Source organism: Parasteatoda tepidariorum, chromosome 4, assembly GCF_982258835.1.
Source record: "Parasteatoda tepidariorum strain Cologne lab strain chromosome 4, Ptep-v5.0, whole genome shotgun sequence".
In the NCBI taxonomy this organism is placed as follows: domain Eukaryota; kingdom Metazoa; phylum Arthropoda; class Arachnida; order Araneae; family Theridiidae; genus Parasteatoda; species Parasteatoda tepidariorum.
In genome coordinates this window covers 62608253-62896610 of record NC_141758.1, presented here as the reverse complement: position 1 = coordinate 62896610, position 288358 = coordinate 62608253, and the positions used below count along the sequence as shown (strand labels likewise).

The window sequence follows — 288358 nt, the reverse complement described above, 5'->3', positions numbered from 1 at the left end:
TCAATTTCTTGTATTTAAATCTTAACTTTTTCCAATCTTTCATCATTTTATAAATCTTATATTTAATTATGTTACCAAAATATTACTATAGTGTATATTATGATAATTTTTTAAATGATTACTTGATTTAAATTTTGTTAATCTCATTTTAATGTCTTAGATTGTATAATTTATCGAACTTTTGAAAAAGAACACAAAAGGTGACTCAAACTACTAAAATATCAAAATTAGTAAATTTTTAAGTGGGTTTTTTTTATTTCTAAAAACTATATTTTGCTAATTTATTATGTTAAATAATGAAATATGCAAATAGTTTTAATGTGTCATTTGTAATTTTCCAGTTCAAGGATATTCATGAAAAAATTTTCTTGTTATGATATGTTTATGTATGTGCTAGTGTGTGGGTTAGATATTTATTTACTGTCGTTCTTTTCTTGTAATGGTTCAGTGAAATTCAAATGTCTTGCTCAAAATATTGTATTCAAGTATTCTGCATATGGTATATGTTATTCTGTATATTGTATTATTCTGTATATTGTATTATTCTGTATATGGTTAAAAGAAAATGCACTTTATTAAATATTAGACTTAGCATTGTAACATAATGGTTAAAGAAATTAATTTGAAAAAATATTTCAAAAAATTCTCCTCTTCCCTTAGAATGTATTTTTTTCTTATCTTCAAAAATATTTTAAAGCAAAGTAATGTTGTGATTATATTATAACCATGTTTCTGTGGAGTGAATTATTCTTGTACTTTATGTAAAAATAAATATGTTCAACATTTTTAACATTCATGTTCCTAATACTGAAAAACCTAATTTTTGTTGACTGCGTAATAATTTTTTTTCTTCACAAAATAGTAGCATTCTAGTTGTTTGTTCATTATTGTGTAATTTAATATTGTATTTTATGTCACATGTGATTGCACAACATTATGAAAAGTTGAATTTGTGTGGTTGAATAAACTAGCACACAGTTGAATGAACGTCGTACTTTAAATCAGTTTAGATATTTGTGCCATCTAGTGGAGAACTTTTACTTTCAATATATGTTACAACAGCTACTTTATGCTATGCTGTGTTAGTGATCGTTTTAGATTTACCAAACTTGGGCTAGAAACTTTCTTCTGACTTATTTCCATTTGCTGAGTAATTATTTTTCAAACAATTTGATTGAAAAATAAAAACCCATAATTTGAGAATCTAAGAGCAGAACTACGGTAGATATGTGTCATAATATCATTCTCTTTAAAATAAAATAAAAAATTGTTGTTAGGTCTAAAGGAATCAACACAAAAATCTCGAATATTAAGAAAGATATGACGTATGAGTAAGCATTGATAGCAAGGACATAGGTAAGAGAGGGGTTTAGGGGGTAAATGGCAACCTTTAATATTTTCTCAAATTACTAATTTTTTTTAATAAAAAAAATTTTTTTTTTAAAAAGATTTTATGCTTATTTTAAAAAAAATTTTTAGCTAATGAAACACCATCCTAAAATTTATTTTACCACATGGCGAAACCATTGATCCCCCCCCCCCCTTGTCATTCACTTATAAGGTTAGCGGATTCCTTTTTACTTTGGGAAAATGTCCGCAGCTTCAAACTACTCTGCTTTATCAGGATTCCCACAGTACTTGAAAATCGTTGAATTTTGGTGGAAAAAATCAGGGCCCTGAAAAGTCCTTGAATTCTGCCATAGGTTACTTGAAAAGTACTTGATTTTTTTTTTGGAATTCTAATAATACTAATCTTTCTTACAAAAAAGCAGTAAAAAAATAATAAATAATTTCAAACTAAAATTATAGAAATTGTGGTAGATGCAATTTATGATGCTGAAGTGAAATGAGGTTAAAGAAGAAGCAAAATTTTTCTCGTAGATTTTTCACTCCAGAGTATTGTTTTCCTCTGATGTTTAGAAAGATAAAATTTCTAACCAATTTCAGTTTTTGTAGTCATAGTTTCTAAATGCAGGGATGAGATTTTTTTGCGGATTTCCGCATTTTTCACTTTTATCTCTTAAATTTCAGCTTTTTTTTTTTTATCAAAAATTCAGATTTTCTAAAAATTTCAATTTTTTTTATAAGTATTCCGCTTTTTCAGAAAATTCACCGATTTTCAAAGAGAAACAGAAAATTCAAACTACATAGCTACCAATCCTTTCTCATTTTTACTTATTTTACCTATTTTTTCCCCTTTTACACGCAGCAGATAAGATTTTCCGAATTTTTTACCCGCCCTCCAGATAGATCCGATTTTTATAGTTCAAACGACGCTGCTTCTGACAAGCCTTTTAGAGGTCCCAAGCCTGGAATCTGCTAATATCTCGATTCTTATTCACACGATTTTAATATCAAACATAGCTTTTCATATTTGCGTGTTGCGATTTGAATATTGTATGTTGCGATTTTTATTTACGAGATTTAAAAATCCGATATTGTTATTCGTATTTACGTCTTTTTAAAAACTTATGTAGCGATTCGTATTCGCGCAAGTTTAAAATTCAATGTGTTGATTTGCTCATGCGGTTTATAATATCAAACATTGATTTTCGTATTTATACGTGATTTTAAAATAAGGCATTGGGATTCGCATTCACGCATTCTAAAAGTTATGCATCATAATTCTTATTTATGCAATCTAAAAATTACGCATCATGATTCGTATTTACGCTATCTAAAAATTATGAATCGTGATTTGTATTTACGCGTTTTAAAAATTCTGTATCCCAGTTTGTATTTTCTCATTTTCAAAATCGTATATCTAATGTCATATTCATGTGATTTCAAAATCCATAATTGTTATTCATATTCACGCAATTTTAAGATCAACTATCGCGATTCTTGTAAGAAGTTAATTTTTTTTTAACTAGTTACTATAAAGGTGACTGTTTTTCTAACGACGATTATTAGTATATGTAAGTGTTACAACATCAGAGAAACTGGAAGGGAATATATTCAAAACTTACATTCTGTGCTTCCAAAGAAGAAAAAATAGGATTTGTCACAAGATGTTTGAAGATGGACTAACGTCTAAATATAGCAAACAAAAGCAATCACTTAAAAAGGGATTTAATTAAAAAAAAATTTAGGGGGAAAAAGAATTAATTAACTCATCATCAAAATTTTATTTATAACTAGTGGACTGCGCCCCCTGCTCGCTAACGCTCGCCAACCCCCGAAAATTGCTCCGCAGTCTTATATGGTTTGCTTCGCAAACCAAGCTCGCTTCGCTCGCTACTAACTTAGGTACATTGCAAATGCACAAAATTCTAAGAATTCAAAACAATCATTCAAATCCATATAACAACTTTTTTTTGAAAAAAAAATTACATCTTTTTAGTAAATACTAAGTCATTAAAATAAATTTGAATTCAAATAAATGACATGTAATTCGTTAAACTTATTAGAAATGTGCTATAGTATAAAATCTTAAGATAAAATTTCTAAAACTGATATCTCTTTAAAAAGGTTAAAATTTTGGTTATAATTAAGTCTATTAAAAATTAAAATAAGTTAATTTTAATGGAAAAACCTGCATAAACACAAAAATTCTAGTAAAACAAATAAATTCGTGAAAAAAAGCGCTTTCGACAAAATATTGAAATAGAGATCTATCGACAAAGACTATCACTTCTGCCTTGCTTATGCTCTCTCTGGTTATTTCAGTTTCCGTTTTTAAAAGCGCTATATGTTGAGCCATTTCAGCTAGATTTGGCATGTGACATTTTTAGCTGCAATCATTGGTCGATTTTCCAGCGTTGCCATTCGGGGAGTTGTAATGATGCTTTTTTTTATCGCCGTGTAAGAGAAATATATATATAGATTGCTGTTATTTATGCTATGAAATGCAAAATTCTTATCAAATAAAAAACAATTATCTAAACATTTGCAGATTGTCATGTTATTTTTCAAACTAAAATAGCAATTTTTGTATGTTAAGGAGTTACTATATATTTCTACTTCACTGTTATTGATATGTTTCAGAGGGCTGTAGTTAGATTAGACTATAATATGAACGTAATGATTCGGTCCATTGTTAAAGTTTTTTTTCCAATATAATTTAAAAAGTAATATTACTGATATATTTGCTATAAATCACATAACAGTATTTATTAAAAGAAATGAAATATTAATGTATATTCTCAGTAGTTTTAATTTGCTAAACCAGGTAGTTTTTCAAGTAGTAATAGTCTCTTATGTGAACGGAGGAAAAATATAATTTCCAGCTTTATTTTGGCTTAATAATTTCCAGCTTTATTGGAAATTTTTTCTTCCACTAAATGTTAAGTATCAATGTAATCGTTTTTATAATAATAGATTAGTACACAATTGTATGTCAACACATTATTTATTACCCTAAACTGTCTGGAATTTATTATTAAAGGGTTGCGCTTGCGTAAAATTTACTATCGTTGAAATTCAGCTTTTTTGTATTTTGGCTAATCTCATCCCTAAATGATAACTAGTGTTTCATGGATTTAGAAATATGTTCAATGTGTTTACTTCATTATTATGACAGGTTAATACTGTTATCCTATTAGTTTTTTTTTATTTTCGTAAGAAGGATCATTAATTTGTTATCATATAAAATCAGATTTTTACATTTAGTTTTTACTGCTAATAAATAAAATTTAGTTCTAGATTTCATGAATTATGAATAAAAATCGTGACTCACATTAAACTGATTCTTGATTTATGGATCGGAATTCATATAAAATGTTCTACCAATTCGGATTCAAATGAAAGTGATTAATGAATCATATATCGAATGTTGCTTTAAAGTGATTTGCAAATTACTCTTCAGGATTCGTATTGAGGTATTTTATAAATCACACATCATGATTCTCATTAAAATGATTTATCAAACACACATCATGATTTCAATTAAAGTTATTTCTGAATCATGTAACTTGATGCGTATTTAAGTAATTTCAGAATCGTGCATCACAATTATCATTCAAGTAGTTTATATGGTATTAGAAGGAATTAAGCATCGTGATTCACCTAAAAGAGATTTAAGAGCAACTTTCGAGTCACAAATAACAATTTTCCTCATAATGATCGCTATTCACATGAAAATTATTAGCTAATCGTGCAACAGAATTCACATTTAAGTGATTTATCCCATATCGTGATTTACGTCTTGTTAGCTCCTGCTTTTTGTAACATTTGCTATTCATATTGTTTCGATTTAAGAAATATGCACCGTAATTTGATTTCAATTTACAAATCGCAAATTGTGATTCGTGATTTACGCAGTCTTCAAGACTTACTTCACCTTTCTTATAATTTTGATTTACATATAGTATATTTAGGTTTGTATAAATGTGATTTTTAAAAATTACGCATAGTGAAAATAACGCATGTTCATAAAATTTTAAAAATCACGCTTTTAGTCAGTTTATGTCAATCGTTTTCAAAGTGATTTGAAGCAGCAAGTAATGTAATGCATAGAAAGGCTATAATTCAATTGGATTTCAAACGCCAATTTATTTCTTAAATTCTCTTTTTGGTTTTTATAATCGTTACATTGTAATATTTATTACAAAATAACTATTATTAAAAAAGGTACTTAAATTTTACAAAAGCAGTAATTCTAAACATATGATTAAACAAATTTGTTTTCGATTAACAAGGTAATAATTATACAACAATTAAACAAAAGGAAACGAAGGAAATAAAAATATGCTACTTTCCTTCCTTTATTGCTACTTTTTTCTGAAATTTCTGCTGCTTTTTAGCACGTTTTTTTCAACGAAGTTTTATCTATTTAGAATCAAAATATTTGTGTTTTCTTTTAGTACAATTAAAGTTGGAGATTCACAATTGAAAATCTGCTCCAGTTTAAATACTTTTACATAAAATATATGAATTTAAAACAATTGAGCTATTTAAAAAATTTAAAATAAAGTTAATAAATAAAATGAAATAAGTTATTTTAAAGTCATTGAAATTGGATTGCAATAAAATTTAACAATAAGATTAAGTTTAAAAGTAAGGTGATTTTTCTCATACAAACGCAGCCCTACATTTTAAGCTTTTAAATTTGAACTTGAATGTCGGCTTTTGATTTGAAGATTGATTGTAAGGAAAGATTTAATTAGTCGCAAGTTATTAGCTTTTTCATATTTTTAATAATATTGTGATATTAAGAAAAATAGAAGAAAGGATGAAAAATATAGATGAAAGAAATTGAAAAACAGTTTTCAAACTAAACATCTTTTATAAAATATCTAATTTTAATTCATATTAAAAACTTTTCACTGAAACAAAAGTTTTTTCTTTTTGAAAATTCCAATTTTAGAACACTTATTCATCAGTATTACTCTTTGTGAAAATTATGTTTTCGGAACGAATTAAATCTAATTATAAATAAGAGAGAAATATGCGGATCTGAAGCCCACAATGTATTCATCCTCTTTAAAAAGGTAAATTCCTTTTCATAAAATTCTGAAGAGGAATCCTGTATGAACAGATATTCGTTTTAATTATTTAACGTAGGAAAAAAAAAATTATTTATAACAAACGCAATATTTTTTCAAATAAAAATTTTGTGGTTATGGAAGGATACACTAAAGCTAAAAAAAAAAAACAAAAAAACTATCTTATTAATTGGCTATCGAAATGGGCTACAGGTGGATTAGAACTAAACTCGGCAACACTTCGCATGTTTTTAACTATTATTCTGAGAGTATTCTGATGAGATTCCTGGCAATGTCTCAAAAGAATATTATCTAGTTGGCTTTACAAATATTTATACACACATTACCGAAATATTTCTGTCAAATTCGTTATATTTTATAAACGAATAAGAGTTCAATATTTTTTTGTTTTCTCAAAAATCGGAACATTAAAAATTGTATTTAATGTGGGTACAGTCCGCAAAAAAAAAAAGATATCACCCTGAATAACTTTCGTTCTAATGATCCGATTTTCACGAACTAAGTGTCAATCTTAATGGTTCCTGGGGGTGACCTCAAATATGCTAATTAATTAGTGCTAACTATTAATTAAGTTACGAAATCAGACACAAAAACGTACTTTCTCTGAATAAACATATATTTTTTTTTACATATTTGGAATCTAGACACTTGAATTAGGGGGGGTAGACAAAATTTTAAAACAATTGGGTCGTAAATTGGGTTGCAATAAAGGTTTATATATTTGGCGATAGTCCAGAAAACCGCCAAAAAAAGTCGCCTGCGCAAATAAATATTTTAAGATAACCCTTGACTGATTCAAAAGAGAAACACTTAATTTTACTAGGTTGCTAGGCAACCAATTTCTGACTGTAAAAAAATTGAAATAATGTTTTGTGATTGCTCTGAGAGGTTTAATTAATAGTTAATAGAAAACACCTCGAAGTTTCTAGGCAATAGACAATTTTTAAGTTCATTTATGTCCAAAAATCAAAATAAATAAATAAATAAATAAATAAAATAAAAAATTATTTTAATCTCTTTTGAAAAGAAAATTTGAATCGATTTATAAGTTTTCAGAATTTAAATACATGAACTTTTTATCTGATATTATTTAGATTATGCTATTTTTGCTATGTTTATTCGAGGATTTCATACTAAAATCAAATTAACATAACTTATAATAGCTATATACAAAATTTTAGGGATAATGATTTTTACAGCTTTAATCGAGTCTTCTAGGCATGAGAGTTTGAAGGAAAAAAAAGTGCTTGAAAAATAAAATGTGGATTGTATAGTAATTCTAATGCACATTCACAAGGTTTTCTGTAATTTACGATTTCTTTTTTCTATAACTCAATGAATTGCTGAATGTTTAGTGGCATTTTAAAAACATTGAAATATGTTATGTTTAAGAATAAGATATAGAAATAATATGTTGCATATTGTATGATTCATTGTTTAAAAAATTGCTTCATTTTGCTAGATATTTACGTTACATGGTTTTCTTTGGATAAAGATGATTAGCAAATAGCATCCACATGTTTCGATACATTCTGAAACTTACGTTCGCAAATTCACCATAAAATGTCGCACAGCATATTCTTCAATTACGATAAGCTACATTTACCACCAAATACTGCTACTATGATTATTTTTGTTATATATATATATATATATATATATATATATATATATATATATATATATATATATATATATATATATATATATATATATATATATATATATATATATATATATATATATATATATATATAACATCGTGTGGAAGGATTAAAACAGGTCATAGGTCGGGAAGGAGGGTACAAAATTTATTTATTAATTATTAGACAAGAGCAGTCATGAGAATGAGTGAAAGTGCACATGAAAAGTTGCGCTCCTTGGTTATATGTTAGGGAAAATCTTGCAAAGTAAAATCCGTAATATGTCTTAATTTAGGGAAAGAGGGAACTCTTAGTAGTTGCTATTGGTTTATGAAATAGATCGAACGTTTCCCACACAAGAGCAAAGGGAAAAATGTCCTGCTCTTAATTAAATGCATACTTGAGCCAAAAATAGATTTAAGAACAGGATGTGGTTTTTAAAAGTGTGAGAAAGTATTTCGTTTAGAATAATTAATTAGGATGAAGTTTTACAGCAAAGAAACTAACATAAAAAGATTAATTGAAGCTTTTTATGTTATATATATATATATATATATATATATATATATATATATATATATATATATCTGATATGATACTCTCTTTTTAAACAGAGCTCGTAAGGCCCTTAAGATACTGAAATGGGGGCACGAAAACTTAAAAGATTTTTTTTTTCCTAATGCCCGCCTGTGTTAACATCAGTCAATTCAGGCATCTACAGGGCGACAGATATCTGTGTGGCCTAAGGATTCCTAACGAGCATCAAACATTCTCAAAATTAAGTGTTCATTCACTGGAAAATTTAGTGTTTATTCAATTTAAGAACTGTTCCTTCACTTGGTTATCTTACTACTTATTATTTAAACCACCAAAAGCTTAAAACAATATTATGTAAGTTATCTAAATTTTTTTTACATAATTTGCATTTAATAACAAATATGTCGACATGCATTTTATAACAAATACGTCATTTAGCTAAAATTACAAATTTTGAAATTTTTATGATTTTTTTTTAAAGACAAGCTAAGCTTAAGTATTCCTTCACTGGTTAGTTTACCCTATAAGATTTTGAGAAATTTGCGATGTTGTGAGAGATGCTTAAAAATGTTGACTGCGTATTTTTATTAATATTTATAAAATATATATTCAAGAAATTGATGAATATTTTATTCCAAATTTATTCATTCGTATGTATATTATTGAAATTTTATCAGTTATTGAGAAAAAAAAAAAAAAAAATCACATTAAAGAAGCACAATCTGTTGTATAATCATATTCTATCAGAAGCATGCTTTTATAAAACTCCACATTCTCTGAATAAAATGTATTTTATTCAATAAAATGTTTTGTTCAAATTTCTTTACTAAATTGCAAATAGAATTTTAGACGACTAAAGAAGAAACATCGTATTTTATAGCTTAAAAAAAAAAATGAAAAGATAAGCAAACGATTATTAGCGAAAAAAATATGAATGAAATTTTATGCTAAGCGCGCGAAGTCAAGTTCCTCGCAAGTTTATCACATTTTAATATTAATCGTCCCATTTAATCATTTCTTCATTGTCGCCAAATTATTTTTTTAAAAATAATTAATTTTAATTTTTCTCAGCTTCTAATAAATAAAAACAGTTGAAACTTTAGATTTTTCATTTGAAAAATATGTAGATTAATATGGTGTAAAAAAATTCATACCTTATAATTCAAAAATTTTTCATCCTTAATTTAATTAAATAATAAAAAATAATTAACAATTATTAAAAATTATTTTTTTCGTGAAATTATCTTTGGGTAAATGAGTTTTATGACTGGGTGAAATTTTCTTCGAATTGCTTTATTAGTTTTTAAAATATGACTAAAAACGTAAAAAGTGAAATTAACATTAAGGGGTACGAACTTTGAATCGCTCTCCTGACCAAACTATGGGGACCATATTTCCCAGATTGCGGCTACCCCCTATATTTTGAAGGTTAAAAATCCAAATATGTAAGAAAAAATATATGTTTATTCAGAGAAAGTACGTTTTTGTGTCTGATTTCGTAACTTAATTAATAGTTAGCACTAATTAATTAGCATATTTGAGGTCACCCCCAGGAACCATTAAGATTAACACTTAGTTCGTGAAAATCCGATCATTAGAACGAAAATTATTCAGGGTGATATCTTTTTTTTTTTGCCGACTGTACATTCACAAAAAATCAGTTTCAGACTTACGTGATTTGGAAATTATTATTATCAACTGAAATCGATGAGCGGCCAGCGGAAATGTCTAAATTCAGAAGAGTGCTCTTGGATCCACTCCCAGACATGAACATTATTGAACAGATTGGGGATGCCGGATGCCTTACAACGTGATGTTCAGAAGATATCCCCACCACCTCTTTCTCCCACTGGTTTATGGACAGCCCTGCAGGATTCACGGTGTCAATTATCTCCAGCACTACTTCACACATTGATTAATCCATGCCACGTCGTGTTGCGGCACTTCTGCGTGCTCGCGGGTGCCCTACACGATATTAGGCAGGTATACCAGTTTTTTTTTTGCTCTTCAGTGCAGTTTGATTGTTATGCAGTGGCGTACGCAAGGGAGGGGTTTGAACACCCCCCTTGAGCTCAGACAAAATGGCAAAAATAAAAATTTTAGTAGAAATTATGCGGGTATTACTTTTTAAGACTATATATTTTTATTTGCCTTATGCCTACCTTTTTTTCTCCACGGTATTTCTCAGAATACTGAAGAAAACATTTACTATAATAGGGTTGTACTTTTGAAACCAAATTCACGTGATACTGTTATGGACTGGTTCCTTTCCGTTCTGCCAGTCGCGATAGTTTTCGAGACTGGCTGTCATTCGCGAGGTCTTTACGCGATGATTCTGGAATCTAAGACGTTCTGTCGTCTTTGAGACAATTCGAGAATTTTGCAGATGCGGTGAAAAATTATATAAAAGAGGGAACGGAGTACAATGTAAGTTTTTCTGTTGTACAGAAATGTGATACTTCCGTTGAAGAAAACGTTTCTAGCATAGCAAAATCTGATGAATGTGAAAGTGGCCCTCAAAGTGTTACTTCCCTCCCATATGACATTGGACTTTTTTCAGAAGATATTACATGCGAGAAGATATTACATTATGTTCTTAAACTTAAAAAATCAAATTAAAATTTAACTAAACAATGTTGTCTAAATAAAAAGTCAAAACTGTCTAAATTGGGGAAATAATAGTGCTTTATTACATACTCGAATTTCTTTTAGTAGCTTCAGAAAGTTATGAACACCCCCCTTGAAAAAATTCTGCGTACGCCACTGTTGTTATGTATTTTGTAACTTACGTAATTTTCGAAGTTTTTGCTTTAAAAACAAATTATTAGTAGATTAATGCATTTTGCTATAATTCTTTTTTTGAAAAGGTGATTATTTTAGATTTAAATAGGAAACCCTTTTTTAAAAGATCACAGGGGGAAAAATGTATAAGTTTACCACTTGTGATGCTTTGCTTTTGTGATCAACTTAGACAAGTGGCAAACTAACTGAAAAATATGCTTTTTCTTTCTTATCTTATAAATCATTTTTTACTCATAGTAATTTTAATTGATTAAAAAAATACTTTTTTTTAGATATTATCATCAAAATAATGATGAATGTCATTACATTTTGTTCATATAACTATGGCTTTAAAATTTTATTTTGATAACCTATATATCTTAGGAAATGAGACTAGGTACCAAAAGAAATACAATTTTTTCTTTATATAAATTTAGTGTTTACTTTTTTAGTTTAAAAAATGCATCGTGTTAGTTATGCATGCAAGCTATTTATCAATAATGATCTATTAAAGCATATATACAATTACGAAAAATAACATTATATTATAATATAATGTTATATTCATTTTAACTATTAAATGAACAAAATTATTGGTGTTTTACTTATTTATTACAGAAGCATCGAATAGCTTTTTTTTTCATATTTAATCACATTTTATAAGGCTATTTTTAATTATATTCTAATATTTAATTATATTTTATTAGGTTACCTAGGTGAATAATTTATACTATTTATAAAATCTTTAACAAGGAAGTTTGATTAAAAATATCAAAATATGTCTTGATTGCTTGAAGAAATGAAAGGGTAATTATTTCTCAAATACCAGATATTTGGTCCTTAAGCCATAAATTTGTCTCCCAATACTTAAAAGAGGTTAAAAGGACTGTGGTGATATTTATTAACATCTTGTTTTAACTGTAACTGTGCTTGATTTTCAATTGTTTTACTATTTATGTTTATAAGTATGTAGTCCTCAGCGGCTAGCCTAATTTTGCTAATTAAAGCTTTATTAAGTTATTATGTCTGCCTAAATTGATTATCACAACAATTTAATTAGCAAAATTATATTCTGATAAATGTGAGTACTGGTATTCATCGTCATGGAAAATTTTCTGAAACCGGAACGTTTCGACTTCGACCCCACGTGTGCTAACGCTGAAAATAAGTGGCTACATTGGAAGAAAACTTTCGAAAACTTTTTGTCAAAGGTGCCTAATCTTGTTGAAGATAATAAACTCCCACTCCTAATTAATTATGTATCTGCAAACGTTTTCCAATCAATAAGTGAAGCCACCAGCTACTCGGCCGCTATCTCTGCTTTGGATGCACTCTACGTAGTAAAGAGGAATGAAATTTTCGCTCGTCATTGCTTGGCCTCAAGAAACCAACTATCTAATGAAACTGTTAACGAATTTCTTCAAGTTTTAAAGCAACTAAGTAAAAACTGTAACTTCACACAAGTCTCGGCTGAAACTTATAAAAATGAGTATATACGTGATGCTTTCATTAGAGGGTTGCGGAATACCCGCATTAGAGAGCGTCTGCTCGAAAATACAACAATCACTTTAGACAATGCAGTCAACCAAGCCCGTGCTCTTGAACTGGCTGAAGCTCATTCTGCTTCATATCTCACTAACTCACAACCTATGCCTTCTGCTGCACTAGACTGTACTGATGATGCTTTTGAAAAAGAAACCCTTGCAGCAATTCCTCGTGGATCATGTTTTTTCTGTGGTAATAGTGATAATCATATACGAAGTAACTGTCCGGCTAGAAACAGTGTTTGTCATTCGTGTGGAAAAAAAGGTCACTACCAACGTGTGTGTAGAGCGAAAACTCGACATAAAATAAATACAACTGCCTCTGCTCATCTAATTGCTTCTGTGTCGCCAGCCCCTGGTTGTCTCCAAAAATCCCTCACATTTGTTACAGTAAATAGTGTAAAATTGGTTGCTCTAATAGACACTGGGAGTTCACTCAGTTTCTTAAACTATAAACATGTTGAGAAATGCAATCTTCAACTGAAGTCATACTCTGGTACTATCACTATGGCCAACTCTGCTGTTACCTCAAGTGTGGTTGGGCGTGCAACTGTAACTCTTGACCTTCTAGATCACAAGTATGAACAGATTGAAGTACTGGTTATGAAGAATTTATGTGCTGACTTTCTGATTGGTCATGACATTCTTAAACTCCATTCCTCCTTAGTCATCAATTTTGACGGCAGCAAGTCGCCCCTCCAAATTTGCTCATTAGCTGTTGCTAAAATTCAACCTGTATCATTGTTTTCTAACCTGACGCCTGATTGCAAACCAGTGCAAACTAAGTCAAGACGTCTCCCTCTAGAAGATCAAGGGTTTATTACCTCAGAGATACAAAAACTCATTGAAGAAGAGGTCATCGAGCCCAGCAACTCTCCTTGGAGAGCACAAGCTTTTGTGGTGAAAGGTGAAAACAAAAAATCTAGGATGGTCATCGATTACTCTCAAACAATCAACAGATTTACAATGTTAGATGCTTATCCTCTACCTAAAATTGAGGAACTCATATCTAAGGTTGCTACCTACCAAGTGTTTAGTAAAATAGACTTAAGAAATGCATATCATCAGCTCCCGATTTTGGATTCTGAAAAACACATGACTGCTTTTGAGGCAGACGGAAAGCTTTTTCAGTTTAAACGTGTCCCTTTTGGAGTTACCAATGGTGTGGCATGCTTTCAAAGAACAATTGATAAAATTGTACAAGAAGAAGGTCTTACAGATACCTACCCTTACTTAGATGATGTGACTGTTTGTGGTACAAACCAACAGGAACATGATGAAAATCTTGCAAGGTTCAAATCTGCTGCAATCAAGTTTAATCTTACACTAAATGAAGAAAAATGTAACTACTCTTCTCAATCTATATCCCTACTTGGTTACATAATTGAGAATAAAAATATTAAACCTGATCCAGAACGTCTGAAGCCACTCTTAAGTCTACCTGTCCCTAAAGATACTGCTTCATTGCAACGTGCTCTGGGAATGTTCGCCCATCATGGAAGGTGGATCCCTTCTTTCTCAAAAAAAATTCGTCCCCTCTTGGCTTGCAACTCTTTCCCTTTATCTCAGGAAGCTACCACAGCCTTCCAGTCAGTAAAAGATGATGTAGCCAATGCATCTCTTGCTGCAATAGAAAATGACATTCCATTTCGTGTAGAAACTGATGCTTCTGACTTTGCCATTGGGGCAACATTGAGCCAAGCTGGTCGCCCTATAGCCTTTTTTTCACGTACCCTAAATCAATCAGAGCAAAGACATTCATCTATTGAAAAAGAAGCATATGCCATAGTGGAATCTCTGAAGTATTGGCGGCATTACCTTATAGGGAGACACTTTGAGGTGTTTACCGACCAACGCTCAGTCTCTTTTATGTTTAATCAACAACACAATAGCAAAATAAAAAATGAGAAGATACTGCGATGGCGTCTTGAGCTTGCCTGCTTCAAATTTGATATTGTCTACCGCCCAGGAAGCAAGAATTCGACTGCTGATGCTTTGTCCAGAGTGTCCGCATCTATTGTCCCTCAGGTTTCTGACCTTAAAGACCTCCACTTTTCTCTTTGTCACCCAGGTGTTACCAGAATGTTCCACTGGATCCGTTCTAAAAATTTACCTTACTCAATCACTGATGTGAGAGCTACTGTCAACAATTGCCACATCTGCAGAGAACTGAAACCAAAATTTATCAAAAACTCTGGAGTTCTCATCAAAGCAACCTCAGCGTTTGAAAGACTCAACTTAGATTTTAAAGGCCCCTTACCATCCTCTTCTAAACATCGATTTCTTTTGACAATTGTTGATGAATACTCCAGATTCCCATTTGCTTTTCCGTGCTCCGACATCTCAACTTCAACTGTCATCTCCTGTTTGCAGACTCTCTTCTATCTTTTTGGAATGCCTGCATATATCCACTCAGACAGGGGCACTTCTTTCATGTCTCACGAACTAAAATCATACCTGACAGCTCAAGGAATTGCTACCAGCCGAACAACAGCCTATAATCCAGCGGGTAATGGCCAGGTCGAGAGATACAATGGCATAATTTGGAAAACTATTGAGCTGGCTCTTAAATCTGAAGGGCTTCCAACAAATCAATGGCAAGCCATGCTACAACCTGCTCTCCACTCGATTAGATCATTACTATGTACTGCCACTAATGAGACCCCTCATGAAAGAATGTTTGCACATCCGAGACGCTCCCACACTGGCTGCTCTCTACCTACATGGCTCACCATTCCTGGCCCAATTCTAATGAAAAACCACAATCGTAGTAATAAGTATCAGCCCATGGTTCAAGAAGTGGAGCTGTTGGAGGCTAATCCGGGATATGCTCATGTCAGGTTACCTGACGGCAGGGAAACTACTGTTAATGTCCGTCACCTGGCTCCTAGAGGGTTACTTCCTGAAAAGGCCCTTGATGCAGATATGCTAGCAACCCCTCTACTAAAAACCCCACTTGCTGACAGCTCCCACGAGGCTACTGATGATCAACTTTTGGAATCCTCACTTGATGAGACCTGTTCTTCGGAAAACACTGACTCATTTTTGAGACCAAAACAGGAAGAGACTTTGCCTCCTACTACATCCAGAATACGAAGACCCCCTGCTTATCTTTCAGACTTTGTTACTGACTGATTCAAGTCATTCCCTGAACTCTTAAAATAGCTCGGGGTGAATGTGGTGATATTTATTAACATCTTGTTTTAACTGTAACTGTGCTTGATTTTCAATTGTTTTACTATTTATGTTTATAAGTATGTAGTCCTCAGCGGCTAGCCTAATTTTGCTAATTAAAGCTTTATTAAGTTATTATGTCTGCCTAAATTGATTATCACAACAAGGACACTTTAAAAGACAGTCTTTAGAAAAGTCTGTACTTAATATATTCCTTTACTTGACATGAGGTTATGACTAAAAATACTTCTAAAGTTTGTAACGAACGTTCAAAAAATTAACAAATAAATAAAAATTTATTGCATTACATCAAGTGGTTCATAAGGTAAATTTTTTCATAAAAAAGAAAGAAAGCGTATGCAAATATCAACACAATCTATTTTACAATTTCCAAAGACTGAAATAATTAGCTATTTTATTCCTCATGTGGTGCCCTAACACAAACATTAAGAAAAAACACATTAGTACAAATCTTTTTTTCGTCAAATTTTATTTGCAAGATGTTTTTTTTTTAATGGCGGGCACTTGGGACGTAGACCCATTGGCCTCAGGAATGCCAGAACTGCTACTCTCTTCTCGTTACCCAGTGGGCACCTGTGGCGAAGCCACAGCGGTGGAGCAGCGTCACCCACGTCACACAACCACAAACCCGTTTATAGGGCGGGTCACATATACACACAAAGGAGAAAGGACATGGAACACAAAGAGAGAGAAAGAAACATCCATGCCCTGAGCAGGATTCGAAACCGCGATCATCGGCTCAGCAGTCAGGCGCGCTAACCACGCGGTCACCTGGTTGGCATTTGCGAGATGTAATTTTATTTATCGTGCATTGTTGTAGGGAAGAGCAAGATTCTTTTTTTTTTTTTTTTTTAATGGGATTACATACATTTGCTGACTTGTGTGCTCAATATAGGCTTATAAGTCATTGTCAAGTAGAAAATACAGATAGAACAATTCAGAGAAAGACATCACAAAGAATACATCCAGGGTTACGGCGGGATTCGAACCCGCTACCTCCACGCTTAACAGAGCGTTTGGACCGACGATACCGCTCGGCCAGGGAGGCCCCTAGCAAAATTCTGTGCAGATGCATGGTTCTCCATGGGTTCAGCGTAGTGTTTACATGCAGTTTTTACGATCCCATGAAAAAAACATGTTTTCCTCCATAAAAATTTGTAAAATTTCCCTCGCTTTTTTCGTTTTATAAAATAAATCTTTTCCTTATGGTTAACCATCCTCATCAAAAATTCTCATTGTTTATGCCACTTCTGTGAACATCTCGGTGGACACTATAACTTTATTGCAGCTGCACATATATACAGAAGAACACTCAAATAACAGGAAAGCTTTATTAAGAAGAAGTTTTGGAGTTAATAAAAAAAATAAATAATAAAAAAAAATTCCTTTTCACAAAAGTTTGTTAAGGACATCCAAAAATTTACACTAGCAATAAGGATACTGCAAAATATTGAATAATCCTACCCACAAATTGAGTAGTTATTTATTCAATAAAAAGAAACATAGAAAGTAGTTATTTTATTTATTTCACTTTGAGTGTACTTTTCATGTTGAATTTCATGTGTTCAAATGTATTAAAAGTATAAAAAAAATATTTTTATGGATGATTATTAATGATGTACGCATTCGAAATAAAGAAAAATTTCCTAATTTAAGTTTTTGTAATTATTAATAACTCTAAATATTAGCCATATTATAAAAATATAATCCAATATATATATAAAATATATTCCTATATATTCGAATCAGTCATAAATAACAAACCAATACCTGTCAATAAACATGAGTTAGCAGTATTTACCAAATTTTTGTTAAGAAAAACCTGTGATTTGAAGTAGTGTACTACAAGTAGTGAAACTACAGTAGTCGCTACTTTTTTTTGTAGTGTAACGTGAAGAAAAAAAGTATTGTAGTGAGTAGAGCGATAGAAAAATCCCTTGTAGGTCACCCTTTTGAGTTGAAGTGCTGGAACGTGAAGCTAGTTATTAAATCAAAAATCATTCAGGGTAATCTGTTTTTTTTTTTTTTTCTTTCCAGATCACATTATAGATTAAATTTTGAGCTTAAAAAACAAGTTTCCGATTGTAAATTCCGGACCGCATTTTAAAATGTTTTGAATCAATGGATCTTTAAAAGTTCATTAAAGTTTGTAAAAATTCAAAGTTTGTAAATTCAAAGTTCGCAAAAAAAAAAAATTCATTAATTGTTTGTAAAATTAGGGATTCTTTTTTATTCAAGGTTTTATGCAATTTCTTAGGGGGTCTTAATAAAAAGAAACACATTCTTAGGGGGTCCTAATAAAAAGAACACTCCTAGATTTACTTTCTTTTTTCCTCTTCCTCTTTGAAAAGATGTTTGTTACCTTGACATTGACCAAAACGAACAATAATGGATATTGTTTTCAGTAGAAATGTACTTTCTGCAAATTATACTTCCTCTCGACGGTGATTAGAAAAGTGTAAATCATACAGTGTGAACGGCCTTTTGAGCGCATGCACCAATGATGATTCTTTAATTATGGATCATTTATGCAACAAAAGCACGCATTGTTTTCAATTATCATCTAAAAATGTTTCTTAACTGAAACCGATACATGACCATATCAGCTGTCGGCAGTTCATTTATCAGATTTGAATTTGGGATTGAGGGTTTGAGAAATTTTGTTCAGTAAGGACATCATTTGACTTGTTATAACGACCTTACGTATTATTTAATATGTCGGAGAAAAGGACAATAAAGGTAGTGTTTAATAATTTCTACTTCCAACGTATTTTATTAAATTTTATAAAATATTTACTTAAGTTGAAACTTTTCAGATAGGAATTATTGGAGGATCTGGTTTGGATGATCCTGATATTTTGAAGGATAGAAAAGAGATCACTGTCGACACCCCATATGGTTCGGTAAATTTCGCAATGTGATTGTTGTAAATAATCCCCTATTCATCAAGGGTGTGACTTTCATAATTGTTTTTATCATTTATCGTCTGCTGAAACGAAAAAAATATTTTCTGCATTGTATTTTTCTTGAGCAGAATATCAATTAAAGTTTATATTTTTTACAGCCTTCTGATTGTTTGATCCTGGGAACAATTCAAGGGGTTGATTGTATTCTACTAGCTAGGTATGTTCCCCTTTAATTGCGTTATTGTGAAGTGATCAGACGTCCTCAAATTTAGAAGACAATACTCTATATTTCAATAATTGTCTTTAGAAACTTTCAAACTCTTTGAGGACAAAAAATGTCCTGAAATTTTAACACATGTACATAAATTTCTCAGAAAAATTTTCATACTTTTTATAAGCAATAAAATATAAAAATAAAACTGAAGCGTTCTTGTTTTTAAAACTAGATCATTTTGTTTTGCAGAGTAAACCTGCAAAAATGCATTGAAAACTAAAGTGATTTCATTAAATAAAAAACATAATAATAATCAAATCATATAACTATGCATTTTACTTGTGCAAAGTAAATGGCTGCTTTGTAATGAAATCGAATTTGAGAAAGATAATTTTACACCTGAAATTAATTATTAATTAATTTTAAAGAAAAATATTTTCCAAATATATGGAGATGTCCCCAAATCGTAAAAGTTTTTGAGGATAGTTTGTGTTGTCCTCAAATCATGGTTTAGAAACCTGGTCACCTTACCTTATACTAAAAAAGAATCTATTTACATTGGTCTAGAATATATTTTCTATTTATCTTCTTTTAGAAGATGATCATGAAGAATTTTTTTGTTTACTCAATAATGGTTTTTTAGTATTATTTCATTTCAAAATATTTTTCAAAATTAAAAAATATAATATTTAAATAATTGTATGGCATGTATTGAATTTCTTGATTACTAAATGAGTAAAAGTTTTTATTTAGTACGGCATAATGTGAAAACAATACATTTTATAATTTAATCATAATGATCAATATGCATATCCTGTGATGGCAGGATATGCATGATTGATTTAACTAATGCTGGATCACAGTAAATGTTGAACTATAATGCTGTATCACTTAAAAATTTGACTTTTTTCTTCTCAAATCTTAATTATTATTCCTTCAAAATATTATTTATAAAAAGAAAAATTTATATCAGCTAAATTTTTTATTTTGGTGCAATTACTGTGGACAATTTCACTTGCCACAAAGATGCTATTGTGTATAGTGTTTTTTTTTCCCCTCATTTTCTTCAAATAAGATATTTTTCTTATTTCACCATATTTTTACTTTTTATTTTACTTTTACTCAGGGCTTGTTGATTTAAATCACAATTTAAATTATGATTTAAATCGAATGATTTTTTTAAAAAAAATCATTGATTTAAATCAACTAATTTTTTTTAATATATATGATTATAAAAGTTAAAAAACAGTGTTTTAAATTATTGATACTTTTATTAATTAATTTTAGTTAACGAAATTACTTTCTTTCTTGGTGTGTGTTAAATTCCAACACATTTGAAATTACATTTTTAAAAATCTTTTGATTCTTGAGATTGAAAGTACAGATTAAAGTAAACATTTAATGCTGTCTTAATATAGACTTGCATAGCTGTAGAAAGTAATTATTAAACATGAATTTTTACAAAAAATAATGTAAGTATTGTTAATTAAAATTCTACCCTTTGAAAGAAAAAGCGTGGAATTAAAATCTACATTATATTTTATTGGTGGAAAATGTATATTTCTGAAGCTTGAGGTTATATTAAAAAGAAATTACCCTAATTTGCCAAAAATAGAAAGAAAAAAAAAGGCCAATAAATTCAGATATTTTTTTTCTGACATAGTGTCATTCTTCTCTTTCAAAGTCTATTTGAAACAGTAGGGTTATTAACTGGTATTTTTTTCTCATAATATGTTTACAGTATCTTTGACATCTGATTTTCTATATAGAAATTTTGTAAAAAAAAAATTCCTATGAGTACATAGATTTAAAAAAAAAAATTTTTTTTTTAGCTTAACTTATCTATTTTGATATAGAATTAAAAATGAATATTTTAATATAAAAATATATAGATTAAATATTTATTTATTTTTTGATGAATGACTACATTTATAAACACAATCTGTTACATTTATTTTGTCATTTTAAAAATCAAGTGAAAAAAAAATTCAATTAAAATTATGGTTTGCTTATGTTTGTTTGTTTGGTTTGTTTTAATAGTTAAAGTACAGGGGTCTGTCCAAGGGAAGTTTACTACTGCTTATTGGTACGTTCACAAATTTAACTTTAGGAAAAACGGTAGAATAATTTCACTAAATACTTTTTTCTTAAAATTTTATTTTTGTGTCTCGTAAGAAACGATAAATCCAAATTTTTAACATATTTGTGTTGATTTTTTAATTTAATTTTTAATTTTCAAAAATTATGTCTAAATTTTTACAAAATAGTTATCTCTCAGAAAAACCTAGATGACCCATAAAGTATTCTTTAAATTCTCTATTTCAACTAGTCTTTAAATTTCAATCATGCATTTGTTTCAAAATGGTTGCTATGCATTCGAAGCTATGTATTATAATGAAAAATTATTTAGTCAGTTAAAATATTGTTATAATATAGTTTTAATAATAATTTAATTTTGATTAAGCATTTATAAAGTTTTTTTAATCATAAATTAAAGTTCTTACAGTGTATTTGAAGAAAAATAAAAAAAATCTGATTTAAATATAAAAAAATCCCATTTAAATAAAAAAATCATGAACCCTGCTTTTACTAATGTAAATGTTGTAGTTGCACAACCACAATATAAATTTAAACAAACAAGCAAATCATTGCTATTAATTTATAATTTTGTATAATTATGTGTAAATAACCTAAAATTCTAAATTTTGTAAATTTTTTTAAAAAATTTCATGCCTTATTTTGGCAAAGCCATGTGGAGAAAAGTCCAAAACAATATATATATGCATATTTTTCTTTTATAGGCATGGAAGAAAGCATTCCATAATGCCATCTAATGTCAACTATAGGGCTAATATACATGCTCTTAAAGAACAAGGCTGCACACATGTGATTGTAACAAATGCTTGTGGATCATTGAAAGAAGAAATAAAACCAGGGGAGCTTATATTTCCAGACCAGTTTATTGATCGGTTTGTATAAATCTCAAAATCAACTAGGAACGTTTAATAGAGTGTCTAAAATTTGACTCCTGATTTGAAAAATTAATTAAAGGAAGGAAGTAAAAATGTACTTTTTACTGTGTCCCGTTTAAGAAGGAAGAGAATTTCTTTTCACCTTGTTTCAAAATCAATAACTAAAATTAAAAACTGGAAATTTTTTTCTTTCAAACTAATCACCATTAACAGCAGCACTCTGCTGCTTACCTGAGAACCAAATGACTTGCCAAAGTTGCAACTCATTTTTTTTGTTGATATAATGAAAATATTGTTTTAATTTTTTTTCAATTAGCTACAAAAATTAGCTTCATTATTGACAAACTTAGGAACTCATTTTGAATTTGGAGTGTTTAAAAAAAAAAAGAAGAATCCCTGGTTTTTTAAGTTGGTAGCTGCAAAACTTATTTGTTTACCTTCTTTTTTTTTTATTGGATTTTCAAATTGTTGGTCATCTTTAAGACAGCCAATATTTAATAATTATATATTTTGTGTTACAATGTTATTAAATTATGTATGATGTTTTCTATGCTTGGGAGCCCTGCAAGCTCTTAACTGTCTATACTTCTATGTTACTGTTTTTGATGTGTTTTGATTCCATTTGGCTCACAACATGATCATTATGTTTTGAGACTATATTTAGTAATATTTCTTGTATATGTTTATTTTTTTACCTTATTTGTTATTTGTGTTTAAAAAAAGATTCTTTATAAGAATCGTCATTTCACGACCTGTTATTTCAAGACTTAAAAACTGTCACTTGAAAAAAGAATCCTTATAAACATGTCTTACCTTGTTAACAATATACCAATTTCGGAATTTAGACCTAAATGATAATTTGTGAAATTAACTTAATCTCAATGCTCGAACAATGTCCTAACACTAACATATGATGAGAGACAGCTTACTCCAAGAACACGCAGTAATGAACAGTAAAAAGAAGCCAAATCAGAACTGTCAAAAAGAGAGTTCTTTCTAAATCTAGCAACAGTGGCACCTTTTTTAACAATACATCCCTAAATAACTGAAAAAATGTTTCACTTCAAACTCATCAGAATTACTTAATATCATTAATATCTTATGAAATACAGCAATTTTGAGCTCAGAAATTATATAGTTTATTTATTTTGTTTAAAACAAAATATCTGTTTGAAAATATCACTCACATAATAAGCTGTAGTAAGCAGCTGTATACTTTCTAACCGGAAGCAGTCAAGAGCTCTAGATTGTTTTTGTTTAAATTTATATTGAAAATACCAGCCATATGTCTTGAGGTTCCATAATTACTGTTCAATAATTTTATTTTCAAACATATTTTGTATTAAGTTTCAAATTAACTTTCCCTATATTACATATTTAATCTAATCAAGTATTCATTCCAATACTTGTCTTGACAGATAGATTAAAAAAAATAGTGTTTAGAATATGTAAAATAAAATTCCATTTTAAATAAAACGATTTATCAAGTATATTTCTAAAAATTCAATTCAATTAATCATTTTAAACCAATTTTGTATGGAAAAAATTTTTTAAGAAAGAAAACTAAATGCATGTAAGTTTTGAATTATAATTCAGCAGTGTTTAGTATGGGATATATTTATGATTTCTTTAAAAAAGAAGCAATCGACGCAATGCTTTTACATAAAATGTTTTCATCACAAAACAACATCAACACTATATATATATAAATGTGTTATTATATTAAATTACTATAAATTAATTTTATTTTTATTGTAGATAATTTAAATTTTGTTTTTGATATTTATGTAGGACTACAAAAAGACACAGTACCTTTTATGATGGAGAGCCTACTTCTCCAAAAGGTGTTTGTCACATACCAATGCATACTCCTTTTTGTCCTGATACTCGTCAGGTGCGTTTTCAATTGTTTTAATCATTTTATAATTATTATTATAATTTTAATCTATCATCTTAAATTCTTTATAATATAAAAAAGTACCAACTTTTACATTTTTTTACTGAAAATTCTTTTTAATGGTTGATGTGAAATAACAACTATAATTTATTATTTTTTAAAAAAAAATCATATGGTATCTGTATTCTCAGATCATGTATTTATTTCTGATAATTTAGCAAATATAAATACTGTTTTGTCTTACAGGTGCAAACTTCTCTAAGAACATACTATGTATACAGAAAAATATTTACCATATACTAAAAAGAAAAATGTGGTTTAAAAATTTTAGATTTGATTTTTTTATGAACCTCATTCAAAAAGAAAAAGAAAAAAAAACACATACTTTTTCATTGGTAAGGTGTAAAAAGTATCAAGAATTTTTTCAAGTTTAATTTTTTTAAGTGTATGTCATCTTTATTAGTTTTTTAAATAATAATTGTTTTGTATTTAGTCAATAGAAAAAAAAGCACCCAAAAGGTTTTTTTTTTTAAATTTTTATTTAGCCCTACATTTAGTAACTCCCTTTTTAGAAGTAAGAATCAAGCCACTATTGTGTAAAGATAAATTTTAATATTTGTTTGCTAAATGTTAATTGTAAATCCTTATATATTTAAATATACTTTACTTGTTTTTTTTTTCTTTCTTTTTTTGAATGGAAAAATTTTAAATTATGGCATATTGATTTATTACTTAAATTTTTATTTTCATTTTACTATGAGGAGAAATATGGAAAATTAAATGTCATGAAATAAAAAATTGCAGAAAAAATATAGTTACCACAACAATAACTTCCAGAATCTTAAAAATGGCAAAAATACAAATTTTATATGGATTCAAGCCAACCCGTGTTTGTTTGTTTTCCGGAAAATTAAGGGTTTTATTATTTTTTTTTTAGAGAAACCCAATTGTAACTTTTATTTTTTTAAAAAAAAAACAAAACAAAAAAAAACAATACTAAATGGCTGTAAAATTGATATTGTGAAAAGTGCCATTGTATATCCAGAATCTTCAAAACTTCTGCATGTCCAGGCAATAGATTTCTCTTGATAATAGATCTTTAAAGTAAATAAAGATCAAAATATGTTATTTAATAAAATAACAAGAAATGAATGATAATTAAAGTCAATATTTATACAATAACATTTTGTTATCAGTTACTTGAAATTTTGAAAATGAAATAATGTTAAGTAGGATGAAATAAATGTCATTAATATAATATTTTTTCTTAAAAAAAAAGTAAGCAAAGATATGTTGAACTTTCTTTCAATGATTAAAGATATTTTCTCTTATATTTATTTAATGTGAAGAGCAAGCAGTGCAGATATTCAGATAAAGATAAGATTGAAAAGCAAGCTTCAGATTGGAATGGAGAATCAATCCTATTTAAGGAAGTACAAAAAAAAATACTATCAAACTAGAAATGGAATGGAGTAGATTTTTTTTAATGGAAATATTGTTAATTTGACCCAAAACAAAGCCTATCAGCAGGTGTTTCTTTCAAACATTATTAATATTAAGCTTAATAAATATTCATAGTTTATTCCTCTCACTGAAATTTTTTATTTATTTATTTTACTGTTTTTGTTTTTCTGACTATTCTTAAAGTGTTCTCTTTAATGCAATGCAATCTCTTTAATGCAATGTTTGCGTATTCTAAATGCAGCAACGGTATAAAGAAAAAATATTTTTTTATTTGGAAAAAAGAAAAGAAATTTCTTTATTTTGATTGTTAAAAAGTATCTGTAACAGGGTGCGTAGCGTTTGTAAAAAGTACTTAAAGGTGCTTTTTTGGGGATTTCGTTTTTAAAAGCTTTTAAAGGTGCTTTTTTCAGCTGGCGTTTTTAAAAAGTGCTTTTTTTTCGAATAATTTTTTTTCTTTCCTTCAGTGATATCTGGTGGATCCCATGCATTTCACGAAAAATGGGGAGTTTGCTACGAAATCATTGACGCGGACTTCATGTCGTACCCATGTTATGACTTGCGCATGCGCACACTTGAAACCGAAACCCGAGTGCTCCAATTCGGATAGAGAATATCAGATCCTTATGAAATGTTTTTCTTTTTAATTTAATTTATTTTTGTTCTTGTTTATTTTATTTTACTTCTAACACTTTTTTTGACGTAGGGGGTAAGGGTACTTTTATTCTGAGTTCAGGGTCAAGTTGAATTCACTCAGTGATGCGGGAAGGTACTGATTGTTTTGATTTACGCCCATTTCTTTTTTGTTTTTTTTAACGCTAAAACTGTTTATAAAAAGTTTTTGTTTTTCAATTATATCATTGATAGAATATGAATTTTTTGAGTGCTTGAAAATTTTTGTAAAGTGCTTGAAAAGTTTTTAAAAAGTGCTTATTTTTGATTCAAAGATTTGGCTACGCACCCTGTGTAAAATAGATGTCCGGATATGGACTTAGTACTGTACATACATATATGTAGTATTAAATCCTCCTTGGCAAGGGCCGTCAATTTTTTTTATCATCAATCCCAAAAATTTTATAATTCTCTTATTGACCTCCTCTATAAAAAATAACCAAAGAAAAAAAACTCAACCTGTTTCTGAAATGATTTATTTTATTTTCACAATTCAGCAGTTTTCATAGCATCATTGTTAAAAGTTTTCCCACTAAAAAGGCCCAAAGGTTTTTCTTTCACTCATTTGTTTTGATATAAAACCAAATCTTATATAATCCCCTGAATACTGCCCGTATGACCAGTCAAATTCTGAAAAGCAATGTTTTATGTTCACATGTTATGCAGATCTTTCAAATAATTAAAAAAGCATTTCAAGAATTTTTAAAATATCTTATTGAAACATAGTTTTGAGTTTTAAAAATTTTTGATTACAGATTAAAATATTAGCTTGTTAAAAATGGTATATTTATAAATTGTTCTTTCAAAATTTCAATTTATAAAAATTTTATAAGTATATGTTTTTTTTTCTTCTTTTTTTTAAATTAAAGATTCAAGCTTTCTTTATATACCCAGATTTTAAGTAAGAATTCTACGTTTTTCAAATGGTTATTAAAAAAAATTATTTACATTTTTCAGATTTTGAAAGAAGTTGCATGTGAATTAAAATTTCCGTACCATGAAAAGGGTACCATAGTTGTTATTGAGGGACCACGATTTTCAACTCAAGCAGAAAGTCATCTTTTTCGATCCTGGGGCTGTGACATCATTGGCATGACTACTGTCCCTGAGGTAAACAGCCATCATGTCCATTACTTCTTAAGTCTTCTCTTTTCATTTTAAGATAATTTATGATCATATTTTCTTTTAAGGTTGTGCTTGCTAATGAACTTGGCCTATGTTATGCTACTATTGGTCTGCCTACAGATTATGATAGTTGGAGATTTGATAAAGACGGAGTAAGCTGATTTAGAATTTTATTGAAAATGTATACTAAGTTATTTCTGCATTTATTTAATATCTTTTGTGTTCTTAAATTCTTTCTGGGGATGATTTATGTAAAATATTAAATTATGTATTTTTACTTGCATAATATTTTTATAAAACCCAATGCCTTGTCCTGGGAAGTGATCAGGAATGTGTCAAGAATCTATTAAGTTATTCTGGTGGTAGCAGTGCTACTGCTAAAGTCTCATAAGCGGGGCAGTTCAGTAATACCCTGGTCTTCCAAGTTTGAGATTAAGCATAGGGTTAACAATCTTATCTTGTTTTTTCAAGATTCGGTTGTTACAAAAACTGAAAAATATGAAATAAGGATTTTTAAATTTAGCTAAAGGAATATCCTTTCAGGATGCATTTCTTTTTTCATACTATCAATGATCCATCACCTATCATTTAAATTTAAGTATTTTGATTATTATTTACTAGTTATTATTAAATTAGAATTATATACAAATGCCTATCATATTATTTTATAGTAATCAATATTAAGAAGCATTTTTGATGTTTCTAAATCTCTTTATTCCTGATTTTTATTGTTTTGGTTTTAATAATAATTGGAGTGATGAAAGGAAATTAAAAGTTTTGAGTTAAATGCATTTTATCTGTTGATAGTTTAGTTACTTTCCTACATAATGGTTTCGTGCTTTTCAAAAATGCTTTTATAAATAAATAAGTTGCTTTTATTACATACCAAAGCATCGTCTATAATTATCTTAAAACTAATGTACTATTAATTACATTGTTTCATTGAAATACTAAGTTTTTGAAGGTTTTATTTGTATATTTAAAAAAATTTAAACTAAGTTAGGAATAAAAAATCATACAGCTGAACTCGTTTATAAGGAATACAAAAAAGACAGAAGTAATTTCTTGATAAATCCTGATGCTGATTGAATCCAAGTAAGTCAGAATTAAATACTTTATTTTATTTTTTTTTTTTTTACAATTTCAAGGAAATTGTTTGATAGAAGCTAGGAAGGATTTATAAATAAATACGTTCGAGTACTAAAATTGCTGACGTATGACTTTCCGACAGCAAGTTTTGATGGAAATAAGTTTTTTAATGACTGAAAAAAAAACTAAATATAGGGTTACTTTTTTGTATCTAACAAGAATATGGGTAATAATGTTTCAAATCTGACAGGGCATGAAATAAATCATCTGTTACTGAAGTAACTCTGTTAATTAAGATGGAATGGGAAATACTTAAAATAATAAAGCAATTATTGCTTATCTATAACTGCAGTTAAAGAAAAGAACATTAAAAAAACTGAAATAAGTCTCGAGTTCTTATTTTTTCGAGAGTTAAATTTTTTTGTTTGTTTAAAAATTTTATAATCAAAAGATTTCAATAATGCATGTGGAACAGAAGCTCTAACTCAATGGTACTTTGAAAAGTGTTTTGTAATTTTATGTACCACATTATGGAAATTTTTTTTTTCATTATTAAAATGTATCTATTATAATAAAGGGATCAGTTTATGTGTCTGTCTCTCTTATAACTTCATAACCATTTGTGCTAGCGTTCAGTAATTGTGACAGTTGCAGCAAGGGGTAATTTTAACTTCCAATTCTAAAATCTAATAAGGATTTTTAATCAGTTTGTTCAAAAACTATGTTTTAAAATTTTTTTCTCATATGCATTGGTGAACATGAGAAAAATTCATTTTTGAAACAGAACGCTACTGACTGTTCAATTATTTAAAAGAATGAATGTGATGTTTGCTAGCTTTCCCTTTTGAATCAAAAATGAGTTTTAATGGGAGTTTATTGCATGTTTTTTTCATAATTATTTATTTTTATTGATTATGTCAGATAAATATAATTAAAATTAGCTTGAGATAAACCACCAAATTAGTAGTTAGGAAATGATCTGAAACTGTATGTTAAACTCATGTATAGTTATGCTTTCAAAAATTGTTTCTTTAATGGTACTTGAAATAAAAAAAATAAATTATATACTAAAGTGCAAATTGATTGTGGTAAATTTTGACTATCATGTTGCAATCAATAGTATTGAATTGCACAATTTTGATGTGTGATAATCAGCTGCATCATTCTAGTACTAAATGACACTGAGTAAAGATGATTCATTTATTAATTTTTTTAAACTTGTTTTCTGATTCTTAAAATCTAATCTTTTCATGAATCTCATAATGTAAAGCCAATAAGAATCAATAAAGAAATAATAATTAAGAATTAAAATTATTTAAACTTTTTAAATGTCTCTGTTTATGCTTTTCTGTTTTGTGCACGATTGTATTGTGTTATTTAATACAAATTTATGTAATACTTTTTACCCATTACTGGTCTTGAATATAGTTAAACATTGAAAGTTTTACTCATATAAATAATCTATTGTTTCCTTTACAGGTGTGTGTTGATGAAGTTATGGCAACTATGAAAGAAAATGCACATAGGGCTTCCCAGGTTATTGTAAAAGCTATCCCTGCTATTGCCAAGAAGGACTGGTCATCAATTTTGGATAATCACCTGGTAATTAATAAAATTTTATTCTATTTTAAAGTATGGATAGTTTTATTGAATGTGCCTGTAATGTTTTTTTGAATGACATAAATCCATACTGCTGAATATACAAGAATACAACTACTATGAATCTGTAAATTTTTTTGTTTTTATTAAAACTTTTATTTTTGTTGGTTTCATAATAATTTTTTTTGATATAAAAATTATTGTTTTAGTATCAATTCAATAATGTATTTTCTCTGATAGTTTTTTAATTACTTTCTTATTTCAGAAACTTCTAAAAGGTTGTAATGTTTATAGGCAAAAGTAAAGATTAAAATTTGTTTTAAACTTAGTTGTATTAAAATTATTTTGTGTCATAATTTTCAAAATACTTTTTCGGTTTCCATAAATTCCACATTCTGTTCTTATTAGATTAATGTGAATTTTTATTATATTTTTTGCACATGAATAATGAGCATTAATAGTCATTTTGTACCATTCTACACCTATCCTTTACTTTAATTTATTTGTTACAAATTATTCGAAGTTATTTTCATGATATTAGCAAAGATTCTAAATTATTTAATGCATATTTCATTAAAAATATTGTTTTTATGATATATTTGATTTATTTCAACCTCTAAGTTTAAAAAATCAATATTTATATGTTAAATAAGAGATATACACTAGTGTGCAAAAGCCTTCCCAAAGCCTTATTTATAATTTATATTATAAAATTCAACTAAATCTCAGCTTTACTTTAATTTTGAAATTTTATTGATGAATATAAACATGTTGTGTTACACAATCTTTCAATTTCTGAGCTTCTATTATTTGATAAAGTAAACAAACGTCTTAATGAGTGCAACGTAATCGGTTATTTGTATAATAATTGGGGTGTTTCAAATTCTATTTATTAATATTCTATTTATTAATATTCTATTTATTAATATTCCATTTATTAATATTATTTATTAATATTCTATTTATTAATTATTCTATTTCTAAATATTATTTATTAATATTGATATATCAATTCTATTTATTAACATGAAAAAACATTATAAATAAAGTTTATCTCATTTTTTTATTACGTTTGGTTTATGAAAACTTTTAGGTTTGGGCAAATACTTTTGCACGTTAGTGTATGTATTTTTAAAAAATGCATGTTTGTATTTGTTGCATAAAAAAATTTTGTTTAATTTTTTAGCAATGTGCTGATTCATCTGTTATGCGTTAAAAGTGTGATATGTTAAAGGTTATAGGTAAGCATACTAAAAAGAATAGATAAATACTGTTGAATATTTATCATGTCAATTGTTTTCACCCAAAAAAGTTTCTTAACCAAAATTGATTTCTGAATCTTTTTTCTTTCTTTCTGAAAACTCAATTTTTTTTCTATACCAAGTACCACAGAAACGTTTCTAAGTATTACAGGGGAAATATCATCAATGCCACAGTAAATACAGTGGCATTTAAGTTACATAAGTGCATAAAAATAACATAAATAAAATTTACTTGACTCAAGCATCTAGGATAAGAATCTAAGTGGTTTCAGCACTCTTACTTTATTTAAAGTGAATAAAAAATGCTTCACTTTTAATGTGCAATCATATCCGAAAAAATGATAATTTTAATCATTTTTTAAAAATTTTCCCTAAAAGAACTCGCAGTCAATGGAGGCATTTTTCAGTCAATAGAAGTAAACAAACATTTTTTAAACTCTTATTTTGAAGTGGTTTTTATCAAAAAAATGAGAAAGAAAGAAAAAGGTGAAAACTAAATTGGAAATTTTTCTTTCAAATTTTTTGAGTATCATTGACTCTACATTTTTGCAATTCACTCAAATTTGCAGGAAGTTTTTGCTGTAGCACGTAACAATGAACTCCCTGGTAAAGTGCATATTTAATTGAATGGTTTAAAACCACTCAGAGATGTTTGTTATCCATCCCATCAATTTTTATTATTTTATTTCTTTTAAAAAAGTTCTCATAAATTTTATTATGTTAACTACAGTTTTTAATAAATTTTCCAAATATAAGAATCTGATTTTGATGTATAGATATGTTCAACAAAATTTTAAATTTAGAAAAGAAAATACTAGGAGGAGCAAAACCACTGCAAATATTCTTATTGACTACCAGAAATTTTTGCTACCTACCAAGTTCTTGGAGCCATATATATATATATATGGATGATAGTTGACCCTTTGTCAACCCAATACATCCTATACGCTCTTAATTAGGATCAGGTTTGGACTCTTGACTGGCCAGTTCAATTGGTGTTCATGTTCTTGTGTAAGTGCATCTGTGTACACCTTATATTATAATTATGCTATTAGCCCACCTAAATAGTCGATGCACAATTGTTTTATAATTTGAAAAATACAGAAACTGATGATGAGTATTTGACAATCTTTTAGATCAGTTAAAAAATCATAAAAATAAAATATGAAAATATGTCTGTGATAAAAAGTCTTTAATTCTTCTTTTAAACCTTGTTTATGTACGAGAACAAGATTTAAAAATTAATATTGAAAGTAACAAGTGATTATGGAATTGAATAATTTCTCTTTTTTAGGTTAAAAAGAATCATCGTAATGTTGTGCCATATAAAAATTTGTTGAAGATTTCAAGTGCCATTCTGTTTTGTTTCAAAAACGTATCCATTTGTGTCGAATATTTCTGCAAAATAAATGAATCTCTGCTAAGTTTTCTTAAACTTGTGTTATTAAATAAGACATGATTTAAAATTAAACCCTATAAATATATTTTTATTTTATATTGAACTATTAAAATACAAATTTTTCACGAACAAAATGTGCTTTTTTCTAGTCTGTCCTTCAAAGTCATTTTACAATGATTGAACTGAATTTGCCACATGAATTGTAATTTTTTTTTTCTCTTAATAAAACTTATTTTTAATATGTATTTGTTTTCTTAATTGTGGTGACAATTGTTGTTGCTTAGCCGTATGGTTTAGTGTTCAGTGGAAGCCCATATGTCCTTGTTTTCCACACACAATGTAGTAAGGCTATTCTTTTGTTAATTAATACTTTCTGAAAAAATCAAAATATACTACTTTACTCCTATCTGGGATTTTTAGAAATTTATCTTTTTAAATAATTTTAAATGACACAAAATAATGACAAATATAACTACAGTACAGAACCCGTTATCCGGAAATCGAAAAACCGGAACGAAATTCGATAAATTTTCCAGCCATTGAAAAAAAAAATTTTTTTTTCCTCATGAGATTTTAGGATTTTTCCTTCTTTTTTGAAAGATGTTTACCTTACCATCAGTTTGGAAATAATCATTAGTGTATTGCTCCATCGTTTTTTCTTCTTTTTAAGATTATTTCCAAAAAAAAATGATTTTTTTTTAGTTGGGTTTAACAATAAAAAAAGCGGCTTTTTGGAACGATTCAGAAAACCGGAAAAATCAGTTATCCGGAATCGCGATGGTCCCGATCGGTCCGGATAATCGGTTCCCTACTGTACTTTTCTTTTATATTCAAATAAAGAGAGCCACTATGTTTTTTTTTTAATTTTTGCATCATGATACAGAATTTATGTCTAGAATTAATATTAGTTTACATAATTTTTGATAATTAAAACATCATCTTGTTAAAATGTTTATTTACAATGATAAAAAACTTGAAAGTAGGTTTTCACTATATACAAAATGTTGAGATTCCCTTTTGTCTGAGGAAGTTTTGTTAGCCTTTTGCAGCCTTTAAAATTTCCATCTATGAGCTAGGTGCCACTTCATCCAACCAATCCAAATAGCTTGTTACTCTCGTGTAGACTCCTGGATAGCCAGCTCTTGCACATTGAAATCCAAAAGAGACTATTCCAACTAAATAATAAACTCCTTTCTCCAGAAGCATTAATGGGCCACCAGAATCTCTCTACAGAAATATATACTTTTATTGGTATGTTTTTATATTGAAAAATTTTCAGATTTTAAAATTAAAAAATATGTAATACATCAGTATCAAAAACTGGTAAATTAGTATAGATCAGGGTTGAAAAATTATATTGCCCGTCATACATTGGGTATGTATTTTTTATTCTTACGTGCCCGACCAGGTATTTAAATATTTAATCTAAAAGAAACTAAGCACTATCTATTGATTATAATAATAAGAATTTTTAAAACAAATTTAGCTTATTATTTTTTATTCCCATGTTTTGCTTATTTTGGTTAAAAAAAAGTTTACTGTAATCATTGAGTGAAATGTGAAAGAAACATTTTTAATTTAATGAAATTCGATGATGACAAAACAGGTTTTTTTTTATTCATTTCGACTGATATTTATATTTTAAAGTAAGAGGGAGTATGTGGTTATAAGTTTCTTTAAATAAATAGATATGTATCTTCATATGTTTCTATCAACGCGCATTAAGTTACAACTATTTTGATATTTTTTGTGCCCTGATATGTATATGTACAGCTTTTTTATTAATTCTTAAAAAAATAAACTAATTCTTTTTTTTTTTTTTTTAATTTTTACAACGTAATCTCTTTTTAGCACATTTTTACTACTGTTTCTCCAACTTTCTTATAAGCCTTTTGAAAAGTAGAACTTTGGAAAGTCTTCAAGTCTCTTTGAGCAAATGCTTTCTATCTTACATATTTCAAGTTAAGAAATAAAAAAATCACCAAGGGCAATATCTGGTGAACAGTGGATGTTATAATTATTGAAAATTTCAACATTTACAATTCTCACCGTATACAGGGTACGTAGCGTTTTTAAAAAGTGCTTAAAGGTGCTTATTTTCGATTTTCGTTTTTTAAGGTGCTTTTTTCATTGGGTGTTTTTAAAAAGTGCTTAATTTTCCCCTTTTCAAAATTAGATTTTTCCTATACTATGTTGATTTTCACTTCTAATTATGCAAAAAGATACAGTTAATATTGTTCTTTCTATTCAACGTTTTCATAATTAATTCAACTCCTATCTATTTCGGCGTACAGTCAGTCCGTAGCGTATGAAAACGCCATTCGTTTTACATAATTCAAAATTTCATGCTTTTTGACAATTGTCAAAAACAATGCCAAAAGGTTTTTTTTTTTTTTTTGACATGATGGTTGAAACAAGATAAAACCGTCGATTGTCAAAATCTTTCCAATCCTGCCTAATTTTGATATTTTTTTAAAGTGCTTAAAAATATTTTTTGTGTGCTTGAAAAGTGCTTAAAAGGTGCTTATTTTTTGTTGAATTATTTGGCTATGCACCCTGGTATAGTTCTTTAATAGAACTCAATATCAGATTTAAGAATTAATTGTTTGTTGGATTTGACTAATATACTCAATTTCAACGTGAAGCAGCATTTAAACGAAAATATTGCTAGTTGATAAATTTGTCACACAATAAATAGTATTTTTTCTTTTTTGTATTCTTATCCCTGAAGTAAGTGTTTTATATTGAAGAAAAAAACTCATCACAATTTGAGAATTAGTTTATTTTGTACACTAACAGAGTTAGTGTTACTGATAGATTATAAAACCTTACTGTGCTATAAGTAACAGAGCAAGGTTTTATGATCTCATTAAAAATAAGTTATTACTTTTTATGGCTATTTATAGGTAAGATCACAGGAAGAGTTCTATTTTTGTTAAAGAGATTGAGCTATAGGGTCATTTTGATGAACTAATTATAAACATTGAACTGAACACTTACTGAGCAAGCATCCTTTCCTCCTTCAAGTGTCCCAGCACAAATGAATTGACGGGTAATACCTTGTGGTAATGACCTACCTCGGTTGTCTCTGTAAGATTCATCACAGGCTGGTACATCAACTACTTGCACAGTTACTTCTCTTAATACTGTGGCACTTTTACCTCCTGCAAAATAATATTAATGAATTTCAGAAAAATATATATGTTGCTAATTTGAAAGTGTGAGACAAATTAATTATGAATCAACAAGAAACAAGTTAAATTTTGCCATCTACTTTGAAAAACTGTCTCAGTTTGTTAGCAATAAATACTGATACCTACCCCTTGCGGTTTGGCTTTCAGTCATTTTGAGTCCTATTTAGGGATACATTTACCATATCCCAAAGAGTTAGAAAGTTATATTTGTTGGACTGTCTAGAATATAATATATATATATATATATATATATATATATATATATATATATATATATATATATATATATATATATATATATATATATATAAAGCAATTGCCAAGAGGTAGTAGGACAAAAATGTTTATTTAACCATTATTATCAGAGAAAAATCATCCAAGTGACAATCTGAAAAAAAAATTTGGTAAAATCTCGACAAATAATCAAGTTGATATGTTACGTTTCAGGGAAAAGGGAAACGTTAGTAATTTTAATTGGTTCATTAAATAGGTTGAGAGGATGATATGGTTCTCACAGTTCAGTTAAAGAGAAAATTAAAAATGTTAATGCATGCATACTTAAAATTTAAATGTAGAACCAAAAGAGTGGATGTATAATAAACTGTGAGAAACTGTTTAATTTTGAATAATAAATTATGAAGAAGATTTAGTTAAAGAAATAACATAAACAAAAGAAAAAAATATATACTGAAAGCCTTTTTTTTTTTGTGGAAGCTGCGATACTCTAAAATTTAGAGGTATTTGGAAAATTTCATTACATACTTCATCAACTTTTTTCTATATATTAAAATTGCCACTTGCTTTTGTCTGCACAATGTATGATGAGACATTGTTTTAATGTACCTTTATATGCTAAATCAAATGAGGCCGATTTCAAGACCATCTAAATAATAGTTTAGAAGTTAAAAGGTTTTTATGTACAATATTGTATTTGTACATGTTTATGCATCTAAATATTACTGTCGAAATAAAAGAGGCCTTGTTTCTTATGTATTTTTTACGCTAAATCGATTGAGACCACAAGTCTAAAGATGAATAGTACAGAAGTGGTTAGATTTTTATATATGAAAGTACTACTGTTGATTTGTTATGTACTAGTGCAAAATTGTATTTTTTGCACATAAATTCTTCATGGCTCAGAAACTATCGATCGGTCTTATGGGTCTTATTCGATTCAGTGTTAAAAATACACCAAAAAAATAACCTCAGTCTAAAAGCGATGTAAGTTTCTCCCCCTATTTCTTGCTATCGCTGAAACCCGATGCTCGAAGTCGTACCATTTTTTACCACTTACTATGAGGAAGGTACTTAACAGTTCGTTAAATCGCATTTTTGAGCTTTAACTTTACTGATACTACATGTTGGATGGAAATGAAAGGCGTTCTTAATAGTTTCCTTTAACTTACTTTTATCGCCCTTCATTTTCATCTGACAAACTAGTTTTAATGGTGGATGACTTTAATTGTGATGTAATTAATCTCGATATTGATTTTCATATTTTTAAACTAACTTCTCTATTCACTGAAATATTAATCTATTTAATAGATTTCTATGAGTTCATGTTTTATAAGGATTCAAAAAATTTCATGCTTTAAGGGCAATGATTATAGAACATTCTGCATTTGTGTTTGCTTACCAAATTCTTGATCGCCCCATCCTGTTACAGTTACATCTCTGCCTTGCAGTTTTTTCCTCCTAATGTCTGGCTGCGACGGTAGACAAATGGGTCTGACATTTGGTTCAAAATTGATTCGATCTTTCAGGCGTATCACAGCAATGTCGTTGTAATGTTCTCTTGGTCTGTAATCGGGATGTATGGTAATGGAATCGATGAGGTACAACGTCCCTTCTCTGACGTTTGAACTTCCAACGCGAACTGAATAACGGGTTGGTTGAACATTTCTGAAAGTTACGATTCAATGAAATATGAGAAAAGAGAAATAGTTTAGTTTGAGATTGAAAATTAATCTGAACTTTTGTACTAACCTATTAATCTAACCTTCATTCGCTTCAAAAATACACGGATTGGAAATTGGACAGTGATCAAGAGGGGCAAATCAAATTATTGAACGTTTGAAACATGTTATTAACGTTGATTAAACATTTGAAACATGTTGAGATGTCGACTGTTATTTCCAATTTGTGTATTTTTGAAGCAAACTAAGTATTTAATTAAGTAATATCTTGCTGTTAAGTAATATCTCGCAGTTCTTGGAATTCTTTAATTGAAAATCAATGTCATTAGGTATAAAAGAAATCTAGATAAATTCAGGTATAAGAGTTTTATTTAAGTTGGAAAGAATTCTTCAGATTACAGAGAATTAGGTTTTAGAATTAAATTTTAGTTAGATTAGAAAGAATTTCGGAGTAGAGGGAAAATTTGGTTACTAGCCTACCCGAATGTCATATCTTAATCTTATTAACTACGTTATGATTTAACTACGCAAGACAGCGACCGAAAAGTTAAGTTCCATGCTGTTAATTATTGTTTACCATACTTCTGACAGAACACATTTGTATAATTCGTTTATTTAAAAATAATTTCGTGCGAAATATAATTTTAAATATTATTTATGTAAAAATGGTACAAAAAGTACATAGTACAAGTTACATTATGTTAAAATGGTATAAAAAGTTTTGAATTGTAAGGTATACAATTCGAAAAAATGCAAAATTTGAGCAAAATCGGTCGAATATACTCTGAGTAATGCAATTTCACAAAAATTCTATTTTTAAATTTTCATTTCTCATATACAACTCTACTGATTCCATTCAAAACTTTTATTTTTTATTCAGTTGAAATTACTACAGTTTTAAATCATATAAATATATGCATGTCTCACAGTTAAAAATTTTTCGACCATTATATTGAACAATAAAATAATTAAAAAAAAAATTTTTTGTGTTGAATTATCTTTGAATAAGCGAGTTTCACAATTGTGTTTTTTTTAATTTTTTTTTAGAATTTTTTAAAAAGTTCCAAAGACATGACAAGTACCCAAAATTTTGAATTAACGTAAAGGGGCCCTAACTTCCGACCGCCTAAATTATTGGGATCGTAGATCGTATTTTCTAGGTTCCGGTGACGCCCACCCCCTTAATTTTGGAGGTTACGAATCTAAATCTCTTGAAGAAAAAAAAAGTAAAATTCATTTTAATGTCTGACTTCGTGGCTTAAAATATCGTCTGCTCCAGTTTACATATTTAAATTCTATCACACGAGCCATTAAGATTCGCACGTGATAATCCGATTATTAAATCATAAGTTATTGAGGTTTTTCTTTTCTTATTTTGCGCACTATCTATCATGATCACAATTAAAATAAGTTTTATTAAGAAATATTTTAAAAATATCGTACGTTAGTTTATGTTACATACCTGCCACCACTTAATTTGAAACAATGGGCTGCTGTCACTAAATGTCTGTCATTGATAATGGCTGCTCCGCAAAGAAAATTCTCAACTCCAAAATTTCTTGTGTAAACACCAGCCTATAATTTGAAAGAAAATCGAGTTTAGTTTATTTAAAATACCCCTATTTGAAAGTTATTTACTATGAAAAGTTGATGTATATGGAATTTGTGACAAGTTTAACTCAAATAAAAACAATCGTTATACATAGTAATCTGATTTTAATTAAATAATAGTAATTAAAGCCCATTTAATTGAAACTGCTGATTTAATTTAGTATTGGTGACATTTTTATCAATACTTGTATGTATTGCGTAGAAAATATTCTAAACGTATTGATTTAGAATGAAAATATGTTTGACATATTTGGAATTTTTATTTATTCAAAGATGTTTCTCTCCCTAGAACGAACTCAACTGTCGAAGAGGTGAAGACGGAGAGAGAAAATATTAAATATCCTTTTTTTAGTTTTCACAAATAAACTGCTGGTGATTATTCACTTTGTCCAGTAGTATCTTTTGATCATCACCTTATCTTAACTTGAGGCGTGCAGTAATTTAAATTCTCTTTGAATTTTTATGACAAAATACAGTTAACAAGACAGTTTGGTAATCTAAGTTAGCTAAATAGTCTGTTTTTAAATTTTTGATAAATATCTTTATTTTTGTACAATTTACGTTATAAGAATCATCCAAATCGGTTTTCATCAGATTAAGCTGTAAAATTAAATTTTAACGAATCTGAAAACTGACAAAATGCGTGGATTTAAATTACAGATTGAAAACCACAAGTTACAAATTTTTATTGCCTCAAATTTTTGAGAAAAATTTCATGGAAGTTCTAAAATTTATCAAGCTCCTTTTCTCCTAACCCTAATCTTTATTGCCCACCTTTTTTGAAATATATTGTGTTGCCGAATAAAAATCATCAAAAGTTACAAAAAAAAAAAAAAAAAAAAAAAAAAAATCACAAATTTAACCTAAAACCCAAGATGTTGTCACCTAATCTGAACTTGAAATAACTTGAGTATATAATACTTAGAAATAATACTCAAAATATGTAGTATATAATATTTATTTTATTCTTAATTTTCTAATAATTATTTTAAGTTTGTTTTAAAAACTGATCTGTACTAAGGCCGAATCACTAAACTATGGCAAATTTTATTTTTTACTTTATATTATTTTATAATCGTTATGAACAGCCGATCCAAATTTGAGTTTAAGATTACCAGTGTTCAACTCTGCATCCTTGTAATCTTGAACCCAATCCAGAAGACAAAGGAACACCTGGATCAGTACCCCTATAGGTATTGATTATACCTATATTGATTATTTATGGGAACTTGGAGGACTAAGTGGCCCCAGCAGATTTAACATGAAACAGTCACCATGTAATACGCAGGAATTCTTCTGCTGGCTGGACTCGATCTCCCGTTCTGACGAACACGAGTCCAACACCCTACCAACCAGATCATCCCGACTCCATGGCTTATTATTTATTAAAAACAAGTTTATAATTGTATAAATAAAAATTACCATCCAAGGCCAAGCTCCTATACTTGATTCTTTGCCTCCAGCGATTATAGGAAGTTTTGTCTTGTTAATGTGAAGTGCCATTTCAGGTATCATCCTCGGCATTTGTCTCTTAACTCTGTTCAAGTTTAATCCTTTAATTACTCTCGTCCCACAATCTGTAAGAAGCGATTACATTTAAGTGAAATTTTATGAAAATCAGTAAAAAAATAATTATTCACCTAATTTGTTATTCACAATCAAGAGGCTTTAGTGATCAGGGTTGCGATATGATTTTCCTGATTAATGGATCGAATGTACTCAACATACTACAGTCCGGATTTTTTTTATACTTTCATTTCATTATGAAATTTTTTTTCTCAATAAAGTACAGAATTTACAAACTCGCTTCCCAATGAGGCGACTCAGGATCAATTCTGGTTGATAAGAATTCTGCTCCTGGCTCGCACCGGCCACAGTGTTGACGTAAGACATCATCAGTGGTAGACGGATTATGGGATAGAATCTCTCGCCGTCGGGCTAACCGTTTGAGATTTTAGTGGTTTTCTTTTCCATGTAACACAAACTTGCGTTAGTTCCATCAAAGAAATCCTCCACGAAGGCTGGATTGTCCCAATGCTTGATCAGGAGTTCGCTTGTCTTCTGGGGTGGGTATAAAGTTACAAGGCTACGGAGTGGAGGTTGAGTATTGTTAGTCGTAAACTCAGAATTGGATCAGTTGTTCAAAGCTGGTCATGAAATGAAATAATATAAAAAAAACTCTGTATTTAGCAAAATTTTTGACCAAGAGAAAATTTCAACTCTTTAAAGCGCATTGGTTTCATGTCTAACACATTTATGATTAACACTATCGCAAATGACTGAATATATATACAGTTATTTAACTCTAAGTGCCATAAAAATTTACTTAAATTTTATATTAAGAGGGTTAAGATTGTAATTAAGTAACAGATAAAAAAAATATTTACTTTTTGTTCTTTGCGGTGTTCTCTTGATTCAGCTTTTTAATTTTTATTCGAAACAAGTTTTGAGTTATTTTAAAAGAGAGTCTTAGAGATCTTCCCGTATTATTTGCTTTTTAAAAATAAAACTTGGATAAATAATCTGCAAATGCTGTACTAATCTGCAACATCCGCTGTCGTGGTACTAACCATGTCGCTTTTAACAAAGATTCAAAAAGCTTTCCAGAGATTCAGGCATTTTTAAGAGAAATGCATCGTCAAGGAATCAAAGTTGATGAAATTTATTTTATTGATGATTAAATATTAAATAAAATGAAAATATTCTTTACTTGGCATTTCGAATTTTCTTGAGAGTGTGGGATCGGGGCAGCAGACTATCGGCATATCATTATTCCACTGACAGATTGTAGGCGTTTGACGTCGCCAATTGTCCATCACTTCTTTGCATTCCAGCAGTGAAACGCAGCTTCCATCCTTTTGGTCAGGTGTTTTACATTTTTCTGCATTATTGTTGTCTGTAAATCTTATTCCAGCAACTAAACAAATTTTTTAAAATAATTAAATCCGTATTACGTCTATTGGGTAAGTCTCCAAAAAACAACACAGTGGAAGAATTTTTTATTTTTTAATAATTTTTTTTTTAACTGTTGCATGAGAATTCATAACAGATCCTAAATACTTATGTTTCGCTGATTTCAAATCTGCAATAAATTTTTCTCTACAAGTTATAGTTTTTTTTATGACATATTAAGTCTATTTTTTGCAGAAACACATGTCTAGAAATGTCATCATGAGCCGTTAGAGACGCTCCCCTATTACGAACTGTTCTTTTTTCTTGTGCTTCGGAACACGTCATAATAGGAAAACTCCTCTAGTCACTTACAACGACATTGCCAGACATTTTTTTTGTTGTATGAGATTTCATAACAGATCTTAAATACATTTGTTTCGCTAATTTCAAATCTGCAACAGAATGCCATCATGAGTCGTCAGAGACGCTCTCCTATTACGAACTGTTTTTTTCCCCTTGTGCTTCGGAACACGTCGTAATAGGTAATTGGAAAGCTCCCCTAGTCGCTTACAACGACATTGCCAGACATGAGTTCCTAGGCAGTTTTAATTCTGATGATGCGTGTCCTTGCTCTAGAACATGGGTCGCCAAACTTTTTTGATCATCGACCCCTTTGTAATTTTTCGAAATCTCCATCGACCCCCATAAAAGTAATTTTCTGTTAATTAAAATAAAACTCTTTTAGATATTGTGTTTCGACATTTATTTTATGATTTTAAGCATATATTAAAGTTATAGTTCATTGTGTAACAATAGTTTTACGAAAAATATATTAATGTGGAAATTTAAATACCGTAATATTTATTAAGTAATAAGTAAAGTAACTACAGATTTATTGCTTCTTGATCAATGAGATGGGTGTGCCTGGTGTTTTTTTGCAAGGTTCGCTATATTGGGTTCAAAATTGGCCAATTTTAATCTTAAATCCCCTCAAAACTCCACATTCAGTTTATTTTTGTACTTAGTTCAGATTGAATTTACGTGAAAGTTAAAGACACACATGAGATTAAAATAATAATATTTTCAAAAATTTTGTAATTTTCGTAAAAAAATACAAAGTGTGCTATAGTTTTGTAGCGGGCAGTACTAATCCATATTATTATTGCTTACCTTCTTTTTTACATGTATTGATAATTAAAATTGATATCTAAACTAAACGAATGGTTTTTATAAAACGATAACTAATTATCCAAAATTATAAAAGTTTTAATAATGACACTGCAAATATTCAACACTGTTCACAGTTTGCAAAGATAGCTGAAACTGCGTATGATATTTGCGTTTGTAATGTCAATGCTCGTCACATGTGATATTTGGACAAGCGCACATATGCATATGACTTATAAACAAGAAGTGCAGAGTTCGTGCCACTGCGCGCTGGTACGTAAATACTTGTTTCACCCGAATAAATATACGTTTATTAATTTATGTTCTATAAAGAAACTGATATTAAGTCTATTATTAAAAAAATTACAAATTTTACATACTTAATTAGGTATATGTGATTTGCGTATTAAGAATTGTTTTTTCTTCGACTCCCAATCGACCCTTTCGATTCGGATCGACCCCCATTCGACCCCCTGGCTCAGATCGACCCCCACTTTTGCTAAATAGACCCCTGGGGGTCCATATAGACCACTTTGGCGATCTCTGCTCTAGAAGTTTCTCTCAACATTTATATGATCCCCTGATATATATAAGGGAGTCGTATAAATGTTGAGAGAAACTAGGGGAACTTGGACACATCATTAGGATTAAAATTGCATAGAAACACTTGTCTAGAAATGTCATCATGAGTCGTTAGAGACGCTTCCCTATTACGAACTGTTCTTTTTTCTTGTGCACCGGAACACGTCGTAATAGGGAAGTTCTCATAGTCGCTTACAACGACATTGACAGGCATGAGTTCCAGTGCAGTTTTAATTCTGATGATGTGTCCTAGCTCTAGAAGTTTGTCTTAACATTTATACGACCCCCTGATATATATATAACGTTTTTAAACTTGCATATTTTGACGAAAAAGAGACTAAAAATATAATTTAAAAAAAAAAATCTATAGCCTTAGGAGCAAAACTAATTTCAGATTTGAAACCCCACACCCGAATTAGACAAGAAGTATTTGTACAAATATGAAATGAAATATGAATATTAAATTATAATTTTATCTATTCAGCAACTGAATTTGTATTTATTTCAAAGTCAATTTTTATGGTAAATTTCTATAACTGTTATATAAAAATATCGTAAATATATTGTGTATTTGTTTTGCTATGTAAGAGAAGGTAGGTAGGTACTTTATTTACGTTGCACTAGAGCTGCACAATGGGCGATTTGTAAGAGAAGTCGGAAAGTAGTGTTGCAACGTTAAATTAATTTCTATGCTTTATAAAAAGAAAAAGAGAAGCACTTGTTTTTATTAAGTAAAAAACCGATAGCAATCTATTTTTTTCCATACAGGTGAGATTTAAGTAACTTGACTATAATCTGAAATTATATACATTAAAAAGTCCTGTATTGCATTCTTTTTTTAACTTGTTCTAACTCAATCGACTTTATTATTTTAATTTTACTATAATTTCTAACTTTTTATAAATATCTTAAAACTAAAACATCCAAAAAAATATATTTTATATTTTTAGTTGAAAAAATAATCTGCCTAAAATATAAGAGTACAGAAATAACCTACGACCACAAGCTTGATAAAAACGAAATTGCTCTATCAATAATAAATTTATAACTATAAATAATTTGATATAGTATTAAGTTATAGCATAACTATAAATAATTTGAAAAATATTTAACAATGAATTTCAAGCTAAGCACAAGAAAAAAAGGAAAAATACCTCTCGCTGATCTCATTTGCGCAATGAATTCATTTAGTTGCTCATAAGTTGCATTATCTGGCTCTTCTTGAATAGGCCTCTCGGTATCAGGGAAATTCGGTATCAATGGTATCCTGGATACTTTTCCAGTACGTCTAGATGCTTGGCCTTCTTGTTCAAAATTACTTTCCTCCTCTTCGTCAAATCTGGCTCTCCGGGAAAGGACTCCTCGAGAGTGAACTTGGTATTCTGGTGCAAAAGTTAAGGTTTCATCTGTGGTATGATTTTCTGTATCAATGTCACTTGACGCATTTATGGAATTTGTGTTTGTTATGGAATTCTCGTAAGCGATATTGTCACTTGATGTAGAAGTATGTGATTGTTGACTAGCTGCTGTTTCTCCGAATTCTGATTTGGTGTGATCTAGGCCAGTTGATTCACTTTTATAAACGAACTTCGCTAACCTAACCTCATTTTCAAACATAAATGAATTAGGTGAATTATAACGTTTTGATGATACTTGTAGAACTATTTCGTTTGTAGCATTTCCAGATAAAACGATGTCAAACTGAGCGCTTTTTGAATCATTAGATATATTTTGATTTAAAATGCTGTTTTTATCACCGTTGCTAAAATTCACACTGTTATTTAATGCAGCACTTTTTGAATCATTTAAAAAGTTAGTCATATTTTGACTCGAAACATTCTTAGTACTACTATTGTCGAAATTCACACTGTTATTTGATACAGCACTTTTTGAATCATTAAAAAAGTTAGTCATATTTTGGTTCGAAACGTTGGCAATACTTTTATTGCTAAAATTTACACTGTTATTTGATATTGAATAATTAGTTTCATTTGTTAAGACAGGCATATTGTTTTCTATTATGTATTTATTTATATCATCTTGAAGAGAATTAATTGAAACGTGATCTGCTAGGTATGTCTCTGAAATGTTGATATGTTCAAACATTCCTTTATTATTTATGTTATCTGAAAAATTCAGATTGGAAAAAAGTTCGAATTGTTTCTTAGGTTCTGAGGTTGAGATATTGTCTGTTGTGTAATTCGATGATGGATAATCATCTTCTAGAAAGTTATTAGTGTTATTAAACAATTCAGTTCGTCTAAACACATTCAGGCCGTCAACAACTGCCAACACAAATATCACATAAAAACAATGGGAGAATATGATACGCATTATGAAGTTGATTCCTCTTGGCTTCATTTTTTTTTCAATACCTGCAAGATAAAACTAAATATTAACTATGAAAAGTTCTCTGAGGGTTTATTAGTATTATTGTTTATTAAACTAGTTAAGAAGTTTTATACTTTAATAGGAACAGCATTTCGTTCTGCTACACCCAGGACCAGCCATGTGTCAAAACTCTTGAAAGATTTTTGAACATCATAATTAAAGATTTCAAATATGTCATTTATTAGAGAAGAGCTCGGACTCACTCATAGTTGTCGTTTTGCACGGGGGGGGGGGTTCTTTTAATAATCAGAAGCTCCGATCAGATTTTATTATTTCTGACAAATAAAAAAAAATCCGCTTATCATCATCGATTTGAATTTAGTTAAGTTAAAAACAAGCTAAGAAATTTAAAAAAATTAATCATTCTACAGATGCTTAGTTGATGGAAAATTTTTTCTCCGGCTTGAAAACTATGGTAACTGTATGCATTTATTTCATCCTCTCAAAATCTGGACGCCTTATGGTACCATTCTTACATTAGATTCGACACACACATGATTCGGGGCCGGGATAGCCTGGTTGGTAGGGCACGGAGCCCATGTTCAAGAGGTCGTGGGTTCGATCCCGCCGGCCAAAGACTCCCCGTGTAGCAAATGGCGACTGATGCACGTTAAATCTGTCAAGTCACAGAGTCCTCCATGTTCCGATAACAAATCATACATCTGGGGGTACTGATCCAGGAGTTTCCTTGTCTTCTGGATTGGGTTCAAAATTGCAAGGCTACGTAGTTGAACATTAGTAGTCGTAAACCCAAAACTGGATCGGCTGTTCAACGACGGATATAAACAAATAAACACATATGATTCGGTCTGAACTTGAGATTACCTAATCTATGTCGGATCAGGCCGAAATCTACTGTAACTACTCAAACTTGGGTTGTGAAAAATCACTTTAGGAAAAAAATGTATAAAACCATAATTTAGAACTACTTACATTACGCCCTGAGCAAAATCAGTTTTGCTTTGACCCACAATGTCTGTATCCTGAGCCATAATACGGAGTGAATTAGCTGCTACCTTAATTCGGTGTTAAGCTGAACCATGTTTCCGTTCAAGTTAAACTGTAATATTGTGTAATCAAGTTTAAGAAGTACGATAAAGTTCAACTTAGCACCATACTAAGGTTGTAGCACACTTGAACGATATAGCTCAACGTTCCAAAATTTCTAATAGTATACTGAACATATTCCCGTGATGCCATATTTATACTTTACGGAAAAATTCTAAGTGTACATTTCTAATGAGCACAATATAAATTTTTGCTTTTAAATAGACATAAGGAAATACTATTTTTAAAAAAATTTTTTGAAAGTAGGTGTTTCGTATGTCACTTTTTTTATGTCGTTTTTCGCAGAAAATTAAAGTGCTTTCAGAAAAATTAACGTCAAACTTTTGATCCCGCCCTTGTGTGTGTTTTTTTTTCCTCTTGCGCGTCTTGCGACTATTTTTTTTAAAAAAAATATCTAACTTCTATTTTTTTTTTTAGGTTCTTCACTAGAAAGTTGTAATCAATAGCTCATATTTTTGGTTGCCTATTACTTTTACATTTAATGAATACAATATAAGTTATAATAATTTTCTTACTAAGAAGTTGGTAAGAAGTTACTAAGAAATGCAAGAAGTTGGAAGGGGGAACAGTGATGTAAATTCAGTAACTAAACAATCTAACTGATTGACGCTTCTTTATCAACTTAAAAAATAGTTTCCTGTAGTTACTAAACTAACTTACAGAAAAGCTCGTGTGGTTTATCTTAGAAAAGTTAATTACTTCCTCCATTCTTAATTTTATTTTTAGTTACTACTAAAAAAAAAGGCTTAGCAATCTGATTCATTTCCTTTTTAAACATTTTATTGTTAGAAACTTCGTGTTGTTATCTGCATATAGCAACAATATGAGAATTGTTTTCGAATGTATTTTTAAGTTGTTTAAATTTTTTTAAACTAATTTCGATTATTTATTTCCACTTTTTATTGCTTTATTTTAAAATGAATTCTAATTCGTTAATAAAAATTATTGTAAAAGGAAGATTTATCTGTAGTGCAATTATAATTGTTGTCTTATGAAAAGAATTAAAAGTTTTGCTATGCTAAGTGTTCCTAAAATATGGAACTAAAAAGATGGCTAAAATATGGCTAAAGATGGCCTAAAATATGGCTAAATTAAAGAGTTTAGCTATGTCAGGAGTTCCCACTCTATGGAACCAAAAGTAATATTAGGAAATTTAAGAGTTGTGCTATGCCAGTACATCCATTTTCAGTGTATGCGTGTTCAGGGAAGTGTATGTTCAGTTCATCAATCATATCAATATTGATTTTATTTCATCAACTTATATTGATAACTAATACTTTTTATGAATATTTATTTTATGAATAACTCCTTTCAATTTAACTATTTATATTCTGGTAATTTTTTATTTCGAAATTCTATATTCTTTCGGTTTAAGCTGTAATGATTATTAAATGTCAGCATCAAATTGAAAAATGGTGCTCGAGTCGAGTTGAAAAAAATGTGGGAAAGCATTGAATTATACTGTAAAAATACTAATAGCGTTTCTCATAGTAGGGGAGAGTGGGGTCAATTGTAAAATTTTTTACTTAACTATTTTTAACTAACAAGAAATCCAATATATTATTAATATTAATTGACGGACGAGTGAAGTAGACTATCCTCTACTAGAAAAAAAACTTATTTTAAATGTTATTATATTAGTTATTAACAATTTTTGACAGTCATGCACTTGTTACAATTGTCCCCACTTACGGGGTGGGGTCAATTCTATATAGGGCCAATATCGGAAAAATAATTTCTCTTTGAACTCTTATTGAGCCAAGATTAATGGATGTTGGTTCAATAAGGGTCCAAGTTATTTTGCTGCTAGGGAAGATTTTTTCTGTCTAGTTGGAAGTATTTCTAATTTGAAAATTCAATGACAAAAAACAAGGTCCATTGGTTAACGATAACATTTGCGTTGCTTGAAAATCGCTTAAAAATTTATTTTTAAGTCTAAAAAATTACAAAATCTATAATACCAACTGATTGCATTGGAAAGCTGAAAAAAAATTCTCTTGAATGTAAAAAATTACACAATCGCAATAAAAATCACTAATAGCACAGCAAAGTTATAAAATTTGTTTCAAAGAGAATAAGATTACAAATTCAAGTAATACTTTCTGACATCACTCCTGAAATTACAAAAAAATTTTTCGAGTTGAAAAATAACAATTAAAAGGATAAAAATAACTGACATCACTTAAGTTATTCAATTTGCTTTCGAGTGAAAACTTATTTACTCAAAAGATTTCCAATCGATAATAGTACAAAGCAATACAATTTGTTTCAGAGGGAATTAAATGACAAATTAAAAGAATGGATAACCCTTGTGAAATTATTAAACTTGTTTTCGTGTTAAATTAATTACTCAAAAAGAATGCTAATTGATAACAGGAGAAACATGAAATTTGTTTTCAAACGGAAAAAATTATATAATCAAAACTGCACTGATATTACCGTAAAGTTCTAAAATTTCTTTCAAGAGGAAAAAATTTCAAAATCAAAGAAATATCCTCTGATAACTGTGCAAAGTTATGAAATTCCTTTTCGAGTAGAAAAAAATGACATGACAAAGGATTTTGCACTGATAATACTGCAAAGTTATGTTCAGAACCTGTACTTAATCCGAATCTGTAGAACCACTGTTCAGATTTACATAGGATTTACAAGGGTTAAAATTTAAATTTAAAAAAAAAAAAATTCGATTTCAATTTGCTTTCGAGTGAAAACTTATTTACTCAAAAGATTTCCAATTGATAATAGTACAAAGCAATACAATTTGTTTCAGAGGGAATTAAATGACAAATTAAAAGAATGGATAACCCTTGTGAAATTATTAAATTTGTTTTCGTGTTAAATTAATTACTCAAAAAGAATGCTAATTGATAACAGGGGAAACATGAAATTTGTTTTCAAATGGAAAAAATTATATAATCAAAACTGCACTGATATTACCGTAAAGTTTTAAATTTCTTTCAAGAGGAAAAAATTTCAAAATGAAAGAAATATCCTCTGATAACTGTGCAAAGTTATGAAATTCCTTTTCGAGTAGAAAAAAATGACATGACAAAGGATTTTGCACTGATAATACTGCAAAGTTATGTTCAGAATCTGTACTTAATCCGAATCTGTAGAACCACTGTTCAGATTTACATAGGATTTACAATGGTTAAAATTTAAATTTTTTTTAAAAAAAAATTCGATTTCAATTTGCTTTCGAGTGAAAACTTATTTACTCAAAAGATTTCCAATCGATAATAGTACAAAGCAATACAATTTGTTTCAGAGGGAATTAAATGACAAATTAAAAGAATGGATAACCCTTGTGAAATTATTAAATTTGTTTTCGTGTTAAATTAATTACTCAAAAAGAATGCTAATTGATAACAGGGGAAACATGAAATTTGTTTTCAAATGGAAAAAATTATATAATCAAAACTGCACTGATATTACCGTAAAGTTCTAAAATTTCGTTCAAGAGGAAAAAATTTCCAAATCAAAGAAATATCCTCTGATAACTGTGCAAAGTTATGAAATTCCTTTTCGAGTAGAAAAAAATGACATGACAAAGGATTTTGCACTGATAATACTGCAAAGTTATGTTCAGAATCTGTACTTAATCCGAATCTGTAGAATCACTGTTCAGATTTACATAGGATTTACAATGGTTAAAATTTAAATTTTTTTTAAAAAAAAATTCGATTTCAATTTGCTTTCGAGTGAAAACTTATTTACTCAAAAGATTTCCAATTGATAATAGTACAAAGCAATACAATTTGTTTCAGAGGGAATTAAATGACAAATTAAAAGAATGGATAACACTTGTGAAATTATTAAATTTGTTTTCGTGTTAAATTAATTACTCAAAAAGAATGCTAATTGATAACAGGGGAAACATGAAATTTGTTTTCAAATGGAAAAAATTATATAATCAAAACTGCACTGATATTACCGTAAAGTTCTAAAATTTCGTTCAAGAGGAAAAAATTTCCAAATCAAAGAAATATCCTCTGATAACTGTGCAAAGTTATGAAATTCCTTTTCGAGTAGAAAAAAATGACATGACAAAGGATTTTGCACTGATAATACTGCAAAGTTATGTTCAGAATCTGTACTTAATCCGAATCTGTAGAATCACTGTTCAGATTTACATAGGATTTACAATGGTTAAAATTTAAATTTTTTTTAAAAAAAAATTCGATTTCAATTTGCTTTCGAGTGAAAACTTATTTACTCAAAAGATTTCCAATTGATAATAGTACAAAGCAATACAATTTGTTTCAGAGGGAATTAAATGACAAATTAAAAGAATGGATAACACTTGTGAAATTATTAAATTTGTTTTCGTGTTAAATTAATTACTCAAAAAGAATGCTAATTGATAACAGGGGAAACATGAAATTTGTTTTCAAATGGAAAAAATTATATAATCAAAACTGCACTGATATTACCGTAAAGTTCTAAAATTTCTTTCAAGAGGAAAAAATTTCAAAATCAAAGAAATATCCTCTGATAACTGTGCAAAGTTATGAAATTCCTTTTCGAGTAGAAAAAAATGACATGACAAAGGATTTTGCACTGATAATACTGCAAAGTTATGTTCAGAATCTGTACTTAATCCGAATCTGTAGAATCACTGTTCAGATTTACATAGGATTTACAATGGTTAAAATTTAAATTTTTTTTAAAAAAAAATTCGATTTCAATTTGCTTTCGAGTGAAAACTTATTTACTCAAAAGATTTCCAATTGATAATAGTACAAAGCAATACAATTTGTTTCAGAGGGAATTAAATGACAAATTAAAAGAATGGATAACACTTGTGAAATTATTAAATTTGTTTTCGTGTTAAATTAATTACTCAAAAAGAATGCTAATTGATAACAGGGGAAACATGAAATTTGTTTTCAAATGGAAAAAATTATATAATCAAAACTGCACTGATATTACCGTAAAGTTCTAAAATTTCTTTCAAGAGGAAAAAATTTCAAAATCAAAGAAATATCCTCTGATAACTGCGCAAAGTTATGAAATTCCTTTTCGAGTAGAAAAAAATTATTTGACAAAGGATTTTGCACTGATAATACTACAAAGTTATGTTCAGAATCTGTACATAATCCGAATCTGTAGAACCATTGTTCAGATTTACATAGGATTTACAATGGTTAAAATTTAAAAACTTTTTTATACTTCCTAAAAAAGGAAATGTAATGATTCACCAACTAAGAGCATAGTCGGGTAAAATTCTGTAAGAAAACTAAAGTATTATGCTTACACATAAAATCTTAGCATCACTATCTTAAATGGATTCCAAAAAATTTTTTTGAAGCAAAAAGTTAACACAAATTAAGATAAAAAGAATGCTGTTTAAATCTTGAAAGAATCAAGAGCAAATGTCATGAACTCTACCCTGATTTGCTTTCGATAATTGTTTATTGATACGGTAACCTAATAACATACATGGTTTTAAAGTCATGCTGATAATTTCTATTTTAATATAATCAATGGATATCAAATAAATATCGAATTCCTAATTTTTTTACTAGAACAAGCTGTCAATGCTCAGTGGTTAAGGCACTGTATTGTCATTGTGAAGAGCTGGGGTTCGACCCTGGCGGCTTGAAGCCCTCCTAGCTTCAAATTAATTGTTTCCAGCTTGTCTGGGAAGTAAAAGCTGTCAGCCCGCTAAGCCGACCTCATTGCGGCAATCATGTAGTTGGTCACGAAATTGTGGAGCCTTAACTTTCATAACCGAACCACAATGGGCTGCTTCAGGAATAAATGCTTCATTTTTTTTTTTTTTTTTTAAGTAGATTGAAAAAATAATAAGTTATGAAAAATACAGATTTATAATTAACTTCACATCGCATCAAGGTCTGTGACTAATGTCAATGCAAGTCATAATTGTTCCTTTTTTTTTTTCTTTTTTTTTTTTTTAATCAAGTAATATTTGTCTCAAAACGAAATTTTGATCGCTTTCTGTCTTAAACAGGCATAAAACTGAAAAGAAGTTAAGAATTCATCAGAATAAAAACGTTTTTCAAGTGGACAAAAAAAACTAAAATAATTCGATTTTTGTCTGTTTTTTTAATGACATAAACAGGCATAAAACTGAAAAGAAGTTAAGAATTCATCAGAATAAAAACGTTTTTCAAGTGGACTAAAAAAGCTAAAATAATTATATTTTTGTCTGTTTTTTTTATGACATAAACAGGCATAAAACTGAAAAGAAGTTAAGAATTCATCAAAATAAAAACGTTTTTCAAGTGTATTAAAAAAGCTAAAATAATTATATCTTTTTAGGGGAAGAAAACAATAAATATAGGGCACATTACTTTCGAAAGACGAGGGGAAAACTTTCGGTGGTGATAGAAATTCATAACAAAAGTGATGCTCCCTACATTTTCCGTTTTTTTTATGACGAAAATTAAGTTTTGTCCTTTTCATCCACTTAAAAAATGTAACATTTTATTTAATTTAGAATTTACGACCAGCGTCTAATAGCAAATTGTGAAACGAAACGTCTGGCACTTTAAATAATTGCAGACAAAAGAATTCGGGTAAAACAGCGCAAGAAAAAAAAAAGAAAAGAAAAAAAGAAAAGCAAATGCTATTTCTTAATTCATAAAATAATAAGTAAGTGAATTGCTGTCTTTCGTTATAAATTTTCCGAACTTTCTATTATTTCATTTTACACAACAAATGAAGATCGTTACTCACCATTCAGAGAAATCTTCCCATTTGGCAATATCCGTCGTATTTATTATAAGAACGTCTTTACATGATGGTCAATTTATAAAGAAAAGATATTAAAGCGATTCCGAAAAATCTCTTCAACTTCGCAATCACGGCACGTCATGTATATGAAAAATACGTCAAAGATCTGTAATAGATAAGTCTGACAAACCAGACAGCTAGTTGCCTATCGCGAAGGGAAAGTTTCGAATAAAGTAATACAAATTATTTGACCTCAACATTTTGAAATGTTCGATTCTGAATCCAAGTCGAAGTTAATGTATTGAGTAATTCTTCTGGTTTGAAATTTTATTTTTGTTCTTTTTGCATTTTTCGTCAATTTCACGATTTTTTTTTTAAAATTATAATTTTCACTTTTTCAATCTTAAGAAATTGTTGGATTTCTGTTATATAACATTAAGGAACTCCTAATTTTTTTTTTTTTTTTTTTTTTTGTATTGAGAATAACAAATGGCGCACCCTTTACAATCATGAGTTATATAAAAAGTATAAACAACCAGACATAGTTCATGCTATTAAGGCCAATCGCATTTGATGGCTGGGACACCTTTATAGATCTGAAGACCAAAACTCCGCCAAACAAGTAACTTTTTTTAAACCTGAAGGTACAAAAAAAAGGGGTCGTTCACCGACTAGGCGGCTGGACGCAGTTGAGATAATAGGAATAACTAACGAAAGATAATAGGAATAACTAACTGTAAGGCCATGGCACAGAATAGATCAAGATGGCCAAAACTTACTGGGACGGCCTTGGCCTGTCATAGGCTGTAGTGCCCAAGAAGAAGAAGAATTTTTCTTATTTATGAGTAAAATATTTCCACAACAAGCCATTATAAGTCTCAAGGGCGTCATGGAAAGTAAGACACCACAGTTTTATGACCAACGGCATGATGGTGGCAATAAGGTCAAAATTGAGCAGATATTCATCGATTTGAAGCTAAGGGAGCATCGAGTCACCGCCAGAGATTGAACCTTGAGAGCTCAGCACTTAAATCACTGAGCCTCCGTGGCTCATTTTACATTTATATTTAAAATAATTTTAAATGATCCAGTATTTATAAATAACTTTAATTTAGATTCTTTCTTTTTTCTCCCCCTTCTTGTTTCGACCGACCTAGTCTATAGCATCTTTTGATATTATTGTCTTATGTGCGCGTGAGTTTAATTTTCCACAGCATTGCTGCATACGGTGCTGTGCCGATAAACTGTGCATTCAATCAATCGATTAATAATTCTGTTGTCTTATTATTTTGAAAGTAAGTACTGTCTGGTCAGATTTGAGTAGTCGGTGATATAGCTTGTTTGGCATACTTAGTTCTATCCAATTAAAAGCTAATGAATTGCGATTGTTATTATGATAATGGATTATAACTATTATGGGCATTATAAAACGATCATGCATTACTCTGGTCTCTTTGCTTATTGCATTTGATATGATATGTAGTGTACAATGTTTATTTAATCTATTTCAATAATAGTTATTATTTCATCCATTTTAAAATCCGGTTCTGATAAAGGACCTTTCTGGAAGCAGGAATCATGTTCTATATTCGCTTCATGAGGTTTGTTTCCGTAGTCAGTTACGGCTAGCACGAGGTTCTCAATCCCGGAAGTCTTTCTACCCTTTTCTATTTTACAAGACAGTTTAGTCATCAGCAGTTAGGCAGTAAATTAAATTTGTGTGTATATAGTGTTTATATTTAAGGCGGTGTAGTCGACTTTTCTTGCTCGTGACATTAAAGTCTACATATTCAATTTCGGTAACATAGTTAACTGTGTTATTTCAGTGATAGGTAGAAGTCTAGCCTGCTTCAGATCGAAGAGTATCACCTAGTCTAGAAAGTAAAAGCGGCCGGTGCTGAATGTGACCACTTGACCACCATCATGCCGTTGGGTTAAAAATTTTGGAATATTAACCTCCATGACCTCCTTGGATGACGTTTGGCTGTTGTGGGAGAGTTTTTTTATTATTTTATTTCAAAGCCTAATTAAGTCGAAAGTAAAAGATTGATTAGAAATTTTCAATTCTTTTCTAATAATCTGAGAATAATTTTATCGAAAAAATTAAATCAATCAGTTGAACATTTTATAAGTCAGTTATTTTAGAAAATTATCCTTACTTACTTTAAGCCATCATATAATTCTTAAGGTGTGAAATGAATATTATTTACTTTAATACAGCTTTTTTGGTTACAATCCTTTCCATTGTGGTTTTCGCGCCTATTTGCTAATAAGCATTTTTTAATTATTCTTTTTTAATAAAAAAAAAGATGTCGTTTAGTAGTTATATAACATTTTATTGTTATAGCTTGTAGAATTTTGTTTTATATAAAATGCTGTTCAAGCAGAAAGTAAAATTCGAATTCGAGTTCTGATTAAAAATATATATGTAATACAAAAATTAAATACTTTTGTATTAATAAAAGAATTAAAACTCTTTCGTTTTCATAAAATGTCTTTGTTAAAGAATAAACGTCGAGAGATTCTATTTTGGGAAATCAAGGCTGAAAACATACCATTGAAATATAAATAGATTTATATTTCAAAGGAAGAGTTATTTATAGAATCGTGCCCTTTTTCACTACCATATAAGGAAGCAGAAATGATTTTCCTTAATGCGTAAGGATACAAGGAATGTACGAATGTGCCTTTTTACTTCAAATCTAGGTTGCTATAAAACCTAAGAACGCATTGTTTTGCGTGTCCTTTTCATCATAATGTGGTCCTGATAAGCTGTGCCGGAATTGTCCGGAGTCTTGTCCATTCCCCTCCCGTAGGGAACTTGGACTTCAACTGTTAGCAATACCAGTCTCCATTTAAATAAACCTGTTTAGAACGTCTGATGGCTTATGACTGCAATTATTTCAAGCTAAATACAACACTAATAACAGGGTTGGAGCCCTGTTATTACAAGTCGGCAGCATAGTTGCTTGCTGAGGAAATCTTTGGACCGGCTGACTGCTAAGTTGAAATTTTCCATCACCCCCGGAGGAGAAAAAAATCGGCAGTGAAAAAAACGTTGAAGGAAGGAAGGATGGCGATTTTCCACCCGTACTACTGGTACCTCGTCGCGCCTGGAATGCTGGTGAGTGTCCCCCTGAAACCAGTGAAAGTATCCCATCCGATGACCCTACAATTCCATAGTGCCACAAAGTTGGAAGAAACATCAAACATGGTAGTGATTCGACACCGAGTGATCCTACAATTCTTACTACTCAAGTTGTGAATTAAAAAGTGATATATTTTGTGTCTCTCATCAAAGAAAAATAGATGAAGGTCAAAAGAAAGTGTGAATGGAAAGGATTTAATGTAGATATATTTTTTTTTTCTCTCATTTTTTTTTTTCTCAATGTTATGATTGAATATTTTAGTAATATTAGATATGAGTAGTAATTTAAATATTTTATTTTGAATAATGGAATAGAGTTAGATTGTATTTCTTGTGTTTATATATTTTTTTATATATAATATTATGATATAGTATTGTATTTATCGTGCATCTAAAATGTTTTTAAAGGAAATAAATGTGATTCAAACGTCAATTAAATTAGTGACGGCAAACAAAATTAAGTTATTATTTAAACTTTTGTTTCCAAATGATTTTTCTAGATTAAACCGTACCAAAATTTTAAATTTTTCTGAATTTTCTTTTGAACCAAACGATGAAGAATTTTCAAACAAACTACAAGAAATTTGTAATACTTTCAATTTTTCGGACTTAGTCAAAATTTCAGACATTTTAAATATTTCCAGTGAAGGAAATAAAGATGAAATTGCCAAACACATCTTAACTTGTTTATGCGATTTCAATTTTTTAAAAAATTCTTTAGTAATTGAAAATTCCTCTGAAGATGAGGAGGAAACTAAACAATTTCAATGTAAACAAACTCAAACGGATTTTGAATCACATTTACCAATTAAAAATTGTGTAAGTCAATTTACACAAGCTAGTTTAAATACTAAAATGTATGTTGATAAAGAAATACAAACTCATGTTTATACTGATAAAGATATGGCATCCTATAGTCAAAATTCTAGTAATGATTTAAATAATAGAGAACCTGAAACTAAATTAATAGTTAATTTCGCTGATGTTGAAGCAGTTACTCCTATTTTTAAAGGAGAAAAACACGAAAATATAAATTCTTGGTTTGAAAATTTTGAAACTCATGCTACCTTATTTAAATTGTCTGATATGCAAAAATTTTTATTTGCTAAAAGATGTTTGAAGGGAAATGCATTAACTTTAATTAGAAGTGAAACTCATTTAAATTCTTATGAAAAATTAAAAAATCTTTTGTTTGAAGAATTCGGACTTAGTTGTAATAGTGCAGAAGTACATGCAATGTTGCAAAAAAGAAAGCAAAGGTATAATGAAACACTTCAAGAATATTTCCTAAAAATGAAAGAAATTTCAACTCAAAGTGATATTGATGACTTAGCTCTAATCACTTACATAATTCAGGGAATACCAGACCAAACAAATAATAAATCAATTCTTTATGGAGCCAATAATCTTTTTGAATTTAAACAAAAACTTAAAATTTATGAAAAAATTAAAAGTGACTTAGACAAAAGTAAATTTCAAAATAATAAGGGACCATTTATGAAAAAAATGGAAAACCCAAAATATGACATAAAGTGCTATAAATGTAATGCACCAGGACATAAAGCCCCGGCTTGTCCTAAAAATAAATGTGTAACCCCGAATGTGACAAAACCCAAAATACATCATACAACACAGGAGATCCCAATAAACCAGTGTAAATACTGTTCGAAGAAAGGACTTTGGAATAAATTTCACATGGGCTCCTCGTGTGTAAACAACCCTAGCAATGTTGTTGAAATGAACGTTCAAAATATGACAAATAATCAATAGCAATTAATAATATCCGGATATAAAGTTGAAAATGGATATAAAGTTAAAAATGAATACCTAAATGGAGGTAAAGTGGAAAATAAATACCTAAAGGGACGTCCAAAACAAAATAAAAATGAAAAAGTTAACAAAGAGATATTGTTGAATGTTGATACCGGGTCAACATTGAATGTAATACCAAAAGATTTGGTGTTAAAATTGAATATTCCTATTAAAAAATGTGAGGAATTAAATGTTACCCAAACGAAAGGTCAACTAACACTTAACGAAATTTGTGAGTTTCCCCTTAAGATAGGCGAAATTGTTAACTCAGCTAAGTTTTTTATAATTGATACTGAATTACCATATGCTTTATTAGGGTTGCAGACTTGCAAAGATTTTTGTTTGTCTATTGACTGTGTCGGGCCAGTTGTTACTCAATTTGGTAAGAGATTGATCACCTCTGCTAATTCTAACAGTGACAACTTATCTTTGCACATTAGACAACAAAATTCTCAAAATGTTAAAGTTAAAAATGTTGAAAAAATAAAAGTTGAAGATGTTTCAGTTAAAGTAAACATTGAAAAAAATAATGTAAAGGGTAACAAAAATAAAAGGAAAAGGACAAATAGGAAAAAGAAAAAATGTCCAAAAATTTCAAATGATTCGGAGATAGATCTAGGTAATGGATGCATACATTATCAGGTTAATATCGACGAAAAAATAAAAAATGAAAGCGAGATAGAAAATGTGGACTTAAAAGAAATTTTAAAAAGTTATGATGATATTTTTGCAAAACATAAACATGACGTAGGAGAAATTAGAATCGAACCGCAAAGAGTCAGGTTAACATCAGATTTACCTATATCTCTAAGGCCTTACAAAACATCCCCAAAACAACAACAGGAAATTGATTTACAAACAGAAGAATTGTTAAAAAATAACATTATAAAAGAAAGTTCATCCCCTTATGCTGCCCCTGTAACTTTAGTCTTTAAAAAAGATGAAAATAAAAAGAGTCGTTTATGTGTTGACTTTAGAAAATTAAATCAAATTACAAAAACAGATTCCGAACCTCTACCTTTAATACAGTCTTTAATTGAAAAATTATCCAATAGTTGTTATTATTCTAAAATAGATTTATCACAGGGATATCATCATGTTCGTATTCATCCTGATGACACTGAGAAATTAGCATTCGCTACTCACAATGGTCTATTTGAATACTTAAGATTACCTTTTGGCTGGAAGAATGCGCCAAGCATCTTTCAACGTACAATTCGTAGAATTTTAAATAAACATAAAATTAAATTTGCTACAAACTACTTTGATGATATCATTATATTTTCTAATTCTTATGATGAACATTTAACCCATCTTAAAAAGATTTTTGATATTTGTAAACAAGAAAACTTAAAATTAAAACTTTCAAAATGTTCATTTTTGCAAAAACAAATAGAATTTTTAGGATATGAAATAAGCAATGGAATTGTGTCACCCGATAACCATAATATTGAGGTTATTAAAAAATTATTACCCCCTAAAAATGTAAAATCATTGCAAAGATTTCTTGGATCAATAAATGTTTACAATAAATTTATTGATAGTTATGCAAGTATTCGACATCCTTTAAATAACTTGTTAAAGAAAGATGTAAAATGGGTGTGGTCAGAAAAATGTCAACAATCTTTTGAACTTTTAAAAAATGCTATTATTTGTAAACCAATTTTGAAAATTTTTAATCCTAATCATGAATGTCATCTTTTTGTTGATGCATCGTTAGTTGGAATTGGTGCTGTGTTAAAACAGACAGATGAATGTGGTGTATTGCGTCCTGTAGCTTTTCATTCTCGTTCCTTAAGGGACTATGAAAAAAACTATGCAATTACAGAACTTGAATGTCTTGCTATTGTAGATTCTTTAAATAAATTCCACCATTATCTTTTTGGCCAAAAATTCACCATACATACTGACCATGCTGCTTTAGTTTGGCTAAAAAATGTTAAAAATTTAAAAGGTAGATTATTTAGATGGTCATTATTGTTAAGTATGTATGAATATGATATTAAATACACAAAAGGTTCTACTAATTTTGAAGCAGATTGGCTTTCGAGAGATGCAACACATTCACTTGTCAAAATTAATTGTAACAATAATAATGTTCATGTTTCACATTTGTTAAAATTGGATGAAATTGTTGAAGCTCAAAGGAAAGATAACTTACAAGGTAATTTTGTTGATATCAATAATGTTTTATGTGTACGTAAGAAAAATTTTACTAAAATAGTTGTTCCATTTTCGTTGAGATTAAAAATTCTGCAAATTGCTCATGATAAATTTAATCATCCAGGAGTGCAAAAAATGATAAACTTGATAACCCCTGTTTATTATTGGAATAACATAACTTCAGATATAGCAAAATTTTGTAGACATTGTCATACGTGCCAATTAAATAAAAAACCGCGACAAAAAAGATTTGGATTATTACAATCCTTACCCCCTGTTAATCAGTCATTTGACTTGCTAGCAATAGATAGTGTTGGTGGATTGAATTACTATAATTCAACAAAAAAATATTTAACTTTAATTACTGACCACCTCACAAGATACATTTGGGCTTTTGCATCAAAATCCATTAGCTCAGAAACCTATACAAATTTTTTACATCAAATTTTTCAAAATCAAATTCCTAAATCCTTGTTGAGTGATAGAAACGCTGCCTTTACTTCTTCTCATTTTAAAAAATTTTTGAAGCATAATAAAATTCAACAATTATTGACAACTGCACATCATCCGCAGTCTAATGGCAAGGTAGAACGCCTTGGTCAAACAATAATTACGAGTTTAAAATGTAAAATCAATGAAAAACCTACTAAAACTCCCTGGCCTACTATGTTAAAAGATATAGTTAATACTTATAACTTAACTCCCCATTCTGTAACAAAATTTCCACCTGCATACCTCATGCATGGTAGACTCCCCTATGAAAATCCCTTAAAGGAAAAAATCTATCCACCTGTTGAGGAAGCTAAAAAAATAGCAATTCGAAGAACTAAAGAATATCATGAAAGAAATAAAATCTATTATGATCCTAGATTTTTAGATATAGATTTTAAAACTGATGAATTAGTTATGTTTGAAGAATTTACTTATCCTAATACGAGGAAGTTGTCACCTCCTTTTAGTGGACCGTATAAAATTCTTCAAAAAATTTCAGAAACTAATTACAAAATAAATAAAAAGAATATGTTGAGTAAACAAAATTTTGAAATAGTACATGTATCAAAGCTTAGAAAATATCACAACCCACAAATGTTGAAATTAAATCATGAATAGAGTCCAAAGGAAAAGAAATTTTTTTACTTTCTTCAAAGGAAGAAGTAAACCCTATATTTTTGAGAGATCCGAATCACGTGTGGAGATGTTTACCTCTACATCATTTTGATGTGAGGGCGATGCAAGTTGAACTTTTTTTTTTCTCAAAGGTGAGAAAAATTTTTATAAACTATTTTTATATTGTCCAATCTGGATCTCTCATTTTCCCTCTGCTTCATGAAATTCTGTTTTCCTCCATTTTAACGGGGAATACAGATTTTCATAAAGTAAATAACCCCTATTAACCACACAGAATCTTAAATTCTGAATAAATGACACTTGTTGTCCAGTTCGTTTTGCATAAAAATTTTGTATATTTTTGTGTGAAAAATTTTTTTGAAAATTTTAGTAGATTAGTTATGTAAATATTTCATTTTTCTTTCTGTTTAGTTACTAAATAGATAAATTGCATAATCATGTTTTTCATATTTTTGTCATTGTAAATAATATTTTTCTTCTCATAATTGAAAAAATGTTGTTTGTAGTAAGGAAAAAGGAACAATCGTACCAACCTAAAAATTTTAAATTTAAAGTATTCTAAATTTTTTATTTTGGCTCACCAAAATTTTTTTTTGGGGGGGATGTAATACAAAAATTAAATACTTTTGTATTAATAAAAGAATTAAAACTCTTTCGTTTTCATAAAATGTCTTTGTTAAAGAATAAACGTCGAGAGATTCTATTTTGGGAAATCAAGGCTGAAAACATACCATTGAAATATAAATAGATTTATATTTCAAAGGAAGAGTTATTTATAGAATCGTGCCCTTTTTCACTACCATATAAGGAAGCAGAAATGATTTTCCTTAATGCGTAAGGATACAAGGAATGTACGAATGTGCCTTTTTACTTCAAATCTAGGTTGCTATAAAACCTAAGAACGCATTGTTTTGCGTGTCCTTTTCATCATAATGTGGTCCTGATAAGCTGTGCCGGAATTGTCCGGAGTCTTGTCCATTCCCCTCCCGTAGGGAACTTGGACTTCAACTGTTAGCAATACCAGTCTCCATTTAAATAAACCTGTTTAGAACGTCTGATGGCTTATGACTGCAATTATTTCAAGCTAAATACAACACTAATAACAGGGTTGGAGCCCTGTTATTACATATATATATATATATATATATATATATATATATATATATATATATATATATATATATATATATATATATATATATATATATATACCGAAGAGCCATTACATTATGACCACCCTCCATCTATAACAATGGGCTCGCCCAGGAACAATGTTTTTTTTGGGGCACATTAGGACCAACAATCCCTGACGTCTGTAAGCTACTTGAACATAGTTGCAGACCAGGTTCACCCATTCATGGCAACAGTTTTTCCTGCGGGGGAGGGATGGTGCTTACCAACAGGATAATGCACCATGTCATAAGGATCGAATCGTCATGGATTGGCTCAAGGAACATTCCAGTGACTTTCAAGTCATGTCTTGGCCCCCAAATTCACCTGACCTTAATCCAATAGAGCATTTGTGGTCCTACTTGGAAAACCAAATTCTTGCTACCACGCTACCCCCTCGAAATGGGAGGGAATTGCAGGACCAGTTGGTGAGCGCTTGGTACCAGATACCTCAGACTACCTATCAGCACCTTGTGGAATCAATGCCACGGCGGGTGCTAGCAGTTTTGAGGGCTAAAGGTGGTCCTACATGCTGTAAGCAGGGTGGTCATAATGTAATAGCTCTTCGGTGCATATATACATATATAATATTAATTTTATAAAATAATTCAGGTAAGATAGGTCTTTGAAATTAACTTAGATTAAACTTGGAAGCCGTAGACGAATTCCTATCATCTTAAACATCCGAATTAAGATAATTGAAAATAAATATTATTAGGACATAGTAAATCCTGTAAACTCATAATTTTTATTTGTTCTTGAAATTAAGAGTCCTCATTTAAAAAAAATATTAAAACGTCGTATAAGTATTTTATAAGATTAATTTAAGGGGGATAAAATTTTAACTTCAAAATAATGACTATACCATTAAAAGCAGTCATCTGAAGCAAGAATTTATTTGGTGAAAAAATATATTAACGTAACAATGTTTTTATACTGTTCAACAAATGCTCTTGACCTATGAGAAGCACGAGGAAATAAATAGGGTCGTGTTTACAATTTATTGTCAACCCATAGATGGAAAAAAATTTAATCTAAGATATGAACTCAATTTAAAGTCGCCGTAATCGTTCTGTAAATATTATTGAAAACCGTATGTGGAAATTCGGCGAAAAAACTACCAAATCGAACACATATCTATCAACGTTAAGTGATAATTAATATGTATACAATTATTAAATGCAAAAAATTGATGAAGCTTTTATTTATTTATAGTTTTAATTGATTAAAAGTCCCTATTTTCTGTGATATACATTTATATTTTCTATGAGAAATGCATATTAAAATGAACTTTCCATTTCTACACAACTTTTCTATTTTTTCAAATAATTTATTATCCAAAAAAGTGTTTCATTTCATATAACGACAGAAGTGCCAAATAGAGTTTTTACACTTTTACAGTTATAAAAGACACGCTGTTTTTTTCTTCTTCTTAAGTTATGATCCTGGTCGTTTGTAAAAAAAAAATGTGTTCTTTTTCTTTTATTTTCTTTTTTAAATATTTTGTTACCCAAGAATAGCTTTATCTAACAAAAGTATACAATTGAATTTTTATAAACTAGTTGTTATAGCCCGTCGTTTACTATTCGAACCAGGTTCTTCTGTCCTCTTCAATTGTTTAAAAAATTGTGTTCCTTTTGATCTAATGCTGTATAAAAATGGCCTCCCGATTATTATTTTTTTTTCTCAGTCAAGGTCCTGATTATGGTTTAAGATCTTGAGTGAATAGAATTTATGATTTTAGTTCTATTGTTAAAGTGATTTGATATCTAAAATGTGTTTTGTTTTATTAATCAGTAAATGTGAAAAACTGTAATTATTCCCCGCTTATTTTTGGGCCATTTGTCCTATTAGCTGCATTTTCTCCATTTAACTTTAATGCATTATTTTTTAGTGAAGTTAGTAAAATAGTAAAAAAAAATTTTGTCAAGCATAAAGAAGAGAAAATTAAAAGTTCTTTCAAAGTTTCAAAATAAATTTGTTTAATAGTTATAAGCTTTTATTTGTGATCTTTAAATGCTCATTATATGATTTTTTTTCCTCCTAGATGCATAAGAAATGTTTCACTAGTCCATTATATCAATGTATCCTCTTTGGTAATAAACAACATTTAGACAGAATCAAATCTCGACCCATTATTACAGTAAACTTGATAAAAATGTGATGCCTATTTTTAAAACATATAAAAATAATATTGTGAATAAAATTACACAAAAAAAATAATCTATTTTGGAATTAAATTATATATATTAAAACTTCAATTGCATAAAAATATCAGTAGTTTAGGAATTTAATATATGTCAATAAAATCACATTGTCAATAAAATCAATGAAAAAACATTTAGATTTGTTTCTCAAAATGCATGATAACAAAAATAATTACTTACTTCTTTTACACAAACATCCTCTAAACTAAATCAAAACATCCACTGGTGCACTTGTCTAGAACATTTCGAATTTACGAACGCCTTTTCTCAATCACATTGTTGCATTGAAGTTCAACCGAATGATCTAAAGGTCGATATTTCTTTTTTGAGGAAGACAAGAAAATAAACTGACTAGACTAGTTACTATTATAAGAAATGCATTTATTAACCTTGGAAATCCCCTACTCTATAGGTGAAACATGTTTTTTTTTTCAACCGGGAAAACAATAAATTTCTTCGTTACCACAGGAAACAGGATATGTGATGCAACGGAACTAAACCATTGTAAAAGAACTATCGATAAAATCGCATGGATTAAAATAATGAGCTTATTTTATTCTGGTTATTCAGATAATCCACAATATTGCTGATCAAATTATGCAAATAATCTATTAGTGGCAAAGATAATTAAATTAAAAGCACACGAATCAGTTATAAATATTGTAACCCTTGGCATTAAACTAACTTAGAACAATTTATTATCATGATTTTAAGGTCAACATTTGACTAGAAGAGATATTTCCAGAAAGCCTCTAATAGCGAACGACATTTTTTCTGCAGCTAGTGATCAATTTATTAATCTGCATTTACTTATATTTTACTAATCTGCAAATTGTTTTTTAACAATGTTAGTTAAAAGTTAAAACTACAATAAAATTATAAGTTTGTTTGCCTCGGATCCTAAAAATTGTTCAAAAATTTCAGTTAGTACGTCGAGTGGATGTGGAAGATGAGCTTTTATCAATTACTATTAAAAAGAGGACGTAAGCTATGTTCGCAACTTACTACTCTATTTAATCAAAAACGAGATGCACTAGGATTTTATTGTACATTGTTTTAGAAATTATATTTTAATTGTCTATGTCAAGTAAGTTAAGTTGGATGGTTTGTGAAAGAAATGTCAACAAATTAATTTTTTTAAGCTTATTTGAAAGCTGGTGTTTATTAGGAAGTCTAAAATTTTATCATTTATTTGCAATTTAATAAATAGTCACACTAATTTTGATTGGCAAAAAATAAATAAAATATAAAAATTAGCATGTCTTTAAGATTTTGTGAGTCAAATTAATCGTTACAGAGTAGCACTAAAATAATTCGAGCTATCTAGGGATAAGATAATTTCTTTTAAATTATTTGTTCAATTTTTTGTTTTTTAAAGTGTAGCATAGTTTTTTTAAGTCTGGTATTTTTGCAGTTGTTTTTTTAGTTTTGAAAGATGTAAAAATTATTATATGAAGTAAAATAACATTAATTTGAATATAATTTAACTTATACATGCTACATTGCAATTACACATACTTGAAATAAATCTACACAGTGCGCAAAGAAATAAATAAGTAAAATAATATAAAAAAAATAATAATAAACGGACCCCTGAATAACTTTTGATCTAATGATCTGATATTCACGTTCTAAAACTCAATCTTAATGGTGCGAGGGAGTGACTTAAGATATACCAATTAATTAGTGCAGAACAAAAACGTACTTTCTTTGAATAAACACACGATATCTTGATTGATTCGGATTTGTAACCCCAAAATATAGTGGGTAGACGCAATCTGGGAAACTTGGGTGCAATAATTTGATCAGGAGAGTGATCCAATGTTTGCACACCTTTATATTAATTTTGCTTTTTTCATATTTCGCCATACCTCAAGAAAATTCTAAACTAATCGAAACATTTTTGCACAAGATTATAAAATTAGTTTATCCAAAGATAATTCTGTATAAAAATAACTTTTGCTAAATATTTATTACTTTTTATTATTATATTTAATGACTGTCGAAATTTTTTTTATTGTACGGCACACAGTTTTTCACATTATTTAAACGAATGTAAAATGGTAAAATACAAAATTTGAGTGAAATCGATCAAATAGTTCCTGAGAAATCAAATTTTAAAAATGCGACTTTTTTAAAATTCGATTTTTGTATAAAATGTACTACTTTTGCACAAGAAGATTATGCATTTATTAGGGGGAAAAAGAAAAAAACCTTGCAACTTATTTAATTTGGAATAAGGAATTTCAGTACATAAATTTATACTTCGCATGTTCTAACAACCTCTAGAAAACAAAGTAAAAAGTGAACTAAATCACGTCAACAGTAGTACTTTTTATATATGTAAACGCTTGCCACTTTTGAACTATTAGATTAAAATAATTCAATCATATTCTCATTCAATTAGCATAAAAATGCATAGGAAATAATGTCTTGCTAGTTTGGATCGCTATTGCTATGATTGCTAGGTGCAACTACAAATTTGAACTTTTTGTTCATAAAACCCATATAACTTCTAAACTATCAATCCGATTGTCTCGATAAATTCTTCAATCAGTTTAGTCAGAAAAATGCGTCGGGAACAATGCATTAACCTAATGAAATCCAATTTTCCTCCTCAAATTATCTTGCCTATTCCTCAAAAAAAAAAAAAAAAAAAAAAAAATAAATAAAAAATAAAATAAAATAAAGGGCAAAGCGCGCTGATGAGATTTTGAAGAGTTTTTAGGTATCATTTATAATAACATATCAAGACTTTTTGTAAAAAAAGTATCTTGGATAATAATTTTTATGAAGAAACACCATTTTTTTCGCTATAATTACTGGTCATTAGTTGTTATTAGAAGGGTCCCTTTAAGCAAAACAATGCTAAAAAATATTTCTTATACAAAACCATTCAAACTTTAGAATTAGTCCAGTGAATCAGTCCCGGTGGTTTGTGTCTAGTCACCTTATATTCCACAAAAAAAAAAAAAAAAAAAAAAAAAAAAACACCTGGAAACAATATTTTACTTAACTGTACAAGTTATTTGTCTATCATTTTAAGGTTTGCAAAGAAGTACAAACACAAAATGTACTTTTTGTTCGTAAAATGCTTCTTACTTCTAACCGAATAGTCTCGGTACAGTTCTCATTCGATTCAGCATAAAAAAAATAAAAAAAATTACATTGAAAACAATATAAGTCTTAATAGCAGAATATTAGTTCCTCCTCTTTTTTTCCTTTTCCCACTATAGCCTGACTTGCTATAAAAAATAATAATAAAAAAAAAGAAGAAAAAAAAATGGAACTGAGTGACCATGAAACATTTACCTATATATGACTATGAGTAGGGTACAGGGTGCTTAACATTTAGCCGCAAGTTTGGACTTGTACATTCATTTATTTATTTTATTTATTTATTTTATTTACTGATTTATTCATTATCTTTTTTCATGTCTAAAAATTGAAAAAATTTATTGTTATCTTTATGAAGTGTTTTTGGTCTGATTATGATAAATTAGGCAGCGATTTTCTTTTTTAACTTTAAGTACTATTTTCCTCAGTTTTAACATTTTTGTTGTTGGACTTTTATTTCTACAACACGTGATTTAACGTCATAATAATGGAAGAGCCCAAAAACTTCTGTCATCAATCTATCAATGCATACGTAATCAAAAGAGAAATTCAGTTCTGGGTTTTTAAACTTTACACTCAAAAACCTTTTTCAACGTTTTAAACTGTAAGCATTGTATTTTAAATGTACTAAATTAAAGTTTAAGAATGTAAACGTCATAGCTAGCCCAAACGGAATGATATCAAGCCTAAAATTGATTGTAGATGTCAAATGTCAAACACAAGCACGTATCAGCAGCTGATCTTCTGATATTTGAACAGTTTACTTTACTCTTTGATGTTCAATTTATCTTACTAGTTAATTTTGCTAATTATCGTTTTCTCATTAATTAGTGTTAATTTTTAACAGTTTAATTATGGCAGCGATGATAGATAACATTGATTCTATCTTGGAAGCTCATTTACCTGAGGATGACCTCCGTTATGTAAAAAGAGTATTATATGGAAAAGAATTAAAGTAAGCTATGTATCTTCGTAATTTAGTGAGAAATAGTTTATTAGTAAATTAGTTTATTAGTAATAGTAAATTAGTTTCCTTGACCTTTTTTTTTAATGAAAGATAAAAAAAGTTATAAAAAGGATAAAAAAAAGTAATAAAATGAATTGAATTTATTTAGTAAAATTTAGTTTTACGTTTATAAATGTGTGAATAATTTTCCAGTAAAGTAGAAAAAGATGCAAAGTATGCCTTTTCTATTATTTAAAATTATATAACAGTGCTTTTCACAACCTGGATCAAATTATGATTAATATTGAAAATAATGTCTTGACTAGATAGACGATCATATTCGTTTAATTTAATTATGTTTGATTCACAAGTTTAGTTTGATTCAAAGGTTTAGTTACCACCTTCAAAATAATTGTAAAGTCGTGTCATAACGAGGGGACTATCACCAAATAAAACAGCAGCATATTTTAAAAATTATGCTAATTTAAAATTGATTTGAGGTGAATAGATATGTGGAATAGATATGAATAGACCTTCATCTATCAAAAGATAGAATTGAGTTAACATGTCTTATATGCTAGCGATTTGGTATTTAATATTTGTAGTGATAGTTAGTTATGCCACAGATCCCTATATGCTACCAATTTATCTCATAAACTTGAGTAAATTTTCGAAATGTGAAAATGAAGAGCTTTAAATTATACCTTGCATTACATTATGTTTATCATTGGTAAATTTTTTTGTATTTTCTATTTCACACTTGAAGAGAGATTCTTGTTATTTTAAAGTCATGAAAAATATTTTTTATTCAAAAATTTTTTTTAGTCATTAAAAGGAAATGTATAGGTTGAGGTAAGCCATGAGTTGGTGATGTTCAGGAGTAAGGGTTAATTACACAAAACACTGCCTACAAATATTTTGACTTATAAGTTAGGAAATATTTTTTTGTGTAGGATCGTAACTAAAGGTCACCATGTTTTAGCTACAACTAAACAATGGAAAGCTGGTAAATAAAAAATAAAAAAATATCACAGAAGGGGGCAAACTCAAAAGGTAACATTTGTAGATATCTTAATGCAAGTCACACTATATTTTTTACTTTATTTTAAGCGCTTCAAAAGCAAAATGTCCCCGTATGAGAAGTTTCAGACATAACTAATACATTTTCAGCCCTCAACTTCATTGTGTATTTGATACCTGAGGGTTGTTTACATAGATCACTGTTTATAAGTAATTTATTTTGTAAATGAATTCTATGATACTAGTGTTAAAACACGATAATATATTATTAACCTTGCCCTGAGTTACTTATACAACTTATGAATACGTGATTTATGTAATGAACTGTAAGGGTTCATTACTTATTGAAGAATAAGGCTTTATTATCTGTTTTATCTTTAGGGTTCATTAACAGTTTATTTAATATGACGGATAAAACCATGGTTAAAACTGTCAACTGTCAAAAACTTGTCAACCCGGGTTTTTTACTATAGTGCGAATTTGCTGACTTGTGAGACAAATTTTATTTCAGTTATATTTAATCACAATTTGTTCAAAAAATGAAGTTTGGAAAAAAAAAAGAAGAAAAAAAAGAAGAAAAAACACCAAATAGTTCCCAAGAAATACGAAATGCTTTTTTTTTGTTTATTAAAGCAGGGGTTTGTCAGAAATCTCAGGCAAAAAATAAGCCTTCATTCAGAAATAATAAGTAGTATTGGTTATGATAAATAGAAGAAAAATACGTAAAAATGACATACTAATGGTATATACAAAAGTCGAGGAAAAGCATGTACAAATGTATTTCCTCAATTGTCTAAAAAAATACTTTATATATTTTGAGGTATTTTTCAGTTGAGTGTTTTTTCTTTCATTTATTTAATTTTAATTATTTTTGAATTTTTTAGAAAACTAGAATTTTCTGAAGATGTTTTAGCTGAAGCCACTAGTAAAAATCTTGAACTGAAAGGTTACGTTTTTGATGCATTACCTGAAGATCTTCGACCTCCCCATCTTGTTCGAGTTGGTCTTGTACAACATGCGATTGTAGAACCTACTACTGCACCAATATCAAAACAAAGAGAAGCCATTCATAATCGTGTTCGGGAGATTGTTGAAATAGCAGCACAGTGTGGAGTTAATATTATATGCTTTCAAGAAGCATGGAGTAAGAGAATGCTTTTTTCATATTTCAAGAATAGTTTATTATTGTTTTAGTGTATAGTTTATTAGTTTAAAAGAATAGTTTTTTTTTTATTATTGGGAACATTAACCTCAGAGCGTTTTAATATAAGGTGAGAAAATTAAGGTTATTTCCAGGAATAATGAAGTGGTTTATTTTATGTGTTACTTAATAGAAAAGATGGATTCATTCTAATAACTTTGGGATATTCATTTAAAGTTTTATTGTCTGTTATTGAGTTTTCCTTTATCTAGCTTATATGCTTAAAAAACATATTGTAACATATTTTATATATCTCCGAATTTAGTTTGTTAAAAAAAAGTCGAAAGAAAGTTTTTGATGTAAAATAGTTTAAAGAAGTAGGGAATTTCAATTAATTTTTAGAGAAAAAAAATCCTTTTTGCTCATCTAGGGAAATTCATTCTAAAAGCCAGAACTGAACGGTATAGGAACGACATAGTTGATGCAGAAACTGAATGATATAGTTTGTGATGCCACACTAGGCATTGCATATTTCCTAGTTTTTAAAATTTCTTAAATTTTTTTAAAATCATTCTTTGGAGATCTATAAATTTATAAAAAAAAAAATAATAAAGAAATAAATGTTACATATTTTTTTCTTCTGTGTCCAGTTGGGACATATGTGATGCCACTATAGGCATTACATATTTCCTAGCTTTTAAAATTTCGTATATATATTTTTTTAATCATTCTTAATCGAATTTTAATTAAATCAAACCAATTATTTAATTTTTATTACATTTTTTAAAAAGCTAATATGAAATAATCTTATTCTTTTCTTAACAATCAATGTAACAACTAACTTTTTATTTCAATACTAATGTAAGACTCATTAGAGGCTTCGGCCTTCCAGTCCCAACCATTAAATAGATATCTATAAGATATAGATAATAGAATAGAATAATATATAGATATAGATAATAGAATAGAATAATGGAATAGAATAATATATAGATATAGATAATAGAATAGAATAATTTTTTTCATCCTTTTAAGGGACTTCTTTTCTTTATTTTTATAATTTTAGAATGTGGCCATGTTGAATTTAGGTTTTACATTATAAATCAAATTTTTTCTAAATGATTTTATTAATTTTTCTGGGATAAATATCCTTACATCATATCGAAATTGAAATGCATCTGAGACGGCCATAATACTTTAATTCTACAAAGAAACTACCTCCCACTAACCCCTATGGACTAAGAATTTGGACTAAACTGCTACTACATAGTTATTAATGTTTTGGGATTATATTTCTGGTGTCATAAAATCATTTTTGATGATACAAGTGTCATAAGCATGTTTGGTTTGAATTGTCAAAAATTTGTTTAATGATCTAAGAAAAGAAGGCAAAGGTTAGTCACGGGGGTAAAAAGATTACGTCTATAAACAGTATGAAATTGCCAAGCATGAAAACATACCAAACCTATGCATAATATAGCATACATGTTTTTTTTTTTTTTTTTTTTTTTTTTTTTTTTTTTTTTTTTTTACAAAAATCAAAATTAATAAACATTAAAAAATTTTATTGTTGAAATATTTTGTGGATGTAGTAATTCTCTGGATATTAATTATCTGAGTTGTAAACTAAGTATGATACAATGTTTAATATTTTATAGCAATGCCCTTTGCCTTTTGCACTAGAGAAAGATATCCATGGTGTGAATTTGCTGAAAATGCTGAAAGTGGTCCTACGACACTCCTTTGTGCAGAGGTAATTTTTAAAGCTTTTATTTCTATGAAGGAAATGAGTATTATGTATATTTTTTAAATGTTCAATATTTTTCCTCTTCATGTATATATAATTTATATTAAAAAATAAACATATAAATAGTAAGAGTATTTTTTTTCTTCATAATGACTCTTTTGAAAATTCTTCCACTAATCAACCATCAATAATTAGGTGAATATCGAAGAGTTTATGAAATTTCCATAAAGGTATACTGATAGTATGCTAATTAGAGAAAAATATATGAATAGTTTATGAAACAAACACAGTGACATATGAATAGTGTAATATCGCACTCTGTCCAAATAATAATTTCTCAGAGTCTCAGACTCCTGCAAAAGAACGTCTTTTCCTCACAGCCACTTTGTGCTAACTCTCACATATCTTTATTCACTACATCTACACTTGATCACTGGGCCATCACAACATGCAGGCATGACAAATAGTTTAATATAATACAACAATATGGCTAATGCGGTTTCACAAAATAATTGTTATAGTTAACATATTTAACATCCCAAAATAAAAAACTATTTCAATATACTAATTGTGTTTATTACTAATTGTGTTACTAATTACTATATTACTTATTACTTATTAATAATACTAATTGTGTTATATTTTGTAGTTAGCTGCAAAACACAATATGGTTATTGTTTCTAATATTCTGGAAAGAGATGAAACTTATGGAGATACTATATGGAATACTGCTGTTGTCATTTCAAGCTCTGGAGCATATTTAGGAAAATCTCGCAAGAATCATATACCACGTGTTGGCGATTTTAATGAAGTAAGTGTTCAATTAATAAAAAAACATATTTTTCCTAATTATGTTATTAAAGAAAAATTGTAGATAGTTTCAGATTATCAGTTAAAAACACTTATAAAAAAAGTTGTCTGTTCTTATCTTATTACAGTGCCCGCCGCTAATAAAATCACCGGATAATAAAATCAGCCGCTTTATAAAATCAAATCGGCAAGAACCGAATCGTTACAATATTAATAGATGTTAAAAACATCCTTTAATAAAATCAATGCCGCCATTTTTTAAAATCAAAATTTTGACTACATAATAAATCAAAGGTGCAATATTTCAGCTTTTTTTATTCTTATTTATAAAATTTTATTTTTTTGAAGTTAAAGATTTTTTTAGAAGAAACAACAGTTACTCACTCACAAACCTGTGATATACATAGGTGGATGGTAAGCGGCGAGTTCATAGAAATCAATTTATCAATGTTAATTCCTTGACTTAAATGAAGTTTGGAGAAACCTATCTCACTCACCAGGGGGTCGAATTCTTATCTTACTTTTTATTGAATGAACCATAGAAGGGAGAGAAGTTTCTTTTGTTATCTATCTTAACAGAGAACATGAATAGATTTCCAAAAACTGTCTGTGCACATGTTCCATATTATTTAAGCCGTTTGAGTAAATTATAGTTAGAGCACATATCATTTTTAAGTTCGTTTGGTATTAAATTTTATCAGCATGCCGAAAAGGCAGGTTTTGAGTCTTAAAGATAAATTCGCAGTGTTGCAAAACTATGATAAGCTTCCTAAATGTACAATGGGGATGGAGATGGGGCTCATAACTGTTTCGAAGAAATGATCAGCAATGAAGAAAATGAAATGGACGAGAATTTTTCACGTTACGTAGCTATTGACGATAACCTGCAAACATCAGGAGAAAAATCTGATTCTAAAATAGTTACAGACATCAAAAATTGCAAAGTTATTTCCCATCAAGAAATGGAGGAATCAGACTAAGAAAATGAAATAAACTCATCAGTGCCATCTTCAATGGAAGTCAGAAAAGCACTTAATGTATTGCGGCAAGCTTTAGAACAAAGAGAAGGAATATCGAAAACTATAAAAACTTCTATAAACTCTCAAATGATGTTGAAAAGTTAATTTTAAATACTGCAACTCAAGCAACCATTGATCGGTGTTTTGCAAAACTTTTGTAAATTTAATCTTATGTAGGGTTTTACTTTATTAAAATAATTAAATTAGTTAAAATAAAGCATTAATGTGGTCATTATTTCAGCTTTTAAAGTGCTTGCATTTAGAATATATCGTAAAATTTGTTTTTTGATTCAAATGTTGAATCGCCTCTTAATAAAATCAGCCGCTTAATAAAATCAAAAGAGCATAAAACGAAAGTGATTTTAATAAACGGCGGGCACTGTATTACTGTTTTACAGCAACAACAACAACAAAAAAGCTTCAATTTATGTATAGTTTCACGTTTAGCAAATATTTCTTATGAGCCGAGATTCAGTCATGCCCTTTATTCTTCAATCAACTAGACTACTTCAGTCACCTTCTGAAATCTCACAAGAATTGGCTATTTAAATCAAATTCTTAAACTTGACGATTCAAGTTATCTTGTTTCTTAATATAATTATTCTGGTTGGAAATATGTTATTTAAACATATTTTAAGGAAATATTTTTAAAAAAAATTAAATTTAAAAGATATTTTTTTCAATATAAAATTTAGTCAAAGACTATTAAATGTGTTATTGTTAATTTATTCTGTAATTTAAAGCAGTGCCTGTCATTTTATTAAATTTATGCCTGAAACATTTGATTCCTATAAGCGGATGACCACTAATAGTATAACTAATTTGCATAAGAACAGAATAATATTTTCTTAGTTTTGCTTTACAGTATGAGCATAACTGTAAAATAGGACTCAGTTATTCATATTTGTGCAAATTTATAAAAATTAACTTTCTTCTGGAAATTTCAAATAAGTTCGTTACTAAAATTTAATATTAAAATAGTTGAAGTTTATCCTACTAAAAGTCAAAGAAAACCTTTTCTATTTATCAGTCAGAATTGGTATAGAACTAAAAGTTAGTCCTTATTTTCACTGGAAGAAAAGTCTTCATATCCTTACATCAGGCCCTTCTGTATTCTGACAAATTCTGAATGCCATCTCTACAGTGGTTAAAAATAATTTGGCATATAAGGGTAAGAGGAAAAGAACCTAGTGTTGTAATAGAACACCTGATAACGGACAATTTCTTAGAAAGTAGATGAAAGGCATTGCAGTACACCTTTCGACTTAACAGCTTTATCTCACTTTTCAGCTTAACAGTTCTATCTCATTCTTTGTTTTGATGGTCCCGCAGTGGACTGATCATAAAGACACGTTTCCCAGTAGAACACCAAAGTCAGGTATCAATGGCTGTGGTCAGTAAGCAAGTGGGTGACCACTTTGATCAGCCTGCTTAGGGGCATAGGGTGAAAGGTATTGGTCCTCCTTAAACTGTTTTACCATAAAGCGCTTTGCGCAGTTCGACGGGCTACCAAAGCAGGGGAGCTATCCCCTCTGCAGAGGATCAAAATTGTGATGACATGTCTTCAGATCATTCTCAGGGATGTTTCCCAGACCGTTGCCAATAGCCCATTGTGCCGCTCTTGTGTGCCGTAAATAAAGTACCCGTCTTTGTTTTGATTTAGATTTCTTGCTGTCATGAGTCTGTTAACTAAAAAAAATTGAATAATGCCATAATTGATTTGGTACTTATAAATTTGATGATAAGCAAATGGTTCCACTAATAAGTTTATAAACTGACAAGGACTTTAATTCACTAACTTAAAATTTAATCTTTCAAAAATTACTATGGCCAATTATCAATTTTCAAAACCTTTAAAAAATCATTGAATATTATCCTCTTGAATTGGGAAATATTGAAATAATAAAAACTGAAAAATTAAAATAAAATAATTAAAATAAAATTATTAATGATTATTATTCAATGTCAAATTATTGTTATTTATTAAAATTTCAGTTTCAGGCTTTGAAAATTCATTCTACTTAAAGAAAATTGACAACACTTGCATGAATTTAATTAATATTAAGGAAACTAACTGTAATGACGTTAATTATATTTTGAAATGTTTTACATTTTTAGTATAATTAAGTTTGATTTTATATGCAATTTAATACCTACTTAAAATCTGTTGAAATTATTTTGTGCATACTTCTCTTCTCTTAATGGTTACTGTAAACATTACCTATTTCATATGTTATAGATTGTTTATTATTGTTTAAGCTAATTTTTGAGATTTTAACACTCATTTTTAATGCTGAGAACTAATTTTTGATAATAAAATTTATGATAGTAAAATTCATGATAATTCAACATCTGACACTATGAGTATCTTAAGAACTGCACTAATGCTCATATTATTACAAAAATTTAATATTTAAGGCTTTTGACAGTTTTAGACATAAATTTTTGGATTAGAATTTTGGCCATGACAGTTTAAATCATGTTTAAAACATTAAAAACAGTAATACAAATGAAATAAAATTAATTACCAACTCTATTATTTGTAATTAACCTGCTAAGTGTATTTTTTTTATTGCAGCAATTTTAAGTTACATTTTTAATATCTGTGTATTTTGTTTTAGTCTACTTATTACATGGAAAGTGACTTAGGGCATCCTGTATTTCAAACTCGTTTTGGTGAGTAGTTTTATTTTAAAATATATGATAATGAGTTTTTAATGTACACTTTTGTTTATTCCTCTATTCAACTAAATGCATCCAACCTGAATTTTAAATTTTAAGTCTGAAACGTGTCAACTGTGCTGTAAGCATTGGTTTGATCTCCAAAGCACATTGATGACTGGATTACACTGCTGAGAATATAGATTTGTCTCGCTAGTCTGGTTTTACAATCCAAATTTTATTTAACTCTATATATGTGTAGTTAAGTGCTTATAATTATTTAAAGCTAATCTTAAATATGATAGTATGTTAATTTTTATATCTATTTAATGCTCTAAACTTGAATAGCAAATTGTTTTAGAACCTTTTTACATTTTTATTAGTGATATTTCGCATTACTCATTTAATATATTTCAATTGGAATTGAAGTGGGCAATCTTTATACAAAAATAATGCTTATAGTAGTAAATATCTGTGGTTAACAAATAACAGTCTTTGCTCGTATTTAAAAAAAAAAAAAATTAAATTACGAGAAAACCGCAATTTTTTGCTTTCACAATACCTAGATTTATTTTTATATTACAGTGTGTTATAAGCCTACATTATTGTAGAAATCAATATTTCAGTTGCTCTTTATGAAACCAATAAATCAGAATAATAAATACTTAGATTAAATTGAAAACTCTAAAATAATTTATGTCATATATTATGCAAAATATTTTATGTCTAGTTTATAATGAATACATCCTAAACCTGACATATTAACACAATATTTGTAAAATGAAATGCTTAATTTTTATTTTCAGTTTTTATATGATTGCTTTTTATTTAAGCTTAGAAAAGAATTTTAAAAAAAATTGAAAAGTAATTTCAAATTAAGAAAAATGTTTGTTGCTAAAGAAATAACAGTTATTTCTTAAATTGTACTACATAAAATTAAAGTATTTAACAAGAAAAGCTTACACAGTCTGCATAATTGTAATAGATTTTTTTTTCTATTTCATCAGCATCAAAGTTTTTAATTCTTTTTTAGCTTTTTCTTTGTTTTTAATGTTAATTTAAAAAGTATTTAGCAAATTTTTTTGTCTTTTAGTGATGGCAACTTTATGAAAATTTAAACTTGTGTTTCTAACATAATAAAATTTATAATTTTTTAAATAAATAATTGTATACTGTATTATTTGACAGCATGCATTTTTAAGATTTAAAAATTTTTATGATTGCTAAATTTTTTAAATTGAAAATTCAAATTGTTTAGCTCTAGTATTTCATAAAAGCATAGAGTATAAAGAAGGAATCTTGTGTAAAAATGTATCTTTGACTTTAATTAAATCCCTAGAAAAAGTATGTTTGATATTTATATTTAATAAATTTTACTTCATATTTTCTCTCAGAAAAGGAAATTGTGAAAAAAATGCAATATTTTTGATTTACTGAGTTTTAGACTTCAAATTATTAAAAAAAAAATTTGAAAAATTCTAACTTGTATTGAAATTTTTTCATGAATATCATTCGGAAATTCTGGGGAAATCGATGCAAGTTTAAACTATAAAATAATATAAATAACACTAGGGTACAAATTTTTTGTTGCATTTATACAAATACTTGATCTTTGCCTAATTTGAATGTGGGAATTTCTAATCTGAAATTAATTTAGCTTTTAAAGCTAAATATTTTTTTAAAATAACATTTTTAGTTAATTTTTTTTTGTTAAAATGTACAATTTTTAAAGCATTGTATATAATAAGGAGTCATATAAATGTGAGGATGATTTTCTGTGGGAGTTAGGGTACATAATCAGGATTAAAATTGCATGCGCACTTCCCTATTATGACCTGTTCAAAAGTATAAAACGAAACAGTTCATAATAGAGTAGCACTATATGATTTTTCCCGGCATGGGTTCCTATGCAATGTTTATCCAGATGATGTGTCCTATCTTCCTTAGAAGTTTGTCACCACAACATATATGTGATCCCTTGTTCATTTTTGCATTTTAATAGTACATTTTGCTAAAAATTTCCATTAAAAAAAAAAAAATTTTTTGCTTGTAGAGAGAATCCGATTGCTGATTTGAAACTGGCGTTCTGTTAAAAAAATCTCATGCAGCAAGAAACTTTTTTTTCCTTATTGTAATGAACTTATATTAAAAAGAATCCACTTTATTGCATCTATAAAAGATGGACTTTCCAAAATCTCCTACAACATATAAAACAAATTATAAAATTGACTTCATTTTCAGGAAAAATTGCAATCAACATCTGTTATGGAAGGCATCATCCACAAAATTGGATGGTTTATGGACTTAATGGTGCTGAAATTGTTTTTAATCCATCAGCTACTATTGGAGACTTAAGGTAAGCTAAGCACATATTTTTTTTTAGTTTGCTGTCAAAAATAAAAGAGGTGTATTGATAAATCTTAATGTTTTAAAAATAAGCATGTCTTAAACATTCTAAGTGAAATTTTTAATAAAATATTTTTCTAAATCAGTATTCTCAAAATATATTAAAGGTTTTAATTGCTATTGGTTATGGTTACTTGTAATGTCTTTTATGACAACTGTTATGTATTAAGTAATACAGTCAAATGTTGATAATAATACATAATTTATAATGTATAATATGGCCAGAGATTTAATAATTGTCGTATTCATGAGTGTATTTTATTCAATTTCATTGCTAGGCACTTTAATTAAACTGCAATTTTATGGCGCTTTAATTTTTAATAAACTCCCTTCAAGCTGATAACAGAAAGTTTAATCTTATAACAATAGTATAATCATTTTTAAGGTTTTATTTATTTAAATTGCATGTTGTAAATGAGTAAATTTTCCAACATTTCTAACTCTAAAATAAATTTAAGCATGGATATTAATGAATTAAATATTTTTTGTAGTGAGGTAAGCTAATTTTATGCATTCACATTTTATAGTTTTGTGTATTCACAAATTATTCATAAAACCATGATTTGTGAATTGGCAGATTTGAAATAAAGAAATTATCAATAACTATACTTAAATTGACGAGTTTCACTAAGCAGGCTTGCTGGTAGTGACCAGTGGCATTAGAAACAACAACAACAACATAAATTTTAATTTATACTTTTAGAAAAATGTTATTAGAAATACATATTGTGAAATTGTATGTAAAAAAAAAAGAAAGAAAAGAAAGTTTAATTTTTTATATATTCTATTCCACTAACATATATCAAATTGCAAATTAAGATTTTTTTGAACTTTTTAAATCAAATAGAAATTATTTATTCTTATTTAAATATTTTTTTTAATTTAATTTTTTCAAAATCCATAGATTTTTTTTAAATTTTTTTTCCGAAATTTAAAAAAAAATTGTGACTTAAAATAATTTATAATATAAATTATTATAACTTGTAATTTAAATTATAGTTAAACTGCAAAGACAGCTCAACTTTCAAATTAAATTTTCAAATGTTTTTTTTTCTTCATTTTTACATCAAATATTAGAAATTAGTTACATCAGAATACATTGATCTTTCTTTTCTTTAATTTTTTTTATGCATAAAATTTTTAACAACTCTTTTAAAACAAAACATAATAAGACAAATAATTTTGATATAATAAGCTAAAAACGTTTTTTTTTCTTCATTTAATTCAAAGCAGTTTGCTTAAAGAGTTTTTAACACAATTTTCCCACCAATTACTCTGTTTATTTTCATCTGTAAGAAATTAGTTTCTCACTATGTTGTTCAATTCAGAGAAAGAAAACTTTCTTTTTCTCTTAAAGAAAAATTTCTTATCACTCAAATGTTAGTTAATGCTACTATTATAAAGCACCAAATTACTTCTTCCTTATCAGTGTTGCTATTAAACTTCTCATTCATTCTGATGCAATTTTCAGTTTTTGTAACACTGTTTCTTACTATATGTATGCATTTATACTTATTTAATTAATCTTAAATAAGATTTTTTAAGACTTATTCTAAACCAAATTAAATGTATCATTCTTTAAACAAGAATACATTAAGTGGTAATAAGGTTAAAGTAATTGTGATTATAGGCATATTTATATTATTTTTTCTCTTATCCACTGTTTGTTAACATGTTTAAATATAATAAAACTACTTTTCAATTATTTCTTTTGTTAAAAATCATGCATGATTTTGAACAAAAAGTATGTATAGTATCTTTAATTGGTGTAATATATTAATAGTGAACCCATGTGGCCCATAGAGGCAAGATGTGCTGCTATTGCCAATAGCTATTTTACTTGTGCAATCAATCGGGTTGGAACTGTAAGTAATTAGTTTTAATGTTCATATTTAATTTAATTTGTATTTATTTCTGTGATATTTATTATTCTACTACTTTGATGTCAGTTGTTTAGTTACATTGTAATATCGTTATAATGGTTTTAATTAAAATAGGTTTTTATGTTGATATTTTATTTAATTAGTCTGAATCACTTTCAAATTTGATTTATATTTTTGAATTATTTATTTTTCTGCTTTTTTATTAGTTATTGTTAATCTGCATTGCTATATTATAAAAATGGTTTCCATAGTTTAAATTCATTTATATACATGTTAACTTTTAAATTTTTTTAAAACTAATTAATTTTTTTGTTGCCATTTCTTGATAAAATATTTGAGCTCAAATGTATATATAAATGCTTCCAGCATTAAATAAAATTGCCTTCAAAGATAAAGTGGCTAGAATACACCATTGGGATTTTTTTTTTGTACTTAAAATTTTCATTTTTCTTTAATAGAATCTAACTAAGTATGGTAACTAAAAATGTGAATTTTGCCTTGTGAGATGGTAACTGAAAATTGTAGAATTTTTTTGCATGTGTCGTGTTTCTACTAGAAATTTATTGCATTTTAAAATCGTTAATAAGCAATAAGTGTAAAAGTATATCCTCTTTGATTTTTTTGTAAAATTTTCTTGGTTGCACACATATTTATTTATTTATTACAATCGCATTGTGTTGATATGCTGGAATAGCCTGGTATTCTCTTGTGTAACATCAATTTTAGAATTATTCATTTTTTGATAGAGGCTTATAAAATTGTGTTGATTTTGTAAATGGATTAAAGCTGTATTTTTTACTCCTCCCTCAAACCTTGAGTTCTCTAAAGTGCCATTTTTGTTCAAATGTAAACAGACCTTTCTTTGTTTTAGGAAACTTTTCCAAATGAATTTACTTCTGGTGATGGGAAACCAGGTAACATCTCATTTGATATAAATAACAGTATAATGTTTTTGTATTTGTTAAGTTCAAATTGTACAGTGTTTTTAGTTTTGCTAGATTTTTTTTTTAATAGTGTAAACGATAAATATCTGTTTTTTAAATTTTTCTCTTGTGTAGATTTTAGTAAGATGTGTTAGAAACTATCTTTTAAACTTTTTTTTCTATTTTTGAAAAAATAAACTTTTGTAAATACTACGTAAAAATACAGTAAAGTCTTAACATTATTAAAAAAAAAAAAAAAACAAGAAAAAAAACTAAAAGTTTGTTTTCCTCCTAATTATAATTATTAAAAATCAAAGCCAAACTTCCCATGTTTTGTTGTAATTGAATACTTAAAGTTGCTAGTCGTCATCTTGAAAAAAGCTGTTGCCCATGCATTTTAACAAGGTATACTTTATCAATTACTATAGTTTTTATCATTTAAAAAAGTTGTTACTGTAAAAAAACTTTGTTTAGTGTTTGATATTGTCAAATCTTTTTGAGTATTTTGTTTATTTTAAATATTGTTAGTGTGTATTTTTTATTAAAAAATAGCGTCATTATTTTTTTTCCAGCACATAAGGATTTTGGACATTTTTATGGTAAATATGATTTATCAGTCTTAATATTTTTTAAACATTTTTTTGTATAAGCGATTCTTCAGATAATGTGGCATTTGAGAATGAACCATAATTTATGGAATATTATTTTAATGTTTAATGAAATTAATCTGCACACTATTGACCAACATAAAATATATTTCGACATACTTTTTACATATATTCAATGAAGTAAATAAATATGTTAATTGAGACATAGAAAAGTGTTACCTTTAAGTATTTTCATTTTTAATGTTTCTTAAAATAATTTCGTTCAAAATAAAATTTGGCAATGTTAAAATTGTCAGTAATTAACCCTTCAGAATATAAGCATAAATATATCCTTTTTGATTTACATATTAAGATAGACATATAATAAAATAAGACATATAATAAAATTTTACAATCTATGCCAGATACTGAAAAAATTGCACATTATATTACCGTTTTTATTTTTTTTTTCTTAAAAGGATTTATTTTATTTAATTTATTTATAACTTGTATGATTATTTAACATATTAAGTATGCAAATATTTCATGAAATTTCAAATTCTTTCTCTCATTAAGAATGGCCATAATTTAATTTTTTTCTCTTCTATGATTGGTCCATTGTATCTTTTAAGGGACAAAAGTGACCTAAAAGTGAAAATTAACTTAAACAGCAACTAAAGTTAGTCATTTTACCATTTAGGACAATTAATTTTTAAGATACATTATTAACATAATATTGAAATATGGGAGGGTTTTTATTTGCATAAGTTGAATCAAAATTAACTATTTTCAAATGTCTGGCTTGGACTTGTCATCGTAGTGCAACTATTTTGCATAAGACTAGACACTTCTTATTTGCAGCTTTGAAAGTTAAAAAAATCTCTTGTCAGATCTACTAATAAAATTTTATTAATGTTTATACTTTTTAATTTTTAAATAAGTTCTGAGTAACAGAGAATAAGGACTAAATTATTTAGTAGACTCCAATACTTCTTAAGTTCTATATTTTATTGCTCATTTAGTTCATTTTCAACTCGTAATTTAGAGATCATTTATTTTCAGTGTGATAAAATTTAAATAATTTATTACGATTCAATTTTTTTCTACAATTTTCATAAGCTTAGTTGAACTTTTTTATTAACGTTTTTTGTTGTTGTTATCAGTTATAAGAAAATCATAAATTGTTTTATCATGGTCAGTATTAATAACCTAATAATTATTTTTTTCCTGAACACTCAAACGTTTCTAGAAATAGTTTATCTTAATTTAATTCTCATAAGTTATTATTTTTACACATGCTGTTTTTATTTTAATAATTTTTCATTATAGGTTCTAGTTATGTGGCTGGCCCTGATGGTAGTCGAACTCCGGTAAGTTTAAATTATAATAACTTTATGGCACTAATTTTTGTCATGAATTAAAAACACTATATATTATATAATTTATATTTACAAATGTGATTGTATGAATTTTACATTTACTTTACTTGTTGCTTTTAAATGTCATCATAAGAGAAATAGCTGATAAATTAATTTTGAAGAAATTTTAAGAACGGTCTAGAAATTTATACCCTTTTTACATGAATATTCTGTCATTAACTTTTTAATTTTAATAAAATGTTTCATTGATAACAACAACCAATCCTTAACAAATACTTAAATCAATTCATAATGAACACCTATCCTTTTAATCCTTAATGAACTGTTATCTTTGCATAAAAGTAACATCGCTTCTTAACTCACAAATTTTTTAAATCACCACAAGTCAGATTATCCAAAACCAAGAAATTATGCGATGTTTAAAAAATTTTTACTGACGACATTATTTAATTTAATTCTTAAACCATAAATGAGTAATGAAACTTAATACTTTTTGTTTGCTTTATTTGTACTAACATAATGTGTTCTTGGTTTTCAGGGTTTGTCTAGATTAAAGGATGGATTACTAGTTTCTGAAATGGATTTGAATTTATGCAGACAAGCAAAAGATAAATGGGGTTTTAAGGTTTTTAATTTTTAATATTATTGTAGATATCATTATGAATTTAAAAATTCTCTTTGTTTTTCTTTCTTTTTTTTAAACTGAATTTCCTAATTTTCATTGTATCAAGACTTTGCTATCAAGGTGTTAAAATTTTTAAAGCCTTTTTTTTAATTATCTAATCTCTGATTCGCCCCACAGTAGAATGATTTTAAGACACAGTTCCCAATGGACCACTGAAGTCAAGCATTAGTAGCAGTGGTTAGTGAGGGGGTGGGTGACCACTTTGATCAGATTGCAAAGAGACCAAGGGTGTGTGGTACCGTCCTCGTTAAACTGTTTTATCGTAGGTGCTATACTTTGCTGCTGGACCACCAAAGTGAGGGAACCATCATAAGAGAATCACAATTGTGATGGCAGGTTTTCAGACCAGCCCATTGTGTTGCTTTAGTGTGACATAAATAACATGCTAATACTACTAATCTTTAATTTTTTAGCATTTCATGATAAAGTTTTTGAAATTTTTTTCCTGTCTATTACTATTATATTGTTTTTTTCTAATTTGTTCGTTAACATGTATTAAATTTTAAACCAATTTAAAAGTATTTATTTCTATTGATGACAGTTTTGCACCAAAATCAGTTTGAGTAAATATTAGCATGAGTTAAATCTCATTTTTAGTACTAATCTTTGTACAGATGCAATTTATGTTTAACTAATCCTTGAATTTGTAAAAATAAGTACAGCGAACTGTTGACAACTGAGATTTTCTAGTTATTTGAAATGCATCATTTGTAAAGGTTTTTCTTTCCATAATTTGATTAGGTATATTTTTTTTACTCCTTCTAAACATTTAAACATGCTTTGGTTCAGAAATAAAATTATATAAGGACTTATGATAATTAAAAATGTTCTGTGACTATTAGCAAAAAGAAACTCATAAGTTTCACTATTTAAATTATTACCATTCTTTTTTATGAAAAATAATTTTGTTTTGCAAATTAAATTTGGAGAAAAGTTAATCTTAATTAGTTAAGTATGAAATTATGCTTGGCTTCCTGCAAACTGAAAAAAAAAATTGTTTGCAATGTTTATGTTTGTTGTTGCTGTTTTTAATGATTTTATTTTTCAGATGACGCAGCGACTGAATATTTATGCTGATGCTATTTACTGGGCTTCTCAACCAGATTTCACTCCCCAAGTTCTGCATGAAAACTGATTCTGTGTTTGGATGCTTTCTGACCAAGCTATGGATCCTCACTTTCTTTTATCGCCAAATTTTGAAAATTTCTTACTGATACTTGTTATACATTATGAATATTATTGTTGTTAAAATTATCTGATTGTCTTAATATGGTTTTGCTTTAAACTATTTCATATCTTTATGAACAGTTCTTCTTAGTTTTAGAAAATGTTTAAATTGAACACAAACCATTTAATTTATCATATCATTATTCAATCCAAACAAATTTATTTAATGTATTACAATTCACTTTTGTTGCCTTAATTAAAAAGAGGAATTCATATTCTTTATTCAAAATATATAAAAAAGTTAATTTTCTACATTTTTTTTGTAAATTGGTTTTTATATTAAATAATATATTTTTATTTTATTGTTTTAATTTTATGTTATTATTCTGTATTAAGATTTATTAAATGTGCAATATTCTGTACTGTTTGTCCTTAAAGATTTTTTAATTTGTAAAAAATTAAAAATTATTAATTTTATTTCCTCTTGATATTTTTAAAATAGAAGTTTATTTTTTAATATTTTGTATCTGTTTATTATAAATAACGAAATTGTATATTTTTATTATTACTCAGCATAAAGATTGTTTTAAGTGTGCAATATACTATTCTGATTAGATTTTAAATTGTAACAAATTATTTATAATTAAATTGTATGTTAATTAATTTTAGTTGTATAGTAATTAATTTTAATTATATAGTGATTAATCCAAATTCAAGTTTATTTTCTGAATTAAATCTAAATTAACTATTATATCTGTTATGCATTAAAAATTAATATTTTATTTGACATTGTTATTGTTCATATAGGTTTTTGAGGCATCAAATATGCTTTCTCATTTCTACTAAATTTTTGATGTAATAAACGAATAATTATTTCGGTGCAGTGTTTGTTTTCAAAGGCATTAAAGTGGACTTTTTTTTGAAAAGAATTATAATGCTTTTAATTAAGAAACCTTCCAAATTATTTCTTCAGTGTTATTCGGATGATGTTTTTGACGGTTTAGATTTCTGTATGAAATTGAAAATTTTACTTTGGAGAGAAAGCTATAAAAATTTGTGTTAGTTGGTTACTTATAGTACAAAATTGTGATGGTTTAATTAGATGATCAAGTTATAGTGTGATGATTTAATTGCTTTTTATTATGTGTTTTTGGATTTTAGACATTAGCTTAAACAAATCAACTTACGTACATAATCAACGTAAAAAGTTTAGCTATGTCTAGGAAATAGTTATAAATGCAGCTATACAATAAGATGTAAAATAAACCTTTCTTATTTTGATTGATTTTTCATTACCGCATATAAAGTGCGATTGACTTATTGCAAAGGATTTAGCTGTAATTTTTTTAATTGTTACAATCTGTGCTGTCAAACGTTCAGTTTTAAAAAATTTCCCAGCATTTAAACTTAGAAGTTAATCCTTTTTTCTTTGGACAGCTGTACAGGATGCTCTGTAATAAAGTATAAATTAGACTTCAGAGACTGTTTATGAATATATATTAATAAATCACTACTGAAAAAACATTAGAAAACATTAGTCAGAGAAAACACAGTTGAGTTGAAAGGCTATTGTTTGTAACATTCCAAAATTTCTTCCAGCATTCAAACTGTTTTTTATCTCCTTATTTATCAATAATTCAGCAAATATTCGTTTCAATTTTGTTTTTACCTTGTTTAAGTATCTATTGGCAACCTATAACGTTTATCTCTTTTTGATATATATTAAGGGTATTTGATGTATATTACGGGAGGTTTGATATATATATTAGAGGGTAAAAATATGCATTAAGGGGGATTGCTGTAGGTACACCTTCTATATTAATTTTTTTTTCAATTATTTGAATATTATAATTCAATTTTATTTTAATTAAAATTAATAATGTGCTTCACAGTTCATTTGTTTAATTTCTGCCTGGTGTTATTGGATTATATGGTTGTGTGTAGTTGTTTGGAAAAATGTTTTTATAATTTTGCTTTTGCTGATGCATTTCCGAATAATAGCCTGTAAATTTTTATTTTTTAAGGTATTTTCATGTGAAAAATGTTTATTTTTTTTAAATGTTGAAATCATACAAATTCTATATTTATCAGTAATTCAACAAATAGTATCTCTTAGCAACTTATAATGTTTATCTTTTTTTTTCTTCTTATTTTTGTTCTATATTAAGGGTATTTAATATATATTATGGGGTGTATATGCATATTAAGGGCAAGGGATAAAAATTTGCATTAGGGGGATCATTGTGGTACACCCTTTTTAAATTTGTTTTGCAATCATTTGAAAATTATTATTGAATTTTATTTTATTTAAAATTAATAATATGCTTCAACATTTTATTTGTTTAATTTCTGCTTGGTGTTATTGTATTATATGGTTGTGCATAGTTGTTGGAAAAAATGCTTTTGCTGATGCATTTACAAATAATAGCCTATAAAGAATTATATTTTTTAAAGTATTTTTATGTGAAAAATATTTATTTTTCAATGTTGAAATCATACAAATTCTATATTTGAAGTGTTATAATAAGCTGTACTGTAACATTTTTATTCTACAAAAATTTCTTATATTCAATTTAAAAAAATTGAGTTTGTTCACAACAGTTACATAATGAAAAAAATCCTACTGAGAGCCTTACTATGAAATGAGAAAAAAACTGACGTTAAAATATTTCATTTTCAGCACACTTTCAAGAAGTGTGAAAAAAATCAATGTGTACCCTAACTTATTACATTTATGAAATATATCAATTAATAATTTTGATAGTCACAGAAATTCTCTTTCTCCAAAAAAATAAATTGGAAAATTAAAATGGTTTCACCATTTTTTTACGGGTAAAGTTTCCTGCTAGAGTTTTTTTCATATAGGCCTGTCTATGATTGTTATACCTTTCCTCGTTGCAACTTTTTATTATATAATTTTAGCTTCATGTTGCAGATTTACAAATAATAATTAAAAAGACTATATTTGTTAATAAAATCTCTTAAAAATACTGCTTTTTATTTATTTATTATTTTAAAAAAAAACATTGTTGGAACTAGAATAATTTATCAGTTTCAATACAAGCCAAATAAATTGTATTGAGGCATTTAATTATCATTAATTTATCATAACATTTAAATAAATCTCAGTTAATAAAAACAATTGAGCTTATATATCATAGTTGTTGCTTTTTCTTCCTTCCCATTGCAAAGTGTATTGATATATTTTACAAAACTTGATTGACAAACGTATATTTTTGACTGAATTTTGATATTTTTATAGTGAAAAGTAATGTTTGTTAAAGAGCATAGTTTTTTTATTAACTAAATTAAAAAAAAAAATAATGAAATGAAATAAAAACTGAATTAAAAATGAAAAAATAATGTTTTGATCATTTATGTGTCAACAAATAATGAATCTAAGTTAAGTAAAAGAAATAGAGGAGAAAGAATTATATTTCAGCAAATTCGATATGCGATACGGGGCTGTATTAAACCAACGTTAATTAACATTCAGACTTATGTGCAGAAACTTAGATTAACTTAAACACGCCATTTTGCTTATAAACTATCAGCTGGAGCTGACGTCATAAGTCACATGTCTTGTGATCTTCTTGAAGTGCAAGTTCCCTAATAGCGTAGGTTCGTTAATTTTAATGTATTTTAATTAATGAAGACCAAAAAAATCGCCTAAGTTGGTGTATAACCGTCGAAATTCTCCTCAGAGAAGTTTCAGTTTTGGATCCTTATAAAGATCCAGAGAATTGGAAGGATGTACATTAAAAAATTACATCAATGTTACTAAAAGAAAATCTTCATTGTAGAACTTACGGGAACCTGTAGAACTACATTTGAGATGAGAAAACTGGTCTAATTTGAGAAAGTAAGAGCGTAACTCCTTATACTTTCTTAATTTTATTGAAAATGTGAATATAACACTTAAATGAAGCTTATACTAACTGCATATATACTAATTGTACTCCTATATTTATTTAGCTTACTATTGCCAGTTGCAATCTATGCATTATATAAAATGTATTGAGATAGATTACAGACTACAATAATTTAAAAAGAAAAGTGTAAGAGTATGTCAATTTTAATTTCATAATCAAAATACTACTACTGACTTTTTGCTTAGCGCTAATTGATAATGGAAGCAAGCATATGTTTATCATATAACATAAATCATATGAGTCATTTTTTACGTTACGTTTCGCTCTTGCAAAAAAATCAAAAGCGAAATAAAGCATTTAAGATGACCGTGGAGTCATAATGTGGCTAAGGGGATAGAGTGCTCGCCTTCCAATGCAGTGAACCGGGTTCGAATCCCAGCGATGTCTGTTCGATACGAATTCCGCACCCGGCTTTCACCGACCACACAGCGTTGACGTAAAATATCCTCAGTGGTACACGGATCTTGGGTTACAGTCTCCTCGCCGTCAGGCTAACCGTGTAAAGGTTTCGTGGTTTTGCTCTAAATGTAACGCAAATGTGGGTTAGTTCCATCAAAAAGTCCTCCACAAAGGCAAATTTTTCCCAAAACTTTATCCAGGAGTTTCCTTGTCTTCTGGATTGGATTTAAACTTTCAAGGCTACGGAGTTGAACATTGGTAGATGTAAACTCAAAATATTGGTTCGGTTGTTCAACAACGGTTATAAAAAATATTCCAACCTGTCTAATTTTTTTTTTTTAAATTTAACATATTCATATAAATTTAAGTCTTGTTATAAGCACACAAGTTTCGAATTGAGGAGACATATAGCGATTAAAATTTAAATATAAACTTCGATTTATATTTTTTTATTCCAAATCTGTTAATATTTTTTATTATCACATGTTATAAATTTACAAAATAAGCGAAATTGGAAGGATTTTTTAAAATTAAATTCGATATTTGTTCAGATAATGCATTTGTTGCTAGCACCAGATTATACATAATTAAAAGTGTAGAATAAGGATACCAATGCTGATGAGTTTAAAATCGGTAGCAAATTATTAACCATTAACTCAGAAAAGCCTTTCTCAATTAGGGGCGGTGGTTGTAATACAGATGCTAAGTGATTATGGATTTATATAAAAGTGCATTTTATCTTTATTTTAATCCCACGTTTTGAATTGAATCTCCAAATTTTTACAAGAATTTGAGAATACACATCCGTGATCTGGTGTGAAAAATCAACCGAAACATCTTGATTGCAGATAAAATGGAATTGTGTTTCAAATTCAGCTTTTTTAATCAATTGGTCAATATTCTAGTCGTGCTTATGAACTGTAGTAAACTAAGTTTTGCATTTTTGTTTTACCTAACTCTATTTGTTATATCCTTAAAATGACAATTTTTTTCATAAAATATCTGCAAAAAAGGTATTTAAGGATTGGAATTGAATAATGAATAGTTCCAACCTTCATAATTTGTACTAAATATAAAAGACAAAATTAAAATATAAATCAATTAAACATCAAACATTTTCTTTTTAAATAGTGGTATTCTCACAGTTAGAATTTACAAGCTGTGTAAATTGAACTTTGTTTTGCACAAAAAGTAAATAGCTATAAAATATCTGGCTTGTAAGTAAAAGTTTGGGAGTGCATTTGTCAATATCAATCCCATTTTTATTCAGCAACAAGCAAACATACATAGTTTACACATTCTATGTAAAAAAAAAGTCTTTATTACTATATAAGAATTTTAAATTCACTTTTGAAGCACTGTTCGACTTTATGTTTACAAGCAAATTCTTTTTTCGTCACATTTTATGAATAATACAGTAGATGCTGATAACATCGTAGGATTATTCCGTAGGTGGCTGAATTATACTTCTTATCCATTCCATGTGATTGTAAAAATCAGTTGTTAGGAAATAAAGTGGTACATCTGTATTTTCATTCGGTAGCTCATAGCCGATTTCTGAGTCTGTCACTCCAATTACGGTGGTTTTCCCGTTTATGCTGGACATCAGAGGTCCTCCATTGCCAAACTTTAACTAGAAAAAAAAATAAGCACATAATAATTTATGATGCCTTAAAATGTAAACTCAGATATTTAAAGAAAATATCATATTGGATACACCTACGTATCCTTGAAGTTCTGAATAAAACTCTGACGACAAAAGAATTTTCGATGGGATCAAATTCGTTTTCGAAGATGTCATTTTTGATGTTGTTGTTCATTTACGTCGCACTACAGCTGTACAATGGGCTATTGGTGATGGTCCGGGAAACATTCCTGAGGATGATCCGAAGACATGCCATCACAATTTTGATCCTCTGCAGAGGGGATGGCACTCCCGCTTCGGTAGCCCGACGACCTGCACGCGAAGTCGAGCACTTTATGGTAGCACAGTTTAACGAGGACCAATACCGCATACACTCGGTCCTTACGCAGACTAATCCAAGTGCTCACCCACCCACACACTGACCGCAGCCAGTGATGCTTGAATTCGGTGAGCTGCTGGGAATCGTATCTTAACGATCTTAACTGCGGGACCTAAAAACTGACCACCGCATGATCCCGCAGTGAACTGATTGCTTAGACACGTTTCAAAGTAGATCACTGAAGTCAAGCATCACCTGCTGCGGTCGGTATCTGTGTGGGTGACCACTTTGATCAGTCTGCGAATGGACCAAAGACGAGTGATATCGGTTGTCGTATAACTGAACTGTTCCACCATAAATTGCTCGACTTCACGTGCAAGTCGTTGAGCTGTCAAAGCGAGGGAACTATCCTCTCTGTAGAGGATCAAAATTGCGATGGCATGTCTTCGGATCATCCTCAAAGCATTCATTTCTCAGGATAATTCCCAGACCGTTGCCAATAGTCCAATGTGCAGCTCTGCTGAGACGTAAATAAACTACAACAAGCATACGTGTATATATAATTGTACGGATTTTGAGTGCTAAATACGAATCCCTGAAACATGTACGGAAAAGGAAATTTCGAAAGTTTTATGGTAATTGAAGAGCTCAGTGGGATAATACTAATTACATTTGTGAGAAAGAAAATTGGAGATTTTTCTAGGAAAGTACAATTTAACTATACAACATTTATTTAAAGCAGATTATAGTGGATGAAGATAGTTAGTGGCAATTTTATAGTGTGTTCTACTGCGAAGTGAGTCTTATGTGCATTTGGCAAACAACAATAAAAAGAAAAGCCTTTCTTTGTGGCAGCGTATTAAGACTCTAAGGGTGAGAAGATTAAGACGAGAGTAGTTAAAAAGAGTGTTAGGTAAAAGTTTGGTAAACAACGCTAGACAGTATTATTTCGTTAAAAAATATGTTCAGTCTTGAACTTTTTTTAGAGTGGCACCCCTGTATCCTTTAGAGGACACCATATTATGGGAGAAACTTTTCCTCCCAAAGTTTAGTTTTCCACCATAACGAATTTATAGTTAAAAGTATAGAAAAAGTGAGTTCAGGCCTAGAGTAATCCATGAAGTTTCAATTGTTGAAAAAAAATTGAAAACAAAAATGCAAACAAATTATTGGAAGAGAATTTCTCCATTGCATAATCCTAATTTATCTTCGTATAATTTATTTTCATTTTGATATTTTTTCAGTATTGAACCTTTATAGCTTACTTTAGACTTGTCTGAATTCACTAAATTTTAAATTACTTATGAAAGTGAAACAGAATTGAACCTAAGCAGAGAGATACACCGGAAGTTTTCTAAATTTCTTCCGGTTTCAAGAAGTTTTCAGGAAATACAAAATTTAAATCCTTTTTTTTAAAAAATATGTTCTGTTATCTGCTAGTTGATCCATTTTCAATCGTTTTTTCGGATTTTGATTGAAAGTTTAATTAATTAGTATAATGTAAAAATTATTTTAAAAAAATGTAATAACCTTGGAAGTGGTTTGGTCTGAACATATCCCGCATATCAATTCATCTGATGGGTAAGTTCCGTTAACAAATTGTTGGCAAAAGTCCTCAGGTTGAATTTGAACATCAATCTCATACAAAACTGAAGTTTCACCTGAAATAATGATTTGTCATTATCAAAGAAAGATCATAATATGTTTGGTGATTCAATCCAATTAAATGAAAAACATTTAAGAACAGAATAATGGTACGCATATTATTAATTCAACAAGACAGAGTAAGCAAACAATAAACAAGTAAATACATATCTATATAAAAAATGAATAACTTTAGTTCTAATGATCGGATTTTCATGCACGAAATGTTAAACTTGGTACAAAAAGGGTTAACCTTAGATAAATTGAGTGCTGACTATTAATTACAGAACAGAAACGCACCCTCTTTTTCGACACATTTGGGTTTTTGACCATCAAAATATGGGTAGCCACAATCTGAAAAATATGGTTCCTGCGGTTAAATTACTGAGATATTATTTCAGTATTTAAATTACCTCTCGGCCCTGACTCCTTACAGAAGTATAACTCGGGCTCAATATTCGAAAACCTTGGAAGATTATAGGTTGAGAAGCAGTCATCAAACAATATAATGCTTAAATACACCGCATATGAAATTGTCAAATTCAATTCGGCATTTTAAGCCATTACTCGCCCCATATTGAGCTTATGTAGATTTGTTTAATTCTGCCTATAGTTTCAGCCTTAGATTTATATTGCAATTATCTGAGCCTATCTATAGGTACATTCAAGTACAATCCAGACATCTTGATTCACCGGAGAGTTCTAGTAGGATGTTTGTTAATACAGATTTGAGTCCTACTAGGGCCAAAATGAAATTGTTACTAGAGCTTTTATAACATGTAGTGTTATTACATAAATCTTTTACAACAAATCAAAATGTTTAGCATTAAAAATAGAATTTGATTGTTTTACGGCAAGTAATTAGGGAAACTAAAATTCTTTCCTTAATAAACTGAATTTAATAAATGAAGTACTTACTGGAATTAACTGAGTGCCAGCCTACGACTGGAAGTGATTGATTTTGTTGTTGATTATGTGAATAGGATTGTATTCCGGGTAAGCATGCTGGTCTTATTTTGTCTGTAAATATAATTTTATTCACCACTTCCGCTATAGCTAACCCACCACCCAAGATAGGGTGATTAATGAGGAAATATTTGTAAATGTTTTGGATATCGTAGAGTATGCCATCTTTTCCATATTCGCCACCCACAACAGCGAAAAAATTTGCTAGAGACCTGGAAAATAAAGCAAATTACTTTCATTATGATATAGTTTTATCGAATGCAATTAGATTAAAGTTGGCATCAGAAATTAAAGTTGATTCTTCTTAACATTGTTTTTGCGCTTTCAAACTGAATAACGATTTTCAAATGTATTGATTTGCGTTCGAAATGTTCATTTTATTATAGTGATACGCTCGATTACAAATTAGCATTTTAATTAAAATATGTCAATTCTCCAATAAGACTGAGATTCAAATTGATTTTCAATTTTAGTATTAAATATTCCTTTCTGAGTTGTAATAAATTGTAATAAGTTATCAATTTGTTGTGCGTGTGTCTATATATATATATACAGGGCTCGAAAAACCACCCGTCCGCCCGTCCTCGGCGGTCAAAAATTCCCTGCGGACAACAAATATCTCGAATCCGACGCGGACAGCCATTTTCCCATTAATATTCGTGATACATTTTCAATTTTTGTTATCTTACAAGAGTCTAGCGCCTCACTTCTAAAATGACCCTCTAATCTAGAAATACAGCAACATACTGCGCTTGGTGGAATTGATGTTTTCTCTGTCTGGGAGTACTGCAGTGGTTGAAAGAGGCTTTTCAGCAATGAGCTTACAAAAAAACGCATTACGTACTGGTCTTAAACAAGAAGCGTTAAACGCAATTATGAACATCCACCTAAATGGAAAACCCCTTTCAGATTTCTGTGCAGAAACCTCTGTAAATCATTGGCTTGATTGTGGAACTGGCAAACGTCATATTTGTTTCATTTAAAAAACGAAGTACCCTCGGATAAATTGACATTCCAGATAACTTGACCTTTGTCATTTAAATTATTTCATAAAAGAAATACTAGGTTTTACTATTAGTAACCTAGTAACTACTAATTCATTGTGCAATTAATATAAATGTTTGTAATAAATAAGAGAAAATTATATTTTTATTTATTTATAAGCTACGGGTTAGTTTCAAAGGAGGACGGGTACATTGTTGGACAAGCCGTCCTCGGGGACGGGTAAAATTTCTGACTTTCTTCGAGCCCTGTATATATATATATATATATATATATATATATATATATATATATATATATATATATATATATATATATATATATATATATATATATATATATATATATATATATATATATATAATTATTTTTTTGTTGTTTGATGTATCGAGTTGGTACTTTATTTAATAAAAAAAATGTTTAAATCTACCCGTTTTGTCTATGACTATCCACATACACTGAACGTCAACTGTGCGTGTTCTGCCAACATTTTCAAATGCGCAGTGAGCCCAATACGCTGAGATACTGACGTCAGCTTCACTTTGACTTTAAATCAGAATATTAAGTATATAGAGTAAAAAGTAAATATTAAAAGTTTGTTTTATATTTAATTTGGTTACTTACGTGTCTGAATAATATGTATCACTCGAAGTAACAACTTTAGCGACAGTTATTAAATGCTTGGCTGTAACGATTGATGCCGTTCCATAAAGCTTTGCCTGTTCGTTGGCAGAAGGATCCTTAAAGTAAATGCTTGCCTATAAACAAGCAATGAAAAACTATAAAAATATTGATAAAAATATGGCATGCAAACAATAATACATTTACCGATATTAAATCGTAGTTTAACAGTATTTATTAGTAAGAGGACAACAATTTCGAAATTAACTCTAAGATTTAAAAAAAAAAAGAAAGAAACAATTTTTAGAACAAACGATTCTGCAAGTTACGATGTTCCGAAATTATTTTCTAAATTTTTAGTTTCAAAGTTTCGTAATTTAAACTTTTTCAACTATTGATGATGAAATTATACTTTTTGGGTAACGAAAACAAAGTGGAGTGCACAGTGCGCAAAATAAAAAACATACCACCCTGATAACTTTTAATCAAATGATCGGATCATCACGAGCTAGGACTCAATCTTAATGTTTCAAAGGAGTGACTTCAAATATGCTAACTAATTATTGCAGACGATATTTCAAGTTAAAAGATCAAACATAAAAAACGCCCTTTTTCTAAATAAACATACCTTCATTTCTGACTTTGAAAATATATTGGGTAGCTGCAATCTGGGAATTATGATTCTTATAGTTTGGTCAGAAGAGCGATACAAAACTCGGACCCCTTAATGTTAATTTTATTTTTTTACGTATTTTGCTATATCTCGAGAATTTTTAAAGCGAATTTAGAAAATTTTTGCACCCAATTATAAAATTCGTGTATTCAAAGATAAATTTCTTGCGAAAAATAACTTTTAGTAATTATTTAGTATTTTTTATTATTTTATTTAATATTCGTGGAAAAAGTTTAGAATTGTTGAGATACATAATTTTTTACATAATTTTAAAGAATGTAATTTTACATAACAAAATAAAAAATTTGAGTGAAACCGGTCGAATAGTTCCTGAGAAATCAAATTTTTAAAATACAACATTTTTAAAAAATTTGTTTCGTCTTTCTTCATTAAATATTAATTTTTAACTAGCATTGTTTCAGTTGTTTTGATTTAATTTTTGACAAAGTTACTAAAAATATACAATAAAAGCTGAGACTATGGAACACCTGTATCCTATTTTATAACGTTTAACTGGAAACCTATTCCAGAAATTAAAAAAAGAAAACTAATTTTTGTTTTACAAGAAGCATTGACAATTCACTTTTGGAGGCCCCCGTAACCTAATTTTCGACCCAGACCTATAATTTGAAAACTTAAAATTTTTTACACTGAAAAAAAGTTTTAAAAAAAATCTTACTGCGAATTTTTAATTTTCTTCTTTAAAAAGTGGTTCAGGTTTATAGGTATCTTTTAATGCAAAATTTTTTAAAATAATAGCTACATAGTTTCGAAAAGTTGATTCTAAACGAGTTAAAGTATAATATAGACATTTTAAAATTCACGTCTGGCAAATCTTGAAAATGAGTGCCTGTTTTTGAGCGTTTGAAATATGTCAACTGTTATTTCCAATTTGTATATTTTCGAAGCAAATGAATTTAGTAATCAAGTAATGTAGACATTCTGGTTTGCATGATTAATTAAAAACGTTAGTGTAAGGCATGAAATTTGAGTTCTAAAGATACTAGCCAGATTATAACTTATGTTTCCCATTATTTCATTTTACATACATAAAAAAGTGTGATCAATTTCTAAGTGTGATCTTTCTAATTTAAAGATAAAAGCTTTTTGTGGTAGAAACCGTAAAAGAATGTAGAAACTTGAAACTCGAAACACATTTATTGCAATAATAGTAATATTAAGTACAGGTAATTATAAGTTTTCTGTGTTTCCGGAAACAATGGTTTCGTAAAAGATAAAGTGGTTGATGTAGCATTTCTGTTCTAAATTGTAGGAAAATGTCGTAGCTTGATTTTAAAATAATTCTACGTGTCGTTAGATGCATGATGATCTTAAAGCGCACATTTGAAAAAAAAAAATTCTTACCAATGGCAAACAAAAAAGTACGAATATCTAAAAAAAGATAAAGATACAAAAGTATAAAATATGTACATCAGATGAGAAAACAAGACCGAAGCCATTGCCCTCTCTTGCTTCCCAGTACCTTGAGAACTCAGTGTGTCCACTAAGGGTCCTACATCAAAGCATATGGCCCCTACCTATTTCTTTTTCAGTATCACAAAATGGACCAAAGGTGTGGCGGAAAGGCCTATATTATACAGATGAACAGGGAGACAATCATGATCCGACGATAAACGAAGGCTACAATTGCGTCACGTTTAGGTTACTCAACATTTTAAACTAAGCAACTTACACGCCAGCCTTAGATATGTGATTGTCAACGGCGAGTTGACGAGTGTAAAATTCGCGCCTTGGTAAGTGTATGGAGAAAAAGAATTCATTGAATTTAGGAAGCTTTGTTTTGTATATTTTTCTAGCTTTGTATGCAATGATTTCTTAAAAAATTTTTTTATATGATTATTAATAAATTTTTTTCCCAATGAAAGTTGCTATCAAAAGTGGTATTATAATTGTATTGATCATATTAAGTGGATGAATCATCAGCAATAATTTTGCAGTTATGCAGCAAATAGTTTATATTATACGAGTACTTATTATATTTAAAGGACTTGAAGTAGTCTAATGATAAGCCACATATTAAATCTTGTTTAGTGTAGCGTTTCTGATTAAAAACGCTACGATTTCCATTTAGACAACAATATGGTGCTGTATATTGTGTTGTCATCTAGTTTAAATTACAATAACTTGGAAAGTGCCGAACTGTGAAAACAATTTTATTGAACAGTTCAATCGAAAATGTCAATTTGATAAAAGTGAAGCTTATTACCGTATTACTCTATCTAAGCTCTTTACTTGAATATTTATAGATATTTTATTTATTTATTATTATTATTTTTCTTAGTTGAAAAATATGGAGATTATTTTTCATTAAGGACGTTTACAATACAATTTTGGTACATTCTACAAAATGTGTAATGTTTTTTTTTTAAAAAAAAGACAAAAATTATCAAGTAACAAAAATTTTTTGTGAATGGTAACAGTTTAAAAAATAAATAAATAATAAAAATAAAAACTTACCACCCAAGGGTACTTTGAGACACTGGTTTCTGCCCACGTACGTCCACCACCTGGTAGCGTATTTGTCCCACATTCTGAATAATTGGTGAAATGTGAAAATAAAATTGAATATAATTGAGAATTTCAGAATCTTCAGTAGTATATTGTAAGAGTTTAATTAATAAATAATTGAATTGGTGCGAATAAAGTAAAGTTATTTATGTATTATTATTTAAATGGATGGGATGCATAAATGGATGTATCTCTGGATATAGTCATGCTAATAAATAGGTAAATGATGGAAATGTCATGATAAATAAATTAAAGGCCGAAACATATAAAAGGTAATTAAATTAAATTAATTGGGATGTGATCGTTACGGAAAGTGGTAGTACAATGATAATGTGGGATAACAATAACCCAATAGGGTCACAAAGGGTCCAATAGGGTTCAACGGGTCACAAAGTGTGAGGTTTGAACAAATTGGATGAATTGGTATCACCAAATTTGGAAAAAGGGCGAAACTAAAATAAATTTAAGATTAAAGATAAAAACGATAAACAACATGCTATATCCAGATACAGACTTAACATTTAGGACAGTAAAATGATGTTTCCAATGTGAAAATTACAAATTCCCTTAACAATAAAAAAAGGTACTCACCACATACATGAGGAAAAAGGGGTAACAACAATGAGAACATATAGATTGAAGAAAATCACACCAATTTTTTCATTCAGCTGAATATTTATTTTCGTAAAGCATTTTGTAAGACATTATTATTGTAAAACACCTTATTTCGTTATTTCGTAAAAACAAACAATATGCTCCAACAAATTTTTGTGACACAAGACATCTTTTTTTTAAAAAAAAGGAAATGGGTGACAAGAGAATTAAAACAAAAAAAGGCGCCATGCATAAAAAAAGGAAATCTAAAAAAAACTTAACTATTGAAAAGACATTTATAGAAAGAAAGCTTAATTTAAGAGGGTCTTTAATCTATACATAATAATAGACGCGGCTGTGTGTGCGTCTGTCTCACTCACAATATATCGCCCCAGAAGCCAGTAGAGTAGAACCTCGCCGAGGCACGAAACTCGGCACATAATGAAGCACTTTTGACATAATGAAGAAGTATTTTTTTTTTCTTTTTCAAATATTTGGTTTAGTTTTTTAGTTATCAGTCATTTTGTAAGAAAATATATGCTTTTTCGTCTTCAAAGAGCCATATTCAAAAAAACTATTAAAAATGCATGTACTTTTCTCCACTCTTATAAGTCCCGCAGTGGACTGATCGTCAAGACACGGTTCCCAGCAGATCACCGAAGTCAAGCATCACTGGCTGCGGTCAGTGTGCGGGTGGGTGACCACTTGGATCAGTCTGCGTAGGGACCGAGGATGTGCGGTATTGGTCCTCGTAATACTGTGCTACCGTAAAGTGCTCGATTTCACGCGCAGGTCGTCGGGCTACCGAAGCGGAGGTGCCATCCCCTCTGCAGAGGATCAAAATTGTGATGGCATGTCTTCGGATCATCCTCCGGGATGTTTCCCAGACCGTCGCCAATAGCCCATTGCGCAACTCTAGTGCGAAGTAAATTAACAACAACATTCTTATAAATGTATGCTAATGCGAACCTTACAATTGAAATATTAATTTTTGACAACTTAAACCAATAATATACGAAGGAATTAATAATTTAATTGTAAGGTTCGCATTAGTTTACATTTATCAAAGTGGTAGGTAGGTATTTTATTTACGTCACACTAGAGCTGAACAATGGGCTATTGGCGACGGTCTGGGAAGCATCCCTGAGGATGATCCGAAGACATACCATCACAATTTTGATCCTCTGCAGAGGGGATGGCACCCTTGCTTCGGTAACCCGACGACCTGCACGAAGATTAACTCTTATGCTCAACTCATTTTTGTTGTTGAAATTATTGTTTTTGAGTGAGGATTTTACAGGGTTTGTCAAAACCACACATAATTTAAACCCCCACGTATAATTTAGTAGTATATCATCAAATAATGTCACATAATTTGGTATATCTTACGGTAATTTTTCACACCATTGTACATCATAATTTAGAATGCTCGCCCTTATAAGTCTACCCTTAATTTTTTTAATCCTTAGTAAAATTAATAACACAAAAAGCTATACATTGGGAGTCTCCAATTAATATTTTATAGAGGAAAAATCGAAAACACTATTGAAATCCGACAAATCACAGTACAGGACTTGTGGACAGTACAGGACCCGTATTCAAATCTATCTTGTTCTTGTAATAAAGAATAAGACAGATTCGAGAGGATATAGAGAGAAGTTTGAAAGTGATTATTAGAAATCTCTAACTGTTTTGATGTTTGGTATATTCGCTTTCTCCTATTCTGATTTGTCAGAATTCGTTTGACTTGTTTTTTTTTCCTGTTTAATTTTTATTAATTTGACCCCAAAAGTACATACTTTTTATTTTCATTTTTATAAGGATTCTAAAAATATATGATAAGGGAAGTCTTTACGAAATAACTTATATGTTTCTCGTTTTTGTGCATTCAAAATGTTTGGTACATTGTGATAACACATACAATTAAGGAGTAGATTAGTTGCCCCTTAACTTTTTTAATGAGTGGGAAGTTTTAATGATTTCCGTAGATATCACTTGTTACAAATTACAAACCGATAAACATATTCAGTTTTTGAATTTAAAAATTGGTCAATTGCAATTACATTAACTATAGTTGGCAAAATGAAATCCCAAACAAGCTGAATAGTTTTTGATATAAAAATCTGTTTTTCACGTTCTATGTTGCTCATTATGCTGACTTGAATGTGTAGTGGTCAGGGAGCTGACTTCACCTCTGAAAGGTCCTGGATTCGAGCCCCGGACAAGGTATGGATGCTCTTTTATTCTCTGTTCTATCTGTCCTTAGTTGTGGGAGCAACGTTGGCCCACCTAATATGAAGCCCTCTGAAAGAGTGCCGACAAATCTTCCCTACTGGGCATTGGAAAAAAAAATGTTGTACATTATTTGGTATGATGTGCTTACTCAACCAAGGCTGAACTTAATTGTAACCATTAATAGTTTGTAACAGCTAAGTAAAGGATCTAGTTCAGCCTTGACTCAACCGATACAAATTTGCAAGTGCTGGTCTTTAGTACAAAACTAAGCACAAAAGAAGACTTTCCCTAAAAAAACATCTAAATAGTTTTTAATGAATTCTAACTTTTTTTACTATGTTCGAACGACTGACATTTGAAGTATTTGGAAACATTTTAAAATGTGTAAGCAAATAAAGAGAAAGAGTATGAAATAAAAAATTTATTTAACCAATGCTTCCAGTTGGGAGAGCTATAATCCATAATACACTAACACTCTTTTAAACCGCTCTCGTCTTAATGTTCTCACCCTTAGAGTCTTAATACGCTGCCACAAAGAAAGGCGTTTCTTTTTATTGTTGTTTGCCAAATGCACATAAGACTCACTTCGCAGTAGAACACACTATAAAATTGCCACTAACTATCTTCATCCACTATAATCTGCTTTAAATAAATGTTGTATAGTTAAATTGTACTTTCCTAGAAAAATCTCCAATTTTCTTTCTCGCAAATGTAATGACTATTATCCCACTGAGCTCTTCAATTACCATAAAATTTTCGAAATTTCCTTTTCCGTACATGTTTCAGGGATTCGTATTTAGCACTCAAAATCCGTACAGTTATATATACACGTATGCTTGCTGTAGTTTATTTACGTCTCAGCAGAGCTGCACAATGGACTATTGGCAACGGTCTGGGAATTATCCTGAGAAATGAATGCTTTGAGGATGATCCAAAGACATGCCATCGCAATTTTGATCCTCTACAGAGAGGATAGTTCCCTCGCTTTGACAGCTCAACGACTTGCACGTGAAGTCGAGCAATTTATGGTGGAATACGACAACCGATATCACTCGTCTTTGGTCCATTCGCAGACTGATCAAAGTGGTCACCCACACAGATACCGACCGCAGCAGGTGATGCTTGACTTCAGTGATCTACTTTGAAACGTGTCTAAGCGATCAGTTCACTGCGGGATCATGCGGTGGTCAGTTTTTAGGTCCCGCAGTTAAGATCGTTAAGTCACGACTCCCAGCAGCTCACCGAAGTCAAGCATCACTGGCTGCGGTCAGTGTGCGGGTGGGTGACCTCTTGGATAAGTCTGCATAGGGACCGAGGGTGTGCGGTATTGGTCCTCGTTAAACTGTTCTACCGTAAAGTGCTGGACTTCGCGTGGGTCTCGTCGGGATACCGAAGCGGGGGTACCATTCCATCTGCAGAGGATCAAAATTGTGATGGCATGTCTTCGGATCATCCACAGGGATGTTTCCCAGTCTGTCGCCAATAGCTCATTGAGCAGCTCTAGTGCGACGCAAATGAACTACAACAGCGGGATCATGCTTTCAGGAACACACGGATTATGCATCAGTCCACTGCGAGATCATGCACCCAGGAGCGTACAGGAATCGAACCCCTACCTTCACTTTTCACAGTATTTTGAGGATGGACAATATTTCTTCTATGGCTGTGTTAACCGAACATCGTTAATGTTAAAAAGAAATAATCAACCGAAAGCATGACGTAATTAGCAGTTTTAAAATTGTTTTGATGCGTAAGATGTAGAAAATTTAAATCAAAATATCATTCGATGGACATTTTAAATTCGCCTGTTTTTTTGTGTTAAGTGTATTATCAAGTATTAAACAAAGATCAAGAATAAACCGTGTTAAACTGGGGATTGAAGTAAGTAGAAAATATATACATTTCATTTGAGAATACCTTAGGGGTAATACCTAGTTGTTAAAAATATTGAATTTCTGCGTAAGGCTCTCGATATCTTATTTTATATAAATAAAAACATACAGTTGATTTGTGCAAAAAATTACCAATTCGCGAACTATTTTAACTGATATTTACTATAAAAAATAATTCAATTTGCTAAAAGATCTAATTCATAAACTTGAACTTTATTTGAAAATCAAATATCATTTATCAAAGAACTGAGGACTTAAAGATCAATTGGGATTGTCTCTGAGCTGTACATTATACTTAGGCTTTACCTGATCATTTTTGAGGGTATCTAGATATACTGACTTATACAGATCGTGGTGAACAAGTTACTCGATTCTTTTTACATTAATATAATTATTATTATTCTTTGGCTAAGTGATAAAAATTTTAGCGACAAGTTGTGTCAGAATAACATAGCACACATTAGTCCTTAGCACATTTTCTGGGTGTGTACGTCATTTTGATGCAGCTTATCATTGAAAATTTTTATTGCTTTTTCAGGAAATTTGCGTGTTATCGTTTTGGTTTACAACGAGTTTTAGAGATAGAGAGCGACAAGCTCGTGGTGGACAACATTTAAATTTTTCGCATGTAAAAAATGATTTCTTAGTACACTATGTTAACCTTAATATTGTGGTAATTTTGAATTTTCGTCATGAGTGTAAGGAATAATTGTAAATTAATTGTTGAGTGAGTTTTACAGCGGCCAACACAAATAAAAATAAATTATGCTGACTTACTCCATCAAAATATGTTTTTGTTTCATGTTTTTAACTACAACGCTCATGCAACTTTTTTCTTTAATGTTCTCACTTTTTCAAGAATACCATGCTTGTAATGAGCGATTTTTTTTCTTTGAAGTTCTGTTACGTCAACAGCGGAGGGATTCAGCTGATAACTTTCATCACTCTGCCTTAAGCTTAAAGTTAAAGTTTAACAAATTTTCTATAATAATTGTAAACTGTTTTTAAAACATCGGTGATTTAATAAATAAGCTCACCAGACAAAAAAATTGGTTAAAACTAGAAAAATATTGAAAAGCAAAAGTTAATGCCATGTAACTCCGTCTCGGGACTCCATAACAGCCTGGATTGGGTTAGGATGTGAGTCCACAATGTTTTTGAAGGTTTATAGGGTCCAATTTAGTTCACTTCTGGAAGATTTGATAGCGCTAATTTTCAGAGATGTGCGATGCTATGATGAATATAAAACACGGTTTCAAGTTGGGTGAACTTGCAGACCAATCGAGATGTAACAGGGTGTGCGTAAGTGTTCATAAGACCAGTTACACAACCAGATGGATTCAGTTGCTGTCTTCTTAAAAAAATAGATGCATCTACAGCAACATCATGATGACGTTGACTGAAAAACAACATCTGTTCTTATTGAACTTTAAAATAAAGATGCTTATTCACTTTTGGCATCTCAATGAGCTTGACTTAATCCATAATAATAACAATAAAAAACAAATCCATCTCTCTAGGGGTGACTAATTTTTTATCCAAGTAAGCTTTCAACTATTTATAACATTGTAGTTGAAAGTGGATCATTGAGAATCGTCATGAATTAAATCTCTGAAAGAGAGTTTCTGCAAACAGTTTGTGGTAAGGGCCTACTTGTTATAATTTCCCACTGTGCAACTATAGAATTTCTCACCAAAATAAAGCTAAATTTTAAATTAAATAGAGTTTATTACACATAAGAATTTTTCCAGAAAAAAACTTACCTATTTCAGGAAAAGTTGCTTCTGCACAAGCTAAGTGACATGGCAAAATCATGACGTTGAGAATCAAAATTAATATTATTTGCTCCATTTTATCCTGTTTATGAATTTAGAAGGAAAGGGAAATTAAAAATAATTGATTATTTTTAATTTCCAAAGAAAGCACAAAAAAAAGAGAACAGATAAATTTTTCTGTAAACAGTTTGTTTTCGAAGTCATTATATTTATAATTTCTTTTTACTTTGAATTCGATTCCTTTTATTAAAAAAATATTTCAAAACAGTTATAACTAAGGCCCGGATTTTGATGACATATGCATTTTTTTGCATTTTTGGATATTTTTTGTCCATTAGAGCATTTTTTGAGATTTATAGGGCATTTTCTTTAAATTTTGGGGCGTATTTTGCATTTTTAAAATTTTTTGTTAATATTTTTCTAATTTTTATAATTTTTTATTATTACACTGGCTTCCAAACAATGAAGAAAATCTCTAGGACAGGGATGGCAAACCAATGGCACGCGTGCCATTTATGGCATGCAACACAATATTTTGGGCACTCCACCTATCACAATTGTTGTTACACTATGAAGCATATGTAAAAATTAAATTAAAATTCTCAAAAAATAAACAAAATAATAAACAATTATTAATAAAAAAATTAAAAATTAATGATGAAAAACAATTAATAACCATAAAAAACAAGCTAACAATAAATAACTAGCAAAATAAATAACAGTCCTAACTAACATCTTACAACCTAATATAAGTCAATTGTCATCTAATCCGCAACAACTGTAGTCACACTGATGTTACTTGAAAGTTGAATTACGCGTATAACTGAGATATTGCAAAATGTATTTTTTTTTCAATGCAAATAAAGAGTTTTGAGTTGATAGTATTTAGTATTATTATTTTCCCAATAATCACGAAGTCAAATTATTTGACGGCACGTCTATGACCTCATGAAGCAATTTTTTGGAGAAAATGGCACGTTGGTGTATAAAGGTTCGCCACCCCTGCTCTAGGTGATATTAAAAGGTGAAGCAACATCTTTTCAAATTGAAGAAGAATTGTCAGTAAGTGTGACCGTCCTTTTCAAGTACGCACCAATAACATCAGTAGACGTTGAAAGAAGCTTCTCCTGGTATAAAAATTTGCTTTCAGACAAGAGACGCTCGTTTACATTTCAAAATATTAAAAAAAAATTTAATAATCCACTGTAATTCTGATATTTAGTAATATTATGAGATGGAAGTTGTTATATTCATTTAAGTTTCCATACAAAATGAAAGTGTTTTGGAGTCAATATATTTTCCTTTTTTTTTGTTATTTTAGGATTTAAAACATATTTTTCAAACTTTAATGAACGTAGAATAAGTATTGCATTGCTTTGTATTTTTTGAAACGACTCATAATTTTAAAGAGTAAAACATTGTTTTATTTCAATATTTTTACTTCTATTTAAGTCATGTCATAAGGCATTTTTAGCGCAATTTTTGCATTTTCAGGGCATTTTTTGCAGTTTGTAAGGGCATTAATTAAGATTTTTTAGGTCATCAAAATCCGGGCTCTAGTTATAACGTTTTACAAAGCTTGAAATCGATAAAACTCTGAACAAATGTTGGCAAAAGTTACAAGAAATTTTCAACATTTTTTTAAAGAAATACTGAATGGATTGTTTGTTCAAGTTTTTGATGGCTGTTTTCTTAGAGAATATATATTTTAGAAATAATGAATTATTTTTAGAGGGTTTTTACAATACATGTTTAGAAAATATCTGTAATCAATTTCATTACCGAACCTAAATGCTTGCATAAGAACACGTTTTTTGTATCAAAAGTATTTTGAATCGAAATCTTAACTAGCGAAAGTTCTTATTTATTTTTTTTTTTTTCCTTAACCGAAATGATCATGTTTAAAGAAACTAATGTCTTGTTTTTGAAATTTCTTTGTTTAAATCATTTTATTTTATTTCATTACCGGCGTTGAAAGCAGACCCGATTCGGAGCTTATGACTATTAATGCTTAGCTCCGTAACTTTGTAATTTGTAATTGCAACCCAGAAGACAAGGGAAACTCCTGGATCAAGCATTGGGACAAACTAGCCTTCGTAGAGGACTTTTTGATAGAATTAACCCGAATTTATGTTACATGGAGAGGAAAACCACAAACCCTCGCATGGTTAGCCTGACTGGGGATATTTTACGGATATTTTCACTTATTTTTATAGGATATCTTCACTCATTTTACGGATATTTCCCTTTTATATTCACTGAGGATATTTTAAGTCAGCATTGTGGTTGGTGCAAGCCGAGAGCAGAATTCGTATCAACCACCCATCTATGGGAATAGAACCTATATCCTCAAAAGCTTTATTCCGTGAGCCACCATGAATCTTTATTCAAGTCATTCGAAAAAACAAAACTATGTATTACATTTAGTGCAATGCAATATACATTAGAAAAGTACTCTAGAACAGTATTTAAAAAAAATCCTGCAACTTTGAGAGGAAAAGAGTTTTTTAAAAAATACTTACCGCTCCAAGAACAAGTTTAAAAGTAAATTGTTGAAAACGTTGAGGTGTTTAAAAAATTCACTTTTTGCCGACTCTTTTTATAGTTAGCATTCTGCTAAATTATTTATTTAAATATTTAAAAATAATTAGAATGAGTTTTTTTTTCTTCAAATGAAACTACATTATGCAAAATGTGCTGAATTGTATTTGAAGGAATAAATTTTAGTTTGCGTAATGATTTTGAAAGAATTAAAAGGAAAACAATAGATAAGAAAGTAGGATGCATACTATGTTGTCAATATGTGCTGACGCACTATCACGTATTTTAGAATTTTCTTTACTACTAATTGAAGTAAGAACCTTGTATAAATTCAGTGATTAGTTTAAATAAAATATAGTCAAATGTGAGAAAGTAAAATTACACAGCTCATTAAAGAAAGAGGCTATAGACAATCAAGACACTATTTTTGATGATTTTCAAGTAAAAGGTACTTATGCGATCCTAATGTGATCCATTTTGGATTATATTCAAATCTTTCTGCCATGTTTTTGCCACGTTTTTCTGCCATGTTTTTGTTTCATTTGAAGTGGGGGGGGGGGAGTATTTCTATACATTGGCTATAATTATATGCATCGAGGTTAATACATCGGCGTCGGCTGACACCTGGAAAATTGTCTGCTTCATGTAACACCTGCTTAATACACAGAAAGTTACTCGGGATTGCTTTTTGTGAGAGTTGGTCCTAAGATAACTTTTTCTCACGATATCCAAAAGCTGAATGGGCATAGCTGCCGAAGTCTACGGCTTGTTCGTAGTATTTCACTTTTATGTTTAGAGCACGGTAAGGAATCTTATAAATTTTTTTTTTAATTCTTGGATTTATAAATTTATTGTGATTTTGACTACAACTAAACGCAAATAAACCAATCTCATATATAAGAAGAAGTTCTGGAAATAAAATGAGTGTAAGCAATTGCAATTGTGACAAGTTAACTTTTATCAACAATTCAATTTGCCTTTCATTAACACTTAGGAAATATTTCCCTGAAGGAGCAAATTTTGATAGATCTGCAAGAGATTATGGCTGCTTTCTTGTCATCACTCTCCTAATTTAAGCATTCTAGATAAGATTGCAATGTTTTGAAAAGTCACTGTGTTGATTTTGATTCATATTAAAATGATATGATTCAAATAGCACTAATTTAATTACTGGAGGAACGATATTTAACTTATTTATTGATTGAAATATAAATGAAAGAAGTTTTAAAATATATACATTTATTAAGTTTGAGTTTTAGGAAGAACAAGGGTTACATTGGGATTGACTACATTATAAATCCATTTTAAGTATGGAGCCACTCTAAGAAAATAAAATGGTGTTCCCGGAGTTCCACAAACAGTTTTGTCTCCTAGAAAGAAGTCCACAAGGCCAATAATGATTATTTTCCCCTTCTCCTTGGTCATAAGGGGTCCACCAGAATCACCCTAGAAAGTAAAATATTTCACTGACAGGTAGATAGAATATATATAAATATTAGGAAAAGTTCAAATCAAACTCTGTTTTAATAGTTACGACAAGTTTAAGTTTTCAATAAATTGCTTAAAAAGCGATAAATTATTCATATGTTTTGTTTTTCAGGTTATGCACTGCAAATACTTCTTAAAACTGTTCTTTTGTCATTCAAAATGTTTTAAAATCAAATTTTTATCAAATTTTATTTTAAATTTTGAATACTAGTTTAAGGTTTACAAAATATTTGGTGCATTTCATGAAATAAAAGATCCTTGTTTAACTTTGAAATTTTTCAAAAGTACAAGCAAGCTGATATTGTTAAAGTCATAAAAGGCAATACATTAGGATGGCTTGGACATCTTTCCCGATCTGATAATACAAATACAGCATAAAATCTCACTTTTACCATATGAGAAACAGAGGAGGACCACTAATTAAGTGGTTTGACTCGGAGGAGAAAGACTTTAACACTAGATTGCCTAAGGAAGTCATTTTGACTGCTTTTAATTTCAATTAGAAAAACAATGATGTATATAAGGACACAAATTCTTAGAATTTTGTGACTTTTTGTACAACATATAATTTTTTTATTGTTAATATTTACTAATAACTTGTTATATAACTATAAATATTATAAAAAATTTTAAAAATTAATTTTAAGCAAATTTATTTACGCATTCACAATCTAGTCATTTTGATTGCTTTTCGGCAATCTAGGTATATACTAATTTTTCGTCTTTCTAGTGTTAATATAGTAAATAAGAGGCACTGGAAAAGCCTTATTGCAAATAGGACCAGAGAGTAAAGACTACTTGGGATGGTCTTTGCTTGTAACAGGCTGCAGTCCTTTGAAAGAAGAGGTTGAAGGGTTACATTTGACAGTTGGTTGACATTTTATTTTTAAAATGAAGCATTTTGAAAATAATTTTATTGCAAAAATATCTGACGTTACAGTAAAATTTTTTAAACAATCATCTATACAGTGCACTGTAATAAATAAATAATCTCAAGAAACTAAAGCGGTAGGATATTTCTTGATTAGAAAAATAATTCATTGGTTTCAAAAATTTGCAGAAGGAAATAAAGATTTGAAAGTCACTTTGGTATTTATCAAACATCTTGTCACTTAAAACTTATAAGTGTGGCCTTGGCTATATTGGACAAACTAGACGAGCTTTAAAGTTTGGACTCAAGAAACACGACAGATATATCGATTGTCAAGATTACGAAAAATCCTCAATTTCTGCACATTGCTGGAATCTCGGATTTAATCTCGGAATCTCGGACAATTGCATGGCAATTTAATACAGATTCACTGTTATTAGCAGTAACGTAAAAATTACCTTGCAAGGTCTGTTTCCTTCTTGATCACCGCCGCAAATAAAGTTTATTGTTGGGAAAGGGACATCAGCTGAGAGAGCAGCACGATGACAGATTTCTTCAGAGACGATTGGAATTGTAACTTTCTTTAAAACACTTGAATCATCTGAAATTTACAATTACTCTGTAAATAATATTCTATAGTAAAAAGTTGTTTCAAATTTTAGTGTGGGACAGAATGAAACGAAATTCATTTTTACCATTTTGTTTTTTAACTTGGAAATATGTTTTTTCGAGGTTTTTCATTGGGCTACAAATTTTTACCTGTCCTTTTTAATTTGTCTAAAAAACGTTAGTCAAAGACCAAAGAAATGGACTAGTTTTGCTAAAGATCAAATTTTAATTGCATGCTAGAGCAATATAGTGATGAGCCTCAACTTTTCCAAAGGTAGCATCTTTGCACCAAATTGTGCTTCGGTATTGTTTTCAAATAGGTACTTAAATGCACAAAATTTCTACTAGATAACAACAAATACAGAAGAACACATTTTGTTTAATTAAAATTCGTGGTGCTTTTCATCAAATGTACTCTCCTGCAAAATTTGACTAGTTATATTATCCCAAGCCCTCCCTTTCTTCAAAGATATAAATGCTGTCTAAGAAAAGTAGGCAAAACATTTTAGGTAATACAATAACTTCTTCTCTAGTTATTTTAAGTAGAACTCTCAAAAATTATATTAAGATATTTTTATTTCGTTCCTACGTCCAATAATTACATTCAAACATAACTAGCTTAAAATCTTTGAAAATTAAATAACCGTAATCCGGGGCGAGTCTACCCATTTTTTCAGTTTGTCAACTTTCAAGTGGTCAAACTTTTGTAAATATTAAAGAAAAAAGGTTTTTAATAGGTGTTTCGGAATCGCTATTTATCCCTCTTTAAAGCTGTGAAATCGATTTTAGAAAATATTTACAGTTACGCTGTTACTGTATATTTTTATAGATCTGCTGACAAATCTCTCGTATGGGGCGAGTCTACCCATTCTACTAAAATGAATGTTAACATTGTAAATAAACAAATTTTACTATTAAATTGTTATTTCGGTTACTATATAGGATATTTATGAAGTAAAATTCATAACTTTATTATGTATTCCATTCTTTTTATTCATAAAATAACACAAATTGAGTATTTGATCGATTATCACATTTTGATCACAGTTTTGTTTTTATAATCATTAACATTATAAAATAACATTTTTTTCTGATTTTTGTTGATAAAAATAAATTAAAATTAATATAAATTTACAATTAAATATTTAATAAATAATAATAATAATTAAAGATTATTAACAAAATCGAAATTAAGGTGGAATTTTTTTGTAACATTTAAATCCATTTGTTTTGCGAATATAATTTCGAACCATATGTAATAATAAATAATAATTTATTTAACTTGCATTAAATAAAAAAAGTTAATTTTGTAATATAAAAATTGAAAAGATAGGTAAAGTAAACATATTTTATATTTACATTTATATTTAACCTATACATTTTCGTATTAATGATAAATTTATCAATGCAGAATTAAAATAATATACTCAAATTCATTTAAAATGACTTAATTTTAATATAAACAAAGTTCTAAATTATATTATTATGTTTTATTAAAATTAAATATCAATGGTTAGACTCGCCCCGCGAATTCTGACTTTTTGTTTACAACAGCAAAACTTACATTCTTTTTTTTTTTTTCATATAAAATTAATGTAATCTTAGTCTTGGATAAGTTTATCACTTAACCAAAGTGAAAATAGTAATAATAATAATATACTTACGGAGCACCAACTAAAAGTTTGCTGATTTTCAATACAAATCTCTCAAAAGACGTTTGAACAGGTCGGTTAAAAAGACACCAAATAAATAAAAACGGATCAAACTACTACAGCGCCATCTTCCTTAGAGTCTGAACTAAGTCCTCCTTCGGTAAAAAAAAATTTACTTGCAATTTAAAATAGTGAAAATTAAATAAAACTAGAATGGGTAGACTCGCCCCTGGATGGGTAGACTCGCCCCGGTTTACGGAATATTTAAATATCGTACCCTTTATATCTAACTTTAAATATTGAGTGAGCGCAATATCTGTAACAGAGTCAGTGGAATGTGCTCTGATTTGTCTAAACTGTTGCTGTACGTAAAGAGTTGAAAAAGTTTAATGTATTTAAGTGCCCGGCAGTAGAGAAATCCTTCCTTTCTATATTTTTATGTTCTGCAGTGGATGTATCGTAAAGACACGGTTCCCAGTAGAACACAGAAGTCAAGCCTCACTGGCTTCGGTCAGTGAGTGGGTGTGCAATTTGATCAGCCAGCGTAGAGACAGAGGATGTGCGGTATCAGACCACGTTAAAGTGCTCGACTTCCTGTGTAGGACGTCGGACTACAGCTACCAAAGCAGGGGAGCCTTCTCCTCTGCAGAAGATCAAAATCGTGAGATGTGTTCGGATTATCCTCAAGCATGTTACCCCGACCGTTGCCAATAGCCATTGTGCAGTTCTATTGAGACGTAAATAAAATACGACGATTACTGCATTCTTATGCAGCAAAAAAACTATTTAGAGTTAAATAAAATGCTTCATTAACATCTTTTATTTATAGAAATATTATGAAGTGATTGTATTTTTAATTATAACTTTCTCATTGATATGCAAAATCATACGAAATAGGTGTAGAAATTTTGAAATAGGAAATCTAAATGGTACAATTCAGATAAATCATAGCTGCGGGAATAGTCCTTAAGTTTCAGAAAATTATGAATCAAATATTATTTGTAAGTTTTTTAATTGGCCATCGAAATGGGCTACAGGTGGCGTAGAGCAGAACTCGCTATCTATGGCAACTCTTCGCATGCCTTCACCATTAGCGTCTGGAGAGTCATAGGCAGTGGCGTAGCTACCTAGGGGCTAGGTGGGGCAGTGCCCCGGGGCCCTCAAGCTCAGGGGGTCCTCGAATCCTTACCAGAAATCTCGATCGAACTGAACTTTTGGAAATTTCTCCCATTTTCAAAATAAATATGACAGGTTGCAACCCCACTTTAATCATGACAACTCAGTTGAGAGAAATTCAAAAGTTATGCCTTGGGAATTCCCCTAAATTCTTTCTGTAGGTTGGCAGTGTTGTCAATTTGACGGATAGTGATATGTGCGTTTTATTATTCATCGATGTGCATTTTATTGTGAATTCGAGTTAAGATTTTTTTTTTCGAGAACGGTTAAAAAATTAATGCTGTATCAGGAGTAAGTAAGCTAATGTCAATAATCTTTTTTGTACTGGTCAATATAGTGGTTCAATTTTATTTGATTTTACCACTAATATTGATGTCTGTTTAGTCAATAAATTGTGTCAAATCTATAGATTTCGGCTACAGCTCATTGTATAACGCGAAATATCGTGAAAAAAATGCAAGTCACCTACAGTAGGTACATTAATTCAGGTCCGCGGGCAGGAGATCGTTCATGGTCTCTGTAATGCCTTTCCTTTTCCAATAAATAAGCAGACCAGATTTTTTAAAACAATAAAACTTAATTTTATTTAAAAACAAAAGAAATAGGCATTGTTTTCTAGTAAGAGCTTCCCTGTCTTAGAATACCAAGGGCGACCCTCTCCCGATTATATCAAACATACATCTACCTTTCTCTCTTTCGCATCCCTCCGACGGGATGACAAAATACGCCAAGTGCGCCTTTAAAGGTCGCCAAACAGTTGCCAACAATTACAGTCTCCACCGTTAAATGTGGTAACACTAACGGTGATAATTTTTTTTCTCCGGGGATTCCCCAACGACACTTGTAGCGTATCATTGTGTTTCTCTTTCCTTTTATTTTATTTTTAACGTCGGCAGTGAACAGTGAGTAACTACCTACTCGAGCACAATCTAATATTGTATTGTTTAAATAAATTAGAAAACTAAAATTATGGATAAAAAGAAGAAACTCAGTGGTGCATTTAAACGCAAACAACGACAAGAAGGAGAAGATAGTAAACAAAAATTGCCCAAAATTGACAAGTTTTTTAGTCAGCCTTCTGCAAGTACATCTGGCCAAAATATTTCTATTGATAGTGACTCAAATAATGTGGTAACTGCAGTGTTGGTTGAGAAGCCTACTGAAGAAGATTCGACAATTATTGCAGTTGGAGATACCTCCGCCGCCGATTATCTGAACGTGGATGATGTTTGCATGACACACATAAGAGCGGAGGGTTTGGAGGAACCACAGACCTCTAAATTTTTCGAAAATGTGTACGACAAATCTTCTTATGACTTGGGAAGCTTCACGAACAAGATATTAAGTGATAACGAAAAACGTCAAATTCTTGATATGGGGCCTTTACAGCCTTCAGGACCTTTTCCAACAGACATCAACCAGAACAATAGGTGTTTTTCAAAATCGTACTACTTTTCGTGTTCTAAATATGGGTCAGTTCATCGTTTTTGGTTGTGTTATTCCAAAATACTAGACGCTGCCTATTGTCAACCCTGCTGGTTATTTGCTTCACAAAGGAATAACGTTTGGTGTACGGGAATTCGAGATTGGAAGCATTTATCAGAAGGAATTAAACAACACAGTTGTTCGAGTGGCCATTCATAAGCATGTGTTGTGTATGAATTTTGAAGAAAAAAAAACGATACTAATGCTATCGACAAGGAACTTGAGAATGAAATTCGCAAAGAAGCATCATTTTGGAGATTGGTTCTTCAAAGGTTATTCGATATCATACTTACCCTAGCAAAGAGTTTTTTGGCTTTGAGAGGACATCAAGAAGACTTAAGTCAGAAAGGATACCACGGAAATTTTCTGTCCTTTGTAGAGCTTGTCGCCCGATATGATCACATTTTGCGGCAAGTTTTGGATATGCCCAAAGGCAATAATAATTATTTCTAAGTTTTTTTATCGTTTTATTTTGTTTATAATTATTAACTGTTTAATATCAGGACTTTTTTGAAATTGTGTTTTTTTATGTTTTTACGATCTACAAGATATCTGAGTGTAACAATTCAAAATGAAATGATTGAGAGCTTGGTGACCAAACTCGAAACCCTTCTACTTGTTGTGAAGTATGCAGTAATAACCAGATCGGAAAATGGACAGCCTTTGTTGTTGTTAATTTACGTCGCACTAGAGCTGCACAATGGGCTATTGGCGACGGTCTGGGAAACATCCTGGAGGATGATCCGAAGACATGCCATCACAATTTTGATCCTTTGCTGAGGGGATGGCACCCCCGCTTCGGTAGCCCGACGACCTGCGCACGAAGTCGAGCACTTTACGGTAGCACAGTTAAACGAGGACCAATACCGCACACCCTCGGTCCCCACGCAGACTGATCCAAGTAGTCACCCACCCGCACACTGACCGTAGCCAGTGATGCTTGACTTCGGTGATCTGCTGGGAACCGTGTCTTAGCGATCAGTCCACTGCGGGACTGAAAATGGACAGGCAATTGATATAGATGTAAAAGAAGTGTTTCTAGGCTTTTATGCAGTCATCAAACATGGCGCAGTAGATTTAGTCAACCAAGTGACAACATTATTTATCGACAAAAATATTGATTTAAAAAAATGTGTGGGGCAAGGCTATGTTTGAGCCAGTGTGATGAGTGGTGTGTATAATGGTGTACTAAAACATATTAAGGATATCCAGCCTAACGCAGAGTATGTACATTGTGCCACAAATAATTTAAATTTGGTGATAAATGATGCCGTTAGCAATTGTTTGAAAATACAGACTTTTTTCGCAACATTGCAAGATTTGTATAACTTTTTCGGAAACAGCATCAAACGTTGGGATCTACTGTCAAAATTCACTGGCGTATCGGACACCAGTCTAAAAAAACTAAATCCGACTAGATGGTCCAGTAGGGTCAATACGATATCTGCAATAAAACTTCGTTATTTTGATATTATTAAAACATTATCAGAAATAGTTCTAAAGAGTCCTAATAAAGATGAGCGTAGTGAAGCAGAGAGTATTAAAACAAAAATGCTATATTTCGAGTTCGTGTTGCTTTGCGAATTCATGCCCAGTGTATTGAACGACATCAATTATGCATCCAAAACTTTACAAAAATGCGACATCAATTTGGGCGAGGCGAGTAAAGTTTTAGCAGAGACCAAAGCAAAGTTGCAAATTTATAGAAATGATTTCAAATTATTCAAGTGCAAAGCCAGTGAAACTGTAAGAAAATATGGTATTGATACCCATTTTCAAGGAAAAGGCAAAGAAAAGTTAAAAAACATTTTGATGAATTAGCTGCTGATCACCGATTTCCATAACCGAGAAAAAAATATTTAAAATTGAGATTTTAATAATATTTAAAATTGAGATTACTAGACACAGTAATATTTCAATTAGATACACGTTTTATTGGTATGAGTGCAGTCTGTCATATATTCGATTTTCTAACACCAACATTTTTATTACATGTTGATGAAGCAACTTTATTACAAAAGTGTGACGAATTCCGAAGAAAATATTCAGATATAATAGGCCCTAAATTTTCACTTCAATTTATTAATATTTACCACCTAGTTTTACCTCAACTAACTCAAGCATTATGGACTGTTCACCAATTATGTAAGGAAATAATGAGCAAATATGGAGTGCTAGAATGCGACCTAACGGAAGTATTTACAGCAATGTTATTATTTTTTACAATTCCTGTCACTTCTGCAGCAGCTGAAAGGTCATTTAGCAAATTAAAAATAATAAAAAATTATTTAAGAAATAATATTGGCCAAACTCGACTCCGACATTTATCGCTAATAGCAATTGAAAACAAAACCGCATCAAGCCTGGATTTAAACGAAGTCATTGATACTTTTGCGAAAACTAAAGCTGGGAAAAAATTGTAAATACAATTGTTATTTAGTCAGTTGGTAGGCCCGACCTTTTTATATAATAAACCCTTGAATCTTCTCTATTTTGTTTTATTAGCCAAACCTACACCAAGTATTAATTGTAATTTATGTTACTGTTTAATATTTTTTTACCTGCCCTGCAGTGCATAAAAAAGAGCATAAGTAGCTTAGCATTTTGAAAGTATTTATATATTTCATATTTTTATTTGATAAAACCTAATCAGTTTACATAGCAGTGGGGCCCCATTTTTTAATTTGCCCCAGGGCCCTTGGTTACCTAGCTACGCCACTGGTCATAGGAGAAGGAAGTAAGTTAGTTTCTGTCTTGATTTTCAAATAGATTAAAATCTTTTAAGTTAGGAAACTATAGGGAGCTGAAAACTACATTAAGCATAGTTCTAAAAGAAAGCGCCATGGACATTAAAAAAATATTTTTAACAATTAAATACGAAAAATATTAAGAAAAGAAAAAATATCGTAGTACATTCCTAAACAACTGAAAAGAGTAGGATGGGGAAGGAAGAAGGGTAAAAGGCATGGAGCCGGTCTTCTTCAAAGATGGCACATTCGAGCGTTGCAATCGCGAATATGTAACTGTTATAGATTGTTTTTTCTTATAAAATATTTTGAATATTAAAAAACAACATTTTAAGCAAATAAAGACATTTTGGCGTATTGTGGAAACAGGAAACTGGCATTATTCGAGATGTCTACAGTCAAGCGAATATTTAAAAAATTGAAAGGGGTCACCCTGTTCCAAAATATCCTCAGTGGTAGACTGATCATTGGTTTGAGTCCCCTCCCGCTAGGCAAACCGTGGGTGGTTTTGGTGGTTTTCCTCTCCAAATAAAGCAAACGTGGGTTAGTTCAATTAAAAAATCCTGCAAGAAGGCATATTTCGACTAATACTACATCCTGGTTTTCCCTTCTCTTCTGAATTGGGTTCAAAATTACGAGGCTACAGAGTTGAACATTGCTAGTCGTAAACCCAAAATTACGTCAGCTGTTCAAGGACGGTTATTAAATAAAATAATTAATTTTTCCGGAAGACAATATAATTTAATGCACTTTAAACACGTGAAATTTGCCACCACGGAAAAGTATTTAGGCAGGCAAGTGGTAAGGAAGAGACAAACAGGAAGCGAATTCCTTCACTTTCGCGTTGGGATACATAGAAGCAATGTGTGCAGTCTAATGCAAAAATATGGGAATCTGCCCCTCGTATACTTTTTTGCTTACCGCTGGTTTCCCCATCATATGTCCTGCCTTAGTCATTATTTGCTGATTTTTAAAATTAACTCATAACTTTAGAGCTAATGATACTTACCATAGTTTTCCGATGTATAACCCCATCCTACTGTAGTGAATATTCGATCCTGATAATTTGGGAATTTTTCTAAATACGATGGCAAACCAATGGGTTTAATAGCGTCGGAGAAAGTAAGAAGTGCAGTAAGTTCGATAATCCCTATGTCGTTATTTTGACCATTGGTTATTTCAAATTCTGGATGAATATAAACATTCTGGACATCAAAACGGAAACCTCTGTTTTTTAGTGCGCACCCCACTAATACCGCTAAATTTTGTGGCTCCATAAGGCTGAAACGAAAGAAAAAGTTTTAATACGAAAAGAAATAAAATTTAATTAATAAATGCATTTTTACTATCAAATGTTGGTAGCGTTTCATTACATCTCTAATTATTGAATTCATCACCTAATTTTCAGAAACTGCACGTATCTGCTTCGCTTATTTGAATAATAGTCTTAGCAAATGCAAATGACCTTTACAAATTCACTTTTTTGTTTAATAGAAGGTTGAACAGATTATATTGCTGCTGTGGTCGGGAGTAGGGAAACTACTGTGTAGTCCCTACTTTTTTTCGTAACTTGTAGTATAGTGTGCTATTTTTTTAAAGTTGTGTAGTGAGTAGTGTTATGAAAGAAAAACAATAGTTTACAGTGATTCCTGGAAACTATTTTAACGCTAATTTAGTAAAGAAACAAGGTTCAAACGCCTAATTACATTGTTGTCCCAATCGCATTGTTGCCAGAACAAAATTTTAAGTGCTAAATGTAAATAATCAAATGTACTAATATATAATTAAAATTACGCCAGCACTTAAAAACTTCATCAGATACTTATCAGATTTTTTCAAATCTAAATCATTGAATTATTTAAATATTTTGGCTGCCAGTATTAATTTATTTCGAATGCAGAATCATAAAATTTGCAATATGAACCATCAGTATGAACTATCTATAGTGGCGAAACAATGTTTATTATATTATATATAAATTGCTTATTATATACGGAGCATTAAATATTTGTTATTATTGTAAAAAAATATTAAACTACAATTTAACAAAAGAAAATCGGATTAAAGTTTGAAGAAAAAAATACGTACACTCCTTTGCCGTCCATTAAAACATGAGCGACAGTTAGTAAGTACTTTTCAGCAATGATTGATGCATCTCCACTGAATTTGAAAAAATTAGGATCCTCCGAGTTCACAAAGTACACGCCAGCCTATGTAAGAAACAGGCTACATTTATTTTTGATTGATATAAGGAAACGTTCTTAGTTTTTAATGTTTTAATTGTAAAACTTCACCAAGATACACATGATTCCAAACAATGTTACAAGAGCAATAAAATTTCTTATGAACAGTACACAAAAACTATGAAATGGAATTATGAGGCAGATCTACCGATCACTTTCTGAATCAGCAAACTTATCCAGTATTAATAGAAATTTCGTCCTTGCCAATTGAGGCAGTTCTTTGTAGATCTGAAAATTTAAATTTTCAGCTAGTAGACTATAGACTTAGGCCTGTATACACTATTAACTTAGTAGCCACTTTTTTCTCAAGTTTAATCAGTGAGTGGATGTTATCGATAGGTCCGTTTCTTTTAATAGTCACTTTTTGAAGAAAAAAAATTTGCTTGGATTAAATTATATTTTTAAGAAAAAAATCATATTAGAGATAAAAAGCATGTCAGAAATGATTCTGGCTATAAAAAGCAAATTGAATAATAAAAATAATATAAATATGTGACAAGATGTATTTAAACACACTGACTTTAGAGAACTTAATTTAAAAATATTTGTAGAGGTAAAATAGATTGAATATAGCATTACGAGTTTGAAATATGCGAATTGCTAAAGAACTCTCCTTTCAGAAGTCCTTTTATTCTTTCAGAAGTAGAGGAGGAATTTTTATTTATTTTTCTATTTCATTTGTAGAGAGTATATTTTCATCGTCATAACACCTCGTTCACTATTATTTACAAAATTATTAGAGAAAACTTATGTACAACATATTCTTTTCCACGTGTTTGGATATCTTTGACTGAACGGTTTTTGATACTTGATGGCTTTTGTGGGGTCGACAGTATTTGATGCTTGATGACTCCTAACTCAAAGTGTAACAAATTTTTAGAATTTAAAATTTTAGAATCAAATTATTATGATCATTATGCAGCATGATACGCAGTAACCTCTTATTATGCATACAATTTTAGAATTCTTTTCAAAAACGAAGTAAAAGAGCATGCAAATTAGGAGTGGCAAGTTATTATTTTAACGAGTAAAAAACAAAAACTAAAAAGAAATCTGTCAAACTACTGGCCAAAGGCAAAAATGAAAACATCTATATCTTATTGATTGCTGATGGAAGCTTAGAGGCATTGAATAGTCATTATTAGAAACACCTCTAAGTTTCTTTCAGTAGTCCGGCAGATTTTGATGTTCCTTGAATCAGCCTTCCTATTAGGTCGTCTTGAAAATTTGTGCCAATTTTCTAAAGGCAGGGCTCCCAAAAGTCAGTCAAAAATACTCATATAGTAGCATCGAAGCAATTTGCTCAATCGACCTAATTTCACAATTTATACAATACTAGTGGGCTGAGCCTCCTACTCGCTAACGCTCGCCAACCCCCGAAAATTGCTACTCAATCTTATATGGTTTGCTTCGCAAACCAAGCTCGCTTCTCTCGCTACTAACTTAGGTACATTGCAAATGCACAAAATTCTAAGAATTCAAAACAATAATTCAAATCCATATAACAACAATTTTTTTTAAAAAAAAAATTCCATCTTTTTAGTAAATACTAAGTCATTAAAATAAATTTTAATTCAAATAAAGACTCATTGATTGAGACTCATTTTTCAATGAATAACTAATAACAATAATAAAACAAATAAATTCGTGATATAAATCAAAAATCGTCAAATAAATTCGTATTATATAAATTCGTGAAAAAAAAAGCGCTTTCGACAAAATACTAAAATAGAGATCTATCGACAAAGACTACTCACTTCTGCCTAGCTTAATAGTATAAGATTGCCGCAGCTGAATTGTTATTTCAGTTTCCGTTTTTAAAAGCGTTATATGTTGAGCCACCTCAGCTAGATTTGGCATGTGACATTTTTTAGCGGCAATCATTGGTCGATTTTCAAGCGTTGCCATTCGGGGAGTTGTAATGAGGCTTTTTTTTGTTGCCGTGTAAGAGAAATATTTATATAGATTCATTTAACTTATATCAGATGTCTATTATATGCATTAAGTTTCCATATCTTTGTGTTGTGAAGAAGGCTTAATGAACCAATTTTAAAAACAAATATATTTTATATTATAAAATTTGCTACTACTTGAATATTTTGGATGGATCTTTGAGAGCTCTGTCTCTCGAAAATGGTCACTTAATAGGGATTTCGCAGATTCCGATAGCGAAAAGAATACCTAATTTGGAAGAGTGACGACAGCAAAGAGACGATTCGGAGAAGCTTGAAGGCCGACAAACATTTTCTTTCATATATTTGCAAAACACATGATCACTGCTCTCAAAACTAGTTTAATTTACCTATTCTGTTATGAGCTAGCTTAGCAGCACTTTTAACAGAAAGATAAGAACTAAATATCAGAATAAATAGTAAATAAAAGGAATAACGACAGTAAAATTAGTTTCTTACTTACCATCCATGGCCAGGTACGAATACTCGTGTTTGCTCCTCCCTTTACGCGATATGTGAGATTGCCAGTATTCTCAAAAGATCTTGATTGGTGATTGATTCTGCAATCTGTGTGATAAATAGTTTTTTTTATAAAAATGAAAGTAGTAAAAATGAATAAAAAAAATGAATTTAAAAAAAAGAAATAATGTAAGAAAAGTTCGAAATTCAGTTTGATACTCCGATAAATAAATAAAATAAAGTTAAATTATAAATTTTATTCTTTTTTTAATTTTAACATTTAAACATAAATTCAACTTACATTGAATTTAAAGTGCATTTAAGTTAAATTGAAACAAAATTAATTGACACAAACGAAATAAATTAAGGAAAAATATTAGACTCATCTCTTACGGTATTTCACAGTGGAAAAGGTTGGAATTATAAATGTGAGGGGCAAGTGAATACATCTTTTAGAAACTTGTAAAAACACCATATTTAAGATAATTTTTTTTTAAATTTATGAAATAATTTTTTTATAAGACATTTACCTATATTCCAGTTCATATCTGGAATTACAAATTTGCTTAGTTTCCGACTCCATATGTCAAATCAAATTTTGAAAAAAATCGTATTTTAAAAAATTTTATTATTAAAACTTGATTTCTCAGAAACTACTAGATCGATTTCTCTTACATTTCTTATTTGAATATGTATAATTACATTCTTTGTAAAACGAAGTAAAAAAATGTTATGCCTTTCATTTCAAAATGTTTTCGACTATTATTTAATAAAATAGTTAAAAATAACAAATATTTACTAAAAGCTACTTTTGCATGAAATTGTCTTCGGATAAATGAATTTTATAGTTGTCTGCAATCCTAGTGTGCGTTACACTGTGTATTCGGCAACATTGGTGCGATTTGAAATGTGGTGCAATAAAGTTTGCTATCTCTAGTTGGCTACAATCGATCCGGTGTCGAACAGAAGACCTGCTTCTGAGTATACGACTATCAATGTTCAATTCCGTACCTTATCATTTTGAATCAAAACCAGAAGACAAGGGAACTACTGGATCACGAATTGGGACAAACTAGCCAGCATGAGGAACTTTTTGATGGAACTAATCCGCATTTGCTTGGCATGGAGAGGAAAACCCCGAAAAATTCTCATGGTTAATTCAATGACAAGGGAATTCTAACCCGAGATCCGTCTACCACTAAGCATATTTTACATTAGCATTGTGGCTGGCACGAGCCAGGAGCAGAATCCGCATCAAACAGCCACCGCTGTGTTTTGAACCAGGGTTATCTCAATCAGAAGAGAACGCTCAATACCCTGAGCCAACGAGGGTCTCGGTGGGTTTTGCATAATTTTTATTTTTGCTTCTTTTCATGGTATGTTTTTGTAATTGCCATGTTTTGCCAAAGAAATTAAAACAAAGTACGAAAAATTTCAATAGTTTTTTTTTTTCTTTTTAAATGTTAACTTATGGGAGTCTTAGAAATATACATTTAACATTTCTTTAAATACTTTCTTTTCGATTTTCTAAATTTTTCTTTTAATGATTTTAAGATTTGATAAAATTTTTACGATGATATTTTACTCATGCCTTGATCAAATTTTAAAAGAAAGCGATATTTTAGAATTAAAATATTTAAGTTTTCTAAAAAGGAAAATCTTACTTTCTCCAACATTGGCTGCAACGTTACTTAATTGTTTTGCTTGAGAAAATAAAATTAGAATGCTGTTTATAAATATTATTATTTGCCACCACATGTTTTAAGTTTGTTGACTAGAATTAAGCAAGTCGTGTTGTTTTAAAGTAATATATAATTTGTTTTTGCTATGTCTAAAATAATAAATCATTTTATCTTATTTTATTTCCGGGGGATGGATTTATTGAAAAGCAATTTAAAATTAAAATAGTGTCTTACATAATTTTTCCTCATCGGCTGTATTCTTCTCGATATTCTTTGTTTTTAGTAACGCAATAAATGAAGGACGTTATGATGCTTATAATGAATCATTATTTCACAATAAATATTGAATGAACATTTTAAAAAACAGCAATTTTGCGAAAAAATGAATCTGTTATCCGAAAAAAAAACGAGCAACAAAGGCATCTAATGTTTTGTTATTGTAAGTTTTTCAGGAATACACATGAAAAGATTACAATTTAAAATGTTAGAGCGCCATTCGATATAATAAATTAAAAATATTTGAAATCAATACCTCTGGGGTACTGAATAGTAGACTGATCGTTTTCTAGTTCAATTCAAAATTACGATCTGTGGATGAGGGAATGGGTCCACCCTTTCAAATTGGTTGTGACGTGTGTGTATTGCTGAAGACGTATTCTCGGCCATAGATGGAGCCACTGAGCAAGAAAAGCTTCCTCTGCCTTAAATTCATCTGGTTTCACCAACCAGACTGGTTAATTGTTAAGTCGCATTAGAAACAACAACTAAAAGAATATTTGAATCATCATATTTGTCAAAACAGCCCATCACTGGGCTCTGATTCTGGAATTGAGCCATCATTGACTAGCGTAGGGCTTTAATACAAGAATTTGTTGTATAAATTTCTGAGTTAAAGCATCTTTGCTAAAGACCGTCTTCTTTGCCAAAGCCAAAGATGCTTTTGAGAATCTTTCCTCCAAAAAGTGCTGTTTTTTTATTTATTTGTGTTTGTTTTTAGTTAGAGGAAAGGTTTCTGAACCATTCATTCGGGCTGGCTTAATGAGAGTTTTTCTTCTTGAACCTTTACTTTATTTCCCAGTTTGGTAAAAAAAAAAGAATAAGGTTTTTCTTTCATTTGCCTAATAAATATCACTTCACTTCATTAAGCTTCCTTAATCTCGTTGCAAATTTACCAAGACCACAAACTGTACCGTTTTTGAACATTTTGATCATAGTATTCAAAAATGTTTTTAAGAACTGTGTGGGTTAATACACTACTGCTGACCATTAAAATTGCTACACCAGGAAGGCGAGGCACCACGAACGTGAAATTTGCAGAACTGATAAAGCATGTTGTGGTATGTAAATGATTAGCTTATCAGCGCATTCATACAAAGCAGGCGACGGTAGCGACACCTACAGTGTCTAAAGGAAGAGATTTCACAGTAAGTTTCTCATACAGAAATTGGATTTGAACGTTGTTCTTGGGTGAAAAAGTTTTTGTTATGCCTCGTGTAGGAAGGAGAAATGCCTACCATCACGTGTCTGAGTTCGATTGAAGTCGAATTGTGGCCTACTGGGATTGCGGTTTAACATACCGAAATACTGCTGCTCGCGTTGGTCTAGATCCCATGACAGTTAGCAGAATATGGAATCGATGGGTTCATGAGAGTCATATGGAACTCCATGCAGGATCTCAGCGGTCCCGCCTTCACGAACAGCCGATAAGACAGACATGCTGCCCACATGGCCTTAAGGGATCGTAGAGCTACATCACGAACTCTGAGTCAACAAATGGGGTCATTTGTAAGACAACAAGTGTCTGCTCGAACAGTTCGATGAACAGTGCATGAACTGTCAGCACGGCGACCATGGCTTCAGCTACCCTTAATGCTCCATCACAGGCAGAAGCACCTCCGATGGTGTGATCAACGACGAACCTGGACGCAGGAATGGAATGACGTCGTCTTTTCTTGAGAATTTAGGTTCTGTATACAGAGTTATGGTGGCCGCATCCGTGTTTGGCGACTTTGGGGAGATCGCCCTTGGAGACGGTATTCATTTAATAATATTTTTAATAGGGAATTTCAGAAATCTGAAAAGTCTCATTTGAGAAAAAGAAATGAATTTCATAATTAACAGAAATATCTTGAACGAATTCGGTTCATTCATTTTCCTTTTTAGACTTTTTTTGATGGAAACAACCCGCAATTGCGTTACATGGAGAGCACAGCCACTTGAACCTCCCACGGTTAGCCTGACGTCAAAGGGACTCTAACCTATGATCCGTCTACCACTGAGAGTATTTTTACATCAGCATTGTGGTCGGTGCAGAATCCGTATCAACCAGCCTCTGCTGGGAATCGAACCTGGGCTATATAAGCATTGCAGTATTTATTTCCTTTAAAACTCTTATTTAGACTTAAAGACAACATTGAAATTAATTATAAATAATAGTTTATATCTTATATCTTCTGTCGCTAAAAAAACATCAACTTCAACATCATCAAACGTAACCTTCAATCTGTATAATTTTCTTGAAATTTTTTTTAGGAAAATCTCGCATGGCTAAATTAGTTCATGTATTTTCTTTCTTTCTTTTTCTCTTCTTCTTCTTTTCTTTCTCTTCTAAAAAAAAACTTGTTTTACAATTTCTTTAAGATCAAATTCAGATTGGAAATCTATTCCTAATAACGAATTGTATTCATACAGTAGAGAGAAGTCGCCATTGCTATAAAAGTAAGTATTTACCTTAAATATGCTAATTCATTATATTTAAATTCGACACAAAAGCGCACTTTCTCTAAATAAAATTTTTTTTACGTGAGGGCCGCAATTGCTTCGAAAATTTAATCATCTTAATTTTAATTTCCATGTTTGTGTATTTCGCTAACACAAAGAAGGCGTATTTTTAAATTTTTATTTCTCAAATTTAGGCTTCTTTATTTAAAACTATTTATATTAAAGTAGTGTACAAATTTGTATAACCTGCAATTTAAAAAATGTATGAAAAAAAGTGGAACTATCTGGGTAAACTGTTTTTTTTATTTGTAAGGAAAAATTTTCTTTTAAAAAAGTTTCCACGATGGGTCGATATAGGAAAAATTTGAAATCAACATTAATAATTTTAATTAGTTGATTTAGCTTCGTTATGAAACATAGGCAATTTTATTAGAATGTAACACGCTACGTTGAGAAAATTTGTTAAAAGTTAAAAATATTTATTAAACAACGATAGAAATTGGTGATAAAAGTTTTAGAATTTTTAAGATCTGAAATAAACTTACCAGTTTATTCAAATGAATTGTGCTTAATTTTGATTATTATTTATGACTTTCTTGGGTTGAGCTAAGAAATGTGATTTAGTAGAATAAACTGAACAGTTAGTGAAAACTGTCGTTGGTAATTTTATTGTGTGGGAGTTTATAAATCTAATTAAAAAAACAGAAATTATGAAGTATTTCAGGTTAAAGAAATGTTGAAAGTGATTACGAAATGACGAAGGTAAGAAAAGATAGCAGAACAACAAATACAAGAGGAAATATAGCAGAACGACGAAGACAAGATTAAAAAAGTAGTGAGATAAAGACAAGACTAAATAGCAGAATTATAAAGATAAAATTAAAATAGCAGAACTACGAAAACATTAAACAGCAGAATGATAAAAATAAGATGAAATAGCAGAACGACGAATATAAGAATAAATAGCAGAACGGCAAAAACAAGATTAAAATAGCAGAACGACGAAGAGAAGAACGTTCAACAACTACTACGTTGTGCAGCACAACGAAGACAAGAGGAAATAGCAGAACGACCGAGACAAGATGAAATAGCAGAACGACAAAGACAAGAAGAAATAGCAGAATGATAATGACAAGTAGTAGTGATTAAATTGCAGAATTAGTAAACAGTGGTTAGTAAACATTATTTAACATAACGACCTGTAATAAAAAACTTACTGAAACTAATTGGCAGATTGTGGGCAGAAATGGCAGATAAGCATTTTTCACTTGTTCACAGACTTTGTCAATTGAATAATATGCATATCCATATTGAATAATAGATGAATTCCCACACTGGGTAACTTGGGAATGCTTTTCAGATCCGTTCTGATTAAGATTAAAAAGAATGTACGATATCGATACCCTTGATGTTCTTTCAGAGAAAGTATGTTTTGTGTCTGGTTTCATAACTTAAAATATCGTCTACACTAATTAACTAACATATTTGAAGTCAGCCTCGTGAATCATTAACAATGAGTCCTAGTACTTAAAAACCCTATCATTATGCAGGGCTAAAGAGAATAGAAGGGCTGGTTCACTCCTTTGAAGCAACTCTCGCCGCGCCAATCCTCCGATTTTCTCTAGTGACGTCACTTTGGCGCAAAGCTCGCACTTTTACTTCAAGAACGGAGCGTTCGGCCTTACTAGCTCTAACTAATATTTGATCATTTCTTTTTGCGAGATTGATAAGACATTTGTTAGTTACTATAATGACTTTCCTCAGTTTTTGCAGTGAATTTACAAGAATTTAAAACTATTATCGAAATGCCAGTTTGCGCTATTGCAACTTGAAAAAATTCTGATACAAAAACAAAAGGAAAAAATATAATTTTCGGCGTGTTCCCTAAAGTAAATGAAGAACTATGTAAAGAATTGATTCCGAAATGACACAGTTAATATAAAACAGCAATATGTTTATTCTGTCGTTAAGAACTTTTATAAAAATTTATTATCTAAATAGAAACCACCTCGTTACTTCAAAAAGAAAGACAGGTGAAAAGAATTAAAAAATGGATAAAGTCAAGGAAAATTAAAATGCAAATAAAAAGTATAAGTAAAATATATAGTATATAGTTGAAATTCTCCTAATTTCATAACATATTTTTTAATGTAGTTATTCTAAATATGTATGATTTTTTTTAAAAATTATATTCTCTTCAATTTAAATATCTATAAATTATATCATCGTAAATTTAAATATCTATAAGCAATTGTAAAATTTCTAATATCATTATGAACCTAAATTATTATTTTGTTTCAGTAATTAGCGTTTAAGGTTGATGTTTCCTAATGATTAAGTATGAACAAATTGCTATTAACGACATATTTTAAAATTAGGGATTCTAAATTTAACTCAACTTATCGTTATAAAAGAATATGTAGATAAAAAAAATTGTCGATATATGCTTTCATTTTTCTTAATGATTAAAGTTAAAACTGAACTTTTTAAAATAAAGTATTTAGTGTCATTTTCGCCTACTAGTAAAACATTTTTATAAGTTTAAAATGGTATTTTTTTTAATATAATGGCCAAGAAAGTTTCTTTGAACTATGTTTATGAACGGAAATAATGTGTTAATTACGTAAAGTTTGAAAGCTAATAACCAGAAAAAGTCTAACTTATTTTTACAAATAGAAAAATACAAAGTTATCATATCTTTGCTTGCGATCTCCTAGATCTGTGGACACAGTGACGTCATGAGGAGGGAATTCGTAGCTTCAGCTCTAAGAGCGGAGTGAACTAGCCCTTCTATTCTCTTTAGCCCTGATCATTATATCAAAAGTTATTCAGAACGCTCCTTTTTTTGCGTACTATACATGTTTATTATTTGATATAAATTGTTTTTTTTCTATCGAATATATATCATATAATATAAATAAATATATATCATCAATATTTTAAAAAAAATGTTTTATTAAATGTACAATGCATACGATAAAATTACTTACAAAGTATCATTTGAAATGCAAGTACCACACATGTGTTAAGTATAAAAGTATTGAACAACACAATTCTATATACATACATAAAAATTTTCTTTTCCTAAAGAAATTTTTTTTTTCATGAGAAGCATTCATGAAAATTGCCAACAATTCCCCCCATTCAATATTAAATTTTAAAGAAAAAAAATTGGATTTTTCCCTTTCAAGTTGCTAAACATAGCTTGTAATTTTTTAAACAAATGCTACAATATTTAGTAAAATATGCTATCACGTATTCGATTGATTCAAATGTATCAGTCAGCAATTTTATTTTAATTTAGAGTCTATGTTGGTATTCATAACCAAATGAAGGTGTTTAAACTTCTTAAGGATTAAATTCTTTACCTCTCTTAGCAAGCACTAAACTAATTGTTAACGTTAACGGAATGACACGTTTTAAAAGTAACTAGCTAAAGTATAAGTACTTTAAGTCCCGAATTTGAAGAAAAAAAACTCTCATTTTTTCTTAAAGTAAATGAATTTGAAGTACGAGTAAGAATTCAGGAACAACTTTTTTTTAAAAAAAGCAAGAGCACTTTATAGAAAACTAAGGTTTAAAAGCACTGCACACTTTTCCACCAAAATGTATGAATGGAAAACTAAGTTTTGCCCTGAAATGGGAGTAGTTGATGGAAAAAATACAACAAAAAAAAAGACTCATTAGATTTTTTTTTTACTTTTAGAAGAAAAAAAAACAATGATTTATTTCTACATCATTATGAATAATCACTCCACTAATCATCAGGACTGTTAGGTCAAGTTTTGTCTATCTTTAGGTAGCACTCTCTATGTTATGCTAAAAAAAAAAAACGCAAAATGTCAATATGTAGAGAGGCTACAGTTATGAAAAAATTTAAAGCGTTTGTTGTCTAATTTTTTAATATTTGAAAACTAACTCCAATGTTCCATATCTGGTCTCACAAAACTTAGATAAGGTATTGAGTTTGATAATTTTCATCTAAAAAATGTCACTAAATTGGCGATTTTTACGAAATGTTAATAACTTTTAATATATTTAAGTTATTTGTCCGTTCTAAATTTCAGATAAATCTTAACTGAAAGATGACATTTATAATTTAATATTACAGCTTTGCTCCAAGTAAAAGGCACTTAAATTGTGGCTTTTTTATTTATCTAGGAGACTGACTTGACTTTTAAACCGAGATTTAGATAATCAAAAAGCTTTATCTACAGAAAGCTACTTATACTCCGCTTTGATAACCTGGCTTTTTTTGCATTTTCCATTGACATATTACTGCCAAATTATCGAAACAATTTAACCACATCAATAACTATACCACTAAACTAATAACCTTTTACATTTTAAAAGAGTGTCACTAAACTTATTGTTTAGTTAAATTTTCAAAACTCAATTTGCAATATTAAATAAGCATTTTGTTTGTAATTAGAAAAGTATGTCTTTTTAAATAAAAAAAAAAGTCGACTAGGTGTAATTAGCCCCATTTATCGTAATAGTCTCTTAGCGATTTTTGAGTTTTAGAGTATTATTAAAAACTTAATAAAATATTTTATTCAAAACATTGTTCTTTGAATTGTACCAAAAAGCCAAAAAAATCGACAAAATAGATAAAGAAACAAATTAGTTGCAATTGTCGGTAATGAAAAACAAGTTAACTTGATATCAATAAAAAAATATTTCTTAAATCATTATCATGTTTATGAAAATTATCATATCATCAAATAACGCAGCTATCACGACAATAATTGGAGGAACCCAAGACCCAACCAGCATTTCCTCCATTGAGAAACTGATTGAGAAATTTTTTTTCCTTTTCAATTTGTTCTACAACAAATTTTAATAAGCGTTTTTATGATTAGTGCATATTGATAGAAATTTTTAGACATGCTTTTTTAATAATATAAACAAATATTTGTCATGTTTTTCTTTGCAATTGACAATCATTTATATATTTCAAATGTAGGACATTTTAAATTAAGATTAACTTTCTTATGTTAATAAAAGTATAACAGAAGGAAAAAATAATTATATAAGCATGAAATGCAGTCAATTTGACGTAGATTTTCTACTAGAAAATTTGATCTCAATTAAATTACGTGGAAAAGTGGTGTGAGGATATTGGCTGAATTTTTTTTCTACTATATTGTTTCTTAAAAAATGTCTTAAAATGCCTTTAATGTGCTTCTTTAACTTTAGCAGCTTGAACAGATTTTGATATTAAGCAATTTTTTTTAAATAACACATTATTCACTGGTGTTTTCAATTTTATTTCGTATAGCGTTGATATCCTGATACTTGAAATTATATAAACAATGCACTTAATCTTTGTAATAATTACCAGAACAATCCTTGTAATAATTACCAGGAACCTGAGCATTAAAACTAAACATTATCAATTTTAGTTTTAAACTTAATTTCTAATATTCTTTAGATTATTAATACTAAACTATATTTTTAAAAAATGTAAATAATAAGAAATAATGGAATGAAAATATCAAATTATAGAGTGTATATTTCCTACTTTGATCTATCATTATATCAATAACAAAAAATAATAGCGCAAAACAATATCAAATAATGATGTATATTTCCTCCTCTGATCTACCATTATATGAATATCAATAACAAAAAATAATAGCATAAAACAATATCAAACTATGATGTCTATTTTCTCCATTGATCTATCATACCAATAACAAAAAGTAATAGCATAAAACAATATCAAACTATGATGTCTATCTTCTTCCTTGATCTATCATATCAATAACAAAAAATAATAGCGTAAAACATTATCAAAGTATGATATCTATTTTCTCCTTTGATCTATCGTATCAATAACAAAAAATAATAGCATGAAACAATATCAAACTATGATGTCTATTTTCTCTTTTGATCTTTCATATCAATAACAAAAAATAATAGCATAAAACAATATCAAACTATGATGTCTATCTTCTTCTTTGATCTATCATTTTTTCAATATCAATAACAAAATATAATAGCATAAAACAATATCAAACTATGATGTATATTTTTTCCTTGACCTATTATTTCCTATCAAGCGCTGAACCGTAAAATGAGATCTGCTGCATCATTAAACTAGTTAATTGCTTTGACCACAATATATAAAAATTTTGTCAGGGTGACGTTATTTGTGACTTTTGAAATATTGTGAACAATATTCTTAATATATTCGTCAACAATAATTTAAATTGTTAACTGCTCTAGAGCGATAATGTTGACAGACCATAGACAATTCATCGTATGTCCAGGTAATATGGTCGATAGATAAGTTCTTCGGCATAGCTATGCCAAATTTCCAAATATGGACACTAAATGTGAATGTTAGACACGTTTTCAAATATGGAATACGTGCACTATCTTTTCTGAAAAAAAAGCTTATAAAGTGAAAAAAATATACAATTCTTGTAAAACACATAACATTCATGTAATATGATTATAAGAAATAAAAGAAAATGGACGTTTAAGTGAAAAGTTCGTTTTTGATCCAAATTCGATTAGAGGCGACAAAATGCCCCATTTTCGTGGCCATTACTCTTATAGTGTCCATTCTCTCTGGTTGGTCTGTATAAACCATCACCACCATTTCTATAGCCATTACTGTGGTTTTCTGTATAATGTGATTTAGAAGGTGCTGTGAATGTATGGGGCCGCATCTCAGAATCATAGGAGGGAAGGGCAGAACCGTTTTTCAATGTACCATTTCTAGAATGGCCGTTTCTCTTCGCACTGTCGCCATGGTCACCGCCACCTCTGCCAAATAGAATCTTCTCCATCGCCAAGAAGGGGGCTTCAAACGTTAAACTTATTGCAAGTGAAAGCACCATGGATATCATGTAATGTCCTAGAATGTTATATACCTGAAAAATAACAAAAAAGAATTGATCCCAGAAGCTCGAAGAATAGTAAATTACTTGCATAATTAATTTTTGGTAAACTCTAGGAGAAATTAAAATGTATCATAAAATGCTTAAATATTTTTGGCCTAGTTTTTCTTCGTTGTTACTTTCACAAAGTGTCCCGCTTTCCCCACCCTTCAAACATATTGTAAGAATCCATTTTAAAAATAAAATCAAAAAAGTAAACTTGATAGGGGTCGTGGATTAATATTTTAGGTGAGAAAAAAATTAAATGACGTAAAAATCCGAGGTATCACTACTGAGTAAGGCGAAAATAAAAACATCCAAATCTGTCCTGTTTGATTGCCGAATAAAATAAGAATTTAACAGCGATTATTAGAAATAACTCCAGGTTATTCATCTGGTAATTAAATTCGTTTCATGTTTTTCCTCCCGCTTTTCGCATTAGTTTGATAACAACAGATTTAAAACACCTAATGTGCATAAGTTTTACTTCTTTTTTTTACCAGACTTTTAAATATAATTTAATTTTAGTCTGTTTAATTAAGTTTATAATATGATATTTGTTACAAATTAAAAAACAAAGCAAAATCAAAGCTTAAATGCTGCAATAACTAATTTGTTTTAAATTGTAAAAATAGCTTACATTTAATATAAACTGTTTTTTGTTTTTACCAAAAGTATAAAAAGTAAACTTTTTTTAAAAATTAAAATTTTTACGAACTAGAAAAACAGCTATTTAGATAAAAACAATTCTTATCTGAAGAAAATATCTTTATATACTTTTATGTTACGCACCAATTTATAGTCATGAAACAAGAACTAAATCAGCAATACAGCTAAAAGCTATACCCTTATTTTAACTAAAATAGTAAGAAATAGAGGTTACTGTTTCCAAAAAGTGAAACAATTGTTTCAAAATAAATAAACAAGATAAAAAAAAACACAAAATCGATATAAGTTTAAAAATAGAAGAAATAATTTAAAAAAAATTGTGATCGCTTAATTACGATCACTGGTTAACCATTGCTCAAATTCTTTTTTTCTGGTTTGACTCCGCTAAACGTTATAACATTTCAAATCATAGGTTTGCAAAAACAGTCTCAATTGATGTTTGTCGTCGGATTGGTTTTCATATCCTGGCTGTTTTGTGCGTTATTAACCAGAAGTCTTGTGTGATTGGCTGTGTGTTATCATTCCATTCTCTTCTTATATATATATATATATATATAAATTTAATTTTTTGAATTTTTTTTAAAGGAAATTGTATTTGCGAAGATAAAATACTTTGTCCAAGAAAAAACACATTATGGCTGAGCTAAATGAAGAGTGCTATGTTTAATGAAGAAGCTATGTTTAATGTCAAAATCAAAATCTTGACTGATTTCAATGTGCAGTTGGATGTTGTCCGCCATTGCTTCTGTGGTTAACGTCACGTTGTAATCCAACTGCAGTTCAGTTGGACGGCAATTGTAGTTCAAGATGAGAGTTCGATGACGTACACTTTCAAACTCACAAATGGACCAATCAGAGGTTAGCGCTGATTTCCAGCTGACGGCGTCCTGTCCTAAGAAACCAAGCCTTTAAACACAGTTGAAAAGTGTAATGACGCCCAAATAAAGTGTGCGCGCCATAAAAACCAAAACAGGACCCATTTTGCCAATGGGTAATAAAGCAGCAGCCATATATCTTGATGAGTATTAGAATTTTGTGCATATTTTGCAATAAAAATTTAAATTATTTTATTTGTTATTTGGTTTGAATAATGTACAACATAAATGCATAATTACCCAGAAGTAGTGACTAGTATACATGTTGGAATGTCCAAAAGCTTCATGAACCCAGATGACTAATGGGTGAACGAGGTAGAAAACATATGAGAGTCGAGCCATTGGAGTCCAGAACTTCCATGAAAGTATATCATTTACGATACCTGAGGGAAAATTATTGGATTAACACTATTTATTTATTTTAAGTTTCATTTCATGAGTGAATGAGGTAGAATACGTATTTTCCAAATTGCAGCTTTATCCTCCCCTCTTATTTTGAGGGTCAGAAATATGAATTCGTCGAAAAAATTTAAGCTTATTTCAATAAAGTACTTTTTTGTGTCGAATTTTATAATTTAAAATATCGTTTGCACCATGTTGCTTATGGTTACGAACCATTAGGATTGAATTTTAGAACGTAAAAAACAGATCACTATATCAAAAGTTATTCAGTTCGTTTTTTATTTTGTTTAAGTTTTGTTCGTTAAAATTCGTTTTTTATTTTGAGCACAGCACACTATGATGCTTATTATGTTTTCAAATTATACTGTTTGACTTTTTAATGAGTTTTCAAAATTTCCACAGATTTCTTTTCTACACATTAGTTGAAATAGAGCATTAAGAAGAAGAAGAAGAAGAAAAAATTTTCGTTGTTAGCCTGCACTTTTGAAAAAAAACATTCTTAAAATTTTAAGCCGCAAACTCAAATTAATATTAATTATACAGCGCATAATGATTTAACTCAAACATAGATGGAATGAATTTCGTTCAACTTAAAATGGCGTTTTTTCTAAATCAGCTTTTCACGTATTGGTCGGTTTGAATACTTTAATGATTTTCGCAAGATCTAACTAAAAATTTTATAACAGTATTACGTACTTTTTCATGCATATTTTGGTTGCGTTTATAATTTTTAATTTATTAAAAAAGACACTCGTCTTTAAATTTTATTAATCCATCAATCAATTTGCTTAAAATATGACATTTTTTGATGAAGCAGTTTTCCGCCCATCTGAATGATTATAAGCGCTTGTTGAGGAAATATTTCAAATAAAATGATTTTGTGGATAAAAATTTAATTGAACTGAAAAGTATTTTCTAAGCATGACTTACCCCCATTTCCAGTGCAGCAAGTAAATAACATCCAAAATATTCCTAAAGACCAAACGAGTTTGGAGGTTCCTGCATATAAGGCTGAAATAGTTGGTCCTGGAACATTTTCATTGTTCCAAGGGTAGGCAATATACACTATGAAGAGTTGCAAAGCGGTAAAGAAGAGCCAACCAAGTATTCTTAGAGACTGTAAATAGAATTAAATCTTAAAATTGCATCATAGTTTTTTAAAAAAAAATTATTTCCTTTTTTAATATATTGATTAATTTTTTTATAGTTTGCTAAAAATTTGATTTGTTGGAACTACTCAAATTGAAGGGCTAGGTGCAATAACAGGGTAAGTTCAATATTTTACATTTTTCTTTTGTGTTGACTCAGTGTTTTGTCTGTCATTGTCGCTGAAATCTATTTTGTATTTGTTTATAACACCAAACCCGTAGGTTCTATGCCGTGAAAAGAAACTGAACACTGTACTTAAATATCACAAAAATTTCGTTAAAGTGACGAAATAACTATCGTCTCCCCGTCGAGTAAGTAATTTCGTCAAAAGTAAAAAAACAAAAACATTTCGCCATTCAATTCTTTTTTTCGATTTAATATTTATAGATGTAATTATATTTTGATCTAGATTTTATAGATGTTATATTGTAAAATTTACATCTATAAAAATTACATCCATACTCAAATCGAGACTAGAACCTGGGATCCTTCTGGCATGATTTCAACTCCTTGACCACCGTACAAACAGTCGGCAGTGAACACTGCAGTGAAGTTCCGAGTTGAGGAAACAATTTTGTTATGTGTTTGAGAATTCGCTTTTCGTCATAAATTATATATCATTCAAATAATGTTAATAATTAAGTTTGGAATAATATTTCTTACTCTAGGAATAACAATCTTAGGTTTCTTGATGAGGATATATCCTAATAACATTCCAACAAAGTATGGAGCTGCGTGACCATAAGGCTTGAAATAATTTGGTACCTCTACGTAGATTCGATCACTAAATAGAAAAATAAGTACATTAAACACAGAAAAAAAATTCTCGTAAAATGACTATAACACTAATTCTAGTAATAAAAATCAAATTATACTGTATTTAAGCCCTTCATTTGGTATTTTCTCCATTTTATGGTAGCGATTTACCGGAAATTCTGGTTTTCAAAATTATAGTTTTTAATACCACACAAAAATACAAAGCTCAAAGGTAAATTTAACAGAATAAATGGTTTCAGTATCATGATAAAATTACCAAATTTTACAACATTTAATAAAAACACGCATTATAATACCATATTTTATTTTTAATTTTATCAAAATCATTATCATAGCGCTTAGGAAAAAATTACCGAGCTTTTTAGTGTTTCGATAGAGCCAGGAACACAGTAAATTTTATTTTTTATTTTATAACCGTCGTTGAACAGCCGACCCTACTACTAATACCCTACTACTACCTACTACCTACTACGACCCTACTACCTACGACCTTACGACTACTAATGTTCAACTCCGTAGCCTTGTAATTTTGAACCCAATCCAGAAGAGAAGGGAACTCCTGGATCGAGTATCGGGAGAAATTTGCCTTCGTGGAGGACTTTTTGATGGAGCTAACCCGCATTTGCGTTACATGGAGAGGAAGACCACGAGAACCTCCCACGGTTAGCTTGACGGCAAGGGGACTCTAACTCATGATCCGCCTACCACTGAGGATATTTCACGTCAGCACTGTGGGCGGTGCGAGCCGGATGCGGAATTCGTATCGACAGGTATTCGAACCCGGTTCGCCTCATTGGAAGGCGAACTTTCTATCCCCTGAGCCATCGCGGCTCAACACAGTAAATTTAACCTTATTCTGGTAATTTTGGCCATACTTAGTGAAGTATATTTTACACTTAATTTAGAGAAAAAGTTTGCAATTACAACATACAGCCAAACGATTGCTGGCACTGTACTTTTTAATGAATATAAACTAGTAACTTTGCTGTACAAACATTTTCGTTCCATAATTGTGATTTTTTTTGTTGTTGTTCTGATACTATGCGATTGTTTTATGTTTCTGTATTGGTTAATTAGAGTATGTGATTGTTTCACTAGCAGCATAGTTAAAAATACTTTGAGGATTACTACAAATCAAAAAAGTAAAAATTCAGTTCTCTCCGAGAGTTTTTACACAGTGAAGAAGAGCCTTGCCGTAGAAGAATGTTTCCTATTCCCCAGCAATTTCGTTTCATCTCAGAATCAGCTTTCATAAACCTTTCTTCCTCCTTTGATCTTTAACGATCTTCAATTGTGATGGTATGTCTTCCGATTATCCTCAGGCATGCTTCCCACACCGTCGCCAAAAGCTCATTGTGCAACACTAGTGCGAGGGAAATAAAGTACATACATTTCACGTGTACAGTAAAAAAAATAAATACTACGTCACTTACTCTGGATCAGGGAAAAGTCCGAGTGGGCTTGGTGGTAAATCGTGAATAAGATTGACAATCGCTGCAATTGCACACATTCCAACTGTCAGCACAACACCAACTACTGCTGCAAGTTTTGGCCATCTATGAAGGAGAATTTATACTGATAATAAAACATCTTAATGAAGATAAAAAGAATATTAAAAGCAATTAACACGCCATATATGATAATTATGTATTAATGTGCAATATGAATTCATATAGCTAGTTTTAAAAAAAAGCAGAAAATTCTTATGTTATTAAGTACAATTTCTTTTATTCTAAACATTTGTTCAATTTTATTTTAAATTTTAATTCCCTGTTAATATGTTCTTATAATTGTTTTCTATATGTCAAGATTCAAAATGCTTTTCTGCTTTAAATGTAGAGCAATATTACAAAATTAAAAAAACAGATTAGTCAGGTCAGTTTAATTTTCTAAAACTCTAATAATTTACAAAAATGTGCAGATTATTGCGCACTTTCTTAAAACTGCATGCGATATTAAATAAGTAAACATTATTAAGCTGATAACATAATTGATTTAATCCTTTTTCGCATTTTGAGCAATAAAATTAAATTCCTTTACTTCAATACAAGAATATTCATAATCGCATTCATATTTTAACTTAATTCCTAGTTGTTTTTATAGTTTCGTAAAACACAGCGTTGTAACAGTGATAAATTTTTTTTAATGTATGACAAATTTAATTGTTTAATTTAAAATGTTTGCTCAACAGGTGTTTTGACTTTTCAAATAAAAAAACTTAATGATTTAAATCATTTTAAAATTTTGACACCTGGACCTTTTTAAAACTAGCTATGCATTACCCAACACTTTTTACAGTTAAGAAATATTGAAAAAATTTAGCTAATAATAAATAACGTCAAAACATCGAATTCTACATGTTTTGACTGTATTTATTTGTTAATAAATTAGCGCCCCTGGTATGATCAACAATTGAAAAATGCTTAAAAGAAAATTAGCTAAATAAAAAAGTAATTAATTACCTTATCAATGGCAAAAGTACACAGAGACCCAAAATATGTAATTGCATGTCCACTCCTAGATACCAAGTATGTTCCAAACACTGCAAGTCAAAGTCAAAGTTAATAAACAAAATATTTTGTTTTTTTATTGTATACAACTAAAACAATCGAATTGCTACATATGAAAATTTTTTTTTTATTGATCGTTGTTCAAATAGATAATATTCTACACGATCAAAGATTGAAGAACATATTGAACTATAATGCGGTTTAAATTTACTGCAACTTAAATAAGGTGCAAAGCTGAACTACATAATAGTGCAAACTAAACCATCTTTAGTTGGTTATGTGACAGTATAATTCAAATTAAATGGAAACATAATTCAATTTAAGAAATTTTCATGTTGTTACAAATTTGCACAATTGGTGTCCATATTATGGCAGTATATTATGGTATATAGGTGTCCCCAGAGTCATTCCTATGTGCCGATATTAAGGTTTTATGTTGAATCAATTTTTCCTAAACACATACTTTTAAGTTAAATTTTGTGAAGAAATTAAGATATTAGGGCACTTGAGCTGTCAGAACTATTAGTCTTCTTAATTTTGTAGTGTTAATTAGCTTTAATAAATATTTTAAACTTCATTGTTAATTTAAAAAATAATATTGATAATGTAAATGAAGTAGAAAGAGTTAACTATTAAGGTAAACTATGTAATGAAATAATGATAAGACATTTAAGCTGTCAGAACTATTAGTATTTTTATAAAGTTTAGAGGGTTAATTGGCGTAATAAGTACTAAAAGATTGCACTGTTACTTAATAAAATTACTAATAATGTAAATTCGATAGAAAGAATGAACTATTTTTTGGAAAACTTTGAGAAAAAATTAAGGTATTGTGACATTTGAACTGTCGACTTTTTATAAAGAATGTAGTGTTAATTTGCATTAATTAGTATTGAAAAATTGCACTGTTACTTTAAAAAAACGTACTGAGGAAGTAAACTAAGTAGAAAGAGTTGATTATGCTTAAGTTGAATTTTGTAGAGGAATTAAGATGTTATAACATTTAAGCTTCCAGACCTATTCGCCTTTTATAAAATTTGTAATTTTAATTAGTGTATTGAAAAATTGCACTGTTACTTCAAAAAACTTACTGATGAAGCAAACTAAGTAGAACGAATTACTATTAAGGTAAACTATGCAAAGAAATAATGATATGACACTTCAGATGTCAGAACTAAGTTTGGAATGCGTTAATTTGAGTTAATAAGTATTAAAATGTTGTGCTGTTACTTAAAAAAAAATTACTGATGTTGTAAACTGGCAGTTATGCATTCAAACAATATTAAGACTTTATGAATGTTTGACATCAACTGACATTGTGTAGCACCAAAATTTCTTTTTACTTACAAAATCATAAGTATTGACGTAGTTGTTCACGTAGAGAAGATTTGTCCACCAATTCGCTCTACAATTGGCAATAAGAGGATCGAGAGTAACTTTCCAAACTGGCCCTGAGCCAAGAACAGGACTTAAAATAAGAAATCCAATGGTCATTGCATATGGGGGAGTCAACCTGTAAAATATTACATCAAAGTAATTAGCGATTTCTAAGTTTCAATCCATTCTGGTTAAAACAATCACACTATAGGTTAAAAAAAAAATCTGGAAAATTACAATGCTGTATGATAAAGACATTTCTGGTAAAAGATGCCATCATTCTGATAATAAAAATAAAAATATATGGTTTTTAAATTAGGCATTTGGTAGTTTTTCCGTTTATATGATAACGCTTCACCGAAAATTCTGCTTTACAATATTACAGTTTTTATTACCACTCATTAAAGTAAAAGATATGAAACTGAAAAATAAGTTTAACCGAATAAATGGTTTTTATGCCATGCTAAGGCATCATGATAAAAATTCCAAATTTTACCACACCTAACAAATTTTGTCGCATATTTAAAAACAATATTTTTTTACTAATTTTACAAGAATCATTAAGAAAGAGCATTGATAAAAGTTTCCGTGCTTTTTGGAGTTCTCATAGAACCAGACAGACGGTAATATTACCATATTCTGTTTTCCAATTGCACAAATTTGCAAGAAATTACGTAACTGCACATTTTGTAGTTATAAAATGCAAAATATTTAAATGCGAAATTCAATAATAAAAATAAGAACTGCAATTTTGCCAATCTTATTAGCAGAATGCTTTTTAAGATCTTTCTTAATAAAAATAAGATGTAATCATTGTTAAATTAAGTAAAATAAGCGTTAAAAAATATTATATCTATAAGAATAAAATGGAAACTAGAATTAGAAAATGAAAAATTTGAGAATAACAATCCCTAATTTTAACTTTCATAATTGATATTTCCACCTGTACTATTAGAAAAAGAAGTACTATTTGGAATGCAGAAAAAAAAGTATCTGAATAAAATTTGCCTCATCAAAAATTTGTTTTTTGTATCTTCTTTTTCACAAGCTATAAAATTTATAGCATAAGTAATTATAAATGTCAGAAATCTGAATGTATTAACTATTGTAACCGCCAATGAAAAAAAATTAATATAATAGTAAAGAAAATAGTTGTAATTAACTTGACAAAAACACGCATAAACATTATAAAAGGATTAATTGTTGAGTTTAGAGAAAGATTGTTAAGAAAACGTACCTCCAAAAGCGATGAAATATGTACATGGGTATATTAAGGCCTTTTCTTTTTTCTTGTGACTTTAGAACACCATATGTAACGAGCATCCCGCTGAAATATGTAATATTTTTGAAATATAAGGTTTATATCATTATGTCCCAGGCTACCAATGCATTACAGAATGATACTATATGACGGATAATAATATCTATTCACTAGCATGGTACACTATAATTGACAGTTTCATCAAAATAATGCAAATGCGACAGCAAAAGCAGGAAGAACTTTTATTAGATTTGGTGTTACATAAAAAATTACAACATGCTTACAATAAATATCATCATAAAAAAAGCCTTTATAATTTGAAAGACAGGATATGCAGTATATTAAATAATATAAGGTGACTCATAATTGTTGTGTTATCTCTCAAACACCAAATTCTTTTTATTACATTGATAATGTAAATTATAATATTTAGGGATGAAGATTAAAAAGTATCAAAATTTTTTCCACATTAAACATTCATAACAATGTGGAAATTAAAATTTACAATCCAAATTATAAATAATTGCTTCGAAAATTAATAAGTCTTTAAGTAAAATTTGTTTGAATTTACTGATGTGATTAGAAAGTGAGAGTTTTATAGTGTTAGGTGCAACGTACCTCATCATTATGAAAGTATCCACTGTAAGCATGGCATTGGCAATAATCTGGAAGGCGAAATTTGGTGGCAAACCTGACAGTCGCATTGCTTGATCTGTAACAAACAAGGAAAGGAAACGCAACATATTGTTAACATTAAGAAATATGAAATTCTAAAATACAATAGATATCTAGATTACTTTTGGATTGGGTAGTGTCATCACCGTGAATAAATGAATTTTGCCGATAATCCATAAAATAATCTAAACTGCCACCTCTATTTTTTATTCTGCACAATAAATCCCTCCTTCAAATATTATATATATTTTTTAAATAATTTATCAAATGCATAAATAGTATCAATCAATGACAAAAATACAATACGGAAAGATATACAATTAAAATAAACGGGACAAAATCCACTTGAGACGAAACATCGTAGGGACAGAAAGTCACTCAAACTTCATAGATATATTTCAATAAGAGCAAAATATCTTAGGACACAATCCAAGCAGGACGAAACCTGAGGGATATATAATTAAAATATTCAAGGCAAAATCCTCTTGAGACGAAACATCGTAGGTACAGAAAGTAACACAAGCATCATGGATATATTTTAACAAGAGCAAAATATCCTGGGACATAAACTGACCAGTATAAAACCGGAGAGATATACCGGGGTAAAATCCTCTTGAGACGAAACATCGTGGGTACAGAAAGTAACACAAGCATCATAGATATATTTTAACAAGAGCAAAATATCCTGGGACATAAACTGACCAGTATAAAACCGGAGAGATATACCGGGGTAAAATCCTCTTGAGACGAAACATTGTGGGGACAGAAAGTAACACAAGCGCCATGGATATATTTTAACAACAGCTAAATATCCTGGGACATAAACTGACCAGCATAAAACCGGAGAGATATACAAATACAATATACGGGGTAAAATCCTCTTGAGACGAAACATCGTGGGTACAGAAAGTAACACAAGCGTCATATATTTTAACAAGAGCAAAATATCCTGGGACATAAACTGACTAGTATAAAACCGGAGAGATATACAAATACAATATGCGGGGTAAAATCCTCTTGAGACGAAACATCGTAGGTACAGAAAGTAACACAAGCATCATGGATATATTTTAACAAGAGCAAAATATCCTGGGACATAAACTGACCAGTATAAAACCGGAGAGATATACGGGGTAAAATCCTCTTGAGACGAAACATCGTGGGTACAGAAAGTAACACAAGCATCATAGATATATTTTAACAAGAGCAAAATATCCTGGGACATAAACTGACCAGTATAAAACCGGAGAGATATACCGGGGTAAAATCCTCTTGAGACGAAACATTGTGGGGACAGAAAGTAACACAAGCGCCATGGATATATTTTAACAACAGCTAAATATCCTGGGACATAAACTGACCAGTATAAAACCGGAGAGATATACAAATACAATATACGGGGTAAAATCCTCTTGAGACGAAACATCGTGGGTACAGAAAGTAACACAAGCGTCATATATTTTAACAAGAGCAAAATATCCTGGGACATAAACTGACTAGTATAAAACCGGAGAGATATACAAATACAATATGCGGGGTAAAATCCTCTTGAGACGAAACATCGTAGGTACAGAAAGTAACACAAGCATCATGGATATATTTTAACAAGAGCAAAATATCCTGGGACATAAACTGACCAGTATAAAACCGGAGAGATATACGGGGTAAAATCCTCTTGAGACGAAACATCGTGGGTACAGAAAGTAATACAAGCATCATAGATATATTTTAACAAGAGCAAAATATCCTGGGACATAAACTGACCAGTATAAAACCGGAGAGATATACCGGGGTAAAATCCTCTTGAGACGAAACATTGTGGGGACAGAAAGTAACACAAGCGCCATGGATATATTTTAACAACAGCTAAATATCCTGGGACATAAACTGACCAGTATAAAACCGGAGAGATATACAAATACAATATACGGGGTAAAATCCTCTTGAGACGAAACATCGTGGGTACAGAAAGTAACACAAGCGTCATATATTTTAACAAGAGCAAAATATCCTGGGACATAAACTGACTAGTATAAAACCGGAGAGATATACAAATACAATATGCGGGGTAAAATCCTCTTGAGACGAAACATTGTGGGGACAGAAAGTAACACTAACATAGATATGTCTTAGCAAGAATTAGATATCCTGGGATATAAACTAACCAAAACAAAACATCGTGAGTCAAAACATCACGCGAACAAAACAAAACTTTTATCTGGCAGTGTCTTAATCGTGGGGCAGAATCTCAATCTAACTCAGGCAACATGCCGTGCTAACCAAAACAAAACATCGCGAGTCAAAACATCACGCGAACAAAACAAAACTTTTATCTGGCAGTGTCTTAATCGTCTGACAGAATATCAATCTAACTCAACCAACATACCATGATATAGAGTCTCGTTAACAAAATTTCATGGAACACAATCTCAAGCAGAAAGAGCACTGATATAATTAAACTGAATCTCTTATTTTGTCAAGAGATTATACTTACAATAACATTTCATACATGCCAAATTTTGTTATTGATTAATTTCCCAGGGAATAAATATGAGTTTTTAAGTACTTATATTTTTATGAAGAAAAGAAACCAACTCATTTGATTGTAATCAGCATAGAGGTAGGAGTGTCCAACAATAACCCAGGTAACAGTTATGTATCGAACGCCATTCACTGCTGCCAAATGCTTGCTGTCTTCTTTTTGGTCGACGTTGATCAGCTTCAAGTAATTTGTGTAGACCGAGAAGCATACCAGGGCTTTGTAATAAGTTTCTAAAAAAGCAAAGAAAAGATCTTAATACAAACAAGATACTTGAAGAATTATTTAATTGAATAAGAATAATTTGATATTGACGCTCATAGATTTGAAGAAATAAATTATTTATAAGCATTAATAAGTATTTTAAATAATGCATGTCATTGCAAAACAAGTTTAATTTATAGGAAGGTTTTTAATGCAATACTATGTAAAATGTGATAGTACAAAAAATTGAAACAAAGTTTTATTAAAATTATATATATTTATTAATTGAAAAATAAAGTACAAAGAATAGGGATGAAATAGCACATTGTCAAATGATCTCCACGGCTTTTCTGGCACATGCACCCTCTTTTGTTGAAATTTTCCATGACCATTTTGTATTATTCAAGCTAAATTTCATTGATGTAGCGTTAAATCTCATTCTTCACTCCTCAGAAGGATGTGGGATTGTTAACATGCAGCTTTGACTACTAATAGCTCCATGAAAAGAAACTCCACAGAACTAAATTTAATGGTGAATCACAAGTCTGATTCCGATCTGATCTGGGGCCGATTCTGATCACCGTAACACGAGAGTACTACATGACTAGGAAATGTCTTATGCAGAAATTGGATTGTTTCATGGGTTTTCAGCATTGAAAACACGTTTATTGTTACAGTGCTGCATTTCTGCTAACCCTTAACTATCAGCTGTCTAATAACTTTCTCTTTTTTTGCCATCTCAAAATAATTAATGTTCTATTTCATTCAAATATTTTGTTAATTTTGGGACACTCTTTTTATATCTATTTTTATGCATTATTTAAGATTTTTTATTGAACTTGATACATTAAATGAGACAAAAAAAATTTGGAGCAGGGGAGGGGGGGTTGATAAAAAGGTTTAAATTGAGTAAAGCATAATAAAAGCCGTTTACTCTTCTTAAACTTTTTAACATAGTTTCAACTCTTCTTAAATAAGAATAAAACTTTGAGATGATGATAAATGAAAACAAAAATCAGCGTAAATTACCACATTTATTTAAATGAGGTTGCATGCAAGTTTTGATGCAACAATGGTGTATTATCTTGGAGCATCAGAATTAAATGGAGGAGAAACATTACAACAATTTAAAAAGGTTAAAAACACTACAATATTTAATTGCTAAAATATTATAACAAGTGAAAGAAAGATATCCTAATAAACTGAGAAGTTAAAATATTATATAATTGCTGTATTCTTACTTCACCGAAACTATTCAGTAAACTATAAAAAGCTATGTTAATAAATTTAATGGCATTAAAAAGTGCGTTTTATTTAAGTGACTAAATTGTTAAAATGCTTCATCGCCAAAATATTACAACTAGAGAGTAAAAAGTCATCTTAACAAACTAAAAGTAATTAAAAGATGTTTTAATTGTTGTTATGCTACACTACTAAAACATTACAACAATTTGTAAACAGCAATCTTCGTGAACTGAAAGTAATTAAAAGAGGTTTCAATTGTTGTTATGCTACACCACTAAAATATTACAACATTTGATAAAAAACCATCTTAACAAACTAAAAGTAGTTAGATATCGTAGTTGTAATGTTTCTTCGCCAAAACATAAAAAGAAACAGTAAAAAGTTATCCTAATAAATTTCAATTGATGAAGTGATATCCTAATCATTTGAAAGTGGTTAAAAATATTCTAATTAATTGAAAGAGTTAAAAAATAATACAAATTCTCGTCGAAATATTACAACTAGCGGCAAGAAGAAATAATAAAAAATAATGTTAAAGGTTATTATAATTGTTTATTTACCATTTTATTCTGCATTTTACTAAGCTATGCAAAAGTGGCTTCTTAACAGCATCGAAACTTTTATGCAAATTTACTCAAATATATTTATAATTTCACGTTGCTTTCCTTTTTTTCGAACTATAATACATTTCTTTTACAAAAATATGAATAGAGATTCGTGCCATCTGTCATTAGGAAATAGCAGCCTTAAATTTAAAAAAAAAATACAACGAAAAAATAGACTTACTTTTTGTAACTGATAAAGGTTCAGGATCATTTCCTTGGCGCAAAATCGTGATAACATCTAAAGTTGTTCCAATAATCATTAACACAAGAAATAGTGCTATAACAGCTCTGTGAATAATAAAAAAGGTTTTAATGAACAACTAAATAGATTTTGAAGCGTGTATAACTTTGAGTTAAATCACATCAATTTTAAAATATAAATTTAGTATATAAAAGGTACTTACACTACTGCCATCTGCTCATTGCTTAAAGTAAAAGGCTGTTTAGTTTCACAAGTGGGCATTTTTACTGTTCCTTTGATATTCATGTGCTTGGGTACTGCAAAATTAAAATTTTATTGAAAATAGTGTGACGAAAACTTGAAATTGGAGACACGCAAACATATATTACACACAGAAATTAACTCTTATTATAATTTTGCAATTATTTTGCCGCGATCTCTAAAAATTGTCACTCTATTTTTCCGAAAATTAAATTCATGATTGTGTTTCGAGATAATTGTAGAAAATTCAATGGAAACTTCTCTCATATATTTCATACAGGATGATGAACATTGACTGCTTTTAACACGCTGAATGCCATGTTAATTTTACATGGTTTGTCCGTCTGGCCAAAATGATTTTCTCAGTATGTATTGCATTAATTTCTTCAAACCATTTTAGTAACGATAATAATAAAAAAATTAAAAAGATTAAAATTTTACTCTACTTATGTGTTTCTAATAATCTTGGCTTCGTCGGTCACCGGTGACCCCCATAGCATTCAACGTGTTAAAGCATTTTTTTTTAAAATTTTTGTCAAAAATGAAGTTTAAAAAGTATACCACTAAGACTATCAAGAGATATTTATACCCCCTTTAAATCCAGCAATTTAGAACCTTTGCTTTGCTTTTAAATTTTATTAACATTTTATTTTTATAAATAAAAAATAATGCTCACTATAGATCAAACAGCTCATAAATTAAATACAAAAGTTGCATTTTGAAATTCATTGATACATGTAACTGATACAAAACTTCTTTTCTAATTAGATATAGAAAAAAACTTGAATGGAATATTAAAAAAATAACAGAACTCACTGTTTTTTTTTTTTTTTTGAATTTCTACACTATTTGTTTTTAAGAAAAAATTAAATAAAGCTTGATTTTCATTAATTTTTTCATACTTTGCGAATGATTCTGACAGTGTAAATTTCAAAATTGAAATCAAAACGTTGAAGGTTAGGGCTTGCAAATTACTATTTTAAGAGAAGAAGAAACAAAATATGGAAATCTAACGAAGCACAGCCAACAAAAGCGGAGCGAAAATGATAAAAAATGTGTTTGATTACGGAAAAATATAGAGGTGCTTGAAAATCGATATTAAAAACGATTCCAACTTTCTCGGACATTCAAACTTGTTTTGTTTATTTTCACTCTAACTTTCTCACTAGTGGTTCATTAGATTCCGATAATGTTTTTATTTTTCATTAGATTATATATTTAATCGTGTGATGTACTTTTTTGATTCAAGTTTTAGAAAGGATCTTAAAAATGTATACCAATGGTTTAGATCATGAAACAGTTTGAATTTCATACCCAAAATGGATGTGTTTTAAACCCGTGTAAAATATTTTTGTTAGAATTCAGATATTAAAGGAAGTATTAAATTCATTTTTGAATGAGAGAAGAAAAATTCTTACGGTTGAAACAATAGAATATTACAGTTATTAAGAACGCCTTTCACTTTCACCTTAAAAATAAACTGGTTTTGGTATCTTTAATACTACCATCCCTCTAAATAACCTCAATATTAATTACCCAATTTTTTTTAATTTTTCTTTGTTATGAAAATAATTTGCTCATTTTAATACTATTTAATAATCTCTGATGAATTTATTTTTGATAAAATTTTAAAAATGTATATAAAAGGCTGTAGTTATAAAACACCTGTTCTAAATATAAAATGAAAATAAAGCATTTTGTATTCGGTTTTGAGTTCTTCCAATTACCAAGTTACTATAAATAGCAGCAAAATAGTGATGAAATTAAATTCATATATTTTTATACCTGAGTAGCGCAGGAGAAAAAAACATTATACAAGTAAGATTAATGCTAAGATTCAAATCAGGATAAAAGATAATAAATGTAAGTTTATTTGTAACGCAAGTGTAGTATACTACACTTGTGTTACAAATTATTAAGTATGCTATTATTAAGTATACATCTTGAATGTATGCTTAACTTTAGTTTAATTATTTGTTTAAATTTAATGCATGCAAAAAAGATGGATTTTGAAACGAACTCATTAGTATAAAATGTAAAATATGCTTACTTTGCTCAGCAATGCTCAATACATCGTCTTTTGTGCATGCGCTCGGCATGCATAGGCCCATTCTTAGTTCCAAGAAATAAAACCAATGTGCATTCTGGGCATTGTAGCCGAAACTCTATAGGAGGAATATAATAGTAAGAAATAAGAGCATTCGAATTAATTAATTTTGATATTGGGAAATCATGATTTTATTACGATGGATCAGTATTAAAAAATGCTAAGGTGATCACTGTTAACTTTCCCTCGAGTTCTAAAGGTACTAGTACATCATCCCCGTAAAATAAGCAAACTCAAAGTGTAAATAAAGAAAATTAATCCCTGAATAGATTTTGACTTAAAGGTCGATTTTCTCGTAACATAAAATCATAAAGGTGTAACACAATGGTCTAACCATTGTTGTCGGTGCATTTTAATTGGCTGGAAAATCACATGGTTTTCCGACATTGATTTCCATATGTTTTGTTTGCCATCAGCATAAAATTAAAAAAATTCATAATGGTATTGCTTTCCCATAAACATTTTTGCATTTCTAGTTTAAGGGTATTTGTACATGTGGTGCAATTATTACGTTTTTTATTTTAATTGTTTTCTAAATTAAGAGTTTTTATTATGGCGTAATTCTAAGCTACATTTTAAGATAAAGTTATTTATATCGGTGTCTGATCTTATTAACCTTTTTACAATTATTATTTTTTGTGTAATTTCCATCAATATATTATTTTGTCTTACATCCGTCGTTGAACAGCCGACCCAATTTTGGATTTACGGCTACTAATATTCAATTCCGTAGCCTTGTAATTTTGAACCCATTCCAGAAGACAATGGAACTCCTGAATCGAGTATTGGGAGAAATTTGCCTTCGTGGAGGATTTTTTGACGGAGCCGCATTTGCGTTACATGGATAGGAAGACCACGAGAACCTCCCACGGTTAGCCTGACGGCAAGGGGACCCTAACCCATGATCCATCTACCACTGAGGATATTTCACGGCAGCACTATGGTCGTTGCAAGCCGGATTCGTATCGACTGGGATTCGAACCCGGTTCGCCTTATTGGAAGGCGAACGCTCTATCCCCTGAACCATCGCGGCCATCAATATACTATTATAAATTACAGGTAAAGAGATTCGTTAAGTTATTTAGAACTTATGCAAAATAACCGAAGAGCCATTACATTATGACCCCCCCCCCCCATCTATAACAATGGGCTCGCCCAGGTTTTTATGGTTTCTCGCTCAGGAACAATGTTTTCAGGTTGCACATTAGGAACCATAATCCTCATAGAACAATCCCTGACGTCTGTAAGTTACTTGAACATAGTTGCAAACCAGGTTCATCCATTCATGGCAACAGTTTTTCCTGCGGAGCATGATGTTTACCAACAGGATAATGCACCATGTCATAAGGGGTGAATCGTCATGGATTGGTTCGAGGAACATTCCAGTGACTTTCAAGTCATGTCTTGGCCCCCAAATTCACCTGACCTTAATCCAATAGAGCATTTGTGGTCCTACTTGGAAAACCAAATTCGTGCTGCCACGCTACCCCCTCGCAATGTGAGGGAATTGCAGGACCAGTTCGTGAGCGCTTGGTACCAGAAACCTCCGACTACCTATCAGCACCTTGTGGAATCAATGCAACGGCGGCTGCTAGCAGTTTTGAGGGCTAAAGGTGGTCCTACATGTTATTAGCAGGGTGGTCATAATGTAATGGCTCTTCGGTGTATGATGCATGCAAGAATTGTATTTAATATTTCCGTCCGTTTGGTAAGCTAAAATATTAAACTATAGTTGAGAACTCACGAAATTTGTTGAATGCTTTTAATTTTAAATATTATTTCTAAAAAATTGATTGCTTAGAAAAAGTACTTTTGTTCACAAATAGAATTTAATAGAATCACAGGGAAAATATTTGGACGTGGAAAGGGGGGCACAAGCAGAAGCAAACATAATTCTTTTTAGTTTATATACTTTAAGTGAATAATTTTAACTTTCATTGAGAAAAGCTGCTTTTTGTCAAGAAACAAACAATTATTGCGACGCAATCATCGGGATTGAGAGCGGCAGCGAATAGGGGACTTTGCCTCCTAGTTTTTTTTTTTTTTTTACTAAGAAAGACTATTATTTCATTACACTCATTACGAATGACCACTGCATTTTTACTACTTCATTATTTTACGCACTCACCAAAGATTTGCTAATTATTTTATGCAGATAAAATTCAGGTTAAAAAAAAGTACAAAAATTGCATTTTCTCAAAACAAACGCGTCTTACTTTTTGACAAAATTTCGGTTTTGGACTCCCAAATTATAAGAGACAGTCAGTCAAACATGTGTTGTTTTTAATGTTATTCTTACGTCTGGTGAAGAATTGCTCCGTATATGTGAAATAATTTCATGAATAAAAGTATCTTTGCACCCATTTATGAAGCGTGTTTAACTAAAGATTAATATTTATTTAGGAATTAGCTAAAAAAGTAAGTAGAAACAAAGAATCTAATTATTTTATTACTTAAAATATATAATAAAAATTACACATTAAGAAAAATTTCTTAACTTACTGACACCTGATTTTTTAAGGTGAAAAAACATTGGTTTTTATTTTGCCTTAGTTGAAAATAACATGAATATTACAAAGTTTTACTTATCTTTAATTTCCATTTATTTGTTTATCCATTTTATTTCAATCTTAATTCCATTGTTCGATTTGATTTAATTTTTTACGAATTCTTTTTTCTCTTAGATAACTAATCGTTAGATATAATAGCATTTGATATAATAGCATTATTTAATATAAAAAAAACAATAACACCAAACTTAGTCTAGATATATTTAAATTAAATTAGGCCAATTTGTCATGTGAGCAATTTTAAAGTAAAAATTGGCACGATAATAAGGTTCAACTTGGTGTCTCTTTAAAAGTTAATTGAATAAGATAAAGTTTTCAGCAATAAATATTTTTCATTCAGCAGCAATTCATACGAAGCATAAAAAAACAGGGGAATACAATAAATATTGTCTTTGTGCAAAAGTTAACTTTTAAACGTACTTTAATTAAATAGGACAAAAAAAAAAAGGCAAAATTAGAAAACTGCCCATACATTTATCTAAACATAACATAAAGTAAAAAATTTGATAATTTTTCCTCGTGTACCATTTAGGTATATCTTTTGATTTTAAAAAACAAATGATAATCTTTTTGAAATCGTCATAAGATTCAAAAAGAAAAGGAAACACCGAAATTCAGTTTTATCAACGCATCAAATTTTTGTGAGAAAATTCTTTCCTGTAACTGTAACCATAATTTTCAATAAGATCAAATCTTTGTAAAATCATAATATTGAATTGTAAATGTTACATTATAGATGTAAATAACAGTTTACTTCTTTCAAACGTAAGCTGTCCCCTTATACTTACAGTATTTTTCCTCACAATCGGTTCCAATTCATGAATTTTGTGGAAGAGAGTATAAAGTTGCGGTTTTTTGGGAAGAAGAGGTACAAAGGTGGATAGACAGTACATTCCTCTCTGTTCATTTCCATCCGGGTCTTTCATGTCTGGCATTTCTAAGTTGATACATTCGTCATAGTCCCCAATGTGACCAAGGTTTCCTTCGAACATTCCAGCTCCTGGCTTACCCCAAGCATCAACCACTATAAAAATGGACAAAAGAGAAAAAAGTTGTTTTTAAAATCAACTTATATTAAATGTCTCTTAAAAATTTTTTTTTTTCAAGAATGTGAATATATGGGTAATATTTCTTATACTATATATCAGTGGCAGTAGTAACAGTAGCACATGAGGGATTGAAAAGCAGCTTGACAAGCTTTTTTTTTTATTTATATGTAGAATATTACTAAATTATTGAGCACAAGCAATGATTTTTTTAAGCTCCTTGTTAACAGAAGTTCGTATACGCCTCTTAGTAACTGCATATTTTAGTAAAAATGCCTCTTAATCACAGTTTAACAGCCCAGGGTTGGTCAATGCTTCCCTTTGAAATCTATTCTGCCTTCATAAGGTTGTCATGGTACCATAACGTTGCGGTAGTGATATTAAGGATTGATTGAATTTTTGTTGTTGTTTGAATTTAGATTTTTTATAAACAACTTCATCGTTTAATTTTATAAATCGAGAGATATTTCTGAAAAGTCGCATCTGTCATATACTTAACCATCCCGACCCATAATCCGAGAATTTGCCCGTAACGATTATGTTTAGAGTTTTTGAAAAAAATAGTTTACTTAAATAAATTCTTAGACTGCACAAATGAACATGTTGCTATTGAAGTGCTTTTCTATGCTAATTTTTTTTTATAACCTTTAAAAATATAATAAAATACTGAATTTTGATAATAACAATTGAAAAGTTATGGTTTCTACCTTGATGTATTGCAACTTCAACCCTACATAGTTCTCGCTTAGCAGCAATTTTATATGAATTACAAGGTAGGTCGGTATTTTATATACGTCGCACTAGAGCTGCGCAATGGGCTATTGGCGGCGGTCTGGGGAATATCTCTGAGGATCCGAAGACATGCCATCTCAATTTTGATTCTTTGCAGAGGGGATGGTTCCCCTACATTTTTTTTTTTTTTTAATTTTAAACAGGAAAAATTTTGTAAATTAATGCCATTAACATTATAAAATTTAAATATTAAAATGTAGGTAACAAACAATCTTAGCTTTTAAAACCCAAAACTATTTAATAAAAAGATATATAAACTCTATTTTTTTTTTATGCATTAAATGTGATGTAATCAAAAATATTATATAACTGTATATCTCTCTACTTTATGTTTTTTTTTTTTCAATTTTCTTTTATTGTCTAAAAAGTTATAAGAAAACGATTTAGATGATGCTAAAAATATTTCTAAGTGTAACTTACACGAAAACAAAGATATTTAACAAAAATTTGAAAACAAGCAACTATATAATATTTAAAAAAATTTTAAAAATGCTAATTTCAAAATTTTATTGGTATAATTATGTCAGAAAAATCAATTAAAACTCTAGAATTACACTAGCGATACATCTTTTAATCAGATCAGCGCTGTTTTTGCATTTTGTAAGTTTCGAAAGATATTGCTCTGAGGGAGAAAAAATTATGGTCAAAACTACCAGAATATGGTAATATTTACCGTGCATAATTTCTACCTCTATGGGAACACCAAAAATCTCGATAATTTTAACCGAAGAGTTTTTGTAATGATTTTAGCAAAATTAATCATAAAATATGGCTTTATAATAAGTGATAAAATTTGGTTAATGTGATAAAATTCAGCATTTTTTTATCATGATACCTTAGAGCCTAGCATAAAAGCCATTTATTCGCTTAAATTTTCCTTTCAGTTTTGCATTTTTTTACTAATTGTGAGGTAATAGGAACTGTAATTTTGAAAACTTGAATTTCAGGAAAGCCGTTACATGGAAAAATTTCCAAATAAATTGCTGAAATGCCGTATACTTTGGTTTTTATAGCCAGAATCATGGTTTTTCTTACAAGAAATATCCTTGCCATGCATTACCTTACCATAACCAGAATTTTTTTCTCCGTGTTCCAAGTTTTATAAAAATTCAATGTAATTAAAACATATTTAGAATACCCCTCTCCGTCTTCCACCCTTTTGACTCGTAAAAAAAATAGGTCTCATACTAGAAGACAGCCCCTTAAATTAAGCTAATAATAGACATAACAAAAATCTAAATTCAGAATTTTTTCCCGTTAGTGCACACAAAAGCAGACAAGAGCATCTTTGAAAAAAAGATTAATCACCAAAATATGTTTATTTCCCAACACAAATTGTATAAATATCGCCAACAAATATTTACTTCCTGTATCACACAGCACGTGTAATAACTAAATAAGGTCGACGGAAAAGTGGTTAAATTAGGCTTTCTTTTTCAATTTCATGAGAACCTGCGTTTTTATTGAAAAGCAACTGAGACTATTCGAGAAAGCGCGCTTCCTAGCCCCAGGGGGCAACAGATACCCCAGTTACAGTGAAACTATCCCAGTTTTTTTGTTTTTTGTTTTCATCCTATCCTGATGAAGAGCGTTGAACCACAAGATGACTTCTGAAAGTTTGACAGTAGATAATGTATTTCTTTGATGTGTTTTTATCCAAACTTCAACTGGGAGGTTTCGATTATATAGTTTTGATGGAGCATGGACTGGCTTAATTGGAATTGAAAATGATAACTAGTTCGAGATTTATTTTTATGCTACTAATTATAAGTGGAGTGACATATGTCTGAAAATCGAAGTTCGGACGCTGTTAAACTTATGCGCAGAAACTGATTTTTGTTTTATAAAACTATGAGATACATAAATATTTTTTATTTGTTTAAAAAAAAGTCCTTAACACAATTAAAAAAAATCGTTAACATAATTACCACAAATATGTTTCAGTTACATGGTTATAATAATTCTCACAGTCTTGTTGGCGATTCGCGATCACCAAGGTATTTTTCAAACCTAATATTGATTATCGGGGATTGGCTTTATTTTTGGCTATGTTATTTTTTGATAAATCACTAACCATGGATCTCTTCTCATGATTTTAAAGGTCTGTTGAGAACAATTCTATTACTTTTTAATTTGGCATGTCATGGGGATTTGCCTCCCATGGCCTGTTTTATATCGAATATACCTTGAATTTTATGTAATCTTTTTCTGATCATGAAATTTATATCATTTAGATAATTTTGAGTTCAATGGCCGTGATGATTTTTTTTCCTTATTGTTGATGTTTTCATTCTACATTTGCAGACCGGCCTGTTTAGGGGTTAGGGAACTGGCCTTGCATTAGAAAAGTTCTGGGTTCGAATCCCGGGTAAGGCATGGATGTTCTTTCCTTCTCTGTCCTTACTGTGGGAGCAACGTTGGCCCACCTAAAATGGTGCCCCTGAAAAGGTGGTTATCAAATCTACTTTCAGGTGCCTGTATGACGAATGGTCATTCGTGGACATTGGAAGAAAAAAAAAATCAATTTTTTTTTCTTACGTTAAGCATAGTTTTTTTATATTATTTGATTTTGCTACCATGAACAAGTATATATTGTGATTTATTTATTATTTTTCAAGTTATTTTTACTAAGTTGTTGTTATAGCCACACCCAGCTCTTATATCCTTCAATCAGAACTAATTTTATTTAACTAATGCTATTTTATTACCGGCGTTCAACAGCTGAACCAATTCTGAGTTTACGACTATCAATGTTCAACTCCGTAGCCTTGATTTTTGAACCTAACCCTAAGACAAGGGAACTGCTGAATCAAGCATTGGGACTAACTAGTCTCCATGGAAGACTTTTTGATGAATCCACTAACTAGAACCTGAACCGAATTCGTTGTGAACTAACCAGCGTTTGTATTAAATGGGGAGTGAAACCATGAAACCTTCTCACGGATACCCAGACGACACGTGGGTTCTCACCCATGATTCAACTACCACTAAGAATATTTTACGTTAACAATGTAGACAAGGCGAGCCGGGAGCAGAATTCGCTAAAACCAGTCACAGCTGGGATTCGAACCCGGGTTTCCTCATCACTCTCTCCCCTGAAACACCACGACTCTATTTAAATAATTAAATTTTAATCGAATAATTATTAGAGGGCAGCCAATCCAAAAAATTATAGTTTTCGTTCCATGCATCGTATTAATCGTGTTATTTTAATCACGCGTAATCAATATGATATTAGTGTAACTTGTTAATCCGTCGTGAAATGATGTAATTAAAAAAACTAATTTAAAAATCGATTAATGGAATTATTTTATTACAAATATGTTCTTTTCGTGAGATATGACATTAATATTTTTCTAAAAATCAGGGTTTAACAAAAATTTTGCCATTGTGAGAACACCTAATTACATTACATCATGATTTGGTAAGAGGAAATTTTCTTATTAATGAATCAATGCTATCTTAAAGCCATCATTAATTTCATTAGCGAAACAAAATTAACACACTGTTATAATACTCCAAAGTACCCCAGTATTGTTCCCTAATTCTCACTACCTAACTGAAGTAATTCTGGTTTTGCATTCTGATATAATTCCCCTAATTTAAATTGTAGTGTTGTAATACTGGAATGTTGCTTTAACGTAATTCTGTAAACTTCAACTGCAAACTGGAATGTTATTCTAATGTAATTTTGTAAATTTCAACTATAGATTGAAGGAATTTTGGAGTCGCATTCCAAAATAATTTTTTTTAAAATTCCTACTGCAGACTGGGGTGGCATTCTAATGTAATTATATTTCAACTACAGACTGGAATGTTATTCCATTGTAATTTTGTAAATTTTAACTATAGATTGAAGGAATTCTGGAGTCGCATTCTAAAATAATTTTTTTTGAATTCCAATTGCAGACTGGAGTGGCATTCTAATGTAATTATTTAAATTTCAACTACTGACTAGACTATTATTCTAATGTAATTTTGTAAATTTCAACGATAGATTGAAAGAATTCTAGAGGGAAATTTCAAAGCAATTCTCTTCATTTCAATTGTATAAACTGAAGTAATTCTGCGTTCTATGTAATTCAAATTTTAACTAGTAATTTTGGAGCGGTATTTTCATGTAGTTTCCAAATTTAAACTACACACTGAATGTTCTTCTAATATATTTTCCTAAATTTTAACTAGCTGATTTTTAAGAAAGAAGAGAAAACGCCACAAGATTCAATACATTAATTTTTATCCTTTTTTTTTCTAATTATTATATATTTATGATTAAATTCTCTAACAATACTAACATCATAATAATAGTATAATAAAACATCTAATCGCAAAGTAATGACAACGAATTTCTACAAATTACCCAAAAACCTTCATTTAAATATCGCTTTCAGAAGTCGGCTTTTTTTTTTCTTTCTGTTTATTATAACAATCACTTAGAGAGCCACTTCACCTTGTCCGTCCTTAACTTTTCCTTTCAAGGAAGGACACCGTAAGGTGCACTTTCTCTCGTCCTTGTAATTAGGTCATTGAGTTGAAGATGATTTCCACAACCTCCAGCAGCTTGTGAATGAAGGAGGAAAAAACTGTGTAATATCTCGCAATCTTTGAGGTAATTTGCGAACGAGTTCCGTTTTGGTTTTTTGGTGGGATTTAATTGAGTTCGAATTTTTGTCAATGCTGTCTAAAATTGAAAATGTTTTTAAATGTGTTTTTATAAAAATCATTATATAATTTTTGTTTTGAATTATAACGTAATATTTAAGTTATTATTATGCAACGTAAGGAAGATGGTTATTTAATTGTTAGAAAGTAAAAATGGTTTAAATTACTAAGGAGGGTTATTATATAGATGTATCGTTTTATTAAGGAGGTATATATGCATTAAGCCATTTAGTTGAAATGAAAACTTTTTTGAAATTTGTGTTTCAATGCCATCGTTTAAAACACAATAAAAATGCTATTATCGTTTAGAAGTACGTGCAGAAATATTGTTACATTGCACATTCTTACTTGTAGTTAAAACTAAACAAAGAATACTTTTTTTTTTTTAATTTTAAACGATTGTAAGTATGATATCAAAAAACATCAAAATCTTTTCAAATATATCATTATTATTAATAATGATAAAGATTAATCACTGAAATATCATAGAGAAGAACTGAGGTTCCATCCTCAGTGGCGGCTTGAAGCCCAATCCGGTATAAGATCGACGGATTCTTCCTTGTCTAGGAAGTAAAGGTGATTTTTAAGCATTGCTGAGCCCAATCATGTCGTTCGTCACGAAATTTGAAACCATATACCGAAACAAAAATTCTGGTAAAATTACTTTACTGCATGGTAATAAAATTTCTAGTTTTTCTTTTTTTCAAAGCAAAAAAAAAGAAAGAAGGAGAAACATAATTTAGGTTTAAAAAAAATTTACGATGCTTAAACTATTTATTTAGTAGTTTGTTTTTAAAAATTATAGTTTTTACTACCACACATTTTGTTAAAAATACGAAACTAAAAAGTAAATTTTAGTAAATAAATGATTTTTATTCGATTCTCTAAGATACCATTACAAAATTACAAATTGTACCACATTTTTCAAATTTTGTTACATATTATAATTAATTATTGTTAACTTTACCAAATTAACAATAATAAAATAATGTTAATTTTATCATTACCAAAGGGCTTCGTTAAAAATTTCTGAGCTAATTGGTGTTCCCATAGAGCCAAAAATACGTTAAATTTTACCATGTTCTGGCCTTTACTGTTTTTCAGTGTAACCTTTACAATTTCTCCTTCGCGAACAACGGGCAGTAGCGGGAATGCCTTTTAATGAAGATTTACAGTACTACTGGTATTTAGAATTCATATACTATGAGAAATTTTCTGGCATATTTTTAATAATATTATTTAAATGTACTTTAAACTTAATATTGAATTAAGTTCAACCGTACTTCTTAAACTTGATTATACGTTGGTTCAACTTGAATGGAACATACTTCAATTTAATACTTTATAGAGATTGCAATATATTTTCACCGTATCATGGTTCAAAGTACCTATATTAGGATTCAGCATTGAACCAACTTTAAGGATACAAAAAAGAATCAGCCATTAATTGATAAACAATGAAGGCGTGTAGCAACTTTAATGGCCAGAAATGTATATTCATTAAAAAATTAATAAATAAGCGCTTTAAATGATAAAGGAAGTTTTATTAAACCTATTCAGCTATATACGAATCTATTCACTTATTTTAAATAAAGTAATAATAAAAAATGAATTTCATTAAAATTTTCAATGATATCTTTCAAATAACAATAAAAATATTCTTTTTCCGTAAAGCAATTAAAGTAAATTATTTCTTTTGATTTAAAGATACAAGGATTATCGAAAATAAGATACTTGCAGATAGCATACAGTACCTTATTATTTTTATCTTTAAGTTTAAGAAAAATGTTAATAGAAATTCATTTTATTTTTCACACAAAATAAGTTATTAATCAAAATTGTTGCTAATATTTAGATAGCTAAAATGTAATTAAAAATCAGGAAATTGTTATATATTTCATTTCAACTCTAGTACGATCGACATTTTTACCTACCTAGAACAACCATGCTGTGAATTTGGCCGCAATAAGAATACAAGCATAAATATTTGATTTTTAATTCAAATATGAAATATCATTATAAAAAGTTCGAAAATGCTATGTTTAATAATTTTATTATTCTGCAGTATTTTTATTGATATTTTTTAATGTATAAGACATTACCTTTATTTTAAGGAAAAATAACAACATCATAAAACAGTTACATACCATTGTAGATATTAACTCATGACTTGAAATAATAGTTACAAAAAAAATTATTAGCATTTTCCACAAAAAGGTTTTAGGCAAAACGAAAATTTTTATTTAGTGTTGGTAGAAAGAACATTGACGATGTTTTTTGCTTGTAGTTTCAAAAATGTCAGGGGGGCAAGCATATAGGCCTCTTTGTGGGAAACAGTATAACAATCTCAATTCAACAAAGCTCAAAATAAAGGATATTCGAAAAACTTGAGAAGAGTTTCACGCTTTAAAAAAATCAGAAAAATTGGCGAAAGTAGTAAAAATAAGTTAGCAAAATTAAAATGTCCAGATTCACGAAAAGGTTATCAATCTGCTTATTTGAAACGTTAAAAACTTACACATTGGAAAATTTTACTGCTTCAGGAAGATTTTTAAGATAATAGGATTTAGGATCCGTAGTAAACTATAGCTTCCATAAAGATAGTAGCCCACATAGCAAACTTCTATAATTACATATAATACTTACGTATAATGCAGACATTTTCTTCTTCTCTTTTTTAAGTTCAGCTAGTTTATATATAATAATAGCTTTTTGATACAGAACTAGAATTTTTTAAAAAGTGCGTGGTAGTTGTAGCTTTGCTAATATGTGGGATTTATTTAAGATTTAACCGTATTGTAAAAACTATTGAAATCCCTTTTGCCCAAGTTTTTAGGATGTAAAGAAATTTTTCATTTCTTTCCTACAAAGAAACGTAACGACATATTCATCAAGCTACTTCTGGTGTTGTCTTTTCCTATTTATATCAAACTGTTCAAAAAATTCATAGTCTTATGTTAAACAGCTAGCCACGAATTTAATCCCAATTTCATAATTTTTATCCCATGTACTGACATAATTTTTAATGGCCAGAGCTGTTTATTGAATTTCATTATTCTTTTCTGTGTTATAATATACGAATTAAATATCTTTCACAAACAGTAACTCTTTCTCGAATGATTGGGCAAGTCAATCATTGCTAAACTGTTTACCAGCTTATATCACGAAATGTCGAAACAATAATAAGGGATTGGAGAGCAGCAACGAGCAGGAGAGAGATATCCTTTGAAGAAAAAATTTGTTCAGTGTGGATCATATAAGGTGCGTGCTTGAATAAAATAAACAGTGTGCTAAATCCAAGAAACACTCTCAAATCGTTATAGCGGACATTTTGATCGCAATGTTCGTTTTTGATAAATCGCCTTTTTATGCGCTAATTATATAGTCTAATAATTTTTTTCTTAAATGCATTTGAAGACCTCAAAAAGTTTGTAAAAGTCACGAAAGTCAAGTTAACTGGAATAATTATTTTCGGGCTTAAAGACTTTCGAAGCAGATTTGCGGGCAAAAAGACCGCTCTGGGAGTTCTAGTGTTAATAATCAATAATGTAAAAATTGTTTGTCAATATGTAAAAATCATTTTTTTGTTGTTGTATTTATTACATTTTCTGTTTCTTTCGTTGTCCTCTCTAAATGAAATGTATGATTTGTAAGAGGATCTTAACAATATAATATTTAAAATAGCGTTTTTTCCTCTTTTAATTAGTTCATAACTGTCGAAATTTCAATGAATTCTCTTTTTTTAAATTGATAGTTAAATTGGTTCTCTAAATATAAATCGTTTTTCACGAAGTTAACTAAAAACTAATAAGTTAAAAATCTTAAACTAGTTTAAAAATACTTTTTTCTTCATATATTTATAAACATTGAAGATCGTGCACCGTCAGTTTTAAAAAGGCAACTCAAAGGAAATGCTAAAAATAGAATCATTCAAATTAGAATATTCATAATTGTACTCATTTATCCATTTTTATACTTGAGAACAATTTAGCTATTAACAGAAGAAAGCTGCTTTTACCATTTTAAAGCGCATACTTGTTTTACCGTCTCGACGAGAAAGACACGGGGAGATAGGTTATCGAGATTCATTAACAATGTTCTTAAAATAATTAATAGAGCGTAGTGTTAAGCTTTAATAAGCTTCGAACTTTTTGCTTCCGCTTTACGCAAATGAAGTTTCAGATGTGAGATTACCTATTTCTCTTTTCCGCAAAAAGTGATTAATTTTCACACAATAACGCTTACGTTCGACGAGACACACAAAATTTATTGCTATTCTAATCTTTTCGTACAATCAAAGTATGATTACCTGTTTATTTGATTTGTTTTTCTTCATAATTTTGGGTTAAGCTGAAGTTGTTTGTTGCTCTCGATTTTTCTAAACTGTAATAAGTTTGCATTTTTTGTGAGATTAGGAAATTCTCAAATCATGATAGTCTTATAGAACAAAAGGGTAATATTTTAGGAATTAACTCTTTGTCAATTCCTAAAATATATGTACGGAAAAAAAATATATGGAGCACCCTGAATCTCCTTAGATGTAATAATCAGATTTTACCATTCTAGAACTCAATCTTAATGGTTCGAGGGGGTGACGTTATAAACATGATAAATAATTAGTTAGACGATATTAAGTTAAAAAATCAAACACAAAAACGTACTTTCTATGAATAAACATCCGCCTTTTTTTCATCGGAATCGGATTACTGATAATATGGGAAATATAGGAATCGGATTACTGATAATATGGGAAATATAGGAATCGGATTACTGATTATATGGGAAATATAGGAATCGGATTACTGATTATATGGGAAAATAGGAATCGGATTACTGATTATATGGGAAACATAGGAATCGGATAACTGAAAATATAGAAAGTAACCGAAATATGGTAAATATGGCCCCTATATTTTGATCAGGAGATGAAGTTTGGAACCTCTTAATGTTAATTTTACATTTTGTTAACTTGTTAATTTTATATTTTGTTAATTTTGTATAATGATAATTTTATATATACTTCGCCATATCTCGAGAACTTTTTAAACGAATTGAAAACTTTTTGCTCACGACTCAAATTCGTTTATCATAATATAATTCAATTCAAAATATAAGTTTTAATAAATATTCATTGTTTTCTAATAATAATTGAAAGAATTTGAACTGTACAATTTTTTACATCATTTCGAAGGATGCAATTTTACATGGCAAAATACAAAATTTGAGCGAAATCGGTATGACCAATAAATATTTATTAAAACTAATATTAAAACTTTTTTTAGAAACTGATAAATATTTATTAAAATTAGTTTTTAAAAAACATTGTTTAATTTTATTATTGTTAAATCTAAATAACTTTTTAAAAATGTTTATAATTTTTCAGAAACATCAGGCAGTAAAACAATAATGAGAATTTATTTTGGTAACAATAATGCACAAAACTCATATTCTTCTTTTTTTTCTATTAGAAAAAATGTTTTCAAGTTTTTTCAAAGCATCAAATTTTATTTTTAGATTGATTTAAAACAAACAATAATAAATCTATCTATACATTATGATAATGTTTAGTCTAACTAAATTAATGATAAACATTTCCAGGCTCTTAAGCAGTTAAGTGAGCGAGCACAAAAAAGACGTAATACAAATAAACAAATCAAACTTTATTATCTAATTGTTAAAAAAATGTAAGAAAATAAAATAATAACTGAAATCTTCTACAAAGGGAGAAAAAGCTTTTTTTATTCGAGCTTTTTTTGCATTTAATAATAAGGAAACCATTTTAAACGTATAAATCTTTATTTTCAACTGATTGAAATATAAGTTAAGGGCTTATTAAAAATTTAAGTTATTGAATAGTCAGAAAATCGTGGCAGATGGATTTAACTTAATAAGGCTAATTTAAAATACCTATCATAATAACAGTCTAAGTCTCCTAATTTTCCGTTAGGCTAATTATATTGTAATAACTGTTTAGCGCTAGTAAGTAGTCAATAAAAAATTTTGTTGCATTTTAAATGATTTCCTCAATATAAAAAAAATAGTTCAAATTTCATGGACTTGTTTGTAAATAGAGATAAAAATTCTTTTCACGCGAGTAATTTATATTCAAAATAAGTTTAACACTAGAAAGGCTGAAACTTAGTAAATAGCTATATTGCCCAAAAGCAGTCAAAATGACTGCACTGTAAAAGAATAACTAATGTGTAAAGAAATTAGTTTAACTAATTTTTAATATTTTTTTACATCATTTACAGTTATATAACAAGTTATTAGTAAATATTAACAATAAAAAAAATTATAATTTATGCATTATCATTCGTATATTTTTTGCAAATGAAAAAGCAGTTAAGCAGTCAAAATGACTTCCTTTGACAATCTAGTGTTAAATGAATTTTTCTTTAGTCTTATATTTTCTTGAAAAAAATTTGATTGTAAAAAAGCAGCGAAATTTTTTGGTAATTATTTCGTTTAAGGTTTATGAAATTTATACGTAATATTAATATTTCTATGAATTTCAAACTCCAGTTTAGTTGAATTTTCATTTACTTGTTGAAATTTTTAAAAGAAACTTATAAGTAGTATTTCAATTATCTCAGTGTCAGTGTTTCTTTTTAATTTACTTAAATTAGTAAAATTTTACTAAAATATGACGGTATTTTGAAAGTAACAGCTGTACAAGAGCATTTAATTAAATGGTATGAAAGCGTATAATGTAAGTTATAACTAAGTTACAGTTATAAATTAAAATTTTAATTAAAAAAATTGCTAACTCTCGGATATTTGTTGAATTTAAAATTTAATGGGTATGAGACAAAATTATTAGACAAAAAGCATACATTTTAACGGCTACGAAATTTAAATTGTTACGTAGTTCGACGAATTTCACGTAAGAAAACCTCTATTTAACGGCTAAATATTAGACTCAAACATTAAGTTAATTTAGAATTAATGAAAAATTTAATTTAAAATTAAACACACCTTTTAGTTTAAAATTTACTTTCAAAGAATAAAAGGTTAAATTCACTTTTAAGTTTTGTAATTTTTACTAAATGTGCTGTAATAAGAACTATATTTTGAAATCTAGAATTTCCGGTAAACTGTTACCATATGAACGGAAAAATGACTAAATTAATGGTTTAAATACCATATATTTTGATTTTTATTACAAAAATTATGGTTTTGTAAACAGTACAGTAATTTTACCAGAATTTTTTTCTGTGTAAATAGTCTTTATTCCTTGCACAAGAATATTTTTTTTATTAAACAATTTTTAAAAAAAAAATTATTAATGCATTTTTTATTTATTTATTATTTTTTTTAAGGAAAAGAAAACACACATCTATATATTTTTAATCTTCTGTTAATCCAGGAAAAAAACCAAACTTTCCTATTTCATATATAGGAAATTTCAAATTTCAATGAAAACTGTTTGTTTTGTAAAGAAATTTTCTGATAGATTTGCTTATGGTCTTTCATATTATTTGAACAGTGTTGACATATAAACTTTTTCAAGACTTTTCAAAGGAAACGGAATACGGCGCTCATCGAGTTAAAACAGAGAAATCGTCTGAATTTCTGTGTAATTAAAGGTTTTCTAGGATTTATAAAGGGTACTTTCACTTAATTCTTTTTCATAATATTATCTTTACTAAGAAACAGGATCAAATACACCTATAAGTCTTGAAGAATAATATGAAATTTTTAGTGCAATCCTGCTGCCAGAAAAGAGGTCAGAGTAATTTGATTAATTTTTTTTCCAGAACAACCTTTTTTTCATGCTCAGCATTTCAGATTTTTTTTATAAAAATCCTAAGCTTATATTATTTCCTGATGCCATAAAAGTTAGAGAGAAAAATAAATTTCCGCGTTCACAGAGAAAAAAAAACGGGCATATACCAATTTTGATCATTTACTGTCTGAACTATTACTTTAACAATAAAGGTTGAAACTAAAAAAAAATCTTAAGTAATTAGTCATTTATTTCAGTTAAAATTACCATGTATGGTTTAGTATTTAGTTTATAAAAGAAACGAAGTAATTAATGTATTATAACAAAGGACTTTTTAGGTTTGTTTTTCTAATTTTTTAAAGTAAAATATACACTTACTTAATTTCCATCGATAGTTATAAAAATACAGAATTTTATGGAATAATATTTTTTAAATGTTTAATACTTTTTCCAAAAAAAAAGTAAAAATATGTTTTTTATTTTAAATATAAAATCACAAGAAACTGAAACGGTAAGATATTACTTGATTAAAAGCTCCATTCACTTCAAAAATATATACAAGTTGGAAATAACAGTCTACATGTCTCCAAAATAGACACCGCATTTTCGAGTTTTGCCGGACGTGATTGAGAAGAAGCAAAAGTGAAGAAAAAAGTTAGAGAAACCTTTTGTTTTTTTTCTCATTCACGTTTGCCAAGTCTTGAAAATGGGTGCCTATTTTTGAGCGCATGAAACATGGCGACTGTTATTTCAATTTGTATTTTTTTTAAGCGAATAAAGTTTTATTCAAGTAATGTTTATCCTTGCTGTAAAAAATAGTTTTCACGTGTGTTTTAATTTTTATTCGAGTTTATTTATTTATTTGATTAATTTTTTGTTGAAATCTTCATTTTTTCTAACAAAAGATTATGGTACGTAGCTGATGTTAAAGTCGAGGTATCGGCTAAGTATTTTTTTAAAATGGAATTTTTCTTTTCAATATGAATATAAAATAAGAAAAATAATTATTTTTTAATACTTGATGATATCTATCACATAAAAATTAATTTAAATTTTTCTATTTTATAAAAAACAAGGGCTGTAGAAGCATTTATTATTTTTCTAAAATTTTAAACTAAAACTCGCTTTAACTAAGCATTGTTTACGTTGTTTGAAGACGTTAAAACAATTTTTAGATTTAACGTGACACATCAAGGTTTCTGTGCTGTATCTGTGTGAGAAAAAAAAGAAAAATTAAGTAATACGCAACAATACGTTAAGTAATACATACGAAACATTTACAAGGTTTTACCTACCTTGTTATAGTATGTTCAAGAGTGGAATTAGCATGAGAATTTATTAAGTTTTTATGTAAAAACATAAAAAATTTTAAAAAAAATTAAGACATTCAATTTACTTGAAGGAATAGATATATTATGCACAGAGAAGAAAAATTCTTATAAAATTACAGTACTGTATGGTAATGACATTTATGGCAAAAAAAAACTGTTAAAGAAAACTAAAATATACGATACCTAAACCAGTCATTTGATAATTTTTTCGTTCTTAGGGTAACGGTTTTCCACAATTTCTGCTTTTCAAAATTATACTTCTTATCATCACACAATTGAAAAAAATAAATAATTAAAAATTAAATTAAACCGACTAAATGATTTTTATGCTATACTTTAAGCTATGCTTAAATTTTACTACATTAATGAAAGTTTATCACATAATATAAAACCATATTTTATCGTTAATTTTAGCAAAATGATTGCCAAACTGCTACTGTAAAAATTTACGTAAATTTTGTGGTTCCCATAGAGCCTAAGACTCAGTAAAGTTAACCATATTCCTGTAATTTTGGTCCTACTTTTTCTGTTAAGAAATGCGATAAAACTAAGAGAACGAAAGAAAAAAGCTTTGGTTTAATATTTCACAACATGATTTAAGATGTATGCTTAAAGAAAATCGTTAACATTCTAAATTTACAAAACACACATTATAAATTTAAAATAAATCTTCATAAGTTAATGCATTAAAAAGTTAACTTTTTATATATTTTAAGCACAAAATGTAAGATTTAGTACAACGGTTTACCTAAAAACAGTATAAGTAGAGCTTAAATGTTTCTAAAATAAAATTGAAACCGTTTTATGAAGAATTTTTTTTGTTTCATTAAAATAAGTCTGAATACAATGGAGTTTTTTAAAACAAAATATAAAATTCAGTCTTTTTGTTCTCTCCGGATAAGAAGTTTATTTTACATCATTCATCCTTATTTAAGATTTAAGTATTATGTCTGATAAATATCAAACTCAATATTCAAATCTCTTTGGGGCATTTGGCTGTCATTGTCTTTCATTCAGAATGTATTCCATTCGTTCGAAATGTATATTTTTTTCAACCATTATCACTTGAAAATATCTAATCCTATTTCTATTGTCTCTTTATGATATTCCTAAATATATATAACTATTTAAATAAACTCTTTATTGATTTCAGGAGATAAGCGTGACTCATGGATTACATATTACAGGAAATCAGATTTTATAGTTCGCGATTGTGGGGTCATTTTGCAGTACATAAAATCCAATCTGTATTTCAAAACTATGTTATTTTACATAAATTTTTTGAGGTTAATTATTAAAATGTTTAATTCCGGTATTTACAATCATTATATATATATATATATATATATATATATATATATATATATATATATATATATATATATATATATATATATATATATATATATATATATATATATATATATATATATATATATATATATATATATATATATATATATATATATATATATATATATATATATAATATATATATATATATATATAATATATATATATATATATATAATATATATATATATATATATATATAATATATATATATATATATATTATATATATATATATATATATATATATATATATATATATATATATATATATATATATATATATATATATATATATATATATATATATATATATATATATATATATATATATTATTCATAAAAGTACTATAAAAAAGTTTAGCTTCCTATTACACGTCATGGGTAAAATAATGTGTAAAACTATAATAATTTTATTTCATAAATTATTATAGATTTTAAGTACCTATGTCTAGTAGAACAAGTTCTCTCGATATTTTATCTTATCACATGATAGAATAGTATTGTATAATTTATCGAATCACATGATAGGATAATATAGGATAATATTAGGTTGTTAAAAAAGTTCTGCAACATTCTTGCAGCATCCCTTGCTGAAAGATCTCGTTTATAGCAATAACGAATCATAACCCGAAGTTCAGTTTTATCCAAAGTCATTTAGAGCTTATTCATGAAAACTTATACTAAAAACACCAAAAAACAACAATACAAGATGAAAATTCACAAGAGTTGAAATTTTCGCAAGTGTTGCAGAGCTTTTTTAACAAACTAATATCACCAGGACTGATCATTGCGCAAAACTTATCACCTAAAAATAAGAATCAGTCAGTCGCTTCTGAACATGTTATTTTTGCACAAGAGTTTGCTCCTTGATAATTTTTCTTTTTCGAAAATAAAAATGGTATTTAATCTATCGTTAAAATGTCAGAGTATGCACGATTAAACATACTATTATACAACTTTAATTCAATCTTACTAGAATAAAGTTCTACCGTATTGGCGTTATTACTTTATTTACACGATACAAAGATACAACTTAACGCTATTTTATGACAGCTATATATTTCAGCAACAGCATATTTCAAAGATTTAATACTATAGAACAACCGCAAACCAATTTTTTTTAACATAGCAACATGTTATAAACACGCAAAAACAATAAAGGTACTAGTATCTGTTTGTTATTTGTTTTTAGGAACTTAATTTGAAAAAGAAATAGAAATCTAACGACATTCCTTAAGGAAAATAACACATTCATACGGAAAATTTCGTGAAATGTAGTAAATATTATAATTTGGGAATGGGGTTTCACTTGTTTTTATAAAGCTGTTTTAAATCTTCCTTCTGCTTAAATACTCGAAAAAATTTAATTTGTGTTTCAGATTATTTAGTTTTGAAAAAAGGGAAAAAGATAATAAATAAATTTAATGAATTATTTATTTATATGATTTTTTTTAAACACAAGTGTATTTCAAAAAACTGTTCAGTTTTCATGTTAAACGAATATTTTGAATTTGCATTATTTTTAAAATATTAAAAAAGTAACAATTTCCAACTTTAAAAAATCTTATAACTGTAGTTCAGAATTTGCAATTCCTGACAATATCAGGACATTCAAACACAATGTCCTTACCTTCTCACTTGGTTCATACTAATTATTATTTTCAATGAAATTCACTGAACAGCATTTAATGGCAGTTTTCAAAACAAGCAACAAACCCCATACATTAGTTGTACAACTAAGGTATTTCGGCATCTAACTTAAGAAATATTCAGCCTAAAGGGGAAAAAATTACTCTATGTCTTTGTTATCTGTATACTATTTGTTTCAAAATCAGTATTTTTTTTCATTGTTTCAAGACAATAGCAGAAGATCCGCATGTTCTTATTTTAGAAGAATTTACCAAGCGATATTTCCTTTCTCTTCCTATTTGTTCATCTCTTAAATGATTTTGAAATTTTTATAATCGTTTGCTTAATTTATGAACATCTATTCACATTTTATTCAAAAAAATAAATATTTGTTTTTTAATGACTGGATATAACTATGAATTTGCATTTTGAACTTTATTAATGAAAAGAAATGCTTTTAAATATTTATGAATTTTAAATATAAGCAACTCAAGTTGTTAGAAATAGCCAAAAACGTGATTTTTTTTTACTAAACTAATTTTTGAATTCGATCTGGGTCGATATAAAATGTAATTTAAAGTATTTTTCAAAAGACTATGACCACTCAGTAATTCAAAGTAAATTTTGAAAACGAACCCTCTTAAGAGTCCAAAATAGCTTTCTTCCTTTGTTTAAAGCCAATTTTTAGCAATAGTTTATAGGGAGTCGCTATGACTCAAGGAAACGAGCTTCCGCCTCCCAATGTGTTGATCTAGGTTCGAATCTCAGTGGTGACTTGTGGGTATGATTTCTGCTCCCTGCTCATCCAGACCATAGTGCTGACGTAAAATATCCTCAGGGGTAGACGGAGTGTGAGTTAAAATTCCTTTTCCATCGGGCTAACCATGGGCTTTTTCTTTGTAACTCATGGTTGGGTTCAAAATTGCAAGACCACAGAGTTGAGCATTAATAATACTAAATTCGGAATTGGAATAGCTGTTTAACGCCGGTTATAAAATAAAATGAAATAGTTTGTAGGGTGTGAAATAATTGGTACCGCAAAAAATCACCTTAATGTTATTGATGCAAGAGTTTGTTAATGGTAATAGGTACTTATATGCTTATTAGTATATAATATATATAAGTAAGGTACACGTATGTTTTTGCTGCCACATTTAGCGGATAATTAGCTGCCAATATTTTAATTTTTCGCGAGCTTCTTGGCTTTGCTTTCCTCGTAAAAATGAAAAACAATATTTTTTCATGTTTTAATAATAAATGCAAATAGACCTAAATTGACTAATTACAATGTGAGATAAATTGTCTTCCGGTTAATACGATTTTCTCGAATCTGAAGCAGCCTAGGGATTTTAACTCCTCTACTTTTACTTTGTTTGTTTGAATATTTTTCGTTAGACTTAGTTAAAAACACCCCTTGTTTTAGTTACTTTGACTACTTCAAGTTGATTGAGCTATTACAGTATTGCTGCTTCCTGTTTTACATTATAAATAATTTTCAAGGAAAATTCAAAATTTGGAACATTTCATATTTTTGTTGAATATTTAAAGTATTTAATATAATTAGTAAAATCGTATTGTGAGCAATTAAGTGAAATGTGTGCATTCTACCGACCGATGGACTTATTTAAGCAACTTCGCTATTGAGCGATTTAGCAAGCAATAAGAAGTCAAGCAACCGCACCGGAAATATACTGTAAAAAATTCCGGATTAAATTACAATAAAAAGTTCCGGCACTCAGAAAACTGGTGCTTTCTCCATAGAATACGTTTTACCGGGACATATTACGAAACCAAAAACCTGATATATCATAATTTTTACAGCAATAATTACCGTAAAATCGCTGAATCATTGTAATTTAAATTAATATTACTGTAAAAATTATGGTACAATAATTTACGATAAAAATGGATTTTACGGTAAAATGGATTTTACGAATGATGCACCCAAAGTGCCAAAACCTTACGCCGTAATTTGATCCGGAATTTTTTACAGTGTACTGTTAAGTCATAAATATTTATTGTTATGAATATGCATCAGCTAGTTATAAACACTTATTATTATAAGCATTAGCAGCTAGTTATAAATATTTGCCTTTTAAAATTATCTAAAATTAATAATAATATTCATTTACGCAAAAAAAGAAAGAAGACTTTATAAAAACTTCAATCCTACTTATATTTAAAGGTGTCAAAGTATTAACGATAGTAAAAATAAAAAGAGGCCTAAAAATATTTTAAAAACAAAAGCTTTATAAATAAATATAGTTTTTAGGTCGATCTAAATGAGGCGCTGAAGATTTATTACATTCTTAACCTGCATAACAGTATGAGGGAAACTGTTGGGAAACACCACATTAACGAATCCCGCAAGTTAACTCAGTAAACTTGTTTAAAATCCCCTGGAGACCATCTTAAAAGTAAAAACACAAACATTTTTGAGCATTGGTAACTAAGCGCACATCATTTAAATAAAAGATCGTCCGTATCTGTTAAAACAAATATATAAACTACTCAACTCAGTTTTCCTTCTTGACCTCATGTCCGGAAAACTCGATACGTTTTAAGAGCTTTATTTGCTACTGTCAAACAAATTAAAGATATCGTTTGACTTCTCGTTTTCTTTTCTTCTTTTCAAAAAGAAATAATTTACTTGTATTGTTTTCTATGTAATTTAAATCGTCAAAGTGGTTGTATATTGTTATTTGAAGTTATGTGTTTTATTCGAGTTCAATAACTCAAATTAAATATATAATAGTAATAAACGTTCAAAATATATTATATGAATTCTAAAATTTTGAGAGGCGATTCTAGTTTAGTATGTCCTTCTTTATGAGAATTCTTACGGTCATTTTTACTTATATTTTATCATGTTGTACCGGACGATATTTTACAATCCAACGACCTTTAACTATTCGCTCTCTTTTTTGGAGATTTTCCTCTTGGCTGTATTTGGACGCAATTATGTGTAATCTTTTTTTTTTAAATTTATTATCTAAATTTTTTAAAAAAAAGTAAAAAATCGTTTTTTTTTTTTTTTTTTTTTATTATTTAAATTTAAGAAAAATTTCAAACAGGAGAGCGGGTCATTTAAAACCCGTTGGATTGGAAAAACGCTTACCGGACGATTGATCCACCTGTTAAAAATACATGTCTTGGAGAAAAACATGTATATTAAATAAAAAAGTATATACCGTAAAAGTTCGATATGACGAGTACAAAATATTACGAAGAATCCGCTGTCACGATAAAGTTTAAAGTCAGCGTCAAAATACTAACGTTAAAAATACAAAAATTGTATGTTTATGACGATTAATTCAAAATTACTAGCCTTTCGTTATTACGATAAAAAGGATCTTAGGGAAATGAATTTTTTTTTTTGCTGTTTAAATATTATACGAAAGATGTTTAAATGGAAGACATTTTTATTTATTTATTGGTATCTATAAAGAACTGCTGTTATCTAATACATTATTTAACTTTCTTAGTTTTAGCCCTTTATTTTTAAAATGCAATGTGTAGGTGATTACCGGCTAAGTTATCTTCTTTTAAACAAAGAGTTCCGCCGCTATTTTTAAAACTCTTACCACGCAGTCCCAAAGAATATGCCTTTTGTCGACCATATATCTATCAGGCTCCTTATTTATCTTCAGAGCAACTTATTCTCAGAGCACTTCAACTTACTATTAAAATCAACATTCACTGCTATAAATACCGTCAAAAGAATTGCACTTCATTTCCTTTTCTTCTTACAAAAACTTGTCATGATTCGGAAAGTTGTTGTTCAGACATTCCTATCATTAACATTTCTGCCTTATATAAAATAGGAAACTATTTAATCCACTCAAAAAAAAAAAAAAAAAAAAAAAAAAAATTAGACTATTTTATACCTATTAAAATATGAGTATATATTAAAAATCGAAATAGTGATTAAAAATAAAAATATGTCTTTAGTAGTGCACTGAACTACTGCAGAAACTTAAACTACAGAAAACAAATTAACTTTACGGACTCCTGAAAATTTTTTAACAATCTAAGATGTTTTTGATAAGACAATCCTTGTTATTTATAACGGAAAAAATAACAATAATATTCAACAATGAAATCATTAGGCTACAACAGAAAAATAGCTGTTGTTTATCTTATACAACATACAAATCACATCAGGGGAGCATTATTTTTTATTCGGAGTATCTGTCACTTATAGCTCACTAACAAAAAAAACAAAAAAACAAAAAAAAAAAAAAAATTTGATATAGCCTTACATCTAAAAACTCAGAAGTGAAAAATGGGTGTGTAATGTAGGACAAATTATTTTAAAAAAGTATACAACGCAACTATAAACAAGCAATTTCTTCTGGAAGAAATCGCGAAGATTGTTTCCTCAAATGCGCGAGGACGGTCAGTTCTCCATTACGGTCGCATGTTGGAAATAATTCCAAAAAGAAAAATAACCGGCTAGTTATAGATGATAGTCACGTTTCGACCTCGATGATAGTCCGATTTAAGGCGTATAACGTTTCACAAAGTCGATCTGAAGTCCAAAAATAAATCGGCTACTATCTTGTTGCATTGTTGACGAAGGAACCCATTTGATATTGCGTTTGTAATGCCAGTCGCCTATGCCTTTACTAGTTTTCCTTATCTAAGTACCTAAGGATACTATACACACCAACGCAGATTTTTGTATTGTGTTTCTGAGAAAGATTACAAGCAGCATCATTTGCTACACATTCAGGCAATTTGTTGAACATTCTATTATGAATGATAAAATGGCGTGTCAAATAAATTCTAGATTAAAATATTATTATTTATAGGCTTGTTACCGTATCTGATTATTATTGCAGAACGATATTTTTAACGTTAATCTCAATATGAGCTTTCCATTGGTGTTTAGCACATAATACTTCCATTAGAATTATTATTGCAGACGATATTTTAAACGTTAATCTCAATATGAGTTTTCCATTGGTGTTTAACACATAAACATAATACTTGCCATATTTCCATTAGAAATTTAAAAAATAGACAAGTTTCACCCCAACAGGCAGATATGAATTAATTTTAGAATATCTCTGAATAATTTTTTTTTCGTTTTGAAAAACAATGTATTCCTATATTTTAAATATTTCATAGAGAACTGCTTTTTTACGAGATAACTGGGTACTAGCAATCTGAGACGAAGTGAAGTGATTATGCCTAATCATGTGATTTATATCAGATTTAATTGGATGCCGTCAAGTAACGTCAGCGTAGGTAAATCATTGCGTTTGTCCATTCAAAAGCCAATCAGGGTCGACACAAGCGCGCGACGTTGCGTTCAGGTGTCCAATTAAATCTGATTTAAATCGCATGGTTAGGCATAATCACTTCACTTCGTCTCAAATCACTAGAACCTAATTACAGGATTATTTTTTATATTAATTTTTTATGAGCTTTCCATTTATGCACAACACATAATACTATCCCTATTTCCATTAGATATTAGAAATTTCAAAAATAAACCAATTTCACCCCAAAAAGCAGAGTTGGAAAAAGCTATGACTTCTAGCATGGGTATGCAGGTTCGAAACCCATCGATTGTTGAGTGATTTGAATATCTCTCCAAACCACAGAGTAACATTAACTATTTACATTGATGTAGACATGTCTCCGGTCAGACCACATAACTATCTAGTTTGTCCTGGGTTAATATTGCAGATTTGTTCACCCGCAGTGTATATGCAAATCAAAAAAACTTCTTCAAGAAAGGGAGTTGTCATCTTTTGAAATTGGTTCAAAATTAATTGGATACGAAGCTGAATATAATTAATAGTTTATTCGTGTTCGTAATTATTTTCGAGTTTAAAATATTAATATTTTTATCACCACATTCACAACGTAAATTTTTACAGTTCAAAATATTTCTAACTTTTCCTGATCAAATTTCTAATTGAAAACAAAAATATGATTTGTCTGAATTTTTTTCAGGAAACTGGTATTGTGTACTTGAAAGAAAATTTTAAATTTAATTTGAACGACTAAGCAAATGCTAGACTAAATAAAAACATTTTACATATTTCAGATCTTATTGCTTAATAAAGTAATGAAAATAATCACATGGAAATGCCATCGTAAAGGGAAATTAATTCCAATTCTTCTTATAGTAAGCAAGTACATAATTGCAACTGTGCTTAGAAAATACTTTAAACTTGTTATAATGATTTTAAAAATATTTTTACTGTGAAACAGATTTATCATAGATGTTCTAAAAAGGAACAATTAAATGTTTTTTATTTCCTGGAATTTTTCGTTGGATTAATCCGATTATGAGATAAAACAAGCAACTTAAAATAGTCAATATAATAAATAGGAAGTGCATTTGTTTTCCTAATAATTTTTTTTTTCGAATGTTGGTTGCTTACAATGTATTCTGAACTGATAATCAGAATAACAATGTGGAAAGCTCTTAAAAGACAATAATAAACCAAATCCATCCATTTACTCACCTAAATTTATAACAAAAAATAGCAAATGGTTTTTAGAATGTTACATAACCCTTATACGAAGAAAAAATTCTGGTGAAATTATAGTAATGTAAGCAAATAAGAGTTCTGGTAAAAAAAAAATTTAAAAAAATTAAAAAATAAAAAGTGTTAAAACCATTTTTTTGGTAATTTTTCTGTTCATACGGTAACGGTTTATTGGAAACTCTGGTTTTCAAAATTGAAGTTCTTGTTAACAAACATTAAGTAAAAAAAATACAAAATTGAAAAGAAAATTATGCCGAATAAATGGTTTTTATGGTATGCTCTAAGATATGAAATTACCAATTATTATCATATATTATAAAACCATATTTTAATGTTAATTTTCTCCAACTGTGCTTCGGTAAAAATTATTGAACTCTTCGTTGTTCCCATAGAGACAGAAACACGGTCAATTTAACATATTTTGATGGCTTTGACCATACTTTTTTCTCAGTGTAGAATATCAAAATAATTTTCCAAGTTTTTAAATTGTGATTTTAAATAACTGTTTATAAATGGCAAAAACCAAGCTTAAAACTATTATCCCAAATTTGAAAGAAATTAAAACACGGAGCATTAATATTTTATTAAGATAAGCAAATTTTGAAACCTCTTTTTTCCTATTAGATTTTTTATTGTACCAGTTAGTTATTAGTTACTTGATACAGTTAGATTTCTATTATGCGGCCTTGTTTCATTTGATTTAATATTCAAATTAAAATAAAAATTTACGTAACATGTTGACTTTAAAAGCTAAAAAAAAGATAATCTTTTTACTTTCAATTAACTTTATTTATTATTTTTTTTTTATACTTGAAATACTGAAACAGCACTAGAACAAATCTACAAGAAGTACTCAACGAAAAGCTATTAATAAAATCACTAATAGATAAAAGAATTACATAGCAGTTATAAAAAAAGATAATTATTAGATACTATTAATATAATTAACGATAAATAAAACGTAAAAATTGTTGGTTTTAGTACATAAACATCATGAAATTAGACCATAAGTTATATTTAGTATTTTATTTATTTTATATTCTACAGGTTATATCAACATTCTTCCAATTCAAAAAATAAATGTGTGTCTCAAAGCCATTAAATGATTGTTAAAAAATCATTAAAGATACATAGTTAAAACACAGTCATTCAATGCCTTAAAGCACTATTACATTAACTTTCCTATAAAAACAATTACGGAGTTATTTTAAGGAAGCGGTAGTTTAACAATGTAAACAAAAGGAAACGATCGAATTTTCCAGCAATTAAAATGTGATAAATTTAAATTGAATGCATCTTAATTAGATTGTTAAAAACATGAAAGCTTTTAAATTGCTTTATTGTTTTCTTCATTGGGGACTATTTTTCTTTAATTGCGGAGAGAGTAATGAAAGCAAAAGTTTTTATATCTTTGATGGATCTTTATCACATATGACTTTATCACATTGGGAATTTCAAATGTATTATTTAGACAATTGATATTTCCGTAACGCTGTGGTAACAAGCAAAGATATACATTATTTACTCGGTTAGTAGTTCTAAGGTGCCTTGAACTATAACATCATAGCAACCTTAAATTTAGTACAAAATTCAACCATAGTATTCAACCTAAGCTTAATTACATGATACTATGGTTCACTTCGAAAAAAATCATGGTTAAATTTAAAACCTCATTAAGGTTGCAGCATGTTTGCACCATATTATGGTTCAAAGCGTGAGTATTATGGTTCAGCGTTGAAACGTTTTTTTTTTTAAGAGTGTAATGTCAAAACTCTGGAAAAGAATGTCAAAATCCTGCTTCCATAATTTCTATTGAAAAAATATTTTTAAATGTATGTACCAATTTAGAAAAACTAACAATATTTTGCTGCAGAAAAATTTGAATCCGTAAATTGGGGTGATATTGCATCATTTTTTAAAAACTTTTTTATTATTATTATTTATATTTATTTATCTGTTTATATACGAAAAAAAAAACGCTTAAAATATTTACTACTATTTTGAAAATATGCTATGTTTTGTTTTCAGTTTGAGGAGATAAAGAATATTTCAAACTCACTATCAAAATAATGACCAATTCATAATTTTTTTTTTCAATAAACATTAAAGCGGAGTGACTGTGTCTCTAAGTATGGAATAGATTAGATAAATAAGTTGGATTGATGTTTGCAATAGATTGAATAAATAAATTGGATTGAACTATGGAATAGGTTGGAAAAATAAGTTAGATTGTAGTTTCAAACAGATTGGTTAAATAAGTTAGATTGAAGTATGGAATTGATTGAATAAATAAGTTGGATTAACACATGGAATAGATTGGATAAATAAGTTAGATTGAAATATGAAAAAGAATAAGTTAGATTGAAGTTTAGAATAGATTGGATAAGAAAGTTGGATTGAAGTATGGAACAGATTGAAAAATTAAGTTGAAGTATAGAATAGTTTGGATAAATAAGTTGGATTGAAGTATAAAATAGATTGGCTAAATAAGCTAGATTAATGTATGGAATAGATTGAATAAATAAGTTGGATTGAAGTATGGAATAGATTGGATAAATAAGTTAGATTGAAAAAGATTGGATAAATAAGTTGTATTGAAGTCTGGAATAGATTGATTAAATAAGTTGGATAAGGAAGTTGGATTGAAGTATGGAACAGATTGGATAAATAAGTTGAATTTTATAAGTTAGCTCTTTCGTTAATTTAAAAGAACAATTAATTATACAAAAAATAACCTTAAAGCGGCACAGTTTATTTTTATTAGTGAAAATGAAAATAAACTATTTCATTTTTACACACTTAAAGTATCAAAATCATTACGAAAGTAAAACACAATTATCTCAAGTTATGCACCTTAAATCAAGTAAATTTACATTTAGTTTACAATGACTACGATTTTCTGGTCTTTTTTTATAAATGCGATAATCAAAAAGCAATGAAAATGCAACTTTAAAGATTTCTTGAACTAGACATATTGTTTAGTAAAAACTAACTAAATTACTGTTCCCTCTAACCACTTGTTACAGCATAAAGTTTGTGGACAACATAAATCACTTCAAATTTTATGAAGTACTGAAACTGCAATAGGTGCTGAATACATTTAAAATTTTTACATTGCAATTATCGAATTTTTAAACCTTAGTCCACAATAGTTACTTTAACTAACGCTCCATTTTCCACATTTTTTTTACAGCACCTGCTCATAATTGTTATGAGTACTTAAATTTCTAAATATGTTTTTTCAACAACGGAATTTTTAGGTTGAAAATCTGAAAACCATTCATAACTGAAAAGTAATTCCTGATGAAACTGATTACTTAAAATTGCGTTCCATTTCTTTAAGTTAAAAATTATTTTACCTAATTAATTACGCAGTTACTTGATTAAAAACTTCATTCGCTTTTAGAAGATACAAATTGGAAACAACAGTCGTTATGTTTCGAGCGCTCCAAAATAGACACCACATTGCCAGACGTGAATGAGAAGAAACAAAAGTGAGGAAAAAAACTAGATAAATCATTCGTTTCTTCTCATTCACGTCTGCCAGGTCTTGAAAATGGGTGCCTATTTTTGAGCGCATGAAGCATAACGACTTTTATTTTCCAATTTGTATATTGTTGAAGTGAGTGAAGTTTTTTTTTTAGCAAGTAATGTTATCTCCTTGTTATAAAAGAAATAGTTTTCAAATAATTTTAATTTTTAGTACAGTGTAGTTCGCGTTGATAAAATTTTCATTTCTTCTAACAACCAAATATGACGCTTTAAAGTCATAACGATTATAATATAAAACAATTATATATATATATTTCAAATCACTTTTGTTTCTTCTCAATCACGTCTGACAAGTCTTGAAAGCAGGCGTTATATTTCGGCGCTTGAAACATGTCGACTGTTATTTTCAATTTTTATATTTTTGAAGCGAAAGATATTTTTAATCAAGTAATGTCCCACCGCTTTAGTGTCTTGAGATTATTTATTTAACTACGCAGTTGTTTAAAACTAATAAGCTAATTTTAGCATAGGAAAAATATGAAAGGATGTTTCTTCTAATAGGAGAACAAAATGAGACAACGCCTTTAACACAGCTTTTTCCATGGATGTATAAAAAGTTAAATAATAATTTTTTTTAAATTTATTTATAAATATGTTATCTAACTTTTGTGATTGTAAAAAAATTATAAATTGTATACAACATAGATTAAACATGATTTTAAACAAATAACGTAACTAACATTTAAAGATTTAAAATATTTTTTCTAAATCATATTTATAAATGACTATCTCATAAGCAAATGTGTATTGTAATTTAATTTAAATAAGCTGAAACTGAAGAGGATTAACAAATCTATCAGGCTCACCAAAGTATCTAATTGTTTTTTGTTAGGAAATGAAGCATTTCCGTAATACAAGTAAACACAGCTTTTCCCTTGGAATTGAATTCTCAATGAAATTTATGACTTTGAAGTTCAATTGTTTTCTAGGGCGGAATGGTCCGTCGTTTAACACTTGAATGGTTTTACTAAGTTTTTTTTTATTTTTTAATTTTTTTTAATCAGAAAATTGATAAATTATATTCAGAAAAAAAAAGAATATTGTTCATAACAACCGAAGTTGGTTTTGTTGAAATATGAAGGTGCAAAAATCTTTTCAACAAAGGTAAAATTCACAAAAAAAAATTTGGAAAATACTTATTTAAAACTGAAATTTAATTTAAATTTCATTGCGTTTAATTTTTATTGTCAGCAATCTTTTCTTTTAAATCTTTTTGTGAAAAGAAAATTGTAAACAATAAACATTAAAACTATTCGTCATAAGTATACATTTGAAATTTATAAGAAACTTCAAATGTACTCATTAAGAAATAAAATATGCATTATTAATCTTTTAGTTGATTGTAATATATTATATTAGTTTAGAAATTATTATAAAACAATAGGTAACAATGAAACGCGAATTTTCTTTTTGAGCAAATTATAAACCAAGGTAAATCTAAAAATAGCAGAAAAGAATATTCTTTTTTTTTTGTACATCTGCTTAAGCTACAAACATTTCATTAAAGTTCAAAACATAATAATTTATTTCATCATAATCTTTTCGATTCAAATGCTTGTTAAGACTTGTGCCTGGTAAATTAATTTTAAATATAAAATCAATGTCTCTCATTCCATTTCGAATTATAGAAAAGGAAAAAAAATTTCACTAAAAAAAGATAATCTATAAAAGATAATCTAATCTTAGATAATCTACAGTTACTGGTTTTGAATATTTTCTGGAAGGCTGTATGAATGTAAGAAATAAAGAATAAAAACTCGTTTATATTTTGACAAGTTATGCTATAAAATGTAGATCAATTAATTCAGAGCATGTTTGAGTCAATTTACTTAAACCCCACACATTCATGAAGAATAAGAATTTTATTTCACTCAATTTAATTTTAATATTTTTTTAAATTGAATTAAAATTTTTTAAAGCAAAGAATAAAAACAACAGTAATTGCACAATAATACTATGTATATTAAAAAAATTTTCTTCACAATATCATGCCTATGTCTTATTTAAACGTAGCACCCTCTTCTTTAAATTTTTTTTGTGGCATTTTTTGACAAAATTATGTAATATTCGATAGTATATTATTAATACTAATGATAAGTACAAAGGACATATAAAAGCCAACATAATAGCTAACAGGAGATCCTTTTTTATTGAAAATTATCAACTTGATTTAAATATTGTTTTAATAAAACTCAATTTTAAAATGCTTCTAGTTGTGAAATTCTTATATTAGACACGCTCAAATGATTTGACATCGATTTACATCAGCATCGTAAAATGGACTTTTTCCTTAATGGTTTTAAATGTTTTAAGTAGATTATATCAGAATTATGAAACCTTAAGATACAACTTAAAATATAATTTGTTATTTTACATTTTGTGTTTATATAATGTTTTGCCATTAAGAAATGTTTAAAAAATCATTTCAAAACCAACATAAAAAAGGCTAATGAATCTTCTTTAAAACCGCACTTTAAAAAATTCCGAATCAAATTAGGGTAAAAAGTACCGACACTCAAAGTGCCAGTATTTTTTACTGTAAAATCCATATTTTACTATTATAAAATTTTTTTTGATCTATCGTATTTTTTATTAAAATATTTGTTGTAAAATGACTGAATCACTCTGTAATTAAAGAAATGTTATGGTAATTAATGTATAAAATTAAAATGTAAAAATTGAGGTACAAAATTTCACGATAGAAACAGACCTTTCAGGGTAATAATACTTTTGGTTCAGGGTAGCTGCACTCAGGGGGATAGCACTTTTTATCATAACTTGATCTGGAATTTATTACAGTGCAGCATAGAACAAACAATCCATACAGGATTTGTAACAATCAATGCTCGTTTCCGTGGCCACGTAAGTTTGAACCCAACCAAGAAGACAAAAGAACTGTTGGATCATGCCACGGGGACAAACTCATTTTTTGATGGAACTAATCACCGTTTGTGTTACATGGAACGGTAAACTATAAATGCCTTCCTCGATTAGCCTGATTGCAAAGGGATTCCAACCCAATACCTAATAACTATTGGGGGTATTTTGTGTGATCGGGGAATATACGAATTAACTAGCCATCAGTTTGCTTTGTGCATTTTTGACAGTTTTACGTAATATTCGATACTATATTATCAATAATTTTCGTAGAAAAAAAAGTAAAATTTAAAACCAACATAAGGTACACGAATGACCATTGTTTCTCTTTTTTTTTCAATCTTTTTCTTTCCAATGCCCACCTATGTTAACATCCGTCAATTCAGGTATACACAGGGCGATTTTGTTGACTTCTCTTTCAGGGGCATTATATTAGGTGGGCTAACGTCGCTCCCACTGTGAGGACAGATAGTACAGAGAAGGAAAGAACATCCATGCCTGCCCGGGATTTCTGATGCAAGGACAGTTCCCTGCCCCTTACACAGGCCGGCCGGATATATTATGAATCTAATTTAAATACTTGTGCAAAACTAGACGTTAAATGGTTCTAATAGTAAAAATCGTACATAAGACAAGCTTAAATGACTTAACATCATCAGCCTTTAGAATAACAGAATTTTAGGGTCCCCCTTAATATATAATTAGTTCTTTTTATTATTTTCGCTGAAATCACCTCTGCTATCTCTTAAACTGAACTCAGGGGACAAGGGAACTTCTGTATCAAGCCAATACGGCACTCTCATTTGAGAAGTAAACGCGTTTGCGCAGAAAACCACGAAAACCTACAATTGTTAACCCGAAGGCAAAGAGATACAAACCCACATTCCAGATAAATGTGCGTCAGAGCTAAGGTTAGTATCAGCTAGTAACAGTATAAAAATTAAGCAGCTATTTTTTTGCTTTGTGCAGTTTTGTGATAATTTTATAGAATATTCGATACTTTTGATATGAAATAAAATTAAAAAATTAAACTTCGAACCTAAAATACACGAATGACCCTTACTTGTGAGATATTAGCTATCTAATTTAAATATTTGTGCACAAAACTAGACCGCTAAATGATTCTAATCGAGAAAATCTTGCATTAGACACGCTGAAATGATTTGACATCGTTTTACATCATCACCATTGTACATTTTTTAGGATCTCCCTTAATTATATATTTTACACAGATAACATCAGAATTCTGAAACCTTTAGTTCCCCTTCATATATAATTAGGTATTTCCCAATTGGTGTAAATATGATGCAAAATCGTTCCGACGCTCAAATGTTGTGAGTTCCAAATAACCGGAACTGGTCAACTTCCATCATCATGATACGTATATTTCTTTCCTTGTGTTTCTAGTCTTCATAACTAGATGGTTATTAAAAAAAAGTGAAATGAAAAGAAAAATTAGGATTATGTTTTGTGTGGATCGTTGAACCATTCCACCACGCAATGGCCGGCGGCATTTCCTTCAGAGTGTGGTGTGTATTTCCTTCTCATAAACGAGCCGTTGGTGAAATTAGCCTACATTCGGCGGCTGTGGTAGGCTTTATGGATGCGGAAATGTCCAAAAATTGTGTATCCCCTTTCTAGCCCATTTGCAACGTCTGGAACCATTGTTTTAAACTACCTTGTTGTTTAATGAAGATGAGTGGGGTAGAAAAAAAAAAGATAATTCTAAAAACTTGTTTTAATTATTTGCATGATTATGTTTGAAAAGCATTTAAATTTTTTTTGTGTGAGATTAATAATATGTTTTGACTTTGTTTGGACAGAAGACGTATTGTACTTGTCTTACAATCTCTAAAGTCGTTTGCGGAATTACAGTGAATTTGTTTTGTTTTAACTTTAATGAGGTCTTAAAAATATACTTTTTTGGAAAATATTCTCCAGTTTTTTCTAAGACTCTAAATGTCCTTTAAAAACTCGTATGCAAGATATTAATACGGTGGAAAAATTGAGAAAATAATAACAATCATTGTTTTAAGCCAATAATGTTGTTGAAAGTTAGGTTTAGCATCCGATAATTTAATTTGCGTATGCAATAAATTCTTGAATTTTTCAATTATTATTTCATTTTATTTTATTTTATAACCGTCGTTGAACAGCCGACCCAATTTTTGGGTTTACGACTACCAATGTTCAACTCCGTAGCCTTGTAATTTTGAACCCAATCCAGAAGACAAGGGAACTCCTGAATCAAGTAGTGGGAGAAATTTGCCTTCATGGAGGACTTTTTGATGGAACTAACCCGCATTTCGTTACATTTTGAGGAAGACCACGAGAACCTCCCACGGTTAGCCTGACGGCAAGGGGTTCAATTATTATTTGTAAAAGTGATAAAAAATAAAATTCAGCTCTAAAAAATTGAAATTCGCCTATTAAAGTAGCCGAAAATAAAAATGATTTAAACTCGCCAAATAAAAGGTGTCTTTATCTGTGTCATTTTAACGTCTGAAACTATTGTTTTAAGCTGCATTGTTAATTAATGCAGATGAGTGAAATAAAATTGTAATTTTTTTTTTAATGTTTAACATGTTTTGGTTTGACATTATTTGGACTGCTGGTGTTTTGTACTTGGCATGTAACTTATAAAGTCAATTTGTACTACAAAAATATTGAATTTGTTGAAATTTCCAATAATATATAAAACAAAACATTTTAAAAAAAAAAAACGAAATTTCTTGAGTTAGCTTCAATTAAAAGTAAAAATAAATGACGAAATAAACTATGTTGTTTAAACAATTCTTCATACAAAAAATTCCTCAAAATAGTATTTTCGTTTTAAATAAATTGCATTTTTTTTTAATAAAAAAATGAAAATTAGACTGAAACACAACGCAAAATGTTTTAAAACAATTATTTATAGAAAGTGAAACAATTAGTCCTACAAATAATTCTTCAAATTTGAATGTAATATTTTGAATTGTAAGCATGAGAAATAAAGGAGTATATAAGGTAGTCAAATAATAAAAACATGGACTTTTTAAATTCGAATACCAGCTTTTTCACTTGTGAACATGAAAAAGAAAAGAGTATATAAGGTAGTTAAGTTATAAAAATGAGTGCTTTTCAAATTCGAATGTAAGCTTATTACTAGCACACTTGAAAAATAAAAGAATACATAAGGTAATTAAATAATGAAAATATGGATTTTATAAGTTCAAATGTAACCTTTCAAATTGTAAACATGAGAAATAAAAGCGTACATAAAGGTAGTTAAATAATAAAAATGTGGATATTTTAACAATACTTTCTAATATTCTGCACCTCATAATTCACGGGTATATAAACTGTAATTGATAGTATGAAATTTACTAAACTGAAATTTACTAAACTTAACACCTAAACCTACACAATGTTTCAAGTTCTTAACAAAATTGTTTTTCTCAGTTTTCAGATTTATTTTCTCAGCAACAACGCATATTCTTTCTGCAAATAATCTGCAGAAGTGCAGACGAGAAATTATGATTTTAAAAATTCGTAAATAATGTTCTTCAGTTAAAGGAATTTTGAAAAATAAGGAATACCATTTTTCTCAATTTAATTCATTCCACTAATTTAAAAGAATCTAAATTTTTTTTTTTTTTAGCAAAATAACAAATTTTAGAATAATAGTCTGGCTAAAGTTCGCGAACAAATTGGAATTCATGAAGATTTTGCTATCTTAAATTCGGCTATCCGAGTCATCTCTAATAATTTACAATTAGTAATTCTCTGGTATATTGTAAATAGTTTTAAATTCAATGAAAGAGACATTGAAATATTTAAATTATTATAAATTAATTACAAATCAACAAAGCGCTTCTTATAAACAATTCAAAAGTAACTACGTTGTCTACTTAAGCAAAACCGTCTCAAAGTAATACTATAAGACTAATACTTTTTTTTTCTTCTTTTTTCGGATTACAACCAACCGTTTACCGAGTAGTGGTTTTAACTGTTTTCGCTCGTCACGCTCGATTTTCATATCAGCACGAAAACTTGACTTGTTCCTTTCTTTTATATGTCATTTTAAACTCTTTAGCACTTGACAGTTTGATTAATAAATACTTTATTATTTCAATGAAAAGATTTATATCGCAGCGTGTGATCTAACTTTTGACGTTAATTGGTTTGCAACGTTTTTTTTCTTTTATTAATATTCTACATCAAACTCTTTCATTATAATAGGAACTGTTAGAATTTTTTTTCATTTTTTAAAATGTTTAAATAGTTTTGTCAGTTTCAACTAATCTTTTTAGTAATTTTATCCAAAACTAACCAAGACCTATTGGTTTTTTCTTAATATATAATTGTCGTTGAACAGTTGACCCAAATTTTAGGTTTACGACTTCTGATATTCAACTCCGTAGCCTTGTAATTTTGAACCCAATCCAGAAAACAAGGAAACTCCTGGATCGAGATATGGAGAAATATGCCTTCGTGGAGGACTTTTTGATGGAAGCAATCATTTGCGTTACATGGAGAGGAAGACCACGAGAACCTCCCACGGTTAGCCTGACGTCAGAAGGACTCTTACCCATGATCCGTCTACCACCGAGGATATTTCACGTCAGCACTGTGGTCGGTGCAAGCCGAATGCGGAATTCGTATCGACCAGCCATCGGTGGGATTCGAACCCGGTTCACCTCATTGGAAGGCGAATGCTCTGAACCATCGCGGCTCAAGATCTATTGATTTGCTACATCGACTAGTTTGGAAAATATTAATGCTGTACGTATTATTTAAGGACAAGAAAATCTCCACAATATTATTGTAGTTACTATCCGCAGAGTTAAAGACATTATAATAATGCAATAATACGATTTTATTTCACAAATTAAAACACAAATAAAACAATGAAAAAAACAAGTAGTTGTTATTAGTTTAAAACTACTTACAATGTGTTTCACAAAAATCATATATTTAATTTTCAAAGAACTCTTATTTGTGTAAATCAAATGCTTAGCCAATCGCAGTTAAGCCTGTTACTATTTATTTGTTATTTTTAAATGCAACTTTTTCATTAGCTATTAAAGATCTGTTAGATAAGTAATTTAAATAATAAGTTAATTAATGAAAGATAAATTAAAAGAAAAAATTGTAAAGATAGGTCTTTTCCTTGACAATTTATTTTGTTGGATTTACCCCTAGAAGAATAATCTGTATATATATTTCTCTTATGTGGCCCCATAAACTCGAATATTTCTCCGTCTATTGGCAACACTATAGTCACTGTTCATTTTGTTAGATTGTCTTAAGTAATAATTTAAGTAATGTTCAAAAATAAGTTATACTTTAAGTATTTATTCAGATTCGTTTTGTTAGGTAGTTTTAAAGGATAGTTTAAATAGTGTGAATAGTTAGTTGTACTTTAAGTTCATTTATTTAGAATAATTTTGTATTTCTATAAAAACAAAAACTTAGTTAGGAAGTAATTATATAGATTTATTTTTTATCCTTTCTAAAATGGCTGCAAAATTTTTTAACATAAACGGTGCTATGGTGCCGCATACTGTCATATCAATTACTGGTAACAGAACTTGCCCTTTATTAGTAATAGCCTATATATTATGCGATACTAAAGTTATGGCTCAAGAGGTGAGTAAGGAAGTAGTACAGCACATAACGGAGCATTAGGATGCTATATCTTATCTCATGACAGAGATGTAAATAATTTTAATACTTTTGCTATTTTTAATACTTTTCCTACTATGCTGATATGCCCCGAGTCCGGTGGTTTGTGTGGCTTAATAGCTGCTGGAGAGATTTCAAATTATTATTAAAATTCAAATACATATTGAAATTCTGCAATATCGCAAGAATTTCTTGAAAATAGTTAAAATTGAATTCAAAACACTTCCGAGCGTTCAACAGCATGACGGTGAACAAATTTGGTTAGTATTTTGTTTAAAACTAATTAAGGAGTTAAAATTGAAGGAGCGGTCGAAGAATTTTTAAATAGAGTTGAACTTAGCATTCAGTAAAAATGTTTAATAAATTAATAAAGTGAGAACTGTTAAATTAAGTTCTGAGACTATTTCCCGTAAAAATACTTTATTAATCGTCCAATCTGGTGAACAAATGACGGAATGACGGTGAATAAATTTGGTTAATATTTTGTTTAAAACTAATTGAGGAGTTAAGATTGAAAGAGCGATTGAAGAATTATTAAACAGAGTTGTACTCTGCATTCAGTAAAAATATTTAATAAATTAATAAAGTGAGAACCGTTAAATTAAGTTCTGAGACTATTTCCCGTAAAAATGCTTTATTAATCATCCAATCAGACCGAAACTCTTTTAAGAGTTTCACATATTAATGGCATTTAAAACCTAGCAAACAAATCGCTAGATGTGAACTAGCTTTTTTTAAAACAGAAGTCCAGATGATGAGTCGCCAACCCTTTCCGGAACAACTAATTTCAATCGAAAATTTTTGTCAACCAGGACATTAGCAAGGCCGGCCTTAGGCAATAAATACATTCTATGTGAAGCGACCTACTTTCGCTTTGTATTTTTCAAAGTATAGTGGTTGATAAATGCTTAAAAGCAATTAGTTTTACATTTCTAGCAGCTTGTAACTTATATTGTCCTAGTATTGCCAAAGGGTTAAATGAAGAGGGAGTGTTTTGCTTAAAGCAACGCCAAATTAAGTATGTGTAAAAATCGTTAAAGGAAGGAAGAATCGTTCATTGCAGCTCTACTGTGTCTACTTTCATTAAAAATATTCTGAATTATCTTCTAATTTAATCATAAATATCTTATTAGCTTCAGATCTTCGTCGCATTTAAAACTCAGAAACAAATTCAATACTCAGAGAAATAAAAATAGTGGAAAGATTTAGAGAAATAGGAAACCATGGAAAAATTCAGAGAAATAAAAAAATTTCGTAAAATTTAGTAATAATGAAGTAATTTAGTTATAATTTAGTAATTAGTAATTTAGTAATAATTTAGCAATTTAGTAGCAATAAAAAATTAGTAATAACTTTTAACTACAACAGAAAAGTTTCTTCATAAAATATTCGCTTTAAATGCATTTTACCAAAATAATAATAGACTTTTTCCCTATTAATACGTTTAATTAAAACTCATGACAAATTAAATACCAATTAAGTAAATATTAGATTCTCTAACTTAACTGTAAATTAAAATTATCTAAACCAACTAAGTTGGCTCTAAAAATTAACTTGGGTAACATTCAAGTTTATAAACATTGAAAATACTCAATTTATATCTGCAATTGACCAAAAGCAAGAATTCCAGTTCCAAAATAATTCTCTTCACGAATTTTAATGAAGAATCTTTCTATACGTACCAAATATTCTAGACGTAAATATTTAAAGAAATATTTATTGGCAAAAATATTTTTTCCTTTTTGTTGTTGGGAACTAAAGCTTAAAGCTTTCTAGATGAAGTTATTAATTGTAGTTAAAGCATGCGTTCGAAAGAAATTAACTTCCAGAACTTTAATATAAAATAGTTCTAGACGCACGAAATATTCTAGCCGTAAGTACTTTAAATTTTTCCTTTTTTTTATAGAGAACCAAAGCTGTTTAGATGTAGTGATTAGTTTTTTAGTGATTGGATTACAGCATACATTTCAAAGAAATTCACTTCAAGAATTTTACTTCTGCACTTAATTTGTTTCTGCCATGGACCAAAGACATGAATTCCCGTTCCAAAATTATTCTCTTCCGAATTTTAATGAGGAATATTTCTATACGTACCAAAAATTCTAGACGTAAATATTTAAAGAAATATTTCTTGACAAAAATATTTTTTTCCTGTTTGTTATAGAGAACTGAAGCTTTCTAGCTGTAGTTATTAGTTATAGTTAAAGCATACGTTCGAAAGAAATTAACTTCAGAAATTTTAATAAGAAATTGTTCTGGGCGCACGAAATATCCTAGCCGTAAATACTTAAAGAAATATTTCTTGACAAAAATATTTTTTTTCTGTTTGTTATGGAGAACTGAAGCTTTCTAGCTGTAGTTATTAGTTATAGTTAAAGCATACGTTCGAAAGAAATGAACTTCAAGAATTTTAATAAAAAATCGTTCAAGACGCACTAATATTCTAACCGTAAATATTTAAAGAAATATTTCTTGACAAAAATAATTTTTTTCCCTTTTTTATAGTGAACTAAAGCTTTCTAAATGCTGTTATTAGTTATAGTTAAAACATGCGATCGAAAGAAATTCACTTCAAGAATTTTAATATGAAATCGTTTTAGACGCACAAAATAGTCAAGACGTAAATATTTAAAGAAATATTTCTTGACAAAAATATTTTTTCCTTTTTTTATAGGGAACTAAAGTTTTCTAAATGTAGTTATAAGTTATAGTTAAACATGCGATCGAAAGAAATTCACTTCAAGAATTTTAATATGAAATCGTTTTAGACGCACGAAATATTCTAGCCACAAATATTTAAAGAAATTCTTCTTGATAAAAATATTTTTTCCCCTTTGTTAGGAAGCTAAATCTTTTCAGCTGAGGCAAAAATTTTGATTTGTTCTAATTCTCGAAAACAAACATTATTAGTTTCTCCTATTCAGGGATGTTAAGAAAAGGATTTAAAATAACTCTGTATATCAATTTTAATCAACATATTAAATCCAGCCAAAGATCCACCTCATGAAAACTAATTTGTTTCATACTACACTATGAAAAATTTCTGATCAAATTACCGCTTAAAAATACTGGCATTCTGTGTGCTGAATCTGTAAAATTCATTTAACAGTAAAATCCATATTTACCATAAAATTTTACACCGTAATGTTTACACTATTTATTTGATTACAGTGGTTCAGTGATTTGACAATAAATATTACTGTAAAAATTAAGGTATATCATATTTTTTATTCTGTAAAATTTTACGACTAAAATGAATTTAACGTAAAAAGTACTAGTACATTTTTTCGGAATATTTCGCAGTGTATGTTAGTAAAATACCATATAACTCTCTAACTAATATTTAAGTTAACATAATATTGACGTATTAAACTTAAACATGCGTATCAGTGAAATTTAGAAATATCATGGATAAAAAAAATGAATACAAGTATACAACATTTATATAAAATATAGACCTTTATAAAAAAATTTATAGACACAGAAAAAAATTTTAAAATAATATTTTAATGTTTTGTTATAAATAATTTATATCACTGAAGAAAAACAGCAATAACAATAAAAAAATAAATTATGAGGAAAGTTCGCTTATAACTGAACATAAAATCACTTAAAAAAATTATTTTTGTAAAAAATAGAGGTGTAGTGTTGTTTGGGTACTGACATAATTATGATGTAATGGCAAAAAAATATTATTATGCCTCTATATTATTCAAAATATTATTATACCACTATACTCATCTGTATTTCACTGATTAAAAGAAATATTATGACTAATTTGAAGCTTTTAGTATCAAAGAATCAAGTTAAGAAAAAAAAATTCCAAAGTAATAATTCTTCGTTATTTTTAATTGATACATTATTGTAATTATTTAAATGAGAACTTACGTTTATAGGCCCAAATGGCTTGTTTTCTGATAGCTTGTATTAATTTAAACAAAGCTGACATACAAGGACCTGAGAGTTGGACTTCAGATCCCGAACGAATGGCCATTGCCATGATTTTTTTAGCAAACTTCTCAGTCGAAGCTATAATTTCGTGATCGGATGCATTCCATTTAGCAAATATATGATCTGGATGATTAGGATTTTGTAGTGGATCACCCAATGATAGGTCATCCTTGTTGCTTTTTCTGTCCCTAGCATAGTTCAATCCAGGAAGAATTAAAAGACACAATAAAAGACAAGCGAGAATTCTGACTAGAATTGCCATATTTTGATGGAATTCTGGAGTTCTAATCAGATCATTCAAATTCTCAAATGAAACCGAAACTTGTTAAATCGTTCTCTTAAGTATGCAACATTTTTTTCAAAAAAAGGAATCAATCGCTCTATTTACTCGCTTGATAACACACCGCCCACGTGATTTTGCAAAACCCAATACCACCATGCCAGTTCGATTAAGTACTTTTAATCCATCCCAAGAAGATTAAATTTGATCAAAAAGCTTTTTAAATAAATTTGGTTTTAGCGCTTTCTACACTTAAATTTCTCTAAGTGTAACTCATCTTTTAGTTTTGAAGGGTAGTTTGAATCGTTTCTTCCAGAAATTTGACTACCTCTAACAGTTGAAACAATATTATAGGTATTGGTAACGGGTACAGGTAACAAGTATTGAAGCCAGTGAAAGTAAAATTTTCATCCCTCAGAAGTTTTTTGACAATTATCTGTAACTTCGAAGCAGTGACTTAATATTTTACTTCCCGAACTAATTTTAATGTTTTTTGCTTAAAAAAATTAATTCAGAAATAGAAATATCTAATCATTTAATTACGCTTCGATGATTTTAGCTGAGTGCTGAGAAATATTGAATACAATTTAGTAATTATTGCCGTAATTATTTGCTGTTTTATCAGTGTAAGCTGAGCCATTGCGGGGCTTTAACAACTTAATAATTCACTTTCTAAACCGAAATATTGCTGCTTTTTCGCTTGTAAAAAAAAACAACAAAATTAGTTCTGAAATAAAAATATTGAGTCGTCCATCTCAAAAAATTTCTCTTCGCATGATTGCAGATAAGTATTAAGAAATATAGAATACACTCAAGTAATAATTATTGTCATAATTATTTGCTGTCTGATCAGTGTAAGCTAGGCCATTGCGGAGCCCTAACGACTAAATATTTCTCTTTCTGAACCAAAATGCTACTGTTTTATGCTTGTAAAAACACAACAAAATTTGAATGGAATACACTTAAATAATAATTATTGTAATAATTATTTGCTGTTTGATCAGTGTAAGCTAAGCCATTGCGGGGCCCTAACGACTGAATATTTCTCTTTCCGAATGTTACTGTTTTATGCTTGTAAAAACACAAAAAAATTTGTATGGAATACACTTAAGTAATAATTATTGTAATAATTATTTGCTGTTTGATCAGTGTAAGCTGAGCCATTGCGGGGCCCTAACGACAAAATATTTCACTTTCTGAAATAAAATGTTACTGTTTTATGCTTGTAAGAAACACAACAAAATTAATTCGGACATAAAAATAGTGAGCCGTTCCATTTCAATAAATTTAACTTTACATGAGTGTAGATAAATACTAAGAAATATAGAAAACACTTGAGTAATAATTATTGACGTAATTATTTGCTGTTTGATCAATATAAGCTGAGCAATTTCGGGGCCGCGGGCAAACTATTTTACTTGTCCTACATATTTTTTCCCCGCGAGAACCCTTCGTTTATTTTCAGATTTTTAGCTACGTTATTAAGATAGGTTATAATTTTTGATTTCTTTCTAATTCAATATTTTAAAATGAACAACTTAACACTTTCATTCTCGTTATTAATATTTTTTTTCTCCCCTATCGGCCACGGGATTCGTTAACGAATAATTTTGCATTGCATCTGAATAATCGTCTGATAAACTAAACTCAATAGCGTGACAGTCCAAGGAGATCAAAGACCTACTGGACCCATCCCTGTTTTCTAGATCCTAAAGGGCTCTGGGATTTTGGAGTGGTTGTTCCGGTCGGGTGGTGAACCGAACGCTGAACCCCCAGTCCCCAAGCATGCTTGGTAATCATTTTATCGACTTTCGAATGGATAAAAGACTGAGTCAACTTTGCCCGGTCCTAGGATAAAACTCCGAACCTGTGGTAAAGTGTTACCATTTCAAATTTACATACGACACACCGCTTCGAAGCCCCAATCTTGGAGTTAGCAAGCTGGATTACAGCATCCGATCATCGAATAATGTTTAGATTTATTTTTCTATTTATATTATTTCTAATTATTATTTTTTATTGTTATTATTATTATTTGAATTAATTAGATCATTTCTATTATTTATGAATACTTTTCTTGCCCGGAACCCGTAAAAAATATTTGCAAGTGAATAGTTTATTTTCGGACAACGGACTTCAAATTGTTTCAGATTTCTCTCTTCCATATTTTCTACCACCTTGATGCTGGGTACCTTCTAATGTGGATCACTAACTGCTCCGTTAAACTTTCGCCTTAATTATTTTATTTTTAATTTTGTTTTAACATTTAAGTTTTATCAATGTTTTTTAAGGCATGAAACGAAAAAACAGTAAAAGGGAGAAATTTTGTGTTTGAGGGTAACGTTTGTTTTAAAACATTTTTTTCGATGTTTTAGGTTTCTTTTAATTGTTTCCCTTTATGCAGGGCTCACGCAAATAAGAAAATCACTGAAATCAAATGCCATGCTTGAGTTATCTAAATTATTCAAATAAAAAAAAAAGTTTTTTCAAATAATTAAATTTTAAAAAATATATATTTTTTAAAAACTTATAAAATAATATACATTTAATAAAACAAAATTCTATAATTATAAAGAAATTTTTTTTTTTTTTTAACGGCTGGCGCGAGGCGCTGTATATAGGTATCCCCCTGTGTTATTCGAAGATGCCGTAAGAAATAAGATGATGTAAGATTTGAAACATGTTTTCAAAGTCATAATTCTATTTTTAACAACAACAAAAAAAAAATACGATTGCTGTTTTTTTTTATCAAAAAAATATAAATACTAGAATAAATAACATGCATGAGTAAATAAATATAAATGCTAAAAAGAATTAAACAACCTTTTAAAAAAAACCACATTAAATAAAAAACTAAAGTTCATTTGTTTTTGTTTACTAAGATCAATGAAATTACAATTATTAGTGACTGTAATAAATGAATAGTAATTATAAATGACTAAAATTAATGAATAACAATTATTGAATAGAATCAATGAATGACATTTCTAAATGACTTGAATCAAACAATAAATATTAAAATTAAGCTACGAGTTTTTTTATTTCTGATGTTACACTTTATAGCATTTTTTAAAAATAAAATTAATGAATAAAATATTAATTCTCGTATGCTTAAAAATAAAGTAAAATAAATAATTTTAAAAATAAATTTATTAAATTTTAAAGAACGATTAAGTTTCATAATTGTTTAAGCGTCATAACAATATGATGAATTATATTAGATTTTGCTGATAAATTATATTTCTCATTGAATTTTTCGAATAACCTAAGAAAATACAATAATACTAATAAATTGTTTGCATTTAATTACACATGTCATAAAAAATCACAACAGTGCAAAGCTGAAATTTGAAGAGCAAAATTATAAAACATTTAGAATTTGCATTTTGATAAACTTTGCTGATTTTAACATTTATTACATACAGCGAAACATGTTCATAAAAATATTTTAAAAGTGTTCTCAATTTTTAAAAACACGATTTTTTTTCCGAGAATAACTGTTGGAGGCCTAGTTGGAAAAAAAATAAGGGCAATTGTATACCAGTGCTGTGCTTAGAGGAAAATATTGGTGCTTATAATTGGAATTAGTGCACCTTAAAAGTGCCTCTTAAGAAAAACTGGTATTTATGATTTTTCTAATGTGATGCAATTGCTTTCACTTTTTATAGGTCTTTCACTATAAAAAATAACCTAAAAAGTTTTTTTAACAAAAAAAACTGCTCTTATTTCTCGTACCAATTTTCAACAAATGAATTTTTAGGGACATTCTAGAACTTTTCATACACTATCCTGTTTGAAAAGAAGTTATTTAGTAAAAAATATGATTGATTAGTGAAACTTTAGTGATTTAGTGGCTAGTGGAAATTTTAGTGGTTAATGATTGGTCAGTTAGCTAAAAAGTTTCGTTTTTGTAAGCTTCAGATATTGACCTGCTTTAAGAAACACTGATAAATAGATAACTTTTTAAAAAAAAAAAATTAGTTTAAAAAAAAAACAATCTAGAAATTCCTTTAGAATTGCTTGCATAGTTTTTGATTTTATTTATATTGTTGTGTACAAAATGTACATACTCAGAAATCTTCTATGAGAGATTTAAAAAAAAAAAAAAAAAAAAAAAAAAAAAAAAAAAAAAGAACTTTCAATTTTAAGAGAATTTATAATATTTGATGAAACCTAACACGCTTTAATATTAAAATTTTTTTGGTTTATTGTAAATGAAACTCATCTAACTTTTATTCGTTCTCAGCAATTTTTGCTATTCGTTTAAACAAAATTAAAAAAATTTCATGTTTTTCTTTTTTTTTTTTGCTATTTAAAAAGAACGCATTATTAAATAAAATCTAAAATTTTCTTCCTAATTTCCTGAAGACAAATTAAGGTGTGAAATGATATATATATATATATATATATAATTTTTTTTTTTTTTACACTACAATGGGAACAAAAATATGACATTCACTTTACTTGTTTGATTTATGTAGAAAATTAAGCTTTTACAGCCAGTTAAACCAAAATTGTTTAAATTAATACAAGAAGAAACAGTAAAATTAAAACAGGTAGAATGTTTTGAATAAATAATAACATTCAACACAAACTATTTAGTTTATCAATTATCATTTATTTAACAAATTTCAGAGAGTTTTAATATACATATAAAATAAAGCAACTGTTGTTTTTTTATCACTCCATTTAATTATTTGAATTTCCTAAGACTTGTTTAGAGTGCATAATTGCTTGAGTATTGAATCTTTAACAAAGTAAATTTTTTTAAAAATTACTGAAATAGTATTTCTTATGAAATCTTAGTTTTACATTAGTGAAATTTATATATTAAAATATCAGACTTCTCCCACACCCTCAGATCATATTTCTCATTTTTAAAAGAAATTTATTTTAAATATTAAAACTTTTTTTTTACTCTGTATCGTATTGAGATGACAGTTAGACAGTTTTAATTTCTTTTCAAAACTTGTAATTGATTAAATTAAAAATTGCTATTAATTTGGATCAAAATACAAATAATTTTTTCATTATACATATTTATAGTTTCATACTTATATTTCTGAAGAAAAAAAATATTGCAATATTGTTACTCTGTAATATTTTTACTCAATTGTAAGCAGTAAAAAAATTTTTCCATAGTTTTTAATATTGACTGAGACAGTTTTTTGCTGTTCTTTTCGTAGCACAATATCAAAATGCTAAATAAAAGACTTAATTTATTCTCCACTAGTCAAATGCCTTTTACCTCCAGCTAATATAAGTTCCAATGCGCTTAATTGTATAAAAAAAGGTGCAATTAAAAATCTGGAAATTAAAACTTCTAAATTACCTATATATAAAAAAGTAGTAGAAAACTGTCCCTGCTATATACACCATTATTAAATAAATTTATCAACTCATGAAACTCATCAGGAATAATTAATTTAATGAAACTTACTTTTGAAAGCCCATAGTTTTCCTTTCCTCAAACCTTGCATCAATTTGAACAAGGCTGACATGCATGGTCCAGAGAGATCTACACTAGAGCTACTTCGAATTACCATGGGCATTAGTTTTTTCATCATCTGTTCAGTACTTTTGGCTAATGAGTAATCAGTATAATTCCAACTAGCTTCAACATAATTGGGATGCTCCGGATTTTCCAGAATTTTATTAATTTCTCTCTCATAATCCTCATCTTTTTGCCTTTTTTGTCGTGTTGCTAGAACATCCCCAAAAACAAAAAACAGGCAGATTACTCCTATGGTCACTTTCCACATGCCGGTCATTCTGTCAAGAGGTTTAATTTCATCTGCCTGTCCAAAAAAAAATCAACCGTGGTAATGAATATGAAGAAGGATCTTAAGTAGAGGATCGCCATTTCTTTTAAATTTTGCTCCACTTCTGCCATTACGTCAAGACTACCACGTGACTCGATGCACCCAATTACGAAGTGAAAGACGAAGATCGAAAGTGAAACATAATAACGAAACCATGGAACTTCTTTTTCATCTTACAGGTGAATGGGAATGTTCCTTTTCCGCGGTTATTACGAATGGAGTTTCATTCGAGCGTTTCACTTAATGATAATTTTCTCACGCGATATTCTCTTATTAATCAAATAATAAGCTTGTAAAATGTCGGTTTAATTTAAAATAAGTACTTCCTTTTTATTTATTCTGTGAACAACTTATTAAAGCAAAACGTACGTTAGTTTAATATCCTCGTTTGTCTATGTTTTTGTATCAGATTTACATTAAATTCCAAAGAGAGGTAAAAAATTTTTGCAGTATTCACTCTCAGCCACCAAAGAACCATACCTATTTTATGGTATAGAACAGTGGTTACCAAATGCCGGCCTGCGAAGCCTTTTTTTTGGCACGCGAACTAAAATATATCAGATGTTTTTTTGCGGACAGTTTTCGTAAAAAATCTATATGGGTTTAAAATACTTTTCTTTCGTTTAAGAAAACCTAATTTCTTCGTTTCTCTAAAATTTAACAAACCAACGATTAAAAAAAATTTATCTCTCAGGTTTTGCACCCAAGAAAATATTCATTTAAATACAAAAATAATCGTGTATGTTGCTCTTTTTTATTTCGTGTTTTTGTATTTTGTGAATATAATTCAGCATGTGCTTATCAGAAATTTTCTCGAAGAAATTCTCCCATTCAACTTTCTGAAACTACTCATTTTGGACGAAATTATTAACATTTGTAAATTTTAAAACGCATAAAAGAGGGAAAGAATATCATGTTTTATTTAAATTCCTTGAATTGAATATCGCATGAGCAGAAAAGAAAAGAAAATTAATTTCAGATGCTCGAGAATTTTTTGCTGTTGTTGCTATAATTCCTAATAAGTGGAAAAAAACTGTTAATTTATCACAGAATTAAATTAAAAAGAAAAGAAAAACTTGTCACTAAGTTCCTGATTAAGAAAAGATTCAAAATGTTACGTAACAAGCATTATGTGAAATGCTTGTTACTTTGCTTTTTGATATTAAAAAAACTTTGATAAAAATCTGACAGTAATATTTAATGTTCCTTCAAATATAAAATTTTGATAAAGTTACGGCCCCGCCATTTGACCTGTGTTTTTAATTGCGGCCCCCGGCCACATGTAAGTTGGAAACCCCTAGTATAGAACAATACTCAACAGTCAATAGGTTTTGTAGACATAAATAATTCAAATTAATATATATTACTAATAGTGTTGGTGTAATAGTGTTTTTCTCGAACGATATTTGTTTTCCTGTTCTAGCCCGCATTTTCAACAATTATCGGAGAAAAAAACCCTATTTTCCCTTATCTTCGCACTGTCGCATATTTCGCGAATTTCTAATTCTGTGTTTTGAAATATAGGGATTTTAAAAGAATCATAAATGCTCCCAAAACAATGACTACGGAACTCCGATCGATCTACATGGATTTAAGATGAAATCAGTGCAAAATCAAACTAACGTGGTCGAAAACCGAAAGATGATTACTCATATGCGTGATTTGAGTAATTACTCATATGCATGAGTCGTAATAATTTCGTTTTAAAAATATCGATAATTATAAAATTATTAAAAAATCCAAGAGTAAAAAAAATTAATGAAAAAAAATATGTGCATATGCGACGAAATTGGCATAAGTCGAACATTCAAATTCGCGATTCGAAAATCACCTGCGTGATCCGATAAAATATGTCGAGATTTCAAAAAAAATAAAAAAGCATTTTAAAAAAACTGTAACAGCAGCTGAAAAACCACATAGATGTACGATGAAATCGTTGCTAAATTGAACAAACGTGATTAATATATGCGATTGGAGATTCCTGGCCAGTAAAGTTTCATATTAAAGATTTTGGTATTTTCAATATTACGTAGAAATACATGCGTGCCGAAAAAGTGGTTCGGGAAACCATGTGAATGCACGACGAAATCTGCGCAAATCAAACACGTGAATTTTAAAAAAAAATTACTCAAATGCACAAGCCTAAATTCACTTGCCGTCATAATAACTCGTTTAAAAAAAATATCGGAATTTCCGAAAAGCATTTAAAAATCTGTAACGGTATTTCCTGAAAAACCATTTAGATTTTCGAGCTGATACAATGATTCGTTCGCATAAATGCACTATACGAAATTTCTGTGACGTAATAATTTTGAATTAAAAAATTGTAGGCTGGTAGGTAGGGAAGAGTGGGGTCAATTGTAACACTTTTTACTTAACTATTTTTAACTAACAAAAAATCCAATATATTATTAGTATTAATTGACAGACGAGTAAAGTAGACTATCGTCTACTAGAAGAAAATAATAAAAACCTTATTTTAAATGTTATTATATTAGTTATTAACAATTTTTGACAGTCGTGCACTTGTCACAATTGTCCCCACTTACGGGGTCAATTGTAACAGTTCAAAAATTCAACTAAAACATAGTTAATTATACATATTATCATAGTTGAGATATATTTTTTTATTGATTAAAATAGTAGTGATATTTTAGGAGTAAAAATAATAATGAGCAGAGACCTAATGGGTTAAACTTTTAACTTTCAGGGGTTAAAAATTTCAATTTATGCTGTGAAAGGTGACAAATAAAATAATGCACATGCAACATAATATAAATGATATAGGAAACTATTGGTGGTTCTTAAAGAGTTAAGTAATGGTTTGTAAACATAAGAAATGGGGCCTAAGGGGTTAAACAATTGCAATTATGAATTTTATTTTCAGCTGTTTCAATCGTCCCTTTACTTATTGTTACAATCGTCTCCAAGGCGCCATTTCAGCTTCATTTGTTAAAAACAATGCTAGTTAATTAACAAAGCTAATAATTTTTTTTTTTGAAATGTTAATTAAGGTGTCCACTTACATATTCGGTTAATAATTTTTATTTGTTTAAACAAAATTACTTTGTTACAATATAATATTCTAATACCAAAAGAAGTACTTACGTAGCGTGAAAATATCTTTTGTGATGTAACTCTTTCAAAATAACATAAAAATGGTTGCCAGCAGGTGTGTACATGTAGATTTATTAAATACACCTTGTGCGCCACCTAGGAACCAAATCTAGATCCCGACACTCGAAATTTTTGCTCTGTTACAATCGTACCCTGTTACAATTGACCCCACTCTCCCCTACTTTATTTATGTCATCCTAGAGCAGCACAATTGGCTATTGGCGACAGTCAGGGAAATATTCTTGAAGAAGATCTGAAGACTTACCATCGCAAATTTGATCTTCTGTAGAAGAGGTGGTTCCACGATTTGGTAACCCGATGGTCTGCGCACGAAGTCGAGCACTTTAAGGTAGAACAGTTTAACGAGGACCGATACCGCATACCCTCGGTTCCTAAAGAGGCTGATCAAAGTTGTCACTCATTAGCTTACTAACCGGCTTCCAGTGATGCTTGCCTTCGGTCATCTGCTGGGAACCGCGTCCTTACAATTAGTCCACTGCGGGACTTAAAAAAGTGAAAAGGCGAGTTCTATTCAATTTTATTTCAGTAAAATAATAGAAAGATTTGTTTTTATCCACATTATGTAACCGTCGGAAGAGGCTCGTGATTTCGGAATTTTTTTCTCGAAATTTCTCGAGAAGTTTTGACGAAATTGTGTCCCAATTTATTCATTTACAAAAAAACTCGCTGTATTTAAACTTATTACGTGTAACCGCAAATTTTCAAGTAATATACATATTTAATTGTAATATCATAATACTTTGGAATTACGCATAAATTTTCATTATTTTTCTTATTTCTTTTAAAAGATTTCATAACATTTTGTTATACTGTAAAAAGTATTCATTTTGTAATAAGTATTCCGAACATAAGTATTTTGTTTTCTCAAAATTATTCAACAAAATTTCGAAAAAAATAAAAACTAGTAACGGTTGAGATGCCATCCAATATTTTTACTGGCAACGAGAAATTTTTGTTGGCTACCAGCATTTAATTTTTGGAGAAGAAAAAAAAATTATTAAAATAAAATATTTAAAAAAAAACTTATGGAGAAAAAATGAAAAAAATATTAAAAAGCCGAAAAACAAAATATAGAAAAGGCATAATTTCGTCGTCAGCTCACACGACTACATCCGCAAAAAGGAGTGCTGTCCAATATTGCCAAAGTAAAATATATCAATGCAATAGTATGAGGCGCACCCAAATTTTTTTTAATGAAAATAGAACACATGAAGTAAAAATAACGAAATAAAACATATCAAGCAAAAAATACAAAATAAAATGCAAGAAAAATACAGAATACAAAATGTAATCTATAAAGCGAGTAGCGATTTCAAATGAACTTAGACGTTCTGAGAATCCCTCAAAAAATGATCTAAAATATTTTCGTAACAGTCTTCAAATGCACGATTCTAAAATTCCGGTACAAAACAAAATATATTGAAAAACTCCAGATTTGAAAAACGTGCAAATCGGTGGCAACAATAAGTAACAAAAATGAGATCCATAAAACCACGCCGGCTTACGGGTGAATCGTTAATTATCCAGTAGGTATTTCAAAAAGTGATTATTCAAATGCGATTCGAAATTTTTCGTTCAATACAATGAAAATGATATTAAGAAAATCGAGCTTTTAAAAACCGTATGAAAATCCATATTAATAACTACCGAAAAAAGATCGAAAAAAACCACGCAGATTCACTGTGGAATTGTAGCTAATCGAGTAGGTCGAGAAATGATTAATAATTACCGAAAAAAAGATCGAAAAAACCACGCAGATTCACTGTGGAATCGTAGCTAATCGAGTAGGTCGAAAAATGATTACTCATTGGTGGTATGGCGTATAAAATTATTGAGATTTTAAAAACCAAGAGGAAATCTGTAACAATAGCTACCAAACTAGCGATTGGTAAAACACGTAGATTTATGATGGAATCTTCGCTAATCGACTGGGACATAATAAAAAGTAATTACTCAAATGCGTGATACGAAATTCGTCCTACGAGATAAAATGAAGTACGTCGTACGCCTGTTTAGGCAGTGAGGGTGCGATTGTTCCTGTTTTTCAGTGGCGCCATCTATGGCCAGGAATTTGACTTCTGTCACGCCATTCACACCACCACAACCCGTTTATAGGGCGGGTCACAAACACACAAAGGAGAAAGGACATAGAAAGCACAGAGAGAGAAAGAAACATCCATGCCTTGCTTGGGATTCGAACCCAGGACCATTCTGATGAAAGGACAGTTCCCTGCCCCTACACAGGCCGGTCGGCAAATAAAGTATTAAATCATTGATATTTTAAAAACTATGCGAAAAGAATTAATAATAAATAGCGACCGATCAAGATAAATTCAGGACCAAGGTCCACTAAATTTTTCGGGGGGGGGGGGGGCTTACAAAATATTTTTAAATTAAATTACTGAAGAGTAGTCCTAACAATGAAAAATAATCTATTGAACTGCATGATTCAAAAGTAACATTCTAAGAAATTTTGAAAGCAGACAATTGAAGATTAATTTTCTAAGATAAAGCTTATGCATCTATTAATTAAAACAAAATATAAAACAACAAAACAATAGTGTTTCAAAATAAAAATAGTTTGGTGACCTCAAACAATTGAAATCAGTGATTTTTGCTAAAAGTCACTGAATTATATTTTATTGTAACCTGTAATTAATTTTTATTGCCAATATTTATTTCCACACAATAACTGCCAAACACATTGCCATAAAAAAAAATCGGTAAAATTAAAAACTTAAGAGATAATTAATGAAAATGAATTTAGCTCAATACCATAAAAACTGACTAGCTCATGATAAGTATTACCAGTACGTTTAAAAAAAAATTCCCGAAATACAAAATATAACAATAAAATTTTTTAAAAAATATTTCAAAATAGATAACATTTTATTTTAAATAAATTTTAGCATCTTGCATCCATGATTCTTAGAGGGGCGTATAACGTAAAAATAATACATTTTTAAACTCAATTTCTTTCAGCTTTGCTAGAAATTCGGTGTTCTTATGCCGGAACAATAAAAATCTCTGTACTTTCTAGATTACCGAAAAAGTTTGCAGCTTCTAGAGCATTATGATTGATCAATTTTTGATAATCCTCTCTTAATTGAGGAATGGGGAGCTAAAGTGAATCAAATCTACAAATTACTTTATTATTTTTGAAATAATCGAGGTTAAAGTTTATTCGCAATAGTTGGGTCATGAAATAATTTTAGACAGCTTGATTTAATTGGTTCATTCACCAACAGATCTGAAAATATAAACCTTTAATAAAGTATCCTTATGCAACAAATTTATATGTTAGGACTGATCTATTTTAGCTTCTAATTTTTTACTTGCCTAACAGATAAAAAAAAAAAGACTGAATGAAAAAATTTTACAATTTTATTATATACAAAAATATATACAAAATATGATTTATTTTAAAAATGAATTTAAGTCTATTATAAAATATATTGCAGTGGTCCAGCCACATTTCCGACAACACTCTTTAAAAGTCAGCAGTATTTTAAGTGATCTATCACATGCTGCAATTTCTTTCCTAAAAATACCTGAAAAAAAATAAAACTTGGAGTGAAATACTTTGATTTTATATTGTTACTACTTAATTTAAGAAAATAAGTTAGGAAAGATCAAACCAGTATTTACTTATTTTAATGGATACTTACTTAATCCAGGAGTACAAAAAATTTTCCTATTTCATTTAATAATTGTTATGGAATATTTTTCTTTCAGCATTTGCATGCAAAAAATTTTTTTATTAAAAAATGAAAAAGGTTAACTTTGCTTAAGATACATAAAAAAAAATATATACAATTAATACAAATTTCTGGCATAAAAAAATCAATTTTTCTTAATCTTTTTTAAACAGAATTTTTATTAAGCATATTGCTCATAAATTTTTTATTAACTTAAATCAAAAATAGGAGAAAAATATTATATTTAACATTTTAATAATTTATGGCTATAAAATACAACATGAAACACCAGTGTTTTTCTACGTTAAATCTTCCAAACAATTTTTCAAATTTGCACTCATTTGCAGTTATTTAGATCTGAGAGAAACAGCTATTCGTTATTGAAATATCTTTAATTTACAAAATCAATAATTGATAAAATTTTTAATATGAATGAAAAAAAATTTAAAACTACTTTTTTGCACTTTATATTTTAGTATAATTCTAATAATATAACAGATTTTTTTTTTAGTAAAACTTAGACTGCTTTTTATAATTAAAAAATATCAAAATATATTTTTGCTTACAATTAGAGCGTCAGAAAAAATAAATAAAACGGGCATCAGTGTCACATCAGTGCCAAAGGGTTAAGTCATAAATGGAGAAGTAGTGGTTAGCATAGAAATTTTTGGAACAAATTTGGCCAGGGAAAATTCTATCTCATTAAAATTAAACAATTAAGATGAAATTTAATATTGATTTATTTTTACTTTTTTAAAACATTTCTTAGACAAAACTTATGAAAACATAAAATGTATAGCAAGCAAAAAGAAAAGTATAAACTCTACTTTGATCTAATGTTTTAATAGTTCTCTTCTAAGATACAATTTTAACAGTTTGTAGGGCGGACATTAAATATGTGCATTAATTTATGAAGACCATATGCTTAATTAAAAATCAAACATAACAACCAACTTTCTCTAAACATCTCTTTTTTTTAATGGATTCGGATTTTTAACACTCAGAAAATGGAGGTAGTCATAATATGATTCCAATAATACAGTTAGGAGAGCAAACAAAAGTTTGGGCTTCTTAAACTGAAATTATTTAAGTGGATTAAAGACAAAAATTTGGCATACAATTATATGACTCTATTATCCAAAGATAATTTCATGTAAAATAATGTTTTATAACTTATTTTGATAAGGCTTAAAGTTTCGAGTACCTAGTTAAATAAGCAAATTTTAACATGACTTTTATGTAGTTTTAAATGACAAAATCCAAAACTTGAACAAAATAGGTTGATTAATTAAGAAGAGAAAATACAATGAAACTTACATTCAACCTCCTCTAAAGAACAGTAACCTCCTCAAGAAAACCATACATTTATGGTACCGAACATCTTCTATGAGCTTTACATTATGGGGAACCCTTGAACCGTTATTTTTAAACAACGCCAATTGTTACAAGCATAAATTTTGTATCCAGGTGTATCTTGGTCAACTTTTTCTAATTTTTCATCCCTTGCCGGCAATAATTTTATTTGTTGATTACCGGGTCATCACATTCAAGTCATTATCAACAATTTTCAAGTATTCTTACGATAATCAATCATCGATTTGGTAGTTAAGTTGTGCTTATCACAGATAGGCGGGCGGCATCTTTGATGGGTCGTTGGCAGAAATCACATTATTATTGTTCTACAGACATAATGAGAAGTAATTTCTTAATGCAACTTTGATCAGCTTTCACTGAAGCAGTTCGTTGCACTTACGCAAAAGAAATAGCGTGGGCTGATCATTATTTGTGGAGCAATTTAAAAAATATTTTCAAACACTGGAATAGAGGATACCTGAATGAATAATCGAAATATGAGTGATTATCAAAAAGTTATTGAGGATTGTAAAAAAGGAATAAGTTGATGGAAATAAGCTTGACTGTATGGTTGTTGGGAAAAGTGAATTAATGACATCTTAAAAAAAGATCATTAAAATAAAATATAATAATGATAATAAACAGTAGGTAAGTTAAGGCGCCCGGGATAGATTGGATGGTAGGGCGTTGGGCCCATGTCTAAGAAGTCACAAGTTCGATCCCTGCTGGCTGAAGACTCCTTATTTAGTAAATGGTGACTGGTGCACGTTAAATCTGTCGGGTCACAATATTGGAGTTTGATCATTCTCTGATTCAGATCAAAATTATGATCTGTGGATGGGTGAATGAAAGAATGCATGAATGAGTTCGTCCTATAAACGCGCTGTGACGTGTGTGTGGCTGAAGTCGTATCCTTGGCCATAGATGGAGCCAGTGAAAAACAAGAAACACACCTTCTGCCTTAAAATTCACTTGGTTTCACCCAGCAGGCTTGCTGATATTGTCAAGTGGCGTTAAAAACAACACAACAACAGGTAAGTTAACTATACATCAGGTAACTTAATTGTACATATGACTCATCTTGTTTGTAACTATAAATTTTTTTACAAATTTTGTTGTTCGATGCTATTTTTAATTTTTATTTATCTACTTAATTTCATTCATTTATTTTTGAACCACTAATTCACTTATAACTCCAAATAATGGCCACCTCTTAACACAGGTCATATACGCCTAGTTCTGCAAGGGACCGCTGTTTGGAGGTTTTACTGCATAAAAATATAAATTTTTCAAAATTTCTTTATTTAACTATTTGGCTGACTTCATTCAAACTTTAGATTTTGTCACTTAAAAGTACATACCTTCAAATTCAAATTTCGTAGTATTAAAATAAACATAAAAAAATATTTATCTTAATTCTAGTTAACCTATCTTTATGTTTGCAAAAATGAGTTTTAAAACTGTGTGCAAAATTCTTTTGATACATTTATAATTCTACATAAATAGCAAAAACATGAACAAAAAGGGGCCTAAACTTTCAACCACTCTCCTGACTAAATTTATGGACCCATATTCACTACTCAGGGGTGATTGTGAGCCCAAGTTCCGGAAAATTTCTTAGTTAAAAAAAAAAGTTTAAATTGAAAAAAATTTAAACAAGTTTTTTTCCCTTTTTCTCAATATTTCTTAACTTACTTAAAATATTTTTTAAATTTTACACATACCTGTACCATTTACACATATCTATGATGACCTGGAGAAGTAATTAAAATTTACAAATATGTCTTTCGTTCTTGAGTTTATGATTATAACAACTATTTACTGATAAAAAATTAATATTAATCATGAATATAAGCTTATAAAGTATATCTCTGACTCTCCCTTACAAACAAATAAAATAAACTCTGTTTTTAAGTTCCACCTTTGAATATTTGATTTACGGAAACTTCTGTGATCAATGATTTTTTGAAACGTCTGGACCTTCGATCTCCGGAAACTTCCGAATCACTGTTAGCGAAAAGTCCGGAAATCCGGATTTTTTCCGGAGCACAATCAGCCCTGACTACTACTCTTGTATTAAGGTAAAGCCATAAAAAAAATATATTTATTTAGAGATGGTACTTTTTTTGTCTGATTTATAGCTTAAAAATATCCTCTGCTCTAATTAAGTTAATATTAACCCTTTGTAACTCAACAACTCTGATTTAAGAAATATTTACACGGATATTAGAATACATCATATTACGCGTGCAAAAAATAATGAAAAAATCAAGACCTTAAAATTAAACATTTATTGATAAAAAGCATTTGTTGAACATCTCCAATATTGTGAAAAATAGCACAAAAATTCCAATATATTTAAAACTTCATGTGAACAATTTTGAAATTGTTGTTTTTATGGTAACAAAGTCTCACGCTACATTTTTCAATCTCTCCTTAGCCAAATATACAATCAAGGGGATTGTTGTAAAAAAAATTTATATCCTGCAATTATGTTGTGGAACAATTCTTGCTAAACGCATTATAATATTGGTAGCTGCACCAAGACTTGGTTCCCCCGAGTTGGCAATATTTTCTTTACCTGAATTTGGTTTAATTTTATAGGTAAATCCAGCTCATTATAGGATTGAATTTTCATGTATGTTGCAGATATGTAACGCAGTGATACAAAGGGTTAAGTTAAATAGTTAAGGTTAAACTTTAAAGCCACTAGGATTGCATTTAAATGCTTGAAAATGCTCTTAATAGATTAACATTTAATAAAGTGTTCTGTTTTTAATTTCAGGCATTACCTATAGGGATATGTGACAGCGATATTTTTTATTTTATTTATTTTAGCAAAATTTGACAGTATGCTCTTTTTAGAATTTTCAAGCTAAACTACATATTGGAAATCACTCTATATTTTATTTATTTACTGTAGTAACTTTTTAATTAACAGAAATAGAAATATTCTTAGAAATTTATAAAAAAGCAACTTACAAAATCAAATGGTTATAAAATTGAACATTTTAATGATATTTAGAGCAAAATTTCTTTACCAGTTATCAGGAACATAATCTGAGAAATTTGCTTCTATTCTGACTACCAACTAGTAAAGATGCAGCTGCAAGAGAAATGCATATTTATTTTCCAGATTTTCTTTAAATAAATTTAAGAAGAAATATTTAAAACTACAAACAATACTTCTAATAAGTAAACAATGTCAACACAAAAGGTTAGTTATAAGTAGTTATAAACACACAATGTTATGCATTACTGAAATGGGCGAGTTTTGTAATTCTTATATTTGTAATAACTTACTTTCTAAATATTTAGATTTATTGGGAAACTGAGAAAAAACAGTTGTCATACAGAAAGCAAATTTTTCCACATCCTTAGAAACTTTAAATTCTTTCACAGCAGTACAAAACTTAGCATAATCTTCTGTAACACCCAATAAACTTTTAACCTGAAATAGCATTATTATTATTATAAAAAATAAAAATAAAACAGATAAATAATGCATTATTAATAAGATATACTTTTACTATTTTAAAATAACACTTATTCAAACAACTTCCATATTTTTTTTCTTTTTTTTCAAAAAAAAAAAAAAAAAAAAAAGAAAAGACTTTAAACAGTAAAAGAATTTTATAAGTTTAAATTAAAATATTTATTTGAATTTTTAAATGGATTCTAAATTATTTTCAAAGAACTCTTATTGGATAAAAAAAAAATACCAGTAGGATATGCTATTATTCAGTTTTGATACTAAGTTTGAGACACATTAAGTTTTGGTAAGATCTTAAGAATGCCCATACTCAAATACAGATTCAAGAAATTATGAAGGAAGGATATTACCTTATAAATTATGACTTTTTATAATCTAACCATAGGGTTTTACAACCATGTGGTGCCATCTGTGGAAAATATTAAACATTAAATAGAATATGCTTTGTTCTTATTGTGATTAAAAAAATTTTTTTAATTCAATTTCCTTCATTTAGAATTATAGCTTTCTTTACAAGAAAACTAGACTAGAAAAAGCAATATAACTAGAAAAAGTGTGATATAAATATATGTATTGTTCATAATATAGTACAAGGAACAATTCACATTCTGTTTCTCACTCTAACAACAAATCAAAACCCTAATATGAGTCATATTACATACAAAACTGTACAAACGTTAAAGTATGAAAATAAAGAAATTCTTGCAAATGTGTCATTAATATAACAATTAAAAAATAATTGTATAACTTAAAATTTTTAAAAAAGATACAAATTTTTGAAACAGATGTGATAGTTTTAAGTAAATTAAAACAAATATAAACATTAATTAAAATAACTTTGTATTTTTTTCTAAAGTTATTGATTTTCAATATTTTGAAAACATATTGGAATGATTACAATTTAAAATTGGTTTATTTAGCAAAATAAATCTATATTACAACTTAATATGGATAATGCATTTGTAATTATTATGCAAAAGTTTAAATATGAAATATCTGATTGGCAATTAGATTAAGTAAATGAATTGTAAAATACATTGAATTAACAAAATTGGCACAATCTATGCTGTAATAATAATATCTAGTTTTGTAGGAAAGGGATGTTTTAAATTAAGTCTTTACAGAAAGAACCAAAAGTCTAAACTCCATATTTTCATTAATTAAAATGGTTTTTATAATAAATATTAATAAAATAGATATAGAATATTTCATTAAAATATAAGACAAATCTTAAATAAAAATTATTAGCTTAATATCACATCAAAACGAATTTTTATATATTTAGAAAATAATGAATAAAAAATATTGAAGCAAATCATGCTTCTTCCTTGTTAGTTCAATCAAATTTTTAATAAAGAAAATGCTATATCCAATCAATTACCTTTTTAATTTATACTATAATAATAAGCATTAAGTCTGAAATAATACATAACTCGATTCAAGCTGTAACCAACCAACATCTACAAGCAATCTAACACTTATAACTATAAACAACTAAAATTTTACTATTAGAAAGATGATCAACATCACAGATCTGGAATGGAGAAAAAGTACAAAAGTAGCTATGCTGTCTATATAATGCTTTGCGAGCAGTTTTAGGTGAATATATGAAAATAAAAAACTAACTGTTTTTTTTAATTAAAAAAATATATTAGAAGTTTATATCTTTGCTTTTGTTAAGTCATTTTGAAAAAATATTTTAATGATTTGATATTTTTCAGATCAATTGTTGTAGAATATTATCTGTCTAAAGGTGAGTAAATATATGAAAATTATTTTAAGAAAAGAATTAAATTATTTCATAATTTTCAGACCATTTTTATTAGAATATTAGTCCCAATTATAATATTCTAAAAGGAGGGTAAATATATGAAAATAAAAAAAAGGAGGTTTTTTTTTTTCAATAAAAGAAACACTTATTATTAGTAAAATATATTAAAACAACTCTAGCAACAAAATAACTTGGGCCCTAATTGGACCAATATTCATGAATCTTGGCTGAATAAGAATTGGAAGAGCCGTTATTTTCCTACTTTGGTTCTAGATAAAATTGTCCGATTTACATGACATTCTATATACATTATTTAGCCAATATTGTCCCCATATAGAACCAATATTAAAAACTCTAACATGCCAATATTGGTCCCTTGGGGCAAGTTTAGACAGGACCCGTATTAAGCCCAACTGGGGCCAAGGTAAAATTGTTGCTAGGGAAATATTGCGAGTTTATAACTTTGCTCTTTAAAGTCATTTTGAGAAAATATTTTAACGATTTAATATTTTTCTGACCAAGTGCTTTAGAATATTACATGCCGCGATTAAAAATCATGAATTAAACTTAAACAGCATATATCTTTAAGACAAATGATTTATAACATCACTTAACCTGTAACTTCTGATTATGTAGAAAAATAAATCCAGAAGCTAACAGTTTTAAATATGATTTAGTTATCATTAAAAGAATTTTAGTGCTAATTCGTTTTCAATCCTCATACTAAACAAACTATCAAATGTCAAGACTATCTGATTAAGTTTAATTGTTAATAAATTTTAAAAGAAATTATGTAATAACAAAATTTAAACAATATGTTATTACTTTCAATTTTAATAAAAATTGACTAATTTCTCTCATAAGGTGTACCTTGGGAAAGTATTTTTCCTAAAAGATATTCTTATAGATTTCTATAACAAAATTTAAACAATTATTACTTGCATTTTTTTTCATACAGCACCTTATTTATTACTACTCACCTCTAAAAGATATTTTTTCCACATTTCCGGAGAACTTTTCTCACTTTCTGGGAATGCGTCTCGGTAAGGCAAGGAAATTTTTCTTCTTTTAGAATCTTTAGGCTTTTCAGAAAAAACTGGAGGCTACGAAGAAATTAGACTAAATTTATAAAATTAGAAATGTTTTATATTTGAAAAAATATGTAATCTTGATTATATAGAAATATACCATAAACACTTTCAAAGCAATAAATATTCATTAAGTAATTAATATATTATTAATGTTTTCTAACACAAACAATCTAACACAACTATGCTGTTTATTACTGTTTTCAATCATTAACTCATTCGATTTCTAATATCTCATCTAATGAATAAAATTTTATTTCTGGTCATTTTTATAATAGTACATAAAGAGGATGAAATATTAAACAAAATATTTTTACAAATTTTAATAAACAAAAAACCAAGGTAAAGAATGTGAGGATTAATTCACAACAATAAAGACAAAATCTTTAATATGCAAATTAATGTCTTGGCCAATTAGAACATCTAACTAAATAATCATCTTACTTGAAAATAATAAATTGTGTTTTTAAGAGCTTTAAATAGTAACAAGTCTGATAACGCCTATTTAGTATCAGGCAACAACTTTTCCCACAAACTCTTTATTTAGCTCAAACTCTTTTTATCAAACTCTTTCTATTAACTTGCATCTAACTTGACAATCATCTAACTTGAGATTGATAGAAGGAGTTGTTTAAGAATTCTTTAAACACAAACTCTGATAATGTCTATTTCATACCAGTCAACTTTACTGCTAACTTTATATCTTAATATTGACTTTATTTGTGTAAAAATTCATTAAAATAATTTTCATATATATATTTTATAGCACAATTGAAAAGCACAAAGCTTACATGCTACTTTGGGCACAACGGTAAATATATAAATATACATTTTTAGCCTCATTGATAAGTACAATATTTACAAGCTCGTTTCTCTAAGTTGCTTATTGATATCCTAAGATTATTATTTATAGTTCAGCTTTGAGAACTCCTCCAGGCTAAAAGTCTGGAACTGTCTGCTGCTATGGTAACAACAGGGATAAGAGTAGTCAGAAAGTAAAAAAGAGGAAATCCAAGAATGAATATTATATATATATATATATCTTGTAAATAAGAATCGCAATGTACGATATTTAAATCTTGTGAATAAGAATCGCAATGCACAACTTTGAAATCGGGTAAATATAAAAATCAATGTTTGATATTAAAAAAGTGATTTTAAAAACACGTAAATACAAATCACGATATTGAATTTCAAAATCTTGTAAATAAGAATCGCAATGCACAATATTTAAATCACGTGAATAAGAATTACAATGCGAAACTTTTAAATCACGAAAATCGATGTTTTTTTATTAAAATTGCGTGAATAAGAATGGAGATATTAGCAGATTCTGGACTTAGGATTTCTAAAAGGCTTGTTTGTATTGTTGCTTAGCCATAATAAATAAAAATTTACAAGATTTGAATGAGCAAATTAATATTTTCACCGCAAATCCACCACTATTTTTTAATTATTTCGTTTGTTTTTGATCCAGCAAACAGGAAGCAACAACGTCCGAATTAGGAAAGTACAAGCTATCTGTCGGAAAAATCTTATTTTATGCGCATAAAAGTGGAGAAAATAGCTAAACTAAGTGAAAATGGGAAGGGTTGGGAGCTAGGTATGTAATGATGAAAGCTTTGCTGCTTCCTTCATTAGCCGTATTTAATGTATAGTGGAATTATGAATGTTCATTTTGGCCAATATTAAATGAATAAAAACAATAACGTTGAGTTTCCAGGAAATAATGTGCAAATCATTGAATGTAAATTTAGGTTTTATTAATCATAACTTAAGATTTCTATAGTGGCCACTTCATCAATAAAATAAGAAATCCCTTAAAGGGATGAAAAAAGAATAATACTCTCTATTGAGAGATCATAAAGCCAGAACAACATTTCTGACCGTTAGAAAATTAAGACTGGGAGGCCCCCCAAAAAGGGGTCCCAGTCTAACCAATTTAAAAATTCCAAGTGAATATATTTATTCTCAACGGACAGAGAAAGAGTATGGGTAGGAGATCCAAAATTTGGCGATTTATCATAATATATCATAGCCAAAAACAAAGCCAACTAGCATGTCCACATGGGTTAAAAAGAACACCTTGGCGATCACGAGTCGCCAACAAATTTATGTGAAATTATTATAACCATGCAACCGAAACATTTAGCCGTTGGAAAATTAGAATCAAAAGTTATAAATAGATTTTTGTTTTCGATTAAAGGCGACAGTGAATTTATATGTCTGCATAATAATGAAATAAAAAGAAAGTATCCGTTACATTGATCTGGAAGAGAAGAAATAAATATTTTATGTTCGCTTAAAAAGATTAAGTTTTTGATTTATTTTAAAAATAATTCTTCCATTAATAAAATAAGTTTAAGTAATTAAGGATATTTTAAAAGATAGAAAGTAAATATGTGTATGCCAATTCTGGCATCACATATATCCCCGCTGGACACAGAAAAAAAAATATATACATATTTTTTTTTTTTTTTTTTTTTTTTTTTTTTTTTTTAAATTGGATCTCCCCCCATGTTACAAAAAATTTTATGCATTGAAACATAATATATTCAAGGAACAAAATATGAAATATACACTTATGTATAATTAAATATCAAAGTAAAATTATTATTCGAAAAAATTTCAGAACATACAGTTGTAGTTCTAAGATATACTTTTAACACTCAAGTTACTAAATATCATATGTAAATGTTCTGAGCTATACATGAAAAATTTGCTGAGTATTTAAAATGCTACATTTGCTTAGCATTGTCATGACCTGGCCAGGATATTTTTAATTTCTCTCAACTCAGAGAGAAGAGCAAACTTACAATATTATTATTTCTTCATTTTTGTACAAGTCCTTTTCTTGAGAAAAATAATTTACTTCAGTTTTGTTTGCCTCCATTATTTCAAACTTATATATTTCAGCATGAAAAAAAAATCTGAACATTTTATTATGTTCATCTAAATATTTATACTCAGCAGAAAGAATTCTTATCTTTATTTTAAACAATTATTAAATAGCTCATTTAAAAACATTAACTAAAAGTTGCATTAGCTTTTCACAGTAAAAGTATTTAAATCAAAAAGTAGTATTTTGGTGTGTATTACTTGTATTAAATAACCCTTTTCTTATGCACAGGAAAGTATAAATATATTATCTTATTTCAATTCACGTTTAAAAAAATTTAGGACTGAGTAACATGTCCAATATTGTTAATAAAAATTCTTGTTGTTACATTATTACAACTTATAATCCATGTAATCTTTACGGTTGTTCTAAATTTAAAAAATATTACCATTGAATTAATTATTCATGTTTATTTACATTGTAATAAAAAAATCTTATCTCTACGTCACTTAATGAATTTAATTACCTGGCGCCTAAGTAAAGAAAATCACCATAAATCATTCCGCACAGATGCCTCCATGCAAAACAACAGCAACAATGAGATAGAGTTTAATCAATATAGATATCAAAATTTATTTATACTGTACTATAGTACTTGTTAAATGTGAGCATGTGGTTGAAATTCAATTAAATATATAAATACAAGTATTATTTATGAATTCCATATCTTATAAAATATTCATTGTTTACCAACTAATCCTAGAATGCTTTGTGTTAGCATCCATTGTGCATAAGGGTTAAAGATTGAACTATAAAAATTAGAAGAGTTCTTAGAGTAAACGATTTCTTTCATGTAAATATTTATATTGCTTGAACTTTTAATCAATTATACAGTTCTTCATATTTAAACTGCACAAAATATCTTTACACCAAAATTTTACTGTGATTGCAACTTGTTAAAGTCTGTTTTCATTATCACATATGAAAACTAAAAAAATATATATAACTTGAAATGCAAAAATAGTAAATATATAAATTTAAAATACACTTGAAATAAAAAGATATTTATATGAATGGAAAAAAATGCTTTACTTTATATTTGTAAACAAAATGTTATTGCCTTTACAGCAGGAAAGACTCGAAAAATCATATATCTTTCATTCACAAAACCAAAAAATTTTCTAAACGATTCTATTCCTTAAATTGTAATGAAATTTATAATTATCATTATTCCTAGAGACATTATCGTTATCATTTAAATGTTCCTTTCTTTTATTCATTAATAATAATCTATCAATATGTATTTTAAAAATCCTACCATGATGATTATCTAACATTTGAATTGAATATGTTACATCAGTATGCTTTTTAATAACCTTGTAAGGACCAGAAAACTTTTTGTTATATTTATCCCTTGATTTAATATACACAATATCATTAGGTATTAAGCATCTGAGTTTTGATTTTTCATTATTACTTTTGTTTTGTTTACATTGGGCGTCTGCAATATTTTCATAAGTTTTATCATACATTTTATTTAAATCCGAAAGAATTTTATCCAAATAATGGCCTTTATCTATTTGTTGTACTTGAATATCGGGATTATAAGTATCAAAAATTAATGACAAATTTCGACCGAAATGTATTACATTAGGTGAAAATCCAGTTGTGCTATGCTTAGCACCATTATACAAGTTTTTATGAATTCTTGCTGCATTTTTAAAATTTATGCCATCGTTCATTAAAGAATTAATTGTTGATTTTATGCTGGTATTAATTCGTTCACTAACAGAATTAGCGGCAGGATGTGCACAGGTAGTGTGATTCATTTTAATTCCTAATGATTTTGAAAAATATTCAAATATTTCAGATGTAAATTGAGTACCTAAATCTGTTAAAATCATATCAGGTCTGCCATAAGTGCAAATATATGCAAAAAGACAATCAGTGACAGCTTCGGTAGTAATTTTTGTTAATGTAAAAAGTTCTAAATGTTTGCTGAAATGATCAATAAGAGTTAAAATATATTGTTGATTAGAAAAAGGTCCTACTATGTCTAAAGAAACAAATTCAGATGGTCTTTTGGGAATAAAATTATTTTGTAAAGGAGCATGAGGTATTCTATGATGTTTGTTTTCCATACATTTGGGGCAAGATTTAACAAAATTTTCTGTATCTGAATACATACCATACCAAAAATATCTACATTTTAAAAATTGGTAAGTTTTCTTAATTCCAAAATGTGGAAGATGAATTATTGCAAGAACTTTAGATATTAAGGATTTAGGAACAACAATTACAGGAAATTCTCTATCATTTTCCATATGTACATACATTAATAATTTAGTGTCAGAATCAATAAAGTAATGTTGATTGGATTTAGTAAATTGTTTGTTTTCAATATTGCTATAAATTTTCTTGATATTTTTATCCAATTTTTGTTCAATTAAAAATGTATGATTAGAAATTTCCAAAAGGGGGTCTTTGTTTACATTGGTATTATTTATATAATTTTGTTCATCATCATTAGAGTTTTCAATAAAAGGAAATATTTCATCATTCACTTGAAGTAATTGAGGATTACTACATATGTCCTGTTGGGGAGGTTCTTGTTCTAATCTACTAAAATAATCTGCTAAAACATTTTTGACTCCAGAAATGTGCTTAAAAGTAAAAGAATATTCGCTTAACTGAATTAACCATCTAGTTGTTAAGTCCATGGGAGAAGAAGTTTTCTTATAATGTTTAAGGGGTTTACTATCAGATAAAATAATAAAATGTCTATTATACAGATAATGTTTAAAAGCCAAAACTGATTTTACTATAGCCATTAATTCGATTTTGATGGCAGGGTACTTTCTTTCTGCATTTTTAAGTGTTTTGGAAAAATATGACACAGGAGACAGTTTACCATCAAATTCCTGTAAAAGTACACCAGAAATAGCAAAATTTGAACCATCTGTATTTAAAATAAAATCTTTATCCCATTGTGGGAGTCTAATGAATGGTTTATTGAAAAATATCTCTTGCAGAGAATTAAAAACATTTTGATGTTCTTGAGTCCATTTAAACTTAACTTTAGGAGAGGTCAAATCAATTAGCGGTTGAATTTGCTTAGCATAACATGGTATTAAATTTCTATAATATCCACAAACACCAATGAATTTTTTTAAGTTGTCGTTTAGTTTTTGGAATAGGAAAAGATGTAATTTTAATGATGTTTGATTCAATTGGTAAAACTTTTTGTTCTGATATTTTAAATCCTAAATAATCAATTTCTTGAAGGTGAAATTTACATTTACTTGGTGATAGAGTTATATTATATTTAGTTAAAACAGAAATGAGAACCTTTAGTTTTTCTACCGTTTCCTCAAAAGAATTACTTGCAATTACTATATCATCTTGATACGCGAAAATTCCCTCTAGTCGAGTTTCCTCAATTATTGAATCCATAAGGGCCTGAAAAGTTGCAGAAGCTGTTTTTAAGCCAAAAACTAATCTTTTATTTTTAAAAGTTCCCCAAGGGGTTGTAAATGCTAGCTTATCTTGGTATTCTTCAGGGAGGTTCAATTGCCAAAAAGCACTAGGAAGATCATATGATGAAAAGAATTTATAATTAGATAAATTTAGAATGATATTTTGAATCTTAGGAAGTGGGTAAGCCGAATGTTTAACAATGCTGTTAATTAATCGTAGGTCTAAAGCTAATCTAAATTTTTGTTTTTGTTTGGGGTCATTAGTATTCTTTTTCTTAACCAAAAGCATTGGGCAAGACCACTGTGTTGCACTCCTTTCGATCAATCCTGCTTCGACCATTTCATGCAATTGCTTAAGTGTCTCTTGTTGAAGAGCTTGAGGCACAGGAAATGGCAAAGTGCGAATAGGATAATCATGAATAAAAGAAATTTCAGGTATTACTTTATCTGTGTGCCCGAGTGTCTTTAAAGATTTTGAAAAGACTTGATAATTTTCTAACAATAAATGTTTTAATTGCTTTTGTTTTGCTTCATCAAGATGACCTAGCTGGAAATCATCTTCTCTCAATTCCCTTTTTCTTAATTCCACAATATCTTTTGTTGGTACAATTAAATTTAAAAATTCCTGTCTTTTAGTTTGGTCTAGTTCTTGATTATTGACAATAGAATCATTTAAATTTAATTTTGAATAGTCATAATCTTGGATAGTATCTATAGGATACATTTGGCCGATAGCTTGTCCTTTATTTAAATGCAAAGTCTCTTCAGATTTATTTTTAAGAAAAATATTACAAACATAGTACTTATTCTTTTTGTTATAGAATCCATGAAAATTTTTAACTTGTTCTAAATTATGTATTGAAGAATAAATTTCAATATTTTTATAGTCTATTCTTGGTTCAAAAATTACATTAGTATTCAAAGGATTCTTAACTATTACTTTAGCATAAATATATTCTTCAGGATTCAACAAAATTTTATGATTTAGTACAGCTTGTCCATTTTGTTTAGTGTCCAAATTTTGTTTGTTTACATTTTGTTTATTTACATTATGAATCTCTCCACAAATATCCGACACAATATCTCCATCAAAATCAATGTCTACATTATCCGTAGTTTGTTTTTGTCCTATTAATGGTACTTTTTCGCCATTAATTGTTATAAAATTGCCCTTAGGTGACAATTGAATATTATGCATTAGCATAAAATCATATCCCAATATCCCTTCAAAAACTGAATTATCTAAATGTGTAACAAAAAGTGTATGTTTGTATAGCTTGTTGTTAATTTTAAATGAGATTTGAATACAACTTAAAAATGAAACCTTAGAGTTTATAGTACTAATTGAAACTGAACGTGAAATATATTTATATTTAATGTTATGTTTAAGTTTATTAAATGTTTCATTAGAAATTATTGAAAGAGAAGAGCCTGAATCAATCAGAAATGGGACAGAATAATCTTTAAGTTGTACATTAATGAGGGGTAGTTTAGGTATTTCGTTGTGTACATTTGCAATAATTTCATTAAATTCATTAGTTTGAGTAAAACATTCATTTTGCATTTTTATTTTATTAACTGTTTGGGTAAAATTATCTTTCTTTTCATTAATGCTTGACTTAATATTAGCTGATGACACAATATTAGGTGATAGCTCAAATGCATCAGCCTTATTTGAGCTAAAATTTAGTTTAAATTGGGGTTAAAAGTGGTGGCATTAGGATTTGGATAAGTTTGTTGTCTACTGTCATTATTATAATTAGGATTATTATACGAGTGATCTCGATTATTTTGGTAACTTCTATTGGGGTAAAATCTATTGCTTCTAAAGTTCCTTTGAGTTTGAAAATTTCTATTATGTTGATTAATCTGCACATCCGATTGAGAAATATTCAAAAATTCTCTACAAAATTTCATAATGTGACCATGCTTGCCACAGAAAACACAAAAATTCTGCCGAAAGGTATGTTGGTTATTATGATAAGGGGCCTTACGATAATTACTACTATTCGAATAAGTTTTCGATTTAAAATTTCTATTTTTGTTTTCAAATTGTCTCTTATTTCCATCAGATTTATTTTTATTATCATTATTATTTGAAACAATATTGTTTATCTGCTCTTTTAAATTTGAAATTTCCGAATTTAGATTTAAGATCTCATCATTACCTTTAAATTGATTGTTAATAGCCGAGTCTATATTCTGAAGTTGTTGTGCTCTTTCAACAGCATTCTCATAACTTTTAATATTTTCTTTCAAAATTGTGACCTTAATATCATGAGGAAGAGCTCCCATTAGATGCGTGTACTTTAAAGTATCAATTGCATCTGAATCATTTAAGTTAGGATACACTTTATGGAAAGTTATGTTTATCCTATGAGCTAAGGATCTTATTGTTTCCTGAGGTTTCAACAAAATATTATTCAAAGCAAAAATAGATGAATTATCATCTTGTCTAAAAAAATCCAAAAATTTATGTTTTATTTCATTCAGTGTTTTCATTTTAACCAATGAAGGTTCTTCAATATAAAATTTTAAAGCATTGCCTGAGATTAAAGATCTAAAAGTTGCAATAGCTTGTTCTTCATCTAAAGAATTAATCTTAACATAATCTTCTAATTGAAGAAAGAAAAACTTTGATGTGGTTGGATCACCAGCAAAGGGTTGAATATGAAAGTTTATATTATTCTTACGTTTAGACATATTTATTAATCAGATAACTTAAAATTATATATAGATATATATAAATGAAAAATAGTTATACCAACTAAAATATCAAGTTAAGAAAAATAATAATCATTTTTAAAAATGAAAATATAACAGCAATAATAAATTGTAATCATTAAAATAAATAGAATATAAGATATTCATATTAAATGAAAATTAATTCCAAAAATATTTAATGAGAATAAGAAATAATTGCTTTAAAAAAATGTTATGCATTGAAAATATTAAGTACTGAATCTGTAAAATAGTCAGTTAGAAATTGAAAAGCACTAAATGCAATTATCTTATAATTGTGTAATTTTAAAAAAAATTTTACTGCAAAAAAAAAGCACTGCAGTATGTGTAAAAAAAATTTCTCTCCGATTTTGATGAAAGAGAGAGAGAAAAAAAAATTCACTGTTGAGAGACACACACACAGTTGACTTTCATCTTTTCAAAGTGAGAAACACTTTCTTGAAATTCTTTTGAAACAGACACATTTGCTGGAATTCTTTTGAAACAGACCCGAACACTCTTAAACAGGTAAGGAACACCGTAGAAATTGATTTCAATCTTTTGGAAGAATATTATGAGAAGCACAGAAGACTCGTTTTTCTTCTAAAAACATCTACTGCTGGAAAAACTCACTGGTAGGCAGCGCTGGACAGTAGTAGATTAGATATTCATCAGGATCTTGAAGATTAGAGAACACCGGCTGGAGTTTCAAATAGGATGTAAATAGGGATGATACATGATTGGCAATTTTCTTCAAAGATACGTTTCCCCGTCTTAAGGCACCATTTTTGTAATGATGAAAGCTTTGCTGCTTCCTTCATTAGCCGTATTTAATGTATAGTGGAATTATGAATGTTCATTTTGGCCAATATTAAATGAATAAAAACAATAACGTTGAGTTTCCAGGAAATAATGTGCAAATCATTGAATGTAAATTTAGGTTTTATTAATCATAACTTAAGATTTCTATAGTGGCCACTTCATCAATAAAATAAGAAATCCCTTAAAGGGATGAAAAAAGAATAATACTCTCTATTGAGAGATCATAAAGCCAGAACAACATTTCTGACCGTTAGAAAATTAAGACTGGGAGGCCCCCCAAAAAGGGGTCCCAGTCTAACCAATTTAAAAATTCCAAGTGAATATATTTATTCTCAACGGACAGAGAAAGAGTATGGGTAGGAGATCCAAAATTTGGCGATTTATCATAATATATCATAGCCAAAAACAAAGCCAACTAGCATGTCCACATGGGTTAAAAAGAACACCTTGGCGATCACGAGTCGCCAACAAATTTATGTGAAATTATTATAACCATGCAACCGAAACATTTAGCCGTTGGAAAATTAGAATCAAAAGTTATAAATAGATTTTTGTTTTCGATTAAAGGCGACAGTGAATTTATATGTCTGCATAATAATGAAATAAAAAGAAAGTATCCGTTACATTGATCTGGAAGAGAAGAAATAAATATTTTATGTTCGCTTAAAAAGATTAAGTTTTTGATTTATTTTAAAAATAATTCTTCCATTAATAAAATAAGTTTAAGTAATTAAGGATATTTTAAAAGATAGAAAGTAAATATGTGTATGCCAATTCTGGCATCACAAGGTAGTTTGCATTTTCTGTTTACCTGTGAAAATTGAAAATAAATATAATTATTTTATTTCAACATACTGAATTTTTATAAAAAGCGGAAAAGCTGAAATTCGAGAGACTAAAGCGGAAATCCGCTAAAAAAGCGGAAAACTCTCATCCCTGTAACAAGCAAGAGCACATTTGCACATTTCTAATGGGGGTGCAATGGAACAAAGGATGTGTCGATTGGTTTACTCACGCCAACCTATGCCAAGATTAAGACAAAACTATTCACCTCACACCCCAATTCGAAGAGACTTTTTCTTGTAACCATAGTATCCCACACAAAGCGAGACTGATGTCTGGAGGAGTTCTCTGGAAAGTCGCACACCAATCTTGACCAAAGATACCAACTCTAGTCATTTATTAAAAAATTATATATTTTAATTGTTAAGCCCCTAACTTAAAAATATAATATGAAATAAAGATATGATTAAAATTTATTTCTTAATAAATTTTTATTATTTTATACAGTTAATTTTTAATTAAAGTTTCTGATTTGAATTATAATAAATTAATAAAAAATCTGAAAAAAATTAATTAATAAAAAAAAAATTACAATACTATAGGACAGTTTTCAATATTTGAACTAAATTATCATTGCAGTTCAATATGGTCTTAATTTTAAAAAAAAATTGCCATTGTTATTAAAAAAAAATATTTTGTTCTGATGTATTTTACACTTTTTTTTCTCTTAATATAATTTTTAAAATTGTTTTTTAAAATTGAATACACCTTTTTATTTGAGCCTGAGGCTCTAAATTGATACACATGGTTCTATCGGCAAAACAGTGCAAAATAATTTCCAAAAACTTTATAAAATAATAAAATAAAATTTATGAAAAATAAAAATATTTTTTAAGTAACACCATTTTCAACATTTTATTAATTCAAAAAAACATTTTGTTTTACTGAAAATTAAAAAACAATATTTTTAAGTAAAAGTATAATTATTTTATATTTTAAAAAAAATACTTACAAGAACATGGTTAGAACATGAGGGTGCAGAACTTATCAAAGGACTTGGTCTAAAGGCTTGTCCTGAAGATTCATTTTGGCTTTGATAATCCATAGCATCAAATATACTACCAGTTTTATTTGTAGTGGCTGATGTTCCTGATAGCAGAATAGAGTTTTTAAAATAAAAACATAGAAAATAATTTGTATCCAATTTTTGTGCTAGTTACGCAAATCAAGAATTAGTAATTTTATCAAAATTGTTAATACCATGGTAAATCAAATAATTTAATTTATTTCAGTTTTAACATTCAATGATATAGATATGAATATTAGATATTGACATTAAACATTACATTGACATTATTGACATTAGATATTGACATTTAACATTCAATGATATAGAATATTAGATATTGACATAAAAGAAAGTCTCGTTTAAATATGAAACTATATATAACATGGAAAACAGTTAAATGCACTTTCAAACAACATATCACTATAAAATCTCAGAGTGAATAAAAGATATGTAAATTTTGAATATCATTAAATTAAATCAAGCCTGTCTATATTTTTACTGGACATATTAGAAATTGTCAAAAAAGAAAATCCAATTTTCAAAAGTAAAAAAACTTTAATCAAATGCATAATTGAATATCCTAAAGGCCATAAAATAATATGCCCCATTTTCCCACAGGTAGAATTTTCTCACTAAACTGTATGTTAGCATAGCTGTCAACATGGATAGTAGAAAAGTAGTCCAATAGATTTTACGAAATAAAATAATTTCATAATTGTGGCATAATATACTAAATATTTTACACACATGAAATATGGATTTTTTTTTTTTTTTAGTCATCAGAATACAATAGCTTTATTAAATTTACAACTAAAATAGGTCTGCAATATTTTCCAGTTATGATTGACATTAAATGAACTTGAGGTGTTATTTATTATGTTTACTCATAATTTTGAATATTAATAAGGATTTAATTCATCAAAGATCATAAGATTTTTTAATTAATTTAAAAAGGGAGTTCAGAATAAAAATAAACTGAGCATTTTAAAACAAAGAAAAAAAAATTCAGCTAATTTCCATAAATGAGGCTTGCTTCACTATTTATTAATAATACTTATTTAAATAATCAAGAAAGAAATAAAGTGCGCAAAAATTCTATTGCAATGAAGAAAAACAATTTGGAAACTTTTTCAGTTTTAGGAAATTTTCTAAATTATACAAGAACTAGGAGAAACTGGCAAAATTCAATAGAGTTGGAAGCCATGATTTTAGTACTGTTTTCAGATAATTATTTTTTAAATATACAGAATTTCCCATAGAAAACAGCACAATAAGCAGAGAAATGTTATTGTGTATTTGGAAATTGTGATACTTTTTTCTTCAAAAACGCTCTTTTGAAGAGCTGTAAATTTTAAATTTTGGCTTATCAGTATATCCCTTGAAATCCTTCAATTCAAAGTAAATGCATTGATCATACTCTTAGAAAACATATGTAGATAGTTTTAAAGACAATTTAACAAACTAAAGTTGTATCCATATAAAAATGTTTCTTTATGCATAAAACATTATTAACTGCAAAAAAAAAAAATATATATATATATATGTCCAAAAATTAGTCAAAAAAGTGCTATTTTTAAACTTGTAAACCATGTTATTATAGATCCCGATGATTAATTTTAAAATTGTATGAATATATGAATATGAATCACATGCATGATTTTAAATTGAGAGAATATGAATCCCGATATGAGGCTTTTAAATCACATGAATATATAACTCTATATCGAATTTAAAAAATGCGAAAATACAAATCATGACGCGTAATTTTTAGATCACGTAAGTACGAATCACGATGCATAATATTAAAATCGCGCGAATATGAATCCCAATGTCTAATTTTTAAAACACATATAAATACGAAAATCGATGTTTCATATTACAACCATAAAAATTTAATCACGACATTGGATTTTAAGCTCGCGTGAATATGAATCGCTACATAGGGTTTTAAAAACGTGTAAATACAAATCGCGATATTGGATTTTTAAATCTCGTAAATAAGAATCGCAATGTACAATATTTAAATCGCCTGAATAAGAATAGAAAAGCTCAACTTTTAAATCAGGTAAATAGAAAAATCGATGTTTGATATTAAAATCGCGGTATTGGATTTTTCAATCTCATAAATAAGAATCATAATGTACGATATTTAAATAGCATAAATTAGAATCGCAATGCACAATTTTTAAATCAGGAAAATACGAAAATCGATGATTGATATTAAAATCGTGTGAATAAGAATCGAGATATTTGCATTGTCTGGACATGGGATTTCTAAAAGACTTGTTTGTTTTGTTTTTTGTTTAGACATAATAAATAAAAATTTACAAGATTAACTGAATGGGCAAATAAATACTTTCACCGCAAATCCACCTCTATATTTTTTTTTCGTTTGCTTTCACGCCAGAAAACAGGAAGCAGTGACGTCTGAATTACGAAAATACGAGCTATCTGGTGGATGGAAAATCATATTCTCTGTGCTTAAAAGCGGAGAAAATAGCCAAAATAAGCAAAAATGGAGAAATGGGGAAGGTAGCTTGGACATAGTTTTAATTTTCTGCTTATCTTTGAAAATCGCAAAAAAATATAATTATTTTTATTTCAACAACTGAATTTTCCAAAAAAAGTGGGATATTTATGGAGAAAAAAAAACGAAACTTTTAGAAGATCTAAGTTTTTGATTTAAAAAAAAAAAAGGCTCAAATTCGAGAAACAAAAGTGAAAACAGTGTGAATCCGCTAAAAAGCAGAAAAATCTTATCCCTGTATAAAGATCAACCAGTATTATCCCAAGGAAATGATTTTTAGAGAAACTTCAGAGGGAGGAATGGGGACTTCAATACTTTGGCTCCACAGAAAATTAAATTCCTCATAAAATATTTTAACTCGTGCAAAACAAATTTCCACGGAAAAATTTAAAAATCTGAAGAAAAAAAAGCGGAATTCCGCGAATCCGCGGAAGAATCACATTCCTGTTATAAGCAAGAGAAAAAAATATACAGCGCTCAACTATTATTTTTTAAAAAAAGTTTTGTATTATATACAATACAATAAATACACCATTATTGCAATTGTAAAATAAAATCTTGATTTGAGTTTTAAAAAATAGCAAATGCACATTAATGCTCGCAGAATACATTTTTTAAAAAAACAACAGAAAAAGAAATGAAAGTGGAATTCAAAAAAAAATTAACACAAGCAATTTTTCTAAACACAAATTTTTTAATGTACCTGCTTTTGAAGTTAACCTATAACTTTCAAAAAGATTTTCTTCAGGAACTCTAAAATAAAAGAATATGCTTAGAAAAAAATACTCATATACTTACTTCAATTTATTACAAGATTAGAAACATTTAAGTGTTCTTATATTTTTTACACATTGTTTCAACAAAAAAACTTTTATTTGTAAACAAAATAAATTAAACCAATCTAAAATAATGAGAATATCTTTTTCCATCATCATACATAGTTCACCTTTGTTTACTTCGGAACACATTATATTAAATAAATAAGAATTATTTGTTTAAACTTTAATGAGCAGTAGCAATTTTAAAAAAATTAAGGTAACTATCTTATTTTGTTAATACATGCAACAACCAAACATGTATCTATGCACAATTGTTTTTAAGTGTTGCATTTATTTTCATATCTTTATCAGACATTTTCATGCCTCACTCTGTTTTTGATTGTTTGGCTCGCAATTTTTAAGGGTTTAATTATGGTTTTTGCTATGCTTCTTTAAATGTTATTTTTTTCATCTTGCAGAAAGGAAAAATAATGCATTGCAGTTATGTGTAAAAGCAATTTAACTTAATTTTTGTGTCATAGCATATTAAAATGGGTGAAATAATTTTAATTTGCCCTACATTGCAATTTGGAATTTCATTAAAAACAATAGCAATAAATGTTTCATACAACAAAAAATAAAAATTAATCTTCAAATACACACCAAAATAGAAAATTAAATAATTGAAAACAAACTACATTAAATTCATTTCAAACTGTTTTTTACTTTAAATTAATTTTTACAGTCAATATTTGTTATAAACTAAAAAAAAAATCAATTTTTATATCTGCAGGCTTATAGACCACTTTTTTTTACTGTAAAAAGATTTAGAGACTAATAATATTAAATATTAAAATAGGTTGAATAGTTTTCATTAAAAATTCCATTATATACTAATTGATAACTTAAGTAAAAATAGACCAAATCAAGTTATAGTGGTGCACCTATGCCTCACTGTGACAATGCAAAATCTAAATACATGTGTATTTTCATATAAATGCATATGTATATACTAATACTACAATATATTATAAAAAATACTGGAAGTTACCTGTCAATATTCTGCTTAGCTAAGGAAATTTTAGGATCTCTTCCAGAATTTTTAAGTAAGCTAGAATTGAAAATACCAGTGGCAAGCTGAAATCCTTTCATTTTACTATCATGCTTGGGTTTTCTAGGTTGCTGTAAGAAAAATTCAAAACAAAATTAATTGAATGACCTAAATTCAAATATAAACAAAAATTTAATTTTTTCTTTTCTTAAAGGAATGAATTAGTAAGTTAAAACACAAAAAAATATATAAGTAACAGTATTAATTTAGTTTACAACTATTTTTCCTTAAAAAATAAATTAATAATTTTCACAAATTTCAAAAAACAAAAAAACACTTAGTTATGAAGTAAGAAACTGTTTCCTAACTTTTAAAAATAATTCTTTATCTCCACTCCAGTATTATTGAGGATAAACTTTATGCACAAGCAAAAAGGCATATTTGTGAAATAAATGTAAGGTACTATTTAATAGATGTAAATTAGTAGAAATTACCTATCACTTAAAACCTAGTTCTGCAGTATAAATTTGTGGAATTAATTAAGTTGCTGTAAGCTTTTTTTAAGTCCATTGTATCATAACAAATTCTTCTTTAAGAAAATAAAAAATTAATTTTGAATGAATTTTTAGAAAAATTTGCAAGTTAGATGCATAATGTATGTTACCATTTCAAAGATTGTAACAAGTACAAGCTACTTATCCAATAAGTTTCTCGATACGAAAATACAATTGTATCATTACGATTTTGTCACCTTTTTTTTTTCGAAGAAAAATTTTATTCTTGATTGCATTTTTAGAATGATTTACAAATAAGATATATAGTGTATGGTACCACTTTAAAGGCAAGTGGAATCTATTTATCTAAAAAAACTTGAAAATTTTGTAAAAAGTAATGGTGAAATAATTTTTTTGAATGTCTATTGTATGATTACACTTTCGGTCACTTTTTTACCAAATTGCAACCTTTTAAAAAATTTAAAAGTCAAATGCATAGTGTATAGGACCATTTAAAAGACTGGTATGGTCAGAAGTTATATGTCTCATAAAATTGGAAGTTTTGTGATACATAAACAGGAAAAAAAAATTTTAGGTGTGCAATCTAGCATTACATTTCAAGTAATCTCATCAACCAAGTAAAGACTTATTTTCAAGAGTCATTATTGGAAAAATTGTTATTGGTGAATCGAACAATATAGTTGATGTCAAATAAAATTGGCTTAATTTGGTAAGATATTTAAGGGACTATGAGTTAAAGATCTCAAATATCCTGCAATTAATAAGATTAGATAAATATTTTAAACATATTATTGTTAATATTCATTTAAAGAAACCTTTTCTAGATCTTAGCATTTAAACAATGTTTATATACTAATTCAAGAAATAAATATAAGTAATAAAACTGAGAAATTATTTTTTTAAAAAGCTTATATTTTAATAAATTAGATCAAAAACGTATATGAGTATTTTTTTCTAACTTATTCTGAAATTTTAAAAATATATCAACGCTGTAACAAAACTTGATATGTAATAATTTTCTACAAATACTTGATCTAATGATTTGAAAAAACTGGACAGTTGTTTTAATGCAGGACCAAATGTGTCAAAAACATGGATTTTTCCTTGAATCCACTTAGACAGTTGAGACTGTATGCGTTTGTCTTTGAACCTGGAAAAGAAAATTTATAAATACAGGTAAGGAAATGACAGACAATATGTCACTGTACAGTTTGGTTATTTTTTATGGTAAATTTTTAATCAGCAAACATACCCAAAATATATAACAATAAAAAGAAAAAATAATTAAAAAAACAATTCAGTTTCCTATTTTTAAAAAAATTATTTTTAGATAAGTTAGTTTTAAGTTGGTGGTCAGTTTACACGTAAAGGTAAGTAAGCATATCATACTAAATAAAAACGCATTCTTAATCAATAAAGATAAATAAAATATATAAAGAGTAAGCTTCTTCCTATATATTATTTGAATTAATATTGAAACAAGAAAGCAAATAAAAATTCTTTATTATCATTTACTATGTAAAATCCCAAAACAGACTGATAAATTGAAAATTTAACATAAAATTTATCCAAAGGATAAAAAAAGAAAAGTTTGCTTCAATCCACTTCAGAAACTAAGTATTTTATTCTTACCAAGTTTCAAAAGTAATTACTGAACAAGTAACAGGTAGCACTGCCCACTGGAAAAAAAAGCATAAAAAATGTTTTCAAATTGCAAGAATAATGTAGCATAATCGGAAGACTAAATTAAGAGACATATGCACAAATATTTCCAGTCAGAAACACCAACTTTTAAAAACTGACTTTGAAAACCTGGCGAGAATAAATATTACATTTCCCAAGCAAAATGAAGTATAACATTATTTTTAAGTTTTACTTAATCTTTATTTTCAAAAGAAAATTCTGGTATCATTTAATATCTACTTAGCATAAGAGCTATTCCACCCACAATTTTTTTATTTTATTAGAATAGTTTCAACTAGTGTGCTCTTCAAATACCACCATATGTAATACTAGGAGCCTGTGTGCTAATCCTAGCCACGGAGAGCTGTGTGCGTGTGATATGATTTCATAATTCAGTATTTTAGAACCAATCACATTTTGATCAGAATAGCACATCATTCAACTACAATGTCTTCCACAATTTAAGATTAGAATATTCTCTTTAATTTTATAAGAAATTCAGTAAATTTTTAGTTAAGAAATTCAAATCTGAATTTAAAGAGTTTCTACCATACATTAATTTTGAAGGATTTGGCCTTGAGCCCCCTAAAATAAACGTTTCCGGTAGTTTCAAATATAAAGATAAGATAAAATGTTCTAATATAAAGATAATACTGTGTCTATATATTTAGTTATTTTCTACATTAAAATTATTATTTTAAGTAATACTTTAAGAAAATTAAGAAATTAAAAAATACTTTAAGTTCAATTTGGTTTAATATATATTTTAAGCAAAAGGAAAAATTTGAACTTCCAAGTCAATTTTAGCTAGGTTACATAAATACTTACTACTACTTTTTCATATAGTTTAAATTCCTGTCTACATACTTATTATCTTATTTATTATTTTAATACAATTTTAGAAGATGAAATGGCAAATTTACCTTCTTTTCTTCCACATATAATTATCAACAGGTATAACATATAGTATAAAAACAATTGCCTTCTATAAGTAGCACAGTAAGAAAAAAAAAAAACATTTGATAATTATATGCACTTAAAATTCCTTAAATTTGTGAATAGAGGCACATGTAAAAATTAAACTTAATAAAAGCACGAGCAAATACTTATGATAGAAAAAATTTTCACAAACCTATTATCACATAATAATATAGCACCAAAATCATCTTTATGTCTTATGACACGACCTATAGCTTGGTTTACAGCTCTAGAGGCTTGTAGAACATACCAATCATTGCCATACAAACCCTATTTTTTTGAAGAAAAAAAAAGTATATCAACAGACTTGTAATACAATTTTCCAAAATTTTAGAGCCCGCAAAGCAAAATTAATGCATTTACTTTACTGTTTAAAACCAATTAAATGATATGCAAACAGTTTCATTTTTTACTATAAACAGATAAGAGTAGGGAAGGTAAAATTATTAAATTTACTTGGTATAAAACTTGAGAATAATTATCACTTAGCTTTGTATACTCTTTTTTACAGGTAAAAATATCAGGTCAAACCTATAACTCCAACTTTCGACCATAGATGTGATACATATTTCAGCTTTCTTCATAATCTGATAGCTTTTCCAGGTGTACAACATTAAAATAACTATATTTTCAACTTACAAGTTTAAAGAAACACAGGGTGTGAAGGCGCATTTAAAAAAAAGTTAAAAATCAAAATAAATGGTTTTAGGGTGTAAAAATAGGTTGTAGAAGAAAAGTTATAACAAAATAACCAACTACATTTATCTAGTTGGGAGACAATAGCTTAAACTTGATTAAGAGACAATAACTTAAACTTGGTTGTGAGACAATAACTTCTCAATAAAGCTAGCTGAACTGTAATTAAGCTGAGATTATAGAAATAATATAATTATTATAACTACAGTGAATAATAATTATAATGATAATAATAATTATTATAACTATAATGGATAATAATTCTAATGAATATTTGCATAAATATTATTGAAATTTGAATTCTAGTAAGTCAAGATTATTCAGGTAGAAAATGCAGAACTTCTCAATTAAATTAAACTGATGCTGTTGCATATCACTTTCAAACTACAGTATAAAATAAATCTAAATTTATAAATAGGAGAGAGCTTTATACAGCTTTTCTTCCTTTACTGCATTTTTAATTATTTATTTTATTCCAAACAAATTTTAAAGATGTGTTACATTTAATATATTGTAACAAACCAATACCCTGTGGTGCCACCTATGTCCCCACCACCGAGACTCAGTTCAAGTTCGGATGTGAAACCCTAAACATGACTTTTCCCCTTTCCCCGAGTTTTCTTAAATTTTAATTATTTTTACTTTTTGTTCAAATGTTTTTTATGTTTGTATCTGTGGTTATTAATTAAAATTCTTTATTAAGTGTACTTTTAGTCACTTTTGTCCTAATTTACAATTAATTTGAGCTAGCCGATATTCCTTCACACTACATAAATGGCGGCCCAACTCGTGGCTGTTTTAAAATGTAAGTCATGTTTCATATCAGAACTCGAATTCAATTTTTCTCCTTAGAATCGTTGTATAGTGAAATCTCCATCCTGGAGCAGAAATATTTTGTGTTTTAAGGAAAATAGCTTCATCCAGAAGCAAATGTGAAATTCTCCACCCGGGAGTATTATTTACGTGCATAATCTTCAACCTGAAGAAAACGTAGTAAGCTATTAGTTATGATTTTAATAACTTAAGATAAAAAAAATTATTGAGATAAAAACTATTATGAAGTGCGAATTATTATAGCCTTGATAACTTTTGGAACTGTGAATAATTGATATTGTATGAAAATAATAAGTTACTGTATAACTTATTGGTTAGATTGATCCGAATCTCATAATTTTGATTCATCAGAATCATATTAAATATTCGTTGTAGAGAGAAGGCTTTGTTCTAAATATATCATCATTTCCAAAAGTTTTCAAAGGAGTATTTATGTTTCATCGAAAATTTAAAGAATTAAATATTTAGTTCATAGTTTCTTTGACATCAGATCAATTTATGTTGTGGAAATTTTGTTTTCAAAACAAAACTATAATCTAAGCGAAACTGATTGTTTATTTAATTAAATATCGAAACTGATACAAATGTTTATTTAACTAAATATCGAAACCTACGATATTTTTGTGAATAAGAATAAAATAATTATATGACACATATTATCAGTCTATATATGAAGAAATATATATTGGAACATGTGTTGTTCTGTTTAGTAAGATAGATTTGTTTATAGATTCAATTCTAATTGTTTAAAGAAGCATAATTTTGTTATTTATTCTGAATTGATAAGCGATCATTTATATATATATACATTTTTATATGAAAATCATTTTTGCTAGAAATACATTTTTCTTTACTTGAATGGCGTCTAGTAATTGAAATGCTGTTTTGTTTTGGTGAATTCTTATTCATTCTTTAAAGAAAGAAAATTGCTGACTCTGAAAAAGATTAATGTAAACGTATTAGCTGTTTTCAATTGAAAAAGGATACTTAGTGATTTATTATTCTTCGCTGAATATTTTGTATGATTGTTTTTAACTTTCATATGGTTTTGTGGTTAATTATATATTCACTTTCAAAGTGAAAGATTAATAAATTGGTCATTTTATTGCTTATTGATTGATGCTATTCAAATGATTTTGTTCTTAAATAAATTTTGCGATGTGATAAATAGAATATGATGGTTCATCTGATTAATATTTTTCGGTGAATTACAAGAATGCTGAATATTTAAAAGAAATTCAAATCAATATAGATGAGTTGTGTATTGATATTTATTTAACTTAAAAAAATATTCTGTTTCTGTCAAGGCATAAGTATTACATCATACAGTGTCAACAATTCAAATATATTTTCATGATATTCATATTAATTATTATTTTATGTATATCAATTTTATTATGCATATTAATTTTTTTTTGCAATTTTAATAGAAAAATAGTGTATTTTATTGTATGTTAATACAAGTTATTAGTAGTACCCCCATTCCCCCCTTAATCCATTTAAGTTACACCGATGGACATTTGAAGAAACTGTTTTTATAAGAAATAAACTCATTTACCTGTTCAGGATGTCCTATTTAGGAAAGGGTCGTAAGAGTGATTTGAAATTACTAGCATCAGAGCTTGGTTTACAAGTTACAGAAGATTTGAAAGTAATTCAATTGCGTGATTTGATTTTAAATTCTACTTCATACAATGAGGAATTTACGAGAAATATGTTAGATACTATATTGGAGGATCGTTTAGCAACCGAAAAGGAAGAAGAAAGACTTAAACTGATTGAGCAAAAAACAGCTGAAGACAATGCTTTAAAGATGGCCGAAGAAGAAAGGTTGGATAAAGAACGTACTTTCGAATTGGAAAAACTAAAACTTCAACTCGAAGTTAATCAGAATTTGCAGAGACCATCTGTTGCTCAAGAAGCAGAGCAACCAAAGTTTGATTTAAGTCGTATACTTCCGAAGTTCAACCCTAAAGACGATGAGATCGGTCTTTACCTAACCGTTTTTGAACGTCAACTGAAATTTGTTAATATACCTGAAACAAACTGGATCCCATATCTGATTGGTTCATTACCCCCAGAAATAAATCAACTAGTTGCTAGAGAAAGTGAAGAAGATTCAAAGGATTACGCAAAGATGAAAGATATGCTGTTGAAGCGTTATAGACTGACGGCTGATAGATTTCGACAACTGTTTTCTCAACACAATAAAGGTGCAGATAAAACATATAAGGATTTTGCTTTTGAACTGAAATCTTATTTTGAAGGATGGCTTACTTAGTTGAACATCTCCAAATTCGATCAACTTCAAGATTTGATCATTGCTGATCAAATAAAGAAAAAGACACCTCCAGATGTCAAGGAACATTTTCTGGATACTTGGTCAGAGCTGAATGATCCATTGATTTTAGCCGATAAGCTTGATTATTTTTAAAATATGAAATATAGCATGAAGAAAAATGGACCCGCCATTGCCAAGAAATCATATTCTAAAGAAAACTCCAAATTTGTTCAAGATAAGCGATTTAAATCTCCTAATCCTAGAGAGAGTCCCCAAACCAGAAATGCGAATTTTGAAGGTTCGAAATCTTATAATGCCCGACCAGAAAAAAAAACTTCTATACATTGCTATGGTTGTGGTAATCCTGGATTTATTCAATCAAAGTGCCCTAAATGTAATAAGTTTAAAGAAGAAACAAAACCTATTGTGAACTATATTAACCTGTATGCAGTTGAATCAACGAATGTGCCGTCTAGTTCAATCTTTTTAAATGCTTGTGGAGAGAGAGCAGCTTTTTGCGCTGATACCGGAGCATCCAATTCTATTGCTGGAGAAAGATTCTATAAACTGTTGAAAGACAAAGGTTTTATCTTTAACAAAAAGAATATTACGATGGTATTTGCTGATGGTAAAGAGAGAAATGTCCAAGCTTTAACTACGACAGTTAATCTTAATGTAGAAGGAAAGATAATCCCTGTGGAATTCATCGCTTTGCCAAAAGCTAAAGGTAATCGAACATTACTAGGGACTGATTTTCTGCATGCTGCTGGAATAGTGCTCAACATCCAGAATGGCACTTGGCATTTCATCGAAAATCCTGAGAAGCAGTATCTCTTTTACAAAGAACCATCTGAAGGTAAAGTGGCCCCATAGGTAATAGCATCTCAGAAAATAAAATCTCCAGAGACATCGAAGTCCACAGACGATCCTGTTGCTAAATTAGAAACATCTGATGCCGTAAAATTAAGAGATGAAGAAGGAAAGCACTTATCAAAAGAGCAACAATATGAAATAAACTCCTTGTTAGAAGAATACAAAACTATCTTTCAGCCAGGGGGAGATGCTACTCCTTATATTGAACACCGAATTCAAACTGGAAATAGCTTACCTGTTGCTGAACCTCCCTATAGAATGACCCCTGCTAAAAAAGAATTGTTGAAGAAAGAGCTAGATTCATTACTAGCTGAAGGTATTATTGAGGAATGCGAATCTCCATACGCTAGTCCTGTGGTGTTGGTTCCTAAACCTAACGGTTCAATCAGACTTTGTGTAGATTACAGGAAACTGAACTCTACTACCATTACCGATACCTATCCATTACCAAGGATGGATGATTTGTTAACTGAGGCCAAATCAACAAAGTTCATGTCCACGATAGACCTAAGAGCGGGTTATCATCAGATAAAGGTCAATGATGCAGATCAAGAGAAGACAGCCTTTATTTGTCCATTTGGTACTTACAAATATTTGCGAATGCCTTTTGGTTTACGCAATGCGCCTGCCACCTTTCAACGTCTTATTGACAAATTTCAATCTGGACTGAAAGAGGTGTTTGCACTATCGTTCCTAGATGATATTATAGTGTTATCTGAGACTTTTGATGGACATTCATCAGATTTACGAAAAGTGTTTGAAAGACTTTCTATGTTCAAACTCAACGCTAACAGGGGCAAGTGCCATTTTGCTTGTGACCGAGTTAAATATTTAGGTCACTGGATAACTCAAGAAGGTGTAGAAGTTGATGGCGATAAAGTATCTTCAATTCAAAGAATTCCTGAGCCAACCTGTGCAAAGGAAGTTCAGTCCTTTTTACAGACTTGTTCCTGGTTTCGTAGATATGTCCCTCATTTTTCCGAAGTAGCAAGACCCCTAAGTGACTTAACAAAAAAGAATAAACAATGGACATGGGGTGAAAATGAACAGAAATCATTCGAGGAGTTGAAATAAAGGTTGACTTCACCACCTGTGTTATCTCAACCTGATGGAACTAAACCATTCTATATTAAATCTGATGCCAGCAATTATGCTCTTGGAGCCGTTCTCGTCCAAGGCGAAGGCCCAGAAGAACATATTATTGAGTATGCAAGTCGATTACTAAGTTCAGCTGAAAGAAATTATTCAACTACCGAAAGAGAGGCTCTTGCAGTAGTTTGGGCCCTTGATAAGTTCCGTGGCTATGTGGAAAATCAAGAAATTATAATTGCATCAGATCATCAACCGCTGAAGTGGTTAATGAGTATCAAATCACCATCTGGTCGCTTGGCTCGATGGGCTCTTCAAATTCAATCATATCATCCAAAAATTCTTTATACTCCTGGGAAATCGAATGTAATAGCAGACCTTCTTTCTAGACCAACTTATGAAATTAAAGACTCAATTTGTGAACATTCAAGTACAGATTCCTGCCAAATCTGTGCTGTATCAATTGAAATCCCCACTACTACTCCAGCCGAATTACGTCAATCGCAGCTGGAAGATGATGAACTTCGAAAAATCATTGAAGCTTTTGAGAAACCTGAGAAATCAGTAGACTTTGCTACCTGGACTGGTCGTGGTTACATCATGAACAGAGGAGTGCTATACCGGTACTCACCAGATTCAGACGAAGAAGAGGCGCAACTTGTCATACCCCAACAAAGAAAAACAGAAATTCTGAAAGAATATCACGATTCGCCAATGTCAGGTCATTTTGGATCTGAAGGAACATTTCAGTGTATCGCCAAAAGATACTACTGGGTTGGAATGAGAAAAGATATAGCGGACAATGTTAAAAGCTGCGTTGAGTGCTGTCGCTACAAGCCATCTAATCAAAAGCCTTCTGGTTTACTTCAAACTCCTGTTTATGCTAAACGCTTTGAGACTCTGTCAATTGATCTTTTCGGTCCTCTTCCAGAAACACCAACTGGTGAGAAATGGATTTTTATTGCCCAGGACTATGCTACAAAGTGGACAGAACTATTTGCGTTAAAGGAAGCAACAGCCAGAGAGCGTGCCACAACTCTCATGGAAGAAGTCCTACTTCGATTTGGGTTACCCAGAAAAATAATAAGTGACAATGGTGCTCAGTTTACAAGTGCTGTCATGCAACAGCTATGCTATATCCTGAATATAGACCAATGTCTGACTCCTGTCTATCATCCTCAGTCTAACCCAGTGGAACGAAAGAACAGAGACTTAAAAACTCGTTTGGCCATATTTGTTGGTAATAACCATCAATCATGGAAAGAAAAGTTGCCATTCATAAGGTTTTCCTTAAACACTGCCAAATGTGAATCAACAGGACAATCTGCCGCCTTTCTCCAATTTGCACGAGAATTACGAGCACTTGATGATGTTAAACATGACATAAAAGCAGTTATTGAGAATGATAATTTCGTTCCGGAAATAACTCCTTACTTGAAACGTTTTGCCAGAACTGTACACCAAGTTCAGGAGACAGTTGAGAAACATCAGGATAAACAAAAGAAATATGCTGACATGAGACGCCAAGAAAATCCTATATTCAACCTTGGAGACAAAGTTTGGGTTAGCCTCCATCCTGTTAGCAAGGGGCATCTAAAGAAAACTAGTAAATTCATGCCAAAGAGAGATGGTCCTTACGTCATTGTCGCTATAAAATCTCCAACAACGTTTGATATTGCTGATCCCAATGAACCAGATAAGATTCTTGGCAAATATCATGTATCAGCCCTAACCCCATTTCAAGAACAGAATAAGTTTCGTGTTGCACATCAGATAACTCCTGTGGCGCCCTTGAGAAAAAGAGGGCGCCCAAAACGCATACAAGATGTTCAAGTAGCTATCGGTATTCCAACTAAATCTCCACCTTCTGCTCTAAATAGACATAAAAAGGTTCCTGACTCCTTGCCGAGACGTCTAAGAAGTCAGAGGGGGAGTTGGTAACAAACCAATACCCTGTGGTGCCACCTATGTCCCCACCACCGAGACTCAGTTCAAGTTCAGATATGAAACCCTAAACATGACTTTTCCCCTTTCCCCGAGTTTTCTTAAATTTTAATTATTTTTACTTTTTGTTCAAATGTTATTTATGTTTGTATCTGTGGTTATTAATTAAAATTCTTTATTAAGTGTACTTTTAGTCACTTTTGTCCTAATTTACAATTAATTTGAGCTAGCCGATATTCCTTCACACTACAATATATATATATATATGTCAGGTATCTATGCCGAGTTACTTCAAACTACACCATAATGCGATGATGTTGGTTATCATCAACTAATTCAATCAACCATATGATCAATAACAATAACAATAATATTTATTCCTCAATAATAACATGAGTCACATAGACTCTAACCACTTAGGTTCGAACCACACAGGTTTCAGGTTTTACCTAAATACAACCAGTTTCACTTAGAAACTACACATCAACTGACTCACTCTTGATTTACATCGAGAAAGTTCGTTGCTTTTTGTTAAAGAGAGCGACATCTGGCGTATTGACAAAGAGGCTGTATTCTCGCATGTTACAATGTTACACTCGGGCATCCTACGGGTTTCGTCCTCGAAACAGAATGACTAAAAAAAATCTGAAAAGAGAAGAAAAAAAAACAAAGCAGTATACAAAACAAACATAACAAATACATAGCAATTTTTTGAAGGAAAAAAATCAAAGCTGCATCGTTCCATCAGTAAATATGCACTAATTTGTCCATGGCTTCATATAGTCTACAGCAGTGGTTGTTAAGTTAGGACCTTCATGTTGCCCAACTTTTTCAACTTCGTATCGGTCATTGGATTTCACTTTAACAATCTTGTAAGGACCATGGAACTTTGGACGTAACTTTAAACCAGTTCCAAATTGTGTTCTTTGAATCGCCACTAAGTCATCTTTTCTGTACTTGCGGGGTTGTTTACATTTTCTGTTGTGGGTTGATTTATTCTGCTGTTGAATTTCCATAATTCGTTGCTGTGCATCACTTCTAAGATCTTCTCGTTGTTTCATAAAGTAGTTTTCATATTCGTCTGTTAGAATTTCTTTAATCCGTAAATCTTCTTTATTTTTCATGGGTATTCCTAACATAAGTTGAAAAGGAGTTTTGTTTGTACTGGTGGAAACTGTACTATTAATAAATCGCTGTACATCGTTTACGTGCTTATACCAGTCCATTGGATTTTCGATGGATAACTTTGAGAGAATAGGGATAAGAGTTTCGTGCAATCTCTCTACTTGGCCATTTCCACGAGGTACTCCGGCAGTAATAAGAATATGTTGAATATCTTCTTCTTGACAATAGTCCTCAAATTCTTTAGACACATATGCACCACCACGGTCTGATATAATTCTGGAAGGATTACCAAAAGTTGTCTGTTGTAACCTCAATTTCTCTAAAGCTGCTTGAGCACTTACATTTTTTACGGGGTAAAGCCATACAAATTTCGAAAAACCATCAATCACAGAAAAAATGTGCTGATATTTCTTTTTTGTTGAAGGCAATGGACCTATAAAGTCAACGTGGTATGTACTTAAAGGTACATCTTCTTTAGGAATCGGGTTTAAGAAACCTTCTTTCTTTCCTCGCTTTCGGTTGCATAGAATACAGTCAACACAGTTTGTTAGGACAGATTGTATTTTCGCTTTTAGCCCAGGAATATAATAATTTTGTTTAATAACTTCTTCAGTTTTAGTGAGTGCGTAATGTCCCTTACTATGAACTTCTTTAATGATATCATTTTGCATCGCGTCTGGTATTACTAAAAGCTCTCTACCGTTATCGTATCGATAAAGAATGTCATTTTTAATAAAGTGCATATTATCATTTCCATTGGCAATTAATGTTTTAATAGTGTTTATTTGCTCATCCTCTTTTTGGGCAGCTGCTATTTTTATGGTTACCTCATCATGCTGAATTGTAAGAGCGACATTTCTGCTTAAGGCATCAACATGCTTCATTTGAGTAGCAGGCCGATGTATCATATCAAAGTGAAACTCCTCAAGATACAACGCCCACCGCGCAATTTTAGGGATGATTTCTTTTTTACTCATTGTGCTTTGCAAAGCAGCGCAATCGGTTATAATTTTAAACTTAACACCTAACAAATAGTTTCGAAATTTTTTAAGCGCTTCAACTATGGCAAGTGTTTCTAACTCATAGCTACTATATTTCTCCTGTTGTTGGGACGTTTTTTTACTAAAATAATGGATAGGATAAAATTTACCATTGTCTGCTTTTTGAAGAAGAACTGCTCCGAAACCAAAACTACTGGCATCTGTGTGGAGCTCTAATTCAGAATTTTGTCTATATAAATGAAGAACTGGGTCATTCGTTAAGGCTATCTTGAGCTTTTGAAAAGATTCTTTTTGTTCATTATCGAATTTAAAATCAGTATTATTTCTGAGCAAATCACTGAGAGGTTTAGCTATTTTGCTATAATTTGGGATAAATTTACGGAAATATCCTGTTAATCCAAGGAAACTCATTAATTGTTTATGTGTTTTAGGTTCCGGGAAATTTTTAACTGCTAAAGTTTTAGAGGGTGAAGGGCGAATCGTGCCATTTTCAATTATGTAACCGAGACATTCTATGGAACGTTTTAAAAATTGACATTTCTTGAAATTTAATTCCAATCCGTTATCAGCAGCTGTTTTTAAAACGCGTTTCAATTTTTCAAAACCTTCTTCATAATTTTTTGCTGGAATGAAAATGTCATCTAAATAAATAACTAAAGTTTTATCTTTAATTAATTCTCTAAAAACATGTAAAATATATCTCTGAAAAACACTGGGACTGTTAGCCAAACCAAATGGTACCCGTAAAAATTCGTATTGGCCATTATGCGTAATAAAGGACGTGTATTTACGGCTATTTTCTTCAATTTCACAATGGTGAAAGGCTGCTTTTAAATCAATAGAAGAAATTACCTGCGCATCGCCTAATTGGTCTAATATGTCCTCCATAAGGGGTAAGGGAAATCGATCTCGAACAATTTTTTTATTTAATTTCCTATAATCGATGCAAACTCGCGTGGAATTATCTTTCTTTTTACAAAGGACTATAGGAGCACAAAAATCTGAACAACTTTCACGAACAACACCATCTTTTAACCAAGTGTCTATTTGTTTTTCAACTATTTCCCGCTCTTTAAATGACAAACGACGAGCATGTTGGGAAATGGGAATTTCATCCTTTAAAATAATATTCATTTTAATGTCCGAGGATTTAATCTGAGACGGTTTATAATTATTAATCAAAAGAGTTAAATTTTGCTTTAATTTCTTATTCAGTATATGCGATAAATCGAATTCATTATGATCAATGACATTTGAGATCTGAGTTAAGAAAGAAAAAGCTTCTAAATTATTTGAACATTTATTTGACTGAAGAGTATCCGAAGAATAAAAACAATTTGAGAGTGGAGCGATTTGTTGATCATAAATTAAAGGATCGCATCTGGGCATTACACTAGCCTTGAAAGGAGACGCTGCGACTGAGTTTACAAAAGTTTCAGTTTCATAATTGGGTGAAGCCTTATTACTATTCGAATTTTCCGAAGTCAAAACAGAATCAGAAAAGTGAGAATTTCTTTGATCATAAATTAACATAGGAGTGGGTGAATGTGTTTTATTGCTAACCTTGAACGGAGCAGTGAAAGAAATGTTTGCGTTTTGATTTCCGCTTTGGTGGGGAATAAAATGAATGTTTTTACTTTCGCAAGGAATTATGCGATTTATATTTACTACTTTCGGTATGCTTGAATTTTGAACAGTAAGTTGACCGTTAGAAAAATGAATGTCTAAGCAACTTAAAATATCCATTCCCAAAATAAAATCAAATTGCATGTTTTCTACTACATAAATATTAGCATTTAAAACATAATTATCAATGCTTACATCCGCATTAAAATATCCAAGGGGGGAAATTTGTTCTGAACTGATACCTGTTACAACAATAGCGGGGGGTTTAAGAGGAATATACCCTAACTTTTGAAAGAGTGAAGGGCTACACATACTAATTTCTGAACCAGTGTCACAAACTGCTGAAATTTCATAATTAAAAATGAATATTTGTTTCAAAATTCTTGTATTTTGAACACTGTGATGAAGTACTTTCTTTTCTGAGCATTCATTGCTTTTATGGCCAGTTTTATTACAATGTCTACATTTAACCACATTTTTATCACAATTTATACTTATATGGCCGTACTTATTACATGTATAGCATTTCGTATTCAAAAATTTATTTTTGGTAGGGTAAAAACATGATGCATTGATATTGAAAGCTGGAGCTTGAGAGATCTTTGTTTTGTTTTGGTGGGAGGTAGTTTTTTTTAAATTTATTATCACTTTTGTTTACTCGGATTCTTGCGGTTTCATATGTTTCTAATTGCTCTATGAAAGGTTTCAGTTCAATGATCTTATGTAAATCATCTATAAAATGATCACGAATTTCCGACGGCAATTTTCGTTTCAATTGATCCACTATCATTAGTTCTTTAAGACTTTTAAAATCTGCAATTTTGATGCCGGTTATTCATTCTTCGAAATAATGTTGTAGTTCATAAGCGAAATCTCGCCAAGAAACATTCTGTTCTTTTTTGTGGTAAATAAATTTTTGTCTAAATTGTTCCGGGGAAAGTTTAAAACGTTTCAATAACAAAGTTTTTACGTAATCATAGTTCGAAGTGGATTCTTCTGGCTCTTGAGCTATAATTTGGACGATACTAAGCGGTAAAAGTCCCATTAAATAAGTAACGAATTCTTTTTTATCTATGTTTATTCTCGTAGCTTGGCGTTCAAACAATAACAAATATGTGCTTATATCTGTTTCATTAGCATCAAAACTTTTGATTAATTTAGATAAATCACTAGATTTAAATGTGTCTGTGGTAGTTACATGAGTTCCATTTTGTTTATTTAAATTATCCGATTTTAATTTCTCAAGTTGAATTTCTTGCGCTAATCTTTCTTTTTCATTAGCTAATCTTTCTTTTTCTAGTCTTTCGGAAACAATTGTTTCTAAGAGGTTTTTCGTTACCTCCTCGTTATATTCTTTACATGAAGTTATACATTTAATTATTTCTATAATTTTTGCTGCAGGGGGCACATCAACAGTTAATTCCTCAGCTAATTTAATCAAGTCCTCCTTTCTAGCTCTCGACAGAAAAGTCATTATTTTATTTTACTCTATAATTCACACAGAATAATAGTAAAAAAAATATAGTACTCACAGGTTCGTGATTTTCCTTTATCCAATTACAACTCACACTTCTGACACCATTATGTCAGGTATCTATGCCGAGTTACTTCAAACTACACCATAATGCGATGATGTTGGTTATCATCAACTAATTCAATCAACCATATGATCAATAACAATAACAATAATATTTATTCCTCAATAATAACATGAATCACATAGACTCTAACCACTTAGGTTCGAACCACACAGGTTTCAGGTTTTACCTAAATACAACCAGTTTCACTTAGAAACTACACATCAACTGACTCACTCTTGATTTACATCGAGAAAGTTCGTTGCTTTTTGTTAAAGAGAGCGACATCTGGCGTATTGACAAAGAGGCTGTATTCTCGCATGTTACAATGTTACATATATATATATATATATATATATATATATATATATATAAATATATATATATACAGTGAAACCTCTGTTAAGCGGACATTCATGGGACCAAAAAATTTGTCCGTTTATGAGAGTTGTCCGTTTACGGGAAGGGTACCCTAATAACGAAATTTAACACCGTAAATTATTTTTAGAATATTTTCAAAGATGCAGAAATAATTAAATAATATCTACAAGGATACTATAAATATCTACAAGAATATTTATTTAAACAATAAGAAAGATAAAAAAGAATATATAAAGAAGTTTGATATAAATACATAATTCTGGATGTAGCTACAGGTAAATAAATAAATAATTATAATTTTCATATCAGCAAAGGTACTCAAGTTAGACATATGGTACCGAATGGGAGCTTTCTGTCCTCAGTCCGTTTCAATTATTAATTTTACATCCCCTTACACCTACTTATCATTTGATAGGGACCATAGTTAATACCTTCTTGAAAGAAAAAAAAACCTCCCATGATTCATAGAAAAAAAGTTATGCATACCTGTAAGTCATGAGGACTTATGGAGTTGATTATTCATAATTGATCAGCTATCAAGTGTCTGAATAAATGTTTCATTTATATAAACACCTCAAAGATTATACTTCTGTTACCCTTTTTTTACCCCAGTTGTGTTAAATACAATCTTCAAATTTATAAGGAAATTAAAGAAATTTTCAATAGGGAAGAAGCATTGAGAGATGTCATTTCACCTTGAGGGGTCTCGTGACCTATGTGGTCCAGATGAAAAGATCAAAAGATGCCGATGTCAGAATTATTTCAGGAGTGCAGTACCATTTTCTCTCCTTTCTTTACAAAGATAAGGTAAGGTGACAGGAGAAAGATTGATTTTTCAGTGGTGAAATAGCTTAACAATATTTTTAGTTACGGATAAGGCAAAAAATTTAATTTACATGCTTTAAAAATGGTGAAAAGTTGGATTTTTTTTAGCTTGCAATTTAAAGCAAAAATAGTTCCCTTTTCAAATTTGGAAAAAGTAATATCCGGTTTGTGGAGATAGAAAGCAACGTTTCAGGACCAAAATGACTGTCCGCGTCCAGTTACGGGAGTGTCCGCTCTGCGAAGAATGTACATAATGGTATATTCATAGAAAATTTCCAGGGAATTAAAAATATGTCCGTATTGAGAGGCGTCCGTCTTGCAGGAGTGTCCATAACAGGAGGTTTCACTGTATATATATATATTTCCACTGCAGTGATTAATAATGAAAAAAAAGATAATTTAAGTAACTTAAGAACGAACTCATTATAAATGAGCATAAAAGAAATCTAAATGTATAAATAGATGAGAGTTCAATTTAGCTTTTCTTTTCTTTGCTATATTTTTAATTATTTATTTTATTTTATTTCAAACACATATTAACAGCTATAAAAAAGCTATTAATAAAACTTGTTTGAAAAACTTAAAGAATAAAAGACATGCAACATACAATGTGCAGAAAAACGTTAATTTTTTTTTTTCTTCTTATACATGGATTTAATTTTTTTTAAAACATGGTAATTAAAAAACTAATTAATTATAAATGAATGTTAAAGTAAGTTATTTTGAAAAAATGAATGAAAAAATATATATTTCTGCTTGATAACTTTATGTTGCTTGATTGGTTTTAACTCAAAAGTAATTTTATACCAGATTATTCAACTCTTTTGCAGCAGAACAGATAAAAATTACCATAAAAAACATAATTGTGTATCATGGAATTGTAACTTCTATATGATTGTATATGATACATTAAGTATCCATTTTTAGAGCAAAATGAAAATCTGTTGAGTGAAAAGAATGCCGCAAAACATACCTTTGACTCTTTTGCAATGCTGTTAAGATAACTCATCTTCATTTTAACCCTTGGATCCATTGATGGTGGAAATGGTAAGCCAGTAATTACAACAGCACGAGCATTTTCATCAGCAAAATCCAACCCTTCACTTACCTAGTAAATAACATGAAAGTTTGACAGTTAAAAAATGAAGTTAAAATTTATAGGGTTGACAAAAAACTTTTAGGTCACTTCTAAACTAAAACGTAATGAAAATAAATAATTATTATTAAAAATAAGGAAGAGAAATTTTTTTTAAAGGGAAATCTAATATAAATCTGTCTAAATCTAACATTCAAATGGTCAAGTTTTGGGTATAACAGTAAACTCACTAAACAATAATCAGCAGTTAAGGGAAGTTCATGATTGAATCTCCTTCTCCATAGTTCATTAATCTGCCCACCACAGAAAATACTTTGTTACCATTGCCAATAACAGGTCAGGATAGCAGAGAATCCAGGAGAATGCTAGGGTCCAACACCGACTGTCGTGCGCCAATGATGAACTTTAGATTATATAATAACATTACCATAACTTGAAGTGGTAAATGACATATTTAAGATAAATATTGGAGAAAAAGTTACATATTCAACAAGTTTGCATCATTTTTGTCAAAAGTTTTCATTTAATGCCTGTGCCATAAATATATAAGAAAGGATAAATATTTTATTAACTTAGATAATTTACAATTTCATATAACTTAGATAAATAAATTATACTACAATATTAAGACATATTTTAATGAAAAGAAATTATTAGGTTTCTCAATTTAAAAAAATATATATATATTAATTATAGTACCTATTGCACTGAATTTATCAATAGATACAAAAATAAATTAGACCATGACAGAGGAAAATATAACATTGTTCTGTGAAGAAAGTCTACATTTTGTTGGTAAAATTATTTTCAGAAAAATAGCATAAAGTTATACAACCTCTGTGGAAGATCACTAGAATAAAAGTCCAAGAAAGTTATCAACAACGAAAATGCCAATAAAATAGTTTTTTATTGAGGTTTTGTGGTGGAGTCAATGATTATTTTATATCCGCATCTCAATGAAGATGAGATGATTTGGATCAGAAAGTCATTAATAGAAGCCAAAAAGAGTCATAGGTTAATAGAAGCCAATAGGCTGGATGGATTAGAAAAGAACAAAGAAACATTGTTGTTGAAAAAGAATTTAAACACTATTTATTGGAAGCTCAGCAGGATTTGTTGACATTCCATAAAAAAATAATAAATAAAACAGTCAAAATGTGCGCGAGGTTGCACCCCTCTATGAAATCTATGTGGAGAAAACAAAATCATGAGCCGCCCGGAATAAGAAATAGAATTCCAGGGTGAGACGTTATTGCTCCCATCTGAGCGTCATGGAAAAGGAGTGAAATTAAAAAATTTACTGCATGATGGTTAATGTGCAAATGTGATATTCGCAGGGCTGTCTCGCTTTTTTATTATTTTTATTATTATTTTATGCCATAGCTTGTTTCTTGTCGCCAATTTAACGATCTAAACTAGCCTATTTCTGAACAAATTAAATTCTCAACAAGATTTTTTTATTTTATAAGGAATCAAAGAAGGAAGAGGAGTATATATATTTATAAGGAGTTACAACTCAAACCAAAACACTGACAAACTCACATGTGCCGATCAAAGAAGCTGACAAACAGGTACAAAGGCGACTGGCAGGCTAGGAATTTTAGTGGGATAATCTTTAAAGAGGAAAGTGTACAAATTGCAAATTGTATCTTAGTCACCCGATGCCACAGTGACATTAATACAAGCTTTAAAAAAAAACTCCCGATAATTTAAATGCTACAAAGTTGAGATTGCATATTTATATACCTTTACAAAGGTATACCTTTTATACCTAAAGGTATAACAAAGGTATACCTAATTTATATACCTTTACAAAGGTATATAAATATTGCATATTTATATACCTTTACAAAGTAAATAAACAAAAAATTTATTTATTGTATGGTAACCCCATGCAAGTATGTAAAAATTCAAAGAATTAAATGGGCTGGTCACATCATTCGAATGAACAGAGAGCGTTCGACAAACATAATCTTTTCGGCTCAGCCCATCGGATCAAGGCCCAGAGGTCGACCAAAGCTGAGATGGGCCGACTGCGTGGAAAGAGACTTTTCAGTCTTAAAAGTCTCAAACTGGAAGACAACTGCCAGGCAGAGGCAGGCCTAGAGGAAGTTGATTGAGAAGGCCAGAGCCCACCCGGGGCTGCCGTGCCATTGAGGAAGGAAGGAAGGATGGTAACCCCATGTATGATTGGAAAAAAAGGATAATTAGAACTTCAGAGGCATACATAAAGAAGTGTCTCTGAATTAAATAGATTTTTAAATGCAGGTATTCATACAATTTCAACAACAACAAAAAATTCATATTTATTATTTTAACTGCAGCAAAAGTCTGCATTTTCTTTTTATGAGAATGTTAAAAATCATAAAAGTAGTTTCAGATATCATTCAAGAAATAACCTGATTGCAAACAGCATAATTAAAGTTTCAATTTACATGAAAAATATTAATTATAACATACTTTTCCTCTGCATACTCCAAGAAGAGCAGCACCTTTAGAATCTGGATCTTTTATTACAGAATAATATTTCTCAATACTTTCTTGAAATGCATCCTTCCCTTGAGGTTCTACGAAGAGGGGTTTGATTCCAGATAACTGTTGCCATATTCCATTTTCTTCCCACCAACCAACATTAGATTTCATAACAGAATAGGAAGGGAAAAACACCAATAAGCCATCAGGTATCATCCTGCCAAAATTACATATTGTACGTCCAAGAGAGTTGATGTATTTTTCATTGGATCTGGGAGAAAAAGAATTTTTTTTTATATATATGTAGTTACAAAGAACAAACATTTCATACCATAGAGTACAAAGCAACAAAAAATAATGACACAAATAAATTTGATTTCATGATCAAATATGGTCAAATAGTTCTAGAAAACCAAATTTTATTTTTACAACTTTTTTTTTAATTAAAAATACATACTTTAAAATAAATAATGTAAAAATTTGTATTAAAATTCAAAATATTTTTTTTTTACATGAAGTTATCTTTGGACGAAAAGTTTTGTAGTTGAGTATAATTCCATTAAAAAGTTTGTGAGATATAGCAAAATATGCAAAAAATGAAATGATTCTAGGGGTCTAAAAAAAGGTTAAGTTATAAAGAATAAAAAATAAAAAAATAACAAATAAATAAAACCAAATCTAAGGTTGAAAGTAATTTAAATACCTATTCTGAAAGGATGAATTGAGTGGTGTGCCATCAGGCCCACAAGTTACAACACCAACAAACACTTGATTGTCAGATATAATATGAGGATTTTCCAACTGCACAGGAAAATTAACCCCTAATTCATTAATCATTGGTCCAAGAGGGGATAACGTACCACTGGTCAAGATGATGCTATGAACACCTCGATTGACTATATCCTGCATTCTAAGAAAAAAAATAGAAAAGCATTAGAAAATTTATTTAATAATAATAAAAACAAACTCAAACTTCTTAATCTATTCATACAACAAGCCCAAGAAAAAAAATATACAAAAATTTGCAATATTGAAAAAGATGTTAGGATGCAATATTCATTGCTTGACAATAAATAAACTAATAACCATGCTTTCTTTTATCTGTACAGATCATCTGTTCTTAAGATTCTAAAGTAATAAGAGAATTACATTATTATTTTGATTTCTAATAAACTAAAAATTTTATTGACACCTGCCTTCAGAAGTAGGTTCTTCCAGTGCAGAGTTTTAATTCAATTATTAAAACCAATTCAAAATTCTTTTTTTCTTAAAAAATAAATAAAGAGAATTGATTTAACTTACCCTAAACCAGGTGAAAAACACCAGCAATCTAACTTCCAACTTTGCTTTCGTGTAGAACCTTTAGGAGCAACAGCCCAAGGATCAGATGAAGTCTGAGACTTATTCAAAGTATCATATTGCAGAAAAACCTTAAATAAAGCATTCCACAAATAAACTAAGGAAAGCATATAAACTGAAAATAAAAATCTAAATATTATTTTAATTTCTCTAGCAGTGGCTTGACAGCTATCCAGCTTCAGATCAATGGCTATCAGCTCGTCTAGGAAGTAAAGGCAGCATGTGTGCATTGCTGACCACATCACCGCAATCATGCCGTTGGAATCGAATTTCTGGCTTTACCTTTTACCTTTATCATTGTAATTAAACATTGACTTACAATAGCAAGTCATGTGGTAGCAAATCAGATTTGAATAGTTTGTATTTAAAAAATATAAATATTTCTAAACGAAAAATGTAACTTACTTCGAAAAAAGAAAAAAAACTGAATCACAAAAAGATATCAGGTGTTCCTAAGATTTATAAATCAAGTAAAGAAAAATTATATACATTTGCTGCATTCTACTTAGAAAACTATTCAATACCCTCTCACTAAGTTTTAAAATTTGTAATTAAATTTGACAAGAGATGGCACTATTCATATCATTTGTCATTTACCACTATTTACCACTACCAAATATTTACCACTTAAATTAATGAACAAAATAAAACATAATTATAAATGAGCGAATTTGAAAAATGCATTTTTGCTTCCAAATATTAAAAATGGTATTTAATGGAGTCTTCAGGTGACAATTGCATATCAGTAAAGTGTGGAAAATTTCAATACCAAAAAAATATGTGGAGTGAGATAAAATGAAAATCAAATAAAAATGTATTTAAAAGTATCTTTATATACAAATTTACATATCTTGATTTTTATTTATTTACTCCTTTATATTTATTTTATTTATTTACTTATTTAAAATAGTAATAGGCATAACAAAATTCCATTTTAATCCAAGCTAATTTATAATTCATACAAAAAAAATCAATGGCAATTTCGGACACCAAAAAAAAAAAAAAAAAAAAAAAAAAAATTAAACTGATAAAATATTTGAAAATTAAACACATAATAGATAAAGAAAGACTTACCCTATATTTAGAGGCAAATTCCTTTTTATAATCATATTCTCTAAACATATCAGGTGAAGTTCGAGAAAATAAGATGCTAACCAAGTCAGAAAATTTTTGAAGCCCAGCACCTTTAGAACCAAAAAGACCACTTGTGCTTGTTGAATGATATAAAATTATTTTGTCTAAAAGGTCTAAAACCACATCTTTCTTTTGAGGAGTTAACTCAACTCTAGACAGGATCTAAAAGGTTAAAAAAAAAATTTTAAATAACAAAATAATAGTATAGTATAGTAATTGTTGTCAATCTGTCTTAAAAATGAAAAGACAATCTGTATAAATCTGGTTATCTGTAGTTACTTTTGAATTAATTAAATATGAGGTCTTGCTCAATTTGTCTTTTGTAATAAAATTAAATTATAGCAGGTTTTAACTTTCCCTGGAAAAAGATTAAATATTCTTATTTTAATTGCTTTCTTTTTTCCCTGATTATAAATTACTCGTTTCTTTCATTTTTAAATAAATCTTTGAGCTACATTTATAAATTAAATAAAAACATTTCTTTAAAAAAAATAAAAATTTCAAAACAATTAAATTGTTTAAAACAAAAATATGGACCTGAGCATTTTTCAATTTCAAAGCAACAATTTCAGGTGGTTTGAGTTCAAGTATATTGAGTGTAGTTTGAAATACTGCTTCAAAATTTGTATGTTAATTATGTAGTGTTTTCCTATTTATCTTTGGTTCGAAAGAAGGAAGCCACACATTGGTAATTAAAGGGCTAAATTTTGCCCTCTGTCGCAGATCTTGTTTGTCTGCTTAAAGATATTTTTTAACTTTTTCTATGCTCTATTTTTACCATTAATTTTATAATAATTTTCTTTTTAGAAACAAATATCAATATTTCATACACAAATTAAGGTTGAATGAAACTTACACACTTTGATACAAAACATTTTGGATTTGTTTATAAACAAAACTTATAAGGAATACACTAATTTATATTATTTAACATCTGATATGCATTAACATTAGATTTTTTAATAAATTAACAACACTAGCACTTTGAAATTAAATAGCACTAACATCACATTTTAATTTTTCTAATTTACGAAAATCATTAAGGAAATCACAGATTGAAATAACCACATAATAAAGCACATTTTTTAAATTTACTAAGGCAGTCACCAGAAATATTAAGTATGAAAAATATTATCTGGTAAAGAAATTAAGGGTATTGTAAAACTCTTATAACCTCTATGACATAATCTCCTGGTTTTGATCCATCATTGGCAGAAGTCTCAGAAAGTTCCTTATCAATAGTTTCTTCCAGTTCACAAAACATGACTTTCAAAATAGATAAATCAGTTAAAGTGAAATCAGGAGCACCGCTGTCTGAACTTGAAAATTCTTGATCAAAATTTTTTATCATATCCATGATTTGCGTAATCTAGTGAAAAATGTAATTCATACTTAGTGTGGAATCTGAATTTAAAAATAAAATATAAAAACATTAAAAACTTATCAGAATTATTTTGAATAGACAACAATGTATTCTGTGTAAGATTAAAGATTAGTAAAAAGTACAGTTCTATGTGTGTTCTCTATATAAAGAAGCTGTGAAAGAAAGCATAGGCAGATGTGATTTTTTTATGTGTTTAGCAGAAGAACTAAGAGAAGATTATACAGTAGGGAACCGATTATCCGGAACAATCGGGACCATCGCTATTCCGGATAACTGATTTTTCCGGTTTTCTGAATCGCTACAAAAAGCCGTTTTTTTATTGTTAAACCCAACTAAAAAAAAATTTTTTTTTTGGAAATAATCTTAAAAATAAGAAAAAACGATAGAGTAATACACTAATGATTATTTCCAAAATGATGGTAAAGTAAACATCTTTCAAAAAAAGAACAAAAAATCCTAAAATCTTGAGGGAAAAAAAAAATTTTTTTTTTTAAAAATGGCGGAAAATTTATCGAATTTTGTTCCGGTTTTTTTGGTTTTCCGGCTTTCTGATTTCCGGAAAACGGGTTCTGTACTGTACCAATAAAAATAATCGTGTTCTTATGCTAAGTGGACTTCTGCAAGTTCAAACTCCAGTGGAATTATAAAAAAAAGGAAGAAATGTCAGATAGAAAAAGATGCAAAGGGAAGAAAACTGTTAATATTTGCGGCGGCTGTAATAAATTTGTATTTGATACTGTACATGGAAAGTTAGAAAAATAAGTATTTGCACTCACTGCTGGGCTGACTCCAATAGGTAAAAAAAAATTCATTTATAGTATAAAATAAATTCTATACTAAAATATTTGAATAGTTAAAACATTTTTAGTGGAAAATTTGTGTAAAGAATTAAAAATTCTATTCTCTCTGTTTCTGAAATAAAATTTGATGCAAAAACAGGAAATTCAATAGAATTAATTGAATATACATTTTTTTAGCATTTGATTGCATGTTTTACAAATGTCTATATCATTCACAAAAAAAAAAAAGAATTTAATTATTGTAGTTAAGTTTTAATTGTCTCAAATATATAAAATTATACAGCGAAATATGCAGATTTCTTCTGCAAGGATCAAAACGACCCACACCACATTTCTAGGTATATAAAGACTACCATAATTTTAACATTAAATGATGACTACTACACTTAGTTGCAAAAAGCGATTGAAAAATTTATTTATCTCTCATTATTTTTATTTGATACATTTGTTTTTCTTTGCGAAAGTTGAAAGTAAAAAATTAGAATTAAAGTTCACCATACCAATGAGATTCTCCAAAGTTTACCACACAATTATTTTTCTACTTATTTAAGCAAAAAAAAAAAAAATTGGATAGTAATTACTATACAAATTGCATTTCAAAACAAAAATAAAAATATGTAATTTTTACCAAGGAAGGAACATTTTTTATTTATTTATTAATGCTTTTAAAGATCAGTCAATGAACATGTTACACTTTAGGAAAATTTATAGGGATTACAAAACTATCGGGGGGAAATTAAACTATTTATCAACAATTACACATGTCTGTAAAAAGCTACATGTTTTCACAATCTGAACACAGTTACATGCTTTTCTCCAAAAATTAAATAAATAGACAAAAGATACTTCCAATAATAGAAAAAAATTGATAAAATATCTTACCTCAGTAATGCACAGTGCCAAATCATATGAACGCAGTTGAAAAGACATACTCTCTTCACAAGCACTTTCAATGTTGTGTGCTTCATCAACTATAACAATATTACTTTCCAATTCAATGCCATGGGCTCTTCTACTTTTCGGGTCGATGATGTAATTGTAAGGAGTGAATATAATATCTGCCTTTGTTTTGATATTACGAGCAGCATAATATGGACAAACCCTGTAAGAAATTTCCAACTGCAGTTACATATATATTTGATAATTTAATGCAATACAACAAATTTACATTCCTCAACTTTACATTACCTGTAATATTTATTTACTTTTTCTCTACTACAAACAATATGATAATTACTACAAATACATAGACCCTAAAAAAATTTCTCAAAATAAATAAATTTCTCCTTTTTTAAAAAAATCTTTTCAACAATCAAAATTAAAATCACTAATATTTTTATGTTCTAAGTGTTAATATATAAAACAGTTTACTTATACTATCAGTCTAGTAAAAAAGTCTAAATGAAATCCCTAAATTTCTCTCTTCTTCCTTCTGTGCACATCACTTATAAGATTGAGCTATAAAACATAATTATACCTAGTTTCTCGTCTAGAATCCATTATTCTATTGTTAACAAAAAATATCTTAATTTTTCAGTTGAAGTCCCCCTTTTCCCATTTATTCAAAAGATTAAAATATTTGTAAAAACAAGTTTCAACAATCATAACGAAATGCTGATATTTTATATGAATTCCAGATTAGCAGATTATTTTTTTGATTGTAACTTTATTCGTAAAAAAATAAAAATATAAATGTTCAAAAATTGCTGAGACTTCTCTTATGAGCATCTCTAAGCTTGTTTTGAATAAAAATTAAAATGCTGAATTGAGAAAACATCGCCAAAAAAAAACAAATAATTAAATAAAAAATCCAATAACTTGATAACACAACTTATAGGCTTAACTGTATAGGGATTTATTTCATTTTTTTAGAATCATTGTATAAAATTCAAATTAATTTAAACAACATAAAGTCTCTATATATAATTTTCACAGCCGTTATATTCACAAATTTTGCTACAGGAATGTTAGATTAAACTGAATTTTTACAATAATAATCTCCATCTGACTATGTTGAGGTCACAGACAAATTTGGATTTATGAAGATCGTATTCATTACCAAAATGCTAATATCTGCAGATTTACTCCATAAATTTAGCTACCAGGGGTTAATTAAGTCAGGACTATTAATTAATAAGTTATTTACAATGCAATTTAATTAAATAATAAAGGATAGTAAAATAGTAGATAACTCAGGTATAGGTTTCCTAAGGTTATTAGGTTCTCTATACCTAAAACAGCAGAATCTTGATAATTCATTAAAGATAAAAACTATCAGGGTCTCAAAAATGACCTCGAAACTAAAATCTTCATTTATAAGTTTAAAAACAAAAATTAGCATCTATAAAACACTAATTTGACATTTATAAGAGTGAATGCTAGGCAATAACATGAAAATAAATTATTGACCTTCGAACAGAAGATCTTAAAAATATTTGATGTAGTTAATGAGAATAATAGTTGAAGATCCTTGTTTTTAAATTTAACTTTTGAACTGTCTAACCTTGAAATTTATCAAAAGTACAAGGAACCTGATATTGTTAAAGTAATAAAATGCAATAAACTATGATAGCTCGAACATCTATTCTGACCTGATAATACAAACTCATTTAAAAAGCTTACTTTTACTGTCCCCATGAGAAACAGAAAATTAGGAAGACCCCTAATTAGGTGGTTTGACTCGGTGGAGTAGGACTTTTAATATACAGTGCCCGCCGTTTATTAAAATCACTTTTGTTTTATGCTCTTTTGATTTTATTAAGCGGCTGATTTTATTAAGAGGTGATTCAACATTTAAAAAAAATCACATTTTAAAAATATATTCTAAATGCAAACACTTTAAAAGCTGAAATAATGACAACATTAATGCTTTATTCAACTAATTTAATTATTTTAATAAAGTAAAACCCTACATAAGATTAAATTTACAAAACTTTTGCAAAAAACCGATCAATGGTTGCTTGAGTTGCACTATTTAAAATTAACTTTTCAACATCATTTGAGAGTTTATAGAAGTTTTTATAGTTTTTGATATTTCCTCCTCTTTGTTCTAAAGCTTGCCGCAATACAATAAGTGCTTTTCTGACTTCCGTTGAAGATGGCACTCATGAGTTTATTTCATCTTCTGAGTCTGATTCTTCCATATCTTGATTGGAAATAACTTTGCAATTTTTGATGTCAGTAACAATTTCAGAAATTTTTCTCCTGATGTTTGTAGGTTATCGTCAATAGCTACGTAACATGAAAAATTCTCGTCCATTTCATTTTCTTCATTGCTGAGCATTTCTTCGAAACAGTTATCAGCTCCATCACCAGTGAATCCACACTTTTTAAAGCAATTCGATATTGTTTGGGTTGAAACAATGTCCCATGAGTTACGAATCAAATGCATTGATTCCAAAATCGTAAGGGATTTCGATAGTTTGTTTGTAGTTAAGGGTTCCGAAGAGCTGTCACAGTCTATGTCACTAATGATTTTTTGAACAACCATTTTTCTGTAATGAAACTTGAATGATCTTATGATTCCCTGGTCAAGGGGTTGAATAATAGCTGTAGTGTTCGGTGGCAAAAACACTAATTTAATGTTTTTCAAACTCAAGTCCTCATCAGCAGGGTGCGCAGAACAATTGTCTAAAAGTAAGACGACCTTTTCATTTTTCAGCTCCTTGTCCCATTCAACAAGAAATTTTGTGAAGATGTTGGATGTCATCCATGCGTTATAGCTGTTGGCATAACTGGTGGGCAGGTGTTTTACTCCTTTAAAACATCGAGGTTTTAAACTCTTTCCTATCACTAAAGGGTTTTTTTCTCACAGTTCCTGTCATGTTGCATGTTAGCAGCACGGTTAGTCTTTCCTTCATTTTTTTACATCCACCAGTCGATTCATTTTTAAACAGCAGTGTGTGTTCAGGAAGTGCTCGGAAAAGAAAAATAATCCTGTTTCATCTGTGTTGAAAATTTGCTCAGGTTTATAGTCTTTGATGAGTGTTGGCCACACGTCGTTTACCCAATTGGCAGCAGAGCTAAAATCAGCATCTTGCTTTTCACCATGCAATTTACGATAGACAATGTTGTTGCGTTCTTTCCATCGGGTTAGCCACCTATCTGTAGTTTTAAAATCAGAATCACCAAATAAGTTAGCCAAGTCCTGTGCTTTGTGAAATAAAATTCCACGGGAAATTGGAATTCTTCGTTCGCGTGCATTTTTGAACCATTCTAACAGAGCCATTTCAATTTCCTCCGATTTTCCTTTCTTGACAGATTTCCATTCTTTTTTATTTCTTCAGAAATATTTATCCTTTGTTTCAGAATGTTGAAAAGAGCAGTTTGGGAAATCCTTAATTTAATTGAAGCTTCGAGTTGACTACATTTAGGAAGCTTATCTTAGTTTTGCAACACTTCGAATTTATCTTTAAGACTCAAATCCTTCCTTTTCGGCATGCTGATAAAATTTAGCACCAAACGAACTTAAAAATGATATGTGCTCTTACTCTAACTATAATTTACTCAAATGGCTTAAATAACATGGAACATGCGCACAGACAGTTTTTGGAAATCTATTCATGTTCTCTGTTAAGATAGATATCAAAAGAAACTTCTCTCCCTGCTATGGTTCATTCAATAAAAAGTAAGATAAGAATTCAACCCCCTGTTGAGTGAGATAGGTTTCTCCAAACTTCATTCAAGTCAAGGAATTGACATTGTTAAATTGATTTCTATGAACTCGCCGCTTACCATCCACATTTTTCCTTAACTCTTACACTATGTATATCACAGGAAAGTGCTAACCACACCTGTTTCACAGGTTTGTGAGTAACTGTTGCTTCTTCTAAAATAATCCTTAAACTTCGAAAAAATAAAATTTTATAAATAAGAACAAAAAAAGCTGAAATATCGCACTTTTGATTTATTATGTAGTCAAAATTTTGATTTTAGAAAGCGGCGGTGTTGATTTTATTAAAGGATGTTTTTAACATGTATTAATATTGTAACGATTCGGGTCTTGCCGATTTGATTTTATGAAGCGGCTGATTTTATTATCCGGTGATTTTATTAGCGGCGGGCACTGTAATAAGTAAGAAAAACCGGAAGAGCCTTGTTGTGAATAGAACCAGATGGTAAAGTCTACTTGGGATGGCCTTGGTCTGTAATAGGCTGTGGTACCTTGAAAGACGTTAGATTAGGCTGATTTTTTACAATAATCTCTGTCTGACTATATTGAGGTTGCAGACAAATTTGAATTTATGAAGATATCTGTAGATTTATTCCTTAAATTCTGCTACCAGATGCGAATTAGGTCAAGAATGTCAGTTAATAGGTTATTTTAAATAGAATTTAATATAAATAACATGGATAGTAAAAAAGTAAACAACTTACGTATGTTTTTTTCCTAATGTCATTAGGTCCTCTATATCTAAAACAGCAGAATCTTGGTAATCCGTTTGAGATAAAATCTTTTCCTCAAAGTTTAAATAAAATGGGCAGCTTTTATTGCTGATTTTTGCTCGACACATATACAGCTTAGCAGTGTGGTTTGGAGCTTTAGAAACTTCAGGATGAAGGCATAACTGATCTCGAGAACCAAGAACAACTGACTTAATACTTGAGAGGAAAAAACAGCAATAAATATTTAATGACTAAAAATACAAAAACATGCAAAAAATGTGAAAAATAACTAATTATATATTCTTACTGCCTGTAATTACTTCGTTTCAATTCTTGAACTGCTTGTGAAATTTGAGAATGTGTTCTTGAGCTATATATAATTCTTTGTGACACTAAAGTAAAAAATATCTTTTAATTTTTCTATATAAAATATTAGATGCATATTCATAAATAACTATAAAATAGAGTTCATAAATATCCTAATTTATAAGTATAAAATCTCAAGTGCATTACTAACAAAATTTTTGCATTGTACTTACTTTTATCTTCTTTTTTAATGTTATACAGTACTCTGCAGGGGTCTATTCAGATATTTTGTAAAAGAAACTATTTTTGAAAAATTGTGAAAAAACTACTCATAATTTGTGAATATAAAATAAGCGTTAAGTCACATTCTTTCTACCAGGGTCCTGCTTTTGTGAATTTGTGCAAATATTTTTCCTGTTATTGTGAATTGGTCCTGTTATTACAAAAATTGCTAAAAATCTTTTCAAGAAGTTTTTAAATTGTAAATAGATACAAGATTATGCTTAACAATTGTTGCTAGTAAATTAAATATGCAACATACAATTATTTGGTATTATTTGGTATTTAGCCTATACTGCTCAATGCAGAATATTCATTTCTGACGAATATTGGAAATAAAATGACTCACATTTTTAATAATTTCAATTGACATATTTTAACTAACACGACTTAGTTATGTATCACTTTTAATGTGTTACGCATTAAGTAAACTTAAACAATTCTTAAATTTATAATATTTTACTTAAAAAATTGCCAGAAATTAATTTTTATTTACATAATATTCGATTAATTAATTTTATGAATAAATATAAATTGATCAATTATTTATTTACAAAAAACAAAATTATCATTTAATATCAATAAGAATGTGCGCACGATGTTTGTAAAGGTATAAATATTTTCTTAGAATACTCTACATTTGGAATTTAAACTTGGGGAAACTTGGAAAACTTCTTCTTTCTTTTTTATTCCCGGGGAAGAGATTATTCCAGTAACAAAACAATAATGAAGATAAAAAAAGTTGTCAAGGGTCCAATTAAAAGATAAACTATTTTGTGAAGGGTCAGTTTTCATGGAAAGATATTTTGTGAAGGGTCCGTTAACAGACCCAAAATTCTTCTAAGCAGACCCCTGCTCTGAAATTATTTTTTTTCCCTTTGGTAACAAATTATTTTTTATAGCTCAAGTTCTTGATATGGAGGTTTGATTGTATTTAAACTTACTAAAAACATTTTAGCAAATAATAAGATAACTAAAATTATAATTGCTAAATTCTTACTAAAGTTAGGGCCTGCATTCCAAGCACCAGTCAATCCATCTAATACACTTTTTAAATCACCAAGCATACTATTATTTCCCTGGCTAGAATTTTGTATAATAGACAATTGCTGTTGAGCTTTCCTACTTTCAAGCCAAGCTAGAGATGAACAAAGTAAACTTAATGTTTTCCCGGTACCAGTTGGACTCTCTAAAATTCCATTGACGCCCTAAAATTAAAACCTTAAATATAAAAATTGGAACATAATTACTACAATGAACATTATTTTAGAATTTCAAAAAACAAAATAAATTATTTTAAGAACATGAATGAGTAAAACTAGTTACTTATAGTTGATACTATAATTGGAAAAAAATGATCTGAAGCTGTCAATAAATTATCTATTCCATATTATGCACATCAGGGGTCTGTCCAGGCCAAATTCATGACCGTTAAACAGTACCTTCACAAATTCAACTTTAGGAAACACAAAATACTTTTTCTTAAAATTTTATTTTTGTATCCCATAGAAATCCATATTTTTGTGTTGATTTTTTAATATAACTTTTAATTTTCACAAAAAATTTCAAAATTTTCACAAACTAGGTACCTCTTAGAAAAACCTAGACAGATCCCTATATCTTCTACAGGGATATTATATCATTGAGTACAAATCTATAGAAGCCATTTCAATGCATTGATTTTTTAATTGCATCTATTTCAAATCACAAGAATCCGAATCTTGATAAGTAATTTGATAAGTAATCAAGAGAACAAGTATCACAATATTTAGTTTCTTTAAATAGCATGGAAACGAATTGTGGTGTATAATTTAAAAATCATGTGAATATGAATAACGATGTGTTATTTGTAAATGAAACATCATTGATTTTGGTACTTGGAGATCGCGCAATTGATTTGCAAAATGAGATTTATTTGTGAAATGCAATTTTTAAGTCATTTTTCAGGTCTAGGCAGAATAATCACCAAGTGTTGGCAATTACCGGGAATCGGACCACAAGAAACAATGTAAAAAAATCACAGACAAGGACCAATTCAGATGGTATAACTCGTAGCCACCCCCAGGCAAACCTCCACAGGTTTTTTTTTTTTTTTTTTTTTTAATTTTCCAGTTTGCAATAAACTTGGCGATTGTAGTTGGCATGGCAGATCACAATACGGAAATATCTCCCATTTTTCTACATATGTATTGTTTTTTTAACAAGTATTATTCCTGTTCACACTTGAACTTGTTTTTAAAGTCTCAGAATCGGCTGCGTAGCATGATCTGCCAAAACTACAATCGCAAGGCACCAAATTGATTTTAAAAGGGGAAAATGTTTTTTTAAAAAAACGTGTAAAGGTTTGCCCAAGGGTGGCCTTGAGTTATACTCTTCGAGTTAATCCCTTAATACGTTTTTTTTTTTTTAGTTTCTTGAGGCCACTGACAATAATCGCCAAGATTTAGCGATCATTCTGCCACCAATCACGATACGGAAATCTTTCCATTTTTCGAATAATTTTATAAAACAAAACTTGGTAAACAAATAGTTTTTACATATTCGAATATTGAAGGGGCCGTTTTAAAGAATTAATACGGAAATATCCTAAAATAGGAAAATAAACCCAGAATCACACATCGCCTAAATTATTACAAACTTTCTTTAAGAAAAACAATCGATTATAAATGTTTTTAACTTTATGTTTCATTGAAATTTTAGTGTCTTTAAAATTGTTTATAAGCAAAAATTTAAAACAGCCACATTTGATGAGAAACAAAATAAAATAATTTAATTGAAAGCAAAAGAAATAACTTTATTAATATACAAGCACATTTTGTATATTTACCTTTTGTAAGCACTCGATTACTTTTTTCATATATTCTTCTTGAACTGGATATGGTTGACAAGGAAATAATACTTGAATTCCATTGATGGTACACTGTGCCATCGTATTTCTTTATTTTTACAAATATTTATAAGTATAACCAGTCGAAAAATTAACAAAAAATTAAAAATTTGTATAACTTCATTTAAACCGTGCAGACGAGCTCGTCGTAATAAATAAATATGCTCGATTGCTGCCATTCTTCAAAATATTTTTCTTTATTTAAATTGAATAAGATTTGTAAATTTCGGGTGAAAAATAAAATAAATTATGGTGACTGAAATAATAAATAGCTCTTTCCTTAGCATGTGATATATTTTTCTTTTTATTTAATTTTATTTCGAAGCCTGATCAGCATTTAATATTCTCTCCCCCCACCCCGTTTTTTTAGCAGTAGACACAGCACAGATGTTTTCCATTAAACGCGAGATGGGAACAACTTTCTCTGGTTTATGAATTTGTGCTAATTTTTTTCGTTTTATTTCCGCAGGGATTATTTATCTAGTTCACAAATGTGATAAACCGGCAGATATATTTTTTAATACACGATCTTTTAGTTTATTGCTGCTGATCTTTCCCATTTCATATTATAAGTTCATTTCACCTACTTGCTGTTTATGTTTCCTTCCTGTCAAAATTCACACGCTTTCGTCTAGAATATTATCTCCTTCTCAAAAAACAATTTCTCCTACTCAGCTGGGAAAAATCGCCCTAAATTAAAATGCTATTAAATTCATCAAGAGTTTGTTTCATTGCTTTAAGTACATGTGTTTTGTTTAATTTCATTTCTACTGAACTTTTTACTGCTATTGTTGATTTAGAAAAGCTTCTTTATACTGAAGGTGAAGTTATAAAAACTATTGAAAGATACATAGAAGCTGAAGAAAAAAGGCTCCAAGAAATTAAGAAGTTAGTATTAAATATTACTTTAAAAGTAATTTTTTCCTCTTTCTAATGGCTTTTATATAATTGATTTAAGACTGGAATTAGTAATTTAGATGCTTTTATCTACATTTGGGACAAACTAGCGATCAATAATCAATTAGATGATTCAATGTTAACTTTATGGTTTATTATTTTTTTAGCAATGTATCCAAGATGATTTTTGAAGCACAAAAAGTTCGAAAATTCAGTAATTGATCTGTAATAGCATCAGTTTACGTAATTTTTATATTTCTCTATATTTTAATGCAATAGTTTAGTAGTTAGAACACGCATTTAGATATAATTTCTCCTTTCTCACTTTTTTTTTAATTTGAATTTCTTATTTTTTCTACCCATTTAAAATTTTTGCGATGTCTCATTTTATGTTTTACTGAAAAGTTTGATATGTTTCTAATGCTAATATATTTTGATGAAACTTAGCCATTTATGTACATTTCTGAAAGTAATCTTAAAGTTTCAGTATTAGCTGTTTTTTCCTTCTCTCTAACCTCTGCTCTAACCTTCAAGACTGCCATAACATGTCAAAACTGATTTACTTAACTGAACATTGTCTTCTATAATTATTTATTCATTTATTATTCATTTTAAGCTGCATTCATTTTAATGTTATTAAATATTGTTCTAATTTTAATTTACACTTATAAAATTTTTTATATATTTTAACTAGCTAGAAAAGTTTCTTTTACACATTTTTTTAGTATATTGTGTCAAAATTAATGTAAAATAGATTATTTAGGGTGATCCGGGGTAATTCACGATCACTCTGTTTCTGGGGTAAATAATGATCACCTAAGAGTTATTTAAAAAAAAAAAAAATTTAAATTTGAGACATGGACAAGAATGCTTGTACACTTTACTAAAGTATAACTACATTTACTTAATGATTGTTTTTTGTTTAATCTAACAAAATAAGTATCGTTTAAGATGCTTTCTGAATTTTCCATTTCAAAGAAGGATTTCAAAATGTGCACATTTCTGCAAACATCCCCCTCCTTCTCTTAATAAATATTTTGAGTTACTTTCTTTTTCTTTGATATTAAAATAGTGTAGGCTTTTCTTTAATTGTTTCACATCTACTGTAAACATTATAATTGATTATAGGAAACTATATCAAATGTTGCCCCCTACAGATGGGGTGATTATTGATCACTGGGGTAATTCCTGATCATTGTCATTTCTTCTTATAAATAGTATAAAAATCGTTAATAAATAGTTAATTGTCTTTTCTTAAATAACAGTTCATATTTATTAAGTGGAACAACTATAAAATATATTTTAACTATAATCTCAAAATTTGTTTTTAACTGTATACAAGACAAATGTGTTCTGATATGCACCATTTCTAGCTTGACTTCTATCTTAATTTTATGTGTGTACATTGTTAGAATAATTTTTAAGTTGATAAATTAACCTAATATAAATATGGTGGGAAATTATAAGCCTAAAAAGGATATTAAGCTTCTAGAAAGCAAAAATAGTGGATTTCTTTTAATGATTGAAAGTGAAAATTTTAGTGTGAGAGCTGCTGCCAGAGCTGAAGTGTTAATCTTTATTCCTGATTTTAAATAAAACGTTTTATTAACTGCATAAACATATCTTTTTGGTTTATTTGTTTGATCTTAATGTCTTATTTGTTTATTGCCATTGTATAATTATTTTTAAACAGCCCATTTACTATAAAAATTGGTGATCAGTAATTACCCCAGAAATGATCAAGAGAAGGGGTAATTCCTGATCACTAAAAATTTAAAATCTTTTAAATTCTAATTAGATTTTCAAGCAAAAAGACGTAGCATAGGACTCATCTCATATAGCCTCAAACTTCTAGTAAATATTAAAATTCTATCTTGAATTGTTTTTAAACAAAATAGATGTTTGCATATTTTGATCAGGAATTACCCCAGGTCACCCTATTTCAAATGCCATGAACTTAGGCATTTATTAATTTTTATCTTAGTGTTTTAACATTTCAAGATATTTTCAAAAGTACTTTTTTTCAGAAAGTTAAAAGTAAAGTTTGGAAAAAAAATGAAAACCCGCACTTTTAAAAATTACTCATTATTGCTATCACTCAGTTTAGCTTATTACTCACTGTATGAATGTTTTTCAAAACTGGAATATATTATATTTTTATTCAAATGTTAGGTACTGCATAATGTGTAGAAAGAATATTATTTTTTTTTAGAGTTTATCCAACTTCATATTTTCAATGTTTGAAAAGTATTAACATAAACTTGTTGTTACTAATACAAATTTGTTAGACTCATAGAAGCCCTGACTTGAAGTTAAACTAATTCTAATTTTATTATTTTAAATACATACATTAATTTCAAGTCTGTGTTTTATACAATATTTTATCTTTGTGTTGTTACTAGCGTAATTTCCTGACTTAATTTATTTCAAATATCATATGATTTTATCTCTACCGTGATTCTTGTTATTATAAACTTATTTTCTCTGTATGTGTTGGGACATTTTGTAAATGTCATTCAGTTTGTTTTTATTTACATTCAACTCTTACAATCATAAAACTTTTTCTAAGTGTATGTATATAAAGTAGATTTCCTATGCATATATTCCTTAATTATTTTCTTATCTAGATTAAAAGATGAATATGGCAGACTCCACCAAGTTGCTAGTGTTGATTCACAATCTTTTCTTGGAAACCCTATTAATGCCTTTTTACTTGTCAAGAGACTAAGCACTGATTGGAAAACAGCTGAATCTTTAATGCTAAAAAATGCTGGAAAAGGTATTTTTTAATTAAGGTCTACATTTCATTTAGAAAATTTTTTGAATATTAAATTTTCTCTAATCGTCGTTGAACAGCCCATTCAATTTTTGGGTTTACCACTGCTAATGTTCAACTATGAAGCCAGGGTTGGGTTTTTGACGTCAAAAAGTGGTTTTTGACATGACAAGGGTATAATACTGGTTTAAACCGTCAAAAACCCGTCAAAAATGTCAAAAACTGAAGTTTGCCAAGAAAATATATAAACTTCAAAACTACCAACAGTTGCCATGCATTATATTGAAATTTAATTATACTATAGGTAATCAGCAGGTTTTAAAATATTTTTTAATTAAAATTAAGGTAAAATAACAGATTTAAAATCTCAGAAATTTATATTCAAATGCATGTGCAAAAAAATTTTGCAAAAAAATTTTTTAAATATTTATATTTAAAATTTTTTTTTCTTCTTTTTGATACTTAAGAAAATTAAAAGTTTATTATTATGAATTTTTGACATATAAGGAACATATAACTAATATTTATAAGGAACTTACAAGTTATGTTGTATAAATACAAACTTGATACAAGTGTATAAAATTTTCTTTTAATGTTATACCGAATATCTTTATTATCCAGTATGTTAATTTGAATTTAAAAGTAGTTATATTTATGAATAATGATAAATATAATTCATATTGTTTATTATATTTATTTATAATTATTACACTTATCATTTTAAAACAATTTTTATCTCTTAATTTTTTTTTCGCCACTTGTATTAAGAATACAAATAATGCATATCTTGAAAGCAAGAAGTAATTATTCAAAAGCTGAATATTTAGATATTCAACAAAACTATATCATATTCAGCAAAATGAAATTCACAAGTCTTTGGATAAACTAAATTTTCAGCATAGTAAATGAATAGGCTGAATATACTGTAAATCGACACTAACTTCTCTGTGTATTTAACAGAAAGCACTTAAATTTGTATTAGCACTTAGATTTAATAAAAGATAAAGAAAAGATAAGAGTTTTTAAAGCACTTAGATTTAAAAGAATATTAAAAAGATTTTTCTTTAAAAGAAGATGTCAAATAAACAAAACTGCTAATGTTTATCTTTAAAAATGTCTAATTTTTAGTATAATCTATACTATACACTAAATTTGGTTATAAATAAATTTCTTAATAATATCACTGCAGATTTTCAATAACACATGAAAATGAATATACATAATATTACAAAAGATGAGAGTTTTCAAAAGTACAAGATTTTGGTAACTATTCAAAATATAAGTGTTTCTTCAAAATTTAAAATTTATTTTTTCTAGAACATATTTAGAAACAATATCCTTTAAAAAATACATAAATTTTATGTATTAATTAAATTTCACATATGAATATAGGTTTTTGACATTTTCGACATTTTTGACAGTGAGGTTTTTGACGTGACGGTTTAAACCATGGTTTAAACTGTCAAAAACTGTCACATGTCAAAAACCTGCCAACCCTGTATGAAGCCTTGTAATTTTGAACCCAATCCAGAAGACAAGGGAACTCCTGGATCGAGTATTGGGAGAAATTTGCCTTCGTGTAGGACTTTTTTGATGGAGCTAACTCGCATTTGCGTTACATGGAGAGGAAGACCATGAGAACCTCCCATGGTTAGCCTGAGGGCAAGGGGACTCTAACCCATGATCCGTCTACCACTGAGGATATTTCACATCAGCACTGTGGTTAGTGCAAGCCGGATGCGGAATTTGTATCGACTGGGATTCGAACCGGGTTCACCTCTATCCCCTAAGCCAGTGTTTCCCAAAGTGTGGTGCGCGTACCCCCAGGGGTACGAGAACAGTTTAGCGGGGGTACGCTTTCTCATCCGAAATATCTTGCAACAAACGAAAATTTCAAAAAATTTTATTCAAAAACAAAGCTAGTCATGAAACTTTACGATTACGTATTTTCTATTGGCTATTTTTTGCTGAGATGGCGATAATTAGTGGTGTCAACAGCCAGTTGTGATTTTTAACTTTTGTGAAATTTTTTTACAGAGAAAAATACATTCATTTTTCTATTAGTGGTACGCAGCGTTACGAGAAATTTAGAAAGGGTACACAAAAGTCAGAAGTTTGGGAAACACTGCCCTAAGCCATCACGGCTCTTGAATATTAAATTAAAAAGTGAAAGGTATATAGATAATAGATGAAATCATATTTCACGGGCATGAAATCTTATTTTAACTAATACACACCTAACCATGGCCAAGCACCTAGTCCCGATTTTCAGGATTCTATCTTATAATGGCCATGGCTAGAATGCCTTAAAATTTTTCACTTTTGTTAAACATCAAGGACATTGTCTAATCAGGCACCCGTCTCCCCAAAATTTTATACCACTTCCAAGGAGATGACTTTCAACCAGGACAGATTTAATATGCACTTTGGTGCTTAGCGTATGTATGCAAATTGTTTTGTCAGCAGCCAGGATCGATCTAACGACCACTCAGCTCTCCTCCAGCAGTGCCTTAATCAACTACACTATCAAAGCACCCTTTAAATAATACATTGCTACAAGTAAAATTATAAGTAACTACTATAAAGTGTTATTGATGTCTAATCATTTCCATTTGTACTTTGAATTTTATTAATTTAAATCTAGAATAAATTTGTTGATTAAGCAGCAATAAATCTGTTTTTTATGTAGCAATATATTTTCTAAATATCTATAACTATTTGTATTCTACATTTATATCAAAAATATCTTGAATAGTCTAATCAAGAAGATTACGTTACTCAAAGTTACGTTAATTTTTTTCTTGCATTCAGGGTTCTGGAAAATTTAGACATAATTTGTGAAAAATTAAAAATTATATTAAAAAATCAACACAAAAATATGGACTTATCGTTTCTTATGGGATACAAAAATAAAATGTTAAGAAAAAGTATTTTGTGAAACTACAGTATTTCCTAAAGTTGAATTTGTGAAGGTAACACTAAACGTTAGTAAATTTGGCCTTGACAGACCCCTGGTATTCTTCTATATTTATGTCTAGAAAATTTAGCATTTTACATTAAATATACAAATGTACTTCTTTTTTCCATACTTTTTTATAATTTAATTTTTTATTTTGAAATTTTTTTCAGATATGATTGAAAATATGACACAAACTAGAGAGGATTTGAAATTTCCTGAAGAGGAGGATTTAACTGGAGCAGCAGAAGCACTACTTAGACTACAAGATACTTATAAACTAGATACTTCAACTCTTGCACGAGGACAAATATCTGGAACAAAGCCATCAAATGAATTAACTGGTAAGGAGTTAACTATAGTTTTATTGTAGATTTATATATATCTTCAATTTCTAAAATCATCTATCATAGAGTGCAAAAATCTTAATTATAATATTCATTTTAAGTTTAACAAATATTGTGTAAAAACTAATCCTGCTATTAATGGTGTGATATATCTAATTTTTTGTGATTAGCTTCAGATTCATTTTTTTTTTTTTTTTATCAAAATCTTTTAAAATTACTTTTATTTAATTGAAGTATGACTAATAAAGTTAAAGTATATATTCTGCTACTTCTGGAAATAAACTTCCAACTAAAACATTGACAGTTTTGAAAACCTTTTTGACCAAAATCTTTTTAAATCGCTTTTATTTAATTGAAAAATAACTAAAATAATTTATATGTTTTGCTAGTATGTACTAGAAAGAAACTTCCTACTAAAATATTGACAGTTACGCGACCATCTAAAATCTGGCATCATTTTGGAAATTTATAATATAAAAGAAAAATTACAATCCAATGATAAGTGAGATGGATTTCAGTTTTTATGTAATGTAAAATGTTCCCAAAGTCTGAAATTATATGGTAAGGGGGCTCAAAAACTGAGTTTGTCCTTGGGCGTTGTAAACCCTAGATACACCTCTGATAATTATTTTTAATTTTTCTAGTACTAATTTTTCTATTTCTAAAACACCCATATAGTAAGATTTATACAAAATAATATATAAACATTAATAAAAGTCTAAATAAATATGTATCTAAATGTTGCAGTACCTGCAACATTTTATTATTCCTTTTATTTTTCCAACATACTTATGACTTTTAACAATGGGAATTTAAATTTTCATTAGTTTAGCATATTTACTTATTTTAATTACATTTTTATTTAATTTTTTTAACATCTAGCAAATGACTGCTTTGAACTTGGTCGTCAGTCTTACAACAGTGGTGATCATTACCATACTATTCTATGGATGCAAGAAGCTCTTGATAGAGTGGATGAAGAAACTAACAAAACAGCTGACAAAGCTGAGATATTGGAATATCTTGCTTTTTCAACTTTCATGGTAAATATCATACTATATGACTCTTAAATGTGTTTTGCACCATTTTTATTATTTTTTCAGTTTTATATATTCTTTTCACATATGTAGAACCTTTTTTATGTTAAAGAACAATGAAACTTAGAACAATACTTTTAAAAAGGGATTTATGAAAAAATTGACATAGACTGCCCAGGGTATAATAATTAAACATAGCAAACGGAATAAATACTCGCAGTGTTACACTATTTGATAAATATCGTAAATAATTATTATTATAGGTTCCCATAACTAATAGTCATTTTACATGTTAGCTATAGCCTTAGCTATTTGTTTTAAAATGCAATTATTTATTTAACGAAAAATTGTTATGGACAAAATATTATGCACCTTACTAAATACAAAATTTGTTGCATTTAGTTTTAATAATGCAGATTTTTATGTTACTGATTTTATTGCTGATTTTTACGTTTTACGTTAATATACTCCAAGAAATATAAACAGAAGGATTTTTTATTGATAGTTCTACGTGTAGAGAAAAGAGAGAGTTGGTGAACCTATTTTGTACTGTTTTATCATTATTATTTTTTGCCGTTTTTATATATATATATATATTTAAATTTCTTGTTAAAAAAACTTTTCTTTTTTGTGAGAAGAAAGTATTTATATTTAAATGTTTGCTTATTAAATCAGTGTAAAAAAAAATACAAGGTTCAGAGTATATATTTTCCCATTTGAAGATCTATATAGCACAAGTCTATAAACCTCAATTCTCTATAAATCACATTAATTTAGGTCTAAACTATGAAAATCACCTTTTAGAAATTTCTGAAATTAAGCAAGATATACAGGCTGCATGAAAAAATTATTTGTGGAGAGGTTACACTCTCTGCAGCTAACCAAAATTTATAATTTTTTTTTTTTTTTTTTTTTAAATGTCCAAATTTTTTTGTGTTTTAAAATAATTATTTCAAAATATAAATAGTTATTTTAAAGAATTTAAATATAATCTGTCCCAGATGTGTATATGTGGTATCAATAGTATGTGAAATGGCATATAACACAATGCCTCGTGTTTTAGGCTTTGCTTTATAAAGGTCTTGTATTGTATTAATCTTGTATTATTTTAAATTGTATTATTTTATTTATAATAAGTTTGAAATAATAAATTTTTTAAATAAATTGTTTCTGTTGTTGTTATTGTAGCAAGGAAATACACGCCATGCATTGAAGCTTACAATTGATTTACTTGAACTTGGTATGTTATTTTAATATCACTCTTAGAGTGTCTTAATGTTGGATTAAAACTTTTTATGCTTATAATTATTATTGTTGAGTTTATTAATTATTATTATTAATATTATCTATGAGTTTTTTGCAACTAAATTATTCTATGTTTAATATTTTAATATTCTATGTTTTAATAGTCTATATTTAATATGTTATTTTAATAATCTGTGTTTAATATTTTACATTAATAATTATCAAATTTCTGATGCATTTAGCTTTGCTTGAATTTATTTTAAATTTGCTTGATTTTATATAAAAAAATCATTAAAACTAACATTTGAAATGTTCAAGATTTATGTATGTGCACTAGTTAATTAGGTTTTGGTATTTGATATGTGAAACCTATCTGCATATTTTCTCAAAGCAAAGGTAGAAAAAAAATCCTGAACTTTTCTTTTATTCAAATGTTGAACTTTTAAAAGCAAAGTTTCTCTTAATTGAGAGTTTTGCATAATTGTATCTTAAGTAGGTTTGCACAAAATTACATCTTGGTTTAATTATTTTACTGAAATTGAGTTTAGTTATTTTTTTAAAATTAATTTAAGGAATTTCTCTTAAGAATTTGAAATAACTGCAGCTGTGCTTTATTCATCTTATTTTACTTCAATTCACATCACCTATTCTTTTAAAGTTTTATATAAAAAGGTATAGTGACCCTAATATTATAGTTAAAGAACTATTAAAATATTATAATCAAAACTGAAATAGTATTATACTGAAGATTATATATTGTATTATACTACTAATCATATTAAATTTGAACTATTATTTTAATAGTTACCTCTAAATAATTGTACTGGCCATTTTAAGTTTTTTCCGGCTTTTTTCTGCCGTCTTAGAACAAATGAGTTAGTTCTGGAAGAAATCCGAACCATGATTCTAAGATAGTTTTTATTTCTTACAGTACCTGACCATCCTCGAGCAAGGGGAAACAAAGCTTACTATGAAGATGCAATTAAAAATGCTGCTCACACAAAAAGAGGTGATGACGGGGATGTTCAGTTAGATGGGGATGTTAATTATTCTGAATCTTCTAATGCTGATTCAGAAATATCAGAAAGAGAACAATACGAACAGTTATGCAGATCTGAATCCGTTTCAGTACGTTTATTTTTTATTGTTTTTGAGACAATGATAATGCTATGTTAAATGACAAAATAAAATCAACATTATAGTCCAAATTTTGTAAAAACATTCAATTCAGCGTTGTTTTGTTTCATAAAGGTTTAGTTGAAAGATACTGAGAAACCTATCTACTGTGAAAGAGGAATGAAGTATGATTTTGCTTAGGTAAAAGTTACTCAGAAGTTAGATTATAGAATGGAAATTAAAAAAGTACATGTCCTATCAAAGTTATAATAAATCTTGTAATCAAAGTTTTTACCACTTTCTGAATAGCTAGAGGGCTCAAGTTTTAGCTGGAGTTCTGTACTGAATGCCAATATTAATTTCAATGGTTTTCTGATCACTTCAAGTAGAATTTATTATTTACATAAAAATTACCAACTAATCAAGATTTTGACTACTTTTCAACTAAAAATGCTCTAATTTTCATTGGAGCTCTGTCCTGAATAACAATGCAGGTTTTAATCATTACCCAATCTCTGCAAGCAAAATTTATAGCCAATTAAAGGTTTGGCCACTTTCCAATATAGTAAAAATAATGATATTAAAAAGTTTATTTAGAGTCATGTTTTCTAGTGAATTAAAATGGCAAGGAAATAATTCTAATTTTGTTACACTTAACCCCTTAATGATCAGTTAATTTTCAAGAAAACGGTCATAAAAGTGCCTATTTTTTTATACACGAATATCATACACGTATTTGCTTAGTGCTGACATCTAGTTTAAAATAAACTAACTATCTACAATTACCTTAAAAGTATCCTGGTACTGCCATCTGGTGTGCAAAATGAGAAATAAAATGTTTTCCCGGCAAAAGAAATAAATTAGTTTTATTCTTATTGGAACGTTACTACTGAGCACTCCTGTCCAGGAATATCGCGGGAGCGAGAAATAGAGGGCGAAACCTCATCCTGTCATTTTCATGGGAGCGAGAAGGAAAGGGTTAAAGTTTAAAAAATGAGACTTATCACTTTCTCCAGATATGTCATCTGAAATTCCTGCACATATTTTGGAAGTATATTTAATAACTTTTTCACCAAATACAATTTTTTTGCATGTAAATGATTCTGTTGTAAAATTAAATGTTTCGGAACATATTTTCCCTTAGATATCCTTGTATCAGTTCAAATAATCAGGAGTATACTGTATTTCGTCCTTGAAACCAGTTGTTGACCCATTAAAACAAAACAAATAAAAATTATTAAAAACCTTTTGTAGTTTTTTAAAAAATATAAATTTCTTATTTGAATCAATATGAGGTTTTGTATAATAAAGATGTTTTGTTTTTAAAAACTTAGTACTATTTGATGAAAATACTTAGTTTTATAAAACGAACTTATAGCTTATCCAATGTATTTTAAATGTCGTTTTTTTTTCTAAATTTTTATTTGCTTTGTAATAAATTTTAAATTATCTATTATTCAATTATATTGTTCTGTGTTGTTAATACATCTTAAACATCTATAGAATCTTGCTAAAAGCAAAGATCTCAAGTGTGAACTTATCACGAATGGACATCCATATTATTTACTTCAACCTGTTCGAAAAGAAACGGTATTTAAAGCTCCAAACATAGTTATTTTACATGATGTCGCTACAGATAAAGAAATGGAAATAGTTAAACACTTAGCTCAACCAAGAGTAAGTACAATCGTTTGTCAATTTAAATGTTTTTCTAATTTAATTTGTTTTAAAATTCATTTTTATCTTTAAAAAATATTTGCATAGTTCAATTTCAGATCAGTAAACTGAAATATGGGTAAAATTATTTTATCATTATGCATTAATTAAAAATAATTTTCCTACTTATTATTTTTTGTGCTTCGTTTTTTTTCCTTGTCATATTTTAATTGTTTTAGTTCTTTAATTTCATAATTAAACACTATTTTCCATTAACTTATTTGTATTTTTATATAAATTCGATAAATGAATCTAGCATGATTTTTGTGTATTATGGAAAACTTCAGCTGTTTAAAGATAATGTTTATGTTATTGATATTCTTTAGATCTAGATTATCAAGCTTTTTGATATAATATTTCTTTTTTTCTCAAAACCTTTATTAAAGTGCAATAAAATATGGGAACTGTACTTGTAAAGTAGCAAAAAGTTGTGTTAAATTGCTTCTTAATTATTCTATTTTTTTTTTTTTTTTTTTTTTTTTTTTGTATTTAAACAAAACTACAACAACAACGTACAAAACATATCAGACATCATATTTTGGTGCTATTCTGTTTTTAAATTAAAGTTAACAACATTCTAAGGATTCTGCTCTGAGTTTTTATAGATTGGTCACCACTCTTTACTGTTTTGAGTTATAGTTTTCATCTAAATTATTATTTCAGCACTAATTTTTCATTTAAATTTTTATTTTATTTTTTTCAGCTGAAACGTGCAACAGTGCAAAACTCTAAATCTGGACAGTTGGAATATGCCAGTTATCGAATTAGTAAAAGGTACAAGTACCTTATAATTAATTCTCTTAATATTTTTTTTAAATTTTTTCTTTAACTGAGTCAAAATATTTTCATTTAGACTTTTAGTAATTTAGATTATTGTAGATAAATTTTTAAGAGTTTCCTATCCTTAAAAAATAACTTTTAATAAAAACAATAGTTGTCATAAAACAGTTTGTTTAATTTGCCTCCTTTGCATTAGTATCACTGTTTAATTTCATTATAATTAGTAGGTAGTGATGTTTGTTGTGTATAAATGATAACCATTTCCAGTTTTTGTATTATTAACTGTCTTCTATAGATTATTATTTTAACTGCCAAATTGGTGGGGAAAAACTTTTATTCTAAAATAATTATAAATATTTCTCTGAATTAATGACATACCATTGTACTATCTGTTAAATTCTCTTAAGAAGTATGTGCAAAATTTGGAACTAATACAGAGCTTGCATAAAAAGATGACCTAAAATAAGTTAAAAATGTATTCCTTGTATATTTAATTATTTAAAAAATTAAAATCTCCTCAGGAACATTTTATGTTTTGGGAAATCTGTTAGTAATTTTCCAACCTATTTTTTCTTCTTGAATTTTTTTTTAATTTAATGTTTTTTTAAGTAATTTCCTTTTTATTTTTACAGTGCCTGGTTGAAAAATGAAGATCATCATGTGGTTGCTAAAGTATCCCAACGAATTGAAGATATAACTGGTTTAACAGTAAAAACAGCTGAAGAGCTTCAAGTTGTGAATTATGGAATTGGTGGTCATTATGAGCCTCATTTTGATTTTGCCAGAGTAAGTGATTGAAATTTTAAAAACGAAATATTTCTTAATTTTCATGTGTCATTAATAATTTTCATATAATAATTTCATGCTCAATCTTTAAGATATGGCTTGATTCATTTAGCGTGCTATTCTAATACATCTGTTATAATATATTGTTCAATACATAAAGAAGACTGGGGTTATTTTATATATATATGCAAGTGGCTTTTATAATAATTGGAGACACACACTTTGTGCTGCTTGACTTACAAATAATTAGCCATTTTCTGCAAACAAAAAGTGCAGGTGAAGTTGGCTTATTTGGTTCTATTAAAAGAATAGGAAAATCAGTGATTCTGCTCAACTTACAACTGCTCAACTTACTTGAAAAATACAGATTCTTAGGATTCATAACTTGCATATTGCATGTTTTCTTTTTCAGCTATTAATAGCAAACAATTGAAAATAAATTTTTTTATAATTAAAGTTGGTGCAATTTTACTGTGTAAACCTTCTGAAGAATTATGCATGTCATGGGACATATCAGAACTTATTTGTCTTGTCATCTCTATGATTTTTAGCACATTTGATGCATTATAGGACATAAATGGACTGGATAATTTTAACTTATAATTTTTCATCTGCTTATATTTAAATGTAGTCTAATTTCATCATTATGGCATCCACTTCTGCTTAAAGGAAACACTACTTTATGTGTAACATTTCCTCCATCTTTATTTTCAGAATCAAGGAAAGACTATGTTCAAAACTGGCCTGGTATTCTCTATCCGAACAGTCTTGACATTTTCTTTGCATCCATAACACTAGTGTTTCTTAAGGTTACAGACCATTTTTTAGTATACACTAGTCCGGTACTGCCAATACACTTCTACAATTAAAGAAGAATAAATTATCCAAAAAATAGGTTTTGGCTAAAGAAATTTTCAAGCAATCGTCAACTTTTCAGAATGACATACATAAAATATTCAAGATTTTATTGGTTTCATATGTGTGTTGAATTAACTAAAATCTTTTATAAAGTTGAATATAAATTTATAATAAATTTATTTCTATTACTGATTTGAAAGAAACATTATTTTTGCTTCATTTTAGAGAGAAGAAAAAAATGCCTTTCAAAGTCTAGGAACTGGGAATAGAATTGCAACTTGGCTTCTTTATGTAAGTTTTATTTTAATTTTAAACTATATATTTCTTAATTTTTAAAAAATCTGTAAAAATAATTTTTTTTTTTTTGAAATACAGATGAGTGATGTTGATGCTGGAGGAGCGACTGTGTTCCCTCAAATTGGAGTGACTCTACGACCAAAAAAGGTAATATAAATTGATTTGTTAGTTTGTTCAATGCTTTTAATTTATAGTTAATAATGAAAAGGCCTTGGGTAAAACAGAGATAAGAAAACTTTTTCAAAGGTGACATTTTGTTACATCATACTGTTCCTTAATATTGTTCCCAGATGGGTGTCTTTTTAATTTGCAGAATTATCACCAGAGAGCAGCAGAGTACACAGATATATATAGATTACATATATATCTGTTACTAGATATATACTAGATAATCTGATCTTATTACCATTGTAGATATTGTATTTTTCAATTAAATCGCTGTCCGGAAAAATTTGAAAATTTTGACTTATAATTATGATGCCTTAAACTCTTTAATTATCATGAATGTAATATGTTTCTAACATGAATTTTAATTACGAAGTTGGATAATTACAGCATTTTAAATAGAATATCAAATGATGAAATAATTACAGTATGCAATGTTTTTATTTTCTCCTTAATTTTAAAACTTAATTTTCTTTTCCAAATCTTGTCCGAGATTACGAAGATAGAATTTTATTTTATTCTGGTTATCTATAAGTATATTACTTTATTGTATTTAAGCTTTTTTAATGAAATACGAAAAGAAAAAAAAAACTTTCCCTTCATGTATGAACTAAACGTTACAAGTAAAAAATATTTCTAATATTTAGTGGAATAAATAAGGCCTGGTAGCTGAGTGGTAATGCTTTGGGCTCTCATGTCACAGGTCTGGGGTTCTATCCTTGAACTGAGCAAGGTCAACTCGGACTTTAACCTCTTCAGTAGGTCGATAAATTGAGTACCAAGTATGTTTAGGGAATAAACATTGAGAGTTCTGTATTCAGCAGACCACCCAACTAGAACATAAGCTCCAGCACCCCAGTGCCCAAGGTGAAAAAACTGGATTGGGGACAGTAGGCTTTGGCCCTTCATGGGCTGTCGTGATACTCAGTTTAGTTTAGTAGTGGAATGAATGTGTTAATACTTTATTTTTTTAATAGATAGAATTTATTTTATTTAAAAATATTTTTAAAAAATTTTCAACCTCAATTACTATGAATACATGTATCTTTAATAAAATGTTGCAAAGTAATTTTGAAAGTGTCATAAAGCTTTTGAAAGAAAAATATTATTTAGTAGGATATTTTCAAAATATTTTATCTGTCTGTTTCTTTGTTTTTCCTTTAAAAAAGAAACTAAAATTTGTATTTATATAAAACTTATTTCATCATTTCTTATAAAGCTTAAAATTGCCTTTTTTCTTTATTTTTAAGGGAGCTGCTGCATTCTGGCATAATCTTCATAAAAATGGGGAAGGAGATATGCTGACTAGACATGCAGCTTGCCCTGTACTTGCTGGCTCAAAATGGGGTGAGTAAAACATATATTATTTGCTCTAACTATTAGTTTAATCATTTAAACCATTATTCTTAAGAACAGTAAAGCCGTCAAACATTACTCCCTTGTAGGATTATGTAAATTTGACTGGTATTAAGAGGTGGCAACTGTTCAGAGTTATCAATTAATTGATTTTTGCTCAAGAAATAAAAATTGATAAATCACAAACCTAGAGGCAAAACCCTCTAGTAGACACTGCAGATTATTTTTCGAAGCTTAAAAATGAAATAAAATGAGGAAAATTTTTGAGATTTCTTTTTTAAATATCTCTAAACTTGTTTCTTAGAATAATTTTAAAAAGTTGAATTGAGAGAACATTGTCAAGAACAAAAAGTAAAAAGAAAAACAAAAAAACTGTTACTTGATTACAGGCTTAATTGTATTGTGTTTTATTCCCATTTTTTTTTTAATATCATTGTATAAATTCAATTTTAATATAAAAATAACATGAATTTTTTGTGTATGATTACCTTATATTTGTAAATTTTTCTATGTGTATGTAAGATTTACCTAAATTTTTGCAATAGTCTTCGCTTGACTCCGTTGAGATCATAGACAAATTTAGATTTATGAAGATAGTAGACAAATTTAGATTTATGCAGATTCACTCCATAATTTCAACGACCAGGATCGCAAACATTATCAAACTTCAAAATTGTAAAATGAGACATAAATATGTAGTTAACTTATTCACTATTTCCTTTCATAAAATTAAGATTTGCAGAAATCAGTTATAATACTTGATAATGTAAAGAGTTTTGCCGCTTGCACAAATACCCTCCCCTCCAGACCATGATTGACGTAGGATTTTGGTGATGTTTTACAATTGCTAAGGTGCTTGAGACATCTATAGACCGGATCCTTTTTTTTCTGGAATTTATGAGTTTGATGAATGGTAAAGAGCTTCTAATCCGTGAGAAAAAATCTCTCCAGACGCTGACTTTCGACCCATTGCTGAAAATTTCAATAAGCTTTTACACCTTTTCATCCCTGTAAAAAGCAGTCATTTTAAAACTATTTGTAATATTTTGTTAGTTTTGTAATATTTTGTTTTGTTATTTTTGATAAAGTTATATCAAAACCTGTTTTGTTACACTATAAAGAAAATTTTTTAAAGTACTTTTTTATCAAGACATGTGCACAAAATTTTAAAAATAAATCATTTTCGTAATTTTTTACAGGATCATTTTACCTTAATTTATCAAATTTAATTTTAACATTTTTACAGAATGTTTCAAAAATAACAGAATTTAAAAATATATGAAAAGGAAAGAAATACTTCTTTGGATTACTGATTTTTGCTTAGAAAACTAGGTCTTTGTAACTTATATTCTAGCTTCTTTCTCTCCAAGTTTTATCATTAGTTACAAAATCGGCCAATAGATAAGGCTGCTGACTGAAAAATCTTTTGCATATTGTTTTCTGATAATTATCATGTCATTTGCTTGAATTTTATAAGGAGTCTTATTTTGTGGTTAGAATCCACTGCCTTGTTAGTGCCAATGGTGTTTATTTTAAAAACATTATTTTTAAGTTTGCTCTGTTAGCAGTATCATCTTTTGATAAACTCTCTGTACTAATTTTGAAATTTGTTGAATGTTAGTTTTCTGATTTTTGTTATCAAAATGTACCTATTTCCTTTTTTACATTGGTTTTTAAAATTGCAATGAATTTTTTTGACATCCTACACTTTTATACCTGTTTTTAACTTGTACTGATATTAAATTTCAGTTTCGAATAAATGGTTGCATGAACGAGGACAAGAGTTTCGAAGACCATGTGGCTTGCATGAAAATGACTAGTACTTAAATATTTTCTTTTTATATTTTTGAGTTGGATTTTGCTTCATCAATTATTAATGCATTTTATCCTAGTTAATTTGTATATGTTTTTGACAAGAGTTAATCACCACTCTTTTTAATAGTGCCAAAATAAAATTTGCAAAAAAATTATAAAATATTTATTTAAAAATATCTTCTCTTTTATAGCTTTATTTTACTGCTCTTCTTGTTGCTTTTAGTTTAATAATGGTGCCATGTGATGTTTGTAATTTTTAAAAGATTTTGTGACATTGCTCCTCGTGTGTATTGCTTGAACTTTAAGTTCAATTACTGCATTGTGCCAATATTTATCAAAGCTAAGCGAGCATTATTGTTGGAATTGATTTTTATTGTAAGAACCCATTTGCAATAACTATATTTTTGTTATCCTATTTTAATGTTTATTCTTGTTTGTTTGTCAACCTTTATTGCAGAGTCGATAAAAATGATTTTCTATTTCCTTAAAACATACACATTTCTTTTATTTAACAGCAGAACTCAATTTTTTTTTCTGTTGATTTTCTTAGCAATCAGTTTTACAAACTGGTAAATGTAGCTCTTTATTATGATGTTATGTTTTAAATTGTGAACTTTAGTGTGTATTTATTTCTATTTTTTCATGATTATTATTTTTAAAGTTATAAATATGCAGTGTGTAACTGAAATTTGTGGATAATATAAAAAAACATTTTCTTCAACTAAACGTTTTACTTACTTGATATTTCGTTGAGTTATTTAGTTGTTTTGTTATGTTGTATGAATTATATTTTTTTAAACAGCAACAACTGATTGAATTAGGTATAAATTCTTTAACGAAGAATTCTTTTAAAACTAAAAGATTTTAGCTATTCCTTTTTTTTTTTAAATATTTTTAATTGCCATAATTAGCTGTGATTAAAAGGTATAAAAATTTTTCTTCCATTCAAAAATGCCAGAAAGTACAGATTCATTGTAGTTAAAAATTTATCAGTTGGATAATTTCTTAGAACTATTTTTCTCTATTCTTGATTTTCTACTTAATTTTAATGTTTAATCTACTTAATATAATCTTTTTTATATGTTACAAATAAAATTCTTTGTGTATTAGTCTGAAACAAGTAAAAAAAAAACTTTTTTATTTCTTTTCCACTATGTAGATTGATTTGAATAAGAAGATTCATGTGAATTAATTTGACTTATCCAATTTTGATAATTTATCTTCGACTGTTGTATTATAACATTTTTATTTTTTAACTAGAAATCTGCACAATTAAGAATAAAAATATGAGGGTTGAAATAAAATTTTATTAATATCTCATTAATATTCATGAGATTTTTTTATACTATTTAAGTTGGAATTGGGCTCAAGCTCTTTGAATACTGCAGAGTTGAACATTTAAAAAACTGTTCCCATAGCTCCGATTAAAATAACTGTTACTTTTCATTTCATTCATCACTATATGTGAAATTCATTGTTAAAAGATTAGTAAAAATTATCTAATTTTTAAAAAAAACTGGGAAATGCTGACTTCTCAAATTTTAGAAGTATGGGGTATTTTAGTAAAAATTGCCCTTTTATTCCTCAGGACTATAAATTCAATAAATAGCGAGTTTATAAATGAATTGTACTTTTTTAAATTCTTTTTAATTGAAGCTTATTATTAAAAAAACAAACAAAATTATATAAAACAAACAAAAATATCTAAGCAAAACGTATGAAGAGAGCTTCTAAACAAAGTTGAATTGTTGGCTCTTTTGTAATTTTCTCTGGCATTTCTTTTTCTTTTTTTTTTTTATTTCAAACAAAGTTGTTTGTTTTTACTATAAAACCTGCTCAAGTTGTTTCTAATTCTCTTATTATTGTTTTATCTCTAAAATTTGTTAAAAACCAATAATTACCATATACATGAAAATAAATTCAAAAGTTGATAAATGTAATTTTGTTTTTTTAATTTTTAAATGTCAAAATCCAACTATTTTTAATAACAAAATGTATTCATTTTTTTATTAAGCTATTTGTTTTGAAACCAATATTTGCATTGCTCTAAACTATCTTTGTTTTGTATTCATAAATTGTGTTCAAACTTAAAAATCATTTAATAATATAAAAAGTTTGTAGATCAAACTTGTTGTTTATGTACTGAATGTTGTGATATTTCTTTTAACTATATCAATATGGTTTGTGTTCAAGACAGTAAAATTTATGTATGATTAGTTAGATGTAACTTAGTTTTATGAAGTATTTAAGCATGGTTAAGGTATAGAATTAAAAATTTAATTCCAACTCCTAATTATCTTTAATAATTATTAAAAATTCTGAATCTTCAACTAAGAATTTATATTTGAAACATTTATTTTGT

General features: G+C 28.9%; 8 protein-coding genes across 13 annotated transcripts in view; 4 read left to right on the top strand and 4 right to left on the bottom strand.

The window, feature by feature from the left end:
* LOC147811008 (uncharacterized) overlaps positions 1-983 on the top strand; it is an 8420-nt gene extending 7437 nt beyond the window's left edge. Inside the window, exon 1 of the mRNA XM_087161239.1 lies at positions 1-983. This exon is cut by the window's left edge and continues 7437 nt beyond it. The gene's annotated coding sequence lies outside the window, so the exon portion shown is untranslated.
* Positions 984-18648: 17665 nt separating this feature from the next.
* Mtap (Methylthioadenosine phosphorylase) lies at positions 18649-32985 on the top strand. The gene is made up of 10 exons (XM_016061754.5): positions 18649-18885; positions 18963-19049; positions 19211-19269; positions 22068-22235; positions 24030-24132; positions 27226-27378; positions 27459-27545; positions 29962-30084; positions 31268-31322; positions 32638-32985. The coding sequence occupies exons 1-9, from the start codon at positions 18862-18864 to the stop codon at positions 31295-31297; spliced, it is 834 nt and encodes a 277-aa protein (XP_015917240.1). The 5' UTR covers positions 18649-18861; the 3' UTR covers positions 31298-31322; positions 32638-32985.
* A 571-nt stretch (positions 32986-33556) lies between these two features.
* Positions 33557-66335, bottom strand: LOC107446964 (uncharacterized). Of its 3 annotated transcripts, none has more exons than XM_087161238.1 (8): positions 66071-66335; positions 45259-46479; positions 42174-42380; positions 40886-41040; positions 39315-39427; positions 37573-37838; positions 35743-35906; positions 33557-33969 (listed from the first exon to the last, which is right to left on the bottom strand). In XM_087161238.1, the coding sequence occupies exons 2-8, from the start codon at positions 46463-46465 to the stop codon at positions 33808-33810; spliced, it is 2274 nt and encodes a 757-aa protein (XP_087017364.1). In that variant the 5' UTR covers positions 46466-46479; positions 66071-66335; the 3' UTR covers positions 33557-33807. The 3 variants fall into 3 exon arrangements, with proteins under 3 accessions (XP_087017364.1, XP_087017363.1, XP_087017361.1); XM_087161237.1 differs by lacking the exon at positions 66071-66335 and adding an exon at positions 54266-54410; XM_087161235.1 differs by lacking the exon at positions 66071-66335 and adding an exon at positions 47429-47534.
* A 3204-nt stretch (positions 66336-69539) lies between these two features.
* Positions 69540-87408, top strand: LOC107446963 (beta-ureidopropionase). The gene is made up of 12 exons (XM_016061750.5): positions 69540-69962; positions 71858-72117; positions 73773-73867; positions 74511-74672; positions 78312-78366; positions 80593-80707; positions 82541-82622; positions 83512-83554; positions 84136-84162; positions 85480-85520; positions 86068-86154; positions 87263-87408. Exons 1-12 carry the CDS (start codon positions 69862-69864, stop codon positions 87347-87349), a joined length of 1155 nt encoding a protein of 384 aa, XP_015917236.2. The 5' UTR covers positions 69540-69861; the 3' UTR covers positions 87350-87408.
* A 5519-nt stretch (positions 87409-92927) lies between these two features.
* Positions 92928-110221, bottom strand: LOC107446967 (clotting factor B). Its single transcript, XM_016061757.4, has 7 exons — positions 110130-110221; positions 107596-107689; positions 101061-101134; positions 97913-98046; positions 96239-96498; positions 95207-95337; positions 92928-93345 (listed from the first exon to the last, which is right to left on the bottom strand). The coding sequence occupies exons 2-7, from the start codon at positions 107681-107683 to the stop codon at positions 93154-93156; spliced, it is 879 nt and encodes a 292-aa protein (XP_015917243.1). The 5' UTR covers positions 107684-107689; positions 110130-110221; the 3' UTR covers positions 92928-93153.
* A 21945-nt stretch (positions 110222-132166) lies between these two features.
* Positions 132167-205085, bottom strand: LOC107446966 (nose resistant to fluoxetine protein 6). 2 transcript variants are annotated; one of them, XM_016061755.4, is made up of 15 exons: positions 202351-205085; positions 156319-156554; positions 152904-153018; positions 150816-150909; positions 150593-150699; positions 148414-148590; positions 145762-145855; positions 145120-145209; positions 143853-144018; positions 142458-142537; positions 141429-141551; positions 139882-140002; positions 139000-139186; positions 137908-138050; positions 132167-136117 (listed from the first exon to the last, which is right to left on the bottom strand). In XM_016061755.4, the coding sequence occupies exons 1-15, from the start codon at positions 202679-202681 to the stop codon at positions 135755-135757; spliced, it is 2427 nt and encodes an 808-aa protein (XP_015917241.1). In that variant the 5' UTR covers positions 202682-205085; the 3' UTR covers positions 132167-135754. The 2 variants fall into 2 exon arrangements, with proteins under 2 accessions (XP_015917241.1, XP_015917242.1); XM_016061756.4 differs by lacking the exon at positions 202351-205085 and adding an exon at positions 196568-197415.
* A 4151-nt stretch (positions 205086-209236) lies between these two features.
* On the bottom strand, positions 209237-268038 carry Rtel1 (Regulator of telomere elongation helicase 1). 3 transcript variants are annotated; one of them, XR_015433095.1, is made up of 20 exons: positions 267790-268038; positions 265963-266170; positions 264685-264769; positions 264369-264593; positions 259875-260094; positions 257983-258177; positions 256749-256970; positions 255618-255745; positions 255019-255225; positions 254304-254586; positions 251721-251855; positions 236650-236765; positions 234864-234984; positions 233320-233450; positions 232214-232263; positions 228927-229063; positions 217166-217304; positions 214225-214372; positions 213963-214027; positions 209237-209421 (listed from the first exon to the last, which is right to left on the bottom strand). XR_015433095.1 is itself a non-coding variant. In XM_087161233.1 (20 exons), the coding sequence occupies exons 1-19, from the start codon at positions 267889-267891 to the stop codon at positions 213969-213971; spliced, it is 2895 nt and encodes a 964-aa protein (XP_087017359.1). In that variant the 5' UTR covers positions 267892-268038; the 3' UTR covers positions 209237-209421; positions 213963-213968. The 3 variants fall into 3 exon arrangements, 2 of the variants coding, with proteins under 2 accessions (XP_087017359.1, XP_087017360.1); XM_087161233.1 differs by having other exon boundaries at positions 217166-217288; XM_087161234.1 differs by having other exon boundaries at positions 217166-217288; positions 265963-266183; positions 267790-268002.
* A 168-nt stretch (positions 268039-268206) lies between these two features.
* On the top strand, positions 268207-287677 carry PH4alphaEFB (prolyl 4-hydroxylase subunit alpha-1). Its single transcript, XM_016058605.5, has 13 exons — positions 268207-268737; positions 271374-271525; positions 274652-274822; positions 275708-275868; positions 277051-277102; positions 278039-278235; positions 279727-279900; positions 280643-280713; positions 281352-281505; positions 282589-282654; positions 282739-282807; positions 284076-284172; positions 285931-287677. The coding sequence occupies exons 1-13, from the start codon at positions 268550-268552 to the stop codon at positions 285999-286001; spliced, it is 1623 nt and encodes a 540-aa protein (XP_015914091.1). The 5' UTR covers positions 268207-268549; the 3' UTR covers positions 286002-287677.
* Positions 287678-288358: the final 681 nt, after the last annotated feature.

What these genes read in the sequence shown, in the direction of transcription:
- Mtap (XM_016061754.5), top strand. Translation starts at nt 18,862, where the DNA reads ATGTCGGAGAAAAGGACAATAAAG. An exon ending in CGGAGAAAAGGACAATAAAG is followed by an intron (nt 18,886 to 18,962) that starts GTAGTGTTTAAT and finishes GAAACTTTTCAG; the next exon opens with ATAGGAATTATTGGAGGATC. An exon ending in GATTGTATTCTACTAGCTAG is followed by an intron (nt 19,270 to 22,067) that starts GTATGTTCCCCT and finishes TTTCTTTTATAG; the next exon opens with GCATGGAAGAAAGCATTCCA.
- LOC107446964 (XM_087161238.1), bottom strand. Translation starts at nt 46,465, where the DNA reads ATGAAGCCAAGAGGAATCAACTTCATAATGCGTATCATATTCTCCCAT. An exon ending in GCAAATGAGATCAGCGAGAG is followed by an intron (nt 42,381 to 45,258) that starts GTATTTTTCCTT and finishes AAATTTGTTTAG; the next exon opens with TTGCTGGAATAAGATTTACA. An exon ending in ATGGGGCGATCAAGAATTTG is followed by an intron (nt 35,907 to 37,572) that starts GTAAGCAAACAC and finishes ATTATTTTGCAG; the next exon opens with GAGGTAAAAGTGCCACAGTA.
- LOC107446963 (XM_016061750.5), top strand. Translation starts at nt 69,862, where the DNA reads ATGGCAGCGATGATAGATAACATTGATTCTATCTTGGAAGCTCATTTA. An exon ending in ATGCTTTCAAGAAGCATGGA is followed by an intron (nt 72,118 to 73,772) that starts GTAAGAGAATGC and finishes AATATTTTATAG; the next exon opens with CAATGCCCTTTGCCTTTTGC. An exon ending in GTGTTGGCGATTTTAATGAA is followed by an intron (nt 74,673 to 78,311) that starts GTAAGTGTTCAA and finishes ATTTTGTTTTAG; the next exon opens with TCTACTTATTACATGGAAAG.
- LOC107446967 (XM_016061757.4), bottom strand. Translation starts at nt 107,683, where the DNA reads ATGGAGCAAATAATATTAATTTTGATTCTCAACGTCATGATTTTGCCA. An exon ending in AGCAACTTTTCCTGAAATAG is followed by an intron (nt 101,135 to 107,595) that starts GTAAGTTTTTTT and finishes CCAATTATTCAG; the next exon opens with AATGTGGGACAAATACGCTA. An exon ending in TCTCAAAGTACCCTTGGGTG is followed by an intron (nt 98,047 to 101,060) that starts GTAAGTTTTTAT and finishes GCTTGTTTATAG; the next exon opens with GCAAGCATTTACTTTAAGGA.
- LOC107446966 (XM_016061755.4), bottom strand. Translation starts at nt 202,681, where the DNA reads ATGACCGGCATGTGGAAAGTGACCATAGGAGTAATCTGCCTGTTTTTT. An exon ending in AATGAGCAGATGGCAGTAGT is followed by an intron (nt 150,700 to 150,815) that starts GTAAGTACCTTT and finishes TATTATTCACAG; the next exon opens with AGCTGTTATAGCACTATTTC. An exon ending in TGCTGATTACAATCAAATGA is followed by an intron (nt 145,856 to 148,413) that starts GTTGGTTTCTTT and finishes TGTTTGTTACAG; the next exon opens with ATCAAGCAATGCGACTGTCA.
- Rtel1 (XM_087161233.1), bottom strand. Translation starts at nt 267,891, where the DNA reads ATGGCACAGTGTACCATCAATGGAATTCAAGTATTATTTCCTTGTCAA. An exon ending in ACATTAGGAAAAAAACATAC is followed by an intron (nt 260,095 to 264,368) that starts GTAAGTTGTTTA and finishes AATTTCTTACAG; the next exon opens with GGTTTGTCCATATTATGCTG. An exon ending in AATTCATCCTTTCAGAATAG is followed by an intron (nt 254,587 to 255,018) that starts GTATTTAAATTA and finishes TTTTTCTCCCAG; the next exon opens with ATCCAATGAAAAATACATCA.
- PH4alphaEFB (XM_016058605.5), top strand. Translation starts at nt 268,550, where the DNA reads ATGCTATTAAATTCATCAAGAGTTTGTTTCATTGCTTTAAGTACATGT. An exon ending in TGACTCTACGACCAAAAAAG is followed by an intron (nt 282,808 to 284,075) that starts GTAATATAAATT and finishes TTTATTTTTAAG; the next exon opens with GGAGCTGCTGCATTCTGGCA. An exon ending in ACTTGCTGGCTCAAAATGGG is followed by an intron (nt 284,173 to 285,930) that starts GTGAGTAAAACA and finishes ATTAAATTTCAG; the next exon opens with TTTCGAATAAATGGTTGCAT.